This window comes from Lissotriton helveticus, chromosome 1_2, assembly GCF_964261635.1.
Source record: "Lissotriton helveticus chromosome 1_2, aLisHel1.1, whole genome shotgun sequence".
Lineage (NCBI taxonomy): Eukaryota > Metazoa > Chordata > Amphibia > Caudata > Salamandridae > Lissotriton > Lissotriton helveticus.
In genome coordinates, this window is record NC_136058.1 from 332,795,511 (window position 1) to 333,083,868 (window position 288,358).

At 46.1% G+C, this 288,358-nt stretch overlaps 1 protein-coding gene and 1 non-coding gene across 2 annotated transcripts; one reads left to right on the top strand and one right to left on the bottom strand.

Annotated features, from left to right (window-relative positions):
• Window positions 1-28,325: 28,325 nt before the first annotated feature.
• Window positions 28,326-177,091, bottom strand: LOC144803416 (uncharacterized). Its single transcript, XM_078671865.1, has 2 exons — window positions 175,328-177,091; window positions 28,326-29,706 (listed from the first exon to the last, which is right to left on the bottom strand). The coding sequence occupies exons 1-2, from the start codon at window positions 176,962-176,964 to the stop codon at window positions 28,326-28,328; spliced, it is 3,018 nt and encodes a 1,005-aa protein (XP_078527991.1). The 5' UTR covers window positions 176,965-177,091.
• Window positions 177,092-227,789: 50,698 nt separating this feature from the next.
• TRNAT-UGU (transfer RNA threonine (anticodon UGU)) lies at window positions 227,790-227,862 on the top strand. The gene has a single exon. It is a non-coding gene; the product is annotated as a tRNA-Thr (tRNA).
• The last annotated feature ends 60,496 nt before the right edge of the window (window positions 227,863-288,358 follow it).

A 288,358-nucleotide genomic window follows, 5' to 3' on the forward strand; every position in this document is an offset into this window, starting at 1 on the left:
TTGATTATCGTCCTACAATCCTCACACTCTTGATCACTCTCCTGTAATCCTCATGCTCGCAAACTAGGGACCGTACTAGTCTTCCTTTAATCGTCACCCTTGCAAACTAGGGGTCCGATTCACAGAATGAACTTAAGACTCAATCCTAAACTTACTACTATTTTGGTATTCACAGAATGAATTTACTACTTTTGGTATTCACAGAAGTTAGGATTTTGTCTTAAGTTTATCTTAAGACAAACTTAAGACAGACTTAAGACAGACTTAAGACAAAATTAAGACAGACTTAAGACAAAATAATAACTTAAGTCTATCTTAAGTCTGTCTTAAGTTTGTCTTAAGTCTGTCTTAAGTTTGTCTTAAGACAAAATCCTAACTTCTGTGCATCCCAAAAGTAGTAAATTCATTCTGTGAATACCAAAAGTAGTAAGTGCATTCTGTGAATACCAAAATAGTAGTAAGTTTAAGATTGAGTCTTAAGTTCATTCTGTGAATCGGCCCATAGGTCCCCACTCTTCCGTACCCTCTCCCCCATACCAGATACTCAACCGAAAGTGCAGCACACGCACCCGCTCTGTCCCGCATTTAAATAAACCAGACATCTACACTGGACACTCCTTCTGCAACTCACTATGCACACCGTAGGTGTCCCACATATAGTCAGATGATCCTTCCTCATCAGACACTCTCTGCAGTACTCAACACTCATCCTCAGTCCCACTTAAACATCCCCAACAACAGCGTAAACCCAGGCTATTGTCCCCACCTCAAACCTACTGCCTTTTTTACTCTACCTCCCATTTTAGCAATCTTCCCTCCATCCCTATATACCCCTCATACATCATCCCAAGCTTAGCTTCTCCCTACACTGATCATAGCCCGGCCCCTACCCGAACCTCTTGCTCCAGGGATAATAAAGTGTACTTTAGTCATTGCCCAGAGCCCCATCCAAGGGCTGCTCCTCTTTGGCAACGCACCACACCTCTGCACCCACACATAACCACAGTCAGCTCCACCATGAAAAGACATGGTCTCAATTCCCACCACATAAAATGTCTACCCAGTCTCTCCAAACATGCAGCGAAAACCTATACAAACTCCTTAAAGAACACCCAGAAACACTGATAACGGACATCGACCACAGTGCAGCACATGGAGGCCTTATAACAGACCTCATTTTCATTACTAAAAAACCTGCCAGATGGAAACACAACTTCCTACAGCACCTTCACATAACAAACACCATAAACGTCCCAAATGGATCCAAACTTACCACATCCTCAAAGTTTGGCAGTGGAATATCCATATCCATTTCCAGAAATGTAAGCATCCTAACCACTCCACAGAACACAATCTTCCACCGCCTCTTCATAATCCTCTGCGCCTCCTTGTCTTCTGCCCCTAAGCCCTCCTCACCTTCCAATGTTGCAGGCGATCTTCTTGTGAACAGAACTATGCTTGAAACCATAGAACATCAGCATGTAGGGACTGAGTCGCCATACCACATCAGTATCTATGAGCCCGAGTTCGACCAGTTATAGTGCCTCACTTGCCTTCCTAACATTACCAGAGAGACAAGTGATTGAATACCGCATAACACAAAACTCTCAACCCTTCAGGGATTACGGTACACCCTTTCTCTCTCTCACGTGTACTTGTCCACAAAAGACACAAAGGAATTTTATAATATTTATTTAACTTATTGTAGTCTAAGATGTAGTATTTGAAACGCAATTAGATACCAAATGCATATCAGAAATATCATTAGCGTTCTTAACCAAGCATATACCATAAAAGCCCTGTCAAATTATAAGACAGATCAGCCTACCCCCTCCCCCCATTTCTACTGAAGCTAAATGATTATTTATCAAAGATCTCTGGGATTAATGGTGGACCCTTATTTTAGCATACATAGATGGATGTTCTACATCTCAGTTGACACAGTAATCTTGCTTCCGGACCTTCGCTCAGTGTGTTTTTAGAACTCCTGTCCTCAATTACATGACAAGACATGTGCTCACAAACAGTAGCTACATTCTGGTGTTATGTCTAAGTGCTAGTGTGAAGATAACAAGGGCTTTTGTTGTTTGACCTTGTTTATGGTTTTCAGACTAAATTCCAGGAAAAGAACAGAACATTAAAACATATGCGGGTTATTTGGGAAATACTTGGCACAAAGGCAAGCGTGTTTATGCAGCAACGAATGCTATGCCCCATGCCATAATCTACTTTAACTCCTTTGACAATCCTCTTCTTCCCTAACTGGATATTTCACCCCTTTATATATTGCATTTTACTATATGTTTCCTGCCTGTATTGTATCTCATTTATACAGCCTATTATTTATACCCATTGCAATTACTGTTTATGCATCCCCTGTAAGGTGCTCTGAGGCCCTCGGGCCAAGATCGTGTTATATAAAACATAAAATAAAAAAATTAAAAAATGATAGGCGGTGCTTTAGAATTGTAAAAAATGAAGCTAGAAAAAGGAGAACCAGTAAGTGCGTGGGAAAAAAGCTTAGAAGCTATCGAATTTCGTTCCCAACAGGAGAAGATGGTTGTTATGGTGAACATCCAGTACAGATTACTGCATCAGTATATAGGTCAAGTAGATTATATTCTGAGAATCTCTGGTTTAGTCAAAGCATTCCATACATTTTCTATCTTTTGTTTGAAAGTGATGTCAGTGCTGCTGTAAGCCATGATATGATAACAGGAACACAGTTTAAGGATATCATGGTCAGTGATTGTTGGGAAAAAGTACACAGAACAGATGAGGTTCTAGAGAGTAATTTGATGAACACCATGGCTTACCAAAGTGGTACCAATGAATATTGGTCCAGTCGTCATGGTGAGGTAAAGTGTATGTTACGCAACCTAGGTGCACCTACATGGTTTGTCACTTTGAGCTGTGCAGAGTGGATGATCTTCAGGAGTTTCCCTGACAAGCTAATGCAAACATTGGGGGCATTCATTTTAACACTTCTAGAAAATATGTTCCATTGATCCTGCAAATGTTTTAAGATACTTTAAGCACCGATTTGAAGCTCCATTTTATCTGTAACAAGAATAATCCACCACTAGGTTAGGTTGTAGATTTGTTCTGGAGAAAATAACCTCAAGCTAGAGGTGCACCACATATACATATGTTATTGTGAGTGAAAGATGCACCAAACTGTGGACAAGATACTGATGCGTCAGTGTTATCATTCATTGAGCAGAATGTAACTTGTGAGATTCCAGAAGAGTCAAAAAGCAGAACTCTTAGCCAACAAGTCTTACGGTTCCAGTCCCATAAATGTGGGAAATATTGTCGTAAGAGATACAGAGCAAAACAGAATTTCTACACTAAATGTTGTTTGGATTCCTTAGGCCTGTAATCTCCAGCGGAAGAGTGAACAGTTAAACATCTGCAGTCAGACACTGTTGCTGGTACATCACCCAAAACACACAAAACCTGGAGAGAAATGAAGCACCAAAACTTATCAATAATTACAATCCAGTAATCCTATCTATATGGAATGCCAACATGGATATTCAGGGGCATATTTACAAGCCCCTTGCGCCACCAGTGCGTCACTTTTTATGATGCGCCGGCTGTACAGTATACTGGTCCATATATACAAGGCCACCAAAGCCACGCTTTTGATGGCCTTGTCAATATGGCCATTTTCATGCATCACTTTGCCTGACAGGGGTGTGGCATGGGTGTTGCTGTCAGTGTTTCCACGCAACACCAATGGATTCTGCCGCATCCCTAGATTTACAACATTTTGTAAACCTGGGAATGCGTCAGAATCCCACGCCTCCCGGGGTAGGCATAAGGAGGCGCAAGAGCGAGAAATACCTTTATTTCTTCTTGTTTTTTCTTCTTTCTTCGCATGGTCAGCACCCATAGAAAGCGAAAAACACCATCAATTATTGTTTTTGGGCAGGAAGGTCTCCATTCCTTCACAGCAGTAATCATCCTGCAACGCGGGCACCATTGCTCCACAGTGCAAGGGTGCGTTTGTTGGTTCGTGGCAGGCAATTGTGCACCAGCGCAGAGGAAAGCATATGGATGTGTCGTATTGCAAATATAACACATCGCTGGGCTTTTCAAATGACACAGCTCAGCGCAGCCAAATAGCTCGCAGCGCCACGCTGCGTCATTTTTGTTGCGAATAAGGCCCTCAGTTTGTAGCAGACAATTCTATTACTGTAGCTCAAAACATCACTTCATATCTAACAAAGTCAGAAAAGACAAAGATGAAGGATGTATGGGAAGAGACAGCAGCAGAGAAGTCTGTAACTGAAAAGATTTACAGTTTTAGTTTTAAAATGCTGCTCTCAGACAGGAAAATTAGATCCAATGAAAGTTGTGATAGACTTAGTTCTTCCAGCTTATATGGGAAGTCCAAAACAATAATAAGGGCTAGTTTAGGCCCGGCATCATCACAAAATAGTTTACTGAGACCTTTTCCTGAAATTGAGTATCTTTCTCAGTTTGATCCAGAAAGTAATGAGTATCTTATAACAATTTTGATGGACTCTTATTTTCCTAACCGAATTGTCAATCAATCAGGATTGGTGAAGTGCAACTACTCACCCGTAAAGGTCTCAAAGCGCCGGGAGGAGGTGTGGGGGGCAGCTCTGTTGAGTGCTGGGTCATCCGAAGAGGCAGTTCTTGAAGTCCTTGCTGACCTGGGGCTATGAGGGAGCTTGCCGGAGGTGTAGGGGGAGGTCGTTCCAGACATTCGATGTGAGGTAGGAGAAGGACTTTCCTCCCGTTCTGGTCTTGTAGATGCATGGGACTGTAGCCAAAGAGAGATCGGCTGATCGGGGGTGTCTTTTGGGTGCATGGAAGTAGAGGTGGTTGTTTGGGTATGTGGGTCTGGTGTTGCGAAGAGCCTTGAATGCGTGAGTAGGGAGTTTGAAGGTTATTCTTCTTTCGATTGGGATACAGTGGAGATCGCAGAGGTGTTGGGTGATGTGACAGTGACAGGGTATGTCGATGATCAGTCTGCCTGTGGTGTTCTGGACATTCTGGAGTTTTCGAAGAAGTTTCTTGTTGATTCCGGCATATAAAGCATTGCTGTAGTCCAGTCTGCTGCTGATGAGAACGTGCATGACAGTTTCTCTGGATTCGGATAGGATCCACCTGAAAGTCTTTCGAAGCGAGCGGAGAATGTTGAAGCAGGTCGAGGATACGGCGTTGATCTGGCGGTTCATTGTGAGTGATGAGTCAAGTATGATGCAGAGGTTTCGTGTGTGGTCCTTCAGGGTGGGGGGATTTCCGAGGACGGGGTATCACCAGGAGTCATTCTATGTGAAAAGGGTGGAGCCAAGGATGAGGAATTCTATTTTTTCAGGGTTGAGTTTCAGGTAGCTAGTCTTCATCCAGGTGGTGAAGGGTTTTCATCCCTTCTTGGACGTTGTTTGGAGGTGTTGGGCTCGTTGGTGAGTGAGAGGATAAATCGGGTGTCGGCGGCGAAGAAGACAATGTTGAGCCTGTGGTTCCTGACGAAGGTTGCAAGGGGGGCCACGTAGACGTTGAAGAGGGTGGGGCCAAGTGAAGAGCCCATGGGTACTCCACAGTTGGTCTCTGTTGGTTCTGAGTGGTAGGGAGGGAGTCTGACCCGCCGAGTTCTGCTGGTGAGGAAAGAGCATATCCAGTTGAGGGCCTTGCCGCTGGTGCTGGCATCATAGAGTCTGGTGGCTGGGGTGCGGTGGGAGATGTCGTCAAAGGTAGCCGAGAGCTCTAGGAGGATGAGGGCTGCTGTTTCATCCTAGTCGAGGAGGGAGCGGATGTCATCGGGGGCAGTGAATAGGGCTGTCTTGGTGCTGTGGTTGCTGCAGAATCCAGATTCGGTACAAAAGGGGGTGGTGATGGACGGAGAATCCAAACCAATCAAACAATCACACCCAATCAAAAGATCTGGGTTGAATCCATCACCGTTCTTTAGCCCACTCTGCCACCCCAGTTCAGACATGGCTATATGCAAATCAGTCTGACCCTGTGCCTCATGGGAACAGTCCAGCCTGAACTGCCAAGCCATGCCTTCCCTGGACCGGAAACAAGCTTCCGAGGACCGGTTTCTATTCGGCCCTCGGAAGCTTGTTCAGCCCGGCTTGCTTGAATCCAGTGGCAAAGTAAGCAAGAGTGGGCTAAAGAACGGTGATGGATTAAACCCAGATGTTTTGACTGGGTGTGAGTGTTTGATTGGTTCAGATGCTCCGTCCATTACCACCCCCTTTTGTACCGCTTTTGGCCACCATAAGTGTGGCAGGGTATGCTCAGACGTGAGTCCCTTGCTCACTTTGCCACTGGATTCAAGCAAGCCGGGCTGAAGACGGCTGTAATGCCAGAAACCGGTCCTCGGAAGCTTGTTTCCGGTCCAGGGAAGGCATGGCTTGGCAGTTCGGGCTGGACTGTTCCCATGAGGCACAGGGTCAGACTGATTTGCATATAGCCATGTCTGAACTGGGGTGGCAGAGTGGGCTAAAGAACGGTGCTGGAATAAACCCAGATCTTTTGACTGGGTGTGAGTGTTTGATTGGTTCAGATGCTCCGTCCATTACCACCCCCTTTTGTACCGCAGAATCCAGATTGGGAGATATCCAGGATGTTGTGTGTTTTGTTGAGGTTTGCTAGATGGGTGTTGATCGCCTTTTTAATGAAACTTGGCTGCGAATGGAAACAGGGAGATGGGCCTGAAGGTTTTGAGGTCCGTCTGGTCTACAGAGGGTTTCTTCAGGAGGAGGTTGGCTTTGGCCCGTTTCCAGTCATTGGGGAAGGTGGTTGATCATCCGACGTTCCTCGGATACGATGGCCGAGGCAGCTCTGTGGAAGACGTGGTGTGGGCAGGGGTCAGAGGGTGCTCCGGAGTCGATGCTTTCCACGATCTTCAGGGTGTCTTCTGTTGTGCACAGGGTCCATATATGGGTCTGTTGGGCGGCGCATGGAAGGGGAGCTGGAGCAGTGAGGTGGTCATGGTTGTCGAAGTTGTCAAAGATCATCTTAATCTTAATCTTAAAATGAGATGGTGGTGTGCATTGGGGGTTGCTTTGTAGGCGGCGCGTGCTTCCGGGGTTTTGTTGTTCCTCCATGTCCATCTAGAAAACATGTGTTTGTATGAAGTATTGCAGTATTAAACATACAGAAATAATGTAGATGAGAACATTGAGCAAGGAAAGTTTGGGGTGACTGGCTGTAACAGATGTTTAGTGAGACATTCAAAACCAAGTCTCATTAATCATTGTAAATTGAGCTGTCAAACAGGTGAGAAAAGAGAATTATTTTACCTGGCTCTTTTGCAACTTTTGAAACCTTGGCGTTTAGAGACTAAACTGCAAGTTGACAATGACTGTTACAAAGATGTTTTCAATGCAGTCAAAGATAGCATCCAAAGTGAAGTGTTTCCCACATATCAAAAAATTTTAAATGATGAAATCCAGCAGGAGGAAAGAGTGGCTGTAGAAATTCCAAAGTACAGTTCACAAGATAGACAGAGCTAGTAGTCAAGATCCCCTTGGCTAGTCTATCATTGAAAATGAGGCGCCCTTAGCTATGAATGAAGTAGAAAATGCAATGCATCAAGTGAGGAGTGAGGGCATTGATTTAGAATGTTTGATCTATCAACTAAATGAAGAAAAGTGAAAGATTTTTCAGCAAATAACAAAATCTTTAGAGTATGGACTGCTACATGATAAGTCTGAATGTATACTTGCATGTATACACTTCTTTATGTTAGTGGTCAGGCAGGTACAGGGAAAAGCTTTCGGATTAAAGTGCTCACTGCATTTGTTCAGGGAAAACCTAGCTTTCGTCTTTCATGTGTTATGACTGCTCTTACTGGACTAGCTGCTCACAACATTAAAGGAATCACACTGCACTGACTACTTATGTTGCATGTGGAACATGACACACACTAGAATCAAAAGAAAGGAAGTTGTGCTGTTCCCCAGGAGGAGAAAGGTATGATTCACACTACTGTTATAGATGTCAGGGAGTACTCCCAGCCTTATTTTAAACTCACTCTTTTGTCTACACATTTCTGGCCCCACACCTGCACTTCACCAAACGGCTGTTGGATAAAAGATCTCCGAGAAAGTGCCCCTCTTAGAGGTGGGGCTGTTGGGTATTGTAAGGGTGTGTGAGGGCATTAAAATCCAACAAAATGGATGCCCAACTGTTAGCCCATTGAGATCAGTGGCACCTTAACACCTTCAGCGCGGCGCAGATTCCTGCGCTGTGCTGAACGTTCTAATGAGCCTATGGGCTCTAGTTGAGTGGAAATTGCCCCCCGAACCCCCTCTCCCTCTTGTTGAGTACACAAACAAGAATACCTAATGTTATTTGGTGGTGCTTGTCATGAGGTCTCCAGAGTTCTCAAGATATTGAGAGTTCTGATTATTGATGTAGTTAGCATGGTATCATACCTTAGGCTAGCTTTTATTCATCTGGGGATACAAGAGGTCCTCAGAACTGACTATGATGTTTTGTTTGGAGTTAAACATGTCATAGGTTTTGGTGACCTTTTACAGTTCACTCTGGTCAAAGATCAACTCGTTTTTTAAAAACTTGTCTTCAAAAAACTAAAAAGGAATTAGGCAGTGTTGGAAATGTTAAGATCTGGTTAAATTTTCAGTATGCTGGGTTAACACAAAATATGAAACAGGCAGCAGATCTAGAGTATGGGAAAATACTAAAAGACATGAGAATAGGTATAATTAGCCAACAAGCAAAAAAAGTTGTACTTTCTCTCATGGTTAGATCTCTATTCCAACAGAAGATGTCACCGGCTTCTATTGTTGGATCAGCCTGATCCTCAAACAAACGCTCTGCAGAATCAGAATGATACACAAAGGGGTCCACCTCCTGTTATCCCCAACTCTGAGAATAATCAAACACAGAGCGATGAGAGAGCATGGGGAGAGAAAGGGAATTGGGAGGAGGAACAGCAGGGAATGTGACATCTGAAAAGAATAAAGAAATATACATTAACTCATTGCATCAATACTACTCTCATTACATTTTTGCTTGTACTGATAGATAGATACCTTAAGAACCCCAGGAAGACCACATCTCCATGAATTCCACAGTCTTGTAAAACCTAATTCCCTGCAGAATGTTGAGCCACACCCCCACGAGTAATAAAACAAATAAAGAACTAGCCTCTCCACTCTTTCTTCAAAGTGGAAGGTTATTTGGGGCGAGCCGCATTCATTTCCGTGCCCGAGCGGCTAGCAGAATTCCATGCAGCACAACAGGCTGCCTCTAGATATTTAGAAAGGACACCGATTTGGTGTTCGACACAAACGGAGCGCCGTTCTAGAACCCAGGCTTCTTTCCTTACCTCAGGTAAGACGGAAAGCTTGGCTGAAGACCACTGTCAGGCTTCCTTCCAGATCGCCAACGAAGTTCAGGGCAACTTCTCCCCGCAGGACATGGAGCCTCCGGAAAACAGAATTACGCATGTAATTTCCTGTGCTTCTTCCGCTTTTATCTCATGAGCCTCCAGTGTAGAGACTCATGGGGTGTGTAGTTTTTGCTTGGCTTTACGCTAGGCAGGCGCCAAAAGCCGCTGTTCCTGACATCTATAATGCAACAAACTATGAAAACTCATAAACTGTTTGTATGCCTAATGCCAGCACTGAATGAGTGCGAATAATTTAACGTACAAATGCTTCATTTGGAGAAACAGGAAATAGTGACCTTTAATAGTAAAGACAAAATGGAACATCAAAGTTTACATTTATCACTATGTCAATCAGTGGTAAAGAAACTGAGATCTCTAGAGAAAACAGTTTCACATACTGCTGGTTTAGAGAATACTCTAAACATCTGTAGAAATTGCAGAATAATTTTGCAATAAAATCTGAACGTCGAGGAGGAAGTAGTGCAATGCAAAAATGCGAGAGGCTTCATTACATATCCCAACCGAACAGAGTATGAAAATATTGTGATTACATTTGATCTCATTCGGGAAGGAAAAAGAATAGGAATGTGTACTGCCAGATTTCTCCTGGTAAATGATCTGTATGTGAAAAGCCAACAGTTTCCTCCGTGTTTGGTTACAAAGCTCAAGAATTAAGTTTGGTTGCAGCTGTGATAAATATAGGTCACTCAGTCTTTGAAGTACGTCATAATCATCATCAAATCCTTTATTCGGTATTTAAAAAATACCATAAAAGTACAAGTTATACATTTAAAATACAATCAAATACAATTCATAATAAATTACATTGGAGACAATTGACCAGAAATTCATTCATCACAGCCCTCTAGAGTTCCTAAGTCTCCGAGCAACCTTGATAAAATTCATAGTGCATAACAGAGTCAGGGGATCGTTAGCCCTTTGCAAGAATAAAAGGGCAACCTTGGCATGTCTAAACTTTGCCTGTTTTAAAATCCTAACTAAAAAGCTACGCCTGGGTAAAGCATAAAATGGACATAATAATACAAAATGAAGGGTGTCCTGCAGAGACCTATTGTCACAGCCGCAGGGACCCTTCTGCTCAACCGTAACAGTAAAACCTGGTGGATCAGCCAGTAAATGATGTAAAAGGTTGAGCCTAAAATGAGTAAATATAAATCTTTCCTGTGCATTATACATGAGAGCTAGGTAAAGTTCCATTCCTTCCCCTGTCTTTACCATTCTATGAGCGCAGACTGTGGGCTTCCTACCTTCCGTAGCAGCACTACGTGAGGCTGCCATATCCCCAAAAATTCTTTTAATTCTCAGTTTATCTTGGGGGAAAATTACCGTTGGGTTGGTAAAAAGATCCTTGCACCCAATTCCCTCAAGGGTGGTCTTCACGTATTTCAGCCACGGAATACTCATTCCTTTATCCCTATCTATACAATCTCTGATAATTTGTCTGCTCAAATCTGCCTCCGCATTGGACCAAATTTTTAACCAGGCCAAAAGAGGTCTGGCCTTGATCAAGTCCTCAATGTACACCCTACCTAACTCCTCATGAATAATGTAGGCGGGTGTACTTTGTGGGGTTTTGAGCACCCTTCTCAGGTATTTATTCTCCTCTATCTGTATCTGGTTAGTGCTTACAAAACCCCGGACTTCAGATCCGTATACCACTTTGGAACAACAGATTGAGCTGTACAAGTTCATGACCTGTTCCGGGGACCACCGACCCAACCTGCGTCCATAGTTCATTATGGCCCCAGTCGAGGCCACTAGTTTGGAACACCGCTCTTCAATTAAAAGTTTAAAATTTAAAAACCCATCGAATAGCATACCCATGTAGGAGAAGGTCTGTACCTGCTCCATTTTATGTGTGCCTATTTTGTAGGAAAACGTCTTGCAAGGTTTGCATCCAGCCAACATGAAGTAGGACTTAGTTAGGTTAGCCGATAAATCTAATGTGTCCATAAAACCGACAAACCCATCTATCAAACGCTGAAGACCCTTAGGGGTGCAGGCTAAAAGAACCGCATCATCAGCGTACAAAAGCACTGGGACCGGGCGGGAACCTACTCTAGGGGAGTCTACTTTCAATGCACCTAATGCCCGATCTAAGTAATTAATGTACAAAGAAAGGAGGAACGGGGCCAGGATACATCCCTGTCTTACCCCACTAGTGCAAGGGAAAGATGCCGTGGTGCCCCCTTCAAGGTTAAAACGCACTTTAGCGGAGGTATTCCAGTGAAGTGCTCTCAAGATGTTTACCAGACCCTGGTCAACCCCTAATCTAGTCATCAAGGACCACAGCTTCTCTCTGTTAACGTGGTCAAAAGCTGCAGTGAGGTCCATAAACCCTAAATATACTGCCTCATTACTGGCTACTGTATATTTGGCCACCAACAAATAAAGGTTCAGGCACTGGTCCGTCGTTGATCTCCCTGCCTTAAAGCCATACTGGGTATCAGTAATAATTTGATGTTCATCGGCCCAGTCCATAAGACTCGTTAGGACCACACGGCCCAGAACTTTGGCCGTCACATCAATCAACGATATGGGACGGTAGCACTGGGGGTTGTCTCTGTTCCCTTTTTTAAAGATAGGGACTATTGCTGCCGCTGACCATGAAGGCGGAAGACCGCTTGCAATGGCCGCGTTTATTACTCTTGTGAGAATGGGAGCCCACAGTTCTACCTTACTTAAGTAAAGGTCTGGTGGGATACCGTCTGGGCCTGGAGCTTTATTTTGTGTCAAACCTTGAATCCCCACCACAATTTCCTCCTGGGTGAATTCAATCGATGCAACCCACGGACAGCCCTTCCCGTCATCCTGGTTGTTCTCTGCAGTATGATTATATAAACTTTTAAAATGAGCAAGCCATTGTTCTGGGAGAATGGTTGTGCCAACTTCTGGGGCATTGGTGTCCTGGAAACATGGGTTATTTATAATTTCCAGAACGCACTAGTGTCCCTTCTGTCTGTTGCCTCCCTTAGGTCTTCCCAAGCTTGTGATTGAAGGGAACATTTCCTGCATTTGATCGCTTTTTAATATGCGGTCCTACACTGTACAATTCACATCTTATCCCTTGGGATGGTTTTCAAGCTCACTTTTAGCTCTTCCTGAGCCCGGGAGCAATCTTTATCAAACCATCTGGGGGTGATGTTAATTTTACCATGCGAAGTGGACTTTAATAGCCCATCTATCAAGTGCGCAACTGCCTCAAATGCTTTAACCACGGCAGGTCCCTCCACGGATAAATCAAGACATGCCCCAATCACCTCATTGCCTTTCTCCATTAAGGATTTATAAAAAACATCCCCATCCACTTTTGACCATCTAAGTCGTCCCCCCTGGTCCGTTACCCTCTCTGGGGGACAGGTCTTCTATCTTCAAGACTAGAGGGTTGTGATCGCTAAATATGCTCCAGTCAATCTCGGCCCCTCTTATCCAGTCCTTGAACAGTCTGGATACCACTATATAATCTATGAAGGAATGACACCCTCTGCCTTTAAATGTTGGGTTGACCTCAAGTCCTCCTTCTGAGGCCACCAGACCGATTGTGTGCACCAACGTATGACTTTTCAGAACCCTGTCTAGTTCCATCCCCTCCATAGAATGTTCAAAATGCGGACCTTTTTCTACCTTACAACAAGACCAATCGTCATTGATAGGTCTTAAGTTAGGGCACAAGTGGCACCCACTAGAACCATACACAGGGCCACTGCTCCCTTCCTCAAGGCAATCTCTGCAGTTACTACAACAACGCAATAGAACTGGGGGTCTACTCACCACCAAACTAAGGACTTAGTGGAAATAACGCTCTCTGCAAGGTAGATTGTTATCGGTGAAAACTACGGCTAAAAGAATGGACCCGTAGTCTCCTGTGTGGCGAGGAGACTACGGGTCCATTCAGGATTTCCATCAAATGGCTGAATGCTAGGAATCAGTACTTAAAATTTACTGTTGAAATCAGTAAGGAGAGGTTAGCATTCTTGGACTTGTCCATATATGTAACATCGGCGGGTTTACAGACTGAGCTGTACCGTAAACCCATGGCAAGGAATTCGCTGCTGCAATACGACAGTCAGCATCCTAAGGCCCTGAGGGATAACTTACCCTATGGGCAATTTCTCCATATACGGAGAAATTCCTCGATGGACCAATCATTTCGACAGCATGCTAGGGGTCTGACTGAACAGCTCAGAGAGAGACATTATCCATCTGTGCTGATTAAACGCTCAATGAAGCGCGCTAGAAACAACCATCGAGAAGCGCTATTAAGCCCCCGGCTGCAAAAAAGCCTTTGGACAGGTTGACTTTTGTAAGTACATTTAGCACTAAAGCCAACCAAATCCAGAAGATAGTCCGTAAGCACTGGCGGATCCTTAATCACAGTAGCGATAAGATTGCACAACCCTTATTTGCATTTAAGAGGGTGAGTAGTATTAGAGACCGGCTGGTCCACACTCGGCCCAAGACGGTGTCCAAAAGACCTATTGGCACCCTTTGGAACCTCCGGGCTGTGGTAGGGCATCACCCGTGTGGGAGTTGCTCCGTCTGTCCACAAACGAGACATACGACGAGTGTGGACATTGGGACGGACCGACCCTGGGAACAAGTGCATTTCTCAAATTGTAATAGTCAGAACCTAATGTACTTACTGACTTGCCCTTGTGCAATTAGGTATGTGGGAATGACGACCCGGAAGGTACGCGTACGTATGCTGGAACACAAGAGCTCATTCTGGTGTAAGAAAACCATCACCAGACTCACAAAACATTTTGTAGAGAAGCATCATGGACAAGAGGACTTCCAATGGACGGTGTTAGAGATACCCACTATACCATCTCACATAAGCGATGTCTCCAGATATCTGTTTACCAAAGAGCAAAGGTGGATATTTAAGCTCCGCACGGATATCTCGGGACTCAATGACGACATACCTTGGTCGAGTATGTAACCACATGGGAACATGTTTATTCACCTACTAGGCCTTGTCCGTTAGTCCTGAGGGCTGTCTTTGGGATTAGGCCTGTATGCATCTCTTTGGGTCTATTGGTATTACATACCATCTGTTTATAGTGACCTGTTACTGTTATCCATCATTTATCCCTACCCTAGAGTAACTAACGGCAGGTACAAGCATTGGTAGTATGGTGGATGAACCGCAGTATCTGCGAGGTCAGTCTGTAGCTCCTCAAGACAGGATACTTTGGAAACCAGCCTCTCTAACTCTGACATCTGAATATGAATAGATGTGTATTCGACAAGATAACACTCTCAAGCTGACGACAGGTGTGTGATTACGCTAACCACAGTTGTGACACTCTGGACGCCATTCCACATTTCTTTAGCGCTCAGCTATGGATGTGACACTCTGGACGCCATTCCACATTTCTTTAGCGCTCAGCTATGGATGCAATTGGCAGAGGAGCATTTTTGGATTAATTATATTAGCTAGATCTGTCACGTCTTTGAGTGGTCCTCTATCACTACAAGCGGTGCACAAACTCCACCACTATGATAATAACATTTGCCTTATTGATTCCTTTTAGGAATAAAAGAACCCCAGAGCGACAGTTCCCTTGATAGGGCTTATTTAACATTCCTAGAGTTTTAACTACTGATGTGACTACTTGATAGGTCATCTTGCATGCATTTAATGCACTCAGCTATATATCCATGTGGCACAACTAGCAAGCATAACAACTACTGACATCTGAATTGTGATGTCACTTTGTAGTTCTTGACCGGTCAGCTTGATGTTTCACTACCCTCGTTGGATTGTTTTGCACATTATTGCCCCTAGCTTAATAGCTGAACCATGTGGTTCTTTATTGTTAATGGACTCGTTTTTTGAAAATGTTTTTTTTAAACTCTAAGAAAACTACAGACGCCAAGTCATGTGACGTCAATCTGTAGTTTCGAAGACGCGCGTGACCAAGTTTGCTCGGCGATAACATACAAAGAATAAGTATAAGCCAAATAGTGTGTGGAAATTTTAACCTTAAGATCTTGCATGTTTTTAGAGTGACATAGGATTAATGGTTTTTGACCCTACAGAAAAAACTACAGACGCCATGCTTGTGACGTCATTTCGTAGTTCGGAAGACGTGCCCTGCCGTTTTCGACCCTACAGTAAAAACTACCGACGCCATGTTTGTGACGTCATTTCGTAGTTCGGGAGACACGCCCCTCCGTCAGTGTGGGAGCTAAGATCCTCTAAGAACAACCACATTACATTTATGCGATTAAAACAGGGTAAGCACCGTTTGTGTTATTATTCATATTTATAACCAGTGAGCAGTTTGGTTTGAGCATATTGAACCGTAATTAGCGCCGCTTGCTTATGTATTTAAGGCCGCCTACTGCCCAGGTCGGTGCCTCCCCAAGACTCAGAGAAGTCCTGAGGCACCGACGGACAGGTAGGCTGAATCTTGCTAATACTATGAGCTGCTTCTACAGTGTGTTGAGAGTCTAGCATTTGGTTGGTTAGAGACAATGATTAGAGGATGGGCTAGCTGCTCATTGTGAACCTCACTATAGTTAGAGACTTTGAAGAAAGTATTTATTTACAAACGTGACATGAATGGGACCAAGTTATGTGCGATAGAGTTATACATATATTCACATATATTGGTCTCACAATGGTTGGATTATCATTAATAAAGAGGGGGAATAAACACTCTATCCCTGCTCTATATACAGACTTATGATCACTGTTGCGTACATGTGGAGAGTTCGCCCAGTGGATTTTTTAAGAGACTGAGAGTTGTTGGGGGGTCAGTAAGGGGTGGAGAATGCACCGGTGGTGGTCGTGAATAGTAAGCCATCTGGGTAGCAGGAATTGGAGTCAAGGGGGTCTGGGGTTTTGTAACTTGTAGGGACTGCGAATGTTTGCAGCTATATACCCTGCAGCCTCCTTGTTTTAATCTTGCTTTCTGCAGAGCGGGCCTCCAGATCCTGAGCACGGTCCAGGTGAGGTGAGGTCTAGTCCCGGTCAAGCTGGGTGAGCATAAGTAGATTTATTGATTACATTTTTACATTCATTTAGTTAGACATAGTACCCATGAAGTGACCAGAGAAATTGATTATATGTCATTCTGATTTATTTTAGATGACATCTGCATACCTTGACGTGGAAGATCTGTTGTATATTGGTTGTATTTACATAGTTTTTCAACAGTATGTTTGTTATTACATTGCTGAATAACAAAATATATTAATATAATTTTTATGCACACACCAATTTTCACGAGTTAGATCACTTACATAAGCAGTAGCATCTTATTAGAGCAGAAGCCCTGAAGAAAGCCTAGGGATGGTTAGCCCGCCTGGCTGAAACATGTCGGCTCTTTTTGTCAGTTATTATTTCAAACTGCATTTTGCACTGTTCTGTTTTTAGTTAGGGGGTGTGTCGGTGTTTATTAAAGTTTATTGTGAATAGGCATACCACCCTATTTTATTCACCACTTGTACACTTTTGTGTTTTGCACTGCTTCTATCTATTCGCAGGTCAGTTCCCCATTAGACTGCTTGAAGTGAATGTGGGCGGTATTCGGCTGAGTACCTGTTGGGACTGTGTACTCTATTGTTCAAGAGATACACCATCCCGTTGAACCGTTTAACCAAATGAGAATAACTGATCATGTGGAATAGTTGATGGTTACTCGGATATCAAGTAAAGCTGTTTTCCACCACATATCACGTTTAATGGTCTTTCTCTGGTCACCGTATAAGTATCTCTACTTTTAGCCGTAGTTTTCACCGATAACACTCTACCTTGCAGAGAGCGTTATTTCCACTTAGGCCCACATGCATCATTGTCAATTGCATTCGCAAACAGTGCGAATCGCAATTTTCGGCCGTTTGCGAATGCAATTGACAAAATTGGGATGCATCATGTTTTTCGCAATTTTAGGAATCGCAATCATGTTGCGATTTTTAAAATTGCGATTGCATTTAAGAAATCGCTATTTTAGATTTCTTAAATGCAATGCATGAACATTTTCAATTTGCGAATTCGCAAATAGGGAGAGGTAAATTACCATGAAGTTGACCTTCATGGTAATTTGTGAAAACTTTCAAAAATGCACAAAAGTGCATTTTTGAAAGTTTCATTTTAGACACACACATGCCCTTGGGGCATGTGTGTGTGAAAAATGCACTTAAAGGTATATTTCAGGGGTGCAGGGGGGTCCTTTGGACCCCCCCCTGCACTCTTGAAATTGCATTCTCAATTTGCGATTCGCAAATTGCGAATCGCAAATTGAGAATGACTTCCCATTGATTCCTATGGGCTTCCTATGGGCCTCTAGGCCCATAGGAATCAATGGGAAGGGATTCCTTAATTGCGAATCGCAAATTGTGAATCGCAATTAAGGAAATTTAAGAAATCGCAAAAAAATTGCGATTTCTTAATGCATAGCCTTTTGCGATTTCTTAATTGCGATTCCTTAATTTTCGCGATTAAGAAATCGCAAACGGCAACAATGATGCATGTGGCCGTTAGTCCTTAGTTTGGTGGAGAGTAGACCCCCGGTTCCATTGCGTTGTTGTAGTATAGTGTTTGGGGAAGAGGAACCGAGCAGGTCGTAAAATTTTCCCTTCAACCCTACTCCTCCTTGTTAGTCTTTGTTAATCTCTGCGGTTAGTCTGTTGTCTAGTTCACATATTACGGAACCCTTCCCCTTCACTGCTATTGCATTATACAGGCTAATCAAAATCAACATTTAACCCGTTTGTGTGAAACCCAAGGGCCTGCATATTATTAGTATTCCAATTTAAGTTAGTCCACACGCCTTCTAACTGCAAATCCACATATATAGATAGCCCTCCTATAGCTCTTCCCGAGGCTGATTTCTGTGCCGGCACAGAGAAACACTTATACCCTGCAAAGTGAAAGGGACTGCAGTCCACTGCGAAGGTTTCCTGTAAACAGATCACCTGGAACCTGGGAATGTACTGCCTCCATTCCTGATTGTCATATTTGGATGACAGACCGGCTATGTTCCATGATACCAGTCTGAGCCCCTCCTGCGTTTGTCTCTAATTGGGGTAAGAAGTAACTGGGTTATGATTAATTTCCCTTCGCTATTTAAATGCTCATTAAACCCAGACCGGTTTTAAAGAACGTCTGGGCACTGGGGCTGCTGAGAGATATAATCACTCCCTGCTAGCCTAACCTGCATGCCCGATGGATTTCCTAAGACAAAGGGAGTTGTGATGGGTTCAGCAAGGATCCTATCCGAGGGCTCCATGCCTTGAATAAAAGGCGTGTTCGTTGCAGGGTAATAAGGTGGAATTGCATTCGTGAAAATAGCATTTTCGGGAGAATGATGCTTAAGAGGGGCACCAACACTCTTCAGTCAATCCAGCTCCTCAAGAGACACAAGGGGATCAAATCTATTTCTCCAGCTTAGTGCGCCCTGATTTCCAGGGAAAACATGTGGCATTGGGTGGTAATGGCCCTTCCCCCCAGGGAGGCTATCACTTCTGCTTCGGTGGACAGGGTCTTGACCAAGACTAGAGGATCCCTTTGGATAAAAGAAACCCTGGGGCAGGGATCTAATATTGCTTAGCTGGCTAACCGGCCCCCAGCTTACATTCTTATTATCATCGAATTTAACACTGCTAAATTCGATGATAATAAGAATGTATGTGAATATGAAGTAAACATTAGTGTACAGTGGTTTAACGCACATATGTTGTACTTGCAGTCACCCTTGAAGAAAGGCCCCAGAGGCTTGAAATGCATTGGGTTATAATAAAACTGCTTTTGAATGGATTCGGCTTCAGTCGTGTTTATGTTAAGAGGCTCGGATGGCCCACATTAACATGAGAATTTTGGAAAAACAGCATTTCCTGGTTTGTGGATGTAAACAGAGATGAAATTGTCAAAAGGATAAAATTAGGAGTACAATGGTCAAACTGGCAAGAAGATAAAAACGGCTGCATATGCAATGGAACAATGCTGTGCCACAAGTTGGAGCCTTCATGTGTTCCATTATGATGTTGTCTATAAAATTACGTGCTGCACGGGCTGAGCATGTCACTAGTGAGCACGCGACATAAACAGGATTTAAACAAGGATTAGAAATGAAGTTGCACAAGCAACGGTGTGCTACCCTTCAATACATATGTTGAACACAATGATTTAGCCCCCAAATGGGGTAAGCACCCGGACTGAACTACAAAAGATATGAGAACAGTAAAGATATGGCGCAATCCACACGCCAGGTGGAACATCTCGAATCGACAGAACATGTTTTATTTTTAGCGTGTTTGTTAACATATGAATGACAAGTATTTAGGAACAACGGAATGGTGCATGTGTACGCACAAGGTGTTAGCACTGTACAAAGTTTTTAGAAGTAGTTCGATCGTAGAAAGTAGACTCCATGATAATTAACACGTAGTAATAATTGGTGCATTATGGTAGTTGGTGTGACTACAGGCAAAACGAGGGAGGCTCAACACGCCGCAGGTGGCGTTGATGTCGTACTGATTAGGAAGTTCATGGAGGGAGGGGTGTATGACTTGTTTATAAGCAGCTGGCTGGTAAAGGAGAGGTTACTTTGCTTTTTTCTAGAGGGAAAGTGATGTTTTGTTGAGAGCAGGTAAGCTTTTAAATGTTTTAGAACGCAGCCGAATGGGTGAAAGTGGACCGTTTAAGATCAGGGTGGGAGCGTAGCGGATACAGGTTCTGACACGCAGCTTTATGAATAGAGGGGGGATTATGCATCCAGGCACTATAGATTGATGTTTTGTCAGATAAAATATAACTCCTATAGAGACATTGCTTACCGTTTTGCAGAAAGTTATTGCCATTTTAGCAGTGTTAAATTCGATGATAATAAGAATGTATGTGAATATGAAGTAAACATTAGTGTACAGTGGTTTAACACACATATTTTGTACTTGCAGTCACCCCTGAAGAAAGGCCCGAGAGGCTTGAAATGCATTGGGTTATAATAAAACTGCTTTTGAATGGATTCGGCTTCAGTCGTGTGTATGTTAAGAAGCTTGGATGGCCCACATTAACATGAGAAATTTGGAAAACAGCGTTTCCTGGTTTGTGGATGTAAACAGAGATGAAATTGTCAAAAGGATAAAATTAGGAGTACAATGGTCAAACTGGCAAGAAGATAAAAACGGCTGCATATGCAATGGAACAATGCTGTGCCACAAGTTGGAGCCTTCATGTGTTCCATTATGATGTTGATTGTGAATTAAAGGCAGTAATGGGCATGTATTAACGGAAGTTTGCCCAGCTTGGGATTTACTCGGATGTACAACTGGCGGGTTTGTAATGGTTATCTCAGCCACAATCGGGTTAACAGGTGGTGGATGAGGCGGAATACTACCCGTGCCCACCCCCCTCGACTTCACTAGGGTTACCACTTTATCTAGCATACTCATTAGTTTCATGTGGGAGTTAACAAGCTGCTCAAAGTGGTTCTGGAGGTCGCTAATTATTTGCGATACCCAACTCGGGGGTACCTGTGGGTGCGGTACATGCCCCAAGTTTTCCCCTGTAACCACAGTAGTTAAAGCATTCAGGTCCGGGATAGTTTTACCCTTCTTCTGTCTAGGTTTCCTTTTACTAATCCTCTTTTTCTTCGCAGCATGTGCCTTTCCCCCCGCTCCACTTATCTCTGGGTCATTATTATTCCCTATCTGAGCGCAAGTAATATCTGTGGCAGAAGTCACTAGTGAAATGTTTGGGGGGGTCTTTGCCAAATCAGTCTCCAGCTCTTGTGTCAAGGAGAGGAGATCAAGTTGCGGGGTTAATGATAAGCGCCTCTCTGTCCGCTCAATTTCATTAGAAACCTTGCTGATAGCTTTACGCAGCATTCTGTCAATTGCGGTAGGCTGTGCAAGCATAGGGGGGGGGGGTTCCCTTTGGTTTAATCACAGAACGGGATTTGGGTGGATTGTTAGAACTCGATTTAGAGGACCTTGTTTGTACAGTGGTAGCCATTGTATTTAAATGCTATAGATAGAATGATTGGCAAGTAATGTGCAACTCAACAACAACTTCTGGGTACCAAACCAACTGGGTCAACAAACAATACTACTCCAAGCCACCCCAGCTAATCAGAGACAAGCACACAGACTAACACGATCCGCCACCCCGTTAGATATAAAAGAGTCTCGGGTAGCTATCCAGTCCTATAGATCTCACACAGTGAAACTACCTCTGTGCTAGCCGACAGAAAGTTCCTCTCTCACTGTCAATATTCCAGGGGCTCCTCTCAGAGGGGGGCCCAGCCCGGCCTCCTTCAGCCCCTGACGGCCACAGACGGCCCGCCCTTTGCCCGGGCTTAGCCCGGCGCCCGCCCACGTGTGTCCAGCGAGGCGGGGAAGGCTTGTTGGTTAAATACCTCACGGTGTCAAGGGGGAGGGGCTAGAGGTCCGCTGGTCGCCCTGTAGCCTCCTGGGGCGGTGAGTCCTTGATGCGCTGGCCCCCGCTTGCCCCAAACAGCAGCTCCACAACCAAGCGTCTCCCGCATAGCGGGAGGCGCAAGACTTTTTTAAAAGCCCACGGTGTCAAGGGGGAGGGGCTAGAGGTCCGCTGGTCACCCTGTAACCTCCTGGGGCGGTGAGTCCTTGATGCGCTGGTCCCCGCTTGCTCCAAACAGCAGCTCCACAACGAAGCTACTCCCGCCTAGCGGGAGGCGCAAGACATTTTTAAAAGCCCCCGGTGTCAAGGGGGAGGGGCTAGAGGTCCTCTGGTCGCCCTGTAGCCTCCTGGGGCGGTAAGTTCTTGATGCGCTGACCCCCGCTTGCCCCAAACAGCAGCTCCACAACCAAGCGTCTCCCGCATAGCGGGAGGCGCGAGACGTTTTTAAAAGCCCTCGGTGTCAAGGGGGAGGGGCTAGAGGTCCGGGGGCGCCCTGTAGCCCCCTGGGGCGGTGAGTCCTTGATGCGCTGGCCCCCGCTTGCTCCAAACAGCAGCTTCACAACGAAGCGCCTCCCGAGTAGCAGGAGGCGTGAGATGTTTTTAAAAGCCCCTGGTGTCAAGAGGTCCTCTGGTCGCCCTGTAGCCTCCTGGGGCGGTGAGTCCTTGATGCGCTGGTCCCCGCTTGCCCCAAACAGCAGCTCCACAACCAAGCCTCTCCCGCATAGCGGGAGGAGCGAGACATTTTTATAAGCCCCCGGTGTCAAGGGGGAGGGGCTAGAGGTCCGCTGGTCGCCCTGTAGCCTCCTGGGGCGGTGAGTCCTTGATGCACTGGTCCCCGCTTGCTCCAAACAGCAGCTCCACAACGAAGCGTCTCCCGCCTAGCGGGAGGCATGAGACATTTTTAAAAGCCCCCGGTGTCAAGGGGGAGGGGCTAGAGGTCCGCTGGTCGCCATGTAGCCTCCTGGGGCGGTGAGTCCTTGATGCACTGGCCCCCGCTTGCTCCAAACAGCAGCTCCACAACCAAGCGTCTCCCGCGTAGCGGGAGGCGCAAGACGTTTTTAAAGGCCCCCGGTGTCAAGGGGGAGGGGCTAGAGGTCCGCTGGTCGCCCTGTAGCCTCCTGGGGCGGTGAGTCCTTGATGCGCTGGCCCCGCTTGCTCCAAACAGCAGCTTCACAACGAAGTACGTATATCTCATGTTGCTTTATCATGTGTGAGGACATTGTCAGGCTTGTAACTTCTTGATTTTTATGAGAGCATTGTAAATGCTGACTCATCATGTGAAATAGGGTACAATCTCTTGCAAGGAGGCTATGCTCCTAATCTGAGCGTATACCCCATTGTTGAGAAGCATCCAAATTACAGAAAGTGAAAAAGTTCTGACATTGTCGATATTTCAAAAGTTTCAAAACAAAGTGAAGAATCTACAAACACTTTAAATAAGGAAAACACTAACACTTCTGGAGTCTCATGTTACTGTAATGTAATAGTTATTTTTTTATTCCGCCTACAGCTGATGGTTAGAAACATTGTTCAACACAAAGAGAAACCTTTTTGTCAAGCTTTGGCAACTCTATTAATATTACAACACACTGAAAAACACATGTGTAAATTCTAGTGCATTTATACGTGATATGGTTAACCACTGTAAGGGGGCCACACAGTTCACTGTGAACATACAACAAGATGCACAGGAGTTTTTGAATAGTAGTGCTAAATGTGTTAGAAAATGACGGAATTGCAATAAATGATATCTTTACAACAAACTATTCATAGATCCGGGAATGTGTACATTGTTGCCATTAAGGCAGAACAGACATTCTATCAGAGCGATTTGTGTACCACACAGTACCAGATTGCAAGTCAGTGTCTTTTGAAAAACGATTTGTGAAAGCTGTTCAGAGCAACTCCTGTCCAGACTGCACATCAGAACTGTTGTCTGCATTGGTTATAGGGCACAGCTCAAAATATCTAATTCTCATGCTACAAAGATGCAGAGCTGATTGCAGCAAAATCAATACTGATATCACCAACTTTAAAGCTGGTCAGATATCGATTCATAAAAAAACATTCACTACTGCTGGTATTGCTGTCCATCATTGACACTCAATCAACTCTACTTTCTACACAGTCTACTTTAAAAATCTATCTGGCTGGATTGAATGTGATGCTGCTTCTCTTACTGTAAAGCAGAGATTTCCCTTGAAACCTTCAAATTCCTTATCTTTCTACAACCAAAGTTCTGGAACATGTATGTAGATATAAATAGGCACAAAAACATTAAAGTTAATTTTCATTGTTGTTATGTGGCCTACCAAGGATAACGACAATAAAATGATTGAACTGTTTCTAATAATAATAAATGGACTTAAAACAAATAAATGAGTATCAATGTGCGCTATGTACCAATGTTGGTGTGAGGCACATAAAACGTGTTTTTTCATAAATGTAAGTGATTTATTTTTCCTCACAATTATATAATGTATTGCATTTCACCAAACTAAACACACTGTTAGCATTCTGGCGTTTATTCATTTTACATACTACTCAGGATATTTATAGTGTTAATGTAAAGTCAATTATAAAAAGTACATTCTTGCGAGAGGCTTGCAAACCAGGAAGCACTGCTCCCTCGGACATCATGCGAGGGATTGCCTCCCTGGCTCTCGCGCGTGCTCACGAACTCTCTCTCTCTCGGGAGAGAGAAGCTGGTTATTTTAAGAACCAAAAAAGTTACACGGTACAAAGCAACACATATGATAAAAGGAGAGGCTAGTTCTCAAAAGACCTGTTTTAGTTAACAGTTTAGAGGCTCTCATGAGAGTAATACCACCTTAAAAATAAACTACTGATATGATGCATCCAAATGAGAGTTACAAGAACTCAGCAAATGCACATTCACTTCTGAAATATTGAGTAGTATCTCTTTAATATACTCACATATTTTACAAACATTTTACAAACTATAAACCATACTCTGCTATATTACAACAAATAATTATTTTTACAAAATTATGTCTAAGCTTTATATGTATTACAATAATCGTTCTACCATATATTGAGACACATACATAATTAATCTACTTTAAAATAAAACCTAGAAATTCACTGAAAAAACAAAGGTTAAAGTAACATTATAGTTACGTGTAATAAAAATATGAGCTTTCGATTTCAAAAAACCTTATTCACTTAAAAAACAAAGTTTAGAGTAATGTTATAGTCAGGTGAATTTCCTAGTGACAACATTACAGTTAGGAATAAAAAAACTACATTTAACATCACTCATGAAATGCTCTTGACATCTTTTATGAAATCACTGATGGCATCTCAAATGACATCATTGATGACATCATCCGAGCTTTGTTTTCCTGCATATTGCTGTATAAATTGCTATGGCTTTATATGTCAGATACTTCACATTAACACTCAACTACTGACCTATGGGAAACTCTCACGGAGTACTGTGTTCAATCTGTTTACAACTGTTCAGAGAAAGCCAAAATAGTGAATACCAATTCCCAAACAAATGCCCTACTACTGACAGCTTTTTTCTGTATCAAAACCCCTGACAAATTACAAACCTACATTAAGAAATTAAGTTGATATCAGTAGAGAAAGGAATACTGTAAACCGTGTTTACTCTATGGAGAGGGTTCATTCTATACCACACTGTTTGCAAACAGTGAAACTCGTGTATGAAATACATCACAGACTATTCAAAAGAATCTACTAAGAATTGCTTACATTCTATGCAACAGTTGTCAAAAAAGACAATGATCTGAAGGTGCTAAAGATCATACTACAGGCACCCTTCCTACTGAAGTAAAAACGTTACAGATAGCTCTTCTTCTGAAGCAAAACAAGCATGCGTACATAAGTTAGTACCTGGTGCATACAATCTTCCATTTTAAGTATAAATGATGCTGACATGATTCTCTCTTATAACTCAAGGCTGCTTACAAAAGTTAGTTTATATGACGAAGAATCTTTCTCCTGTTAGAAACTTTATATGCAGAACCAAAATGTTTTGTGCAGCATAATTAAAAGAACTCAACTATCCCTTTCACACAAGAGTTCCTTGTGAATGCAAACGTTTATAACACGTTCAATACCTCTACAAAGTTATGGTGCATTAGGAGCACATGCGTTTTGTAACTACTTACACACATTAGCTGGACCCAACCTGTACACAATTTTGTGGAAACATAATATGGTTGTTACCTGCAACTATGTAAACTGTAAAACAAACAAGCACACTCATTGGATGATATCCCCACTGATGTCATCAATGATGTCATTTGAGACGTCATCAGTGAAGTCATAAGTAATGTTATAGAACATTTCTTGAATGATGACAATTGTGAGGTCATAAGCAGTGCATGGTGGAGGTGCCAGTTATAGTTAGTGCTGCTAACTAAATATAACGTTACTTTAACCTTCGTTTTGTTCAGTGAATATATATGAACGTATAGAACATTCTATTGAATTTATATGTATTTTCAAAAATTATTTTAATTTAACATTACTTTCTGTGAGGTTTTATTTTAAGTCTCTACCACCATTTTCTTCTATGGGAAGGTGTTGCAGTAACAGTGGTAAGCCATATGTGGTGTTGGACTTACTCCAGCTCTTAACTGGAGTACATTTACAACAGTTTTGAGTTATTTTAGCTGTACTAACTTTAGAAGTGCAGTTTATGAATAGCAAATGACTTACTCTTTTGTGAGTGTGTGCAGGTTCCTCCCTAAGACCCTTCCTAAACTCCTTTATCCACTTCCCTTTACACCTTATTCATAAATATTCCACATTTCCAGCCACTCTCCCGTCCCTCCCACATTTATTAGTATAACGTATACTACCATGTGTGATAATACTGCAGTAGGGCCAGGGATATCTGTGCTGAAAACAATAGGAGAGGCAGAACATCCGCACGTAGCTTTGGAGTAGCATTTTATTAAACTGTAGTAGTATTATTGTAGTACCAGTAAACGTAGAATAAAAAGGAATTTGTGAATCGGCCTGATTATTTATGAAAGTTGAAGGAACTTTCATGAGCAGATGGGAAGCATTTGCAGCAATAAGAAAATAGAAAGAGGTCTCTCAAGTGAATCTTTATAATACTATACTGTGCACCCTTGGAATAGAAGTGTTTAGGACTATTTAGGATGGAGCCAAGAATGGTTTGCATATGGTTGGCCATGTCTTCAGTGGCACAAAACCTAAATAATGATGTGGTGGAATGTTGCTGAGATGAACTATCAGTCCTTCCATCACCTTTAGTTTTTCTCAATGATCCGCCAGAAGTGAAACAGGCATGAACAGAAGTTGGCCCCATAGAGACCTACGACATACAGACTCCTGTCCCGCTCCCTGGTGAGGTACATTAAGGCTGGAAACAGTTTGAGATAACTTGCATCATAGGGGCGTGGCCTGAAACTTTAGGCTCAACTCGAACTCGTGGGTCAAAGCCTTGGCTTATTAACACACAGTGAGCAAAACACACTGAATGGAATGAGGCCACAAATAATTACAAAGGAATGAGATTAATTCAGGCATTTCCATCCTTTGCTCTGTGCTTTTCTCAGTACACAGTTTGTAGGACAGTTAATGGATTGATGTCTTTGTGGCTGCTTCATGTTAAGGTTTGCAATGCCGATACTTCCTCCCCAGGGTTGATTGTGAGCACCTTTTATTCTCCCACATTGTCTCTCTCATGTAGAGACGTTGCATTTACAACTGAAGTGTTTGTCACTTTGAGAACACTGATAATATTTTTTTAGGTTGTGGCTTTTCTCCTGTTGAATAAAACTGAATCATTTACTGAAGTGTTTGTCACTTTGAGAACACTGATAATATTTTTTTAGGTTGTGGCTTTTCTCCTGTTGAATAAAACTGAATCATTTACTGAAGCGTAAATAAAACAAGCCAGTTCCTGGCATGACAACGTATTTGCCCTCTTTGCGTTCTCTCATGTTCAACAAGTTCAAATTTCTGACTGAAGCTTGTCCAGAATTCAGATCACTGATGAGGTTTTTGCCCAGTATGAGTTCTCTCATGGTGAGTGAGACTAGCGTTAAGACTGAAACCTTTCTGGCATTCAGAGCACCGATAACGTTTTTCACCAGTGTGGACCATCTTGTGTCGAATGACACTGGCCTTACTACTGAAGCTTTTTGGGCACTCCGAGCATTGATATGGTTTGTACCCAGTGTGTGTTCTCATATGTTGACTGAGATTGTCTTTCTGACTAAGCTTTTCTGGCATTCAGTGCACTGATAAGGTTTTAGACCAGTGTGTGTTATCTTATGTCGAGTGAGGTTATTTCTCTGACTGAAGCTTTTCTGGCATTCAGTGCATTGATAGGGTTTTAGCCCAGTGTGTGTGTGCTCATGTTGAGTGTGACAGATTTTCCGTCTGAAGCTTTTCTGGCACTCAGAGCACTGAAAAGGTTTTTGACCTGTGTGTATAAGCTCATGTTGAGTAAGACGGGTTTTCAGCCTGAACCTTTTATGGGCGTCAGAGCACTGATATGGTTTTAAGCCCAGTGTGGATTTTTTCATGCAGTGTTAAAAGCCATTTGTTCATGAAGGATTTTCGGCATTCAGAGCAGTGATAAGGTTTCTGGCCAGTGTGGGATCTTTCATGTACAGTGAGGCTGCCTTTATCGCTGAAACGTTTTTGGCATTCAGTGCACTGATATGGTTTTATCCCAGTATGCGTTCTCTCATGATGAGTGAGACCAGATTTCTGACTGAAGCTTTTCCAGCATTCAGAGCACTGATAAGGTTTCAGCCCAGTGTGAGTTCTCTCATGTTTAGTGAGACTTTGTTTCAGTCTGAAATGTTTCTGGCATTCAGAGCACTGAAACGGTTTGTGCCCAGTATGGACTGTTTCATGTTGAGTTAAACTGGCTTTCTCACGGAAGCTTTTTTTGCATTCAAAGCACTGATATGGTTTTAGCCCAGTGTGAGTTCTCTCATGATGAGCAAGACCAGATCTCTGCCTGAAGCTTTTCCAGCATTCAGAGCACTGATAAGGTTTCAGCCCAGTGTGAGTGCTCTCATGTTTAGTGAGACTTAATTTTGAACTGAATCTTTTATGGCATTCAGAACACTTATAGGGTTTCTCCCCAGTATGAATTCTCTCATGTTGAATTAATTTGGCTCTCTCACTAAAGCTTTTCTTGCATTCATTGCATTGATAAGGTTTTTCCCCAGTGTGACTTTTCAAATGTAAAATGAGAGAGGTTTGGTGACGGAAGTCTTTCTGGCATTCAGAGCACTGATAAGGTTTTTGTCCAGTGTGGATTCTCTTGTGTCGAGTAAGACTGGCTTTATGACTGAAGTTTTTTTGACACTCAGGGCACTGATATGGTTTTTGTCCAGAGTGGGTTCTCAAATGTCTAGTGAGAATAGATTTCTGATTGAACTTTTTTTGGCACTCAAAGCACTGATATGGTTTTAGCCCAGTGTGAGTTCTCTCATGATAAGCAAGACCAGATCTCTGCCTGAAGCTTTTCCAGCATTCGGAGCACTGATAAGGTTTCAGCCCAGTGTGAGTGCTCTCATGTTTAGTGAGACTTAATTTTGAACTGAAGCTTTTATGGCATTCAGAACACTGATAGGGTTTCTTCCCAGTATGAGTTCTCTCATGTTGAATAAATGGGGCTCTCTCACTAAAGCTTTTCTTGCATTCATTGCATTGATAAGGTTTTTCTCCAGTGTGACTTTTCAAATGTAAAATGAGAGAAGTTTGGTGACGGAAGTCTTTCTGGCATTCAGAGCACTGATAAGGTTTTTGTCCAGTGTGGATTCTCTTGTGTCGAGTAAGACTGGCTTTATGACTGAAGTTTTTTTGACACTCAGAGCACTGATATGGTTTTTGTCCAGAGTGGGTTCTCACATGTCTAGTGAGACTAGATTTCTGATTGAACTTTTTTGGGCACTCAGGGCATTGATAAGGTTTGTGCCCAGTGTGGATTCTCACATGTTGAATGAGATAGCTATTGTGACTGAAGTATTTATGGCATTCAGGACACTGAAAAGGTTTTTGCCTCATATGGTTTCTCTCATGTTCAGTGAGGTGGGACTGATAACTACAGCTGTTCTCCTCACATTTATTACAGTTATTCAAGGTGTTTGTATCCACAAGGTGGGTTCGTTCTTGGATACAGGTCATGTTAAGACTGAATCCAATACAGGAGTCTTTACTCGTTTATGTTACGCTCAGCATTAACTTTTAGAATACACTGCAGATGGTCTTCTTAACATTTATATTCAACTAATTATAGCTTTTATTTGGAGCTCAATGTTCCTACCTTTAAAGCCAGCCTGTTGAACTTGTCTTATAACTTTCACTGAGTCCTTTATTTTTTATTAAAATGCCTCTCATAGAGTTACTTCCTGCACGTTATGCCCACATTAGTTACCTCAAGTAAAATTAAGCTCTTTAATACTGCAGTTTCATTTAGGAGTTTTAAAAGCACTGATATGGTCTTTGGGTTTAGTACTTACGTGTTATGTATATTTGTGCATACAAGTAATGACAGAGGATTAAAACATGCCAGTGTGAGTTTATGAATTATCAATAACAGAATACTGCCCTTTTTTAAGCTTCCTATTCCAGTGAGGCCCCAACGAGAACACAAAAAACTTTGGAGGTCTGACACACTTGGAAATAACTTAGATCAACCCAAAAGACAGAGGTGGTAAGGAAAATATATTTACATTGTTAATGATAATGCAGCATCTTTGCTGCAAAGACACCTGAGAAAGAGCATTTACAATTACTTTCTTTAGACAATGCTTGTGCTTTTAAATTCATGTATGAATTAGGTTTCGTTAGAGAGGACTTTGGGTCTCCAAAGCATTCCTCATAAACCATCAGCCAGAATTTGCAACACTTATTTTTCTCGAGTACACAGCGTGTGTATCAATTGTCGCCAATGTTTTTCGTACCATCAATCTTGAAATGTTCCCTTCAAGTGATAATATTCTTACAATTAGTAGTTGCAGTAGATTTTCAATTTACTTGCATGTACAAAGAATATTTCAGAGGTTATTCAAAACTGAAAATTGACACTTGGTAAATGTTTCTGGTCATTGTACTTTAAGGATTTGACAAAAAATAATGAATGTAAGAAAGTTGAGAAATCACTTTCACATTCAGAGGGTTCTTCCGCCCCAAATTCCTCACCATTCCTGGCACATAGAATTGGTTTCTTCTTTAGAGATCTAGAATGTTTCTACTTTCTTCAAAATAATCCTTTTTGGCATTTTTCAATAAATTACAACATTTCTTTATCTGTTCATGCTTCAGTAACCTGTAGAAATAGAGTTAGAAATTGTAAATGGACCTAACGAAATAACATTTATGACCTAATTATCTGCAGAAAGAAAGCATTTACAGAAACAAGATAGGAAATCGGTTTGAGTTGCATTTCTGATGGAGGTGAAACAGCTCTTGGACATTGAGTAGATCGGGAGCTTGAGACAACTGGAACTCCAGGTTGTGAGAGCAAAAGTAGTGAATACTGACGAAAGAAACGAAAGTATAACATACATTGAGGCACAGATTCTCAGAAGAAGCCAACACCATCAATCTACTTTTTCTGTGACAACGGCTAGCATCACAGTAAGGTATTAGTAACGCCTTTAATGAATTATCAGATGTTGGCTATCCCCTTCCCACTTAGAGGTCTTGTAAACACTGCTGTAAATGCCACAGTGATTGAAGCTGTGTCCACTTAGCTTAGTTGAATTCACCATTTCAAATTGTGGGTGAAGATAAGGACTTACCTGGTGGCACAGAACTCGGCACACTCCTCTGACAGGATCCGGAGACTGCAACACAAGAAAGAGAAAAAAAAACATCAGAATGGTAAAGGAAACCAAAAAGGGATAAGAAAAGACAAATACTAACTATCCTCCAGTCTTCTTTAAAGAGACCCAGTGTGGCCCTGGAAGTGGCAAACAGGAGAGGATATGGCAGCATGGGAGGACACAGAGAGGTGGAAATCAGACCCAGAGATGAAGGGTGTGAAGGAAGAAACCGGGGGAGGACAGTATCATGTGGTGTAGAGGAGGAGACAAATGCACCAATAGTCAAGGGTCTGCTGGGGAAATGGGAGGCACACGCGCTCATGGCCCAGTGCCTCCCGACCAGAGAAGGAACCAGACCCACGCTGGGACCCCAGTATATTCACATTCCTTGAGGAATGTGACTGCATCAGGTGGGCGCCAGGGTTAGCAGGAACTAAAAGAAATCGAAGGGCGAGGTTTGCAGGAAAATGGGGAGGCAGGACGCTGCTACAAAACCTTTGTGACGCGCTTTGCCAGATAAACCTTAGTATTCGTCAGAGGCCTAAAGTAAGAAGTCAGAAAGAAGAAAACATCACACAATTTATGAAACTTGAGATAATTAGCCTGACCCTGGAGTATACTTGCATTTGTAATGAAACACGCTCAAAGCAAATAAGGAAGAGGACTACATAAATGTCACCTATTTGTTATATTCTATTTTGTTTTGTTTTTATTATCACAAGCTACATAGTTAGAGAATCGTCTGGAGATGGGGTCAAATTCCGTAAGCTGTAGAGATTTTTAAAAAAAACTGAGCGAGAGAGTGAGCGAGAGAGAAGAAATAGTACAAAAGGACTGAGGGTTTTTAGTAAACTTTACCTGACTTTTTGTGTTGCTACAAGGGTGGCAGCCCGCATTGCCTTGAGTACCTTGAAAGGAAGTAAAGAGATGCTTGAACCAAGAGCCTATTTGCATCAAACATGAATCACAGTTCATCACATCTTCCAAACAACAGTCCTTAACATAAAAAACAAGTTCTCTGCACAACCATTGTAAAGTACCTTTGGTTTATGAATAAATATATTTTCTTAAAAGCATTTTATTCTCCTGGGATCTACGATCAAACGCACAACACACAACTTCCTGCAAATACAAACCTTGCGCTACATGTCCACAAAAAGAACCATGATCCCTTGCTGAAAAGGTCTGAGTGAACAGACTGCGCACGCACAGGCTGAAAAAGGTCTGAGTGAACAGACAGCGCAGACACAGGCTGAAATAGTTTGAGTGAACATACAGTACACCCACAGGCTTAACAAGTTGAGAGAACATATCGCACACCCACAGGCTGAAAAAGGTCTGAAATAACATACAGCACACCCACAAGCTGAACAAGATCCGAGAGAACATACAGCACACCCACCCTGAACAAGGTCTAAGAGAACATACAGAGCACCCACATGCTGAACAAGGTCTGAGTGAACATAGAGTGCAACCACAGCCTGAACAAGGTCCGAGTGAGCATACAGTGCACCCACAGGATCAGGGAGCAGACCATAACAGCCAGCCCACTTTTTTATAAACCCCATATTTCCAATAACAGCCGATGAAACATGCAAATTAAATCAATCTGGTTGATAAAGCGCATGTTAAAGTCCTTCTACATAATTATGCCCACCCTTCATAAATCTGTCAACAACTCTTGGATTTACAGAAACCATGCTCTGTGAGCAACAGCAATTCAAGTTCAAGTTGATGCAGCTTGCGAATGAAGGCTGAGAAATGGGAGCAACAAGATATCAATGTAAAACTATTTGCACTTCTTAAAGGGAATCAGGAGTAGAAAGGAGGCAACCCACCACAAAGGGCACTGAAGACAGGTGAAGGCAGCATAGGACATGTCACCTATAACATGTCAGTCAAATGGCTGGTTGGTGATGATGTGGTCAGCAAGTCAGATGAAGGACATTCGAGATGGCAGGACCTGAAGGCACCACTCCATTGGGGTGAGAACGAGGTGGCCCGTGAGCAGGTAAAAGGAAGCAGATTGAATGAAGATGTGCAATTAATGACCATTTATTTTATTTATTTATTTATTTATTATTTATTTATTTCGAGGGTTTTATATAGCGCTGCTGGACCCTGGAGTATCAGAGCGCTTTACAACAGAGGTAGAACAACAAAAAATAGGATAACAATAGGTGCAAAATTAGCAACGTGATACAGTATTGCAATACGTCATTTAAAAGGGGGGAATAAAAGGAAGGTAAACTTACGAAAAGGCGAAAACAGTTAAAAGGGATATAAAGTTGCATTCAGAATGGAAGGGGGGATAAGAGAGGAGAGAAGAGTGGACAAGCTCAGTGACAGTATTGGTATATACCCCAATATTTGTTGTGGAGAAGTGCTTTGAGTTCACTTTTGAAAAGGGAGTAAGAGGGGATGCAGCGAAGGTCCTTGGGGAGAGAGTTCCAAATGGTAGGAGCATTACCAGAGAATGCGCGTGATTGGGTTTTTTGACATTTAAGTCTAGGTGGGATCAAGAGGAGGGAGTTGGTGCTTCTCAGGGACCTGGAGCAACCTGCTTTTTTTAGTTTGGTTGCAAGGTAGGAGGGGGTGTTTTGGTGAAGAGCTTTGTGGGTGATACAAGCGGTTTTGTAAGCGGATCTTCCTTCAATTGGGAGCCAGTTAAGATTTTTGAGGACGGGGGATATGTGGTCAAATCTTTTGCAGTCAGAGATAAGTCGTGCAGCTAGATTGAGGACAGATTTAATCGGAGCAAGATGGGTTTTAGGAGTGCCGGTAAGCGTGGCGTTACCATAGTCAATCCTGGAGAGGACAAGCGATTGGACAACGATTTTGAAATCATCGGCTGGAATGAAAGGTTTGATTTTCTTGAGGTGGTGAAGGGTGAAAAGAGCACTTTTGGCTGTGTTTTTAATGTGGGGGATGAGATTGAGATTCTGGTCGATGCTGATGCCTAGGGATTTAACAGAATTAGAGGTGGAGAGGGAGCAATTGAGAGCTTTGATATCGTCGATCCAGATCTGGATGGGAAGGGTATTCTTTTTGGGGGTGAAAAGAATGATTTCAGTTTTTTTAGGGTTCTGGTTGAGATGGAACCAGGCTTGTACTCTAGTCAGGGTGTCATTGAGGTGAAGGATGTCATTGTGGGATTTGATCTTGTAGTATAGTTGGGTATCGTCAGCGTAGAGGTGGTAACTTATTTTAGCTTGTTTGAGAATGAGGGTGAGTGGTTCCATGAAAAGGTTGAAAAGGGTTGGGGATAGGATAGAGCCTTGAGGGACACCGAGGGAGACAGGTTGGGGTTTAGAAAGGAAGTGGCTAAGCTTGATTTGCTGAGATCTGTTTTGAAGGAATGAGCAGAACCATTTATGTACAGTGCCTTCCAAGCCAAATCGAGCTTTGAGAGTGTTGAGAAGGGTGGGATGATGTACAGTATCAAATGCCGCCGATAGGTCAAGGAGTATTAGCAGTGAGGATTCACCTTTGTCAAGGGAGCGATGAATGTCGTCTGTGATGTTTAACATTGCAGTTTCTGTACTACAGCCTTTTCTAAATCCAGATTGAAAAACATCAAGGAGATTGAAGGCGAGGATATGGTTCTCTAGTTGAGATAGGACACATTTTTCCAGGGCTTTAGAGAGGAAAGGAAGGTTAGAGATAGGGCGTAAGTTGTTAAGGTCATTTGGGTCGGCAGAGGTGTTTTTCAGGATGGGAGAGATTTGGCCAAGCTGAAGGGAGGCCGGGACGCAACCAGTGGCAAGGGAGGAATTGATGATATTGGTCCATATTGGGGCAATGGTAGATTTGAGGTCTTGGACCAAATGGGCGGGAAGAGGATCCTTGGAGTGGGAGGAAGGTTTGAGTTTGGTGATGATGTTAATGATTGATGACTCTGAAACTGGACAAAATTCACTCCATGAAGCATTGTTTTTGGCTGTGGGTTCATTAGGAGGGGGGTGTGGATGAGCGGGGGTAGGAAGGGTTATAGAAGGGTCGAGAAGAGTGGGAAGACTGGACGAGAGTGACTTAGGAGTGTTAGGGAGGGTGTGTTGTATGTAGGAGGGTTGGAGTGATGGGGGGAGAGAGGAGAAGGAAAGTTCAATCTTATTGACTTTGTTAATAAAGAAGCTGGCGATTTCTTCGCATTTGTCAATAGAGGCTGATATTTTAGGGGGGCCAGTAGAGGTTTGTTTTTTAACAATGCTAAAGAGTTCTCTAGGTCTGTTTCTAGCCTGGTCAAGTTGTGACCGGAGAAAGGAGGCTTTTTCGTTATAGATGTGTTTTTTGTATTGGGCTCTAGCAGTTCTGAGGAGGACCAGATTGTCAGCGGTGGGACGATTTCTCCAAATACGTTCAGATTATCTAAGGGACCGTCTTTCATTATTGAGTTCAGAATTGAACCAGGATTTGGGAGGGTTGTTTTTTTGTTGTTTGAGTTTAATTGGAGCAATTACATCAAGGGCTTCGAGAATAGAGTTATTATAATGGTTAGTTAGGTCATTGGTGCTGTCAGAGGGAGGGGGGAGAAGTAAGCGGGTTTTAATTGTGGATTCCAGTTCACCAGGAGGAATAAGGTGAAGGTTGCGTGTAGGTTTCTTAGGTAGGGTGTTTATGGGGGCGGGACGATTAGAGGGTCTGTTCACGTTGAAGAGAATGATCAGACCAATCGACAGGAAGTATACAAGAGAGGGAGGCCAGGTCGTTGCTGGTTATGATAGCATCTAGGGTGGAACCTTTGTTGTGAGTGGGGGAATGGCAGAGTTGGGACATGTTGGTGATGTCCATGGTATTTGTTAGAAGCGGCTGTCTCTAGTTGGCAGAGGTATACACTTCTGACAAATAGGGACACACCTTTTCTAGTCAGGGCAAGGAGATCACACACTTAGATAACCCCTGCTCACCCCCTTGGTAGCTTGGCAAAGCAGACAGGCTTATCTCAGAGGCAGTGCGTTAAGCATTTATGACCACATACCGTAATAAAGTGAATACACTACAAATGGACACGACACAGTAGTATTATAAAAATAAGTATTTTTATATAAGGCTTAGCACAAGACCAAATAACGACAAAAATATACCACAGTCTCAATAAATACTCTTGGAAGGAAAAATAATAGTTCAAGCACGGTTTCTTCTTAGCACAAAGTCTTTAGTATCAAAAGCAACTCTTCTTCTCTAAAACACAGTTCTTGGCAACAATGTAACCCACACGGGAGTCACACGACGTCGAGGCAAAGTTAATCCAAAGGTTCGGCGTCGACCGCGAGGAGCGCTACGTCGAGCCCGGAGTCGCACTGACCCCAACAACACAGTACCTTGGAAAAGTGAAGCACTCGATGATCAGCGGCGTCGGGATGTCCGGCGTCGCGTCTTCGGCGTCGATCGGGCCTCGGAGTCGGGGCGATCTGCAGCGGCGTCGACCGAAGTCAGGCGGGAGCAGCGCTCACGGGATGAAGCAGGATACGGCGTCGTCGATGTCGATGTTGCAAGAGTGAGCAGCGCTCACGGCGTCGAGAGGGCTCGAAGTCGATGCGATCAGCGGCGGTGCAGACACGGGGTCACTTGGAGCTGGAGCCGAACTCACTACTCACTGGCGTTGCTGCTGGCGTCGATCGGGCCCGGCGGCCGGCGTCGAGGAAGCGGGACACTGGAGCCGTTACTCACGATGTCGAGCTGGATCCGGCGGCGTCCGTCGGCGTCGAGATTGCTGGATTCTTTCAGAGGTGCTGGATTCACAAATCCCAGCAAATAGCACTTTAAGCAGATGAAGTCCTTTAGCCCTGTGACTTCAACAGGAGACTGGCACTCTTCCAGCCCTTGGAGATTTTCTCAGCAAAGAGTGAGAGTACACACAAAGTTCCTCTCTCCTGGTTCCTTGGCAAAAATAAAGAAGCAATGCAGGATTCCCCCAACAAACAGCACTCTGGCAGAAGGGGTAGGCAGTCCTTAGATCAGCAGGCTTCTTGTCCTTGGTTCAGGTTTCCTTGTCAGAAGTGATCTGATTTCTTGGTTCAGGGGTCCTTCTCTTATACCCCTTTTTGGCTTTGATCCCTTTGTCCATGCAGGGGAATTTCCCCCCATCCTGGGTTTGTTGTGGGTGTTGCCAGGCCAGAGCACCTGGCCTATTCACTGGGCAGGGCAGAGTCCTCAGCCGCTCAGCAGGAGCGGAGCCAGCATTGTCACTGGCAGGGGCAGGGCCATCAGCTGCCCGGCAGGAGGCGGGCCAGGAAAGTCCCAGGCAAGCACAGAGTCATCAGTCGCCTGGCAGGGGGGCGGAGCCAACATTGTATCAGGCAGGGCAGGCTATCAAGAGCTACTCTCCCCTACTCTCAATGCAAATGCCCCACTCATCCCACACTGACTCATTCAGACTCTCTGGAGCCACCCAGCTCCTGTCACACACACACCAGAACCAGCAGAGACCGGTAGACAGTTAGACAAGAAAATAGCTACTTTCTAAAAGTGCTATTTTCAAACACAGAGTCCAAAAACCATCCACACAAACGGATGCGTTATTAAACCCTGAGTTCAGGGATACCAAACTCGACATTGCACCATGCTCCCCGAGCCCGCTAGGATTATAACCTTAATAATCCTGGCAGCCCATTCTAACTGATGGAGAGCAGGCTACCTTACAATAGTGAAAAACGACTATGGATGTAATTCACTATTAGGACATGCCAACCTTGTCAGGCTTGTCCTACCTTATGCTTACAATGCACCCTGCCCGTGGGCCTATCATAGGGGTGACTAACATGAAGTTAAGGGAAGGTTTAGGGACTGGCAAGTAGGTGTACTTGCGCAGTCCTCGTGCCAGTCAGACTGCACGTGGTCTGGCAATGGCAGACCTTCAGACATACTTTTACTAGGCCGCTCTTGTGGGTGGCACAACATGTGCTGCAGGCCCACTAGCAGCATTTGTATTTACAAGCCCTGGCACCCCTGGTGCACTCTACTAGGGACTGATAGTAAACCAAATAAGCCAAACATGGAAGTCAATCAATACAGCAATTTCACATAGGGAGCACTTGCACTGTGGCACTGATCAGCAGTGGCACAGTGCCCAAAGCATATACCAGCAAAAACATCGTAAACAGAGGAGGCAAACAGAAAAAATGGAGGAGAGACTCATGCCAATGATGCCAGGTCTAACACGTGTCCCCTCCAGCTGAAATGTGGGGAGAACTACCCTTACCCTAGGGAGTCCTCATCACTAAGGCGGAAAAATCTGGACAGACCATCAGCATTGGCGTGATCTGTGCCAGGGCGGTGTTCCACCGTGAAGTCCATCCCCTGTAGGGAAATGGACCACCTCAACAGCTTTGGATTCTCACCCCTCATCTGCATCAACCATCTGAGGGGCCTGTGGTCTGTCTGCACCCGGAAGTGAGTCCCAAACAGGTAGGGTCTCAGCTTGTTCAGTGCCCAGACCACAGCAAATGCTTCTCTTTCTATCGCACTCCACCTCTGTTCCCTGGGAAGTAACCTCCTGCTGATGAAGGCTACAGGTAAGTCTCGGCCCTCTTCATTCACCTGAGCTAGAACAGCCCCCACGCCATGCTCTGAAGCGTCCGTCTGAACAACAAATTCTTTAGAAAAGTCGGGTGCCTGGAGTATGGGTGCTGTGCACATTGCAGTTTTCAGGGTGTCAAAGGCCGTCTGACAGGCGTCAGTCCAGTTCACAAGTCGTGGCTGCTTCCTGGAAGTCAGCGAAGTCAAGGGGTGCACAATGTTACCATAATCCTTGACAAACCTCCTGTAGTAACCCGTGAGACCCAGGAAGGCTCTCACCTGAGTCTGGGTTTTGGGCGGTGCCCATGCCAGGATGGTATCAATCTTGGGTTGCAGGGGGGCCACCTTGCCGCTCCCTACTTGGTGCCCCAAGTACACCACTGAACCCTGCCCAATCTGGCACTTACTGGCTTTGATTGTGAGGCCTGCTCTGCGCAGGGCCAACAACACTTCCTGGAGGTGGCACAAGTGTTCTTCCCAGCTGGCGCTGAACACTGCGATGTCGTCCAGGTAGGCGGCACTGAAATCCTCCAGCCCAGCCAAGACCTGGTTGACCAACCTCTGGAAGGTGGCAGGGGCATTCTTCATCCCAAAGGGCATAACCCGGAACTGGTAGTGCCCATCTGGTGTGGAGAATGCTGACCTCTCTTTTGCCCCATCGGTCAAGGCGATCTGCCAGTACCCAGACGTTAGATCAAACGTACTAAGGTACTGGGCAGCCCCTAACCGATCGATGAGCTCATCAGCTCTGGGGATGGGGTGCGCGTCAGTCTTGGTGACTGAATTGAGTCCTCGGTAATCCACACAGAACCGAAGTTCCGGTGAAGCACCAGGCGCTGCAGCCTTTGGAACCAAGACCACGGGGCTGGCCCAAGGACTGCTAGAGGACTCAACCACCCCTAGGGCAAACATCTTGGAGACCTCCTCCTTGATGTATGCTCTCACCTTGTCAGTCACTCTGTAAGCCTTGTGCTTGACAGGAGTGCTGTCCCCGGTGTCTACATCATGGACACACCACTGAGTAACACCAGGAATCAAGGAAAACAGATCAGGGAATTGCCCCAACAAATGGCGACAATCCTGCTGCTGTTCAGGGGTCAGTGTGTCAGAGAGGACAACACCATCCACTGACCCATCTTGCTCTTTTGCATACAGGAGGTCAGGAAGAGGCTCACTCTCCTCCTCCATTCCAGCATCTGTAGCTAGGAGCATGCCCACTTCGGACCTTTCTAAGTGGGGCTTCAAACGGTTGACATGCAGGACCCGCAAGGGGTTCCTGGGAGACTTTAAATCCACCAGGTAGGTGACATCGCTCTTCTTCTCCACAACCTCGAATGGTCCAGTCCACCTGTCCTTGAGCGCACAAGGTTCCACAGGGGACATGACCCAAACTTTCTGTCCAGGCTGAAGCTCTACCAGAGTGGCCCTCTGGTCGTACCACCGCTTCATCTCCTCCTGGCTGGCCTCCAGATTTGCCTGAGCAAGATCCCTGAAGCGCCTAGTCTGGTTCCTAAAGGCCAGCATGTAACTGTATACATCCTGGGGAGGTTTCCTGGGAGATTGCTCCCAGCCTTCTTTGACCAGACTCAAAGGTCCTCTTACCGGGTGACCATACAAAAGCTCAAAGGGGCTGAACCCTAGAGACTTCTGTGGCACCTCACGGTAAGCAAACAACAGGCATGGCAAGAGGACGTCCCATTTACGCCTCATTGGTTCTTCAAGACCCATAATCATGCCTTTAAGGGTACGGTTGAATCTTTCAACCAACCCATTACCTTGAGGGTGGTAAGGAGTGGTGAACTTATAAGTTACCCCACACTCCTTCCACAGAGACTTCATATAGTTGGAAATGAAGTTGGTGCCCCGGTCTGACACCACCTCTCTGGGGAACCCCATTCGGGAGAAAACACCCATCAGCGCCCGTCCCACCACGGGGGCAGTCACTGTTCTGAGAGGGATGGCTTCCGGGTACCGTGTGGCATGGTCCACCAAGACCAGGATGAACCTGTTGCCCAGGGCTGTCTTGGGGTCCAGTGGCCCAACAATGTCAATCCCCACCCGGTCAAAGGGGGTACTGACCACGGGAAAAGGTTGGAGGGGAGCCTTCTGCTTCCGCCCGCTTTTCCCACTTGCCTGGCAAGTCTGACAGGTCTTGCACTGGATGTCTACATCCCTTCGCATCTGAGGCCAATAGAAATGGGTGACAAGCCTGTCATAGGTCTTGTCCTGCCCCAGATGTCCAGCTAAAGGAACGTCATGAGCCAAACCCAGTAGGAAGGCTCTGAAGCGCTGGGGTACCACCAGCACACGGGCTGACCCAGGCTCAGCAGCCTTAGGCTCGCTATACAGGAGGTCGTTCTCCCAGTACACAAAATGTGACCCTGACTGATCACCTGAGGTTTGGGCTGAGGCCTGCTGCCTCATACCCACAAGAGAAGGGCACACTTTCTGTTCTGCACAGAATTCCTCCCTGGAGGGACCACCATCCTGCTGCCAATGGGTCAGCTCGGGCAGGTCTCCCAGTTCGGCAACTTGTTCACCTGTGGGTTCCAGGGCATCCCCCTCGAGGTCTGCCTCCTCCTGGACCACGGGAACTACGGGGGACGGTTTCCCGCGCCCCCTGCCTCTTCTCTTCACAGCTGGGTCCTGGGCCATACTTTCAGGCTCCAGAACCCCATCAACACCCTTACTTGCTGTCATGGATCGAGTGGTTGCACACACCCACTCTGGCACACCCAACATTTTCAAATGTGTCTCCCTCTCCACCTTAGCCCAAGGGGAGTCTTCTAAATCGTTGCCCAGGAGACAATCAACAGGCATGGCGGGCCTCACAGCAACCTGAAGAGTACCCGAAACTCCCCCCCATTCAAAGGAAACTTGAGCTACCTCACACTCTTTCTGGGAGTTGTCAGCAGCTATCACAGGGTAGAATGCGTGGGGAACAACCTGCTCTCTGGACACCAAGTGACACTTGACAGCTGTCACACTCGCTCCGGTGTCTCTGAGAGCTTCCACTCTATGGCCATTAATGGTCACCCACTGCCTATATTTTTTAGTGTTACTAGGCAGAGGGGGTGGCGGGACCAATTCCATGTCTCCTAGAGAGACCAGGGACATCTCTGCGGGACCCTCCCCACCATGGGCAACCATCTCCTCCCCTCCCAGAGCTACACTAGCCAACTGACGGGGTGGTGCACTGGGTAGTGCACCAGACTTCTTCAAGGGACACTGAGGGTCATAAAAACGGTGTCCTACCTGCTTACAAACGAAGCAGGTCAGTGGGCCCCTATGACCAGGTTTACCTGGCGGGGCCTCTGATTTCTTCACAGGGGGAGGCTGGGAACCTTTCCCTTGGTTCCCTTGGGGATTACTTTGGGGCCCTTTCTGGGACTCCTTCTGTTTACCCTTGTCCCCCCCACTCTTCTGCTGGGGACCCTGCCCACCTTTGGCCGAGTCTCCCACTGGACCCTTGTGGACCCTGGTACTGACCCAGCGGTCCGCCTCTTCAGCAAGTTTTCTAGGGTTAGATATCTTGCTATCAATAAGGTGCTGGCGCAGCTCTGGAAAACAGTTATTAGACAAGTGCTCCCAAGCAAACAAATCATAAAGAGCATCATAACTTTCCACTTTGCTGCCCTTTACCCAACCATCCATGGCTCTGCAAAAATATGACACATACTCCACCCACGTGGTACCAGGCAACTTCTTACATTCTCTAAAGGCCTGTCTGTACTTTTCTGGGGTTAGGCCATACCTTAACATTAAAGCATCTTTCATATGAGCATAAGACATCCTATTCTCAACAGGCATGTCTAACAGGGTATCTCTTCCCTCATTCACAAAGCGACCCCACAACCCCGCTCCCCAATCCTTCTCAGGGACCCGGTGGGCCAACAATGCTAACTCATATGCTTTAAACCACTGACCAATATCCTCATTCTTCTGAAAATCTTTGATCACATCTTTGGGAAAATAAAACCTACTTTCTGCAGGCACAGATGGGACGCTGCCACCAGAGGGATTCAATTCTAACTCCTTAGCTTTGAGCTCCATGTCCCTCACCATTCTCTCACGCTCAAAAGCTAACTTCTCTCTTTCAAACTCTAATCTTTTGATCTCCAAATCAGCTTCTCTCCTGCCTCTTGCATTCTCTATCTCCAACTGCCCATTTATCTTAAGTTTTGCCATTTCCACGTTGTAGGCTCGCTCCTTCGCCCTTTCTTCTCTTTCTTCAGGGGAAAGACCTTTGGAGGAAACACTGCTGCCAGGAGGGGATACAGGCCCAGTCACGGGCACTTCCTCCTCCCCTTCCTCTGTCGGTACCACCACCGGGGCAGAGGGGTCTCTGGCCTCTAACCAGGCCTCCAATGCTTTGAAATATTCTGCTTTCTTGGAGAGGCCTGGAGTAGGGACTTTCAATTGTTTGCAAAAGTGTTTCAGCTCCTTTAAGGAATAATCATTTATCTTACTCCTATCAAATTCCTCCACAACAGCAACAACGGGAGTGACTCCGGCGTCACTCATGGTCAAAACTGGCAGTTCCAAAAATCAAGCTTCAGGAAAAGCGGAGAACAAAAATAGAATATCCAACCAAAACAGAATGTGGCTGCGCTATGGTCTGCTTTCACTATGTAGCGCACACTAATCACTGCACATGGGTCATAAATGCAAAGTTCAAAATCCCACCGCTGACCCACCAATGTTAGAAGCGGCTGTCTCTAGTTGGCAGAGGTATACACTTCTGACAAATAGGGACACACCTTTTCTAGTCAGGGCAAGGAGATCACACACTTAGATAACCCCTGCTCACCCCCTTGGTAGCTTGGCAAAGCAGACAGGCTTATCTCAGAGGCAGTGCGTTAAGCATTTATGACCACATACCGTAATAAAGTGAATACACTACAAATGGACACGACACAGTAGTATTATAAAAATAAGTATTTTTATATAAGGCTTAGCACAAGACCAAATAACGACAAAAATATACCACAGTCTCAATAAATACTCTTGGAAGGAAAAATAATAGTTCAAGCACGGTTTCTTCTTAGCACAAAGTCTTTAGTATCAAAAGCAACTCTTCTTCTCTAAAACACAGTTCTTGGCAACAATGTAACCCACACGGGAGTCACACGACGTCGAGGCAAAGTTAATCCAAAGGTTCGGCGTCGACCGCGAGGAGCGCTACGTCGAGCCCGGAGTCGCACTGACCCCAACAACACAGTACCTTGGAAAAGTGAAGCACTCGATGATCAGCGGCGTCGGGATGTCCGGCGTCGCGTCTTCGGCGTCGATCGGGCCTCGGAGTCGGGGCGATCTGCAGCGGCGTCGACCGAAGTCAGGCGGGAGCAGCGCTCACGGGATGAAGCAGGATACGGCGTCGTCGATGTCGATGTTGCAAGAGTGAGCAGCGCTCACGGCGTCGAGAGGGCTCGAAGTCGATGCGATCAGCGGCGGTGCAGACACGGGGTCACTTGGAGCTGGAGCCGAACTCACTACTCACTGGCGTTGCTGCTGGCGTCGATCGGGCCCGGCGGCCGGCGTCGAGGAAGCGGGACACTGGAGCCGTTACTCACGATGTCGAGCTGGATCCGGCGGCGTCCGTCGGCGTCGAGATTGCTGGATTCTTTCAGAGGTGCTGGATTCACAAATCCCAGCAAATAGCACTTTAAGCAGATGAAGTCCTTTAGCCCTGTGACTTCAACAGGAGACTGGCACTCTTCCAGCCCTTGGAGATTTTCTCAGCAAAGAGTGAGAGTACACACAAAGTTCCTCTCTCCTGGTTCCTTGGCAAAAATAAAGAAGCAATGCAGGATTCCCCCAACAAACAGCACTCTGGCAGAAGGGGTAGGCAGTCCTTAGATCAGCAGGCTTCTTGTCCTTGGTTCAGGTTTCCTTGTCAGAAGTGATCTGATTTCTTGGTTCAGGGGTCCTTCTCTTATACCCCTTTTTGGCTTTGATCCCTTTGTCCATGCAGGGGAATTTCCCCCCATCCTGGGTTTGTTGTGGGTGTTGCCAGGCCAGAGCACCTGGCCTATTCACTGGGCAGGGCAGAGTCCTCAGCCGCTCAGCAGGAGCGGAGCCAGCATTGTCACTGGCAGGGGCAGGGCCATCAGCTGCCCGGCAGGAGGCGGGCCAGGAAAGTCCCAGGCAAGCACAGAGTCATCAGTCGCCTGGCAGGGGGGCGGAGCCAACATTGTATCAGGCAGGGCAGGCTATCAAGAGCTACTCTCCCCTACTCTCAATGCAAATGCCCCACTCATCCCACACTGACTCATTCAGACTCTCTGGAGCCACCCAGCTCCTGTCACACACACACCAGAACCAGCAGAGACCGGTAGACAGTTAGACAAGAAAATAGCTACTTTCTAAAAGTGCTATTTTCAAACACAGAGTCCAAAAACCATCCACACAAACGGATGCGTTATTAAACCCTGAGTTCAGGGATACCAAACTCGACATTGCACCATGCTCCCCGAGCCCGCTAGGATTATAACCTTAATAATCCTGGCAGCCCATTCTAACTGATGGAGAGCAGGCTACCTTACAATAGTGAAAAACGACTATGGATGTAATTCACTATTAGGACATGCCAACCTTGTCAGGCTTGTCCTACCTTATGCTTACAATGCACCCTGCCCGTGGGCCTATCATAGGGGTGACTAACATGAAGTTAAGGGAAGGTTTAGGGACTGGCAAGTAGGTGTACTTGCGCAGTCCTCGTGCCAGTCAGACTGCACGTGGTCTGGCAATGGCAGACCTTCAGACATACTTTTACTAGGCCGCTCTTGTGGGTGGCACAACATGTGCTGCAGGCCCACTAGCAGCATTTGTATTTACAAGCCCTGGCACCCCTGGTGCACTCTACTAGGGACTGATAGTAAACCAAATAAGCCAAACATGGAAGTCAATCAATACAGCAATTTCACATAGGGAGCACTTGCACTGTGGCACTGATCAGCAGTGGCACAGTGCCCAAAGCATATACCAGCAAAAACATCGTAAACAGAGGAGGCAAACAGAAAAAATGGAGGAGAGACTCATGCCAATGATGCCAGGTCTAACAGTATTCTTCAATGTGATGACAGCAGGGTCATCACTTTTGTTCCAGTGGATGTTGTAGTCACCAAGGAAGAGATTCTTAGAGTGTGAGAGAGATGCTTGGATAATAAGGTCAGACATCTCTTCTGAAAAAGAGATACAATTTCCAGGGGGGTGGTAGATGGTATGCAGCCGAGTGGTGGGAGAGTCGTGCATAAGGAGATCTGCGCAAAGGTATTCAAAGGATGAAGGGTTTTGTGATTCGACAAGCGAGATGTTATGTTCAGCTTTAGAAATTAGTGCAAGGCCGCCTCCCGTTTGCTCTATTCTATCTTTCTTGATGATAGAGTAACCTGGGGGAATAAGCAAGTCGAGAATCGGAGTGAAGTGGGCGGTTAGCCAGGTTTCGGTTAGGAATGCTATGTCGATGTTTTCGCTGAGAATGGTTTCAGCAATCTCGGTGGCGTGGCAGGAGGCGGATCAGCAGTTGATCAACATGCAATGTAGGGGAGAGGGGTCAGGTTGTTGAGTTGAGGGACAGGGGGGACAAGGGGGGATAGGTCTTAATTGTTGTGGAGGTCTAGGGGAGGTAGGAAGAAGGGGGAGTCTGCTTATACCTAGGAGAACTGGGATAGTAGATTGATGAGTAGAGTGCTTAGTGTCAGAAGATTGGTGAGTGAGTGGTGTAGCGGATGAGGGTAAACAGGGGGCGGAAGGTAAGTTCGTGTAAGGTTTAGTTTCAGAGGTTCTTAGGCAAGTATCAGGTTGTGGGTGGGGGGGCGTGATGGAATTGTGGAGTGGGACGATTGAGGAAGGTTGAGCGGGTGTGGGACAGGTTGAGGAGCTATATGCGGCCGGAGAAGTGTTGATGTTGGTAGTCTCGTTTGTGGGGCAGTGTGATGGTGGGTTGGAATTGGTGTTAATGAGCGGAGATAGTGTGTATTGGGAGGGGGTGGGAGAATAGGTATGGGTAGAGGCGATGGTATTAGTAAGGAGAGAGATAGCGTTTCTGAGTGAGGAGAGTTCAGAAACGAGGAATGAAAGGAGAGGTTCAGTGTAAAGGGGTGTCAAAGTGTGGATTGAGTTTGAGTTTGGAAGAACAGTATTAGTTGGGTAGTTGTATGGGTTAGGATTGTTCCGAGGGGGGATCAAGTGAGGAGTAAGGGGAGGAAAACCAGGAGGGGGGAGGGGGTGGAATTATAATGTGGGGGAGGATCATTATTGGAGAGTGGGAGTGTATAGAAGGTGGATGTGGGAGGGGTAATCCTATTAGGCAAGCAATTAAGTGAAGATGGCGAGGGGGCAGTAGGAATTGGCGTCATTGGAAGAATGTGGGTTCTTGAGGATAGCAAGGGTGTGTGTGAGTGGGGTAAGGTTTGAGGAGGTGTGGGGGCAGTAAAAGCAGTTTGGGGGATGCATGAGTGTGGGGTGAGGGGAAGAGGAGTGAACGGAGGAGAGGTGGTAATTGAGTCAGAGGAAGGGAGGGGCGTAGTAGAGAGAGTAATATTGGGAAGTTGGGTTACCAAGGGGTGAGTGTTAGAGGGCGAAGGGACATGGGGGTCCGGTGGAAGGGGGAGCATAGAGGAGAGGGTTTGTTTAGAAGGGGGGGAGAACCGGGGGTAAGTGGTAGAGGGAGAGGTGAGGTGGGCGTCAAGGGGTGGGATGGACATAGAAGTGAGTGCATTGTTTGAGTCAGGGGAGATAGGGGGGAGAGTGAAGCGGGCTGAAGATAACATTGAGGGGTTGAGTAGTGTGGAGGAAGATGTAATGTAATGTAATGTAAGTGTGCACTTTTATAGCGCGACTGTCACTCCAAGGAGCATCCTGGCGCTTATAGCCCGTAGCCAGATGGAAGGCCGGAAAATCAGCTCACACATCTATCTCATTTGAACAGGGCACTGTGTCTACACCAGGGTCATACAGACCGAGTCTGGAAGGTTGAAAATCCAGGTTTTCAGAGCCTTACGGAAAATCTTCTCCTCGGAGATTAGGCGCAGGTTGGAAGGGAGTTTATTCCAAGCTCTTGCGCCCAGCGTTGCGAGAGATTTCCCTCCTCTAGTTGAAAGTCTGAATTTAGGGGTCTGTAATAGGTTCTTGTTGGCTGATCTTAAGGAGCGTGTTGGAGCATAATGTTTGAACCAGGGAAGGAAGTATTTAGGTCCTTTGTGGTGATATGCCCTAAAGGTAATCACTAGGATTTTGAAAAGTATGCGTTTGTGAATAGGTAGCCAGTGTAGGGCCTTGAGGGCGGCAGAGGCAGAAGACCTCCTCGGCCATTTTAGGACCAGACGGGCAGCAGCATTTTGGACAACTTGCAACCTATGCAGGACAGATCGATTTAATCCTGCATATAAGCTGTTGCAGTAGTCCAAGCGAGATGTTACAAGTGCTACTGTCACCGTCTTCCTAGCTGTCAGAGGAAGAAAGTCAAAAAACTTTCTAAGCCCTCTGATGATGTTAAAACAAGACCCTGCCACTGCCCCTGCTTGCTGTTTGAAAGATAGGGCACTGTCGAATCTGATCCCTAAGTTCCGGGCCGCAGTGATGGTATCCGGAGGGGACTCCACCCCTAAAGGCCACCATAGGCTGGGGGAGAAGGGATTTTGGGGGCCGAAAGGTATAATTTCGGTCTTCCCAGCATTACATTTTAGGTGGTTGTCACGCATCCAAATGAAGGTTGCTGTGAGGCAGGCTTTTAGATTTTCCTCTGCCTTTCCATTTTCCCTGTCTAGCACTAGGATGAGCTGAGTATCGTCAGCGTATGATATAGTGCTGATGTTAAAAGACGAAATCAGCTCAATCAAAGGGATCATGTATATGTTAAACAGTACCGGGCTTAGGCTAGAGCCCTGCGGTACCCCTGTTTGTAAGATTTTTTCCTCAGAGCGGTGTTCTCCTAACACTGTGACCTGCCTACGGTGGTCGAGGAAATTCCTCAGCCAGTCCAACACGGTGCCCCCAATCCTTGCTGCCCTCAGTCGCCTGATTAGTATTGAGTGGGACACCGTATCGAAGGCCGCCGATAGGTCAAGTAGGATAAGGACGGCCTTCTTCCCCTGATCCATGGCGGTCTTCAGTGTCTCCACGGTGTACAGAAGGGCGGATTCCGTAGAGTGTGAGGCCCGAAATCCAGATTGATTAGGGTGCAGGATATCCTCGTCCTCTAGGAATTTGGTGAGCTGTTTATTCGCCACCCTTTCGGTCATTTTAAAAAGCATCGGGAGCAGGGAAATTGGACGGAGGTTGGAGAGTGTTGATGGATCTGGCAGAGATTTTTTTTGCAGGGGCTTCACTGCCGCTAATTTCCAGTCCGAGGGGATATCCGCAGAGGATAAAGATGAGTTTATGATATTGTTTATGAAAGGATTAACTGTATCTACTAGGACATGTAGCATCATAGGGGGGCAGGGGTCAAAGGGAGATCCAGATTTAGTAGACAGGATCAGTTGACGTGAGTCTTCTAGATTAATAGGCAGAAAGTCACAAAATTGTGCTACTACAGGGGCGATTTCAAGGTCCTCTACTGCTATGACAGCAGGCTGTTCAGAGAAACCTTTAGTAAGGTTTAGTATTTTCTGCTCAAAGAAATCCGCAATCGAGTTGCATAAGGTGAGAGAGGGCGGAATCTCTGACAGGAGGAACTTTGGATGGGGGAATGTTAAAGAGGAGATCGAAAGGAGAGGAGTGGGAGGCGGAGTATAGAGAGTTCAGGGATGGGGGGGAAGCAGGAGTGGGCATGAGGGAGATAGGGCAATCATACAGTGTGGAGGATTCATGGTTGGGGAGGGGGGAGTTGTTGTTGTGGACGGGAGGAGGGGTGGCATGGGGCTGGGAGATAAGGGAGTCGTAACATGTTATAATGTTGAGCGCGAGAGAGGTGAGTAGAGATTGGGTATAATCGGTGGGATTAGTTGTGGAGGGGGAGGGGGACCATTACCCAAGGAGAGCAAGGTGCGAATTAATGCCTTGTTCGATGGATGGTCACCCATTCCATGGCCGGCACCAGTGAATGAAGGGCATCACGGCTTCTAAGCACAGGGCCAGGCAGCTATATAAGGGGACGGGGAAGCTGAACAAGGGCACACTAATCATGCCAATATGGATGAATGAATATATATATATATATATATATATATATATATATATATATATATGGTATTACTCTACCACAAACCCAGCCAAACGGCAATGGAGCACTGTACATGGTCAAAGACTAGCATGAAGTGAACAAGTGATAGGAGAGGTAGCTGGTTTGTGGACGGTTAATGCACTTGTGATATAGAGTTCTTTAAAGAGGTGCATCTTTACCTCTGTCACAAATTGGAGCAGTTTTGGGGTGGCGGTCCTGATGGATAATGGGATGTTGTTCAAATGTGGATTGCTCACCTCTCATCCTTTGGAGCCTCTGATGAGGGGGGCATAGATGAACCCATTGAAACCAATGGAGATGAAACATATTTCAGGAGAGAAGTTTGTTTGCTGGGTGATCTCATTGATGTTGGAGCTGTGTGTAGGGGCCCTGAGAGGCTAATGGGGTAGATTAGAGCACTCTAGGGCAGTCATGTGGGATCAGGGGTCTCGTGGCATTTCGACAGCTGAAATAAAGGAATGTACCTGAGTGCATTGCTTCTGTGCAGCCGCAGCACCGATGGGATTGCATCCCATGGAGTTACTAGCAGGAAGTGTTTAGTATTCCACCAGCAGGTGTTATATTTGCGTGTTAAACCCATGTATTGAAGCAGCTTATTTCTTACATTTTCCTAATTTCCAGCTGTGACCTTTTGCGCACACTTGCACGCACAACAATGTTGGATTCGTTTCTCTGAAACTAAACTTGTTTTTACATTGAGCTTCGCACAACATTATCACAACGCCCTGAACAACATGTACAATGTCTCGTTTCGCACTATGAACAAATGACATCACTATCTTCATCCATGGGGCGACAGAGCTATCTATACATCCATAAGGTCACTAATCTATGCGCACCACGCAAGGCTGCTTTCTTTTATAAAAGATGAGCATCCCGATAGATTAGCAGAGGAGGTACTTCCGCTAACATGAGGGTCCTTGCATGCTGAGAAATAACCACGCAGCGGCCTGACATCTCATGAGGGGTGTCCAGTTCGTGACCAAGACTGGGACCGTCACTCTATACCATCAGGTAATAGGGTTGGATTGTCACTTGGGGGGATTCTTGGCTCTACACCTACAGACACACTAGGTACACTTAGAGTAGGGTTTGCATAGCAGAAGTACGCTAGATTACTGCCTTGTTTATATGGCTGAATACATATATTGTTTAGCACCATGGTAGAACTATATCTACTGTTTACACTTTTGGTGCTTATATCACTTTTATCTGCTTCTGTCTACTAATCATTGCACCACACATATTTTATGCAAGACTAACATTGGTTCAATAAATATTATTGAAAAACGTCCCACTATATATTCTCTGTGTATTTCTCTGAGACTAAGTAAGCACGAGTGACTGAGCAAATGTTTCTGTCCTGTTTCCATGATCTCTGAAGGGTCAGGGTTGTCATGTTCAGTAGTTGCCAAAAAACAATCGCTCCCTGGTAGGTTAGGAGGGGGCTTACGGTGGTACTGTGCACTAGCTGGTCTATAGGTCAACATAACCTGCAGGGGTGTCTGGAATCAGTCTAAACACCAAGCCCTTAGTTTATGTTGTCCAAACAATGCGCGGGTCCTACGAACTGGTAGGAACTACACGACACAGGAAAGGTCCTATTCTGTCTGTAAGTTCTCTTCACAGGTGGGCATATAATAGCTGGCTGGATTCGGTGAACTGTGAGGTCAAGAGGGTAGGGGGCAAACACTGGTTTCATATGGACTGAAGGATGTGCAAAATGAGAAACATTTCAAGGAAGTATTACAATACAGTAATTCATGCACAGTCAGTTTTTTTTTTTTAAGGCCAGGTATGGGATATTATGTACTAAGTGGTGTCAAAGAGATTATAATCTTTCCTACAAGGGTCATCTGCTTTACAAAGAATCTCAATGCGCGGAGTGACTCTAATAAACAGCGTGAGGGATCATGCAGTTAGAGGAGAGAACGCAGAGTATCACTAACGTTATGCAGAACCACACAATTTAAGGGGCTTCATACAAGCAAAGGAGACACATGAAATTGTCTCTCCACCTCACATGAACCCAGTACACAAATGCACTTTCAAACACAGACCAAACCTCTTCGGGGCTGGCGGCGAAGGGGGAGGAGCTCACAAGACAAACACAGAGGGAAGGGCTGGTAGGTATTCTCGCCACTGGTGTTCAGGTACACATTACTGAACACTGACTACTCTAGTTAGTAGTGTCATGGACTGGTTGTGGGGAAGGTAGTCCCCTACCACAAGCACCTACCACTTCATAGGTAAAAGCAAAAGGTCTCAATCTACTTCTGACTTTTTCCATTACACATATTGGTGGGGAGGTGCTTAGAAATTGGCTCAATACAGCTGGCAAATGCTGTAAAACTTTGCCACAACACATTACGAGGTTGGAAATTCACTGGTTTGAGCGCACACCACCACTAGACGTTACATCTAATCCCGGCTTTACCACTTTACCTAAATATGCTGGAAATAAACACCAAATGTTACGTCTCGAAAGGGCCACTACACAGGTCATTATCTGGGATTATGGTCCCACGGCCTCTGCATCACATTCTCTGCCACCCCATGTGTGGTTTACTGCACTGGGAAACTACAACCAGGAGACTGTGTTTAACCCGGACCTACCAATTTGTCGCTTGGGTAATTGCTGATTAAATGTATACCTCTCCCCCCATTTATGTCCAAGTTCGGGGGTATTTAAAATCATCCATGGGTTGTAAGTATAACTTACAACCCATGGATGATTGTAAATACTTGTAAAAATGGGCCTAGACTGTGGTGATGCGTCTTTAACTCAAGATTCTTTTATCGTGGCTCCTGGAGTGTTGATGATGGATCGCCAGGAGTGGTCCGGGCAGCTGTGTTACAGGTGTAGTTGGGTGAGTGGTGAATACATCTTACTTTTAACCTACTGATGACACAAAAGTTTGATTACCACATAGACACTGCCTCTGGTTAGGGTGGGTACACAGTGTCCACTCTCATGGGCTGTCCACCAGAATATAACATGGTCAGGGAATAACCTTTGGCATAAGTAGTTCTAAGTTCATTGGTTTGGTAACTTACAACATCTTTAGTACTATGCAAACCCTACTCTTTCTGTGCCTCTGTCTCCTGATTGGACAATGTGTGCACCTCGATGGAGGCTGGATGGAAGAAATAAACAGCAAAGGCACATTCCCAGCACATGCCCCCAGCATGGATTTAATTCACTCGTTCAGAGCTGCTTCACTGCAGGTCTCCTTATAAGCATTTCTAAAAAAAGATGTGTCGCTAAGGCTGCACTCTGCGGGATCCCTCTTGCCCGGCAGCTCCTGCCTTCCAGCGCCAAACAAGCAGGACTTTAATAGCCGAGATGTGTGCACCCTGCCAGGCTGTTGCAGTTGTACTGGCTTCGGCGAGCTGCACTAGATGAGTACAGGCAATGGGGCAGACCACCCAAAGGCAGGATAAATATGAAGGTTCCCATTGACAAATTGTTATTCCTTTGGAGATTGCTGTAAGGGTGTTACCAGTACTTCTGGAATGCAATGTTTTCATGGAAACAAACAAAAAAAGATACGCTAGCTACAATATGATTGCGGTTACTAAAATATATCGTCTGATAGCGCAGTAAGCATTTACACATTCTATCTTTTTGCACATTTTACGGCAGCCGATCTTATACTCCGTACACCCCATCCTATAATTTGTGTGACATATTTTATACCTTGTGTAATTCTTTCTTTAAACTATTGGCTTACCCATTGAAAGTGCTGTCTCACACAGGCAGGGATGTCATAGCACTGTAAATATACAAGTCACTATTCAAAAGCGCACCAACCTGGATTCAAATTAGCAACCCTCCAGTTTGACACTAAGCCATTAGAAATTACAACACCTACCATTAGTTTAACTTGCATTTACTTTTCATTTCAGGTGTTTGTTTATATAAAAATTGCTCCCACTCGGACCTCACTGACACAACCCTCATTCAGCTCAAAGATCTGCAGCAGTATATTACAAATTTACAAATAAAGGCTAAAATAAATACATGTAAATATCAGAGGCCAATTATTTAAGGGGAAGACACAAATATGGACTGGTTAGGCCCTGTTTTTTTAACCTATCCCCCACCTTGGCTAAAGCCCCATGTACCCTTGCCTTGAGAGACGAAACTGCAAGTGAATCTGGCAGCCTGACTTTATTTTGTTCTCAACACACACAAATCATGCGCGAACACGTCATTTCCGAGGCCCAAAATTGACAAGTAGGCCCAGAGCCTAGCTCTGAAGACATTGGCGGACACTAAAAGCACACTGCTGGCTAAGCACAAGACTATGTTCTGTTTCCCTGGCCATGTACAGTAAGTGATGGCATAGTTGCCAACATTTGAAAATAAAATCCATGGACACTTTGCAGCACAGCTATAAATTACTTACTTGAAATTGTACCACACCCACTGCACCCAACCTACATAATTAGCAAAATGTAACTCTGCCTACTTAAAATACTGGCACAGATTGTCACTTGCATTACAAAATAAGCAATGTGCTACTAAAGTTCAAACATACATACAGTCAAGAACGGTAACACCTTCCCAACTAAACAAAACTATCATTCTCAAACACTACTGTGAAAGACATTTCTTACTCACTCTCTGTTTTATAGTGCCGCTCTGATATACCAAGTTATAAACAACCCCTGCACCAAGGTGCAAATTGCAAAAGCGATGTCCTGATTGAGCAAAAAAATGCTTTCAAGAGGTGAGATGAAAAGGGTCAGCTTTGCTACCTTACAACGCTCTCTCACCTAGCAGAAAGTTGCAGCCGGAGCTTCTAATGCATAGAATCGTGGGGTAAATAGGACCCAAGGCTAGATATGTCCTCAGGCCAGTTCTCGTGTGTGTATCGCCAACTCCGCCACCCTGATCGACAACCTCGCAAACCTTGGCCTCAGACAACTCATAACCGCACCCACCCATGCTGCCGGCCACACCCTGGACCTCGTCTACTCCACAGGCACCCACGTCGTCTTCGACTACACCACCGAACTCCACTGGACCGACCACCGCTGCATCCATTTCACCTTCAAGAAACCAACCACGCACCACCTCACCCAACAACTGGCTCGCCGCTGCTGGAGCAAAGTCACCGAAGACCGGCTGATCACCACCCTCGCCCAGAACTCATCCGCCGACCCCACCAACCCAGATGCCGCAGCCTGCAACCTCAGACAGTGGCTCGACGACTGCGCCCATTCCCTCCCCCTGATCAAGAAACCCTCCAACAGCCACGCCAGCAAGAGAGCCACCTGGTTCACCGACGAGCTCCAGACCTCCAAACGCACATTCCGGAAACTGGAGAAGATATGGCTCCACGAACGCACACCGGACAACCACGCAGCCCACAAGGATGCCACCCGCAGACATCACCACCTCATTAGATTAGCCAAGAGATCCTGCCGGCGTGTCGAACAAGCCGGCATCCGGGGCACAGCCCTCAAGTGGGTGGAGTCATTCCTGACGGGAAGATCACAAGCCGTGCGCCTTGGCCCCTTCACCGCACCTAAATCCCCTATCACTTGTGGTGTTCCCCAGGGTTCCTCGCTTTCCCCGTTATTATTTAATCTTTATCTTCGCCCTTTAATTCTCTCCCTTCACAACTGGGACGTTATCGTCTTCAATTATGCTGACGATTTGCAGCTCGTCTTTCCACTCAATTCTCCTCAGGCGACTAACAACTTTCATGCCGTAATGACCCATATCCATCAATGGATGAATCTGAACCAATTAAAACTCAATCCTGGAAAGACTGAGCTACTTCTTCCTGGCTCCAGTGCTGCTTTTTGGGGTCCGCAGTTTTGGCCTCCCGACTTGGGTTCCCCCCCGACACCACTCAAGGCCGTTAGGAGTCTGGGGGTGACGATCGACGCCGAATTGTCACTCAAGGCCCAAGTGGGTGCCACGATTTCTTCGTGTATGTTCCAACTCCGAAAAATCCGGAAGATCAGGCACCTACTTCCACACGCGGCCCTGTGTCAGGTCGTCATGTCCCTCGTCATATCGCGCCTTGATTTTTCTAATTCCCTCTATCATGCACTCCCGCGATTCCTTTTACACCGCCTTCAGGTTGTACAAAACCAGGCAGCCTGCCTCATATTCAAGATCCCTAAGTGGCAATCGGCGAGGCTTTTGCTCCGTAGGCTTCATTGGTTGCCAGTGAAGGAGAGAGCAGCCTTTAAGATGGGCTGCATGGTATTCAAATCCCTTCATTGCTCTTGTCCTGCTTTTTTGAAATCCCTGATCACCCTGTATCAACCTGCTCGCTCTCTCCGTTCAGCATCTCATCACTTGGTTGTCACCCCCAAATTTAAACTTAATAAATTTGGAGGCCGTCGTTTTGCTTTTCTTGCCCCTAAATTTTGGAATTCCCTTCCTCTGATCATCAAATCCAGCAATTCCCTTTTTGAGTTCAGGAAACTTCTCAGGACTTTTTTGTTTACCCTTTCTGAATAAACTCTTCTCCGCTCACTTACATGTCCCTTCAGCCAGCGCCAAGAAACCTCCGGGTGTTAGTGCGCTTAACAAGAATCATTTAACATAACATAACATCCTCCTTCAAAGACCGCTTGGATAACAACGCACACGACAGCAAGGAGCTCTTCAGCATCGTAAAGGAACTCTCCAACCCCAGCACCAACGCCAATGACATCCTGCCCTCACAAGAACTGTGCGACTCACTAGCCATCTTCTTCCACCACAAGATCGCTGACATCCACGATAGCTTCAACACCACGACCACCCCGACTACATCAAACTCCACCTCCCCTGTGAACACTACCAGCGCCAACCGCCTGACCTCCTGGTCCAACGTCAACGACGACGAGACACCCAAGGTCATGAACTCCATCCACTCAGGATCTCCGTCAGACCCGTGCCCACACCACGTATTCAACAAAGCAGATGCAGCTATCGCACCCCAACTACGGAAGGTCATCAACATCTCCTTCGAAACAGCGACATTCCCGGAAAGCTGGAAGCACGCCAAAATCAACGCCCTCCTCAAGAAGCCCAAGGCGGACCCCAAGGATCTCAGGAACTTCCGGCCCATCTCCCTGCTCCCGTCCTCGGCAAACGTCATCGAGAAAATCGTCAACATGCAATTGGCCTGCCACCTGGAAGACAACAACATCTTGGACCCGTCCCAGTCCGGATTCAGATTAAATCACAGCACCGAGACAGCCCTCATCGCCGCCACAGACGACATCAGGCGCCAACTAGACATCGGCGAAACATCAGCCCTCATCCTCCTGGACCTGTCAGCCGCCTTCGACACGGTCTGCCATCGCACTCTAAAGACATGTCTCCGAGAAGCCGGAATCAAAGAGAAGGTCCATGACTGGACCACGTTCTTCCTCTCCGACAGAACCCAGAACGTCCGCCTCCCACCCTTCCGATCCGAAGCCACCGACATCATCTGCGGCGTCCCCCAGGGCTTATCTCTCAGCCCGACGCTGTTCAACATCTACATGGCCCCCCTTGCACAAGTGGTCCGCCATCACAACCTCAACATCATCTCCTACGCCGACTACACCCAGCTCATCCTCTCTCTCACCAAGGACCCACACACCGCTAAAACCAACCTCCACGAGGGAATGAAGGCCGCCGCCAACTGGATGAGGAGCAGCCGTCTGAAGCTGAACTCGGACAAGACAGAGGTCCTCATCCTCGGACTCACCCCCTTAGCCTGGGATGACTCCTGGTGGCCGACCACACTGGGAACAGCACCAACACCCACTGACCATGCACGCAACCTAGGATTCATCCTCGACTCCTCCCTCTCCATGTCTAAGCAGGTCAACGCCGTGTCCTTCTCCTGCTACAACACCCTCCGCATGCTCTGCAGGATCTACAAGTGGATCCCGACCGAAACAAGAAGAACGGTGACACAGGCCCTCGTCAGCACAAGACTGGACTACGGCAACGCACTCTATGCAGGAATCCCAGCCAAACACCTACGACGACTACAACGCATCCAAAACGCCTCCGCCCTATTGATCGTCAACGTCCCCGCCGCAGCCACATCACCCCCCACCTGAGAGACCTACACTGGCTCCCCGTGAACAAGAGGATCACCTTCAAGCTCCTCACCCACGCACACAAAGCACTCCACAACGCCGGTCCAGCCTACCTGAACAGCAAACTCAGCTTCTACACCCCCACCCGCCAGCTCCGCTCTGCCAGCCTCGCCCTCGCCGCTGTCCCCCGCATCCAACGAACAACCTCCGGCGGCAGATCCTTCTCCTACCTCGCCGCCAAGACCTGGAACACCCTCCCTACCCACATACGGCAGACCCAAGACCTACTCGCCTTCAGAAGACTCCTCAAGACCTGGCTCTTCGAGCAGTAGCAGCACCCCCCCCTCACCATAGCGCCTTGAGACCCTCACGGGTAAGTAGCTCGCTTTACAAGTACTCTGATTGATTGATTGATTGATTATCCTTTATGTGGGTCCTCCCTTGGCACTTGTATTGAGCCGCTCACTAGAACCCTTGGGGCAGAAGAGCCCAACGACGCACTCTGAGCGGGAGAACAGAAGAGTGGCTTCTGGCTACCCGCTCGCGCACTCACCATGTTCAAAAGCGCAACCAGTAGTAAGGCTGCCTTGAGATGAACCATCTTTCTCATCATCTAATTACAAGATTTGCTGTGTTTGGACTCAAAGCAGTGTGCAATGAGCCTGTGACCAGAGAGTTGTGTAGCTCTCACTTGAAAATACGCCTGTTCGAAGTGGCTGTCCTTTTTTGAGAGCAGACAAATTATTCTCATATCATCACAGATCAGATTTTGTGTGGATGAGATAGGTTTGAAAGGATGGGGACTTTTTTTTGCACTTTTATATGTAATTAGTAAAGGACAGCAGCTACTGGGGTGCAGACGGATGCCTTATTTTTCTGGGCGCTGGGTCTTGGCGGGACTGGAAGTGCAATTGCCGTTTTACCTGTTTGAGGATGGCTGCGATGCCTACAGGCCGTTGAGTAAAGTCCATTCACTTGTCAAGACCAGACCCTCATTGATATCCCTATTTGAATTTTGAGTTGTGTATTTTTAGTATAAGGGCACAGGACTCTATGGGCCACATGAATAATTGAAAATAGCAGTTGCAAAGGGGCATATTTGCAGAATCTGCCCCTTTGCAGCTGCTATTTTTGCATTTGGGATGCAAAATGAAGTGAAGTGAAATGAAGTGTGGAGGGATGGAGTCACGACTGCCTTTCAGAAAGTCTATGTGACCTTTTCAACAGAAGATTGCTGAATGGTCTTTAATGAGCTCTCCTGTTTGGTTAATGTTGGGGAGTCTGGAGAGTCTGAAGAGACAAACGCTAGTGAAAGAGAGGTTTCAGCTGGATTCTTTGTTTTCCTTTGGGTGACCTGTCTAGGATTATTGTTTATTTCCTATCGCGACCACCACAAGGCTCTAACTTCTTAACATCGGACACATCCAGCCTCAACTCTGGCGATGAACACACTGTATTATTGTAAGAGGCTTCTAACCAGCTTCCTAAAGGTGTCTTTTCTTTCTAGAAAATGGCCTCAATTCTGCCTCTAGAATACAGTGAATCCTGTCCCTCAGCCCATCACCTGATGGCACCGCACGCTCCTCTCCGAAAAGATCATCTCTTTTTACGAGTTGCGCCCAGACCTCCAGGCGTTGTTCGCTGTGTTTCTTCACATGCTTAGATCTCTAGTTTGTAACACTCTCCCCTCTCAGATAAGAGCTACCCAGTGATTTACCGAATTAAAGTTAGCACTGAAAGGTCTCTTAACTGAACTCTGAAGTTCTGTCACCCGGCCATCCCAACTCTCGAGCGACCTCTAGGCGTGGACACAGTGGCTATAAACTGCAGACCTGTCCATTTATAAAGATGTTTTTTCTTCTTGGTTTTAGTGTCTAAAAGGTGTCAGCCCATTATGGTGCGCCTCTCCTGGAGAGCCAAGCCAAAGGGTCAGTTGCTAGCATAAATAATGTTCAACAGGTGGCGTCCCAGCCCAATGGACCATGCAATCTGAATGGCGCCTGAGTTAAGCCTATTTGCGTAAACTCTGGCCATAGGCTGTGCATGCAGTAGCTGCAAAGTGATCTCAAAATCCCTGGCATACCAAGGCTCCAAGGTGTCACCATCATGAAAGGCTATACCAGGGACTTAAATGCATTGTCAGCATCAGCCACCTTCATGTCTGGCTTTACCCGATGCTGCACTGTGAATACTGTGCGTAAATTAATCACTGTGGATCTACATGGGGCAAATGCTGACAATGTACTGGGGAGACTATTTTCTCTAGTAAGGTGGATAGCCAAGTCACATCCTCAGGCAGAAATGCATTATCACAGGTAAGCAGTGGCAGAGGGCGAGAATAGGTACGCTTAGCCAAGTATTTCCCTGGCTTGGGGAGCACATATATGATTGCTTCTTTCATAGATGGAATTATACACTGCCCCTCAATGCCTCGGCATACACCTCCAGCAGATGTGTGGCTGGTATCGGTTTGTACGCTTGTTAAACTTTCAATCAGACCTTCAGATTCTGCCTTTCCTCCTTCTGCAGCATCTATTATAGCCTTATAGCTCACCGTAGTGGGTTATACCAGCTATTAAAGGCCCACTCCAGCATTAAAGGTCAGAACTGAAGGCCTTTAACAAGGGAGCGGAGCTAAAATGCCAGTATAGCCCAGCTACTGAGGACTATAAGGCTATTTGAACATTTTGTCACTACAGGACAGAATGTTCTAATATATAAAACAAAGTCCTCAAGGAGCCCGACGGGAATGAAATACCCTCGGTTCTACGAGGCCTTTGTTCACAGGAACAACTGTGAACGACAACATTGGAATGCTGGAGCTCCAGGCTTTTACCGGCTATTAGAAGCCCAGAGCACTCAATTCTTTTCAATGGAGCTCCCAACATTCCAATGTTCTAATGCTGCAACAATCTCTTTTCTGAAATCCGATGGATTATGATGGGATATGATATGAGATCCAATTTATATAGCGCTGCACAACTACTTCGGGAAAGAAGTGTCCTGGACCTAGTACGACAACATAAGTAGCAAAAATCAAACCCCTCTGAACACTAATGCGGAAACCAAAATGATTTTTAAAAACAGAAAGGTTTTGAGTTGTTTCCTGAAAGAACACAAGTTTTCTTGGGTGCAAAGGGCAGGTGGAAGGGCATTTCAGGTCTCTGCTGTCACCACAGGCAGGGAGCAGCCACCTATTCTGGTGTTCCTGAACTTAGGGATCTCCCAGCTCGGGCTGGCTGATACTGAGCAAAAAGCGAGGAGATTTAAAAATTCTGGCCCTGATTTTAGAGCGTTTATAACATAAACAAAGTGTTATAAATTTAAATCTTTTAAGGACAGGAAGCCAGTGCAATTTGACCAGTTTGTTGGAGCTTGACTTTGATTTCATTAAGCCCGGAACCAGCCTAGCTGCTGTATTTTGCAGCGGCTGCAACCTACGTAGGAGATATTTAGATATGCTGACATATAAAGAGATGCAGGAATCCATTCTCGATAGGATCAGGGCCAGAGCCAGGTCCCTGCTAGATGAAGCAGGGATGAATGGAAGTATTTTTCTGCTAACTTTCAGCAGTCTGAATCCTGTACAGCAGGTGCTTTCAATGTGCTCTTTTAAGAACAACTGATAGTCCACCCAAACTCCCAGGTTGCCGACCTGATGGAATGGGTTGACAGAGCTCCCAACGACACTGGCCACCACTCTTGTGGCCCATGAGGCTCTGGTCCCAAAATACCACTTTTTCTGTTTTTCACTGTTGAGCACTAGAGAGTTTGAGCGCATCCAATCAGGGACTTCCTGGAGGCAGCTCATGAAGTTACTGTTCATCTAACCTGTACAATCTTCTAATCTAATGATCTGTGTGTCATTGAGTATCAAATGACTCAATCAGGATGGACAAGAGAGCCTGGTAAAGACTGAAAAGATTGTGGCTCCAAATCAGTCCCTCGAGGGCCCCTGTAGTGCTCGTCTTATGGGCTGACCTGAAGTTAGCTAATGTCACAGCTTGGGTCAGACTTTTCAAGAAGGATTAGAACCAAGCAAGCACTTCCCCTAAGAACCTCCCCCCCATATCCAATCTCTTTAGTAAAGTGAAGTGGTAGATGATGTCAAAGGCTGCTGACAGATCTAATAAAATAAAAGTCCCCACCACCCCGCCCCCCACACACAATGTCTCTAATATCCAGATTGGCTTTAGCCGGCATCGTATCTGTAGGGAGACCCTTTCGGAGCCAAGATTGGTCTTTGATCAGAAGTTAGTCGGTCTCAAGGTAGTTGGTTATCCGCTTGTTCACTGTGGCCTCAGTTAGTTTGGTGGACATCAGGAGCAGAGAGACAGGCCCATCCTTGGAGTTAGAACTGCAGTAACTACTGGAGGTGTCTTCATGGAGACACTGCCGCACCAGCGAGCTGCCCATGGAGAGGAAGAGGAGTTGCCTGAATAGGTTCCTATGTGCACAAAACATAAAAAGCATCGACAACAGAAGTGCAAGCCTCAAACCTACAAAATAGGCAGACAGCAGCAGAGTAAGCCTAGACATTCATTGAAGGTGTAGGTGTGCACCACTACCAAGAGGCCCTTGGGAATGTTGAAAACTTTAACCAATCTTTAATCTTTACCCAACATGCTTTGCTAGGCAGGATTTTTAATCCCATGCTCATACTGGTAAAAAAAACAACACTACGAGTTCCAGAAAACAAAGTAATGGCGTAAATATTAGATTGGTCGCATGCTGAGGTGCAACGGGGAGCAAGAACAAGAAGGTTCTGTGGTCATGTGCTCGACTTAGTCTGGACCACCATGCCAGTCCAGGGCATTACGGAAATTCTCCCCTGTGCCTGGTCTGACCATTCTCTAATAAAGGGTAGACTCATACTGAGGGGCCCCCTGTCCAAACCTGGGGAGGGCTGGATAACGGCCCGCAAATGGAGAAATCTTAATGGGGAAAAATTGGTTCACCTCTTAGAACACCACCCTTCAGCAAAAGAGCAGGATGTCAACGTTGATGCTCTATGTGGACACCTCCAGCATAAACTGGGGAGTGCCATTGATGTGGTGGCACCTCTTCGCAGGATGAAGAAGGTGGCGAGAGGAGCGGGGGCGCCTTGGTATAATGACTCCCTAAGGGAGATGAAACGTGGGGTGAGGAAGAAAGAACGGGCATGGCGTAAAAAATATGACGCCATCTCCAAACAAGAATACGTCTCATCCTTAGCCCATTATAAACTAGCCATACAATCTAGAAAGGCTGTTTTCTTCGAGGAAAGAATAGCTGCTGCAAGAAATCCGCAAAAAGAAATTTTTCGGGTCCTGGCGGAGCTCAGGGTGAACAAAGAGCAAAGGCCCGAGTTCACTCAGGAGGACTGTCAGAGGTTTCAAGACTTCTTCGTAAAGAAGATATCCGATATCTTGGACGAAATTGCGGAAACTGCACCCCTCGAATGTCCTCGCCTACCGGACCTTATCGCCCCGTTAAACATCCCACCATTAGCTGAGTTCTCCCCTATCTCCAAACAGGAATTACTTAAAATCATAGGCCGAGTTAAATCGGGTTCCTTGGTGGACCCTTGCCCTCCTGACATATTCAAGGTGGCAATGCCAGGAATAGAGGAAGAGGTTCTGCATCTATTGAACACTTCTCTTCGCACAGGACAGATCCCTCTAGCTTTTAAGGAGGCTCGCCTGATCCCCTTACTGAAGAAACCTGGTGCAGACACAAAATGTCTGCAAAATTTCCGGCCCATCTCTCAGTTGCCTTTTTTGGCTAAAGTGGTTGAGCAGCATGTGTTAGCTCTACTATCGGGCCATCTAGAGAATAACAATCTGCTGGAGACCAATCAGGCAGGGTTCCGTGCTAATCATAGCACGGAACTAGTTATGTTATCCATTCTAGATGAGTTAAGAACGCGGGCTGATGTAAAAACACCGAGCGCCCTGATACTACTGGATCTCTCCGCGGCGTTTGATACCGTGTGTCACAAACAGCTTCTGTCGCGGTTGAGATCCTTTGGCGTCATGGGTACAGCACATGCATGGCTTACATCATTTTTGCAGGGTAGGACACAACGAGTGCAGCTGGGTGATCTACTTTCCACCCCTGCCCCGATCACCTGTGGGGTTCCACAGGGCTCTGCCTTGTCACCCCTACTCTTCAACATCTACCTGCAGCCACTAATTGCTCTCCTGAACAGGATGGATTGCCTAGTGTATAACTATGCCGATGACACCCAGATAATCATCCGGTTGGATGATGGTCCGGGAGCATCCACTAGGCTACAGGACATACTGAAAACCACAGTCAATTGGATGTCCGAGAACTCTCTGAAAGTCAATCCGGATAAGACGGAAGTGTTGCCCATCTCCACCTCGGGTAACCCTTGGAGCGAGAAATTTTGGCCTAAGGAGCTGGGCGCACCACCAAAACCGGCAGCCGCAGTCAAAAGCTTAGGCCTATACGTGGATAATAAATTATCCATGGAAAAACAAGTTACCACCGTAGTGGGCACCTGTATAGGCCTCCTAAGACAACTAAGGAAGATCTCTGCCCTACTCTCATTCCCTACTTTGAGACACGTGGCTTCAGCCACAATTTTGGCTAGGCTGGACTACGGGAACTCCCTATATTTAGGTTTGCCACAGCGGCTGCTGGACAAATTACAGGGAGTTATGAATGATGCAGCTAGGCTGATATTTAAAAAACCCAGGACTGCTCATGCCTCTCCCCTGATGCAGGAGCTGCACTGGCTCCCAATTCGTCAGAGAATTGTCTTCAAAGGACTGTGTATCGCTCACAAGGCTCTGTATGGCAAAGCACCAAAATACCTGAAATCCCGACTATCCCCCTACACACCGGGCAGGACTTTGCGTTCGTCGGACGCCACTCTTCTGTCCCAATCCCGCTTCAAATTGACCACGGTGGGGGGCCGTGCGTTTTCCAACACGCTCCCAGCTTTATGGAACAAACTGGATCCAGAGCTTAGGAAGGAAAGTAATTTACTTTCCTTCAGAAAAAAACTAAAAACTGTATTGTTTAAACAAGCATGGAGCAGACCTTAGGTGCACAGCTGGTTTCAAGTGAATGTAGCATCTTATCACGTAAATCTGGACAGACAGCGCTTAGAGACCCCTGTGGTTATAACGCGCCATATAAATTAAATAAATAAATAAATAAAATAAGGTTGGGCTGGGATGCGTCCCAGAGTAATTATCAGTGCCTGGGATTAACCCAAACAATCCATCCATCATTTTTCATATTCCTAAATATGACAGGTATGTCCAGACGTAGGTCCCGTGCTCGCTGCACCTCTAGAATCGAAGCTGCACCCTACAGTCAAGGCCCAGAGAGAGAAGGGCGGAAACCAGTCTTGCCCTGCTTGTGTTCCGGTTCAGAAAGGATCAGGCCCGGCACTTCAGGCTGGTCTGCTCCTATTGGAAGGATTCTAAGGCTGATTTGCATATTCCTGCTTCCTGTCTGATGTGGCATGGTGGGCGCACAATGATGAACTCGGGTGCAGCCCCAAGTCATTACCAGTGCTTAAGATTAGGTCCTCAACATCCCTGGAAATGTCATCACATCCCTTTATGCCTAATGATGTCTATGACATCACAGGAAATGACATCACATTACAACGGACCCAGTGTGGCTACAGACGGATATGACATCAGGAAAACGACATAACAAGACATAGATAAAATACTTTTAAGGGTACGAAGGTAGTGAAGTGTTGGGAGCTCCAGTAGCTGCGGGAGGCAGGCAAGGGAGGATATGTCTCTTCCCTCTCCATTGCAGAGCCAGGCAAGGACCAGGCTGCACAGCCCCCTCTTCTTTCAGCGACATGAAAGAGATGACATCAGGGGCAGCTCTAGGCTCATGGTGGCCCTGGGCAGGGAGCGTAGGTAGGGGGCCCCAGTAGAGTGGGTCCGGGCGTCAAGAAGGGGGGCAGGGTGTTTGGAAGTGGAACTGAGCCAGAGGCTGCCAAATCCCTGCCACTGGGGCCGCCACGCAAATATGTATCCATCCTCAGAGGATTATTATATTAAGGATATATATTGGCGTGGCGGCCCCTGGGGCTTGGCGGCCCTGTGCAGGTGCACAACTTGCACATGCCTAAGGCCGCCGGCCCTGATGACATTACAGCCCGCTCCAGCTGCACAGACATCTCTTCCACTCCCTTGAAAGGCCGGGCAGTGGCGTCACAAGGGGGGTGCGGGGGGGTGCGGACCGCACCGGGTGACACCCTCACATGGGGGTGACACCATCTGGTTGCGCCCCCCCCCCCCCAGCAGGCCTCTGTACATGGCACCCCCTGCACCGCACCCGAAGGCCTCGAAGAGACTCGATCCGCTTTAAAAACAAAAGCGAACAGAGATATTTTCTCACCTATTCGAATTAAAATGTTCTATTAGTTAAAGTTTGAAAAGTGTAGTAATGAGGGGCCCCCGCCATTTATATGGAAAAAGACACGGTGCTAAAGAGGGGGGGCCGGGAAGGGGGGGTATTAACCGCTTGGAAATTAGCTTTTACTTTAGCTGTTTCATATCGTAAAATTGTCATGTCTACAAACTCGCTGGTGCCTTGTACACAGATTTCGTTTTGCATCTTGAAAAGCTTTAAAAGAGAAACCACATGAAAGCGGCAGAGTGTATAAGGGGGGGTCCTGCCACCCCTCCCCCTCCCCCCCAGGGTTTAATGTGCGAGAGAGAGGGAGCTAGAGGGAGTAAGAAGACAGAGGGAGAGAGAGTTAGAGTGAGAAAGACAGAGAGAGAGGGAGCTAGTGTGAGAAAGACAGAGAGAGAGGGAGCTAGAGGGAGTAAGACAGAGAGAGGGAGACAGAGGTAGCTAGAGGAAGTAAGACAGAGAGAGAAAGAGGGAGCTAGACAGAGAGAGGGAGCTAGAGGGAGTACGATAGAGAGAGAGGGAGCTAGAGGGAGCAAGACAGAGAGAGAGAGGGAGCAAGACAGAGAGAGAGGGAGCTAGAGGGAATAAGAGAGAGGGAGCTAGAGGGAGCAAGACAGAGAGAGAGGGCGCTAGAGGGAGTAAGACAGAGAGAGGGAGCTAGAGGGAGTAAGACAGAGAGAGAGGGAGACAGAGGGAGCTAGAGGGAGTAAGACAGAGAGAGAGAGGGAGCTAGACAGAGACAGAGGGAGCTAGAGGGAGTAAGACAGAGAGAGAGGGAGCTCGAGGGAGCGAGACAGAGAGAGGGAGCTAGAGGGAGTAAGACAGAGAGAGAGGGAGCTAGAGGGAGCTAGACAGAGAGAGGGAGCTAGAGGGAGTAAGACAGAGAGAGAGGGAGTCAGAGGGAGCTAGAGGGAGCAAGACAGAGAGAGAGGGAGCTAGACAGAGAGAGAGAGCTAGAGGGAGTAAGATAGAGAGAGAGGGAGCTAAAGGGAGTAAGACAGAGAGAGAGGGAGCTAGAGGGAGTGAGAGAGAGGGGGAGCTAGAGGGAGGAAGACAGAGAGAGGAGCTAGAGGGAGTATGACAGAGAGAGAGAGGGAGCTAGAGGGAGTAAGACAGAGAGAGAGGGAGCTAGAGGGAGTAAGAGAGAGGGAGCTAGAGGGAGCTAGACAGAGAGAGGGAGCTAGAGGGAGTAAGACAGAGAGAGAGGGAGCTAGAGAGAGTAAGACAGCGAGAGAGGGAGCTAGACAGAGAGAGGGAGCTAGAGGGAGTAAGACAGAGAGAGAGGGAGTCAGAGGGAGCTAGAGGGAGCAAGACAGAGAGAGAGGGAGCTAGACAGAGAGAGAGAGCTAGAGGGACTAAGATAGAGAGAGAGGGAGCTAAAGGGAGTAAGACAGAGAGAGGGAGCTAGAGGGAGTAAGAGAGAGAGGGGACGCTAGAGGGAGGAAGACAGAGAGAGAGGGAGCTAGACAGAGAGAGAGAGCTAGAGGGAGTAAGATAGAGAGAGAGGGAGCTAAAGGGAGTAAGACAGAGAGAGAGGGAGCTAGAGGGAGTGAGAGAGAGGGGGAGCTAGAGGGAGGAAGACAGAGAGAGGAGCTAGAGGGAGTATGACAGAGAGAGAGAGGGAGCTAGAGGGAGTAAGACAGAGAGAGAGGGAGCTAGAGGGAGTAAGACCAAGAGAGAGGGAGACAGAGGGAGCTAGAGGGAGCAAGAGAGAGGGAGCTAGAGGGAGCTAGACAGAGAGAGGGAGCTAGAGGGAGTAAGACAGAGAGAGAGGGAGCTAGAGAGAGTAAGACAGCGAGAGAGGGAGCTAGACAGAGAGAGGGAGCTAGAGGGAGTAAGACAGAGAGAGAGGGAGTCAGAGGGAGCTAGAGGGAGCAAGACAGAGAGAGAGGGAGCTAGACAGAGAGAGCGAGCTAGAGGGACTAAGATAGAGAGCGAGGGAGCTAGAGGGAGTACGACAGAGAGAGAGGGAGCTAGAGGGAGTAAGACAGAGAGAGAGGGAGCTAGAGGGAGTAAGACCGAGAGAGAGGGAGACAGAGGGAGCTAGAGGGAGCAGTGTGGTAAATAAATAAATAATACCTCTCTTTTTGAATGCATAAATGAATAACAGATAGCTCAATAAATAAGAGTCAAGATTCGAGGTAGTAGGAGTTTGCAGGTTTAATACAGCATAAGGACAGGAACAGGACAACCTGCACAGGAATAGGATGGCAAGCCCTGGCAGCACTGCCGTGGTCAGGATCTGGACAAGAAGGCTAGCGTGGTATTTAATAACAGATACATGAGCATATATACATAACGCAAACACATAGCATTACATTGCAATAGGCGTAGCAGTGGGTGGAGCAATAGGCATGACGCGTAGCAGTCGCGAAAGATAAGGGTGAAAAGAGGTGTAACAGGGCGTATACATAGACATGTGATGCAAACGTAACAGAATATGTCATGAATGGGGTGGAAACCATGGAGGGGGCTACCTAAGGAGCCGGGACCTCTAACCTGATGGTGCGCGCAAACTGGCAATGACGTGTTACTAGGAGAAGCTGGGGGCTACGAACTCTGTGCTAGGAGCAGAGACTGAAGTCTGGAGAGTCAGGGCGACATGTACCTAAGCAGTATCTAGTATCTGATGTTTAGAGAACATGTTGATAGAATCCAAAAGTTATCGGGGTAAAGGCGAACAGACTCTAAGACTGGAGCATGCATTATTCTACATGTAGTGCGTGATGAAGAATATTAAATGACCATTAAATGCAGTATTTCTCTTACATAGAGACGTAGAGGCTAGACAATGACGGAAACTATTGATGCGATTCAGTAGCTTTAGGAATGCAGAGAAGGAGGGCTGAACTGATAACTGGAATCATAACATACTCTTGGCAGACTCAGAGGCAGAGCCAGGCTGAACCGGGCACTGCGAGGCAGGAAGTAAGTGAAGGGTCGAGGATACAGGTGGGGGCTGTATCGCTCCTCAGCGAGGCTTCAGGGGACAGGAGCTGAATCTGGTGTCCAGGCCCTTTTGAGGCCTAGAAACGGGGATTTTACAATGGAATAACGTGCACACTGAGAAACGTGGCAACGTAGCTTTACATAGGCCTGATATTCGTAGTATTCACGAGAACTGGAAACTGACATACTAAAGGTGGACACAACTATAATTGCGTCTTTAATCGAACATGGGGAATAACATATGCATATTAATCATGCACAGATAACATATGATGGAGGACGCGTAGGGACACAGAACATGGCAAAATTTACTTTTCCACATTCCCTCCTTGTCACTACGTTTCCATCAGGAAACATCAATATTCATGATACCATCTATCATTTCATACAGTATCATTTGCTCGTCTCGAATTTTCTTGGAACGGGTTTTAGAATGGGGCTTGGGACTAGGAATACAAGAGGTAGCACAGATGCCGCAAATCGCAGGGCCACATTGTATACAGAGGCAGCAGCTGAATATGATCGCTACTGCAATACCTAGAAAGGACAAGACTTTCCATCCCCAGGCGGAAATTATATTCCAGAACCAACCGGACCATGTCCAGGTGCCTGGATCTTGGTGTAACAGATGGGCAATTTTATGGAGTCTGGTTATAGCTGAATAAACAGACGGCGCGTTATTTGGAATGAAAATGCAGCAACTAGATCCGATGACTCTACAGGCCCCGCCCCTATCGGCCAATATGACGTCAAGGACGAGACGATTCTGGAGCACGACAATTCTCATAAAGGATTGTTCCTCGGTTAAATTACTTAGAGCAGAAGTAGTCTCAATTACTACTGCTTCAAGGGTTCTGGTTAACCTACGTATCAGTTTACTATTCACAACTGTACCTAAATAAGGGAAGACACCTTTATTGATATCTATATATTGTTCTAGAGCAGTTTCAGTATAATCGACAATCGGGAGGTCCCTCTTGTGTCTAGTATGTACTAGGTGGGAATTCCTATGGTAGTCGGGTGGGGCTAGAAAAACCGGTGGCAGTAGGAAGGCAATGTAACAGGTTCCCTCCCAATCGAGGGGCAGACGAACATATGCGGTTTGACCACAAACAAAATAAGAATGACGTGAAGCTTTGAAAATAGATTTCCTACTGTCACTATACTTGACAATAGTAGTACAATCACGATGTCCTACATGTACGGAACCATTATTTCGGACACATAATTCGCCTTTGACTGGTAGTACTGAAATTGCAGGTAAGTCTGGAGTAGTATCAGACTGAACATTCAGGACCATGAAATTCGAAGAATAATTACCTAAATTATACACTTCATTTTCTAGATCTAACCCGGTTCTGTGGGGGAGACCTTGCTTGTCTGGAAAACATGTACTGTTAAGAAAAGACATATCTGTTGAGGATGACGTTAACGAGGACCATGCTCCACACGAACCATTATGTGAAAAAGGATAAGGAAAGAGTGGCAGAACTCCCTTCGGTGTCTGAAAAGGGGGGAGTCGACCACACACCCAACAATTAGTGGCATTGCTGGTCTGGTGTGAATAATGTAACATGCGGATGAAAGAATTATTTCGCATAGCGAGGCGGTAAGAGAGTTCATGAGGAGGCAGATCACTAAACGTGTGCTCCACTGTAACATTAGAAGACTTATTTACATGAGAAACTGGAAAATACAGGTAAAATGCATAACTGGTGCAGGAAATCATAATGCTGAGAAATAATATGAAACATAGAAAAACGATACATCGGATTGAGTTTTGACTAACTCTCTCACTATGGGGGTCTATTTTATACATGTCAGAAACAGTCTAACCGTTTCACCTAGGGGAGGACTTAGACAATCAAACTGGCTGACTTATTTTACTAGACCGGAGTTTCAACTTATACTCCTGCTGCGGAGTTTTCTCTAACAGGGAGGGTGCAGTATCATTGTTCTTTGCGGGACAGTCCTTGAGAATAGTACTTTGGTAATCCTTCAAATCCTGGGAAATGTTCTTTGAGACCGGTTTCAGTCCATAAAATTTCTTTACGTGCGAAAGGTGCACCCAGCCTTTGCGTCCCTCCAACTTCACGGCTGTACGGGTGGCGAGGAGGACCTGTCGGGGCTCCTTCCAGCGAGGCTCTAGCGGACTTGAGCGGTCAAAATTTCGCACCAGGACCATGGATCCTGGAACGATTTCATGCGGTGCCACCTCGGTATTGTCTGGAAATGCGGCGGCAACCTGTGAACGACAAGAGTTGAGGGCAGACATCAAGGAAGCTAGGTAATCTGTCAGCATATTACTTGAAACATCGGTAATACTTCGGGGTCTGGGTGTACCCCACATGTTAGGGGGGCGGCCGAAAACGACCTCATACGGGGACAGACCTGATCTGGAATGTGCGACCATGCGCATATAGAACAAAGCGACTGGCAGAGCTACTAGCCAGTCCACACCTTTCTCTTTACATACTTTGGCGATGCGGATTTTCAGGGTCTGGTTATGTCTCTCTACGAGACCTGCTGCTTCAGGATGGCGTACACAATGGAACTTCCACTGGTACCCTAACAAAAGGGAAACATGCTTCATTAACTCTGAGGAGAATGGCTGGCCGTTATCAGAATATACGACCCTAGGGAGTCCATAACGGGGGAAGAACTCACGAACCAACTGCTTGGCAGTGGTCGCGGCTGTGTAATCTGGGACTGGATATGCTTCTGTCCACCTGGACAAAGCGCATACAACTACGAGGACATACTTGAAACCTCGACATCGCTCCATCTGAATATAATCCATCTGGAGGACTTCAAAAGGGTGGTCAGGAGGCTGGAATCCACCTTGTTCCACCGGGACACTTTTACCTGGATTAAACTGACAACATATCATACAGGTACGGACTTTCTGCTTGGCTGCAGCTCGTAAATGCTTGTTGAACCAAATGTTCTGGATACTGTCTAACATAGCTTTTTCTCCTAAATGTGCTGGACTATGTGCGGTATTGATAATGACTTGAACCATAGAGTCGGGGAGAAACCAAGTGGCTTTTCCTTTCGTTAACCATCCTTGATCTGTCTGGACCCCTCCTTGTTCGGACCATTTCTTGATTTCTTCGGGAGTAGCATGTAACTGGATATCTATGACATCTTGAGTAGGGTCCTTAACTGTCATACATGTAGTCGGATCTGGAGTGTGTGTCATGTTAACTGGAATGTCTGGAGTCTGTGCTGTAAGTTTGGCTGTGCGATCTGCTAGATCGTTACCCTGGGAAATAATGTCAGTAACTTTCGTGTGTGCCTTGCATTTCATGATAGCAATGGATGTCGGTAAATGTATTGCATCTAACAGAGCTTGAATAAGGAGACCATGCTGAATCTTGGTTCCATGAGAAGTCATGAAACCTCTCTCCTGCCAGAGCACTCCAAAGTCTCCAAAGTTTCAACTTATACTCCTGCTGCGGAGTTTTCTCTAACAGGGAGGGTGCAGTATCATTGTTCTTTGCGGGACAGTCCTTGAGAATAGTACTTTGGTAATCCTTCAAATCCTGGGAAATGTTCTTTGAGACCGGTTTCAGTCCATAAAATTTCTTTACGTGCGAAAGGTGCACCCAGCCTTTGCGTCCCTCCAACTTCACGGCTGTACGGGTGGCGAGGAGGACCTGTCGGGGCTCCTTCCAGCGAGGCTCTAGCGGACTTGAGCGGTCAAAATTTCGCACCAGGACCATGGATCCTGGAACGATTTCATGCGGTGCCACCTCGGTATTGTCTGGAAATGCGGCGGCAACCTGTGAACGACAAGAGTTGAGGGCAGACATCAAGGAAGCTAGGTAATCTGTCAGCATATTACTTGAAACATCGGTAATACTTCGGGGTCTGGGTGTACCCCACATGTTAGGGGGGCGGCCGAAAACGACCTCATACGGGGACAGACCTGATCTGGAATGTGCGACCATGCGCATATAGAACAAAGCGACTGGCAGAGCTACTAGCCAGTCCACACCTTTCTCTTTACATACTTTGGCGATGCGGATTTTCAGGGTCTGGTTATGTCTCTCTACGAGACCTGCTGCTTCAGGATGGCGTACACAATGGAACTTCCACTGGTACCCTAACAAAAGGGAAACATGCTTCATTAACTCTGAGGAGAATGGCTGGCCGTTATCAGAATATACGACCCTAGGGAGTCCATAACGGGGGAAGAACTCACGAACCAACTGCTTGGCAGTGGTCGCGGCTGTGTAATCTGGGACTGGATATGCTTCTGTCCACCTGGACAAAGCGCATACAACTACGAGGACATACTTGAAACCTCGACATCGCTCCATCTGAATATAATCCATCTGGAGGACTTCAAAAGGGTGGTCAGGAGGCTGGAATCCACCTTGTTCCACCGGGACACTTTTACCTGGATTAAACTGACAACATATCATACAGGAACGGACTTTCTGCTTGGCTGCAGCTCGTAAATGCTTGTTGAACCAAATGTTCTGGATACTGTCTAACATAGCTTTTTCTCCTAAATGTGCTGGACTATGTGCGGTATTGATAATGACTTGAACCATAGAGTCGGGGAGAAACCAAGTGGCTTTTCCTTTCGTTAACCATCCTTGATCTGTCTGGACCCCTCCTTGTTCGGACCATTTCTTGATTTCTTCGGGAGTAGCATGTAACTGGATATCTATGACATCTTGAGTAGGGTCCTTAACTGTCATACATGTAGTCGGATCTGGAGTGTGTGTCATGTTAACTGGAATGTCTGGAGTCTGTGCTGTAAGTTTGGCTGTGCGATCTGCTAGATCGTTACCCTGGGAAATAATGTCAGTAACTTTCGTGTGTGCCTTGCATTTCATGATAGCAATGGATGTCGGTAAATGTATTGCATCTAACAGAGCTTGAATAAGGAGACCATGCTGAATCTTGGTTCCATGAGAAGTCATGAAACCTCTCTCCTGCCAGAGCACTCCAAAGTCGTGTACGACTCCAAATGCGTAGCGTGAATCTGTGTAAATATTAACCTTCAGGTTCCTAGCGTGTATGCAGGCTTGTGTCAGAGCAACTAGCTCTGCTGCTTGAGCGGACAGGGTGTCAATACGGTGTGTCTTAATAACTTCGGTGTCGGTAGTCACTGCATACGCGGCGACTAGTTCTCCTGTACTTGTTCTCATACATGAACCATCCACATAAAGTGTCAGGTCGGGATCTGGTAATGGAATATCTGTCAGATCTTGTCTTGGCTTGGTCGTGATGTTAACTACTTCCACACAGTCATGTGTGTCAGAATTCGAAGTAACTGACGGTAACAGTGTAGCAGGATTTAAAATGTTGCAGCGTCTGATTTCTATATGTGGCTGAAACAGTGTAAATTCATAACCTGTTAAACGTGCAATTGTCAAGTGCTGAGTCTGTGTTCGGTTTAAAAGAACTTCCACGGAGTGTGGGACTTGTACTGTCAGGGAGTGTCCTAATACTATGGAATCACTTTGTCTGATAGCTAGTGCTGTGGCTGCAACTGACTTGAGGCACGCAGGCAGAGCCTGGGCTACAGGATCTAATGTGCTCGAAAAATAAGCACAAGGCTTGTATTGTCCTGCTTGATCTTGTGTGAGGACAGATAATGCTGTACCTTCGCGTTCTGTGACGAAAAGTGTAAAAGGCTTACTGTAGTTTGGTGTAGCTAGAACTGGAGCTTGGCATAAAGCTTTCTTTAACTCATTGAAGCTAAGTGTATGTTCAGATGTCCAAGGGAGGACAGTCGATACGGCTGCCTCCTGTGTCGTTAACTGTATCAGTGGCTTGGCTAGAAATGCATACTGAGGAATCCATTGTCGGCAGTAAGAAGTGAGGCCGATAAAAGCACGTACCTCCTTCTGGGTATTGGGCTGAGGAAGACTCGCTATTAACTGGATACGGTCAGGTGTCAACTGCCTACCCCTCTTGGACAGTAAGTGTCCTAAGTAGACCACTTGCTGGACACAGAATTGAAGCTTAGAAGGGGACACCTTGTGCCCCATCTCGGCTAGGAAATACAGAACTGTGAGGGATGCTCGCTCGCAAGCACGTTCAGAACGGGCTGTGACCAGTAGATCATCGACATACTGGAGCAGGGCAGTGTCAGTTGGCATGTGAATGTTGTCTAGTTGTCTCTTAAGTGCTTGACTGTAAATACTAGGGCTTTCTGTGAAACCTTGAGGAGCTCGTGTGAACATATAGCTCCTTCCATTTAAACAAAATCCGAAAAGAAACTGGCTGTCTGGATGAATGGGAACACTAAAAAACGCGTTCTTGAGGTCGATTACAGTAAAGAACATGGCTTCGGAATCAATGGCTGTTAATAGGGAAGAGATATCTGGGACAACTGGGTACTGGGGAATAATACATTTATTAAGCTCTCGGAGATCAATCACTAATCGATATACTGGGGGTGCATTTGGATCAGTACGTTTCATGACTGGAATGATCGGAGAATTGCATACATTGGAGTCAGTTTCTACAACTACTCCTTGAGCGATGAGCTCGTCAATAATTTTGGATAAAGCTGCTACAGCCTCAGGTGGCAATCTATACTGTCTGATTCGTGGTAACACTACACCTGGCTTGAGAGTCACACGATGGGGTGTGATTTGCATATAACCAACATCAGTTGGACCTTGCGCCCATAGATGCTGCGGAACATTAGACAATCTGGGATCAAAATCTCGTAATACATAGTGACCCTTAAAGTCACGCAGGAACAATCGTATTCCCTCTGGGGAACAGCATATAACTGCACCTAACTCTTTCAGTGTTTTAATACCTAATAGATTTTCTGGACATGACTTAGTAAGTAACAGATCAGTAGTACGAGACAATGGACCTACTTCTAGAGTAACTGGCTTTGATATTTCATTTACAATGGGTTTTCCTGAAAATCCAAGGGAAACATTTCTTGAGCCTGAGAGCGGAGCCCCTGGAACTTCGGCGTGGCTAATAGTGGTCCTACTTGCCCCTGTATCAATCAGAAACTTTCTGTCTTTCCCTAATACTTGACTGTGAACATAGGGACCTTCTTGATCTACAGGTATCTCGATGAGAGGCAAGCCTACCTCCCTCTCTAGGCTGTTTCATGAATATGGCTGATACTCTGGATACTCAGACTGTGCATACTGGTACATCTGCTGTGTAACGTGCTGTGTTGCAGCGATGGGCTGCGGTGCTGTAACTGTCTGTGGTGCATTCTGTGGCTGAGGAATCTGTGTAACTTGTTCTTGTCTAGGCGGACGTGGTCTTTCTTTAGTCTTACCAGTAGCTATGTTGTGTTTCAGAACTGCCCACTCGTTTATAAAATGACCTGGCTGTTTACAATAATTGCAGTTCCCTTTAACGGGAGCTGCAGGATGACTGGCTTGATTCGGACCCCTCTTCTGGCTGTCTTGTGGAATAGATTGTGCAACTAGTACTTTCATTTTCGTGTCTTTCATACGCTTTCTCTCGTGTTCTTGTTCTTCCCTGATTCTATTCTGGTGGTATTGGAGCATCTGTAACATCTGGGACGGGGTATTAGCTTGCCAGGTACTTTCGACTTTCAAAACTCGATTTTTAATTGGTGGACTTGAATTCTCGACTAATTTAGTAACAAAAAGGTGAGGGTATGACTCACTACTTGTCTTGAGGCCACTGTTGATGCTAAAACATTTCTCAAATCTAGAATAAAAATCACTAATGTCTTCGTCTTGTTTCTGTTTACAGGCTGAGATTGCATCCCAGTCTTCCTTTTTCGTTGTTAACAATCTGGGTAAAACTTGAATCAATAATTCAGGTAATTCTTTACATTTCGCTCCAAGACCGGTACCTGGTACTCGTGCCTTATCTTCAGCTTCTAGAACTGCCCAATCGATCTTTTTCTCTCCCACCTCCCATTCTTTTTCCTTGAGCTTTTCATACACCCCTGCGGGCAGCAGAACCTTTAACATTTTAATTATATCTGGATACGTGTATTCTCCCATACGGAGCATGTCTTTTAATTCTCGATGGAACCCTGCTGGATCTTTATCATGACAGGGGATTAATTTTTTCATCTCTAAGAGTTCCATCTTTGTGATCGGGGTGTAAACAAACACTCGTTCTAGTTCGCCACCCGTTCCTCTAACTGGGTGGACTTCTCGTAACGGATTCTGTCTCTCTATGTAAAATGGTTTACTTTCTGGGGGTGAGACATGAACAAAATGCGGGTTCAAAAACGTTCTATATTTGTGACGCTGTTCTAGAATGACACTAATTAAATCGGTACCTAAACCTTTCCATCTATACTGGAGTAACTCGTTCAGGATATCATGTAACGGGCCTGGATCAGAGTGCTGACCCTCATACAATGTAATGAGGTGCTGAATCATATACATACCCGCCAGTCGTTGCTCGGCTGGGGGCATTTTCAGAAACATTTGTGCCACTATTTCGTCTGGAAAAGTGGTAGAATCAGTAGTCCATCGGACTGCTGATCGGGCTAGTTCTTGTTCATGCATAGTACTTAACTCGCTATAACCGATTCGTGATTTCAGAATGTGATCGGTAGCTTGAAACACTTGTTCTAGAGAACCTTGTTCTGGTGCTGGATGATGGAAAGTTGACTTGTGTTCTAGGCGTAAATGGCGATCTGGAAATCTAGATTTTCCTACATACGCTATTCTGGCGGGATTCTCGTCGTCTACCTCTTCAGTATCAGAGTTACTTTCTTTCTCGCTTACTTGTGCTGCTTTACGCTGTTCGTGTAACTTTATTATTTCTTTACGGATTTTCTTGTACATACTTTCCATAGCACTGATGGTCCTGTGCTTACCCTCGGCTATATTATCACTCCACTTTGTCAGGGTTCTCATTTCGGCTTGATCTTTGGACGGGTAATCTTGTTCTCTTATTAAACAATTAATCAAAAACTTTAGTATCATGAGCTGGATCTCGGCTTTCCTTTGAGACATGACTTCGCCAATGCTTTCTGGATCATCCCCTGTACGGATGAAACGATATATTCTGTCTAGATCTTCTTTCATATTCGGTAGGGTGACTAGATACTCGGCCACCTTTCTTACGCGTAATGAATATAAAACCATATTATCCTCGCCTGGGACTGGATCATAGCCGCATTCATTAAGGGCTTTTCTTATTTCTGCTACAGACTGATGTCTGGGCGTACGCTGTGACGCTTGTGCATGTAATTCGGCTGACGTTAAACGCTTATGTGGCGGCGGGGTCTGAGGAGGACCTCCTCCTGCGGCCCCTAAACTAGAATCGTCGACTGATCCTCTTCGTACTAGTGTGGCAGGAAATTGAAATGCGGGCTGAACTGGTATGGCGGGCTGGACCGGGGGGACCGTAACAGGTACTGCAAGGGGTACCCCGGTGTCTGGAGAAACGGGGAGTGCCTGATTTACAGGGACTGGCGGAGCGCGAACAGGATTTGCATATTCTGGGACTGTGTCGTCCAAATAGGACGAAATGAAAATATCAGCTGCGGTCGGTTTGTGACGTAACTTGGTCGGAACTAATGGTGGCGGAAAGTTACTGGATGCCTCCGGGGTCGCTTTTGGCAGGCCCTCGGCAAGAAGAGGATACATACCCTTAATAAGAGCATGCCTCTGTCTGTCTGACTGTTCGGTTTTAACTCGTTCACCAATCTCGATTAATTCCCTTTCTTGGGCTTGTTCCAAGGATTCTCTACTTAATTCTGACTTTCTGATTTCTTTTTCGGTTCTTTTATGAGATTCTTTGCGCCATAACTCGATGGCATCTTTCTGTGACTGTCTGGCTTTCTTTTTCCATAATGCTTCTTCTACTCTCATGATGCACTCGGCATCCCATGTGCCTGACACAGGCCATCTATACTTTTCCTCTAACTCTTTGGTATAATCTACCCATAAATCTAGATATAATATGGTACTTATGCCATGCTTCTGATACATAAAATGACCTGGACTGTCCCTAGGCGGGACAGGAACTGCTGCTTCCAGCAGACCCTTTCTAGTTTTTAACTGACGTAACTTAGAAAACAAGGGCATGACTGAACTGTAACTGAGACACAATACGTAATTACACAATAAACACGATAACTACTTCACACTCATACCACAACATCAAAATACATGAAGAACATTTAGAATAACAGTTCGAACAGAATACAACCTGGAATACGGAACACAGAATACATGAATTTTCTCGAGAACAGAACTGACTAGAACAGAAACTAGATGCACTGCTGAAACAGTACGAAACTTACCGGTCTCATACAGAGACACGTCAGGACCCGCATCCACCGAAGTGGACACTTCGTTTGTGGGTCTGTGTACCACCAACCCACGGACCAGAGTCAATTAAATTGACCCTGTCTAGATACTACCCCAGTAATGGTACTCACCGGGCAGTAAGAACGGAAGGCCTCAGACTGGACGGGACTGCTACGACGACGGACGACGAACTTCGGACTTCAGTTACGGGTGGACCTCCGGATACCTCGGACCTTGGACTCTCAGCTTGGGCTCTGGTCGGGACTCGCCGCGTTCCTCCACCGCCTCGTCTGGATGCTGGACCGCCTCCTCCGTCTCCTCCGTGGGCCTGAGGGATACTTGAAGCAGAAATATCTGCACGTGCACGGTATGGTTCCGTCACGGCTGCAGAGGGTCAGGGGGCCGGCGTGGCTTCACCGGCGCGTGGGGAAAGGGCAAGTCCCTATTCGGGCGCCATTATGTGGTAAATAAATAAATAATACCTCTCTTTTTGAATGCATAAATGAATAACAGATAGCTCAATAAATAAGAGTCAAGATTCGAGGTAGTAGGAGTTTGCAGGTTTAATACAGCATAAGGACAGGAACAGGACAACCTGCACAGGAATAGGATGGCAAGCCCTGGCAGCGCTGCCGTGGTCAGGATCTGGACAAGAAGGCTAGCGTGGTATTTAATAACAGATACATGAGCATATATACATAACGCAAACACATAGCAATACATTGCAATAGGCGTAGCAGTGGGTGGAGCAATAGGCATGACGCGTAGCAGTCGCGAAAGATAAGGGTGAAAAGAGGTGTAACAGGGCGTATACATAGACATGTGATGCAAACGTAACAGAATATGTCATGAATGGGGTGGAAACCATGGAGGGGGCTACCTAAGGAGCCGGGACCTCTAACCTGATGGTGCGCGCAAACTGGCAATGACGTGTTACTAGGAGAAGCTGGGGGCTACGAACTCTGTGCTAGGAGCAGAGACTGAAGTCTGGAGAGTCAGGGCGACATGTACCTAAGCAGTATCTAGTATCTGATGTTTAGAGAACATGTTGATAGAATCCAAAAGTTATCGGGGTAAAGGCGAACAGACTCTAAGACTGGAGCATGCATTATTCTACATGTAGTGCGTGATGAAGAATATTAAATGACCATTAAATGCAGTATTTCTCTTACATAGAGACGTAGAGGCTAGACAATGACGGAAACTATTGATGCGATTCAGTAGCTTTAGGAATGCAGAGAAGGAGGGCTGAACTGATAACTGGAATCATAACATACTCTTGGCAGACTCAGAGGCAGAGCCAGGCTGAACCGGGCACTGCGAGGCAGGAAGTAAGTGAAGGGTCGAGGATACAGGTGGGGGCTGTATCGCTCCTCAGCGAGGCTTCAGGGGACAGGAGCTGAATCTGGTGTCCAGGCCCTTTTGAGGCCTAGAAACGGGGATTTTACAATGGAATAACGTGCACACTGAGAAACGTGGCAACGTAGCTTTACATAGGCCTGATATTCGTAGTATTCACGAGAACTGGAAACTGACATACTAAAGGTGGACACAACTATAATTGCGTCTTTAATCGAACATGGGGAATAACATATGCATATTAATCATGCACAGATAACATATGATGGAGGACGCGTAGGGACACAGAACATGGCAAAATTTACTTTTCCACAGCAGGAGAAAGGGAGCTAGAGGGAGCTAGACAGAGAGAGGGAGCTAGAGGGAGTAAGACAGAGAGAGAGGGAGCTAGAGAGAGTAAGACAGCGAGAGAGGGAGCTAGACAGAGAGAGGGAGCTAGAGGGAGTAAGATAGAGAGAGAGGGAGCTACAAGGAGCTAGAGCGAGCAAGACAGAGAGAGAGGGAGCTAGACAGAGAGAGCGAGCTAGAGGGACTAAGATAGAGAGAGAGGGAGCTAAAGGGAGTAAGACAGAGAGAGGGAGCTAGAGGGAGTAAGAGAGAGAGGGGACGCTAGAGGGAGTAAGACAGAGAGAGAGGGAGCTAGAGGGAGTAAGACCGAGAGAGAGGGAGACAGAGGGAGCTAGAGGGAGCAAGAGAGAGGGAGCTAGAGGGAGCTAGACAGAGAGAGGGAGCTAGAGGGAGTAAGACAGAGAGAGAGGGAGCTAGAGAGAGTAAGACAGCGAGAGAGGGAGCTAGACAGAGAGAGGGAGCTAGAGGGAGTAAGACAGAGAGAGAGGGAGTCAGAGGGAGCTAGAGGGAGCAAGACAGAGAGAGAGGGAGCTAGACAGAGAGAGCGAGCTAGAGGGACTAAGATAGAGAGAGAGGGAGCTAAAGGGAGTAAGACAGAGAGAGGGAGCTAGAGGGAGTAAGAGAGAGAGGGGACGCTAGAGGGAGGAAGACAGAGAGAGAGGGAGCTAGACAGAGAGAGAGAGCTAGAGGGAGTAAGATAGAGAGAGAGGGAGCTAAAGGGAGTAAGACAGAGAGAGAGGGAGCTAGAGGGAGTGAGAGAGAGGGGGAGCTAGAGGGAGGAAGACAGAGAGAGGAGCTAGAGGGAGTATGACAGAGAGAGAGAGGGAGCAAGAGGGAGTAAGACAGAGAGAGAGGGAGCTAGAGGGAGTAAGACCAAGAGAGAGGGAGACAGAGGGAGCTAGAGGGAGCAAGAGAGAGGGAGCTAGAGGGAGCTAGACAGAGAGAGGGAGCTAGAGGGAGTAAGACAGAGAGAGAGGGAGCTAGAGAGAGTAAGACAGCGAGAGAGGGAGCTAGACAGAGAGAGGGAGCTAGAGGGAGTAAGACAGAGAGAGAGGGAGTCAGAGGGAGCTAGAGGGAGCAAGACAGAGAGAGAGGGAGCTAGACAGAGAGAGCGAGCTAGAGGGACTAAGATAGAGAGCGAGGGAGCTAGAGGGAGTACGACAGAGAGAGAGGGAGCTAGAGGGAGTAAGACAGAGAGAGAGGGAGCTAGAGGGAGTAAGACCGAGAGAGAGGGAGACAGAGGGAGCTAGAGGGAGCAGTGTGGTAAATAAATAAATAATACCTCTCTTTTTGAATGCATAAATGAATAACAGATAGCTCAATAAATAAGAGTCAAGATTCGAGGTAGTAGGAGTTTGCAGGTTTAATACAGCATAAGGACAGGAACAGGACAACCTGCACAGGAATAGGATGGCAAGCCCTGGCAGCGCTGCCGTGGTCAGGATCTGGACAAGAAGGCTAGCGTGGTATTTAATAACAGATACATGAGCATATATACATAACGCAAACACATAGCATTACATTGCAATAGGCGTAGCAGTGGGTGGAGCAATAGGCATGACGCGTAGCAGTCGCGAAAGATAAGGGTGAAAAGAGGTGTAACAGGGCGTATACATAGACATGTGATGCAAACGTAACAGAATATGTCATGAATGGGGTGGAAACCATGGAGGGGGCTACCTAAGGAGCCGGGACCTCTAACCTGATGGTGCGCGCAAACTGGCAATGACGTGTTACTAGGAGAAGCTGGGGGCTACGAACTCTGTGCTAGGAGCAGAGACTGAAGTCTGGAGAGTCAGGGCGACATGTACCTAAGCAATATCTAGTATCTGATGTTTTGAGAACATGTTGATAGAATCCAAAAGTTATCGGGGTAAAGGCGAACAGACTTTAAGACTGGAGCATGCATTATTCTACATGTAGTGCGTGATGAAGAATATTAAATGACCATTAAATGCAGTATTTCTCTTACATAGAGACGTAGAGGCTAGACAATGACGGAAACTATTGATGCGATTCAGTAGCTTTAGGAATGCAGAGAAGGAGGGCTGAACTGATAACTGGAATCATAACATACTCTTGGCAGACTCAGAGGCAGAGCCAGGCTGAACCGGGCACTGCGAGGCAGGAAGTAAGTGAAGGGTCGAGGATACAGGTGGGGGCTGTATCGCTCCTCAGCGAGGCTTCAGGGGACAGGAGCTGAATCTGGTGTCCAGGCCCTTTTGAGGCCTAGAAACGGGGATTTTACAATGGAATAACGTGCACACTGAGAAACGTGGCAACGTAGCTTTACATAGGCCTGATATTCGTAGTATTCACGAGAACTGGAAACTGACATACTAAAGGTGGACACAACTATAATTGCGTCTTTAATCGAACATGGGGAATAACATATGCATATTAATCATGCACAGATAACATATGATGGAGGACGCGTAGGGACACAGAACATGGCAAAATTTACTTTTCCACAGCAGGAGAAAGGGATCTAGAGGGAGCTAGACAGAGAGAGGGAGCTAGAGGGAGTAAGACAGAGAGAGAGGGAGCTAGAGAGAGTAAGACAGCGAGAGAGGGAGCTAGACAGAGAGAGGGAGCTAGAGGGAGTAAGATAGAGAGAGAGGGAGCTACAAGGAGCTAGAGCGAGCAAGACAGAGAGAGAGGGAGCTAGACAGAGAGAGCGAGCTAGAGGGACTAAGATAGAGAGAGAGGGAGCTAAAGGGAGTAAGACAGAGAGAGGGAGCTAGAGGGAGTAAGAGAGAGAGGGGACGCTAGAGGGAGTAAGACAGAGAGAGAGGGAGCTAGACAGAGAGAGGGAGCTAGAGGGAGCAAGACAGGGTGAGAGGGAGCTAGAGGGAGTAAGACAGAGAGAGAGAGCTAGAGGGAGCAAGACAGAGAGAGAGGGGGCTAGAGGGAGTAAGAGAGAGAGAGGGAGCTAGAGGGAGTAAGAGAGAGGGGGCTAAAGGGAGTAAGACAGAGAGAGAGGAAGCTAGAGGGAGTAAGACAGAGAGAGGGAGCTAGCGGGAGCAAGACAGAGAGAGAGGGAGCTAGAGGGAGTAAGAGAGAGAGAGGGAGCTAGAGGGAGTAGGAGAGAGAGCGGGAGCTAGAGGGAGTAAGAGAGAGAGTGGGAGCTAGAGAGAGAGTGGGAGCTAGAGAAAGTAAGACAGAGAGAGGGAGCTAGAGGGAGTAAGACAGAGAGAGAGGGAGCAAGAGGGAGTAAGACAGAGAGAGAGGGAGCTAAAAGGAGTAAGAGAGGGCGAGAGGGAGCTAGAGGGAGCAAGACAGAGAGAGGGAGCTAGAGGGAGTAAGACAGAGAGAGAGGGAGCTAGAGGGAGTAAGGCAGAGAGAGAGGGAGCTAGAGGGAGTAAGACAGAGAGAGAGGGAGCAAGACAGAGGGAGAGGGAGCTAGAGGGAGTAAGAGAGAGAGTGGGAGCTAGAGGGAGCTAGACAGAGAGATGGAGCTAGAGGGAGTAAGACAGAGAGAGAGGGAGCTAGAGGGAGTAAGACGGAGAGAGGGAGCCAGAGGGAGCTAGAGGGAGCAAGACAGAGAGAGAGGGAGCTAGACAGAGAGAGGGAGTAAGACAGAGAGAGAGTGAGCTAGAGGGCTCTTGACAGAGAGAGGGAGCTAGAGGGGGTAAGAGAGAGAGGGAGCTAGAGGGAGCAAGACAGGGTGAGAGGGAGCTAGAGCAAGTAAGACAGAGAGAGAGAGAGCTAGAGGGAGCAAGACAGAGAGAGAGGGGGCTAGAGGGAGTAAGAGAGAGAGAGGGAGCTAGAGGGAGTAAGAGAGAGGGGGCTAAAGGGAGTAAGACAGAGAGAGAGGACGCTAGAGGGAGTAAGACAGAGAGAGGGAGCTAGAGGGAGCAAGACAGAGAGAGAGGGAGTAAGAGAGAGAGAGGGAGCTAGAGGGAGTAAGAGAGAGAGCGGGAGCTAGAGGGAGTAAGAGAGAGAGTGGGAGCTAGAGAGAGAGTGGGAGCTAGAGAGACTAAGACAGAGAGAGGGAGCTAGAGGGAGTAAGACAGAGAGAGAGGGAGCAAGAGGGAGTAAGACAGAGAGAGAGGGAGCTAGAAGGAGTAAGAGAGGGAGAGAGGGAGCTAGAAGGAGCAAGACAGAGAGAGGGAGCTAGAGGGAGTAAGACAGAGAGAGAGGGAGCTAGAGGGAGTAAGGCAGAGAGAGAGGGAGCTAGAGGGAATAAGGCAGAGAGAGAGGGAGCTAGAGGGAGTAAGACAGAGAGAGGGAGCTAGACAGAGAGAGGGAGCTAGAGGGAGTAAGACAGTACCTAGCACCGTACATTTCCGACAGAGGTGGTCCATGCGGTAAGTCGTGAGGGGGTGACACCATGAGTTACCCGCACCGGGCGACACCAACCCCAGTGACGCCACTGAGGCCGGGTATGGACCAGGGTTCTCAGCCTGTTCTTTCTCTCTTGCTTGGCCTGGGGAGGACCTCTGGGTGGGGAGAACAGCGGCTGAGGCACTCCAGACACCTCACACCCAGAGGACAGGACACACCTGGACAGGCCTCTCCTCCAACCCCCACAGGACAGGCTTCCCCTCCTATCCCTACAGGACAGGTTTTATCCTCAGCACAGGACAGGTCTAGCTCTTCTTCATCCCCTGGACAGGCCTCATCTCCTCTGGAACCCCCTGGACATATTTCATATCCTCTGCACCCCCACTGAACAGGCCTCGCCACCTCTGCCTCCTCCTGGCCAGGCATCACCTCCACTCTGTACTCCCCCTCCTCTCCCCCGGAAAGGCGTCACCTCCCCCACCCCTGCAAATGCCACATCTCCTCTGTACCCCCCCCCCCTAAACAGACCCCACCTCCTCTGCACCCCGCTTGACAAGCTTCGCCTCCTCTGCACCCCCCAGCACAGGACAGGCCTGCCCCCCGTATTCACCCCACTGGACAGGCCTCACCTTCTCTGCACTCTCCCTGAACCGGTTCCTGCAGCGACTTCTCAGTGAAGGATTCTGAATTAAGGACACAGGAGCCGAGAGTTCATCACAGCCAAACAGCGCCTCTCTGGCTCCGCACACGCACTGTGCCTCGGGGCGCTATGCACAGGCCCCGAAGAGAGACACTGCTCCCCGGGACCGGCCCAGAGGCGTCAGAGGCAGGACTGTGGCTCGGACGGAGCCGGAGGGCGCTTCATGCCACACACCAGATACTAGGCGCTACACACGAAATCACTCCGAATATGGAAAATGACAGCAATGTCCTGATCCATTTTGCATCTCTCAGCCCCGGTACCTGGTTCTGTTGATTGCCCTCAATTATCTGTCTCCAAAAAGTGACCATTAAACCACGAAGTGTTCTCTCTTGATTAGAGCTCCCCCTGACCCCCCCACCCCCCTCGGGTATTTCCGACTTCTGTGGTGATCGTGTCTTGTGCAGGTGACACTGTACCCCACTACAAATGGCTGTATCTCTGGGGGTATTGTGTGTATATCGTCTTGTACATAACTTGTGATAAAATGTTTAATACGAGACACCCTGACTCCCTCAGGCCTCGTCCACGCTTTGTACTCATCCTAAAATATATAAATACAAAATTCAATCCTTCTCTGACCGCACATGCCTTAAGTTTTCTTTTATTTCATATTTTCTTCTTTGTGTTTCTCGTGAGTTGCTTCCTGTCTCTTCTCGTGCAGCAGAGAAGCGCCAATGACGTAAGAAGGCTTCAATCAGTAGAAGGACATGTTTATTCAAGAATTCACAACCGGAAGTGACTCAACTGTCAGGAGTCCGCGAGTACGAGGGATATTCAATTGTGCACATGTGACATGTATTAGAACACTATATTTACAACAAGGGGTGGTGAGGGACAGAGTCTCTGAATTAAGCAGAATACTCTCACCCAGTCAAAAGATCAGGGCTAGATCCAACACCGTTTTTTAGCTCATTGCACCATCCCAGTTTCAGAACCTGGCTGTATGCAAATTAGTCTGTTCCTGTCCCAATGCATGATGGGAACAGGGCAAACCAAACTACAAAAGCCAATTCTTACACTGGGAAGGAAACAAGCTTCCGGGGACCGGTTTCTGGCATTACAGCCGTCTTCGGCCCAGCTTGCTTGAATCCTGATGGTGCAATGAGCAAGGGACTCATGTCTGAGTATACCCTTCCACGCTTAGGGTGGACAAAAATATTTACAACAAGGGGTGGTGAGGGACAGAGTCTCTGAATTAAGCAGAATACTCTCACCCAGTCAAAAGATCAGGGCTAGATCCAACACCGTTTTTTAGCTCATTGCACCATCCCAGTTTCAGAACCTGGCTGTATGCAAATTAGTCTGTTCCTGTCCCAATGCATGATGGGAACAGGGCAAACCAAACTACAAAAGCCAATTCTTACACTGGGAAGGAAACAAGCTTCCGGGGACCGGTTTCTGGCATTACAGCCGTCTTCGGCCCGGCTTGCTTGAATCCTGATGGTGCAATGAGCAAGGGACTCATGTCTGAGTATACCCTTCCACGCTTAGGGTGGACAAAAATATTTACAACAAGGGGTGGTGAGGGACAGAGTCTCTGAATTAAGCAGAATACTCTCACCCAGTCAAAAGATCAGGGCTAGATCCAACACCGTTTTTTAGCTCATTGCACCATCCCAGTTTCAGAACCTGGCTGTATGCAAATTAGTCTGTTCCTGTCCCAATGCATGATGGGAACAGGGCAAACCAAACTACAAAAGCCAATTCTTACACTGGGAAGGAAACAAGCTTCCGGGGACCGGTTTCTGGCATTACAGCCGTCTTCGGCCCGGCTTGCTTGAATCCTGATGGTGCAATGAGCAAGGGACTCATGTCTGAGTATACCCTTCCACGCTTAGGGTGGACAAAAATATTTACAACAAGGGGTGGTGAGGGACAGAGTCTCTGAATTAAGCAGAATACTCTCACCCAGTCAAAAGATCAGGGCTAGATCCAACACCGTTTTTTAGCTCATTGCACCATCCCAGTTTCAGAACCTGGCTGTATGCAAATTAGTCTGTTCCTGTCCCAATGCATGATGGGAACAGGGCAAACCAAACTACAAAAGCCAATTCTTACACTGGGAAGGAAACAAGCTTCCGGGGACCGGTTTCTGGCATTACAGCCGTCTTCGGCCCGGCTTGCTTGAATCCTGATGGTGCAATGAGCAAGGGACTCATGTCTGAGTATACCCTTCCACGCTTAGGGTGGACAAAAATATTTACAACAAGGGGTGGTGAGGGACAGAGTCTCTGAATTAAGCAGAATACTCTCACCCAGTCAAAAGATCAGGGCTAGATCCAACACCGTTTTTTAGCTCATTGCACCATCCCAGTTTCAGAACCTGGCTGTATGCAAATTAGTCTGTTCCTGTCCCAATGCATGATGGGAACAGGGCAAACCAAACTACTAAAGCCAATTCTTACACTGGGAAGGAAACAAGCTTCCGGGGACCGGTTTCTGGCATTACAGCCGTCTTCGGCCCGGCTTGCTTGAATCCTGATGGTGCAATGAGCAAGGGACTCATGTCTGAGTATACCCTTCCACGCTTAGGGTGGACAAAAATATTTACAACAAGGGGTGGTGAGGGACAGAGTCTCTGAATTAAGCAGAATACTCTCACCCAGTCAAAAGATCAGGGCTAGATCCAACACCGTTTTTTAGCTCATTGCACCATCCCAGTTTCAGAACCTGGCTGTATGCAAATTAGTCTGTTCCTGTCCCAATGCATGATGGGAACAGGGCAAACCAAACTACAAAAGCCAACTCTTACACTGGGAAGGAAACAAGCTTCCGGGGACCGGTTTCTGGCATTACAGCCGTCTTCGGCCCGGCTTGCTTGAATCCTGATGGTGCAATGAGCAAGGGACTCATGTCTGAGTATACCCTTCCACGCTTAGGGTGGACAAAAATATTTACAACAAGGGGTGGTGAGGGACAGAGTCTCTGAATTAAGCAGAATACTCTCACCCAGTCAAAAGATCAGGGCTAGATCCAACACCGTTTTTTAGCTCATTGCACCATCCCAGTTTCAGAACCTGGCTGTATGCAAATTAGTCTGTTCCTGTCCCAATGCATGATGGGAACAGGGCAAACCAAACTACAAAAGCCAACTCTTACACTGGGAAGGAAACAAGCTTCCGGGGACCGGTTTCTGGCATTACAGCCGTCTTCGGCCCGGCTTGCTTGAATCCTGATGGTGCAATGAGCAAGGGACTCATGTCTGAGTATACCCTTCCACGCTTAGGGTGGACAAAAATATTTACAACAAGGGGTGGTGAGGGACAGAGTCTCTGAATTAAGCAGAATACTCTCACCCAGTCAAAAGATCAGGGCTAGATCCAACACCGTTTTTTAGCTCATTGCACCATCCCAGTTTCAGAACCTGGCTGTATGCAAATTAGTCTGTTCCTGTCCCAATGCATGATGGGAACAGGGCAAACCAAACTACAAAAGCCAATTCTTACACTGGGAAGGAAACAAGCTTCCGGGGACCGGTTTCTGGCATTACAGCCGTCTTCGGCCCGGCTTGCTTGAATCCTGATGGTGCAATGAGCAAGGGACTCATGTCTGAGTATACCCTTCCACGCTTAGGGTGGACAAAAATATTTACAACAAGGGGTGGTGAGGGACAGAGTCTCTGAATTAAGCAGAATACTCTCACCCAGTCAAAAGATCAGGGCTAGATCCAACACCGTTTTTTAGCTCATTGCACCATCCCAGTTTCAGAACCTGGCTGTATGCAAATTAGTCTGTTCCTGTCCCAATGCATGATGGGAACAGGGCAAACCAAACTACAAAAGCCAATTCTTACACTGGGAAGGAAACAAGCTTCCGGGGACCGGTTTCTGGCATTACAGCCGTCTTCGGCCCGGCTTGCTTGAATCCTGATGGTGCAATGAGCAAGGGACTCATGTCTGAGTATACCCTTCCACGCTTAGGGTGGACAAAAATATTTACAACAAGGGGTGGTGAGGGACAGAGTCTCTGAATTAAGCAGAATACTCTCACCCAGTCAAAAGATCAGGGCTAGATCCAACACCGTTTTTTAGCTCATTGCACCATCCCAGTTTCAGAACCTGGCTGTATGCAAATTAGTCTGTTCCTGTCCCAATGCATGATGGGAACAGGGCAAACCAAACTACAAAAGCCAATTCTTACACTGGGAAGGAAACAAGCTTCCGGGGACCGGTTTCTGGCATTACAGCCGTCTTCGGCCCGGCTTGCTTGAATCCTGATGGTGCAATGAGCAAGGGACTCATGTCTGAGTATACCCTTCCACGCTTAGGGTGGACAAAAATATTTACAACAAGGGGTGGTGAGGGACAGAGTCTCTGAATTAAGCAGAATACTCTCACCCAGTCAAAAGATCAGGGCTAGATCCAACACCGTTTTTTAGCTCATTGCACCATCCCAGTTTCAGAACCTGGCTGTATGCAAATTAGTCTGTTCCTGTCCCAATGCATGATGGGAACAGGGCAAACCAAACTACAAAAGCCAATTCTTACACTGGGAAGGAAACAAGCTTCCGGGGACCGGTTTCTGGCATTACAGCCGTCTTCGGCCCGGCTTGCTTGAATCCTGATGGTGCAATGAGCAAGGGACTCATGTCTGAGTATACCCTTCCACGCTTAGGGTGGACAAAAATATTTACAACAAGGGGTGGTGAGGGACAGAGTCTCTGAATTAAGCAGAATACTCTCACCCAGTCAAAAGATCAGGGCTAGATCCAACACCGTTTTTTAGCTCATTGCACCATCCCAGTTTCAGAACCTGGCTGTATGCAAATTAGTCTGTTCCTGTCCCAATGCATGATGGGAACAGGGCAAACCAAACTACAAAAGCCAACTCTTACACTGGGAAGGAAACAAGCTTCCGGGGACCGGTTTCTGGCATTACAGCCGTCTTCGGCCCGGCTTGCTTGAATCCTGATGGTGCAATGAGCAAGGGACTCATGTCTGAGTATACCCTTCCACGCTTAGGGTGGACAAAAATATTTACAACAAGGGGTGGTGAGGGACAGAGTCTCTGAATTAAGCAGAATACTCTCACCCAGTCAAAAGATCAGGGCTAGATCCAACACCGTTTTTTAGCTCATTGCACCATCCCAGTTTCAGAACCTGGCTGTATGCAAATTAGTCTGTTCCTGTCCCAATGCATGATGGGAACAGGGCAAACCAAACTACAAAAGCCAATTCTTACACTGGGAAGGAAACAAGCTTCCGGGGACCGGTTTCTGGCATTACAGCCGTCTTCGGCCCGGCTTGCTTGAATCCTGATGGTGCAATGAGCAAGGGACTCATGTCTGAGTATACCCTTCCACGCTTAGGGTGGACAAAAATATTTACAACAAGGGGTGGTGAGGGACAGAGTCTCTGAATTAAGCAGAATACTCTCACCCAGTCAAAAGATCAGGGCTAGATCCAACACCGTTTTTTAGCTCATTGCACCATCCCAGTTTCAGAACCTGGCTGTATGCAAATTAGTCTGTTCCTGTCCCAATGCATGATGGGAACAGGGCAAACCAAACTACAAAAGCCAACTCTTACACTGGGAAGGAAACAAGCTTCCGGGGACCGGTTTCTGGCATTACAGCCGTCTTCGGCCCGGCTTGCTTGAATCCTGATGGTGCAATGAGCAAGGGACTCATGTCTGAGTATACCCTTCCACGCTTAGGGTGGACAAAAATATTTACAACAAGGGGTGGTGAGGGACAGAGTCTCTGAATTAAGCAGAATACTCTCACCCAGTCAAAAGATCAGGGCTAGATCCAACACCGTTTTTTAGCTCATTGCACCATCCCAGTTTCAGAACCTGGCTGTATGCAAATTAGTCTGTTCCTGTCCCAATGCATGATGGGAACAGGGCAAACCAAACTACAAAAGCCAATTCTTACACTGGGAAGGAAACAAGCTTCCGGGGACCGGTTTCTGGCATTACAGCCGTCTTCGGCCCGGCTTGCTTGAATCCTGATGGTGCAATGAGCAAGGGACTCATGTCTGAGTATACCCTTCCACGCTTAGGGTGGACAAAAATATTTACAACAAGGGGTGGTGAGGGACAGAGTCTCTGAATTAAGCAGAATACTCTCACCCAGTCAAAAGATCAGGGCTAGATCCAACACCGTTTTTTAGCTCATTGCACCATCCCAGTTTCAGAACCTGGCTGTATGCAAATTAGTCTGTTCCTGTCCCAATGCATGATGGGAACAGGGCAAACCAAACTACAAAAGCCAATTCTTACACTGGGAAGGAAACAAGCTTCCGGGGACCGGTTTCTGGCATTACAGCCGTCTTCGGCCCGGCTTGCTTGAATCCTGATGGTGCAATGAGCAAGGGACTCATGTCTGAGTATACCCTTCCACGCTTAGGGTGGACAAAAATATTTACAACAAGGGGTGGTGAGGGACAGAGTCTCTGAATTAAGCAGAATACTCTCACCCAGTCAAAAGATCAGGGCTAGATCCAAAACCGTTTTTTAGCTCATTCCACCATCCCAGTTTCAGAACCTGGCTGTATGCAAATTAGTCTGTTCCTGTCCCAATGCATGATGGGAACAGGGCAAACCAAACTACAAAAGCCAATTCTTACACTGGGAAGGAAACAAGCTTCCGGGGACCGGTTTCTGGCATTACAGCCGTCTTCGGCCCGGCTTGCTTGAATCCTGATGGTGCAATGAGCAAGGGACTCATGTCTGAGTATACCCTTCCACGCTTAGGGTGGACAAAAATATTTACAACAAGGGGTGGTGAGGGACAGAGTCTCTGAATTAAGCAGAATACTCTCACCCAGTCAAAAGATCAGGGCTAGATTCAACACCGTTTTTTAGCTCATTGCACCATCCCAGTTTCAGAACCTGGCTGTATGCAAATTAGTCTGTTCCTGTCCCAATGCATGATGGGAACAGGGCAAACCAAACTACAAAAGCCAATTCTTACACTGGGAAGGAAACAAGCTTCCGGGGACCGGTTTCTGGCATTACAGCCGTCTTCGGCCCGGCTTGCTTGAATCCTGATGGTGCAATGAGCAAGGGACTCATGTCTGAGTATACCCTTCCACGCTTAGGGTGGACAAAAATATTTACAACAAGGGGTGGTGAGGGACAGAGTCTCTGAATTAAGCAGAATACTCTCACCCAGTCAAAAGATCAGGGCTAGATCCAACACCGTTTTTTAGCTCATTGCACCATCCCAGTTTCAGAACCTGGCTGTATGCAAATTAGTCTGTTCCTGTCCCAATGCATGATGGGAACAGGGCAAACCAAACTACAAAAGCCAATTCTTACACTGGGAAGGAAACAAGCTTCCGGGGACCGGTTTCTGGCATTACAGCCGTCTTCGGCCCGGCTTGCTTGAATCCTGATGGTGCAATGAGCAAGGGACTCATGTCTGAGTATACCCTTCCACGCTTAGGGTGGACAAAAATATTTACAACAAGGGTGGTGAGGGACAGAGTCTCTGAATTAAGCAGAATACTCTCACCCAGTCAAAAGATCAGGGCTAGATCCAACACCGTTTTTTAGCTCATTGCACCATCCCAGTTTCAGAACCTGGCTGTATGCAAATTAGTCTGTTCCTGTCCCAATGCATGATGGGAACAGGGCAAACCAAACTACAAAAGCCAATTCTTACACTGGGAAGGAAACAAGCTTCCGGGGACCGGTTTCTGGCATTACAGCCGTCTTCGGCCCGGCTTGCTTGAATCCTGATGGTGCAATGAGCAAGGGACTCATGTCTGAGTATACCCTTCCACGCTTAGGGTGGACAAAAATATTTACAACAAGGGGTGGTGAGGGACAGAGTCTCTGAATTAAGCAGAATACTCTCACCCAGTCAAAAGATCAGGGCTAGATCCAACACCGTTTTTTAGCTCATTGCACCATCCCAGTTTCAGAACCTGGCTGTATGCAAATTAGTCTGTTCCTGTCCCAATGCATGATGGGAACAGGGCAAACCAAACTACAAAAGCCAATTCTTACACTGGGAAGGAAACAAGCTTCCGGGGACCGGTTTCTGGCATTACAGCCGTCTTCGGCCCGGCTTGCTTGAATCCTGATGGTGCAATGAGCAAGGGACTCATGTCTGAGTATACCCTTCCACGCTTAGGGTGGACAAAAATATTTACAACAAGGGGTGGTGAGGGACAGAGTCTCTGAATTAAGCAGAATACTCTCACCCAGTCAAAAGATCAGGGCTAGATCCAACACCGTTTTTTAGCTCATTGCACCATCCCAGTTTCAGAACCTGGCTGTATGCAAATTAGTCTGTTCCTGTCCCAATGCATGATGGGAACAGGGCAAACCAAACTACAAAAGCCAATTCTTACACTGGGAAGGAAACAAGCTTCCGGGGACCGGTTTCTGGCATTACAGCCGTCTTCGGCCCGGCTTGCTTGAATCCTGATGGTGCAATGAGCAAGGGACTCATGTCTGAGTATACCCTTCCACGCTTAGGGTGGACAAAAATATTTACAACAAGGGGTGGTGAGGGACAGAGTCTCTGAATTAAGCAGAATACTCCACCCAGTCAAAAGATCAGGGCTAGATCCAACACCGTTTTTTAGCTCATTGCACCATCCCAGTTTCAGAACCTGGCTGTATGCAAATTAGTCTGTTCCTGTCCCAATGCATGATGGGAACAGGGCAAACCAAACTACAAAAGCCAATTCTTACACTGGGAAGGAAACAAGCTTCCGGGGACCGGTTTCTGGCATTACAGCCGTCTTCGGCCCGGCTTGCTTGAATCCTGATGGTGCAATGAGCAAGGGACTCATGTCTGAGTATACCCTTCCATGCTTAGGGTGGACAAAAATATTTACAACAAGGGGTGGTGAGGGACAGAGTCTCTGAATTAAGCAGAATACTCTCACCCAGTCAAAAGATCAGGGCTAGATCCAACACCGTTTTTTAGCTCATTGCACCATCCCAGTTTCAGAACCTGGCTGTATGCAAATTAGTCTGTTCCTGTCCCAATGCATGATGGGAACAGGGCAAACCAAACTACAAAAGCCAATTCTTACACTGGGAAGGAAACAAGCTTCCGGGGACCGGTTTCTGGCATTACAGCCGTCTTCGGCCCGGCTTGCTTGAATCCTGATGGTGCAATGAGCAAGGGACTCATGTCTGAGTATACCCTTCCACGCTTAGGGTGGACAAAAATATTTACAACAAGGGGTGGTGAGGGACAGAGTCTCTGAATTAAGCAGAATACTCTCACCCAGTCAAAAGATCAGGGCTAGATCCAACACCGTTTTTTAGCTCATTGCACCATCCCAGTTTCAGAACCTGGCTGTATGCAAATTAGTCTGTTCCTGTCCCAATGCATGATGGGAACAGGGCAAACCAAACTACAAAAGCCAATTCTTACACTGGGAAGGAAACAAGCTTCCGGGGACCGGTTTCTGGCATTACAGCCGTCTTCGGCCCGGCTTGCTTGAATCCTGATGGTGCAATGAGCAAGGGACTCATGTCTGAGTATACCCTTCCACGCTTAGGGTGGACAAAAATATTTACAACAAGGGGTGGTGAGGGACAGAGTCTCTGAATTAAGCAGAATACTCTCACCCAGTCAAAAGATCAGGGCTAGATCCAACACCGTTTTTTAGCTCATTGCACCATCCCAGTTTCAGAACCTGGCTGTATGCAAATTAGTCTGTTCCTGTCCCAATGCATGATGGGAACAGGGCAAACCAAACTACAAAAGCCAATTCTTACACTGGGAAGGAAACAAGCTTCCGGGGACCGGTTTCTGGCATTACAGCCGTCTTCGGCCCGGCTTGCTTGAATCCTGATGGTGCAATGAGCAAGGGACTCATGTCTGAGTATACCCTTCCACGCTTAGGGTGGACAAAAATATTTACAACAAGGGGTGGTGAGGGACAGAGTCTCTGAATTAAGCAGAATACTCTCACCCAGTCAAAAGATCAGGGCTAGATCCAACACCGTTTTTTAGCTCATTGCACCATCCCAGTTTCAGAACCTGGCTGTATGCAAATTAGTCTGTTCCTGTCCCAATGCATGATGGGAACAGGGCAAACCAAACTACAAAAGCCAATTCTTACACTGGGAAGGAAACAAGCTTCCGGGGACCGGTTTCTGGCATTACAGCCGTCTTCGGCCCGGCTTGCTTGAATCCTGATGGTGCAATGAGCAAGGGACTCATGTCTGAGTATACCCTTCCACGCTTAGGGTGGACAAAAATATTTACAACAAGGGGTGGTGAGGGACAGAGTCTCTGAATTAAGCAGAATACTCTCACCCAGTCAAAAGATCAGGGCTAGATCCAACACCGTTTTTTAGCTCATTGCACCATCCCAGTTTCAGAACCTGGCTGTATGCAAATTAGTCTGTTCCTGTCCCAATGCATGATGGGAACAGGGCAAACCAAACTACAAAAGCCAATTCTTACACTGGGAAGGAAACAAGCTTCCGGGGACCGGTTTCTGGCATTACAGCCGTCTTCGGCCCGGCTTGCTTGAATCCTGATGGTGCAATGAGCAAGGGACTCATGTCTGAGTATACCCTTCCACGCTTAGGGTGGACAAAAATATTTACAACAAGGGGTGGTGAGGGACAGAGTCTCTGAATTAAGCAGAATACTCTCACCCAGTCAAAAGATCAGGGCTAGATCCAACACGGTGTTGGATCTAGCCCTGATCTCTTGACTGGGTGAGAGTACTCTGCTTAATTCAGAGACTCTGTCCATCACCACCCCTTGTTGTAAATAATTTTGTCCACCCTAAGCGTTGAAGGGTATACTCAGATGTGAGTCCCTTGCTCATTGCACCATCAGGATTCAAGCAAGCCGGGCCGAAGACGGCTGTAATGCCAGAAACCGGTCCCCGGAAGCTTGTTTCCTTCCCAGTGTAAGAATTGGCTTTTGTAGTCTGGTCTGCCCTGTTCCCATGATGCACTGGGCCAGGGACAGACTAATTTGCATACAGCCAGGTTCTGAAACTGGGATGGTGCAATGAGCTAAAAAACGGTGTTGGATCTAGCCCTGATCTCTTGACTGGGTGAGAGTACTCTGCTTAATTCAGAGACTCTGTCCATCACCACCCCTTGTTGTAAATAATTTTGTCCACCCTAAGCGTGGAAGGGTATACTCAGATGTGAGTCCCTTGCTCATTGCACCATCAGGATTCAAGCAAGCCGGGCCGAAGACGGCTGTAATGCCAGAAACCGGTCCCCGGAAGCTTGTTTCCTTCCCAGTGTAAGAATTGGCTTTTGTAGTCTGGTCTGCCCTGTTCCCATGATGCACTGGGCCAGGGACAGACTAATTTGCATACAGCCAGGTTCTGAAACTGGGATGGTGCAATGAGCTAAAAAACGGTGTTGGATCTAGCCCATATCTCTTGACTGGGTGAGAGTACTCTGCTTAATTCAGAGACTCTGTCCATCACCACCCCTTGTTGTAAATAATTTTGTCCACCCTAAGCGTGGAAGGGTATACTCAGATGTGAGTCCCTTGCTCATTGCACCATCAGGATTCAAGCAAGCCGGGCCGAAGACGGCTGTAATGCCAGAAACCGGTCCCCGGAAGCTTGTTTCCTTCCCAGTGTAAGAATTGGCTTTTGTAGTCTGGTCTGCCCTGTTCCCATGATGCACTGGGCCAGGGACAGACTAATTTGCATACAGCCAGGTTCTGAAACTGGGATGGTGCAATGAGCTAAAAAACGGTGTTGGATCTAGCCCTGATCTCTTGACTGGGTGAGAGTACTCTGCTTAATTCAGAGACTCTGTCCATCACCACCCCTTGTTGTAAATAATTTTGTCCACCCTAAGCGTGGAAGGGTATACTCAGATGTGAGTCCCTTGCTCATTGCACCATCAGGATTCAAGCGAGCCGGGCCGAAGACGGCTGTAATGCCAGAAACCGGTCCCCGGAAGCTTGTTTCCTTCCCAGTGTAAGAATTGGCTTTTGTAGTCTGGTCTGCCCTGTTCCCATGATGCACTGGGCCAGGGACAGACTAATTTGCATACAGCCAGGTTCTGAAACTGGGATGGTGCAATGAGCTAAAAAACGGTGTTGGATCTAGCCCTGATCTCTTGACTGGGTGAGAGTACTCTGCTTAATTCAGAGACTCTGTCCATCACCACCCCTTGTTGTAAATAATTTTGTCCACCCTAAGCGTGGAAGGGTATACTCAGATGTGAGTCCCTTGCTCATTGCACCATCAGGATTCAAGCAAGCCGGGCCGAAGACGGCTGTAATGCCAGAAACCGGTCCCCGGAAGCTTGTTTCCTTCCCAGTGTAAGAATTGGCTTTTGTAGTCTGGTCTGCCCTGTTCCCATGATGCACTGGGCCAGGGACAGACTAATTTGCATACAGCCAGGTTCTGAAACTGGGATGGTGCAATGAGCTAAAAAACGGTGTTGGATCTAGCCCTGATCTCTTGACTGGGTGAGAGTACTCTGCTTAATTCAGAGACTCTGTCCATCACCACCCCTTGTTGTAAATAATTTTGTCCACCCTAAGCGTGGAAGGGTATACTCAGATGTGAGTCCCTTGCTCATTGCACCATCAGGATTCAAGCAAGCCGGGCCGAAGACGGCTGTAATGCCAGAAACCGGTCCCCGGAAGCTTGTTTCCTTCCCAGTGTAAGAATTGGCTTTTGTAGTCTGGTCTGCCCTGTTCCCATGATGCACTGGGCCAGGGACAGACTAATTTGCATACAGCCAGGTTCTGAAACTGGGATGGTGCAATGAGCTAAAAAACGGTGTTGGATCTAGCCCTGATCTCTTGACTGGGTGAGAGTACTCTGCTTAATTCAGAGACTCTGTCCATCACCACCCCTTGTTGTAAATAATTTTGTCCACCCTAAGCGTGGAAGGGTATACTCAGATGTGAGTCCCTTGCTCATTGCACCATCAGGATTCAAGCAAGCCGGGCCGAAGACGGCTGTAATGCCAGAAACCGGTCCCCGGAAGCTTGTTTCCTTCCCAGTGTAAGAATTGGCTTTTGTTGTCTGGTCTGCCCTGTTCCCATGATGCACTGGGCCAGGGACAGACTAATTTGCATACAGCCAGGTTCTGAAACTGGGATGGTGCAATGAGCTAAAAAACGGTGTTGGATCTAGCCCTGATCTCTTGACTGGGTGAGAGTACTCTGCTTAATTCAGAGACTCTGTCCATCACCACCCCTTGTTGTAAATAATTTTGTCCACCCTAAGCGTGGAAGGGTATACTCAGATGTGAGTCCCTTGCTCATTGCACCATCAGGATTCAAGCAAGCCGGGCCGAAGACGGCTGTAATGCCAGAAACCGGTCCCCGGAAGCTTGTTTCCTTCCCAGTGTAAGAATTGGCTATTGTAGTCTGGTCTGCCCTGTTCCCATGATGCACTGGGCCAGGGACAGACTAATTTGCATACAGCCAGGTTCTGAAACTGGGATGGTGCAATGAGCTAAAAAACGGTGTTGGATCTAGCCCTGATCTCTTGACTGGGTGAGAGTACTCTGCTTAATTCAGAGACTCTGTCCATCACCACCCCTTGTTGTAAATAATTTTGTCCACCCTAAGCGTGGAAGGGTATACTCAGATGTGAGTCCCTTGCTCATTGCACCATCAGGATTCAAGCAAGCCGGGCCGAAGACGGCTGTAATGCCAGAAACCGGTCCCCGGAAGCTTGTTTCCTTCCCAGTGTAAGAATTGGCTTTTGTAGTCTGGTCTGCCCTGTTCCCATGATGCACTGGGCCAGGGACAGACTAATTTGCATACAGCCAGGTTCTGAAACTGGGATGGTGCAATGAGCTAAAAAACGGTGTTGGATCTAGCCCTGATCTCTTGACTGGGTGAGAGTACTCTGCTTAATTCAGAGACTCTGTCCATCACCACCCCTTGTTGTAAATAATTTTGTCCACCCTAAGCGTGGAAGGGTATACTCAGATGTGAGTCCCTTGCTCATTGCACCATCAGGATTCAAGCAAGCCGGGCCGAAGACGGCTGTAATGCCAGAAACCGGTCCCCGGAAGCTTGTTTCCTTCCCAGTGTAAGAATTGGCTTTTGTAGTCTGGTCTGCCCTGTTCCCATGATGCACTGGGCCAGGGACAGACTAATTTGCATACAGCCAGGTTCTGAAACTGGGATGGTGCAATGAGCTAAAAAACGGTGTTGGATCTAGCCCTGATCTCTTGACTGGGTGAGAGTACTCTGCTTAATTCAGAGACTCTGTCCATCACCACCCCTTGTTGTAAATAATTTTGTCCACCCTAAGCGTGGAAGGGTATACTCAGATGTGAGTCCCTTGCTCATTGCACCATCAGGATTCAAGCAAGCCGGGCCGAAGACGGCTGTAATGCCAGAAACCGGTCCCCGGAAGCTTGTTTCCTTCCCAGTGTAAGAATTGGCTTTTGTAGTCTGGTCTGCCCTGTTCCCATGATGCACTGGGCCAGGGACAGACTAATTTGCATACAGCCAGGTTCTGAAACTGGGATGGTGCAATGAGCTAAAAAACGGTGTTGGATCTAGCCCTGATCTCTTGACTGGGTGAGAGTACTCTGCTTAATTCAGAGACTCTGTCCATCACCACCCCTTGTTGTAAATAATGTATTAGAACACATCACGTCATGTCATTACATCACAGTACTACATCAGCGTAGCCCCGAAAAAACACAATTAAAGAGATGTCAAAACTACAGCATGAATGAACAGTAGATACAAGCAAATAAATAACTACATATCTGTGGAACAATGGCGAATTGCAACCTGTCAGGGATAACAGGAGGGAGAGAGCATGGAATGCATTGTTACATCATAAAACCATTGAATCCCTGAGGCCTTCTCGCCTCACGTCACCTTGTACCTGCAGCTACGACCTGACTGGCAGGAGCTCTCTCACATATTGGTTAAATGTTAGAATTGGGGAGTCTCTGGTTGGCACAGGTATGCACTTGTGACAAGCAGGGACCCTCTTCTCTGGTTTCTGGTTTAAAGCTTTATTTCGACATGTTTGTCTTGAAGCCGTAAAATATTAATACAGTACATTAAATTACAAAAAAAAGAATTCATGATTACTAAAAATACAATAACTGAATCTGTGATACACCAATGACAATCTCACCAGGGATATATACATTGTAGTTGGAAATACATTACTAATCCACTATGAAGATGTACATACAATGTGCAATTTAAAAGTCAATTACAGAACCAGATTTTAAAAACGTATCCTTTTTATATAAATAATAAAAAATGCCAGTAAGTTAAAACCATATTTTGACTAAATTACAAAATTTTATAAAATTTCCCTTTGTAAGGATCAGAACAATGGGGTATAACTCCCTAAAGTTTAACCCCAAGTTTTTTCCTAATCAAGCAAACACTGAGAAGATACCTCTTCTCTATTCAGGGCAAAGGACTACTCCTAGAAATAACCCCTGCTCAACCTCTAGGCGGCGTAGCGCGAGCAGACAAGGCTAAACTCCAGAGCACATACAGTTAAGCATTTATATAACACACACAATAAATCACCAACCCACCACACAGGGACACAAGACTGTAGCTCTGTAAAAATATATTCTTTTATATAGAAAACTCTCAAGCAGGCTTAATTTACAGAATTAGCAGTTAAAACGTTCCAGTTACTTTTTAAAATGAGGCCACAGTTCCTATTCTAAATATCATGGACAGTACTGAGAATATATTCAATCACTTTTCAAACAGCTTCCCAGTACTTAAATGATTCCAGGGTTTGTTAAAAGGGGTCCACAATATTCAGGGCAAGATGCAGTTCGTTTTGGCAATGTTTGTCAAGGTTGTACGCCTCGTAGCGCTCCTGGGCGCCTCGTACGATCACCGGCAAAAGGCCCTACAAAATCTCACGCATCCCACGTGAGACGCTTACACCGCGGCTGATCCGGACAAGGGGGTACGAGTCGTACTAAGCTTGTGCGACTCGTATCTTCAGGCGTAGGGGCACAGACGTTCACCAGGCAAAGTGCACGCACAGCTCGAGGCATTCAAGAGGCCTCAGAGCATGCAGGCGGTGCTAGTCGTCGCTCGGTGATGCCAGTTACAGTACCTTGATTTTCGTAGGGGGTTCGTGGCGGACAGATGCGGGGCCAATCTCCTTACATCGTGATGTCTTCCTGGGCTGCAGCTATGGCTCGAGGCTTTGTAGACGCGGCGTAGGTCGATGGTACGTTGTCAAGGGGGCAGGCGTACCCGCAGCGTAGGCTTCTACCCTGGAGGGGGAGCGGCTGCAGGTGGTGCAGGCGGCGGTACGGACTCCAAACACAGAACGTACCCAGCCGCAGTGCGCGCCGCAGCTGTTCACGTAACAGCCGGGGGGCGCTTTCACAACACGCTGGTCAAAGGGAGTTGGACAGAGGGCAAAGTCCGTCTCTACGGTGCGAGCGACGGCTTGGAGACCAGAAGATCGCAGTGTTTGGACCGGACGGGTCCTCCTTTACTTTGTGAGCTACGGCTCGGTTTTACTCACAGTCACGGTGCTCGGGCCAGGCGGGGCTGGACTTTACTTTGTGGACTGCGGCGCGGCCAGGCCAGAGTTGCGTTGCTCGGGGGAACACGGGTACCTTGTGTCACAGAGTGCGCGGTGAGGTTCTCAGTGCGTTCAGCTTCCCTGGATCAGTGCTGCAGGTACAAGCAGCACAACAACAGCTCTTCCTTAGGGGGGGGGGGTAGCGCCCAATGTTCCTGGGGCGCAGTTCAGGGGGCAAGTTCACAAGCAATCCCTTGGAGATTGTTTAAGATGCACAAGTGAATTAAAAAGTCTCTCAGTCTTTTCTTCCTCTCTCCTTCTTGCAGCAAGGCACCCACCACAGGCCAGTCTCTCCTTGGCATAAACAGGATCCCGTTTCTTAGGAGCAGGGCTCCTTCTTTTATACACCAATTCTTTTGTCTTTACAGGCCAGGGGCCCTGAGCCTGGTTCAACCCAGTTTTGGAGCACTCTGTTGACAGGAAGCTGCCTTCTTCTTTCAGGGTGCAGGGCAGGGACATCAGACGCTCCGCAGGAGGTGGAGCCAGCATTGTGGTGGCAGAGCACAGCCCTATTCAGAGTCAAGGGGCACTTCTCCCACCTATCCTGGGGGTAATCCATCTATTCACCACCTGGCAGCCCAGACTGTCCCCTGGAATTCCCCAGCCCTGTCACTCACACAACCCAGACAGCAGATACACATCCTGGCAGAGGCGGGCTGAAATAGTCAGGCAAGCAAATGCTAACTTTCTAAAAGTAGCATTTGCAAACACAGGATATTAAAATAAACTTTATTAAAAGAAGTATTTTATTATTCTGAGTTCAGGCATACTAAACTTGACTTTCTAACATGTTCCCTGAGCCTGCTGGGATTATAGAGTGTAATAATTCCAGCAGCCCATTCTGGCCTATGAGAACAGGTAGCCTTACAATAGTGAAACATGGAAATGGCTGTAATTCACTATTAGGACATGCCACACTCATCAGGGCTTGTCCTACCTTATGCTTACAATGTACCCTGCCCTAGGACCTACCATAGGGGTGACTCACATGAAGTAAAGGGAAGGTTTAGGGGCTGGCAAGTGTGTGCACTTGCCCAGCCAGCATGACAATACCAGACTGCATGCAGGTTCTGCAGTGGCAGACCCTAGACATATTTTAAAAGGCTGCTTCTGTGGGTGGCGCAACCAGCGCTGCAGGCCCACTAGCAGTATTGGTATTTACAAGCCCTGGCACTCCTGGTGCACTGTACTGGGGACTGACAGTAAATCCAATGAGCCAATCACGGAAATCAATTACAGGTACCCTTTTCATTGGGAGAACTTGCACTGTGACACGGATTGGCCATGGCGCAGCGCCCTGAGCAGCAAACACCAGCAAAACATCAGAGGCACATCAGCAAAAAGTGGAAGGTGCCAGGTCTAACACATGTCCCCTCCAGCTGAATTGTGGGGAGAACTACCCTACCCCAGTGAGTTCCTCATCACTAAGGCGGAAAAATCTGGATAGACCGTCAGCATTGGCGTGATCTATGCCATGGCGATGTTCCACCGTGAAGTCCATGCCCTGTAGGGAAATGGACCACCTCAACAGTTTTGGGTTCTCACCCCTCATTTGCATCAACCATGTGAGGGGCCTGTGGTCTGTCCGAACCCGGAAGTGAGACCCAAACAAGTAGGGTCTTAGCTTCTTCAATGGCCAGGCAACAGCAAAAGCTTCTCGCTCAATTGCACTCCACCTCTGTTCCTGTGGAAGTAACCTCCTACTGATGAAGGCTACAGGTTGGTCCCAGCCCTCCTCAGTCATTTGTGATAGAACAGCCCCTACACCATGCTCTGAAGCGTCTGTTTGCACTAGAAATTCCTTGGAGAAATCAGGAGCCAGGAGCACAGACGCCGTGCACATGGCAGTTTTCAGGGTGTCAAAAGCCTTCTGACAATGTGTCAGTCTATATCACTTTCCTGGGCTGCTTCTTAGAAGTCAGCTCTGTGAAGGGGGCAACAATGGTGCCATACCCCTTGACAAACCTCCTGTAGTACCCTGTGAGTCCTAAAAAGGCCCTCACCTCTGTCTGGGTCTTTGGGGGCTCCCAAGCCAGGATGGTTTGAATCTTGGGTTGGAGGGGCGCCACCTGGCCTCGCCCCACTTGGTGTCCCAAGTACACCACGGAACCCTGCCCGATCTGACACTTGCTTGCTTTGATCATGAGGCCCGCCTTGCGCAGTGCCGCCAACACTTCCCAGAGGTGGCGCAGGTGTTCTGTCCAGGTGCCACTGAACACTGCAATGTCATCCAGGTAGGCGGCACTGAACTCATCCAGCCCAACCAACACCTGGTTGACCAACCTCTGAAAGGTGGCAGGGGCCTTCTTCATCCCAAATGGCATAAGCCGGAACTGGAAATGCCCATCTGGTGTGGAGAATGCTGACCTCTCTTTGGCCCCTTCAGTCAAGGTGATCTGCCAGTACCCCGACGTTAAATCAAACGTGCTAAGGTACCGGGAAGCCCCTAACCGATCTATGAGATCATCAGCTCTGGGGATGGGGTGCGCGTCAGTCTTGGTGACTGAATTGAGTCCTCGGTAGTCCACACAGAACCTGAGTTCGGGTTTGGCACCCGACGCTGCAGCCTTTGGGACCAAGACCACTGAGCTGGCCCAAGGACTGCTGGAGGACTCACCCACCCCAAGAGCAAGCATCTAGGAGACCTCCTCTTTGATGTAGGCTCTGACCCTGTCAGTTACTCTGTAAGCCTTGTGCTTTACAGGCAAGCTGTCTATCGTGTCCACATCATGGACGCACCAATCTGTGACACCATGAACCAGGGAGAACAGATCAGGAAATTGCCCCGGCAAGTGGCGGCAGCCCTCCTGTTGCTCAGGAGTCAGTGTGGGTGAGAGGTTAACTCTATCCACTGACCCATCTTTCTCTGAGGCCACCAGTAGGTCAGGAAGAGGCTCAGCCTCCTCCTCCATCCCATCATCTGTGGCCAATAGCATGCCCACTTCGGACATCTCCAAGTGGGGCTTAAGGCGGTTAACATATAGGACCCTCAAAGGGTTCCTGGGAGACTACATGTCCACCAAGTAGGTGACAGGACTTTTGCGCTCCACAACCTTAAATGGACCTATCCATTTATCCTGAAGTGTACAACGCTCCACTGGGCCCAAGACCCACACTTTTTGTCCAGGTTGAAGCTCTACCAGAGTGGAATTCTGGTGGTACCACCGCTTCATCTCTTCCTGGCTGGCTTCTGGATTTGCCTCAGCAAGTTGCCTGAATCGCATGGTCTGGCTTCTGAGGCCAGCATGTAACTGTATACATTCTGGGGAGGTTTCCTGGGAGATTGCTCCCAGCCTTCCTTTACCAAACTCAGAGGTCCTCTCACTGGGTGACCATACAGGAGCTCAAAGGGGCTGAACCCTAGAGACTTTTGTGGCACCTCACGGTATGCGAAAAGAAGGCATGGCAAGAGGACGACCCACTTACGCCTCATGGGTTCTTCCAGACCCATAATCATGCCCTTCAGGGTTCGGTTGAATCTCTTAACCAACCCATTTCCTTGGGGGTGGTATGGTGTGGTGAACTTTGCGAACATGTTAAGGACAAATCACAGGGAGCAGTTCTACCACTACTAATCCCACACCCAACACCAATAGCGAATGGCTAAAACTACTCAATTTAAAAAAGAAAGCCAAACGTATGGAATCACACGCTTTTTTTATGTGTGAATATTTGAAATCAGGGGTCATCCCAACAGGGCTTAGAGTGAGAAATATGCCCGCTCTATTTGTCGAGGTGCGTAAATTTCTTGAGCGGTGGTCGCTTATTGCCAATCGCTGCTCAAGAGATTGGATGCTCTTGATAATAGAGACCGTACGAGAGAGGATAGTAATTCTTAATAAAGAAATTTTGGATTTGGAAGAAAAACTCAAAGCCAGTCCTGCAGTTGAGGAAGCTAAGAAAACGCTCCAAGAAATAAATGAAGAAATAGTAGAATTTGATAACTATCCTATAAAAAAGAAAACGGATAAGCTCAAGAAAGACATCAGATGGTTTACGCATGAAAAAATCTATCCCTACCTTAGAACAAACTTCTATCAAGAGGGACCCAATGACCAGGCACCCTCTGGAGCAAGGCAATTTGATCAAGCACAATATAACCCTAGGACCAACAAAAGAGTCAGGGTCTTAAATTTCTCGGAAACCAACTCCTCAGATTCCGAATACGAAGGGCAAGCCGCAGGAGAAGATCCAGATTATGGATATCAAGACAGAAACCAAAGAGGTCAATACTCAGGTAGATTCTCTAGAGCACATCAACATCCTTTTTTAATGAGAGGCAAGGGCAGGGGCAGGCCCCGATTCCCAGGGATGAACACCAATTACTACCCCCAACCGGACCCTCCACATCCACAGCCCTACATGCGAACCAGGTAGCAACAATACAGGAGACAATAAAGCTAGGCAATAACTCAACCATACCCATTTTCAACCTATCCAACAATATTCTATCATCTGAAGAGATACAGGTGTTGAGTAAAGGTCTGTCCTATGTTCCGAGTACCTTAGCTAATCATTTTAAAATAACACAAGACATCTTTTCCTTCTTTCGTAAGGTCAGGCTGAAAAAGTTCTTTGAGGGTGCAGATACAAGAGAGGAAGAAGCCAACATGTCTGGTTGTAAACCACCATCAAATTTCACCCCGTCTCTTGACATGGTAGGTCCAGAGGTGGGGATTTTTGAGAAAAGTGTAATGAAAGAAATAGAAAAGATCTTAAAATATATCCCCGCGCCTCAAACCAACTTAGAGGTGTCAGAGAGAAAAGCTCTAAAAACATTACAAGAAAATGCCACCATAACCATTAAACCCTGCGACAAAGCAGGGGGGATAGTGGTTATGGATACTGATCAATATACCAAAAAAATAAATCAGATGTTATCGTGAAAGAACATTATAAAAAGAGCAATAAGAGAGCTTTAGACAATCTGAAAACTTCAATTGAAGAAACAGTTAACAAAGCATTCATGGAAGGCTATATCTGCCATCAAGAACTGGATTTCCTGATAAAACAAAACCCTGTCACCCCAGCGTTTATGGCGTTCCAAAAACGCACAAAGATATAGTTGACCCTCCTTTAAGACCCATAGTGGCGTCAATAAATTCCAGCACAGAACCTCTATCACCTACTTATGCCCCTTAACCACCACGTACAAGTCATATATCAAAGACACCGACCACATGATCTCTACCTTAGAACAGACAGCTTTCAATAAAAATACAAAGTTATTAGTGACTAGTGACATAGAATCCCTGTACACTAATATCTCCCAGGACCGAGCTATGGATGCGGTGGCAGCGCTCCTGGCGAGGACACCGGGGGATAGACCAGATATATTCTTGCTAGAATGTCTAGAGATAGTCTTATATAATAATTTTTTTGAATTTCAGCAAGACATATACCAGCAAACTAAAGGAGTCAGCATGGGGGCATCTTGTGCCCCCAGTATTGCTAATATCTATATGGGAGAATTCGAGTCGAAATAAAACATATCTTTAACGAATTAGCCCCATTCTTTGAAAACATTTCCAGATGGCAAAGATTTATGGATGACATCTTTTTTGTCTGGTCAGGGACAGAAGAACTTCTCAAGGAATTCATGGAATGGCTAAATCTAGCAGATCAGAACCTTAAATTTACGAGTAATTACTCTTGCAGCCAGGTAGAATTTTTAGATATCTGGATACAAAGTACAGAAGGAGAGCTCACTATGAGTCTGTATAGAAAACCGACGGCAAAGAACACCATTCTAGAGCATAACAGCTATGATCCTGCATGCCAGAAAGACTCGATCCCCTTTGGGGAATTGCTCAGAATCAGGAGGAATTGCACCAGCATGAAGGACTACATGCTGCATGCAGGTAAATTGCAAGATCACCTACTGGCACGTGGATACCCTAAAAGACTAGTCCGACAAGCACTCAAAAGAGCTAAATACTACAATCGAGATGCTCTTATTAATCCTACACCCAAACATGAGAACCAAAAACTAGTCTGTGTCTTGAACCACTCTAGTCTAAACAATAAGATCAGACGTGTGATTCACAGAAATTGGAAAATTTTAAACACTAACGATGATACCTCTAAACTTAGTCAACCGTTAGTTGCCTTTAGGAGAAATCCAAACTTGAAAGACAAATTAGTCTATAGCAGGATGAAAAACAAAGACAAATTACGACAAACAACCATAGATGGTAAACCATTACCTAAAGGAAACCACAAATGTGGCACATGCCACGCCTGTGACCAAGCTATCACGAGTCAGTCATGGACATATGGCAACAAATCTGGGCAACTACGAGAAATGACCAATTGCAGAATGCAAATATAATCTACCTTATACTGTGTCCTTGCAATATAGGATATGTGGGCGAAACAGCGTGAGAACTACGGGTTAGACTATCTGAACACAAGTCTGCCATAAGAACAGGAAGAGTTAATGCCCCTATGGTAGCACACTATAAGCAATACCAGCACACAGAACAAGATATGTGATGGCTCATTCTGGAGCGTATTCATGTGACACCTGGTATGGATATAACTAAATTCAGGAAAAAGTGAGAAACCTTTTGGATATATAATCTGAATACAGTCCGTCATGGACATAATGAAGAGATAATCTGGATAGTAACTGAGTAATAATATACTGCCCTTAGGCTCCCTTAAACCAGGACAGTGTATTGGCCTATATAGTCCCTTTCTTCTACTCTTTAGGAATTATTCATGACATTTGATTCTTCAGCACTTGTAGTTTCTAATAGAATCTGGATTTTCCTAAATGCAAATACTGCTTGGTTTATTTTTATGAACCAAGCTTCATATACTCGGGCATGTCCATAGACGCCATACTACATCAGAATACCACTCTGTAAGAGAGTCCCTCTTTGATGCCTATTATAGCAGTAATACTCTGCAGCACGGTTAGTCCTTCAACTATGTTTCCTTTTTCTTAGGCGCTTCCCAGCTGACATTAATTCTAGCCGATTCCCCGGGCTTTTTAAGCCGCTTGTATCTTGAACTGCATTCAGTCGCGGCGTTACTGGTGATCGTTGGTGTGGTTACGAGGCTCGTCAGCCCGTGAACAGGTATGTGAAACTGATAGCCGATAACGATTCCCTGCTCACTAGCTTAAGTACCAGGCTATCGACGAATGCATTTATTTCCACGCCTTCCCTTTCCGTGCTTTTCGTGTCTCACTTTCTCAGTGAATGGATGCTCGCTTTAATTATGGAGCACTCATAGGATAATACTGAAGCTCTTCGTTAGCCTGTTCCCCGGCTTGAGGGCGTATACTTTAGCCCTCTGCTATGCCTTTTTCAGAATCTCTGCGCAAACTCCGGTTTCTATCACACCTAGTCACTAATTAAAGACACTCATTCTATTACCGGTGCATGATGTATTACCTTCATGCTCGAACTCTATAATGCACTAGTAATAGGGATCTAACGCCCTCTCGATATTGGCCGCTATTGTATACAAAATGGTTCACCGTCGCCATTTGTGACTCAAACTCTGGACCTAATTGTTTGTTTTTCTTCGTGCCTCATTGGAACAGTATAGTATTAACTACACACATGTAATCTTTATTTCTACCTATGCAGGCCATTACGACTTTGAGAAATAAATGGTTGTTTAGCAATATTACAGAGAAGCACCATTAATAAGACATATTGAATTCGGCAGCAGAAATCTATGGGTAAGGGGGTTTTTCAGTTACCTTTGCTAGCAATAGGGAATTAAAACAACTCCATTTATCCCCATGAGATCGATATTTAATATATGCTATACTCTATTTTAGGTATTTAATAACCCATGAGCACACCATATGTCAAGTACCGACCACCTCCCCATGATGATTATGTAAGCAGACATTTGGAGAGCTTTTACAGCTATCAACAGGTAGTACTCCATCCTTTACCTTTAATTAATAGTTCTCCTTCTCTATAGAACGTAGTCCTAATCATGTTTATTCCATTCTTAGAGTATTACGTAGCAGAATAAGTCATCCATTTTTGGACATCTCATTCCTATCACTTGGACTCAGTAAAGCGACTCCTTTTTTCGGTCTCGCGACCTGTCAATGCGCATGCGCATTGAGCGGAAGCGAGACTATAGGGCTTTAACCAGACTTCAACTAACTGGCGATTTGATGCTGTGCCCGTGTGCTTTTAGGTCAATGCGCAAGCGCATTGACCTAAAATGCGCGTGCACAGCATCAAATCGTCAGCCATCTGTTCCCCAGCTTGGTGCCGCCAGCAGCTCTTGAAAGGATCTCTCCTCCCCTAATTATTCACGGCCGGCCGGCAGCTCTTGAAAGGATTTCTCCTCCCCTAATTATTCACGGCCGGCCGGCCGTACTTTCACTTTCACGGCCGGCAGGCCATGTCGTCGCATTTCTCCTCCCCCATTCCCCCCTCCCCACAGCAATGCAAAGAGCTTGTTGTCCCTACCCCCATCCTTCAATAATAATTCCTCTTGCGCATCTTATAAATACTTCCACAGACTGTTGCACTTTATTTCGGCCTCGCATGCTCAGGTGCTTCATGTTCGCTGCTTCTCTTTCTCTCCCATTCGTTACTCACCCACGCCTCTTCCTCCCATCCGTTACTCACACTGCCCCCTCTGCATCTCCCTCTGCCCCACCCGATTCTCAAACTACCCCCTCTGCCTCCTTCTGCCTCATCAGTTGCCCACTCTCCCCATGCCTCTTGTTCTGCCCCATCCGTTCCTTTTACCTCTTCTGCCTCTCTTTCTGCCCACTCGAAGTTCATACTCAGTCTCTTTCTGCCCCATCCGTAGTTCATACTCCCCCTCTGTTTTTCTGCCCATCCTTTGCTAATATTCCCCCTCCTCTCTTTCTACCCTTTCCTTTCCTCATACTCCACTCTGCCTCGCTCTCTGCCCCATTCGTTGCTCATACATCCCCGCCTCTCTTTTTGCCCCATTCATTGTTAATATTTCCCCCTCCGCCTCTCGTTTTGCCCCATCCACTGCTCATACTGCCCCCTCTGCCTCTCTTCCTGCCCCATCCACTGCTCATACTGCCCCCTCGGCCTCTCGTTCTGCCCCAAAAACTTCTCATACTGCCACCTCTGCCTCTCTTTCCGCCCCATCCACTGCTCATACTGCACCCTCTGCCTCTCTTTCTGCCCCATCCACTGCTCATACTGCCCCCTCTACCTCGCTTTCCGCCCCATCCGTTGCTCTTACCCCGCCCTCTTTCTGCCCCATCCGTTGGTCTCACCCAGCTCTCTTCCTGTCCCATCCGTTGCTCATACCCCCGCTCTATTTCTGCCCAATCCGTTGCTCACAGCCCCGCCTGCCTTTCTATCCCATCCCTTGCTCATCCCCCCTCTCGAATCTCTTGCAGTTCCGACCCTGCTTTAGACGCAGGGGTCTGCTTTCCTCTTTTGCACCCCTTGTCCTACGCTTCACCTCGCCTTCCTCTCACTGCCCCAGCTCACGTCTCCCGTTTCGTTCTTTTTCTCTCCCGTCCATTGATCATCCCCTCCCTCCCCGCTCTGCCCCATGCACATACACTTCACCTCCCCTTTCTATTCCTTCTTGTGCCCCATCATCACCTTTCTTTATGCCCATCCAATGCATATACTCTACCATGTCCTTAATTTCTGTTGCGCCCTCTGCTCAGAGTCTCCTCTTCCTCTTCCATCTCTTGTTCATACTTCCCCCACCTCCCTTTGCCTGCCTGTTTCTTGCACGGACTCTCGTCCTCCATTCCACGTTCATTTTACCCTCGTTTCTTTTCTGCCCCATCCTAAGCCAGGCGCACTGCGACTTTCCTCTGTTTATAGGCATAGTGTTATCTCTTTCTGTCCCGTCCTTCGCTCATTCTCTCCCCTCCACTCTCGTTCTGCCCCTTCCCCTGCTTACATTGTCGCTCTTTTATCTGTTTTGTCCCAAGTGAGCTTCGTTGAGGTTTTTATGCCGTGTTTTCACGGAATACGTTCTACTGGCACCGGTTACGTTAATGCTTACCAGAGTACTGACCAGGCATGAACATTGTCAATTAAACAAATGTGGTGTTCACAGTTTCACTTTTGCCCGACGCACCCATTCTAGTGCTTCCTGCCCTCAGCAAATTTAAAAGCTTGACACTGAGGCATGTTATAGACTCCCCAATCGATGGGTTACATTACTTCCTTTTTAAATAAAGATTGCTAACTAAAAAATAGGTGAAATGATGACTGTTTCTGTTGGCATCCATGCCTAGAAAAACAAGCATTGGCATAGCCAATAGGTCTCGCTTTTGGGACCTTATAAGTATTTAGTTATGCAGCAGCACAATATCCCTGGTGCACCAACATTAACTGTTGCATGGTTAAACACTTATAAGGTCCCAAAGGCGAGACCTATTGGCTATGCCAATGCTTGTTTTAAATACTAAGTAGGTACTTTTTGATAAGAACACTGCTAGGTGGAGGGCCTATGACTCACTTCTCCCTTTTTTCCTTTTCTGATTCCACACATGCATGAGGAGAAACTTTCTGTCCTTTTTCTGTACTCTATAAACTGAATTAAAGGGTATCTTTTTCTACTTGGGTGCAACACAGATTACCTATGGCACCTATGGCACATCTACATAGTCACTTTAACTACTCCGACCTTATAGAGTCTCACTACAGGCATCGTTAAACGAGCCTGAAATTCAGCATAGCAGCACTAAATTAAAGAAAAACGCAAATTCATGATGTTTTGTTACTAGGATGCAACTGACATTGTCAAATCTGTAGGAGAGTGGGGTCTGCAATCCGATGGCCACCCCAGATTTTTGCTTTTTGCTTCACTGGTTTACGACTTTCCCTGGCTGTGGGCCTGCTAATCAGACCCACAGCCTAGCTGTTCTCTCTCTAAAATTACAACCATGTACCCTAGGTGCATTTACCAATTGGTACTGGGCCACCTTATCAGTCCCTGTACAGTATACCTTAGGTATCCAGGGCATAGGTGCACCCAGGGCCTACCAGGGGCTGCAGCATGTATTATGCCACCCCTGGCTGGCCATCTAAACAGACACAACTGGCTGCATGACAGCTGGGGCAAGGTGGTGTAATCACCCTTTGCTTTAGATATAGTTCCCTATATCTAAACCTAAAATGGACACATATATTCCTATCAGTCACTCCTAGAGAAGGCCTTATCAATCCTGAAGGCAGAGTGCTTGGAATTATGTGAGATGGTGCTCTGGCATGAGCTGAGCCCGTTTGCAGCTTGCGGAACCAAGTCCTAATAGCTGTTCCATGATAACGCTATACCATATACTCTTAAGTGCATTATAATCCTGGCGGTTAAATGCTAACTCTGGTATAACATTATCAAAACATGTCGAGTAAGGTGTCATACGAATTGGAATACTACCCCCTCGCCAATTCTGGCGACGGGGGTAGCATTCCACCCTTCTAGAGGGACACGACATGTATGTAACTGTAAACCCCGGTTAAAGTTAACTCGAGCCTCAGCATCACAAGATGGATGCTGCCACCACAGACACAAGTCTGACCTCCTGCTGCTGGGAGTCCTTCCAGCAAGGGAGGCTCAGACAAAGGGTTTCCTGCTTTGGGAGGTGCTAGCACCACCCCAGACAGGATTTTGTGTATTAGGTAGGCCAAGGCTGAAAGGAATGAGACATGCCTGGGGCACACGAGGTGCCCTGTGCATACACCGGTTCCAACCAGTTGCTGGGGCACTCCAGCCCCAGCTCTGGCGGGAAACTGGACAAAGGATAGGGGGTGTAACCACCCCCCTTCCTGGTCCCACCCAGAGGAGGGACCTAGTCGTAGTGCAGCCCCCTTTTGCTGAATAAAGGCAGGAGCTGGTCCCATTCCAGATTAGATTAATCTTGACAACTGTGGTAAATAAATAAATAATACCCTATTTTTGACTAGGCATATATCATAACAGATAGCTCAATAAATAAGAGTCAAGATTCGAGGTAGTAGGAGTTTCTGCAGGTTTATTACAGCATAAGGACAGGATCAGGACAACCTGCATAGGAACAGAATGGCAGGGCTAGAGTGGCCCGGCAGCTGGGATGAGCGCGCTAACTTTTAATAACAATACACGGGCATATATACATAGCGCGAACACATAGCATTACATTGCAGTAGGCGTAGCAGTGGGTGGAGCAGAAGGTGTGACGCGTAGCAGTCGCGAAAGATAAGAGATAAAGTAGGTGTTACTGGGCGTTTACATAGACATGTGATGCAAACGTAACAGAATATGTCATGAATAGGATGGAAACATAGGAGGGGGCTACCTAAGGAGCCGGGACCTCTAACCTGGTGGTGCGCGCAAACTGGCAATGACGTGTTACTAGGAGAAGCTGGGGGCTATGAACTCTGGGCTAGGAGCAGAGACTAAAGTCTGGAGGGTCGGAGCGACATGTACCTAAACTCTATCTAGTATCTGATGTTTAGAGAACATGTTGATATAAACTAGAAGTCAAGAGGGGAAAGGCTAACTCGATTCTGAGACTGGACCATGCATTATTCTACATGTAGTGCGTGATGAAGAATATTAAATGACCAGTAAATGCAGTATTTCTCTAACATGGAGCCGCATAGGCTAGACAATGACGGAAACTATTGATGTAGTTCAGTAGCTTAGGAATGCAGAGAAGGAGGACTGAACTGATAACTGGAACTATAACATACTTTTGGCAGACTCAGAGGCAGAGCCAAGCTGCACCGGGCACTGCGAGGCAGGAAGTAAGTGAAAGGTCGAGGATACAGGTGGGGGCTGTATCGCTCCTCAGCGAGGCTTCAGGAGACAGGAGCTGAATCTGATGTCCGGACCCTTTTGAGGCCTAGAAACGGGGACTTTATAATGGAATAACGTGCACACTGAGAAACGTGGCAACGTAGCTTTACATAGGCCTGATATTCGTAGTATTCACGAGGACTGGAAACTAACATACCAGAGGTGGACACAACTGTAATTGCGTCATCAATCAGACATGGGGAATAACATATGCATATTGGTCATGCACACATAACATATGATGGATGACACGTAGGGACACAGAACATGACAAAATTTACTTTTCCACATTCCCTCCTTGTCACTACGTTTCCATCAGGAAACATCAATATTCATGATACCATCTATCATTTCATACAGTACCATTTGTTCATCTCGAATTGTCTTGGAACGGGATTTAGAACGGGGCTTGGGACTAGGAATACAAGAGGTAGCACAAATGCCGCAAATCGCAGGGCCACATTGTATACAGAGGCAGCAGCTTAATATGATCGCTACTGCAATACCTAGAAAGGACAGGACTTTCCATCCCCATGCGGAAATTATATTCCAGAACCAACCGGACCATGTCCAGGTGCCTGGATTTTGGTGTAACAGATGGGCAATTTTATGAAGTCTGGTTATAGCTGAATAAACAGACGGCGCGTTATTAGGAATGAAAATGCAGCAACTAGATCCGAGAACTCTACAGGCCCCGCCCCTATCGGCCAGTATGACGTCAAGGACGAGACGATTCTGTAAAACGACAATTCTCATAAAGGATTGCTCTTCGGTTAAGTTACCTAGAGCAGAGGCAGTCTCATCTACTACAGCTTCAAGGGTTCTTGTTAACCTACGGATTAGCTTACTATTTACAATTGTACCTAAATAAGGGAACACACCTTTATCTATATCAATGAATTGTTCTGCGGCAGTTTCAGTATAATCGACAATCGGGAGATTTCTCTTATGTCTAGGATGTACTAGGAAGGAATTCCTATGGTAGTCAGGTGGGGCTAGAAAAACAGGTGGCAGTAGGAAGGCAATATAACAGGTTCCCTCCCAATCGAGGGGCAGACGAACATATGCGGTTTGACCACAAACAAAATAAGAATGACGTGAAGCTTTAAAAATAGATTTCCCACTGTCACTATACTTGACAACAGTAGTACATTCACTATGTCCTATATGTACGGAACCCTTATTTCGGACACATAATTCGCCTTTGACTGGTAGTACTGAAATAGCAGGTGAGTCTGGAGTAGTATCAGACTGAACATTCAGGACCATAAAATTCGACGAATAGTTACCTAAATTGTACACTTCATTTTCTAGATCTAACCCTGTTCGGTGGGGGAGACCTTGCTTGTCTGAGAAACATGTACTGTTAAGAAAAGACATATCTGTTGAGGATGACGTTAACGTGGACCATGCTCCACACGAACCATTATGTGAGAATGGATAAGGAAAGAGTGGCAGAACTCCCTTCGACGTCTGGAAAGGGGGGAGTCGACCACACACCCAACAATTAGTGGCATTGCTGGTCTGGTGTGAGTAATGTAACATACGGATAAATGAGTTATTACGCATAGCGAGGCGGTAAGCATATTCGTGAGGAGGCAGATCACTAAACGTGTGCTCTACTGTAGCATTAGCAGACTTATTTACATGAGGAACTGGAAAATACAGGAAAAAGGCATAGCTGGTGCAGGAAATCATTATGCTGATGAATAATATGAAACTTAGAAAAACGATACATCTGATTGAGTTTTTACTAACTCTCTCACTATGGGGGTCTATTTTATACATGTCAGAAACAGTCTAACCGTTTCACCTAGGGTAGGACTTATACAATCAAACTGACTGACTTAATTTACTAGACCTTAACTTTTGCTTATACTCCTGCTGCGGAGTTTTCTCTAACAGGGGAGGGTTTGTAGCAATGTCTTTTGCGGGACAGTCCTTGAAAACAATATTCTGGCAGTCCTTCGAATCCTGGGAAATGTTCTTTAAGGCGGGTTTCAGTCCTTTAAAAAGTTTAACGTGAGAAAGGTGTATCCATCCTTTTCGGCCTTCCAATTTCACGGCTGTACGGGTGGTGAGGAGGACCTGACGGGGCTCCTTCCAACGAGGTTCCAGCGGACTTGATCTGTCAAAGTTTCGGATCATCACCAGCGAACCTGGAACGATTTCATGCGGTGCCACCTCGGTATTGTCTGGAAATGCGGCGGCAACCTGTGAACGACATGAGTTGAGGGCAGACATCAAGGAAGCTAGGTAATCTGTCAGCATATTACATGAAACATCAGTAATACTTCGGGGTCTAGGAGTACCCCACATATTAGGGGGGCGGCCGAATACGACCTCATACGGGGACAGACCTGATCTGGAATGTGCGACCATGCGCATATAAAACAAAGCGACTGGCAGAGCTACTAGCCAGTCCACACCCTTATCTTTACATACTTTGGCGATGCGGATTTTCAGAGTCTGATTATGTCTCTCGACTAGACCGGCTGCTTCAGGATGGCGTACACAATGAAACTTCCACTGGTACCCTAACAACAGGGAAACGTGCTTCATTAACTCTGAGGAGAATGGTTGACCGTTATCAGAATATACGACTCTAGGGAGTCCATATCGAGGGAAAAACTCACGAACCAACTGCTTGGCAGTGGTCGCGGCTGTGTAATCTGGGACTGGATATGCTTCTGTCCATCTGGACAAAGCGCATACAACTACAAGGACATACTTGAAACCTCGACATCGCTCCATCTGAATATAATCCATCTGGAGGACTTCAAAAGGGTGGTCAGGAGGCTGGAAACCACCTTGTTCCACCGGGACACTTTTACCTGGATTAAACTGACAACATATCATACAGGTACGGACTTTCTGCTTGGCTGCAGCTCGTAAATGCTTGTTGAACCACATGTTCTGGATACTGTCTAACATAGCTTTTTCTCCTAAATGTGCTGGACTATGTGCGGTATTAATGATGACTTGAACCATAGAGTCAGGGAGAAACCATGTGGCTCTACCCTTCGTTAACCATCCTTGATCTGTCTGGACCCCTCCTTGTTCAGACCATTTCTTGATTTCATCGGGAGTAGCATGTGACTGGATATCTATGACATCTTGTGTAGGGTCCTTAACTGTCATACATGTAGCCGGGTCTGGAGTATGTGTCTGTGTCGGATTAGCTTGAATGTCTGGAGTCTGGGCTGTAAGCTTGGCTGTACGGTCTGCTAGATCATTACCTTGAGAAATAATGTCAGTAACTTTCGTATGTGCTTTGCACTTCATGATAGCAATGGATGTCGGTAAATGTATGGCATCTAACAGAGCTTGAATAAGGAGACCATGCTGAATCTTGGTTCCATGAGAAGTCATAAAACCTCTCTCCTGCCAGAGCACTCCGAAGTCGTGTACAACTCCAAATGCGTAACGTGAATCTGTGTAAACATTAACTTTCAGGTTCTTGGCGTGTATGCAGGCTTGTGTCAGAGCAACTAGCTCTGCTGCTTGAGCGGACAGGGTATCAATACGGTGTGTTTCAATAACTTCGGTGTCAGTAGTCACTGCATACGCGGCGACTAGTTCTCCTGTACTAGTTCTCATACATGAACCATCCACATAAAGTGTCAGGTCAGGATCTGGTAATGGAATGTCTGTCAGGTCTTGTCTTGGCTTTGTCGTAATGTTGACTACTTCCACACAGTCGTGTGTGGCAGAATTTGAACTAACTGATGGTAACAATGTAGCAGGATTCAGGACGTTGCAGCGTCTAATTTCTATGTGTGGCTGGAACAATGTCAATTCATAACCTGTTAAACGTGCAATTGTCAAGTGCTGAGTTTGTGTTCGGTTTAAAAGAACTTCCACGGAATGTGGGACTTGTACTGTCAGGGAGTGTCCTAAAACTATGGAATCACTTTGTCTGATAGCTAGTGCTGTGGCTGCAACTGACTTGAGGCACGCAGGCAACGCCTGGGCGACTGGATCTAATGTGCTCGAAAAATAAGCACAGGGCTTGTATTGTCCTGCTTGATCTTGTGTGAGAACAGATAATGCTGTACCTTCGCGTTCAGTAACGAAAAGTGTAAAAGGCTTACTGTAGTTCGGTGTTGCTAGAACTGGAGCTTGACATAAAGCTTTCTTTAACTCGTTGAAACTAAGTGTATGTTCAGATGTCCAAGGGAGAACAGTCGATACGGCTGTCTCCTGTGTCGTTAACTGTATCAGTGGCTTGGCTAGAAATGCATACTGAGGAATCCATTGTCTGCAATAAGAAGTAAGGCCGATAAAGGCACGTACCTCCTTCTGGGTTCTGGGCTGGGGAAGACTCGCTATTAACTGGATGCGGTCTGGTGTCAACTGCCTACCCCTCTTGGACAGCAAGTGTCCTAAGTATACCACTTGCTGGACACAGAATTGAAGCTTCGAAGGGGACACCTTGTGCCCCATCTCGGCTAGGAAATACAGAACTGTCAGTGATGCCCGCTCGCAGTCACGTTCAGAACGGGCTGTGATCAGTAGATCGTCGACATACTGGAGCAGGGCAGTGTCAGTTGGCATATGAATGTTGTCTAGTTGTCTCTTAAGTGCCTGACTGTAAATACTAGGGCTTTCTGTGAAACCTTGAGGAGCGCGTGTGAACATATAGCTCCTTCCATTTAAACAGAATCCGAAAAGGAACTGGCTGTCTGGATGAATTGGAACACTAAAAAATGCATTCTTGAGGTCTATGACAGTGAAGAACATGGCTTCGGAATCAATGGCTGTTAATAGGGAAGAGATGTCTGGGACAACTGGGTACTGCGGAATAATACATTTATTAAGTTCTCGTAAATCAATCACTAATCGATATACTGGGGGTGCATTTGGATCAGTACGTTTCATGACTGGAATGATCGGAGAGTTACATACATTGGAGTCAGTTTCTACAACTACTCCTTGAGCCATGAGCTCGTCAATAATTTTGGATAAGGCTGCTACAGCCTCGGGTGGCAATCTGTACTGTCTGATTCGTGGTAACACTACACCTGGTTTGAGAGTCACACGATAGGGTGTGATTTGCATGTAACCTACATCAGTTGGACCTTGTGCCCATAGATGCTGCGGAACTTTAGACAGTCTTGAATCAAAATCTCGTAATACATAGTGACCCTTAAAGTCACGTAGGAACAGACGTATTCCCTCTGGGGAACAGCATATAACTGCACCTAATTCTTTCAGTGTCTTAATGCCTAATAGGTTTTCTGGACATGACTTAGTAAGTAACAGATCAGTAGTACGGGACAATGGACCTACTTCTAGAGTAACTGGCTTTGAAATCTCGTTAACGATAGGCTTTCCTGAAAATCCAAGGGAAACATTTCTTGAGCCTGAGAGCGGAGCCCCTGGAACCTCGGCATGACTAATTGTGGTCCTACTTGCCCCTGTATCAATCAAAAACTTTCTGTCTTTCCCTAATACTTGACTGTGAACATAGGGACCTTCTTGACCTACAGGTATCTCGATGAGAGGCAAGCCTACCTCCCTCTCTAGGCTGTTTCATGAATATGGCTGGTACTCTGGATACTCAGACTGCGCATACTGGTACATCTGTGATGTGACATGCTGCGTTGCAGCAATAGGCTGCGGTGTTGTAACTGTCTGTTGTGCATTCTGTGGCTGAGGAATCTGTGAAACTTGTTCTTGTCTAGACGGACGTGGTCTTTCTTTAGTCTTACCAGTAGCTATGTTGTGTTTCAGAACTGCACACTCATTTATAAAATGACCTGGCTGTTTACAATAATTGCAGTTCCCTTTAACGGGAGCTGCAGGATGGCTGGCTTGATTCGGACCCCTCTTCTGACTGTCTTGAGGAACAGATTGTGCAACTAGCACTTTCATTTTCGTATCTTTCATACGTTTTCTCTCGTGTTCTTGCTCTTCCCTGATTCTATTCTGGTGATACTGAAGCATCTGGAGCATCTGGGACGGAGTATTAGCTTGCCAGGTGCTTTCGACTTTCAAAACTCGATTTTTAATTTGTGGGCTTGAATTCTCGACTAATTTAGTAACAAAAAGGTGAGGGTATGACTCACTACTTGTCTTGAGACCACTGTTGATACTGAAACATTTTTCAAATCTAGAATAAAAATCACTAATATCTTCATCTTGCTTCTGTTTACAGGCTGAGATTGCATCCCAGTCTTCTTTTCTGGTTGTCAATAATCTGGGTAAAACTTGAATCAATAATTCTGGTAATTCTTTACATTTATCTCCAAGACCGGTACCTGGTACTCGTGCCTTGTCTTCAGCTTCTAGAACTGTCCAATCGATCTTTTTCTCTCCCACCTCCCATTCTTTTTCCTTTAGCTTTTCATACACCCCTGCGGGCAACAGAACCTTTAACATTTTAATGATATCTGGGTAAGTGTATTCTCCCATACGGAGCATGTCTTTTAATTCTCTATGGAACCCTGCTGGATCTTTGTCATGACAGGGAATTAATTTCTTCATTTCAAGGAGTTCCATCTTTGTGATTGGAGTGTATACAAACACTCGTTGCATTTCGCCACCCGTTCCTTTAACTGGGTGGACTTCTCGTAACGGATTCTGTCTGTCTATGTAGAATGATTTACTTTCTGGGGGTGAGACATGAACAAAATGCGGGTTCAAGAACGTTCTATATTTGTGACGTTGTTCTAGAATGACACTAATTAAATCGGTACCTAGACCTCTCCATCTGTACTGGAGTAACTCGTTCAGGATATCATGTAACGGACCTGAATCAGAGTGTTGACCCTCATACAGAGTAATGAGGTACTGAATCATATACATACCCACCAGTCGTTGCTCGGCTGGGGGCATTTTCAGAAACATTTGTGCCACTATTTCGTCTGGAAAAGTGGTAGAATCAGTAATCCATCGGACTGCTGATCGGGCTAGTTCTTGTTCATGCATAGTACCTAATTCACTGTAACCGATTCGTGATTTCAGAATGTGATCGGTAGCTTGGAACACTTGTTCTAGAGAACCTTGTTCTGGTACTGAATGATGGAAAATAGACTTGGGTTCTAGACGTAAATGGCGATCTGGAAATCTAGATTTTCCTACATACGCTATTCTGGCGGAATTCTCGTCGTCTTCCTCTTCAGGATCAGAGGTACTTTCTTTCTCGCTTACTTGTGCTGCTTTACGCTGTTCGTGTATCTTTATTATTTCTTTACGGATTTTCTTGTACATACTTTCCATGGCACCGACGGTCTTGTGCTTACCCTCGGCTATATTATCACTCCACCTTGTCAGGATTCTCATTTCGGCAGAATCTTTAGACGGGTAATCTTGTTCTCTTATTAGACAATTAATCAGAAACTTTAATATCATGAGCTGGATCTCGGCTTTCCTTTGAGACATGGCTTCGTGAATACTTTCTGGATCATCCCCTGTACGGATGAAACGATATATTCTGTCTAGATCTTCTTTCATATTCGGTAAGGTGACTAGATACTCGGCCACCTTTCTTACGCGGAACGAATATAAAACCATATTATCCTCGCCTGGGACTGGATCATAGACACATTCGGCAAGGGATTTTCTTATTTCTGCTACAGTCTGATGTCTAGGCGTACGCTGTGACGCTTGTGCATGTAATTCGGCTAACGTTAAACGCTTGTGTGGCGGCGGGGTTTGAGGAGGACCTCCTCCTGCGGCCCCTAAACTAGAATCATCGACGGACATTCTTCGTGGCGGAGCGGGAAGTTGAAATGCTGACTGGACCGGGGGTACCGTAGCAGGTACTCCGGTGTCTGGAAGAGCGGGAAGTGCCTGATTTACAGGGACTGGCGGAGCGCGAACAGGATTTGCATATTCTGGGACTGTGTCGTCCAAATAGGACGAAATAAAAATATCAGCTGCGGTCTGTTTGTGACGTAGCTTGGTCGGAACTAATGGTGGCGGGAAATTACTGGATGCCTCTGGGGTCGCTTTTGGCAAGCCCTCGGCAAGAAGAGGATACATACCCTTAATGAGGGCATGCCTCTGTCTGTCTGACTGTTCGGCTTTGACTTGTTCACCTATCTCGATTAATTCTCTTTCTTGGGCTCGTTCTTGGGATTCTCTACTTAACTCTGACTTTCTGACTTCCTTTTCGGTTCTTCTATGCGCTTCTTTACGCCATAACTCGATGGCATCTTTCTGTGACTGTCTGGCTTTCTTTTTCCATAATGCTTCTTCTACTCGCATGATGCACTCGGCATCCCATGTACCCGATACGGGCCATCTATACTTTTCTTCTAACTGTTTGGTATAATCTACCCATAAATCTAGATATAATATGGCACTTATGCCATGTTTCTGATACATAAAATGACCTGGACTGTCCCTCGGCGGAACAGGAACTGCTTCTTCTAATAAACCCTTTCTAGTTTTTAACTGACGTAACTTGGAAAAGAGCGGCATTTGTAAACTTGAATCGGAACACAATACAATACACAAAGAACAATAACAATTGGGAAAACAATTCAGGCATACCACGACATTGAAAATACATTAAACAATATCATAACATAACAGTTCGAACAGAATATTACCTGGAATACTGAGAACAGAAATACAAGAATTTTCTCGAGAACGGAACAGACTAGAGTTACTGGATGCACTGCTGTAACAGTACGGAACATACCGGTCCCATAAAGGGACGCATCAAGACCCGTATCCACCTAGGTGAACACTTCGTTTGTGAGTCTGGGTACCACCAACCCACGGACCAGGAGTCAATTTAGATTGGTCCTGTCTAGATACTACCCCAGCAATGGTACTCACCGGGCAGCACGGAACGGAAAGCCTCGGACTGGACTGGACTGATGACGACGAACTTCGGACTTCGGACTTCAGTTACGGGTGGGCCTCCGGATACCTCGGACCTTGGACTCTCGGCTTGGGCTCTGGTCGGGACTCGCCGCGTTCCTCCACCGTCTCGTTTGGATGCTGGACCGCCTCCTCCGTCTCCTCCGTGGGCCTGAGGGATACTTGAAGCAGAAATATCTGCACTTGGCCAGTATGGTTCCGTCACGACTGCAGAGGGTCAGGGGGTCGGCGTGGCTTCACCGACGCGTGAGGAAAGGGCAAGTCCCTATTCGGGCGCCATTATGTGGTAAATAAATAAATAATACCCTATTTTTGACTAGGCATATATCATAACAGATAGCTCAATAAATAAGAGTCAAGATTCGAGGTAGTAGGAGTTTCTGCAGGTTTATTACAGCATAAGGACAGGATCAGGACAACCTGCATAGGAACAGAATGGCAGGGCTAGAGTGGCCCGGCAGCTGGGATGAGCGCGCTAACTTTTAATAACAATACACGGGCATATATACATAGCGCGAACACATAGCATTACATTGCAGTAGGCGTAGCAGTGGGTGGAGCAGAAGGTGTGACGCGTAGCAGTCGCGAAAGATAAGAGATAAAGTAGGTGTTACTGGGCGTTTACATAGACATGTGATGCAAACGTAACAGAATATGTCATGAATAGGATGGAAACATAGGAGGGGGCTACCTAAGGAGCCGGGACCTCTAACCTGGTGGTGCGCGCAAACTGGCAATGACGTGTTACTAGGAGAAGCTGGGGGCTATGAACTCTGGGCTAGGAGCAGAGACTAAAGTCTGGAGGGTCGGAGCGACATGTACCTAAACTCTATCTAGTATCTGATGTTTAGAGAACATGTTGATATAAACTAGAAGTCAAGAGGGGAAAGGCTAACTCAATTCTGAGACTGGACCATGCATTATTCTACATGTAGTGCGTGATGAAGAATATTAAATGACCAGTAAATGCAGTATTTCTCTAACATGGAGCCGCATAGGCTAGACAATGACGGAAACTATTGATGTAGTTCAGTAGCTTAGGAATGCAGAGAAGGAGGACTGAACTGATAACTGGAACTATAACATACTTTTGGCAGACTCAGAGGCAGAGCCAAGCTGCACCGGGCACTGCGAGGCAGGAAGTAAGTGAAAGGTCGAGGATACAGATGGGGGCTGTATCGCTCCTCAGCGAGGCTTCAGGAGACAGGAGCTGAATCTGATGTCCGGACCCTTTTGAGGCCTAGAAACGGGGACTTTATAATGGAATAACGTGCACACTGAGAAACGTGGCAACGTAGCTTTACATAGGCCTGATATTCGTAGTATTCACGAGGACTGGAAACTAACATACCAGAGGTGGACACAACTGTAATTGCGTCATCAATCAGACATGGGGAATAACATATGCATATTGGTCATGCACACATAACATATGATGGATGACACGTAGGGACACAGAACATGACAAAATTTACTTTTCCACACAACTTCCACGAAGAAACTCTTGACCTTCGACCTCCTGAACATCAGAAGACTGAAGAATCTCCCCTATGGTCAGGGAGTGACCATCCTGCTTCGCAGGCACCATCAAGCTCCTGTGCGGTTTGCTGCAAAGTCCTTCCATTCCGGAATCCGATGATCCAGCTCGACAAGACCCGGACCTCCAGACCTCTCTGACCTCTACCCACATCCACAGCACAGCTGGGACCCGTGGGTGCGACGAGCAACGTGGAGACGGCCATCTTGAGAAAACCTGCACAGTGCTTCTAGCACGATCGCCGAGGGATCCTCGAGTGAGTGCATCAGGGTCTGAGAAGCCCTACACCGACGCAGCTCCTACACCAAAGACCAGCCCCCCAGCATCCACGAGATCTGCGTGGGGCCCTTTTGCCTGGTTGCTGCATCTCCTGTTGTCTGGTCACTTGCCGGCTGGCTCGTGACCTCTGAGACGACGATCCGAAGAATCCAAAACTGCTAGTCTGGTCCCCCAGACTGGCCCTTGCTTCCCTGTGAACGAGAAGCACCCCGGACCCTCCTGGTCCGCACCAGACGCCATCTTTGTTTCACCGCGTGGCTTGCATTAGCCAAGGCCTGTTGTCCAGATCGACGATCCGACACCGCCGACAGCAGCAGACTACGTGGGACAGCTCGTGCCTCCAGCCTGATCGTGAAGAGCAGCTCCTGGTCCACGCAGCTACAGAGAGAAGCGACCCTTCCTTCACCTGACTGCGGCGACAGCATCTGGTTCCCTCCTGGTTCCAGCACCGTCACTGGCTAGTGACCAAGACTCTGTCCCCTTCCCTTTCAGGACTTCTTCCTTCCAGTTCCATCCTTGGAACCACCGGACTCCTCCATCTGGCTGCCTGCCAGCCTCTCCTTGTTTCAGGCATCACCGGGACCAACGCAGCAAACCCGACGCAACTTCAGCCCTATGCACCCGCAGCCTGTGGGTTAGGTAACTAAAGCTCCTAGGTGCTGAAGTCTGTGTGCACTATCATAGTGTTCAGGTCCACTGTTGTTTTCCCTCCATCCAGCCGGGTTCGTCCGGAATCCGTAACTTTCTAAACTGTAGCATCCATAGACGTTGGTATGCATCCCGCGTGAGTTTCCACTCTGCACGTGAGTCCCGTGGGCCTCCTGCTCCTTACTTACCTAGTTCGTAGCGTAGTCCCAGCGATCCTCCAGCCTCTGGATCTCCTTACAGTATTTTCCTTCCTCGCATTCCATTGTTTTGAGTATATGGTTTGTCGTGCCCCTCAGGCACACTTGTAGATATTGTGCAAACTCGTATTTCCTTCTTAGTATTGTCATGTGCTTAGCCCTCTGACCTCATAAAGAGTTCAGAGGTGTTGTTATTAATAAATATATTGTTTATTTTCTTAACAACCTGTGTGGTGTCCTTTCATCTGGTATTCAAGGGGTTATATTGTGGTAAAACAGCTGGCTTCACATGCCAAAAGAGTTTAGCCTAAGACTGCTTTGTCCATGCTACCATTAGGATAGCTGGTCTATAAGGTTGACTTACAACCAATCACCATAAGGGTCGTTTGGACTGATACAAGGTGGTCACTAAAACTAGTGAACATCATATATCAGGCCAACTTCTCACATTGGTGTGCAGCGGTTGGGATTTGAGCTTGCTGTTGTTTTTACCACGTATAATCTTGAAATATCATTTGAAAGATCACATAAGGTACTCTAGGTACATATAACAAGCTTAGAAATACTCTGAGTTCTACTGAACCAGCTGTTGTAGTAGAAAGGGCCTAGCACACCCTGACTACAACTCTTAGCAAGGGATCAGTAGGAAAACCCATAGTGTAGGTAGGTGCATCACTTACACCTCACTAGAAAGCATGTCTACCCATGGAGAGTCTTCAGAGACTCCCCTAGTGGTTAGTGACCCTCCACAGGTCCTTTCCAGATATGCAGCTCTCAGTTTCCAGGAGATGAGACAATTGTGTACCTCCAGGAAATTGAAACAGGGTTCTAACCCTACCACTCCCTTTCTGCTAGGTCTCTTAGAGACATATGATGCTAGAAAAGCTTCTCATACAGATGGGAACATGCCAGCCTTAGAAGGTACCCTTGGTGATCCTGACCTCCCTGAAACTGAGGAAGTAGAGGAGTAGGAGGATGAAGAGGATCCTTCTGGGGATGAGGCAAACAAAGGTCCTGAGCTAGTCAGCAGACTTACTAGGGCCAACTTAGACCTACGTAGGGAAGGATCTGGGGGACCCACAGTACTGACCCTAAGCAGGCCTAACTTTGGAGTTAGAAGAGACAGGTCTCATTCTAGGGACTCCAATAGATCTGTGCACTCTCATGCCTCTTCTCAGAGGAGAATGACTTCCCCCTCAGAGGAGAGAACATGAAGCAAGGATGAAACAGGCTAATCTGAGAATCCAGGGGGAAGAACTTGCCCTTGCCAAAGAGAAGCTTGCCTTTGCTAGAGAGCAACAGTTGAGTGGGGTAGTCCCCACTGGTGGCAGCAATATCCCTAAGGATAAAGACAAGAGTTTTGATACTAGACACCTGAGTAAAATAGTGCCCCCCTTTAAACAAGGGGATGACATCCACAAATGGATGACTGCTTTGGAGAGGGCCTGCACTGTCCAGTGCATCCCCCAGAGTCAGTGGGCAGCTATATTGTGGCTCTCCTTTGAAGGTAAAGGTAGAGATAAGCTCCTCACTACTAGAGCTGAGGATGCTAACAATTACCAAGTCCTGAAGAATACACTGATTGATGGGTTTGGCTTAACAACTGAACAGTACAGGTTGCTGTTCAGAGACACCCAGAAAATTCAGTCTCAGGATTGGGCTGACTTTGTTGATTGTGCCACTAAGGCTTTTGAAGGCTGGTTACTGGGAAGTAAAGTTACTGATTACACAGGATTGTATAATCTAATTATGAGAGAACAAATCTTAAATAATTGTCAGAATCAGTTGTTGCATCAGCACCTTATTGACTCAGATCTGACCTCTCCCCAAGAATTGGGAAAGAAGGCAGACAGATGGGTCAGGACAAGGGCCAAGCAGCAGAACCAGAACCAGGGTGGTGGCCAGAAGAAAGCAGATCCCAAGGGTAATGAGAATAAGCAAAATGACCAGAAGTCTTCAACAGGGCCCCAACAATCTAAAGAGGGTGGGTCCCAGAATTCCCAAAAGAAGAAGAATAATGGTCAGAGGAAACCATGGTGCCAGTACTGTAAAAGTAATACTCACTGGTTTAGTGAGTGCACCAAGAAAGGCCCAACTCCTACCACTACTGCCCCTAAGGCACCTGCATCCCCCTAGTACAGTTAGTAGTGGTAGTAATCCTCCCAAGGCTATAGTGGGGTTAACCCTGGGAACCTAGGCGGGTTCTGACTTAGTCAGGATACCTACTCAGGCTGTTCTTGTTTGTACTGGGGACATGGATATGACCCCTATAATAAGTCCCAGTACTCTGGGCAAGTACAGGCAAACGCCTTTGATCAATGGAAAAATGGCTCAGGCCTACAGGGACACTTGTGCCAGTGTCACTATGGTGACACCAAACTTTGTGGACCCTGAACAGGTAATACTAGGTTCAGACTACCTGGTGACCAATGCTAGCAATGCCACTACCTCCCATAGTATGGCACTTGTTAATTTCTCCTGGGGAGGGGTAAATGGCCTCAAAAGGGTTGTTGTTAGTTCAGACCTCCCAGTGGACTGTCTTTTGGGCAATGATTTGGAATCCTCCTTATGGTCAGATGTGGAGTATAGGACTCATGTGGAAATGTTAGGTTTGTCAGCACATGTCCTTGCTGTGACTAGGTCACAGGCCAAGAAATGCCCAGCTGAACTAGTGCTGGATCCTGGAAGAATGGACCAGACACTACCCAAGAGAAAGAGCAGTAGGGGTAAGGTTGACCCTTCCCCCCTGTCTCAGGTGGAGGATCAGCTCTCTCAGGAGACTGACCCCAAGACCCCAAAAGGAACTGTCCTAGAAGAGCTTGAGCCTGAACAGGTTGAGTTTCTTGGGACAGGGGGACCTTCCAGGGCAGACTTGAGGCAGGCACAGTTAGACTGTTCCTCTTGAACCCCTCAGACAGCAGGCTGCTGCTGAGGCTGCAGGGAATGCTACAGGTGCCCATAAGGTATATTGGGACGATGGACTCCTATACTCTGAGGCAAGAGACCCCAAGCCTGGTGCTACCAGGAGGCTGGTCATCCCCTTGTCTCTTAGAGGTTTCCTTCTCACCTTAGCCCATGAGATTCCCCTTGCAGGTCACTTAGGCCAGAACAAGACTTGGGACAGGCTTGCCCCACACTTTTCACTGGCCTCATATGTCTGAGGACACTAAAGAGTTTTGTCGCTCATGTGTCACCTGCCAAGCCAGTGGCAAATCAGGTGGCACCACAAAGGCCCCCCTTATACCACTACCTGTGGTGGGGGTTCCCTTTGAAAGAGTGGGGATTGACATTGTTGGACCAATGGACCCCCCCAACAGCATCTGGACACAAATTTATACTGGTGGTAGTGGATCATGCCACCAGGTATCCAGAAGCTATTCCCCTTAGGACCACTACAGCTCCTGTTGTGGCTAGAGCCCTGGTTGGAGTTTTCTCCAGAGTGGGGTTTCCTAAGGAGGTCATTTCTGACAGAGGTGCAAACTTCATGTCAGGATACTTGACTGCTATGTGGAAGGAGTGTGGTGTAAATTACAAATTTACCACACCCTATCACCCACAGTGCAATGGGCTTGTTGAGAGATTCAACAAGACCCTCAAAGGGATGATAAAAGGGTTACCAGAAAAGCTTAGGCGAAGATGGGATATCCTTTTACCCTGCCTTCTGTTTGCTTACAGAGAGGTCCCAGAGAAGGGGGTTGGTTACAGCCCTTTTGAGCTTTTGTTTGGACATCCTGTAAGAGGACCCCTATGTCTTGTAAAGGAAGGATGGGAGTTACCTCTCAAAAAGCCTAAACTTGACATAGTGGACTATGTACTTGGTCTCCGCTCCAGGATGGCAGAGTACATGGAGAAGGCATCTAAAAACCTGGAGGCCAGCCAAGAACTTCAAAAAGCTTGGCATAACCAAAAGGCTGTCCTAACTGTTTACCATGCAGGACAGAAGGTGTGGGTGTTGGAGCCAGTGTCCCCAACAGCTCTCCAAGACAAATGGTCTGGACCCCACATCATCATTGAGCAAAAGGGAGAAGACACCTGGTGGACATGGGAACTCCCAGGAGCCCCCACAGAGTACTTCATGTGAATAGGCTCAAAGCATTTGTTGACAGGGAGGACATGGGCTTGCTCATGGCCACAGATGAGGGACAGGAGGAAGAGAGTGACCCTCTCCCAGACCTGCTCACTCAGAACCCTGATGATGGGTCAGTAGATGGTGTAGTCTTTTCTGACAGCCTCTCTGAGCATCAACAAAAGGATTGTAAGCAAGTCCTTCAATCCTTCAGACAAATGTTTTCTCTGACCCCCAGTCAGACAAACTGGTGCACACATGAGCTGGACACTGGAGACAGTCTGCCTATAAAGAGTAAAATCTACAGGCAACCTGACCACATCAGGGACTGCATAAAACAAGAAGTACAAAAGATGTTGGAATTGGGAGTCATTGAACCCTCAGAGAGCCCTTGGGCTAGTCCTGTAGTTCTAGTGCCTAAACCTCACACCCAGGATGGTAAGAGAGAGATGAGGTTTTGTGTAGACTACAGGGGTCTCAATGCTGTCACTAAGACAGATGCCCATCCAATACCTAGGGCAGATGAACTGATAGACAAGTTGGCTTCTGCAACTTTCTTAAGTACATTTGACCTAACAGCTGGTTATTGGCAAATCAGGTTAGCTGAGGATGCCAAGGCCAAGACAGCATTTTCTACCCCAGGAGGTCATTACCAATTTGTGGTGATGCCCTTTGGTTTGAAAAATGCACCTGCCACTTTTCAAAGGTTGGTGAACCAAGTTCTCACTGGGTTGGATGACTTTTGTGCAGCATATCTAGATGATATTGCTGTCTTTAGCTCCACCTGGGAGGATCACCTGATCCACCTAAGGAAAGTTTTAGAGGCCCTGCAAAGGGCAGGCCTCACTATCAAGGCTACTAAGTGCCAGATAGGGCAGAGTCAAGTTGTATACTTGGGCCACCTCGTAGGTGGAGGCCAAGTTCAACCTTTGGAGAGCAAGATACAGGCCATAAAGGACTGGGCTCCTCCAACCACCCAGACACAGGTCAGAGCTTTCTTGGACCTGTCTGGTTACTATAGGAAATTTGTCAGAAATTATGGAACCATTGTGACTCCACTAAATGACCTGACAAGTAAGAAAATGCCAAAGAAAGTTCAGTGGACAGTTAGCTGTCAGAAGGCATTCGATGACCTAAAGCAGGCCATGTGCACTGCACCTATTCTCAAGAGTCCAGATTACTCCAAACCTTTCATTGTCCAAACAGATGCTTCTGAGTTGGGTGTGGGAGCTGTTCTATCTCAGCTGAATATTGATGGTCATGACCAGCCCATTGCTTTTATAAGTAGAAGGCTGACCCCTAGAGAGAAACGTTGGTAAGCTATTGAGAGGGAGGCCTTTGCTGTGGTTTGGGCCCTGAAGAAGTTGAGGCCATACTTGTTTGGTACTCACTTCAAGATTCAGACCGACCATAAGCCCCTCTTATGGCTAAATCAAATGAAGGGTGAAAACCCCAAACTTCTTAGGTGGTCCATTTCCCTACAGGGGATGGACTTTACAGTGGAGCACCGCCCAGGGACTGACCATGGTAATGCAGATGGTCTCTCCAGGTACTTCCACTTAGAACAAGAAGACTCACCTGGTCAAGGTTAGTTTAATGTCCCTAAGTTTGGGGGGGGGTTTATGTAGGAAAGTGGGGTCTGCAATCCCATGGCCACCCCAGATTTTTGCTTTTTGCTTCACTGGTTTATGACTTTACCTGGCTGTGGGCCTGCTAATCAGACCCACAGCCTAGCTGTTCTCTCTCTATAATTACAACCATGTACCCTAGGTGCATTTATCAATTGGTACTGGGCCACCTTATCAGTCCCTGTACGGTATACCGTAGGTATCCAGGGCATAGGTGTACCCAGGGCCTACCAGGGGCTGCAGCATGTATTATGCCACCCCTGGCTGGCCATCTAAACAGACACAACTGGCTGCACGACAGCTGGGGCAAGGTGGTGTAATCACCCTTTGCTTTAGATATAGTTCCCTATATCTAAACCTAAAATGGACACATATATTCCCATCAGTCACTCCTAGAGAAGGCCTTATCAATCCTGAAGGCAGAGTGCTTGGAATTATGTGAGATGGTGCTCTGGCATGAGCTGAGCCCGTTTGCAGCTTGCGGAAGCAAGTCCTAATAGCTGTTCCATGATAACGCTATACCATATACTCTTAAGTGCATTATAATCCTGGCGGTTAAATGCTAACTCTGGTATAACATTATCAAAACATGTCGAGTAAGGTTTCATACAAATTGGAATACTACCCCCTCGCCAATTCTGGCCACTGGGGTAGCATTCCACCCTTCTAGAGGGACACGACATGTATGTAACTGTAAACCCCGGTTAAAGTTAACTCGAGCCTCAGCATCACAAGATGGATGCTGCCACCACAGACACAAGTCTGACCTCCTGCTGCTGGGAGTCCTTCCAGCAAGGGAGGCTCAGACAAAGGGTTTCCTGCCTTGGGAGGTTTTAGCACCACCCAGACAGGATTTTGTGTATGAGGTAGGCCAAGGCTGAAAGGAATGAGACATGCCTGGGGCACACAAGGTGCCCTGTGCATACACCGGTTCCAACCAGTTGCTGGGGCACTCCAGCCCCAGCTCTGGCGGGAAACTGGACAAAGGATAGGGGGTGTAACCACCCCCCTTCCTGGTCCCACCCAGAGGAGGGACCTAGTCGTAGTGCAGCCCCCTTTAGCTGAATAAAGGCAGGAGCTGGTCCCATTCCAGATTAGATTAATCTTGACAACTTCCACGAAGAAACTCTTGACCTTCGACCTCCTGAACATCAGAAGACTGAAGAATCTCCCCTATGGTCAGGGAGTGACCATCCTGCTTCGCAGGCACCATCAAGCTCCTGTGTGGTTTGCTGCAAAGTCCTTTCATTCCGGAATCCGACGATCCAGCTCGACAAGACCCGGACCTCCAGACCTCTCTGACCTCTACCCACATCCACAGCACAGCTGGGACCAGTGGGTGCGACGAGCAACGTGGGGACGGCCATCTTGAGAGAACCTGCACAGAGCTTCCAGCACGACCGCCGAGGGATCCTCGAGTGAGTGCATCAGGGTCTGAGAAGCCCTACACCGACGCAGCTCCTGCACCAAAGACCAGCCCCCCAGCATCCATGAGATCTGCGTGGGGCCCTTTTGCCTGGTTGCTGCATCTCCTGTTGTCTGGTCACTTGCCGGCTGGCTCGTGACCTCTGAGACGACGATCCGAAGAATCCAACACTGCTAGTCTGGTCCCCCAGACTGGCCCTTGCTTCCCTGTGAACGAGAAGCACCCCGGACCCTCCTGGTCCGCACCAGACGCCATCTATGTTTCACCACGTGGCTTGCATTAGCCAAGGGCTGTTGTCCAGATCGACGATACGACACCGCCGACAGCAGCAGACTACGTGGGACAGCTCCTGCCTCCAGCCTGGTCGTGAAGAGCAGCTCCTGGTCCACGCAGCTACAGAGAGAAGCGACCCTTCCTTCACCTGACTGCGGCGACAGCATCTGGTTCCCTCCTGGTTCCAGCACAGTCACTGGCTAGTGACCAAGACTCTGTCCCCTTCCCTTTCAGGACTTCTTCCTTCCAGTTCCGTCCTTGGAACCACCGGACTCCTCCATCTGGCTGCCTGCCAGCAACTCCTTGTTTCAGGCATCAGCGGGACCAACGCAGCAAACCCGACGCAACTTCAGCCCTATGCACCCGCAGCCTGTGGGTTAGGTAACTAAAGCTCCTAGGTGCTGAAGTCTGTGTGCACTATCATAGTGTTCAGGTCCACTGTTGTTTTCCCTCCATCCAGCCGGGTTCGTCCGGAATCCGTAACTTTCTAAACTGTAGCATCCATAGACGTTGGTACGCATCCCGCGTGAGAGTTTCCACTCTGCACGTGAGTCCCGTGGGCCTCCTGCTCCTTACTTACCTAGTTCGTAGCGTAGTCCCAGCGATCCTCCAGCCTCTGGATCTCCTTACAGTATTTTCCTTCCTCGCATTCCATTGTTTTGAGTATATGGTTTGTCGTGCCCCTCAGGCACACTTGTAGATATTGTGCGAACTCTTATTTCCTTCTTAGTATTGTCATGTGCTTAGCCCTCTGACCTCATAAAGAGTTCAGAGGTGTTGTTATTAATAAATATATTGTTTATTTTCATAACAACCTGTGTGGTGTCCTTTCATCTGGTATTCAAGGGGTTATATTGTGGTAAAACAGCTGGCTTCACATGCCAAAAGAGTTTAGCCTAAGACTGCTTTGTCCATGCTACCATTAGGATAGCTGGTCTATAAGGTTGACTTACAACCAATCACCATAAGGGTCGCTGGTCTATAAGGTGGAGAAGTGTGGCTCACTGGTTAGAGCAGGCAGACCCTGAAGCAGAGGTCAGACCCGGGTTCAATTCCCGACGCGGCAGGGTCTCGAGCTCAAATGTCCACGGACTCGATAATTCTCGCTTCGGTGCCTGACCTAATCATGGGTTCACACTCTGCAACTCTGGGCATTAAGCTTGCTTAATCTCCACAACGGCCCCCCACGGCGGGATGCCTGGCTTTCACCTTGGGGATGCCCTGTAGGGGCTATCTCACAGGGAAAAGCCAGGACGGGTTCCCAAGGCAAAGCGCTTAGAGACCCCTGGGTTATAAGCGCTATATAAATCCAAACATACATACATACTTACAACCAATCACCATAAGGGTCATTTGGACTGTTACAAGGTGGTCACTAGAACTAGTGAACATCATATATCAGGCCAACTTCTCGAGGACACCGGGGGATAGACCAGATATATTCTTGCTAGAATGTCTAGAGATAGTCTTATATAATAATTTTTTTGAATTTCAGCAAGACATATACCAGCAAACTAAAGGAGTCAGCATGGGGGCATCTTGTGCCCCCAGTATTGCTAATATCTATATGGGAGAATTTGAGTCGAAATAAAACATATCTTTAACGAATTAGCCCCATTCTTTAAAAAACATTTCCAGATGGCAAAGATTTATAGATGACATCTTTTTTTATCTGGTCAGGGACAGAAGAACTTCTCAAGGAATTCATGGAATGGCTAAATCTAGCAGATCAGAACCTTAAATTTACGAGTAATTACTCTTGCAGCCAGGTAGAATTTTTAGATATCTGGATACAAAGTACAGAAGGAGAGCTCACTATGAGTCTGTATAGAAAACCGACGGCAAAGAACACCATTCGAGAGCATAGCAGCTATGATCCTGCATGCCAGAAAGACTCGATCCCCTTTGGGGAATTCCTCAGAATCAGGAGGAATTGCACCAGCATGAAGGACTACATGCTGCATGCAGGTAAATTGCAAGATCACCTACTGGCACGTGGATACCCTAAAAGACTAGTCCGACAAGCACTCAAAAGAGCTAAATACTACAATCGAGATTCTCTTATTTATCCTACACCCAAACATGAGAACCAAAAACTAGTCTGTGTCTTGAACCACTCTAGTCTAAACAATAAGATCAGACATGTGATTCACAGAAATTGGAAAATTTTAAACACTAACGATGATACCTCTAAACTTAGTCAACCGTTAGTTGCCTGTAGGAGAAATCCAAACTTGAAAGACAAATTAGTCTATAGCAGGATGAAAAACAAAGACAAATTACGACCAACAACCATAGATGGTAAACCATTACCTAAAGGAAACCACAAATGTGGCCTGTGACCAAGCTATCACGAGTCAGTCATGGATATATGGCAACAAATCTGGGCAACTACGAGAAATGACCAATTGCAGAACTGCAAATATAATCTACCTTATACTGTGTCCTTGCAATATAGGATATGTGGGCGAAACAGCGTGAGAACTACGGGTTAGACTATCTGAACACAAGTCTGCCATAAGAACAGGAAGAGTTAATGCCCCTATGGTAGCACACTATAAGCAATACCAGCACACAGAACAAGATATGTGATGGCTCATTCTGGAGCGTATTCATGTGACACCTGGTATGGATATAACTAAATTCAGGAAAAAGTGAGAAACCTTTTGGATATATAATCTGAATACAGTCCGTCATGGACATAATGAAGAGATAATCTGGATAGTAACTGAGCAATAATATACTGCCCTTAGGCTCCCTTAAACCAGGACAGTGTATTGGCCTATATAGTCCCTTTCTTCTACTCTTTAGGAATTATTCATGACATTTGATTCTTCAGCACTTGTAGTTTCTAATAGAATCTGGATTTTCCTAAATGTAATGTTATCCGGATACGTCCTCAGGATCAGCGTGATGCAAAGATAGGCCACCTCCTGCTCTATCCAAACCTTGAATGCTACAATAGCCAAAGGTTAAGGAAGGAGCAGACGGGGGCAATAAAGCCCGCGGGGAAGGGGAGGGAACAGCAGGGAGGGAGATCTGAAACGACAAAGAAACGAATAATAAGAACCCCTTCTTCTGTTGTGTTTCATGCACAATAACCAAAACAAGAAAGACTATATACTCTGACCATTTATCCATATACCTGTAAATAATAATGAACACAAGGTCTCATGGGAAGATAAGTCTCTTCACCCTTATCCACTTCAGTATAAATATCTATAGGTACCACACCAACCACACCTGTGAACACAAACACACTGTCTTAATTACATTCACATACCGTGATTGAATGAACCAATATATATATATATATATATGGTGTACGTACCCCCTTCTCATTAGACAACACGTATATAGGGCTTCTTGATGTGGGGTGTAGCCAAGATTAAGGTCTGCGTATACAACACAAAACGCTGGGTTAGAGTCACCCTGAAGAAACGCTATAACACAGTACCTTGTGGATTCTCTGGCATGAGGCACTATGAACTGAACAATAAACGTTCTGTCACCCACTTGACTTATTTCAATCTGTTCTCCAGAGTGATCCCAAAGAAAATACCCCAGCCGGGGAATCAAGGCGTTAAGATTCCTAACACCTGACAGGATGGTTACCAAGCCTGATAACGTCGGTGGGCATTTGTAGAGATTTCGTCCTCCGCATGAGCCAGGAAAAGCGGCTCCCCAACGGAGGGCAAAAGGAGCAACAGCCCACTTGTAAGTGGAGACCACAGCAAGCGCTCCAACAACGAGCAGAGATGATACACACACTGTGGTGTCTGCAGAGATTCCTTGCGCTCTCCAAGGCAACAGAGGCGCATAACACGCAGCGAAAACAAAAAGGGTTTGCAGACTTCACCCTTCACGAAACAAATCAATCGTCCTCCGCATGAGCCAAGACGGCTCCCCAACGGAGGGCAATTCGAGGAAGTAGCAAAAGAATCAGACAGCCGTCTGATCGCAGCAACAGATATGTGCGAGGCACTTTGGCAGGACAACAAAACAGGAACCTCCAACGGGCAAGTCACAACAATCCAGGTAGGTCCAAGAATATCCGACGCCCTCTGCTGGTTGCAGGTCTCCTTTATAACTTCCTGCTTCCTTTTGGAATTCTGGGAGATGTAGTCCCATGCACTTCAGCGGCGCTCAGCGGGAGTATGACATGTAAATACTGCTTGGTTTATTTTTATGAACCAACTTCATATACTCGGGCATGTCCATAGACGCCATACTACATGAGAGTCCCTCTTTGATGCCTATTATAGCAGTAATACTCTGCAGCAAGGTTAGTCCTTCAACTATGTTTCCTTTTTCTTAGCTACCCCAGTAGGCGCTTCCCAGCTGACATTAATTCTAGCCGATTCCCCGGGCTTTTTAAGCCGCTTGTATCTTGAACTGCATTCAGTCGCGGCGTTACTGGTGATCGTTGGTGTGGTTACGAGGCTCGTCAGCCCGTGAACAGGTATGTGAAACTGATAGCCGATAACGATTCCCTGCTCACTAGCTTAAGTACCAGGCTATCGACGAATGCATTTATTTCCACGCCTTCCCTTTCCGTGCTTTTCGTGTCTCACTTTCTCAGTGAATGGATGCTCGCTTTAATTATGGAGCACTCATAGGATAATACTGAAGCTCTTCGTTAGCCTGTTCCCCGGCTTGAGGGCGTATACTTTAGCCCTCTGCTATGCCTTTTTCAGAATCTCTGCGCAAACTCCGGTTTCGATCACACCTAGTCACTAATTAAAGACACTCATTCTATTACCGGTGCATGATGTATTACCTTCATGCTCGAACTCTATAATGCACTAGTAATAGGGATCTAACGCCCTCTCGATATTGGCCGCTATTGTATACAAAATGGTTCACCGTCGCCATTTGTGACTCAAACTCTGGACCTAATTGTTTGTTTTTCTTCGTGCCTCATTGGAACAGTATAGTATTAACTACACACATGTAATCTTTATTTCTACCTATGCAGGCCATTACGACTTTGAGAAGTAGATGGTTGTTTAGCAATATTACAGAGAAGCACCATTAATAAGACATATTGAATTCGGCAGCAGAAATCTATGGGTAAGGGGGTTTTTCAGTTACCTTTGCTACCAATAGGGAATTAAAACAACTCCATTTATCCACATGAGATCGATATTTAATATATGCTATACTCTATTTTAGGTATTTAATAACCCATGAGCACACCATATGTCAAGTACCGACCACCTCCCCATGATGATTATGTAAGCAGACATTTGGAGAGCTTTTACAGCTATTAATAGGTAGTACTCCATCCTTTACCTTTAATTAATAGTTCTTCTTCTCTATAGAACGTAGTCCTAATCATGTTTATTCCATTCTTAGAGTATTACGTAGCAGAATAAGTCATCCATTTTTGGACATCGCATTCCTATCACTTGGACTCAGTAAAGCGACTCCTTTTTTTTTAATACTAAGTAGGTACTTTTTGATAAGAACACTGCTAGGTGGAGGGCCTATGACTCACTTCTCCCTTTTTTCCTTTTCTGATTCCACACATGCATGAGGAGAAACTTTCTGTCCTTTTTCTGTACTCTATAAACTGAATTAAAGGGTATCTTTTTCTACTTGGGTGCAACACAGATTACCTATGGCACATCTACATAGTCACTTTAACTTTTCCAACCTTATAGAGTCTCACTACAGGCATCGTTAAATGAGCCTGAAATTCAGCATAGCAGCACTAAATTAAAGAAAAATGCAAATTCATGATGTTTTGTTACTAGGATGCAACTGACATTGTCAAATCAATATGTATATTTATTGCATATCTTTTTAATTTCAGATATAAAGGACCCCCTGATTTTAATTATGTTTGTATTAGTCTATGTTCAATGTCGGCCCTGATGAAGGTGAGATTACCAGGTTCACCGAAACGTACGTAGGCCATATACACCTGAGACCCTTGTATAACAAGATCACAAGGAGAGAGAAACCTAAGAATAAGTGACCTATGAATTTGGATACGATCAAAGATGAAAGTATTGGACACTTAAATTGTAAAGAATCAATTGGGATCTCAGATGTACTGTTGTCTCTTGTTTGACTTTTTTGCACTATGTCACAATTGAGAGTATGTTAGAATAGGTATGAATGATGAAGAATGGGTGAGGTTTCTTTGGTAGTACTTTTCTCATTGTGGGGTCCAAATCCATTTTCCTTCACTCGTTAATAATGTTTTTTTTGCACTGAAATATTTATAAAATAGGAAAAAAATGATGAAATGTTTCGTTGATCTCAAGTGTTAAATGATAATAAATAACAAACCAAAGTACTCTATGTCTATGTGAATATTTTCATTCATGTTGCATCCCTAGAGAAATGTATTAGATTTATTCTAAGTTGTGAATAAGAAACAGGTCAGTACAGAGGTTTTACTTTCTAGAATTTGTAGGTTACACCACACTCTTGCCAAAGGGATTTCATGTACTTGGAAATAAAATTGGTGCCCCTGTCAGACACCACCTCTAGAGAGAATCCCACTCGGGAGAAAATTCCCATCAGCGCTCGTCCCACCACGGGGTGTCACTGTCCTCAGACGGATGGCTTCAGGGTACCGAGTGGCATGGTCCCCCAAGACCAGGATAAACCTGTTGCCCATGGCTGTCTTGGGGTCCAGTGGCCCCACAATGTCAATGCCCACTCCCTGGAATGGGGTACTGACCACGGGGAAGGGTTGGAGAGGAGCCTTTTTCTTCCTCCAACTCTTACCACTTGCCTGGCAAGTCTGACATGACCTACAGTGAGAATCTGAGTTCCTGAGCATTTGGGGCCAATAGAAGTGGGTGACAAGCCTGTCATAGGTCTTGTCCATCCCTAAATGTCCTGCTAAGGGTACGTCATGAGCCAGCCCCAGTAGGAAGGCTCTGAACTTCTGGGGTACCACCAGCACACGGGCTGACCCAGGTTCAGCAACCTTAGGCTCCGAATACAGGAGGTCATTCTCTCAGTAAACAAAATGTGTCCCAGACTGAACCCCATTGGCCTGGTCTGCAGCCTGCTGCCGCATACCCACGAGAGAAGGGCATTCTTTCTGCTCCCTGTAGAAGTCCTCCCTGGAGGGGCCTCCTTCTTGCTGCCAATGGGTCAGCTCAGGCAGGTCCCCCAGCTCAGCAATCTGTTCCTCGGTAGGCTTCAGGGCATCCCCCTCAAGGTCTACTCCTTCCTGGGCCGGTTTCCCGCACCCCCTGTGCCTTCTCCCTAAGGCCGGTTCCTTGGCCTCTCCCTCAGGCTCCAGGACCTCTTGAACACCCCTACTGGCTGCCATTGACCGGGTGGTCACGCACGCCCAGTCAGGTAAACCCACAATCCTCAGGTGAGTTGCCTTCTCCACCTTTTCCCAAGGGTCGCTCTCCAAGTCATTCACTAGCAAACAGTCTACAGGCATGGACGTTCTCACAGCAACCTGCAGAGTACCAGAGACCCCCCCACTCAAAGGGAACTTGAGCCATTGGACAACGACTCTCTGAGTTGTCAGCATTGACCACCCGGCAATAGGCATGGGGTACAACCTGCTCTTGAGACACCAGGTGCTGCCGGACTGCAGTCACACTGGCTCCTGTGTCTCTAAGAGCCTCTACCTTCTTCCCATTGACAGTCACTACTTGCCCATATTTCTTAGTGTTAGAGGGTAAGTAGTTCTCAGGGACCATCTCACTGTCTCCTAGTGAGACTAGGGTCATCTGAACGGGGTCCACCCACCTTGGACTTCTACCTCCTCCCCAAAGGCTACACTAGCCATCTGCCGGGGCGGAGCACCGGTGGGTGCTGGTTTCACATACTGGCGACACTTGGGGTCAGTGGCAAAGTGACCCACTTTACCACACTTGTAACATTTTGGGGGCCCCTTTGGAACAGGTTGGGGCCCCGGTCTGCTTCTGGGATGGGGAGGCTGAGAACCTTTCCCTTGGTTCCCTTGGGGATTTCTTTGGGGGCCTTTTTAGAACCCTTTCTGTTTACCCCTGTCCCCCCCCACTCTTCTCCTGGGGACCCTGCCCACCCTTGGCTGAGTCTCCCACTGGACCCTTGTGGACCCTGGTGCTGAGCCAGCAGTCCGCCTCCTCAGCAAGCTTCCTAGGGTTAGTCAGCTTGCTATCAATCAGGTGCTGGCGTAGCTCAGGAAAACAATTACTGGACAAGTGCTCCCATGCAATTAAATCAAAGAGACCTTGAAAATCCTCAACTTTGCTACCCTTCACCCAACCATCCAGTGCTCTGGAGAAAAAGTATACATACTAAACATACGTACTCCCAGGAGTCTTTGTACACCCCCTGAACCTCTGCCTATACAATTCAGGAGTTAACCCATACCTGGTCATCAAAGCTTCCTTCATGTGGGGATAAGAGTTATAGACTTCAGAGGGCAAATCTAAGAGTGTGTCCCGCACCTCGCTAAGGAACCGCCCCCACAACCCCGCTCCCCAATCTCTCTCAGGGACCCGGTGGGAGGACATGGCTACCTCATTGGCCTTGAACCACTGCCCTATGTCATCATTCTTGAAATACTCTTTTACTACATCTTTTGGCATGTACACCCTTGACTCTACCTGCACCAGTGTTGTGCTGCCACTAGAGGGAGGATGCTCCAAACTTTTCTCCTTGAAATTCATCTCCCTCAATTTCATCTCATGTTCCATTTGGATTTTTCGCTCTTCCAGAGCCATTCTCTCGCTCTCTAGCTCCAACTGGCCTTTTAACTCCAACTCTGCCAGCTTCATTTCATGATCCCTTGTTGCCTGTCTGTCTGCCAGCTCCTCTGGCGACAGGCCTCTGCCAAAGCTATGCAAGCTCTCTGCTCTCTCAAGTATAACAAGATCCTCAGGTGTCTTCCTTGATTCAATCCAGGCTTTCAGTGCCCGGTGTATATCTGGCTTGATCTTGCATCCCACATGTGGAACCTTGAACTTTTTGCAAAAGAACTTCAGTTCTGATTTCTTTTAGTCGTCCAACTTTGACTCATCCCATTCCACTTCCAACACTTCAGAGCTTTCAGATGCTGCCCTCTCTATGCTGTTTGAGCCAGGCATGACTTAAACACAAAGGATCTCTTCTTAGCAAAGCAAAAATAAACAAAAAAATCTGTGGCTAAGTTACTAAACTGTAATCACTATGCAATGGTCAACAATCACTGTATATATTACACAAATGCAAATTCGTGATCCTCACCGCTGCCAACAATGTTAGAATTGGGGGTCTCTGGTTGGCACAGGTATGCACTTGTGACAAGCAGGGACCCTCTCCTCTAGTCAGGGCAAAGGACTACTCCTAGAACTAACCCCTGCTCACCCTCTAGGCGGCGTGGCGCGAGCAGACAAGGCTAAACTCCAGAGCACATACGGTTAAGCATTTCTATAACACACACAATAAATCACCAACCCACCACACAGGGACACAAGACTGTAGTTCTGTAAAAATATATATTCTTTTATATAGAAAACTCTCAAGCAGGCTTAATTTACAGACTTAGCAGTTAAAACGGTTCCAGTTACTTTTTAAAATGAGGCCACAGTCCTTAAATATCATGGACAGTACTGAGAATAGATTCAATCTCTTTTCAAACAGCTTCCCAGTACTTAAATGATTCCAGGGTTTGTTAAAAGGGATTCCAGAATATTCAGGACAAGATTCAGTTCGTTTTGGCAATGTTTGTCAAGGTTGTATGCCTTGCAGCGCTCCTGGGTGCCTCGTACGATCACCGGCAAAAGGCCCTACCAAATCTCACGCATCGAGCGTGAGACGCTTACACCGTGGCTGATCCGGACAAGGGGGTACGAGTCGTACTAAGCTTGTGCGACTCGTACCTTCAGGCATAGGGGCACAGACGTTCACCAGGCAAAGTGCACGCACAGCTCGAGGCATTCAAGAGGCCTCAGAGCATGCAGGCGGTGCTAGTCGTCGCTCGGTGATGCCAGTTACAGTACCTTGATTTTCGTAGGGGGTTCGTGGCGGACAGATGCGAGCCAATCTCCTTACGTCGTGATGTCTTCCTGGGCTGCAGCTATGGCTGGAGGCTCTGTAGACGCGGCGTAGGTCGATGGTACGTTGTCAAGGGGGCAGGCGTACCCGCAGCGTAGGCTTCTACCCTGGAGGGGAAGCGGCTGCAGGTGGTGCAGGCGGCGGTACGGACTTCAAACACGGAACGTACCCAGCTTCAGTGCGCACAGCAGCTGTTCACGTAACAGCAGCGGGGCGCTTTCACCACACGCTGGTCAAAGGGAGTTGGACACAGGGCAAAGTCCGTCTCTACAGTGCGAGCAACGGCTCGGAGACCAGAAGATCGCAGTGTTTGGACCGGACGGGTCCTCCTTTACTTTGCAAGCTACGGCTCGGTTTTACTCACAGTCACGGTGCTCGCGCCAGGTGCGGCTGGACTTTACTTTGTGTACTGCGGCCCGGCCAGGCCAGAGTTGCGTTGCTCGGGGGAACACGGGTACCTTGTGTCACAGAGTGCACGGTAAGGTTCTCAGTGTGCTCAGCTTCCCTGGATCAGCGCTGCAGGTGCAAGCACCACAACAACAGCTCTTCCTTCAGGGGGGAAGTAGCGCCCAATGTTCCTGGGGCGCAGTTCAGGGGGCAACTTCACAAGCAAGCCCTTGGAGATTGTTTAAGATGCACAAGTGAATTAAAAAGTCTCTCAGTCTTTTCTTCCTCTCTCCTTCTTGCAGCAAGGCACCCACCACAGGCCAGTATCTCCTTGGCGTAAACAGGATCCAGTTTCTTAGGAGCAGGGCTCCTTCTTTTATACACCAATTCTTTTGTCTTTACAGGCCAGGGGGCCTGAGCCTGGTTCAACCCAGTTTTGGAGCACTCTGTTGACAGGAAGCTGCCTTCTTCTTTCAGGGTGCAGGGCAGGGACATCAGATGCTCCGCAGGAGGTGGAGCCAGCATTGTGGTGGCAGAGCACAGCCCTATTCAGAGTCAAGGGGCACTCCTCCCACCTATCCTAGGGGTAATCCCTCTATTCACCACCTGGCAGCCCAGACTGTCCCCTGGAATTCCCCAGCCCTGTCACTCACACAACCCAGACAGCAGATACACATCCTGGCAGAGGCGGGCTGAAATAGTCAGGCAAGTAAATGCTAAGTTTCTAAAAGTAGCATTTGCAAACACAGAATATTAAAATAAACTTTACTAAAAGAAATATTTTATTATTCTGAGTTCAGGCATACTAAACCTGACTTTCTACCATGTTCCCTGAGCCTGATGGGATTATAGAGTGTAATAATTCCAGCAGCTCATTCTGGCCTATGAGAACAGGTAGCCTTACAATAGTGAAAAACGAAAATGGCTGTAATTCACTATTAGGACATGCCACACTCATCAGGGCTTGTCCTACCTTATGCTTACAATGCACCCTGCCCTAGGGCCTACCATAGGGGTGACTCACATGAAGTAAAGGGAAGGTTTAGGGGCTGGCAAGTGTGTGCACTTGCCCAGGCAGCATGACAGTACCAGACTGCATGCAGGTTCTGCAGTGGCAGACCCTAGACATATTTTAAAAGGCTGCTTCTGTTGGTGGCGCAACCAGCGCTGCAGGCCCACTAGCAGTATTGGTATTTACAAGCCCTGGCACTCCTGGTGCACTTTACTGGGGACTGACAGTAAATCCAATGAGCCAATCATGGAAATCAATTACAGGTACCCTTTACATTGGGAGCACTTGCACTGTGGCACGGATTGGCCATGGCGCAGTGCCCTGAGCAGCAAACACCAGCAAAACATCAGAGGCACATCAGCAAAAAGTGGAAGGGAGACTTACGCCAAGGTGCCGGGTCTAACACCTTCTCACCTCACATGACCTTGTACCTGCAGCTAAGACCTGACTGGCAGGAGCTCTCTCACAGATTGGTTACCTCTGACCCCTGTCAAGGTGTCACCTGTGGGTCGAATCCATTGTGCCCAATCCAAGTCAATACTAGAGCAGCTCTTTCTACTTATGATGCTGGCTTGCTGCTGGGACAGTTTCACTAAAGGCCAGATCTACAAAGCCATTTAGTATTTCTTAACGGAACAAATTGATATTTTGGGCCGTTAAAAATGCTAAATGGGTTCGGAGGTCCCACTCCTCTGGCAAGACCTGAAGGCAGAGCACACCGTAATAACATTCGCTTCGTGGGATTTCCAGAAGGCTGCGAGGGTCCCTCGATGGAGCAATTCCTTGACAATTGGATTCGCGAGTGGGTGCCACCAGGAACCCTCTCCTCCTATTTTGTTGTCGAAAGGGCCCATAGAGTGTTGATCTGTCGCCCCCTCCGGGCACCAGGCCACGTCTATACTCCTAAATTATATGGATAGAGATACCATCCTTAAGCATGCTGACCTTCAAGGAAAATGGCTTACCAATCACACATCTACATGGTTTCTCCGGATTATAGAAGGCTCGTACAACAGCAGCTCCAGTTCTTTCAGGCCGCCAATTGACACCTGCAGGAGATAAACATCGTTGTATGTTCCAGTTCCCCGCAAGACTCAAAGTCCTGTACCAATCGCAGTCACTCTTCTTTGATACCCCAGGAGAAGTACTCAAATGGGTGGATGAACGGGTCGATGTGATGCCCCACACTCCTCCATGTATCGACTCCAATTCTTCCCAAAGTGACAGACGGGCCAAGATCACCACGACCCAACCTACCTGACGCAACAGGTTTTATTCTACCTGGCGGTGGTCCCAGCATCCAACAGAGGCATCGGCTGCAGGAAGAGGGTCCCGGAGCAGACAAATGTCTGGTGCTAATTCTCCTACGTGATACTTGGTCGTATATTATCACTCAACAACACACGTTTTAATCCCACGTGTGTATCATATGTTCGGTGGCGTGTAATACCATGGGCAGATACACTTACCCCCTCGTTTTGAGTACTTACTGTTACTAGAAGGGATCCATTGGAAATTCCAAGGTGGATCCCCCTTTGGGATCTACTGTGTACTATTTTCATGACAGATGCTTCATGTTGTCCAAGTATGGGGTGATGGATGTAGTTATGTTTATTTGGTAATTTACTATGTTATTATTGTCCTTTATTTTCGTATTTTTCTTTCTTTTCTCCTTTCTTTGCCCACCTGTTGCTTGCCACCTACCACACTCTCCACATGGACATTATTACACACCACCGATATGGGTCCCCCCCACATATATTCCCCGTAGGCAACATACATCTAGTGTCTGGAATGTGAATGGCCTGTTGGATAAGGTCAAATAATGGCCTTTCCTGAAACAGGCCAAGCAATTGAGTTCCTTCTTTTCATCAGCTCAAGGTTTCTCCTCCCGACTTGACTATATTTTAGTCCCCCTATCACTATTAACAGAGAGTGACAGCCATTATGGTACTCCCCAGAGGTTTGTCGGATCATTCCCCTGCGGCCCTGGATGTTCGTGTGGGTCCCCGACACCAGACCTAGACATAAGGGGCCACTAATCCGACTGCCAATGTCCCCATCGACAGCTTGGACTGGCTTAACAACAATACTAATTGATGAAGCAAAACTTGCCTTGAGAGCGTCTCAGAGTAGAATCTACCCATGGGGAGACAAGTCTAGGCAGTTGCTTCATAGACTGTGCCAAGGTGTTCACAAGGTGCCCCCCTTCCTTCCTTTGCTCATGGACAAATCAGGTGACTTACTCAAGGACCCTGAATAGATAGTATGTAAATTTGCCTCTCATTTCAGGGACTTCTACACTGAGAAAGAGGTGGTGCCTGTTGCTCAGATTGAAGTTTCTTGAGACGCTCCATCTCCAGGCCCTTCCTCACACGACTCGCGAATCACTAGACGCAAAAGTCACGAAGGAAGTACTCGCTACGGCGATTGACATGAGCTCGGGCAAAGCACACGGACCAAATCTGTTCCCCTGTGAATTCTTTAAAGCTTACATACCCAAACTCCAAGATCACCTTTTAGGAGCAATTTTGTCTGCCTCCGATGCAACACTTATGCCACCGGAATGGTGTCATGCCAAAATCGTAGTCTTCCCTAAACCCGGATGCCCCCCAGACAATCTCACGTAATATCGTCCTATTTCTGTAATAAATCTAGAAGCCAAAATCTTAGGTAAAGCGCTTCCAAATAGATTCAGTGCACATATTCCAGATCCGGTACATCCATTTCAGTCGGGTTTAATGCCCTGCCGGGCAACTCGCCATAATATTAGCTGAGTATGTAATGTGATTGCAATGGCCGACAGGTTGGGTGAGTTAACAATGTTCCTTTTGGCTGACATCGATAAGGCCATCGACTCCATCAGCTGGATATATCTATTTATCCTACTCTAATGCCTTAATTTTGGCCCACAATTTCTTTCTTATCTTCGCTTACTATATACTGACTTAACGTCATCCATACGGATTGTGGGGGCTCGGTCATACCTTTTACCCAGTGCTTTAAATGGGCCGGTACTCACCGGGACTGAGTACCGGCACTTCCAAATTTTCTAGCTGTCAGTACCAGCACTTTTCTTTAGTCAGGGAGAGTACTGGTACCCTGATTGACGGCACAGCAGGCTAAGGTTTGGTATTGCCTCTAATGCGGGACAAATGCTGCTCTGCTTCTAGATCTCACAGTCGCATTAAGCCCCTGAAGTAACCTTTTGCAGAGACACAGCTAACGTCCAGTAGCGCCCATTAGAATTTCCCCACACTGCAGGGTTTGGGGAGGGCTGGCTTAATGCTGTGATTAACAGGACAGGGTCTAGGCAGACCCTGCACTGTTGATTAGGCGTTCAACAACCATTCTGCTGAAAGTGCTTTAGCCCCCGCCCCTTTGTCCTCCCTCTCTGTCAGGTGTGTTAAATGGTCTGGCCTGGAGCTACCGGTCAGTAATCCAGTGCATTTAGGGTATTGCACTGGCCACACTAAGAAGAGTGGCAGTTCAACACAATCCTACATCTTTTCCAAAGCCGGTTTTCTTGTGTTTGTTTTTTTCAGCAAAGGAGCAGCGTTCCTTTGTGTGCTCCATCAAAACTAATGGCTGTATTTACATGATAACAACGACGGATCAATGGGTGTGAAAGTAGCCCTCCCCAAAGAGCAATGAATAGCAGGGAACGCTGCAGCTCTCCAGGAACTGGACCTGGTTGGGCGAAAACGACATTAACATAGAAGGAAGGGGGAGGGAGGAATGTAAAAAAGTGAGGTGACAGCTTAAGTTAGAATTGCCACTTTTTTCAGATAAAAATACCAGATATTTGTTCAGTTTTGAAATGGGTGCTAGGAACTGTATTCTAATACAAATTCAAATCTGATGTATAGGGTGCTCTGGAGTCGATGCTTTCCATGGTCTTCAGGGTGTCTTCTGTCGTGAATCGGGTCCATATGAGCAGGGTCTGTTGGGCGGAGCATGGAAGGGGAGCTGGAGCAGTGAGGGGGTCTTAGTTGTTGAAGTTGTCGTAGATCATCTTAATCTTACAATGAGATGGTGGTGTGCGTTGGAGGTTGCTTTGTAGGCGGCGCGTGTTTCCAGGGTTTTGTTGTTCCTCCAGGTCCATCTAGAAAACATGTGTTTGTATGAAGTATTGCAGTGCTAAACATACAGAAATAATGTAGATGAGAACATTGAGCAAGGAAAGTTTGGGGTGACTGGCTGCAACAGATGTTTAGTGAGGCATTCAAAACCAAGTCTCATTAATCATTGTAAATTGAGCTACCAAACAGGTGAGAAAAGAGAATTCTTTTACCTGGCTCTTTTGCAACTTTTTAAACCTTGACGTTCAGAGACTAAACTGCAAGTTGACAATGACTGTTACAAAGATGTTTTCAATGCAGTCAAAGATAGCATCCAAAGTGAAGTGTTTCCCACATGTCAACAAGCATTTACAATGCAACGGTTTCGCCTTTGGAAAAGTTGGAGCTATTGGCATTGTAAATGACAAAATTTGTATTTATGTGTTGGTTTTGAAAACAGATAAATAAATGGCATTGTCATTTAAATTGCCAATAGCTTAATCTCTCGCAAATGTGAGACCTATTGTACCCTACGGACGAGCTCAGCAGACAGCAATTACTACCACATACACACACACCCAGAGCCAGCCACACACACCCAGAGCCAGCCACACACACCCAGAGCCAGCCACACACACCCAGAGCCACACACACACACACACCCAGAGCCCCCCCCACACATACACACACACACACCCAGAGCAGTCACATACACACACCCACTGGAGCAGTCACACACACACACACATACACACACACACACACACACACACTGGAGCAGTCACACACACACACACTCTGGAGCAGTCACACACACACACACACTGGAGCAGTCACACACACACACTCTGGAGCAGTCACACACACACACTCTGGAGCAGTCACACACACACACACACACCCGAGCAGTCACATACACACACACTCTGGAGCAGTCACATACACACACACTCTGGAGCAGTCACATACACACACACCCTGGAGCAGTCACACACACACACACACCTTGGAGCAGTCACACACACACACACCCTGGAGCAGTCACACACACGCACACACTGGAGCAGTCACATACACACACACACACACACTGGAGCAGTCACATACACACACACACACACTGGAGCAGTCACATACACACACACACTCTGGAGCAGTCACATACACACACACCCTGGAGCCCCGGTGTGTCTAAGACGACAACGTACGTTTATCAAACATCTCAACAAAGCATCAAGGGAACCCTGTTTTGCAAGACTATTTCACCTCAGTTATCATACCACAAATGAGCTGTTTCAAAAAAGAGACCACATTCCATATTTTTAATTGTACACCATGCACCCATAATGACATTTATCCCATATTTAGGTTTAACCATGCTCATTCTTGCGCCTCAAGTTCCTGCTGAATGACTTGTGCAGAGGTGGTCATGGTGCAGTCAATGAGGAGAAAGGTCACAGTTCAAACCCTCTAATCAATTCCACTCTGTCGAGAAGGCTGCACAGATTTACCAGCCCTGGATTTAAAGGTATCCTGGCAACAGCATCACCCCAAGCCTGGATGGTGACGCAGCAGTGACGGATTCACAGGGACAGGGAGAGGACCCCCGAGCGGTCACGAACTATCCCCGCGCGTGCATGCAGGACGCAGCTCGAGCCGAGCAAGAGGGCGGCGCACATGTTGACAAAGACAAAAGAAGCCTTGGCAAAGCCAGAATGTTTGGTTTGCATTTTGAGTGCCGGCTAAATCATTAAGAGAGCCTGATGCACAGGAAAAAACGAACTAACAGATTTTTATATACGATGCATCTACGGAATATATAATTTAATGTGCCATGATTTCAGAGTTCTTTTGAGATATAAAATATTCCTTCATGCGCTGCAATGCAATCATTCCATAGCAGGCTGAATACTATACAAATAAGAAAATAACATGGGGTGAGAGAAATACTGTTCAGGGCAGAGCAAACACCGGCACTATGTGTGTATGTATGTATTAAAGAATTGGTAAATATCGGTCTTCAGATAGCTGCTGTCATGACAAACCTAAAGATAATAGCAACTTGTGGGAGTGCTGCCTGCCTGGGTGAGGCCCAGGTGGCCTCATCTGTGGAAAAAAAGTCCTCTGCCTGGATGCTTGTAAAAAATAAGCCTGATGTTTCTCAAAGCGACAAACCAAAATACCTTCTTCCTACTGAGTAACCAGTCCCACATTGCAGGCGAGATCTCCCACCAAAGACGGAGGAGAGACAACCAGCGAAAGGCCAAGCACCGGACCAGCCTCGTGTTGGCTCGGGCGGGCTTTGTTCAACAGGTTTACTATGAGTCAAGAGGCGAACACTCCAAGTGCAGTCCTGCGGTGGGAGTGGATGTGACCAGCACCACCGTCACAGCGGGAAACAGCACACCGACACACAGCTACTCACACAACACATTGAACAACCGAACTTGAGTTAATAATACAAAGTAGTGCTGAAGGTTGGCTTGGAGCACTGCTCGCTGCAGGAGCGGTTCTGGAGAATTCTGATTGTCCAATTGGACCTCTTCATTAGTTGCTACTCCACAGCACGTGAGCTCTAAGGGAAGGAGTGGGCCAAGCTCACGTTACCTGAAAAACGTTGATAAAGTTAGGAATGCCACTGGTTGCAACCACAACCTCATTCTATACAAATGACCCATACATATCGATTCACCTCATGACCAACACCCCGCACACCATTTATGAGCCAGCTAACTCATTCACATTCAGTGCCCCCCCCCATGACTCCGTGGTTTGCAGACATACCGTCGGAAACATGTCTCCGGTGGCCGGGGGGCAGTGGCGTGGGAGGTTGTAGCATAGTGCGGGCGGCACACGGACAGCGGGGGGGGGGGGCGGGAACGGGCAAACGGACAGTGGGAGGGGGGGCAAACAGACAGCGGGAGGGGGGCAGGAACGGGCGCAAGAAAAATAAAACAGCACTCACCTGGACATCTTCCGGCGGCAAATGATAAAAACATGGCGTCCCCAAAAAAAAATAGGAACCGCCCACCGCCGCAATGACGACGTTAAAGGGGCGGGATGAGTAAAAATCGCGGGAACGCCCACGAATCTGCTTCGGCAATGACGGACAGATCTGTCTTCCAATGGCTAGCCTCCATTTATGGAGCTAGCCAATGGAAGACAGAGGCGGGAGAAAGCTCCATACTTGTTTACAAAAGTTTTCGCCTGCGCGATACTGCTTGCGCAGTAAACGCCAGGTCGAAACCTAAAAAATTTTAAATGAGAAATCCAGTAGGAGGAAAGAGTTGCTGTAGAAGTTCCAAAGTACAGTTCACAAGATAGCCAGAGCTCAGGGCCCAGTAGTCAAGATCCCCTTGGCTAGTCTATCATTAAAAATGAGGCGACCCTCTTCATAGTTTCAGTTGTAATGTAAGGTTCACTTATATAGCGCAGCTGTCACCCAAAGGGTATTCTGGTGCTTAGATTACAAAACAGCGGGAGCAGCAGAGAAGGCAGATCTACTCTCTAGGGAACAAGCTGGTTTTCAATTCCTTCCTGAAGCCGAACAAGGTGTTCAACTGTCTGAGCCTCAGGGAAGAGCGTTCCAAAGTCTGGAGGCAGTGAAGCTAAAGGATCTACCTCCTGTTCGCACTTTCTTGACATGGGGAACACAAATAAGGTGTGCAGAGGAAGAACGTAAGGATCTAGCCGGCGCATACCAGGCGAATTTCCTCTGAAGAACCCTAGGCCCAATTTTATGTACTGCCCTAAATAATGCCTTAAATTGTATCCTTTGTACAATGGCAGCCAATGAAGGTCCCTAAGGGCTAGAGAAGATGATGCATCCCATGGCCGATTTAATGCAAGTTTTGCTGACATTGTCTGCACTCTCTGCAGCTTCTTGGGCAGAGAGGCTAGAGCGCCCAAGAGCAACGCATTGCAGTAATCAATTCTGCTTAACACAATGCTCCAGAACACTTGAGGACTAGTGGCGACTGGCAAAAACAGAAGGATCTTACGCAAAGTTCGAAGTAGAGCCATACAAGTGCAGACTGTTTTATTCACCTGGGAGTCTAGCTGGAGATTACTATCCATCATGACCCCCAGGTTGCGCACCGTTTTGGTAGGCAGTAAAGAATTATTAGTCGAGCCAGGCTAGAAATTTGTAGGAAGAGGACGCTGAATACGGCCATTCATCCAACACAGAACTTCCGTTTTATCCTCATTAAATTGTAGAGAATTCAGTTTTAACCAGCCTGCCGTTTGGAGTAAACAGTCATGAAACTTTTCTATGAACACTGGATTGTTGCCCTCAAAAGAGAAGACAAGCGGAGTGTCATCTGCATAATTGATTACATTAATTCCAAACAATTTTATCAGAAAATGAGGGGGCGGAGGTATAGATTAAACAAGATCGGGCTGATAGTCGAGCCCTGAGGGACCCCTTGTTCAACCTTGCTATATTCCGAGAAAAAACATGGCAAAAAATACTGCCTGCTGCCTATCCGAGAGGTAAGAGTGGATTCAATCTTGGGCCTTGCCCACAATACCCAATTCCTCCAGCCTCCCGATCAAGATCTGGTGATTGACTGTGTAGAACGCCGACATGTCAAGCAGCACTAAAAAGGCTGCCTGACCACTGTCGGCCCGCATTCTCAAGTCATCCAGGACCGCCACCAGGGCACTCTCGGTCCCGTGTGCAGGACGAAATCCAAATTGGACCTCGCCCAGCAGCTTGTTATCCTCAACAAACTTAGAGAGGGATTTAGTTACTACCCTTTCTAGAATCTTGATTGGGTAGGGTAGCAAAGAGATGGGTCTGTAGGTAGCTGGGTTGTGAGGATCAAATGATGACTTCTTTAGTAGAGGGGAAACCACTGCCATTTTCCAGCAGTCTGGGACTACAGCTGTAACTAAAGATTGGCAACAAATCTGGTAAAAAAGCGGGAAGAGTTCGCTTCCAAACAGCTTCCAGAACTTATGAGGAAGCGGGTCCCTAGGGGAACCAGAGGAAACCCCAGCGGCGATTACACTGAAATCCTCACATGAGGGCATCAGGAAATGATCCAAGGATGACATGTTCTGTATTAATTATCTCGCTGCTTGATACAGTCACATTATCAGTCTGTATGTGCCAATCCTCTTCACCTGCGGCTTCCAATCTCATTAAGATGTTACTGATTTTATCCTTGAAAAAACTTGCCAGGCTATCACACAGTTCTTGTGAATTCGGGATAATGGATTTAGCACAGTCCGGGTTGGATAAGCCTCTAACTAGATTAAAAAGGGTTTGAGATTTATTCGGAGCAGGTAAAATAATCTCCTACAGGTATTTAGCCTTGGTTTTGCCTATTAATACTTTATAGGAATGGAGCATATTTTTAAAGGCTACCTTATCTGCCTCAAAATAGTTCTTCCTCCACTTCCTTTTAGCCTGTTTACAGCTTGTCTTCAGCAGTCTCAGCTCCTCATTATACCATGGGGTAGATGGCTTTTTACCGTTTTTAACTTTCCTCAACGGAGCAGACTGGTCAATCGAGTTGCGAATCTGATCACACAGATTTAAATAGTTCTCCTCCACCGAGTCATGCATAACAAACTTTTCACTGACAAGCTGTGGGAGGTGCGCTGACCTAAGTAACCTAGACCACTCTCTACTGACTCGGGCAGCTGAAGAACTGCCAACTAGTTGACCCCGATTGACTATCTTCAGTGAAAAGAGGGCCAAGGAGTGGTCAGTCCAACATTGAGGAAGTATGTCTTGAACAGATGTTTCCCTTACATCTGCCAAGACAAGGTGAAGCACATGTCCCTTCTGGTGAGTAGCATGTGGTACAAATTGATGGAGGTTGACACTCGCACAATCCTGACAAAGCTCTTTCAAGACTGTGTCGAGAACACCATTCACCCAGAGATTAAAACCTCAGAGGATCAATAATTTAGAATGTGAGTGTGCTAAGCTATATATCACCAAGTGAAACCAATCAATGATAGCCTATGGAAGGAAGTTCAAGTTACTGCTAAGTATGGTTAGAATTACTTTTCAGGATCAGTACTGGGCTCAAAGATGCAGCACTGAGGTCTCCCCTGATAACAGATGAGTAAATCGGAATTCGCTGTTCGGCTGATTGTAGGTGAATATTTTAAAGTTCCAAAACTCCACACTTAGAAGAATTTCCAAGTGAAACCACTCAATGTTACCCTATGGAAGGAAATTCACTTAGCAGGTAAGTAGTGTTATCGTTACAGAGATTGATAAGCAAAAGTAACGCCCCCTGGAGGTCTATAACAAAGCAAACCTGTACAGAAAACACCATTGGTGCCTTTAAGAGTAAACCCCAATGATTCAATCTCTGGTATATCCTCTACGCACAAAGAAGAGAAGTTCCAGACATCCTTATATATATATCCTACTCCTCCTCCCCTGCCATCCTTTCTTGGCTTATGGCATATTTTATAGCCTGGAGGACAGGCAAGGCCAAGCTCCACTTCCCTGTCCACACGTGTCCAGGTCTCCGTTAAAAAGAGGACATCAAAATCATAGTCCTCCAACAAAATGCAGATCTCCATATAGTGTTTTGTCAGAGATCTAGCATTAATCAGCCCACAGCTAATAGTCCCATCAGTAGAGATCTTAAGTGAATTCTTACCCATCACATCATCTACTTCGGTGCTACAAGTCCTGTTGCTCTGATTGTTCAGCATAACAAGCTCCTCTCTAGAGTATATAAAATGTGGGCCATTTAGGGCAGCGTAGCTGGTGCAGTGCGCTACCGGGGCACGGACGGGCGCATACGGGCTTGCCTTCGGCGCGCCCGCTGTGCACGCACGTGCACGCTTGCACCGCCTCCACTAAGTAGGCGGTCTTGACACACTGACAGTAACATTCACTCGCTCGCGCTGCAAAATAATCAATCAATTGCATGCTTGCACCGCCTCCATTAAGTAGGAGGATGACGGTCAACAACTAGAGCGCTACCCAAGATGGTCGTGCTCTGGTGACTCGCTCTTACAGATGAGTACACCGGCGCATCGAGGGAGCATGTGGCGAAATGTCAGCAGTGAGCAATAGGTGCACTAATTTAAAATTGTGGCAACAAAAAAAGTAACTAAGTAGCGATTTAAAAAAAATAACGTAATAGCCCCCAAAACAGTGGCAATAACAATATTAATATTTAAAAAGTAATTCCCCAGAGGTCTTCACACACTGGCAGTAACATTCACTCGCTCGTGCTGCAAAATAATCAAATAAAAAATCCTTTAAAGTCATTCATGTGGAGAATGTGATGGTAATGCCATATGATGTACGATGTCAAAATCTCAATAAAAATATTTTTGAAAAAAAATGAGGCGCCCACAGCTATGAATGAAGTAGAAAATGTGATCCGTCAAGTGAGGAGTGAGAGCATTGATTTAGAACGTTTGCTCTCTCAACTAAATGAAGAAAAGCAAAAGATTTTTCAGCAAATCACAAAATGGACTGCTACATGATAAGTCTGAATGTATACTTGCAAAGTATTCAAACCTACACTTCTCTATGTTAGTGGTCAGGCAGGTACAGGGAAACGTTTTCAGATTAAAGTTCTCACTGCATTTGTTCAGGGAAAACCTAGCTTTCGTCTTTCATATGTTATGACTGCTCCTACTGGACTAGCTGCTCACAACATTAAAGGAATCGCACTGCACAGACTACTTATGTTGCATGTGGAACATGACACAAACAAGAATACCTAATGTTATTTGGTGGTGCTTGTCATGAGGTCTCCAGAGTTCTCAAGAAATTAAAAGTTCTGATTATTGATGTAGTTAGCATGGTATCATACCTTAGGCTAGCTTTTTATTCATGTGGGGATGCAAGAGGTCCTCAGTACTGACTATGATGTTTTGTTTGGAGTTAAACACATCATAGGTTTTGGTGACCTTTTACAGTTCACTCTGGTCAAAGATCAACTAGTTTTTTAAAAATGTGTCTTCAAAAAACTAAAAAGTAATTAGGCAGTATTAGAAATATAAAGATCAGGTTACATTTCAGTATGCTGGGTTAACACAAAATATGAGACAGGCAGCAGGAGAGTATGGGAAAATATTAAAAGACATGAGAATAGGTAGAATTAGAAAACAAGCAAAAAAAATTGTACTTTTGCTCATGGTTAGATCTCTATTTCCACAGAAGAAGTCACTGGCTTCTATTGTCGGATCGGCCTGATCCTCAAACGAACGCTCTGCAGAATCGGAATGATACACAAAGGGGTTCGCCTCCTGTTATCCCCAACTCTGAGAATAATCAAACACAGAGCAATGGGAGAGCAGGCGAGAGAAAGGGTAATGGGAGCCGGAACAGCAGGGAATGTGACATCTGAAAAGAATAAAGAAATATACATTAACTCATTGCATCAATACTACTCTCATTAAATTCTTGCTTGTACTGACAGATACATTAAGAACCCCAGGCAGACCACATCTCCATGAATTCTACAGTCTTGTAAATCCTAATTCCCTGCAGAATGTTGAGACACACCCCCACGAGTACGTAAACAAATAAAGAACTAGCCTCTCCACTCTTTCTTCAAAGTGGAAGGTTACTTGGGGCATGAATTTTTCCTTGAAACACCGAGGGAGAGATCGAGCACACCGCTCTAATTGAGCCCCACGAATCAACAGCCGCTTTTGTTTCCCAGATCCTTCGCAGGACACAAGGCACGAGCGGCTAGCAGAATTCTATGCAGCATAACTGGCTGCCTCTAGATATTTAGAAAGGATACCGATTTGGTATTTGACGCAAATGGAGCACCGTTCTAGAACCCGGGCTTCTTTCCTTACCTCAGGAAAGACGGAAGGCTTGGCTGAAGACCACGGTCAGGCTTCCTTTCAGATCGCCGACGAATTTCAAGGCAACTTCTCCCCGCAGGACAGGGAGCCTCCGGAAAACAGAAGTACGCATGTAATTTCCTGTGCGTCTTCCGCCTTTATCCCATGCGCCTTCAGTGTAGAGACACATGGGATGTGTAGTTTTTGCTTGGCTTTACACTAGGCAGGCGCCAAAAGCCACTGTTCTTGACATCTATAATGTAACACATTAGGAAAACTCAGAAACAGATTGTATGCCTAATGCCAACACTGAATGAATGTGAATAATTTAACGTACAAATGCTTCATTTGGAGAAACAGAAAAATAGAGACCTTTAATAGTAAAGACAAAATGGAACATCAAAGTTTAAATTTATCACTATGTCAATCAGTGGTAAAGAAACTGGGATCTCTAGAGAAAACAGTTTCACATATTGCTGGTTTAGAGAATACTCTAAACATCTGTAGAAATTGCTGAATAATTTTGCAATAAAATCTGAACGTCGAGGAGGGATTAGTGCAATGCAAAAATGCGAGAGGCTTCATTACATATACCAACAGAACAGAGTATGAATATATTGTGATTACATTTGATCTAATTCGGGAAGGAAATGTGCACTGCCAGATTTCTCCTGGTACATGTGATAAAGCAACATGAGATATACGTACTTCAAAGAATGTGTGACCTATATTTATCACAGCTGCAACCAAACTTAATTCTTGAGATTTGTAACCAAACAAAGAGGAAACTGTTGGCTTTTAACATACATATGTGAAAAGCCAACAGTTTCCTCTGTGTTTGGTTACAAACCTCAAGAATTAAGTTTGGTTGCAGCTGTGATAAATATAGGTCACACGTTCTTTGAATTACGTATATCTTATGATGCTTTATCATGTGTGAGGACATTGTCAGGCTTGTAACTTCTTGATTTTTATGAGAGCATAGTAAATGCTGACTCATCATGTGAAATAGGGTATAATCTCTTGCAAGGATGCTATGCTCCTCATCTGAGCGTATACCCCATTGTTGAGAAGCATCCAAATTACAGAAAGTGAAAAAGTTCTGAGATTGTCAATATTTCAAAAGTTTCAAAACAAAGTGAAAAATCTACAAACACTTTAAAAAAGCAAAAAACGAACACTTCATGTTACTGTAATGTTACTGTAATGTAGTCGTTTATTTTCTATTCCGCCTATAGGTGGTGGTTGGAAATATTGTTCAACACAAAAGAAACCTTTTTGTCAAGCTTTGGCAACTCTTTACACTTAAAACACACAGAAAAACACATATGTAAATTCTAGTGCATTTATACGTGATATGGTTGACCACTGTAATGGGGACTCAAAGTTCACTGTGAACGTACAACAAGATGCACAGGAGTTTTTGAATAGTAGTGCTAAATGCATTAGAAAATGACGGAATTGCAATAAATGATATCTTTACAACAAACTATTCATAGAACCGGGAATGTGTAAATTGTTGCTATTAAGGCGGAACAGACATTCAATCAGTGCGATTTGTGTACCTCACAGTACCAGATTGCAAGTCAGTGTCTTTTAAAAAACTATTTGTGAAAGCTGTTCAGAGCAACTCCTGTCCAGAATGCACATCAGAACTGCTGTCTGCATTGGTTATAAGGCACAGCTCAAAATATATCATTCTCATGCTGCGAAGATGCAGAGCTGAATGCAGCAAAATCAATACTCATATCACCAACTTTAAAGCTGGTCAGATATCGATTCATAAGAAAACATACACTACTGCTGGTATTGCTGTCCATCATGGACACTCAATCAACTCTAGTCACTACACAGTCTTCCTTAAACATCTATCTGGCTGGACTGAATGTGATGATGCTTCTCTTACAGTAAAGCAGAAATTTCCCTGGAAACCTTCAAATTCCTATCTTATATTTCTACAACCAAAGTTCTATAACATGTATGTAGATATAAATGGGCACAAAAACATAAAAGTTCATTTTCATTGTTGTTATGTGGCCTACCAAGGATAACGACAATATAATGATTGAACTTTTTCTAATAATAATAAATGGACTTAAAACAAATAAATGAGTATCAATGTGCGCTATGTACTGATGTTGATGTTAGGCACATAAAACGTGCTTTTTCATAAATCTAAGTGATTTATTTTCCTCACAATTATATAATTGATTGCATTTCACTAAACTAAACACACTGTTAGCATTCTGGCGTTTATTCATTTTACATACTACATCAGGATATTTTCAGTGTAAATGTAAAGTTCATTATAAAAAGTACATTATTGCAAGAGGTTTGCAAACCAGGAAGCACTGCTCCCTCGGACATCATGCGAGGAATTGCCTCCCTGTCTCCAGCGCGTGCTCACAAACTCTTTCTCTCTCACTCTCTCTCTCGGGAGAGAGAAGCTGGTTATTTTAAGAACAAAAAAGGAACACAGTACAAAGCAACACATATGATAAAAGGAGAGGCTAGTTCTCAAAATACCTGTTTTAGTTAACAGTTTAGAGGTTTTCATCAGAGTAATACCACCTTACAAATAAACTACTGATATGATGCATCCAAATGAGAATTACAAGAACTCAGCAAATGCACATTCACTACTGAAATATTGAATATGTATCTTTTTAATAATTTCACATATTTTACAAACATTTTACAAACTGTAAACCATACTCTGTTATATTACAACAAAAAATTATTTTTACAAAATGATGTCTAAGCTTTATATGTATTACAATAATTGTTCTACCATACATTGAGACAAATACATAATTAATTTACTTTAAAATAAAACCTAGAAATTCTCTGAAAAAAGGAATGTTAAATTAACATTATAGCCAGGTGTAATAAAAATATGAGTTTTCGATTTTAAAAAACCTTATTCATTAAAACAAACAACGTTTCCCAGAAGAAGCCCAGCTATAAATGGTGGAATCTGTGAATATAGCTGGGAGACCTGGATTACCCCACAATGGTAATTTTGGGTGGAAAAAGGTTGCTTTGCAGAATTTTAATATATTTTCCCATATTTTAACAATATCTCTAGCAGTCTTGAATTTTACCCTTTTATAGTAATTCGGGTCGTTGATTCTGAACAAAAAAAATAATGAGTCTTGTTTTAACATGAAGTAGTGAAAAAAAAGAGTTTTATCTCCGTGCAGTAAAGAGCGTATGCGTGTAATAAACGAGGACCAAAAATATAATTTAAAGTCTGGAACGTTCAGCCCTCCCTTATTTGTATTGTTTTTCAACATTTTTAGCGACCTTCTGGCTTTTTTATAGCCCCAAATGAAGCTACTATGGATCCCGTCTAAATGTTGGAAGAATTTATTGTTTAATGCTAATGGGATTGATCGGAATAAGTATACAAATTTTGGAAGAACTTTCATTTTGATAAGGTTTATCCTGCTAACCATATTCAAAGGCAATTTGTTCCATTTTTTCAAAATAATAGTAGTCTTTTTAATCAAATCGTTGTAATTTATGTTGTTAATATCTTTTATTTTAGCTGTTAATTTAACCCCTAAATAAGTGGCCTCTTTACATATCTCGGGAATAGGTACGATAGGGGAGTAATTGGCTATAACTTGCGTCTTCTGTTGGTTAAGCTTATAGCCTGACACCTTCCCAAATTCCCCAGCCGCAATATATATACCTTTCAACGCTTTGGCGACATCTGTGGTGTATACTGCAATGTCGTCAGCATAAGCTGTCATTTTCAGTTCCTGTGTGCTGGAGCTAAAAGGAGCAATCAAAATTTGGGAGTGAAGGGCAAGTAAAAAAGGCTCCAGTGAGAGAGCGAATAGGAGGGGAGAAAGAGGGCATCCCTGCCGAGTCTACCGCTTAATTGGAAATTCTGATGAGGTCAAGCCCCCATAACTAATACAAGCGGTAGGTTTGTCATAGAGCGCTTTTATACCCTTCAAAAAGCTACCCCCAAAACCCATTTTAGACAGCACGCACCAGAGATAGGTCCACCCCATTCGGTCGAAAGCCTTTTCAGCATCTAATAGTATCATGCCGAGTGGGGTGGATTCAGTCTCCGCGATATCAAATGCCGTTATCGCCATATTTACATGTGTTGTTGTATCTCTCCCTGAGATAAAGCCGTGTTGTTGCGGATTTACAATTCTAGGCATGTATGGGGCAAGTCTAAGTGCAATGATCTTGGCGAATATTTTCGCATCAGTGTTTATTAGAGAGATGGGTCGATATGACCCTCTCCTCTTTAGGTTTACCTTTTTTTTAAAAAAAGATAATTTTTGTCCGATTCCAGGATTTAGGGGCTGTTCCACTTATTCCGATCGATTGGATTACTTCTAGAAAAAGCTGTTCTAGTTCTGGTCTACAGATTTTATACAATTCCAAAGGTATCGTATCATCCCCTGCCGCCTTTCCCAATGGTAAGGAGTTGATAGCCTATTATGTTCCCTGTATTTACTGGGTGGTCGTTCACGTATTCCTTAATTTGGTCTAAATTAGAGGACTATCCGGAGTATATAAGTTTTCGTAATATTCCGCGAATTGATCTAATATATCTTGTGGTTGGCTATATAGTTTGTTCCCCTGCCCTCGAATGTTAGAGATTAAGGTGTCGGCTCTTTTTTCCGCCACCTTATAGGCTAAAATTCTACCGATCTTGTCTCCACCCTCATATTGAGCAAATTTAAATTTGTGAATCCTTGCACTATTTTTCCGAACAAGATTAGATTTTGTGTCGTTTTTCAGTGCGTTAAGTTTTATATTAATTTCCATTGCCGATGGAGAATTGAGCTGTAAGGCTTTGACTAGTAAGTCTTCTTGTTTGGTGATGTTCTCTAATAGTGTAATCTTATGTTGCTTCTGTTCTGCATTTTGCCTAAAGACATACGCTTGAGTAAAGCCCCTGATGCTTGCCTTACAAGAGTCCCATACCATGCAACACCCGGTTGAAATCCTATTAATGTTTATAAATTCGTTTAAATGAGTTTTAAGTTGCGCCACGTAAATCGTATCTGAAATTAAATATCTAGGAAAGGAAAATGGTCTAGGTGGTATCCTAGTGTTTTGTGTATCAAATATCATTATTAGTGCGTTATGGTCGGATGTTATCCAGGGGCAGAGGATCATAGAGCCGGTCTGTAATAAATTATCACTTACTAGAGCCATGTCTAATCTGGTGCACATCTTATGGGGAGCAGAATAATACGTGTATCCTGGTGAGGTTGGATATAAATGCCTCCAAGCGTCTTTGATGTTATGTATCCGACATAGATCTAATATTGATGATCTGGTCCTATGCATCCTTTGATGTGCATGCGGTTTAGTTGTGTCGATTTTATAGTCTAGAATGCAGTTGAAGTCCCCCATTATAATTATTTCCCCCGCCCAGTCCAAGAGTTTCACGTTTAGTTGGTCAAAATACTTGAGCTCGTCTATGTTTGAGCCATAGACAACACATAGGACATATTTAACATTTACATAGCTAATTTGCGCTATAGCCTATCTGCCGTCCTTATCATGAGCGGTTTGGAGTACTTCTGTCCTTAAGCGCTTATCCTTAAGGATAGCAACTCCTCTTGTAGGGTTCACAAAAGTAGAACAGACCAAAACATCATACCCTAATTGATTTAGGATTCTCCTGTCTTTCCAAATAATGTGGGTTTCTGATAATAAACAAAAATGGGGGTTATGTAATTTCAACTCTTCTGTTACTAAGGATCTTTTGTTTTTGCTATTCAGCCCCGCCACGTTCCAAGCTAAACATTTTATAAAATGCATTTAGATGTCAGTAAAAATACTACGCCCCTCTTTAGATAGTCATATAAGAAAGCTAGTTCTCTAAAGCCTCTATAACACGAAATAATATCATCAAAAACCAATAAAGATTTATAAACGTTATCAAATTACTTCCCCCTGTCATCCTGCAAACAATTTTTGCTATGCCCCCCCCCATTTCCTCCCCTTGCCCCCAACCTGCGGAGAAGGGGTCCCACCCCCCTCCCACCCCCCTGGCTCTCTCCCCGGCCGGGGAAGAACCACCCTCCAGTGACTGCTGCCGTTGGTGAGGCAGCACGTGTGGTAACACCCCCTGAGTCCCTCCCGCCCCCTCCACCTTCCATAGATAAGCTTCATAATACATCCTGTAAAAATGTATGTATGTATGTATGTATTTATTTACTTGATTAAGCGCAACTGCCACCCAAAGGGTATCCTGGCGCTGAGACTGCGTCCGTGCTGCAACAGATCTGTCATTACATTTTCCTTGGGAACAAGAACGTTTTCAGGTCCTTTTTGAAAGAGGGGAGATCCTGTGTGCTCCTCAGTGTCAACGGGAGTGAGTTCCAAAGTGTAGCGGCCGTAAAGCCAAACGCCCGGCCGCCCATCCTCACTCTCTTTATCCTTGGGACCGTCACTAAGAACGCCGAGGAAGATCTTAATGATCTAGTGGCGCAGTACCAGGAAAACAGGTTTTGGATCGGCATTGGCCCCTGTCCATGCAGGGCCTTGAAAACAAGACAAGCTGCCTTGAACAATATTCTCTGCTGGACAGGTAGCCAATGAAGATCAGCCAGTGCTCCCGTGGAAGAGGCAGATCGAGGACGCGCAAGGGCCAGCTTAGCCGCCATATTTTGTATCCTCTGCAGTTTTAAGATTAGAAGTTTTGGGGCCCCTAGAAGTAGTGCATTGCAGTAATCTAACCGGCTAAGGATAGAACTGCGCACTACTTCTGTTCTAGCATTTTCAGGGAGAAGAGGTAAAATCTTGCGTAAGGCCTGAAGTAGGCCCATGCAAGTCGCTACAGTTCTGTTCACCGACGCATCAAGCTGTAGGTTGGATTCAAACTGAACTCCCAGATTCCGGACCGACTTTGCTGCCTCCACCATGCCAGGAATAGATGCAGGCCAGAAGTCATCCGGGAGCGGGCGCGGTGTACGATCTAAGGAGCAGTGGACCACTTCAGTTTTTAGGCTATTAAATTGTAGCGAGTTCGCACCCAACCACTCGGCCGTAGCCGACATACAACGATGAAATGCGTCCATTGATACTGCCTTAGTGCCCTCGAATGAAAAAATCAACTGGGTGTCATCGGCATAATTGATGACCGATATGCCGAATGACTTTATCAGGGCGACCAGAGGTTGAAGGTACAAGTTAAATAGGATAGGACTGATCGCCGATCCCTGCGGAACACCTTGTTCCACACGATGCGTGGCAGATTGGTACGGTGGAAACGCCACTGCTTGCTGTCTGTCACTAAGATAGGATGTAATCCAACTCAAGGCCAGGGCCAGTGACTCCTGCCCTCTGTAGACGGCTCGATTCAGAAAAGGGGGGCTCAGCAATACTGCATGGTCCACCATGTCGAACGCGGCCGACATGTCAAGTAGCACTAGAAATGCTGATTTGCCCATGTCGACCCGCGCCCTTAGATCGTCCAACACGGCGACCAATGCAGTTTCCGTGCCGTGAGCCGGCCTAAAGCCGAACTGAGATACATCCAGGCAAGAGTTTTTTTCCAGAAAACTGGATAAGGTTCTTGTGACCCACTTCTCTACATCCTTTACAATAAAAGGCAAGAGCGAGATAGGTCTATAGTTGGCCGGGTTTGAGGGGTCCAGGGAGGCCTTTTTCAGCAATGGTGTAATTATTGCCATTTTCCAGCCCTCCGGGACCACTGCTGTACTTAGTGACTGACAGCAAATGGTGTGGAGCGGCGGAAACAGTTCGTTTTGGAACGCCTTCCAGATCTTCTGGGGCATAGGATCAAGTGGTGATCCTGATGACACACCATTTGCAAGAAGGCAGAAATCTTCCAAGGAGGGGCACGGGAAACAGGACAGCTGAACCCCCGTGACAGATGGTTCTATCGGGGGGAGCAAGGAGGCTGTTACCTGCTCCGAGCTCTGAAGTCCACTCAGGATTTTCCTAATTTTTTCCTCAAATGCGTCAGCCACAGAGTCACACAGGTCCTGGGAGGTGGGGACGCTCGAGGCAGCACAAGGCGGATGGGCTAAGTTGTTCACCAATTTGAACAACGTCTGCGCTTTGTTAGCGGCCCTGGTCAGAGTATCCGCCAAAAACTGAGCCTTGGCTTTCCTCAGCTGGATCTTGTATTCCTGCAAGGTCGCTTTATATGCCACCTTGTCTGCTTCCCTATAATCTCCTCTCCAACGTCATTCTGCCTGCTTGCAGCAAAGCTTTTGCTGGCCCAGATCCTCCGAGAACCAAGCATTGGTTCTTCTAGGCCTGTCCCCTACATTCCTTAGAGGGATCAATATATCCAGAGATGTTCCGATCTGCTGACATAAAGTCTGATAACTTTTACCCACATCGTCCTCTGCCACGAAGGGTTTGGACAGCAAGGTAGGTCTAGTTGAAGATTTCAAAAGACGTGACCACCGCCTGCCAGTCCTAGCAGCACCAGGGCCACCCATCCTCCGAGTACCAGGCAATGGCATGTATCTTTCCTTTCCTTTTTATCTTCCCCTCTCACCCTCACCCCTTTTTCTTGTTTTTTTTTTTCCCCTTTTTTGTGAGTTTATACCCCTCAGCCTCCCCCTGGAATACCTAGTTCATCAGTATTATCTATGCTAATGCATATTACGTTTAGCTCTTGCTAGAGCTAATACTGGAGAGATAGTTCTCTGCCTCTTTAACGTCATTAAAGAAATACGTGTGTCCGTTTCTTATAACCTTGAGGCGAGCGGGCTCTTGAAGAAATACCTGCCCTCCACAAGTCTTAATTGGGTCCATCAATTTCCGGAGCTGCCACCTCCTGTCCATAGTATCCCTACTAAGATCTGAGCGTGCAAAAAACGAAAACTCTCCTACAGCAATTGGGGAGTTGGGGCGAGCTCTTTGCCAAACCGCTTGGCGTAGAAGAAAGTTACCAAAATATATGAGAAAAGGGCGAGGAAATTGATTTCCTTTATTCCTCAGAATCAGGGGCAAACGATGGGCTCTCTGGATTTGCGAATCCCAATCCCAGTCTGCTAGGTCCGGGAAAGCCTTCTGAAGTACCCCTACTATATAAGCTCTAGGGTCCGAGCCCTCTGATCTCTCCGGAATACCAAAAAGTCATAGGTTGGATCGCCTTTGTCTGTTCTCCAAATCTTCGACCTTTAGCTGCAATGCCTTCAGCTGGTCATCATGTTTTTCCACTGCTCCTTCAAGTTTGGTATTTGTCTCCTCCACCTGTAACACCCGTTCCTGTAGTTCTATAGTTTCTTGGGAAACCCCCCCAATTTTGATAGTAAGGTCCTGTAAGGAAGATTGCATCTTGTTGTTGTCTTCCCTAAGTTGGAGATAATACTCCTGTGCCTCTGCCCGTTGATTACTCAGTTGTTTACTCAGAGTGATAAGTATTTCATCCAGAGAGGAAGTACCAGCTCCGGCTCTTTCTCTAGTTGTGTCAGTTGTTTGGAAAATTGAGGAAGGGCCCACAAATATCTCAGTTATAGAGGCTGCTGCATGGTCGTGCAATTGAGTAGCTGAGTGAGTAGCTGAATGCAGAGCAATGGCGTCGATGTTAGGGTAATTAGGATTAACCTCCTCCGATAAGCTTAGCTCCGAGCAATTGTGAGACCCCTTCGCTTGCTCTTGCTCTTGCTCTTGATCTCGCGTTTGCTCTTGCTCTTGAGGTTGCTGCCCTTCTATCTGATCCGCCAACGGTAGGTTATCAAGATCAATTGAAAAACTCTTCTCCGGGGAGATTGTTGCTGGTAGAGAATCTGTAGGGCTTCCACCTGATAGCCTCAATGTCATGGTTTTAACCAGACCCTTTGTTACAATCCAACTTCTGAGCGGGCTTTTCTCCAATGTGTGTTTTTTCAAGGGTAGATTACTACTAGACTTCAGTTTCTGCCGTTTAGAGATAGCGCCAGCCCTGCTGCCTTTCTTAGATTTTTGTCTGCCCTTGCCCTTATTCTTTGGGGTCTTGCCCTCTTCAGTTTCAGATTCAGCCTCATAATCCTCGTAGGAGTCATGCTCAATATCTATAGAAGGCAGAGTGTGTACTGTATTTTCATCAGATACCTCAAGTTCGCCCCCCTGGGCTTCTGGTATCTCCTCCAAATTATTTGGAATAGTACCGCTGGGGGGTATCTTTGGTACTAACTTAATTGGCGGCTTGGAACAGGTCTTATTTATTTTGCTAGTATTAAGCTCCATAGCCGTGTCTTGTACACTTTGGGAATCGGTAGGATCCACATCCCTACTTATTTCAGAGTTTGGGTTAGACTCAGTGTCTTGGCAGCATGGAGGTGTTGTTACTTCTCCCCCCTGTTGGGTTGTATCAGAGATTGCAGAGGTTCTCTTTAAGGGTTGTGGGGTTGTCTCTCCCACCGCCCCCCCCAAATTTGTTAATAATTTGGCCCCCGTTCTGTCCGCCTTGGTCTGTATCCCAGCTGGAAAAATAGATGGTCTCAGTACCTGTTTGGCTGCTCCAGTAGCTTTCCTCTCCCCCGTTGGAGCAGAAGCAGAGGCGGACACAGCAGCCTCATTATTCTCCGGCGGGGTATCAGCGATGAGCGCCTCCAAGGTCTGTGAGGAGGTAGCCACTGCCATCGCTGCCTTCGATGCTGTTGCTTGGGATACAGTAGTTGTGGTAGCAGGGGCGGTAACGGAGGAGAAAGTTACTGGGGGGGCCGACACTGCTACAGCAGGGGCGGTAGCGGAGGAGAAAGTTACCGGGGGGGCCGACACTGCCACCGCTGTCATCGCGGCTGCCGCTGTTACCACCGCCTGTTTGCTATTCCGGGTTTGTCGAGGCGGCAGTGGGGTCGGTTTTTTCGGAGACATCCTCCGCATCCGAAGTATGCCGGCACTCACTCGCCGGCTGACAGCAAGACCCAGCCAGCCGATCCCCGAACTGCTGACCCGCCCTCGTAGCAGCCGCTGCAACAGCCAGGCGGTGACCGGGAGCGAGAACGTCAGCATCAGCTTGCCAGAATGCAGAAACCGCCGTCGTCGTCAGAGGGGTCTCCTCTCGAGAAGTTTAAGGCTCAAATCGGCCGTGATGATCCCATAGGACTTCTCCTTTAACGTAGGTTTTGGTGGAAGGGAGCGGAGCTCACGGGTGAGTCAGCCAGCACAGACCCTCACTCCGCCATCTTGGGTCCGCCCAAGTGATAGGGATTAATACCTTAGCGGACCTATATGGCGTGCAGGGGTTCTTAGATTTTAACACACTCAAACAAATATATGATCTACCAGAAACCGCAAGATTTAAATATATGCAAATTCATGATTACTTGATTAATAAAAAAAGATACAAAATGTCTTGGAATGTGATATATGGACATGTTTTTATACAAACAAGAATAAATCAATTATTAGCGAATCCTATTGAATACTTAGCACATTTAAAATAAATGACAATGATAAATTGGCCTTGAAATGGAGCACTCAACTAAATCTAAATGTTACGCCTAAGCAGATAGAGAACTCCTTTACTAATATCAACAAACTGGTACGCTCATCTAGCCTTAGGCTACAACAATATAGAACGACCTGTATGCTCTATTATACACCCGAAAGGATAGCTAGATGGTCTCCGAACCCTACCTTTAGCAGTCGTACAAAATGTCCTAAATGCTCGACAGTGGCAGCTAATTTAGTTCATATGCTGTACTCTTGCCCCAATATCAAGAGCTTTTGGGACGACATACTGAGGGTTCTTAGAATAAAAAACATTCCGTGTCCCACCATCACGGCCGCTTCGGTCTTGATAGATCTTAATCTATCCACATCGCCTCTATCTTCCCTAATGACTATACTTTTCTCATGTGCCAAGTTAACTTTAGCTAGAGCCTGGATTGATTCAGATCCCCCGACGGTTTGGAAGTGGTGGATACTGGTAACAGAGGTACATGCAATGGAACTGGCTTTAGCTAACCTTAGGGGAACACGATCATTGGTCAAATTTGATAGAATTTGGGGTAGTTTCATAGACCAAAATTAGAACTTTATTTTTATATTGTTTAAATGTTTAACTTTCATGCATTATAACTACAACAGTAACTCTAACTATGGCGATCACATATCATAACTAATTTGCGTATAACATATTTAATCAAGCTGGTTTTCTTTTTGGAATTACTCATGAATGTCTTATGAATGTCTATCGATTTCTGTTTTTTTTTGTTGTTTTTTCCGTCATCCTGTTAACATCAATAAAAATCTTTAAAAAAAAAAAAAAAAAAAAAAGTTTCGAGTAATGTTATAGTTAGGTGTATTTCCTAGTGAGAACATTACAGTTTTGAAGTAATAAAACTACATTTAACATCACTCATGTAATGTTCTGGACATCATTTATGACATCACTGATGCCATCTCAAATGACATCATTGATTACATCATCCAAGCTTTGTTTTCCTGCATATTGCTGTATACATTGCTATGGCTTTATATGTCAGATACTTCACATTAACAATCAACAACAGACATATGGGAAATTCTCACGGAGTACGGTGTTCAATCTGTATACAACGGTTCAGAGAAAGCCAAAATAGTGAATGCCAATTCCCAAACAAATGCCCTACTACTGATAGCTTTTATCTATATCAAAACCCCTGAAAAACTACAAACCTACATTAGGAAATTAAGTTGATATCAGTAGAGAAAGGACTACTGTAAACAGTGTTTACTCTATGGAGAAAGTTCATTCTATACCACACTGTTTGCAAACAGTGAAACTTTTGTATGAAATACATCACAGAGAATCTACTAAGAACTGCGTACATTCTTTGCATCAGTTGTCAAAAAAGACACTATTTGCTAAAAATAACAAAGATCTGAAGGTGCTAAAGATCATACTACCGGCACCCTTCCTACTGTGGTAAACAATTCACAGATAGCCCTTCTTCTGAAGCAAAACAAACATGCGTACATAAGTTAGTACCTAGTGCATACTCTCTTCCATTTTAAGTATAAATAATGTTGACATGATTCTCTATTATAACTCAAGGCTGCTTGTAAAAGTTAGTTTATAGGACGAAGAATCTTTATCCTGTTAGAAACCTTTTCTTCAGAACCAAAATGTTGTGTGCAGCATAATTAAAAGAACTCATCTGTCACTTTCACACAAGAGTTCCTTGTGAAAGCAAACATTTATAACATGTTCAATACCTCTAAAAAGTTATGGTGCATTAAGAGCACATGCGTTTTGTAACTACTTACACACATTAGCTGGACCCAACCTGTACACAATTTTGTGGAAACGTAATATGGTAGCTACCTGCAACTATGTAAACTGTAAATGGATGCCCAACAAGCAGGCTTCAGACCCCTCCATTCCACCGAGGCGGTCATAGTGGCCGTCTTGGATGCCCTTAGGAAAGGAGCCGATAAAAACATCTCACAGGCCCTTGTCCTCTTGGACCTGTCGGCGGCCTTTGACACGGTCGATCATACTATATTGATCGACCGTGTCAATAATGCCGGCATCCAGGGGGTAGCCCTCGATTGGCTTAGATCCTTCCTGGACCACCGGACTCAGGCGGTGCACCTATCCACCTTCTCTGCACCCTACTCGTCCCTAACCTGCGGGGTCTCCCAGGGCTCGGCGCTTTCACCCTTATTGTTTAATTTGTATTTACAGCCCCTTTTAGCTTCCCTCCGTAGTACCCCGGTCACTATTTTCAATTATGCAGACGATCTCCAGTTAATTTTTCCCATTGATTCCCTTCCCGCCTCCCGCTTTATTTTTCAGTCTACCATGCTTAACATTGCAGAGTGGATGTTTCATAGCCAATTGAAACTCAACCCCACTAAAACAGAGCTTGTACTAGTGGGAGGTCCCACTAATCCATGGAATTCCACCTTTTGGCCTACCTCACTAGGGGTGTCACCCACTCCTGTTAGCACTGTGAAGAGTCTGGGGGTGGTCATCTCTGATGACCTCTCTATGAGGCTACAAATTAACGCAGTCACTTCATCCTGCTTTTTCTATTTAAGGAGGATCCGCAAAATTAGCAGGTTCCTCACCAGAGATGCCCTGATTCTAGTCATCCTAGCTCTCATTACCTCCAGACTCGACTACGCTAACACCCTATACGTCGGGATCCCAGCTTTCCACCTCCAAAGGCTACAACTGGTACAGAACCAGGCAGTCCGCCTGATCTTCCACCAGCCAAAACATCAGCATGTTACCCCCCTTCTGCATAGCCTCCATAGGCTCCCCGTTACCAAACGCTGTACTTTCAAGCTGGCTTGTACTATCTTTAAAGCCTTATCAGATCTAGCCCCTGCTTTTATCTCCTCTTGCTTGACCCGTTATGTTCCCCCCAGAGATCTCCGTTCAGCATCTCATAATTTACTTGTTGCTCCCAAAACTAGACGGAAAAATAATGGAGGTCTGAGTTTCTCTGCCATGGCCCCTTCCATTCGCCTCTGTCCCAGTTACAACTGCTTTCGCAGACTGCTAAAAACCTTTCTGTTTCACTCTGCTTTTGAGTAAACCTTCCGCCCAAGTTGTCGTTTTGTCAGGAGCGCCATGAAACCGCTTGGTGAACGTGCGCGGTAAAAATGCTTTTAACGTAACGTAACGTAACGTAAAACAAACTAGCACACTCTTTGGATGATATCACCAGTGATGTCATCAATGATGTCATTTGAGACGTCATCAGTGAAGTCATAAGTGATGTTATAGAACATTTCTTGAGTGATGTCAATTGTGAGGTCATAAGCAGTGCATGGTGGGGGCGCAAGTTATAGTTAGTGCTGCAAACTGAATATAACTTTACTTTAACCTTTGTTGTTTTCAGTGAATATATATGAACATACAGAACATTCTATTGAATTTATATGTATTTTCAAAAATTATTTTAATTCAACATTACTTCCTGTGAGGTTTTAAGTCTCTACCACCATTTTCTTCAATGGGAAGGTGTTGCAGTAACAGTGGTTGGCCATATGTGGTGTTGGACTTACTCATCATCATCATTTACAACAGTGCTAATTTCTTTTGGCTGTACTAACTTTAGAAGTGCAGTTTATGAATAGCAAAGGACTTATTATTTTGTGAGTGTGTGCAGGTTCCTCCCTAAGACCCTTCCTACAAACCTTTACCCACTTCCCTATTCCCCGTATTCGTAAATATTCCACATTTCCAGCCACTCTCCCATCCTTCCCACATTTGTTAGTACAACGTATACTTCCATGTGTGATAATACTGCAGTAGGGCAAAAGATATCTGCGCTGAAAACAATAGGAGAGGCAGAACATCCGCACATAGCTTTGGAGTAGCATTTTATTAAACTTTAGTAGTATTATTGTAGTACCAGTAAACGTAGAATAAAATGGAATTTGTGAATTGGCCTGAATATTTATGAAAGCTGAAGGAACTTTCATGAGCAGACGGAAAGCATTTGCAGCAATAAGAAAATAGAAAGAGGTCGCTCAAGTGAATCTTTATAATACTATGCTGTGCACCCTCGGAATAGAAGTGTTTAGGACTATTTAGGATGGGGCCAAGAATGGTTAGCATATGGTTGGCCATGTCTTCAGTGGCACAAAAACTAGATATTGATGTGGTGGAATGTTGCCGAGATGAACTATCAGTCCTTCCTTCACCTTTAGTTTTTCTCAATCATCAGCCCGAAGTGGCACAGGCATGAACAGACTTTGGTCCCATAGAGACCTACGACATACAGACTCCTGCCCCGCTCCCTGGTGAGGTACATTAAGGCTGGAAACAGTTTGAGATTACTTGCATCATAGGGGCGTGGCCTGAAAGTTTAGGATCAACTGGAACTCGTGGGTCAGAGACATGGCTTATTAACATACAGGGAGCAAAACACACTGAATGGAAGGAGGCCACAAATAGTTACCAAGAAATTAGATTAATTCAGGCATTTCCATCCTTTGCTCTGTGCTTTTCTCAGTACACAGTTTGTAGTACAATCAGTGGATTGATGTCTTCGTGGCTGTTTCATGTTAAGGTTTGGGATGCCGATACTTCCTCCCCAGGGTTGATTGTGAGCACCTTTTATTCTCCCACATTGTCTCTCTCATGTAGAGACGTTGCATTTACAACTGAAGTGTTTGTCACTTTGAGAACACTGATAATATTTTTTCAGGTTGTGGCTTCTCTCCTGTTGTATCAAACGGAATCATTTACTGAAGCGTTCCTGGCATGATAACGTATTTGCCCTGTGTGCGTTCTCTCATGTTCAACAAGTTCAAATTTCTGACTGAAGCTTGTCCAGAATTCAGATCACTGCCCAGTATGAGTTCTCTCATGGTTAGTGAGACTAGCTTTAAGACTGAAACCTTTCTGGCATTCAGAGCACTGATAACGTTTTTCACCAGTGTGGGTCATCTTGTGTCGAATGACACTGGCCTTACTATTGAAGCTTTTTGGGCACTCTGAGCATTGATAAGGTTTGTACCCAGTGTGTGTTCTCATATGTTGACTGAGATTGTCTTTCTGACTGAAGCTTTTCTGGCATTCAGTGCACTGATAAGGTTTTAGCCCAGTGTGTGTTCTCTTATGTCGAGTGAGATTATCTCTCTGACTGAAGCTTTTCTGGCATTCAGTGCATTGATAGGGTTTTAGCCCAGTGTGTGTATGCTCATGTTGAGTGAGACAGATTTTCCGTCTGAAGCTTTTTTGGCACTCAGAACACTGAAAAGGTTTTTGACCTGTGTGTATAAGCTCATGTTGAGTAAGACGGGTTTTCAGCCTGAACCTTTTATGGCATTCAGAGCACTGATATGGTTTTAGCCCAGTGTGGATTCTCTCATGCCATGTTAAAAGCCATTTGTGCTTGAAGGATTTTAGGCATTCAGAGCAGTGATAAGGTTTCTGGCCAGTGTGGGATCTCTCATGTACAGTGAGGCTCCCTTTATCGCTGAAACGTTTTTGGCATTCAGCGCACTGATATGGTTTTATCCCAGTGTGAGTTCTCTCATGATGAGTGAGACCAGATTTCTGACTGAAGCTTTTCCAGCATTCAGAACACTGATAAGGTTTCAGCCCAGTGTGAGTTCTCTCATGTTTAGTGAGACTTTGTTTCAGTCTGAAATGTTTCTGGCATTCAGAGCACTGAAACGGTTTGTGCCCAGTATGGACTGTTTCATGCTGAGTTAAACTGGCTTTCTCACGGAAGCTTTTTTTGCACTCAAAGCACTGATATGGTTTTAGCCCAGTGTGAGTTCTCTCATGATGAGCAAGACCAGATCTCTGCCTGAAGCTTCTCCAGCATTCAGAGCACTGATAAGGTTTCAGCCCAGTGTGAGTGCTCTCATGTTTAGTGAGACTTAATTTTGAACTGAAGCTTTTATGACATTCAGAACACTGATAGGGTTTCTCCCCGGTATGAGTTCTCTCATGTTGAATTAATTTGGCTCTCTCACTAAAGCTTTTCTTGCATTCATTGCATTGATAAGGTTTTTCTCCGGTGTGACTTTTCAAATGTAAAATGAGAGAAGTTTGGTGACGGAAGTCTTTCTGGCATTCAGAGCACTGATAAGGTTTTTGTCCAGTGTGGATTCTCTTGTGTCGAGTAAGACTGGCTTTATGACTGAAGTTTTTTTGACACTCAGGGCACTGATATGGTTTTTGTCCAGAGTGGGTTCTCACATGTCTAGTGAGACTAGATTTCTGATTGAACTTTTTTTGGCACTCAGAACATTGATAAGGTTTGTGCCCAGTGTGGATTCTCACATGTTGAATGAGATAGCTGTTGTGACTAAAGTATTTATGGCATTCAGGACACTGAAAAGGTTTTTGCCTCATGTGGGTTCTCTCGTGTTTAGTGAGGTGGGACTGATAACTACAGCTGTTCTCACAATCATTACAGTTATTCAAGGTGTTTGTATCCACAAGTTGGGTTCGTTCCTGGATACAGGCCATGTTAGGACTGAATCTAATAGAGGAGTCTTTACTCGTTTATGTTACACACAACATTAACTTCTAGAATACACTGCAGATGGTCTTCTTAACATTTGTATTTAACTAATTATAGATTTTATTTGGAGATCAATGTTCCTATCTTTAGAGGCAGCCTGTTTAACTTGTCTTATAACTTTCACTGAGGAGCCCCTTATTTTTTATTAAGATGCCCCTCATAGAGTCATTTCCTGCAAGTTATGGCCACATTAGTTACCTCAAGTAAAATTAAGCTCACTATGACTGCAGTTTCATTTAGGAGTTTTAAAAGCACTGATACGGTCTTTGGGTTTACTACTTACGTGTTATGACAGAGGATTAAAACATGCCAGTGTGAGTTTATGAATTATCAATAGCACAATACTGGCCTTTTTTAAGCTTCCTATTTCAGTGAGGCCCCAAAAGGTACACAATAAACTTTGGAGGTCTGACACACTTGGAAATAACTTAGATCAACCCAAAAGACAGAGGTGGTAAGGAAAACATATTTACGTTGGAAATGTTAATGCAGCATCTTTGCTGTAATGACACCTGAGTAAGAGCATTTACAATTACTTTCTTTAAACAATGCTTGTTCTTTTAAATTCATGTATGAATTAGGTTTCGTTGGAGAGGACTTTGGGTCTCCAAAGCATTCCTCATAAACCATCAGACAGAATTTGCAACACTTATTTTTCTCGAGTACACAGCATGGGTATCAATTGTCGCCAATGTTCTTTGTACCATCAATCTTGAAATGTTCCCTTCAAGTGAAAATATTCTTACAATTAGTAGTTGCAGTAGATTTTCAATTTACTTGCACGTACAAAAAATATTTTAAAGGTTATTCAAAACCAAAAATTTACACTTGGTAAATGTTTCTGGTCATTGTACTTTAAGGATTTGACAAAAAATTATGAAGGTAAGAAAGTTGAGAAATCACTTTCACATTCAGAGGGTTCTTCCACCCCACATTCCTCACCATTACTGGCACATAGAATTGGTTTCTTCTTTAGAGATCTAGAATGTTTCTACTTTCTTCAAAATAATCCTTTTTGGCGTTTTTCAATAAATTGCAACGTTTCTCTTTCTGTTCGTGCTTCAGTAACCTGTGGAAATAGAGTTAGAAATTGTAAATGACTCCTCAGCCCATCCAAGATGGCGCAGAACAAAAAAGCAACCAACACATGGGAGACGCGCCTGGGCAGGCAATTAAATGAAACGGAGCGAGCGATAATGTGGAGCTCAGCGACAACAAACAAAATCACCCCACAACTAGCGCAAACAAAATACTGGCTGCTCCACAACGCATACTGGACGCCATCCAAACTCCACAAGGTCGGCATAGCAGACTCAGACAAATGCTGGAACTGTCTGAAAGAGGAAGGGACCCTCGAACACCTTATCTTCACCTGCGTGAAAGTCAGGAAGTTCTGGGCACAAATCAACACTTTCCTGAACGATATGCTCAAAACACACCTGGAGATCAGCTTCGTCAGCCTGGCGACTGAGCACCTGACAGCGAACCTAAAAAGTAAAGAAGAGAGAGAACTCCTAGACCTACTTCTCACAGCAGCCCTCAAAATGATCCTAACGAACTGGAAAAACACAGCCAAAGCTAGCTTTAAAACATGGATCAACTGGATTACCTTTCTGAGGGGAGCCGACAACATTACAGGCACCTTCTCGAAAGAACACAAAGCCAAGCTGCACATGTGGGACCCGCTCGACGAGCTCCTGAGGACGACCCAATAAAGGACAATCAAGGACAACTATATGCGTACCCCCCCCCCTTCTTTCTTCTTTTCTCTTTTCTTCTCCAGTGGAGGGAGAACAATAGATATGACCGCCATCTGTGTACCTATATCTGTATATATATATTTTTGTACGACCTTCTTTTGTATACCAATAAAAATTTCTAAATAAAAAAAAAAGAAATTGTAAATGACCAAAAGAAATAACATTTTTGACCTAATTATCTGCAGAAAGAAAGCTTTTACAGAAACAACATAGAAAATCGGTTTGAGTTGCATTTCTGATAGAGGTGTAACAGCTCTTGGATACTGTGTAGATCGGAGCTTGATACCACTGGAACTCCAGGTTGTGAGAGCAAATTAGTGAATACTGAAGAAAGAAACAAAACTTTGACATACATTGAGGCACAGATTCTCAAGAGCAGCCGACACCATCAATTTACTTTTTCTGTGACAACGGCTAGCATCACAGTAAGGTAATAGTAACACCTTTAATGAATTATCAGATGTTGTCTACTCCCCTTCCCACTTAGAGGTCTTGTAAACACTGCTTTAAATGCGCAGTGACTGAGGCTGTGTCAACTTAGCGTAGTTGAATTCACCATTTCAAATTATGGGTGAAGATAAGGACTTACCTGGTGGCACAGAACGCGGCACACTCCTCCGACAGGATCCGGACACTGCAACACCAGAAAGAGAAAAAAAAAAACATCACAATGGTAAAGGAAACCAAATAGGGATAAGAAAAGACAAATACTAAAGAAAAAGAGGAATCCGAAAAGAGAGCCTATCCTCCAGTCTTCTTCAAAGTGACCCAGTGTTGCCCTGGAAGGGGCAAACAGGAGAGGATAGGGCAGGATGGGAGGACACAGAGAGGTGGAAATCAGACCCAGAGAGGAAGGACGTGAAGGAACAAACCGAGGGGAGGATAGTATATTGTGGTGTAGAGGAGGAGACAAATGCGCCAACAGTCAAGGGGCTGCTGGAGAACATGGGAGGCACGTCTGCTCATGGCCCAGTGCCTTCCGACCCGAGAAGGGACCATACCTGCTCTGGGACCCCACTATATCACATTCCTTGAGGAATGTGGCTGCATTATGTGGGTGCCAGGGTTAGCAGGAACTAAAAGAAATCGAAGGGCGAGGTTTGCAGGAACATGGGGAGGCAGGACGCTGCTACAAAACCCTGCTTGGTGACGCGCTTTGCCAGATAAACCTTAGAATTCATCAGAGCCCTAAAGTAAGAGTCAGCAAGAAGAAAACATCACACAATTTATGAAACTTTAGATAATTAACCTAACCCTGGAGTATACTTGCATTTGTAACTAAACACACTAAAAGCAAATAAGGAAGAGGACTACATAAATGTCACCTATTTGTTACATTCTATTTCATTTTTTTATGATCACAAGCAACATAGTTAGGGAATTGTCTGGAGATGGGGTCAAATTCCGTAAGCTGAAGAGATTTTTTTTTTAAAACAGAGAGAGACAAAGAGAGAGAGCGAGAGAGAGAGAAGAAATAGTACAAAAGGACTGAGGGTTTTTAGTAAAGTTTACCTGACTTTTTTTTGTTGCTACAAGGGTGGCAGCGGCATTGCGTGGTCTGTCCCAGAGTTCCTTGAAAGGAAGTAAAGAGATGCTTGAACCAAGAGCTTATTTGCATCAAACATGAATCACAGTTCATCATATCTTCCAAACAATAGTCCTTAACATACAAAACAAGTTCTCTGCACAACCATTGTAAAGTACCTTTGGTTTATGAATAAATAGATTTTCTTAAAAGCATTTTATTCTCCTGGGATCTACGACCAAATACATAACACACAACTTCCTGCAAATCCACACCTTGCGCTACTAGTCCACAAAAAGAACCATGATCCCTTGCTGAAAAAGGTGCGAGTGAACAGACAGCACACCCACAGGCTGAACAAGTTCTGAGTTAACAGACAGCGCACGCACAGGCTGAAACAGGTCTGAGTGAACATACAGTACACCCACAGGCTGAACAAGTTGAGAGAACATATTGCACACCCACAGGCTGAACAAGGTCTGAAAGAACATACCGCACACCCACAGGCTGAACAAGATCCGAGAGAACATACAGCACACCCACCCTGAACAAGGTCTGAGAGAACATACAGTGCACCCACATGCTGAACAAGGTCTGAGCGAACATACAGTGCACCCACAGGCTGAACAAGATCCGAGAGAACATACAGCATGCCCACCCTGAACAAGGACTGAGAGAACATACAGTGCACCCACATGCTGAACAAGGTCTGAGCGAACATACAGTGCAACCACAGTCCGAACAAGGGCCGAGTGAGCATACAGCGCACCCACAGGATCAGGGAGCAGACCATAACAGCCCAGCCCACTTCTTTATAAACGCCAAATTTCCAATTACAGCCGATGAAACATGCAAACTAAATCAATCTGGGAGATAAACCGCATGTTAAAGTCCTTGTACATAATTCTGCCCACACTCCATAAATCTGTGAACAACTCTTGGATTTACAGAAACCATGCTCTGCGAGCAACAGCAGTTCAAGTTCAAGCTGATGCAGCTTGCAAATGAAGGCTGAGAAGTGGAGCAACAAGACATCAATGTAAATCTATTTTCAATTCTTAAAGGGAACCAGGAGTAGAAAGGAGGCAAACCACCACAAAGGGCACTGAAGACAGGTGGAGGCAGCATAGGACATGTCACCTATAACATTTCAGTCAAATGGCTGGTTGGAGATGATGGGGTCAGCAAGCCAGATGAAGGACATTCGAGATGGCAGGACCTGAAGGCACTCCATTGGGATGGGAACTAGGTGGCCCGTGAGCAAGTAAAAAAGATGCTGATTGAATGAAGATGTGCAATTAATGACCATTACCCAGGAAGGGAAAGGAATGAATTAATGCCTTGTATGATGGTGATCACCCATTCCATGGCCGGCAGCAGTGAATGGAGGGCATCACTGCTTCCCAGCACAGGGCCAGGCAGCTATATAAGGGGACGGAGATGCTGTATAAGGGCACACTATTCATGCCAATATGGATGAATGTTTATATATATGGTATTACTATATCACAAAGCCAGCCAAAAGGCAATGGAGCACTGTACATGGTCAAAGACTTGCATAAAGTGAACAAGTGATAGGAGAGGTAGCTGGTTTGTGGACGGTTAATGCGCTTGTGATATAGGGTTCTTTAAAGAGGTGCATCTTTACCTCTGTCACAAATTGGAGCAGCTTTGGGGTGGCGGTCCTGATGGATACGGGGATGTTGTTCAAATGTGGATTGCTCACCTCTCATCCTTTGGAGCCTCTAATGAGGGGGCATAGATGAACTCATTGAAACCAATGGAGATGAAACATATTTTTTAAAGGAGAGAAGTAAGTTTGGTGGGTGATCTTATTGATGTGGGAGTTGTGTGTTGAGGTCCGGAGAGGCTAATGGGGTAGATTAGAGCACTCTAGGGCAGTCATGTGGGATCAGAGATCAGGAGTCTTCTGGCTTATCGATGCCTGAAATAAAGGAATGTACCTGAGTGCATTGCTTCTCTGCAGCCGCAGCACCGATGGGATTGCATCCCATGGAGTTACTAGCAGGAAGTGTTTAGTATTCCACCAGCAGGTGTTATATTCCAGAGTTAAACCCATGTAATGAATCAGCTTATTTCTTACATTTCCATCACAAATACCATTTCCAGCTGTGACCTTTTGCACACATTTGCACGCACTACAATGTTGGATTAGTTTCTCTGAAACTAAAATTGTTTTTACATCTAGCTTCGCACAACATTATCACAACGCCCTGAACATCATGTACATGATCTTGTTTCGCACTATGAACAAATGACATCACTATCTTCATCCACGGGGCGACAGGGTTATCAACATATCCAGGACATCACTAATCTATGTGCACATCACAAGGCTGCTTTCTATTATAAAAGACATCTCATGAGGGGGGTCCAGTTCTTGACCAAGACTGGGACCGTCACTCTATCCCATCAGGTAATGGGGTTGGATCGTCCCTTGGGGGGATTCTTGGCTCTACACATACACACACTCTAGGTACACTTAGAGTAGGGTTCGCATAGCAGAGGTACACTAAATTACTGCCTTGTTTATATGCCTGCATACATACATTGTTTAGCACCATGGTAGAACTATATCTACTCTTTATGCTTTTGGTGCTTGTAATCACTTTTATCTGCTTCTGTCTACTAATCATTGCACCACACGTATTTTATGTAAGAATAACATTGGTTCAATAAATATTATTGAAAAACATCCCACTGTATATTCTCTGTATATTTCTCTGACTGAATGAAAGGTTCTGTACTGTTTCCACGATCCCTGAGGGGTCAGGTTTGTCATGTTCAGTGGTTTGCAAAAAAACATTTGGTCCCTGGTAGGTTAGGGGGGCTTACTATGGAACTGTGAGCTAGCTGGTCTATAGGTCAACATATCTTGTGGGGGTGTCCAGAATCAGTCTTGACACCAAGCCCTTAGTTTATGTTGTCCAAACAATGCGCAGGTCCTACGGACTGGTAGGAACTACACGACATAGGAAAGGTCCTATTCTGTCTGGATGTTCTCTTCACAGGTGGGCATATAATAGCTGGCTGGATTCGGTGAACTGGGAGGTCAAGAGGGTAGGGGGCAAACACTGGTTTCATATGGACCTAAGGATGGGCAAAATGAGAAACATTTCAAGAAAGTATTACAATACAGTAAATCTTGCAGAGTCATTTTTGTTTTTTTGGGGGCCAGGTCTGGGATAATATGTATCAAGTGGTGTCAAAGAGATTATAATATTTCCTGCAAGGGTCATCTACTTTACAAAGATTCTCAAAGCGAGGAGTGACTCTAAAAAACACAGTGGGGGATCATGCAGAGGAGAGAACACACAGTATCACTAACGTTAGGCAGAACCACACAATTTAAGGGGCTTCATTCAAAGCGAAGGAGACACCTGGAATTGTCTCTCTACCTCACAAGAACCCAGTACACAAATGCATCTTCACACACATACCAAACATCCTCGGGCAGGGGGCGAGGGGGGAGGAGCTCACAAAACAAACACAGAAGGAAGAGCTGGTAAGTATTCTAGTGACTGGCGTTTAGGAATACATTACTGAACACTGACTACTGTAGTTCGTAGTGTCATGGACTGGTTCTGGGGACGGGAGTCCCCTACCACAAGCACCTACCGCTCCACGGCTAAAAGAAAAAGGTCTCAATCTACTTCTGACTTTTTCCATTACACGTAAATATTGGTGGGGAGGTGCTTAGAACTAGGCTCAATACAGCTAGTAAATGCTGTAAAACCATGCCACAACACATAACGAGGTGGGCAATTCACTGGTTTGAGCGCACACCACCACTAGACGTTACATCTAATCCCGGCTTTACCGCTTTACCTAAATATGCTGGAAAGAAACATCAATTGTTACTTCTCGAAAGGGCCACTATACAGATCATTATCCTGGGATTGTGGTCCCTCGGCCTCTGCTTCACATTCTCAGCCACCCCGTATGTGGTTTACTGCACTAGGAAACTACAACCAGGAGACTGTGTTTAAACCAGACCTACCAATTTGTCGCTTGGTGAATCGCTGAATAAATGTATACCTCTCTCCTCATTTAGTTCCAAGTTCGGGGGTATTTACAATCATCCATGGGTTGTAAGTAAAACTTACAACCCATGGATGATTGTAAATACTTTTTAAAATGGCCCTAAACTGTGGTGACACGTCTTTAACTCAAGATTCTTTTATCGTGGCTCCTGGAGTGTTGATGATGGATTGCCAGGAGTGTTCCGGGCATCTGTGTTCCAGGTGCAGTTGGGTGAGTGGTGAATACATCTTACTCTTAATCTACTGATGACACGAGAGTTTGATTACCACATAGACACTGCCTCTGAGGATGGTGGGTGCACAGGGTCAAGTAATAACCTTTGGAACAAGTTGTTCTGCGTTCCTTGGATTGGTAACTTACCAAACTGTTTAGTACTAGACAAATCCTACTCTTTCTGTGCCTCTGTCCCCTGATCGGGCAATGTGTGCACCTCAATGGAGGCTGGATGGAAGAAATAAACAGCAAAGGCACATTCCAATCATATGCTCCAAGCATGGATTTACTTCACTCGTTCACGGCTGTTTCACTGCGGGTCTCCGCACTCCATATCAGCATCTCTAAAGACAACTGTGTCCCTGAGGCTGCACTGTGCAGGAGCCATCCTGCCCGGCAATTCCTGCCTCCAAGCGCCAAGCAAGCAAGACTTTTATAGCAGAGTTGTGTGCACCCTGCCAGGCTGTTCCAGATGTGCTGACTTCGGCGAGCTGCACTAGATGAGTGTAGGCAATGGGGCAGACCACCCAAAGGCGGGGCAAACCTGAAGGTTCCCAGTGACAAATAGTTATTCTTTTTGAGATTGCTGTAAGGGTGTTACCAGTACTTCTGGAATGCAATGTTATGTTATGTTATGTTATGTTAATTGTTATGTTAATTTTGACTTCTATAGCGCACGGCTATTCCATTGGAGTGTCCCGGCGCTTTTATCGGCAGCTCATAAAAAGAGAAACATAACACAGTAAAAAAAGAACATCAACAGACAGAGGAGGGAACATACTAAAGGTTGAAAAGCCAGGTTTTAAGACCCTTCCTAAAGGTCAGCAGATTAGAGGTACTGCGTAAAGCCAATGGCAGGGCATTCCAGAGCTGTGGTGCCTTCAGTCTAAAGGAGCGACCCCCAATGCGGGCCCTCTTTACTCGAGGGACCACCGCAAGAAACAGGGATTCAGATCGCAGAGATCGAGCCGGGCGGTAAAAAAGAAGCCTGCGTTGAAGGTATTTTGCTCCCGAGGCAAAGAGAGCCTTATGAGCCAGAGTCAAAGCCTTGAAAACTATCCGCTTCCGGATAGGCAGCCAATGAAGCGACTGCAAAAGGCCGGACACTCTGGCTCGCCTGTGAAGGCCAAAAATGGCACGTGCGGCTGAATTCTGCACCACCTGCAGCCGTTGTAAAAGATACTCCGGTAGGCCCAGATAAAGGACGTTGGAATAGTCCAATCTGGAGCCAATTAAGGCTTGCACCGTAATCCTCCTGTGCTCTTCTGAGAGCAGAGGAAGGAGCATCTTAAGGAGGCCGAAGCATGTACCCGTAAGACCGAGGATCTGAGATCTCAACGTCAGACCGTTATCGATCTTAATTCCCAGATTTTTTGCCAGCTGGGACGCATGTGCTGGGGGGAACATATTAGTCAGCCACCATTTCTGCCAGTCAGGGTCAGAGGTACAGACGAAAAAGAGTACCTCAGACTTGTCTGAGTTACATTTGAGGCTGTTCAGCTGGAACCATTTAAAAACAGCCCCAAGGCACTCACGAATACTCTCTCCATCGAAATCCTCTCCTTTCCCACACGTAAAGAGGAGCTGGGTATCGTCGGCATAGGATACGATCTGGGCCCCGAAAGACTCCACCAGTGCCGCCAAGGGAGTCATAAAGATGTTGAAAAGAGTCGGGCTCAACACAGAGCCCTGCGGGACTCCGACTCCCAGAGGCGGCATCTCGGCAGAGCTAGGAGAGGCCCAGACCGTTTGTCGACGGCCCGCTAAAAATGATGTAAACCAGCTGAACACCGTCCCCCTCAGACCGATCTCGTGAAGTCTGGCGAGGAGCCCCTCGTGGGGGACGGTGTCGAAGGCCGCCGACAAATCAAGCATGACAAGCATAGCTTTGCCTCCTGAATCCAGAGCCTCCTTAATGGCTTCGGACACCTCCAAAAGCGCCGTCTCGGTGCTTAAGTTGGGGCGGAAGCCAGATTGAGTGGAATGCAGCAAATCGTTGGTTTCCAAAAAAGCGGAGAGCACGCTATGCACCTGCTTCTCCACGATTTTGGCCAGCGCCGGAAGGAGAGAGATAGGCCTGTAATTGGCCAACGCCTCGGGGTCTAGGCCAGGCTTTTTAAGGAGAGGAATCACCATCGCCTGCTTCCAAGCCTGCGGGACCACCCCCTCACTCAGAGAGAGATTCAAAAGTGGGTTAGCCAACGGGTTTACAACAGCCGCCATTTTCGCCAGGAATTTGGCCGGGCATGGGTCTAGAGGCGACCCAGATTTAAGGTTGGCCAGAAGTGCCAGTGACGAAGAGGTAGAAATAGGCAGAAAGTCAGCCAAGACAGAATCCAGGGTGGCCGATGGTGCTGACCCGTCCCCCGAGCTGGGACAAACTTCAACCATCCTCGCGGGAAAGGAGTCCTGAATCAACTTTATCTTAACAGTAAAAAAGTTGGCAAGAACACAAACCCACGACTCAGAAGGAGCGGCCTGAAATAAATTCATGGAAACAAAAAAAAAAGTTAACACTAGCTACAGTATGATTGTGGTTACTAAAAATGTATCGTCTGATTGTGCAGTAAGCATTTATACATTCTATCTTTTTGCACATTTTGCGGCAGCCGATCTTATACTCCGTACAGCCCATCCTATAATTAGTGTGGCATATTTTATACCTTGTGTAATTCTTTCTTTAAAGTGGTAGTTTACCTATTCAAAGTGCAGTCTCTCACAGGAAGAGATGCCATAGCACTGTAAATATACAAGTCACTATTCAAATGTGCACCAACCAGGTTTCAAATTAGGGACCCTCCAGTTTGACACAAAGACATCAGAAATTATAACACTTACCAACTGACCATTTCATAGAGAATAGTTTAACTTGCATTTACTCTTCATTTCAGTTGTTTACATTATATTACATTTCCTCCCACCCGGACCTCATTGACAGAACCCTCATCCAGCTCAAAGATCTGCAGCAGTATATTACAAATTTACATATGAAGGCTGAAATGAATAAATGTAAATATCAGAGGCCAATTTTTTTAGGGAAGAAAAAAATATGGACTGGTTGGGCCCTGTCTTCTTAACCTATCCCCCACCTTGGCTAAGGCCCCATGTACCCTTGCCTTGAGAGACGAAACTGCAAGTGATTCTAGCATCCAGAATTTATTTTGTTCTCAACACGCACAAGATCATGCATGCGCACAGCATGCTGAAGCCCAAAATTGTCAAGTAGGCCCAGAGCCTAGCTTTGGGGACATTGGCAGACACTAAATGCACACTGCTGGCGGGGCACACAACTTTGATCTGTTTCCCTGGTCATGTACAGTGAGTGATGGCATAGTTGCCAACATTTGAAAATAAATTACAGGGACACTTTGCAGCACAGCTATAAATTACTTACTTGAAAATGTACCACACCCACTGCCCCAAAGCTCTGCCGACTCCACCCAACCCACATAATTAGCAAAATGTAACTCTGCCTACTTAAAATACAGTCACGGATTGTCACTTGCATTATAAAATAAGCAATTTCCTTTTAAAGTTCAAACATACATACAGTCAAGACCGGTAACAACACTTTCCCAACTAGACAAAACTATCAGTCTCAAACACCACAGTGAAAGAAATGTCTTACTCACTCTCTCAGGAACAGCAGATGGTGCCCAGCGCAACAATCTTTTTTGGTGCCCCATAACCTTGTTCTCCATGGCTTCCCTCACAACCACTGGCTAGCTGTGCCTCTCATCTCTCCATAGTCTCTCTGTCACAAATATTTAATTTGTTTTATAGCGGTGCTCTGACATACCAAGTTACAAACAACCCCTCTACCAAGGTGCAAATCAGAAAAGTGATGTCCTGGTTGAGCAAAAAAGTGCTTTCACAGGGTGAGATGAAAAGGGTCAGCTGTGCTACCTTACAACGCTCTCTCACCTGGCAGAAAGTTGCAGGAGGAGCTTCCAATGCTTAGAATCGTGGCGTAAATAGGACCCAAGGCTAGATATGTTCCCAGGCCAATTTTTGCGTGTGTATCCTTTATTTGGGTCCTCCCATGGCACTTGTATTGAGCCGCTCACTAGAACCCTTAAGGCAGGAGAGCCCAACGACGCACTCTGAGCGATAGACCAGAAGAGTGGCTTCTGGTTTCCCGCTCACGCACTCACCATGTTCAAAAGTGCAACCAGTAGTAAGGCTGCCTTGAGATGAACCATCTTTCTCATCATCTAATCACAAGGGGCCATATTATCAAGAAAGGGCGATACATTATTGCCTCTTTTATCGGCAGGAAACTGCTGCTAAAGCGGCGATAATGGGCTTGATAATATGCCCATGTGAATTCCCATAGAAGCCCAGGTTCTGGTGTTAACCTGGGCTTGTACGGGAATTCACAAGGGCATATCATCAAGCCCATTATCGCCGCTTTAGCTGCAGTTTCCTGCCGATAAAAGCGGCTATAATGTATCGCCCTTTCTTGATAATATGGCCCAAGATTTGCTGTGTTTGGAGTCGAAGCAGTGTGCAATGAGCCTGTGACAGAGAGTTTAAGGCTCTGACTTGAAAATACGCAGTGCAGACAAATTATTCTCATATCGTCACAGATCAGATTTTGTGTGGATGAGATAGGTTTGAAAGGATGAGGACTTTTTTTGCATTTGTATATGTAGGTAGTAAAGGACAGCAGCTACTGGGGTGCAGGCGGATGCCTTATTTTTCTGGGCGCTGGGTCTTGGCGGGACTGGAAGTGCAATTGCCGTTTTACCTGTTTGAGGATGGCTGCGATGCCTACAGGCCGTTGAGTAAAGTCCATTCACTTGTCATGACCAGACCCTCCTTGACATCCCTGTTTGAATTTTGAGTTGTGTATTTTTAGTATAAGGACACAGGACTCTACGGGCCACATGAATAATTGAAAATAGCGGTTGCAAAGAGGCATATTTGCAGAATCTGCCCCTTTGCAACTGCTATTTTTGCATTTGGGATGCATCATCCCAAATGCAAAAATCGCTATTTAAGTATTCGCTAAATTTGCGATTACTTAAATTGGGATGTATGACGTTACAACGCATGTTTTTACCACGCATGCTGTTACAACCCAGATTTTACAATGCAAACCTTTCCAACGCATAGCGCTTTGGGGTGATAGATAGTGAATAGTTTAATTTACTATTCCAACTCCAGTCCTCGTGGACACTAGGGAAGGTGTTGGATAGTAAATTAAATCTATTCCCTATCCTAGAGCGCCCCCCAGCGCAATGCGTTGTAATGGTTTTCGTTGTAAAACCTGCGTTGTAAAAGCACTGCGTGGTAAACATTCCGTTGAAAGGATGTTTCCCCTTAAATTGCAATTGTATTTAGGGAATCGCACATTGCGATTCCCTAAATGCAATGCAACAACAACAACAAAAATGCTATTTCACAAAAAAACGCAAATTACCATCAACTAAAAGTTGATGATAATTTGCGAGAACTTTGACAAATGCACTAAAGTGCATTTTTCAAAGTTTTATGTTGCACACACACATGCCCCAAGGGCATGTATGTAAACAACGTGTGTTGACATTGCAATTTCAGGGGTGCATCAGGGTGTCCTTTCGGCAAGCTTGCACCCTTAAAATTGCATGCGCAATTTGCGAATACCTATTTGGAACTTGAAATTGTGCATGCAATTCCCATTGATTCGTATGGGCCTTTAGGCCTATAGGAATGAATGGGAAGCAATTGCTTATTTGCGATTTGCAATTTACGAGTCACAAATAAGTAATATTTAGGAATCGCACATTTTTTTGTGAATCCTACATGCATAAGGAAATGCGATTCCTAAACTGCGATTTCTTAAAATTCCCAATTTAGGAATCGTAATTCACAACTTTGATGCATGCGGCCCTACATTGTTTACACGTGTGTATGTATGCTGTTACCAGTTGCATCCATGTCAGATTGCCCCTGGGCTGACATGGCACAAGATAGAGTGTACTGCCATCATTCCTGAAGAGGAGAGTGTAACTTTGGACACTGAAGTATGGAGGGATGGAGTCACGACTGCCTTTCAGAAAGACTATGTGACCTTTTCAGCAGAAGATTGCTGAATGGTCTTTAATGAGCTCTGCCATGGTTAATGGTGGGGAATCTGGAGGGTCTGCGGAGACAAACGCTAGTGAAAGAGAGTCAGCTGGATTCTTTGTTTTCCTTTGGGTGACCTGTCTAGGATTATTGTTTATTTCCTATCGCCACCACCACAAGGCTCTAACTTCTTAACATTGGACACATCCAGCCTCCACTCTGGCGATGAACACACTGTATTATTGTAAGAGGCTTCTAACCAGCTTCCTAAAGGTGTCTTTTCTTTCTAGAAAAAGGCATTAATTCTGCCTCTAGAATGCAGTGAATCCTGACCCTCAGCCCATCACTCATGCATCACATCCCGCAGACATCAAGAAGGAGGTCGCTCTGCAGACTGGAGGCCCATTACACATTACTCATCCAGTTCATGTCCATTACACATTACTCATCCAGTTCATGTCCATTACACATTACTCATCCTTACAAGGTTCAAAGCTACTCGCAACATTACCCTATGTTTTGTGCCTGCCCTGATGGCAGGTACAAAAAAGAAAAGAAAAGATCATCTCCTTTTACGAGTTGCGCCCAGACCTCCAGGCGTTGTTCGCTGTGTTTTTTCACATGCTTAGATCTCTAGTTTGTAACACTCTCCCCTCTCAGATAGGAGCTACCCAGTGATTACCGAATTAAAGTTTGCACTGAAAGGTCTCTTAACTGAACTCTGAAGTTCTGTCACCCGGCCATCCCAACTCTCGAGCGACCTCTAGGCGTGGACACAGTGGCTATAAACTGTAAACCCGTCCATTTATAAAGATGTTTTTTCTTCTTGGTTTTAGTATTTAAAAGGTGTCAGCCCAGTATGGTGCGCCTCTCCTGGAGAGCCAAGCCTAAGGGTCCGTTGCTAGCATAAATAATGTTCAACAGGTGGTGTCCCAGCCCAATGGCCCATGCCATCTGAATGACGTCTGAGTCGAGCCTATTTGCGTAAACTCAGGCCATAGGCTGTGTATGCAGCAGCTTCAAAGTGATCTCAAAATCCCTGACATACCAAGGCGCCACAGTGTCCCCATCATGAAAGGCTATACCAGGGACTTAAATACATTGTCAGCATCAGCCACCTTCATGGAGAAGTGTGGCTCAATGGTTAGAGCGGCAGACCCTGATGCAGAGGTCTGGCCCGGGACCAGGGTTCAATTCCCACCTCGGCGGCTCTTGAGCTCAATTTCCCCGGACCTGATCATTCTCGCCTCGGTGCCTATTCTAATCATGGGTCCCACTCTGTGACTCTGGGCAATAGCTTGCTTAATCTCCACAACGGCCCCAACAATGCTAGGATGCCTGGCTTCACCTTGGGGGTGCCCAGGAGTGGGCACTTCACAGGGAAAGGCCAGGAAGGGTTCCTCAGCGGTATTCGTACAAGCGCCGAGATGCCTCATGGTGATTTGTGCGCTATACAAATACCACTACATTACATTTTTTACATTTATGTCTGGCTTGCCCCGATGCTGCACTGCGAATACTGTGCATAAATTAATCACTGTGGATCTACAGGGGGCAAATGCTGACAATGTACTGGGGAGACTATTTTCTCTAGTAAGGTGGATAGCCGAGTCACATCACCTCAGGCAGAAATGCATTATCACAGGCATGCAGTGGTAGAGGGCAATAATAGGTACGCTTAGCCCGGTCTTTCCCTGGCTTGGGGAGCACGAATATGATTGCTTCTTTTATAGATGGCATTCTCCACTGCCCCTCAATGCCTCAGCATACACCTCCAGCAGATGTGTGGCTGGTATCGGTTTGTACGCTTTGTAAAACTTTCAATCAGACCTTCAGATTCTGCCTTTCCTCATGCTGTGGCATCTATTATAGCCTTATCTTATAGCTCACCGTAGCGGGCTATACTGGCTATTAAAGGCCTGCTCCAGCATTGAAGGTCAGAACCGAAGGCCTTTAACAAGGGAGCGGGACTAAAATGCCAGTATAGCCCAGCTATTGAGGACTATAAGGTTATTTGAACATTTTGTCACTACAGGACAGAATGTTCTAATATATAAAACAAAGTCCTCAAGGAGCCCGAGGGGAGTGAAATACCCTCAGTTCTACGAGGCCTTTGTTCACAGCAACAACTGTGAACAACAACATTGGAATGCTGGAGCTCCGGGCTTTTACCGGCCATTAGAAGCCCAGAGCACTCCATTGTTTTCAATGGCGCTCCCAACATTCCAATGTTCTAATGCTGCAACAATCTCTTTTCTAGAAATCCGATGGATTATGATGGGATATGATATGAGTTCCAATGTATCTAGGGCTGCTCAGCTACTTCGAGAATGAAGTGTCCTGCACCTAGAATGACAACATAAGTAGCAAAAATCACACCCCTCTGAACATTAATGCGGAGACCAAGAGGATATTTAAAAACAGAAAAGTTTTGAGTTATTTCCTGAAAGAACTCAAGTTTTCTTGGATGCAAAGGGCGGGTAAGATTTTATTCCACGTATCTGCCATCACCACATGCAGAGAGAAGACACCTATTCTGGTTTTCCTGAAGTTAGGGACAAGCATGGTGGGATCTCCCTGCTCGGGCTGGCTGATACTCAGCAAGAAGCGAGGAGATATAAAAATTCTAGCCCTGATTTTAGAGCGTTTATAACATAAACAAAGTGTTATAAATTGACATCTTTTAAGGACAGGAAGCCAGTGCAATTTGACCAGTTTGTTGGAGATCGACTTTGATTTCGTTAAGCCAAGAACCAGCCTGGCTGCTGTATTTTGCAGCGGCTGCAACCTACGTAGGAGATATTTAGATATGCCTACGTATAAAGAGATGCAGGAATCCATTCTCGATAGGATCAGGGCCCGAGCCAGGTCCTTCTAGATGAAGCAGGGATGAATGGAAGTATTTTTCTGCTAACTTTCAGCAGTCGGAATCCTGTACAGCAGGTGATTTCAATGTGCCCCTTTAAGGACAGATGATAGTCCACCCAAACTCCCAGGTTGCCGACCTGATGGAATGGGTTGACAGAGCTCCCAACGACACTGGCCACCACTCTTGTGTCCATGAGGCTCTGGTCCCAAAATACCACTTTTTCTGTTTTTCACTGTTGAGCACCAGAGAGTTTGAGCGCATCCAATCAGGGACTTCCTGGAGGCAGCTCATGAAGTTACTGTTCATCTAAACTGTACAATCTTCTAATTTAATGATCTGTGTGTCATTGAGTATCGAATGACTCAATCAGGATGGACAAGAGAGCCTGGTAAAGACTGAAGAGATTGTGGCACCAAATCAGTCCCTGGATGGCCCCTGTAGTGATCAGAAGTTAGCTAATGCCACGCTTCGGTCAGACCTTTCAAGAAGGATTAGAACCAAGCAAGCACTTCCCCTAAGATCACCCCCATCTCCAATTTCTTTAGTAGAGTGAAGTGTGAGATGATGTCAAAGGGTGCTGACAGATCCAATAAACCCCGCCTCCCACACATAATGTCTCTGCCAACTTGGCTTTAGCCGGCAACGTCTCTGTAGGGAGACCCTTTTGGATCCAAGATTGTTCTTTGATCAGAAGGTAGTTCGACTCAAGCCCCCTCTTCCTTCAATGACATGGACGAGATGACATTACAGCCCGCTCCAGCTGTGCAGACAGCTCATCCAATCCCTTGAAAGGCCTGATATGGACCCGGGTGCATAGCCTGTTCTTTCTCTCTTGCTTGGCCTGGGGAGGACCTCTGGGTGGTGAGAACAGCGGCTGAGGCAGTCCAGACACCTCACCCCCAGAGGACAGGGCAGGCCTGTACAGGCCTCTCCTCCAAACCCCACAGGACAGGTGTTATCTTCAGCACAGGACAGGCCTCACCTCTTCTCCCCCCCTGGACAGGCCTCAACTCAAAGGGACCCCCCTCCCTTCACAGGACATGCCTCACCTCTTCTCCCCCCCTGGACAGGCCTCAACTCAAAGGGAACCCCCCCCCCTTCAAAGGACAGGCCTCACCTCTTCTTCACCCCTGGACAGGCCTCAACTCAAAGGGAACCCCCCCCCCCTTCACAGGACAGGCCTCACCTCTTCTTCACCCCTGGACAGGCCTCAACTCAAAGGGAACCCCCCCCCCTTCACAGGACAGGCCTCACCTGAGGAGAGGTGTGGCGCCGCGGCCAGGGCGACTGACGCTGGAATCTGGGGATCAGGGTTCGATCCCCGGCTCCGGCGGCAGGTCAGCCCAGCACCATGTGACTCTGGGCAATAGCTCGCTTAATCTTCCCGACGGCCCCCAGCGCCTAGAGACCCTTACGGGTGATTGTGCGCTTTACAAATGTGGACTTTACTTTACTTTACCTCGTCTTCACCCCTGGACAGGCCTCAACTCAAAGGGAACCCCCCCCCCCTTCACAGGACAGGCCTCACCTCTTCTTCACCCCTGGACAGGCCTCAACTCAAAGGGACCCCCCCCCCCTTCAAAGGACAGGCCTCACCTCTTCTTCACCCCTGGACAGGCCTCAACTCAAAGGGAACCCCCCCCCCCTTCACAGGACAGGCCTCACCTCTTCTTCACCCCTGGACAGGCCTCAACTCAAAGGGACCCCCCCTTCACAGGACAGGCCTCACCTCGTCTTCACCCCTGGACAGGCCTCAACTCAAAGGGAACCCCCCCCCTTCACAGGACAGGCCTCACCTCTTCTTCACCCCTGGACAGGCCTCAACTCAAAGGGAACCTCCCCCCCCCTCACAAGACAGGCCTCACCTACTCTGCACCTCGCTGGAAAGGCCAGACCCCACCTCCTCTGCACTCCCTGGACAAGCCTTGCCTCCTCTGCACCCCCCCTGTAAAGGCCATCTCCTCTGTACCCCACTAGACAGACCCCATTTCCTCTGCACCCCACCTCCCCCCACAGGACAGGCCTCACCTCTTGTGCTCCCCCAGACAGGTTCCTTCGCCTCTGCACCCCATGCACAGGCCTCACCCCCTCTATCCCTCTCAGCAAAGGACAGGCTTCACCTCCTCTGCACCACCTGGACAGGCTTCACCTTATCTGCTCCCCAACCCTCCCCCCACTCCTCCCTCTTGATAGGCCACACCCCCTATGCCCACCGGGCCCTGCCCCTGGACAGGCCTCACCTCCTGTGCCCCGCCTGGACAGGCCTCACCTCCTCTGCACTTCCTGGACAGGCCTCTCCGGGGTGCTGCAGCGGCCTCTCACTGGAGCTCTAGGTGAAGTATAAGGACACAGGAGCCGAGAGTTCATTACACCTCATCCAGCGCCTCTCTGGCTCCGCACACGCACTGTGCCTCGGGGCGCTATGCGCAGGCCCCGAAGAGAGACACTGCTCCCCGGGACCGGCCCAGCGGCGTCAGAGGCAGGACTGTGGCTCGGACAGGGCGTTCATGCCACACACCAGATACGAGGCGCTACACACAAGGCACGAAATCACTCCGAATATGGAAAATGACAGAAATGTCCTGATCCATTTTGTATCTTCCAGCCCTGGTACTGGCTCCGTTGATGCAGCCGCTCAATTATTCGTGTCAATAAAGTGACCTTTAAGCCAGGAAGTGTCCTCTCTTGGTGGAGGGAGACCCCCTGGGGGTATTTCTGACTTCTGTGGTGATGATCGTCTCTTGTGCATCTAACACTCTATCCTACTGCTAATGTCTGTACCTTTACAGGGTATTATACTGTCTCTCTCTCTTCTTGTACATAACTTGTGATAATAAATGTTTAATACGAGGTGCCCTGACTCGCTCAGGCCTCGTTCACGCTTTGTACTCATCCTAAAAGAAATACAAAATAAAATCCTTCTCTGGCATTACATTTTCTTTTATTTCATATGTTCTTTGTGTTTCTCGTGAGTTGCTTCCTGTCTCTTCTTGTGCAGCAGCGGCTGCAGCAGAGAAGCGCCAGTGACGTAAGAAGGCTTCATTCCGGAAATGTAGAAGGACCTGTCACTTGCAGTATTCACACACCGCCCACGACCGGAAGTGACTCAGCTGTCAGGAATCCGCAAGCACGAGGGATATTCAATTGTGTACATTAGAACACATCACGTCATGGCATTACATTACCTTAGCCCCCAAAAAACACAATAAAAGAGATGCAAAAACTACAGCATGAGTGAACAATAGAGAATACAAATAAATAACTACAGATCTGTGGAATAATAGCGAACACAACACATAAATGAAATGACAATGAAATTGCAACCTGTCAGGGATAACAAGAGGGAGAGAGCATGGCATGCATTGATACATCATAAAAGCATTGAATCTCCGAGGCCTTCTCTCCTCACCTGACCTTGTACCTGCAGCCTAGCAAGTTCAAGGCATTCCAGACAGCAATCCCAGTATCTGCCCACATTGACCACATCGGTGGTGAGCCCGTCCGCCTCCTGCCGCACGCTGCCCAGCTCGTTGACGATGTCCTTGAAGCGCTGCCGTGCGCGGGCCCGCGGTTACCTGGGGAAAAGGAGAGGCACAACCCCGGGTTCTGAGAGTGGACGTGTGCGGAGGTCAAAGTCCCGGACCTGCAGGATCACCATGCAGCCCCCGCTGAGAAAGGTGAGCCCTGGCCGTGCTCCCCGGCCGCCCCACGTCTGCAGCAGCCCCCGCAATTCTGGGCCAGCAGAGAGGGCCCGTGCGGAGTGGACCTTGGGGCACACACACCCCTCCCCAAAACAAAGCAGCGGGGCCGTGAAAACACCAGATGCAGGCAGCAGCCCTGCATCCACATTTGAATGAAAGAAACTACGCCACAGACTCTCCTGGACTTCTTTACTTTTTCTTTTGTCCTGGCCACCATTTTACTGCTGCTCTCGGCCGCTTTTCTCTGGACCCTGAACCGCCATCTTGTCCATTCCCTCGTCCTTTAACCCTTTCCCCTCGTTTCCCCCTTGACGATCCTCAAATGTTTCTTCCCTTTTCTGATTTGCCTTTTCTCCATACCCTTGTATCCCTCCCACCCTCCCTTGGTGCTGTGACGGCATCCCCCCTCCGACCCCACTTAATGGAACTCTGCTTTTCTGGGTTTTTTTGGGGGTCTTGACCTGGGAAAATCTACTATGTGTTTATATGTATATAGAGATAACTCTAATCACTAGTATATGCAGTAGACCTTTGTACTCTCTACCGTTCCTATGTGACTCTTAGAGTATATCCATTCGTATCACTTTCCTATGTATATAGAGATAACTCTAATCACTAGTATATGCAGTAGACCTTTGTACTCTCTAACATTGCTATGTGACTCTTAGAGTATATCCATTTGTACCCCTTCCCTATGTATATAGAGATACCTCTAATCACTAGTATATGCAGTAGACCTCTGTACTCTCTACCATTCCTATGTGGCTCTTAGAGTATATCTATTCGTATCCCTTCCTTATGTATATAGAGATAACTCTAATCACTAGTATGTGCAGTAGACCTTTGTACTCTCTACCATTCCTATGTGACTCTTAGAGTATATCCATTTGTATCTCTTCCTTGAGTGACTTTACTATTTGTACATTTGCAATTTTTCTTTCTGTTTGTATCTCTTCCTTGTGTGACTTTACATCTTGTACATTTGCAATTTATTCTGTTTGTATCTTTTATGTAACACATGTAATCCTAAATCCTTATGTTTTGCAACTGGTTTTTATGTAAAGCGCTCTGACACCTTCGGGTTAAGTTTGCGCTATATAAAATCACATTAAATAAAATAAATAAAATAAAACTAAGACATGACTGGCAGGAGCTCTCTCACAGATTGGTTACCTCCGAGTCTCTGACCCCTGTCAAGGTGTCACCTGTGGGTTGAATCCATTGTGCCCAATCCAAGTCAATACTAGAGCAATTCTTACTACTTATGATGCTGGCTTGCTGCTGGGACAGTTTCACTAAAGGCCGGATCTACAAACCCATTTAGCATTTCTTAACAGACCAAAAGCTATTTCGGGCCGTTAAAAATGCTAAATGGGTTCGGAGGTCACACTCCTCTGGCAAGACATTTGCATTGCAGTGGAGCAGATAAAGGAGGACTCTGTTGCCTCCTTGCAGTTAACAGTAACTAAGCTCACATCCATTCCGAGGAACTTGCAGCTCGATTCGAGTAGAAGATGCTGAAGGCAGAGCACACTGTAATAACATTAGCTTCGTGGGATTTCCAGACGGCTATGAGGGTCCCTCGATGGAGCAATTCCTTGACCGATGGATTCGCGATTGGGTGCCACCAGGAACCCTCTCCTCCTACTTTGTTGTCAAAATGGCCAATAGAGCGCTGATCTGTCGCCCCCCTCTGGGCACCAATCCCCATCCATAACTCCTAAATTATATGGATAGAGATACCATCCTTTAGCATGCTCACCTTCAAGGGAAGCTGGCTTACCAATTACATACCATCATGGTTTTTCCAGATTATAGCAGGCTCGTACAACAGCAGCTCCGGTCCTTTCAGGCCACCAATTGACACCTGTAGGAGATAAACATCCGTTATATGCTCCAGTTCCCTGCAAGACTTAAAGTCCTGTACCAATCGCAGTCACTCTTCTTTGATACCCCAGAAGAAGTACTCAAATGAGTGGATGAACGCTCATTTGAGTACTTCTTCTGCCCCACACCTCTCCATGTATTGACACCAATTCTTTCCAAAGTGACAGACGGGCTAAGATCACCACAACTCAACCCACCCGATGCAACAGGTTTCGTTCTACCTGGTGGTGCTCCCAGCATCCAACGGAGGCATCGGCAGCAGGAAGAGGGTCCCGGAGCACCCAAACATCTGGTGCTAATTCTCCTACATGATACTGGGGCGTACGTTATCATTCAACAACACATGTTTTAATCCCACATGTGTATCATATGTTCAGTGGTGTGTAATACCACGGGTAAGTACACTTACCCCCTCGTTTTGAGTATTTACTGTTACTAGAGGCGATCCATTGGAAAATGCCCAGGGATTCCCCATTGGGATGTACTGTGGATGATTTTTTTTAAAGAGATGCTTCATGTTTTTGAAGTATGGGGTGGGGGGTGTTTGGGGCTTCTGGGTTTGATCAATATATAGTTATGTTTATTTGGCAATTTACAATGTTATTGTTATCTGTTAGATTTGGAGGTCTCTAGTTGGCAGAGGTAGGTACCTTTGACCGAATAGGGACCCTTGTGTCTAGTCCGGGTAAGGGGGTACACTCTGAAAATAACCCCTGCTCACCCCCTTGGTAGCTTGGCACGAGCAGGCAGGCTTATCTCAGAGGCAGAGTGTAAAGCATTTGTGAACACATACAGTAACCCAGTGACAACACTACAGATGGACACCACACAAGTTATAGTATAAAAATAAGTATTTTATATAGACTTAACACAAGACCACAAACGACAAAAATCCACAATACTGTACTTAAAAAATGGTAGAAATAGCTGAGTTCTCTTTAGATGGTAAATGCGACACTTTAAGTTCAATGTTCCTTTGGATGCGTAACGCTATACAACCAAAGTATTGCAGGGAAGGTGATGCGTCGGTTCCTTACAAGCAAAAACGGTGATTCGTCAGTTTCCTACTGCTGCGCAGGGGACGGTGATGTGTCTGTTCTCTGCATGGGGAGGTGATGCATTGGTTTCTTTCTGTGCTCCCGTGGCGATGCGTCCTGCAGTGCCCTGATGCGATAAAAATCCATTGCAACGAAACTATATGGCAACTTCTTCTTGATGCGACAACGATACGTGCACACCCGACAGCCGTGTGGTGACTCAACAAATCTTCTGGGCTGCACCAGGCCCTGCAACACGCTTCTCCGGTGATGCGACGGCGTCTGCTGTGACGGCGACACTCTTCTCTGATGATGCGAGGTGCTTCAGTGATGCGATGCAGCATCGGCGGCACCCTTCTTCAGTGATGCGACTACAGCAGCGGCGTCATGCTTCTTCGTGAGTCGCGCTTCCAGCTCTTTGCGACCCGCAGTCCCTCAAAAGGACCAGCCCAACAGCAGGCACTTCAAAAAGAACTCAGTGGAGCTGGTTGGTGAAGTCTGTTATCCCTGAGACTTCAGCAGGAGGCAAGCTCAATTTCCAAGCCCTTGGAGATCCTTTACAAGTTGATGAAAGTAGTACAAAATTCCTTTCTCCTTTCTTTGGTAGTCAGGCAACCACTGCAGGCCAATCCCCCAAACAGCACTCAGCCTAGGGATAGTCTCCTCCTTCAGTTTCTCTCTGGTTCTTCTCCTCAGCCAAGGTTCTTGTTTCCCAAAAGTGATCTAAAGTTCTGGGGTCTGGGTCCCCTCTTTTATACTAGCAAACTCTTTGTCCTCTGAAGGCAGAGGGTCATGTACCCAGTCCAAACCAGTTCTGTGCAGTCCTGGAGCACTTTGTTGACAAGACAAGACTCCTTCTTTCCTTTGACAGTGTGGGCCAGGGACATCAGACGCACCATAGGAGGTGGAGCCAGCATTGTGGAAGGCAGGCACAGCCTTATTCAGGTCTCAGGTGCTCCCCTCCCCTCACTCTACATACAGATGGGTCTATTCAGCCCTGTGCTGACTCACCCTGTCTCCTGGACTCCTCCAGCCCCTGTCACTCAAACTTCAGACAAGGAATACACAACCTAGCAGAGGCTGGCTTGGATAGTTAGGCAAGAAAATACCTACTTTCTAAAAGTGGTATTTTCAAATACAGAACGTTAAAACCAACTTCACTAAAAATGTATGGGGAACAGGTAGCATTGCAATAGTGAAAAAGGAAAATGGCTGTAGTTCACTATCAGGACATGCTACATACATCAGGACATTTCCTACCTTTTACATACCATGTACCCTGCCCTTAGGCCTACAATAGGGGTGACTAATATGCAGAAAAGGGACATTTTAGGGACTCGCAAGTGGGTGCACTTGCCCAGTCAACATGGCAGTACCAGACTGCATATACGCTCTGCAATGTCAAGCCTGAGACACACTTTACAGGCTTCTTCTGTGGGTCGCACAACCAGTGCTACAAGCCCACCAGCAGCATTTGATTTACAAGCCCATGGCACACGCAGTGCTCTGTACTAGGGTCTGACAAGTAAACCAAACCAGCCAATCATGGAGTCACTAATCCATACATCAATTTACCATAGGGCGCACTTGCACTGTGGCACTGAATAGCAATGGCACAGTGTCCAAAGTATCTATAACCAGCAAAAACACATGAGGCACCAGAAAATAATGTAAGAGAGACCCACGCCAATGGTGCCATGTCTAACATTATCCTTTCTTTTTGTATTTTTCTTTCTTTTCTCCTTTCTGTGCCCGCCTGCTGCTTGCCACCTACCACACTCTCCACATGGACATTATTACACACCACCGATATGGGTTCCCCGCCACATATATTCCCCGTAGACCACATACATCTAGGGGTCGATTCCGATCCGTTAAAAATCTCCGTCCGTACGACTCGCATCCGGAGCCGTTTCCGTACGACTCGTACGGACGCCGTACGACCGGATGATTCCGATCCCGATCGGGCGACCCGGACGCGATTCGTACGGTCCACGTCGATTCGTACAGAAAAGCGCACGATCACCTACACACCGTACGGCACGTACCCCCCATGATCGCAGGGGTACGCGCCATACCCCTGCGATCATGGGGGTACGTGTCGTACACCCAGCGTACATGGGGGGTACGTGCCGAACACCCAGCGTACATGGGGTACGGCACGTACCCCATGTACGCTGGGTGTACGGCACGTACCCCCATGATCGCAGGGGTACGAGCCGTACCCCTGCGATCATGGGGTGTACGCGGCATACCCGGGGGGGGGGGCGTTCCGTACCTGTTTCGGGCCGAACTCTGACTGTACGACAGTTTCCAGCTCCCGTAGAAAAAGGGTCGTACGGAGCGTACACAACACGGATCGTACTTGCCGGGTCGTAAAAAGCAGCCGCGAAACGTATGGACATCGTGTACAGCGGCTTCCGAGGGCAATTCGTACAGGGATTTCATTCGTACGGTCCCTGGTACGATTCGGACGGATAGCTGCATCGGGTGTGGATCGTACTACGTCGTTCGTACGGAGACGGTTACGGGTACGATTAGTAAGGAAAAAATGCTCCGTATGACGATTCGGAGCGCTTTTTACCGGATCGGAATCGACCCCTTAGTGTCTGGAATGTGAATGGCCTTTGGGATAAGGTCAAATGATGGGTTTTCCTGAAACAGGCCAAGCAATTGAGTTCCGATATCCTGTTATTACAAGAGACTCATATTGTTTGGAATTAATTTCCATTGCTCACACATTGGGGGTACACTTAGGCCTTCCACTGAGGGTTTACCCGGGGCTCTCGGGCACGAGTATCTTGATTCGATGGACAGTTCCATTCATGTACACTAAAACTTGGTCAGATAACTATAGTAGATACACAGCAGTCACTAGGATCCATCATTGCAAACCTCTTACGGTACTGAGCATACACATGTCCCTTCCTCGCTGGCATTTCTTTATTAAGCTACTGATGGGGCTTTGGAGCGGGTTGCCAGATGGGTTCATAATTCTGGGAGGGGGGACTAGACCAGGGTTGCAGCTCTAGACCTAGATAGTTGGTGCCCCCAGGGTGTGCCCTCAGCGATGGGGTTGACACCCCTGTCGTCCTTCACCTCTACATTAAATCTCATGTATGTATGGAGACCGCCCCACCCCACTCCCGGGGGCTATGAGCTATACCATCTTTTCTTCAGCTCATGGTTTCTCCTCCAATCTTGACTATTTTTTAGTCCCCCCATCACTATCAACAGAGAGTGACAGCCATTATGGTACTGCCCAGAGGCTTGTCGGATCATTCCCCTGCGGCCCTGGATGTCTTGTGGGTCCCCGACACCAGATGTTTCTCTGGTGTATATCCCCTTGTTACCTCCAATGCCCTGAATATCACATAGAAAGTTCCATTGAAGGATACTTTGCCCTTAACGTCAACTTGGTTACATCCCCCACAGACGTTCTGGAAGGCCCTGAAGTCCATGATTAGAGGGATAGACATTAGCTACAGCTCGGCAGAGCGGCATCATAGACTATGCCAACTAAACGATCTGGAGACAGATATCTTGGACCTAGACATGAGGGGCCACCAATCTAACGACCAATGTCCCAGTCGACAGCTTGACACTGGCTTAGGAACAATACTAAAAGATGAAGCAAAACTTGCCTAGAGAGCATCTCAGAGTAAAATCTACTCTTGGTGAGACAAGTCTAGGCAGTTGCTTCATAGACTGTGCCAAGGTGTTCACAAGATACCTCCCTTCCTTGGTATACAACGGTAACCACGCATTTTTTACAACGCGGTACCGTTACCACGCTACTTTTACCACGCAAGTCGTTACCACGACTTGCGCTGGGGGGCGCTCCAGGATAGTAAATAGATTAATTTACTATCCAACTCCTTTCCCTAGAGTCCACGGGGACTGGAGTTGGAATAGTAAATAAAAAAATTTACTATGCAGCGCCCCTCCACGCAAGTCGTTGTAACGACTTGCGTGGTAAAAGTAGCGTTGTAACGGTACGCGTTGTAAAAGTACGCGTGGTACCGTCATATATCCCCCTTCCTTCCTTTGCTCATGGACAAAATGGGGTGTCTTACTCATGGACCCTGAATAAATAATAGGTAAATGTGCCTCTCATTCCAGGGACTTCTACACTGAGAAAGATTGAAGTTGCTTTAGACGCTCCATCCCCAGGCCCTTCCCAACACGACTTGTGAATCACTAGACGCAAAGGTCACGAAAGAAGAACTCTCTACTGCAGTGGCTGACATGAGCCCTGGAAAAGCACCCGGAACAAATGTGTTCCCCTGCGAATTCTTTAAAACTTACATGCCCAAACTCCAAGACCACCTTTTAGGAGCGATTTTGTTTGCCTCCGATGCAACTCTTATGCCACCGGAATGGTGTCACGCCAAAATCGTAGGTAAAATGCTTGCAAATAGATGCAGTACACATATCCCAGATCTAGTACATCCGTATTAGTCGGGTTTTATGCCCCGCCGAGCAACTCACCATAATATTCGCTGAATATGTAATGCGATTGCAATGGCCGACAGGTTGGGTGAGTTAATAATCTTCCTTTTGGCTGACATCGATAAGGCCTTCGACTCCGTCAGCTGGATATATCTATTTATCCTACTCTAATTCCTTAATTTTGGCCCACAATTTCTTTCTTATCTTCCCTTATTATATACTGACTTAACGTCACCCATACGGATTGTGGCGGCTCGGTCATACCTATTCCCCCTGTCCCCCTGTTATTTGCTCTTATCATAGAACCATTGGCACTTTGGGTGAAGACAGATACACGGGTCCGGGGCAGCGGTTTGATAGATCGCATTGCATTGTATGCTGATCTGTTCATTGGAATAATATATCCTATAGATTAGACGTAGGACTGAGGTCAACTAGGTCTCTATTGAATATACTAAACTTAATTGTGTGTGTGCCAGCTAACTCAGAGATCACTAGAAACGTTCTTGAATACACAAGAAGGGATTAGTTTCTGACAACCGCATAAATTTGACAACTTTGTTTCCCAAGAATAAGAATATATCTCTCAGAGTCGCGGAAACAATAGATAAGTATTTCACTCAGTCAATCGTGCATGCTTCGTTTCTACAGAGTTGCAGAGAAATAGAGAGACTGTCGTTTTCAATAAAAAGGTTTATTGAACAGTCTCCTTTCTCATGCAAGAGAAGTGAACTGCTACAATCGTTATGCAGACTGCAAAGTATAATGCGTACAGCGAGAATAGTATTATAAAATAATACTGTAAGAGCATTATATGGTTTCTAAGCCATATAAAAATAAATACATACATATACTGGCTAAAATACTCAACTGGTGCTTCTAAAATACGCCTACACCAAGTCTAGTACGAGGGAAGAAGTAAGTATTGTGTAGCATAGGTTTTAGTTTTCTTTGCCAAGAATCTACCAAAGGTTTCTCTAGGTTCTAATCAGCTCCATACCTTAGTTAGAATGAAGGAGGTCTGGTATCTCTGTCTCGGGACTCGATATCCCAACACCCCGCAAGGGGACCTTGGAAACACTGGAGCTGGATTCTCTGCAGGAGAAGGGCAGCTTCTGGATCAGTGCGTCAGCTGGAGAGTTGGCTTCCTTCGGCACTTGCTGTAGCGAGCTCCATCGGGCAAGTAGATAGTCGAACTGCTCCGAACCACCGTAGTTTGCTATAGCAAGTGAAGGTATATTTATACCTTGAAGGTGTTTAGGAATGCCACAGTTTGACATAAAGTCGGGCATATGAACGTCATGAATGAACCCCATGGGAATAGTTGTTCATTGTAAAGTAACTGAGTTTTTGGAGAAATCAATATTCAAGCAATTGGAAGTCCCTGACTGCTTAAGCCGATTTCCCAAGAAATCGTTGTGACGTTTGGTACGGGTGGAAGTAGCCATGCCTGTATTTGGGTAGCATGGGCTATGCCTAAATAAGGGCTTGATTTCTATGCCTATATAAGGGCAATGTGAATTATACCTATATAAGGGCATGAATCGGGAAAATTCACGCGGAGCCTAAAACGCCACACAACACTTCACTCCTTCTGTGAAGCCTCTGGTTTATAAATCAACATCTCAAAATGCACGGTTTATACGTGGGGCCATAGACCTCATGATCTCTGTTAAGCCTTCAGATTGAAAACTGCTATTCAAAGGTTTAAATATTTAGGCGTCTATTTATCTCCAGATGGTACAGCAGCACGGAATACCAATATCGAACCAGTCTTTACCCACCTCAAGGAGGATATCAGGATTTGGATGCTTCTTCCACTGTCCCTATTAGGCTGATCTGCAATCTTCAAAATGGTCTCCCTCCGTACATTTTTATACCAACTACAGAATTTCCCATTTATGATCCCTCAGCAGTGGACTTGCACATTGAATTCCCTTCTTAATACTTTCCTTTAGGATGGTGGCACCCCGCATTGCCCTAGCCAGATGTTTCCAGTCCACATATTGCTGATGTAAAGCGACAGTGGATGTAGAGTCATATTATTTTGCATCCCACCTTTTGATCATTAACTACTGGTGGTATGATATACAAGATGAACTGGTGTATGCATAGGACAGCCTGGCAATGGTTGGGACCCCACTAGCGGCCTACCTACATGGCGCTGGGCATATGACCGATCTTCCCTCAGCGACTAGACTTGCCCTTAATTCCTGGCGGGCGTCACTGTGGCGAATGAAGTGGTGGGGCAGACAGACAGAACAAACACCACTCTGGCACGGAAACCTCCTCGCCCTAGTAGCCCAACTTTCGGGATTAAACAATGGGATCTCACCAGGATCTCCACATTAGGGGATGTTCTGCAGAGCACCATACGTAAATCGTTTCAGGATCATCAGTCGGAATTTCAGATGCATCTTAACCAATTTTACAAATACCTCCAACTCAGGCACGCTATGACACCTTACATCACCGCACTATAGGATCTCCATGAATTCAATCAACTGGAAAATAGACTCATCAAGGGGGACCTCTGGGACATACGATCATGAAAATCTATTAAAGGATCCTATCAAACCAACCTGATAGGTTCACCGCCCTATGAGCGGCCTGGAAGGTAGACGTGGGAGAGCTGGAAAATGAAGGCTGGGTAGAAATAATGGGATCCCCGCAGGAGGCTGCCTTTGCAGTCAGACTCCATTTAATTCAATTCAAATACATACACAAGACCTATTCAACAAGATACCGTCTGTGGCGGATGGGTGTAATAAAACCTTTTAAATAAATAAAATAAATAAATAAATATTCACACTATATGAAGCTGCTCAGCATTAGACAGGGTTTGTCAGGGAGTGATCTCCTGTCTTAGTGGAGTTTTATCATGGCCATTCCCACATAACCTTAGGTTAATCATTCTCCATTTAATGGAAGATATAGATGGGAACAGATATAAATGATCCCTTATTTTGGTGGGTCTGACACTGGCTGAACGTGCCATTGCCAGGGATTGGAAGGCAACGACTCCCCCAACAGTAGCAGCTTGGAAGAAGGGTATGGACTTATGCAAGGGCCTATAGGTGGTTCAATATTTGGCCCAAGACTGGCCTCAGAAACACTTTAAGATATGGCAGGATTGGGTGGATTACAGGGAGATGGGTCTGGTGCCCATCCACCCAATATGACACCCCTTAGATGAGATAATTGGGACATTCCAGGGTGGCAGAGGAAACACATAATGATTCTCAAACTCACTCATCCTTTTTGTTTTAGTGCTATCGCATTTCAGTCATCAGGAGTCTGTGGGATGGGGTGGGGGGGGGTGGCTTTGAGTAGGACAAACCAGTATTATTTCCTCTTGATTTATCATTTGTTGCATGCTGTGCCTATTTTTCTGTTATTATTTGCTCATATGTTGGCTCTGTTGGACTTGCACCTACAAAATTAACAACATGTGTTCCACAAAAAAAAAATGGTAAATGGGCTTTTCGTATATACAAAGCTTTTTAAGCAGTTCCAAATTGCAAATTCTACCCAGTAGAAATTGCAATTTGCAATCTCCTAAATAGGAAATTGCAAAGAGGGATTATCTATTTGTGATTCCTATGCACACGTAGAAAGCATTCCTACATGCGAATTGGGCATTTAGGAAATGCAATTACCATCGACTTCAAGTTGATGATAACCATGTGCAATTTGACAAAAAGCACCCAAAGATGTTTTTTTAAGTGCCATAGAGCGTACATATGCCCATGGGCAAAGGTGCTCTCTACATGTGCACTACTATTTTTAGGGTGCATCATGGGGGCCTTATGCCCATTGCTATCATTGGTTTATCATTTTCAAGATGGCAATTTCCTGATTTTGGAAATGCTAAACCGGTCCATTGGAACAAATGGCATGGGTTTCCTATTGTTGATCTCCTAATAGCGATTCCTACTCTGTAGGAATCGCTATTAGGAAATCACAAATTTCACGCATATCATTTTGCATTTCCTAAATAGCGATTTCTAAGCAGTCCTATTTAGGAAATGAAAAATTGCATTTTCGTACATCTGGCCCTAAATGTATTTTACTCCAACAGCCCTTGTCTTGTAGCAAAGCAGACCCTTTGCCAACTCTGAAAACTTTTGTTGGGGATGAAAACACAGACTCACCCTTTGTGACTTTGACAGGTCTATTAATCAGGACATAATCCTCAACATTTCAATCATCGTGTGCTTTGTGTCCCTTGCAAACATCACCTCATTTGTGCTTGTTTGTTAGCCACACTTGAGGCAACCTGTTCCTTAAAAAATGTTTCTCTACTCACTTCATCTGCCATGCCTAAACGTTCCTTCAACCAGGTGGGAAACAAACAGGAGCGAACTCTTCGGCCCCTTAAAAACAGAAATGGAGTGAACCCTGTTGTAAATGCATTTTTGAAGTCCCCGGATGCACGCTAGTGCCTCATGTTCACACTGTCTCAGTGACCAGGAGGCAAATGCTCTTTGCCCCCCACCATCTGACTAAGGACTGCCCCAAGATCCTGCAGACTAGCGTCAACAGTGATAATGGCGGTGCAATCTTCTTGAAACGCACTGAGAGCTGGTGCTTCTACTATCAATTATATCACTTTGTCAAAAGCAGACTGCATTGCATCAGACCATAGAAACTTCTGTCCCTTCCTAAGCAGAGACCTTAAGGGCTCAACTGTAATTGATGGAGCAGGGGAGTGACAAAAAATGTTTGTGTACCCCTTGTGAAGTCAAGTTCTCAAAACCATCACATGTATTAACTCCATGCGCACGGCACGTTTTCCCGCTGTGCGCTGAAGTTTTTAAAAACCTGCGGTTCATGAGCGTACGAGAGGTGTACCTCATGACGAGCTGAGCTCATCATGAGCGTCGAAGGGGTTAACTGTGTGAAGCATGATAATTAATCAACAAAATAAACGTACACCGAAAAAAGGTACACGTGGGAAAACTAACTGGCTGATTTGCAAACATTAATGTATTAATAACATGAAGAAGTTATACTAATATAGTGCGATAACGCTTAAATAAATTAAATAGAGCTATGCATTTATGTTTTATTTGAGTATTTTTGTGGCAAAACGAACAAATTTGGTAAGTATACAATGCTTTTATGTTGCTTCCCCTAGGTAACATCTAACATGGGAAAATTAGAATGGCGGGAGGTAAACAGAAGGGCTTTATTTCTAAAATCTAACGTCTGTTGTGTTTGTTTTCATATTAGTTCCCATTGAGGCCCGTGAGGCCTAGTTCGAAAATGGTTGCTAATGCGAGATTTCGAGAAGTATGGCTCTACGCATGCGCAACTGTACACAAGAGATGCTTGAACGGCCTGTGCTCGGGCTGTAGATGTCAAGGTAAGCTTGGCCTAAGACACCGGAGCTGTGCCAAAGGATGCTTGAGTTTATGAGCCTGGGAAAGTTGCATGCTGTAACTACATGATGTATAAAAATACAAGGACAGGATGACGAGTTGCAAAATGGACAACTTTTGACCGTGTGAGAAATGTGAACATGACATTGCAAAGTTTGGACAATGAGGATATTTGGTGATCTTCACCACCCCTCTAATGGACCAATGAGAAATGAGTGTGGACTCTAAAGTTTCAAGTTTTAGTTAGCTAGTTAGGGAAAAAGGGTATAAAAGAGCCGGTACGAAAGAGAGAAAAAAGTTAGTTCCTGAATTTATTTTTGCACCACAACATGCTGTCGGACTGAATGATTTTTGGTGCAAAAGACTTTGAATTATTTTTGGACTTTAACTTTTGATGGGGCATAGAATTGAGTGCAGAGTTCTGTTGGGAGGTAGACATAGGACGGGTTCCCCAGCGGTCTCCAGCGTCGGGACGCTTACGGGCAGCTGTGCGCTTTACAAGTCCAACACATTTACATTTACATTTACATTTACATTTACATCATGGAGGATAGAAAGACTGTCAGCATTTGGAACCTGTGTCATTTTAATCCTGTTTTTCGTCTAATGAAACCTAGTAATATAAGTTCTAAATTTCTATTTCTTGAATGTGCTAATAAATGTCAGATTTTAATGCAAAGTTATTTTTCTTCTTGACTAAAATGTAGATAAATGTTTTTAATAAGATTTATATGACTTAAAGGTTTGTTTAAAATAAAAGTCATGACAGAATAGAAAATAAAGATTAAATGGGAAATTGTAATTAAGCTGGTCTTGATTTCCATCAACTAACTTCTACTAGCTGGTCCATCGACAGAAACAGGGGGGTACCTTGATGTTATTTCCTATGAATCTAGAGAAAGAGAAATCGTTCATATATACATATGTACATAATATATAAAGTTTTAGATTTAGATTAATAGGGTGCTCCGCCGTCCAGCAGCTCGCCTTCTAGTCTCGCTGATCTTGGGAGCGGTGTGATTGTGTGAATGAGTGACTCGTGGTGCTATGGGCCTCTTCGACGAGTAAAGTAAGTTAGCTCCTGAGTAAACTGAGATGAATTGGGAGGGTTGTTTGAGAGCTGTGCTGGATCATTATCACTTAACCAGAAATAAACTGTGCATAGTACTCGGCAAGACCTAAAAAGGAGAGCAACGTTTTTCTATCAGCAGGTGCACTTGCCTCCTTGATGGCTTTAATCAGGGAAAACCTAAGAATTAGAAATGGTGTGTTCCAAATACTCCAACTCGTTGGTGGGAAATGTGCACTTACCATTCCTGATTGTCATCCCTCTTTGCATTAATATGGATATGACCTTCTCCAATGTATGATTCTGTTCCACTAGAGAGCTGACAAATACCAGAATGTCATCCTGGTATTGTTGTACCCCTTTGAGGTTGGCAAAAAGAATGCCCATGAGCGTCTGGAGCATGCTGGCGGCTGATGCCAACCCTAACAGTAGCCTCAAATATCTGTAGGTATCGAAGGGTGTGACAAAAGTCGTCAGCTCTTGTGAGTATTTGTCTAGAGCTACCTGGTGGTATGCTGACCTCAAATCAATTATAGAAAACTACTTTGCTCCTTCATAATTGGATAACATTTCTTTGATTTTCAGTAGGGAGTGGCTGTCTACAAGGATGTTTGCATTCAGGGTACAGAAGTCGGTGCAGAGCCTGATTTCTTCCGAGTAATCCACTGAGAGGATTCGACAGGTTCTATGATACCCTTAGTACATAAGTCCTTTGGCACTTGTTTTAACTCTTCTCTGACGCTCAACGGGACTTGACGTGCTTTGTGGATAAAAGGTTGAGCATGAGGTTTGACCCTTCTGTGGTGTTCAAAACTCTTAACTGTCCCTCCCTTTTCATGGAACAGATCCTTAAACTTGAGCAATATGGCTGCGACTGGTTCTTCTAAACTGCAGACTAGACTCGCTGGCATGTCACCAGCAGCCACGTGATTGCTTGAACCATTTTTGCAAGGTCTTGCCAACCAATGATATATTTGCCTTTAACAGCAACATACTCTTTCATAACCGTCTCCCTTCCCAAACAATTCTCCTTAGCTGTGAAATAACCTGATAGAGCGCGCGAGGTCACCCAACCAATAATTTCGCCGTTTCCGGCTTCGGGCCCATATATTTCAATTCACAATATACATTGACCGGGTGACTTCACGGGCTGCTACCAATTTGTGTGAATTCCCTACTGTTATTCCTCAGCGTACCCGACTTACCATCCACCGACACGGGTACCTATGACCACAACGGATCAGGGAGCTAGCTGTAAAGGAAAGGCAGCAAAATACAAACTCAAAATGACATTCAATACTGTTGTAAATGACCACGGACAACTGGAAGTTTTAAAATCTTTATCTAAAGTTCGTTCTCGGTAAGCATAAGATTCACAAGAATAAGACAATCAATAATCAAGATAATGAAAAGTACATAACTATAGAGAAATAAAGTCAGGGTAATCATGGAAATGCTAATATGCGATGCAACAGAAAACGCTATGGATTCAGGGTAAAAGTTCTTTAGACAGTTTAAGTAAGGCCGTTCTAGACCATATCAGAAAATGACAAACTGCAATGCAAAATATGATTTCTAAAAGGTAGGGTAACATGGGAACACGTTATGAAATTATGCAAATGACTTTACGTTTCAATAGTTGCGGCAAAAGCATGGAAAAATCAACATGTGCAAAGGTGTCTCTTTATTGAAGCAAAAGACAGAAAAATAGAAAGGTGCAAGTTTAAAGAGTTTAGAGCAATATTTACCTAGACTGGTGTGGAAACCAAACCCTGGCCACGGGTCAGTTAAGGACAGGAAACCCTCAGGGAAGGATACCCCTCAAAGGACAGCAGGTGCAGACTGGACACCTAGGACAGGACAGGAAACCCTCAGATTAGGAATCAGGACAGGACCTCAGAACAGGACAGGAAACCCTCAGGACAGGACCGCTCAGGACAGGACCGCACCCGCAGTTTGGAAGCAACGCCTGCGCTCCACCCTCTCTGCAGCTATCGATCAAGACCCCGATTGGGTCAGCGAACTCCCAGCAAAGTGCTCCGCCAGCACTTTAAGGTTCAGTAGAACCTTAGTCTATGGTCAATTTCGGACAGAGTGCTCCGCAGCTCTCTGTATCTTCAGTCACCTATTGAGTGTGATGGGTCAGTGACAGGTCAGCTAAACCAGACAAGTCGGACAATTTCCCTAGGTGAACCCAGGGTAGATATACAGTTTGGGGACGGTGTACCACCCCCCAATGTTGCAAAGTGTCAGAATCCCTCAATTTGGATTGGTCCTAAGATAGGATTTGGGTAACACACCAATCAGAACACACTATTTGGAGGCCTTATTTACATCTCAGGGCACCGCCTAGCAAGATTGGGGTTCCCATGAGAAAATTGCGCAGAATACAGGGAAAGAATACATTTTAGCAACATAATAGAACAATATCGTGATGCTGCGGGGCGAAGGTGCTGCTTCCCAGGGTGGCTTCTGGTATCAACCTTCTTTGGCAGCAATTCAATGCCAAGATGGCTTCTGCCGAGTCTGCGCACAAGTACCCTCCAAGATGGCTTTCGGCTCAGTCAGACCCCCATTCCCCGCGGTACATGCAAAGTAAGCGAGAACAAATTAATACATAGAAATAACATTATGAAAACACATCACAGGGTTTGTACTTTCAACTTATCACTAAGAAATATACTTATGCAGTGTAAATGTTAGCTACATATATACGAGCACAAGAGCAGTGGCACGAGCAGTACCACGTTACTGGCAAAGCTATGCATTACGCATGCGCAACTATTTCCCTCCAAACCTGCAAACACATCAGGACACGTGAGTGTGACTGACGCATGCGCAGACACTTATTTCAAAGCAGCGGCCATTTTTATTGACTCAAATAAATCGTTTTAGTAAAACACATAGGCAAGCTTCGTGGACCTCGTTTTAAACATAAAATAAACGTTAGTAAGACGTACAAATTATTACTTAGTTACACATGAACGAGGTTCATGAATTCGGCAAGTCGCAAATGCGAAGCTTAGCTTCATCAATCCCCTCTTTGATGATATTTACTATCATCACAAAATAAATGGAACCAGATGCCAACTTCTCACACCTTATACAGCTCTATCTCTTCCAACAATCTGTTCAACTTTTCTTTCTCATTTTTAGTAGGGTGAGAATTCTTCACCCTTTTGTATATCTGATTATTTATCTCCTCCAATTCAAGCTCATCCACACTTCGTTTCACCCCTCTCGCATTCACTTGGTGCTTTCTGGTGTGCTTACGGCATTTGCAACAGACAAATATGAAGAATAGGATGAGACCTATAATTCCAATTGGCATCAGTACCTTGAACAATAAGCTTTTACCTACGCTAGCAAGCCAATGACCTACATTTGAGAGACCATCTACCAGTCTCTTCCAGGCACTGTCAACCTCGAGTGGTTTGAGTTCCCTTTCCAAATTAGTAATGTTTTTCAGGTATCTTTTGAGCTGCACATTTTTGTCCGGAATATAAGTGCAACAATGTTGCGCCTTCAACATCCGGCAGACTCCACCCTCTTTCGCTAATAAGGTGTCAAGAGCAAGTCTGTTCTGCAAAACCATTGATCTGATCGCAACCATTTCGGTATTGACCAGCAGAAATCCATGAGCTGTGTCAGTAGACAACACATCCACTATAGTGGACAATTTGCAAATTCTGTGAGTGTTCAGAACCACTCCCACCCCAGGTATCAGTGCACTGAAAATACTACCCATTATTTCACCTACACTTTCTCTTTTACTACGCACTAAGCCATTAGTATTTTCACTGCTTCCAGCAACTCCATTCACATGGTATATTTTCGGGAAGACAATGCCAAAATAGCAGCTTCCATACCAGTGATCCGGCAATTTGAAATAAGCCTTGTCCCCGCAAATATAATAAATTCCAGGAAACACCGGCTCTGACCCATTTTTGAAACCCCAACCTCCAATTCCCTTGTAATTGTGTTCGCATTCACTGGAACCAATGAAAATGTTATTATAATAGCTAGTCTTCTCGCGGTGAAGACATAGCTTGCCTTTCTTTTCAAAATCCAGCAACAGAGCAGGACCCGCCCCACCAGTTGAGGTGCCTTCCATGTTTTCCGCCCATTTTGGCCTTTTCTGTTTTTCGTCATCTGCCTTTCTTTGTATCTTAATTCTCCTTTTCTCTGCCATGTTCAGGAACATCTTTTCCTGCTCACGCAAAGAACAAGTCAAGTTATCTCGGTGTGCGTCACCTATGTCGATATTACCTATAGTCAGAAAGTATTCGCCCATATAGCGAGTAACGTCACTTTTGGTATGTACAGGATTCAAGTTCCCACGTATAGGAAGTTCAGAAAAGATCACGTCATTGTTAGAGTAATAGTACTGTAACGGTCCTCTTTTGTAAAATAGACTAGCTAAAATGCTACAGGAGATTCCATATGTCAGCGGCAAGTGATGGTATGTCACGCCTTCAGCTACAGAGGTAGGTAGCTTCATGCAGACATAGCAATCTTCAATTTCCATAGTCTCTACATAGTGTATTAACAAGTTTGCGAAAACATTTAAATGTGTCTTGATCTTAACTCCGTGATAATGTAGTCCTCCCTCATCTGATGCTTCTAAGTCTTGCTTTGTTTGTCTCAGTGCTCTCTCACGTCTTGCTACAGTCTGTGTTGTCAGCTCCTCACTGTCAGTATTTACAATTTCAGTAGGGACAATATTAGTATTTTTGCTCACAGCAAAGGGAATGAACACTGTTAGTCCTATCCAAACTAATATCAGTATAACTATACTACATACACATACTTTGCAGCATGTTTTGCAACAGCTGCGACTAGGTCTACCATTCACGCTTGAATCAGACATTTTGGCTCAGAAGAAGTTTCTCGACCCCTCTTTGTGACTTTACACGAGTGGCTTACTTTGTGCAAATTCACGGTGGCTCGTCTTCTTCTTCGGCAGAGTACTCAGGGACGGGTTCTCCGTCGCTCTCGTCAGTTAGATCAAGATCTTCAAATTCTTCCAACACAAGTGTCCATTCAGGTGACTTGTACTTTTTGTTTTGTCTCTTTATTCGATCACTCCTTCTTTTGGAGGTACCTTCTTGTTGCTTAGCTATACGAGCACTTCTCCTTTCTTCTGCACGTTTTTCTTCTACCGTTTTTATCCTTAGCCTCAATTTCTTAACAAATCCAGGCTCAATGTGCTTTCTTTTCTTAAGTCTTTTAGTTGGCACTTGGACTTCGTTTTCTTCTCTTGCCCTCTTGTTTTCATTAGTTGGTGGCAATTCTGCTTCAGTTTCTCCCTCTTCTATCTGACTGTTTCCAGGGCTAGCATCTATTTCTTCTGCCTGGTTACTAATCTGGCCTTGTTCAGGACAGTTTTGTGTTTGGGTTTCAAATGTCTCTGTTTCTGTTTCCTGAACACGTTCTTCTAACCCTATCTGATCCTGTTCAAGCACTTCGATCTCTGGACTTTCTTCTGCTCGAACTATTACGCTATGTCTAGTCTGTCCCTTCCCGACATCAGGAGTCAGTGGAGGTGTATCAATCACTTGCTCTGTATCCTTCACTTGCTCTGTATCAATCACTTGCTCTGTCCCTGTCTGACCTTCTCCTTCCTCAGTTTTGATGTGAATCTCAAGATTCTGAGGTTCTTCGCCTGTGCCTTGCTTTTCCTCTCTAGTCCACTCTCTACCTTCACAAAGTCGTTCTCTTGTTCGAATGGGGTCTTCAGTGAGATAAATCAATGGTATCCACTCCTCTGGCCATATGCTCGGCAGCTCGTCTTCAGCTACTTCTGGCTCAGCTTCTTGGACCCCTTCAGCAGGCTGGGCTCTTGGTAGTTCGTTATCAACTATTCCTGGGCCAACGTCTGCTGATTCTGCAGCTCGACTGGTACTGGGCTGTACGTCGTCAGCTACTTCTGGTCTGGCTCCTGCAGAGTCCTCTGCTGGACGCCCTTCTTCTTCAGGCTCTTCGTCTGGTAATACCTTCTGGGTGTGGCTGGCGTGTATCCAATGTGGAACCCCTGCACACTTTACTGCTGTGGTAGTTAACAGGATCACCTGCCGCTTCTCTCCCCACCTTGGCTCCAGGCAGCTCTTCCGAGTATGCTTCTTTATTTTGACCCAGTCCCCCGGGACCAGTTTGTGGAGAGGAGTCGTTGGATTGAGGATGGCGTCTTCTCCAATCTGGCGAGAGATAGAACGCACTTGATCACCCAATCTCTTGCAGTATTCAAGCACCAAATCATCAGTAATACTCAACAGTTTGCTTCCTGGCACCCATGCTTGTCTCATCACTCTTCCCATAATTATTTCATGGGGATTTAGGCCTGTCTTGCGGTCAGGAACACTTCGGAGTCCCATCAGGACCAAGGGCAGGGCCTTCACCCAGGTCATGCCAGATGCATCACACAGTTTTGCTAGTCTGTTTTTGATAGTTCCATTTACTTGTTCCACTATTCCAGAAGCCTCTGGACGGTACGCACAGTGAAGCTTTTGTGAAATTCCAAAGGCCTTACAGAGTTCGTCGATCACCTCATTCTGAAAATGTTGGCCTCTATCTGATTCAATAGTGACTGGAACCCCGAACCTAGGTATCAGTTCTTTTAGTAAGCACTTAGCTACTGTCATTGCGTCATTTTGGGGAGTAGGGAAGGCTTCCACCCACTTCGAAAATAAACAGACCATGACAAGGACATATCGCTTCCCTTCACAACGGGGCATGGTGATGAAATCAACCTGTATTCTCACAAAGGGATCCCCTGACCTCCCAATCTATCCCAGTTCCACCGCAGTTTTCTTTCCTGCGTTCATCCTTTGACATGGCAGGCACCTCTGGCAGAGGGACTCTGCTACTTTCCTGAACTTTTTACTGTACCAAGTCTGTTGGAACACTAGAATCATGGCGTCCCTACCAATGTGTGATCCTTCATGTATCAATCTCGCCATTGTGCTAAGTAAGTGTCTAGGTAACACAGGCATACCAGTTGGGCCCAAGATGACACCATCCACACGTCTTGGTCTACACCCATCTTCCTTCCACTTCTCTCTCTCTTGCCAAGGTGCCGCCTGCTGCCACTCTTTCACTTCATCCCATGTAGGCACTTCTTCAAACACTTGAAGTTGGCAGCTGGTTCCTGGCCCCCCCCCGTTTTGGATTTATGATATACCGATCTCTGGCGCACCATTGGGCCACTCGATCAGCAAAATCATTTCCCAGTGATACAGTGTCTGTGCCCTTCTTATGAGCAACACACTTTACCACTGCCAGTTCCTTTGGTAACTGGATTGCCTCTAAAAGGTCTTGAACAACTTTTCCATTTCGAATAGGGGTACCTGATGAAGTCAGGAACTCCCTCTGTAGCCATAACTGGCCAAAGTCATGCACAACCCTATAACAGTACTGACTGTCAGTATACACTGTTATGCGTAGGTTTTCCCAATTTTGCAAGCTTTTATCATAGCGATCAATTCGGCTACTTGTGCAGACTTTACGTCAAATAGATAACCTGCTTCTTCAATTTTGGTTAAGGAGACTACCGCATAGGCAGCACTCAGGCCTCCTTGTTCATGTCTTAGACATGAACCATCCACAAATAATTCCTTGTCATGCACAGGCAATGGTGTTTCTCTAATGTCTGGGCGTGGCTTGGTGTTGAATTCTGTTAAATCAATGCAATCATGCTCATCATCCACCCCACCTTCCATATCCATTGGGTCTGGGAGCAAAGTAGCGGGGTTCAGAATACTGCACCTAACAATGTTTACATTTGCAGCACCCACAAGAATCCTCTCGTATTTAGTCAGCCGACTAGGGGTGAGATACTGAGTCTTCGTTCTGGTCAGTAAAATTACCACTCCATGTGGAACATACACAGTTACGGGATGTCCCATGACAATGGACTCACTCTGCTCTAAACTTGCGCAGGTAGCAGCTACTGCTTTCAGACAACCTGGTAATCCAGCAGCCACTGGATCCAGGGTGGCAGAAAAATATGCCACAGGCCTTCTCGTTGTGCCATGATCTTGTGTCAGGACTGACAACGCGCAATTATCGCGAGTGTCACAGAATAGGGCAAATTCTTTGGAATAGTCTGGCATTCCCAATGCCGGTGCTGTACACAGACAATCTCGTAGTTTGGTGAAGGCTGTTAAGCTTTCATCATCCCATTCTACAATATCTGGTGTTCCTCTCTTGGTCATTTTTATCAAAGGCCTAGCCAGGACTGCAAATCCCAGAATCCACTGCCTGCAGTATCCTATCACTCCCAGGAACATTCTGATCTCTTTCTGAGTACGGGGTAACTGCATCTTTTGAATTATTCTCACTCTTTCTGATGTCACTTTCCTGACACCTTTCTCTATCTGGTGCCCCAGATATTTCACTGATTTTGCACAGAACTGTAATTTGTCAGGGGCCACTTTATGTCCCTTCTCACTCAGGTGATTCAGTAGTGCAATGGTGTCAATCACACAATCCCTATGACTTTTAGACGCCACCAAGAGGTCGTCTATGTATTGCACTAGGACAGAGTTCCCAGGTAAGACCAAAGTTTCCAAACATTTTTTCAAGATCTGATTAAAGATAGAGGGGCTCTCTGTGTACCCTTGAGGGACCCGGTTCCAGACATACACGTGACCATTGAAGGCAAATGAGAAAAGAAATTTGCTATCTGGATGCAAGGGAATGGAAAAGAATGCATGACATAGGTCTATCACAGTGAACCACTCAGCATCCCAGGGAATCTGATACAGAATCACTGCTGGGTTCGGGACAATAGGGCAGCAGGGGACCACTATCTTGTTGACTTTTCGTAGGTCCTGCACTACTCTGTACTTGCCACTAGGCTTCTTGATGCCCATAATCGGGGAGTTACATGGGCTACTCATTACTTCCTGTATGATGTTTCCTTCTAGCAATTTCTGTATTTCCAGAGTGACACCTGCTCTCACTTCTGCATTCATCCTGTAGGGTTTAGTATTGGGGTATACTGCATTGTCCTTGATTGCTATCTGTATGGGGTCCACGTTTTTCATTAACCCTACATCTTTCCCAGTAAAGTCCCATACTTCTGGCTTCACTGCTTCTTGGAGTTCTTTGGGCAAATCCTGCATGGTCATTCGTTTAATTTCTGAGTCAGGTCTAATTAACATTAATTTATAAATGCCGTCTTCATCTGGGGTCTGAATTTCAACCCCCTTTGGTGTGCAAAAGATGGTACAGTTCATTTTGCACAACAAATCACGTCCCAGTAAGTTCACTGGACTGGTGTCGCAAACGACAAATCTATGCATTTCCTTAAAGTTTCCAATAGAGATCTCCATGGGCTTGGTAACAGGAGTACTAATCAATTGATTAGATACACCCACTACTTGGATGGCTTCTCCCGAGAGGGGTAGGTTTGGAACGTCCACTGTTCTTACAGTAGAACGGGTAGCGCCAGTGTCCAACAGAAAAGTGACATCATTTCCGTCAACCTTTCCTTCAATGTATGGTCCGGACTGGTCTACCGGCAAGGAGGCGCCAAGTACGCACTCCTCGTCCTCCCCTCTCAGGCCCCGTCAGTACTGGTCATCACAAAGGAAGGTATCATTTAACAAATACTGCGAAGTTGCTGCATTTCTGTTCTCATTGCTTTCCCAGACTTCTATCTCATCACCCTCTGTGCCTTTTCCCTTATGTACTTGCTTTGGAGCTCGGGGCACCTGAACCGTTTTTACCTGTGGTTGAGTCTTTCTTGGTCTTTCTTTCTGCGTCTGTGGAGTTAAATCAGGTGTTTTGGGGTTATCGTCAGGCAAATAAGGACACTCGTTACGCCAGTGTCCAATTTCTCCGCACTGGTGACAGGGAAATTTCTTCATAGCCTCTTCCCTGCTCATTTTGGGCCGGGGCTTACCTCCTCCCCCACCCCCAGGACCTTGGTTCTGAGTGTTTTTGACCATATTACTCAACTGTTTTTCCTGCTGTTCTGCGAGCTTCACTTGAGCCCACATGACCTTTTCCTTGAGAGCCTTTTTCTTTTCTGCCATCTCGTCCTCGCAGTACTTTGCGTACCGCAGGACCTCGTCTATCTTTTTGGAGTGCCAACAAATTTTGTTATCTTTTATCCACTGACAAATTTCAGGCCTTAAACCGTTTACAAACCTGAAAATGAAATGCGTCATATCCTTCATCTCGATGTTATCTATACCACTGTATGTTTTAAACACCTGCAACAGCCTTTCATAATAGGAGTGCACTGTCTCGTCTCTCTCCTGCGTGGTTCTATCTATCCTGGTCCAATCAGTTTCCTTTGCGGGCACCTTATTTTTCAAATGCAGCATTACTTGTTCGTATTTTTTCATCACTTCAATCGACGGCTCCCCTGTGTTAGAGTCCCTCGGGTACTCCTCACTAGGCCAGCCTATGGCTATTTTACACTCGGTCCATAGATCTACCGGGACCACAATATCGAAAAATCCATCCAGGTCTTTCCACAGGCATTTTTGCACCTTTACGAACCTTTCCACCTGCCGGTACCAGTCAACTGGCTTTTCGCGCAATTTCGGGAAATCGTTAGTAAAGGACACAATATCCTGTCTGGACCATGGAACGTGCACATACCTCCCACCTGGCACTTCACGCATGGGGCATAATGTTTCGGGCTTGTCTACTTCTCTCCAAGGGAACTCAGGGGTCGCTTGTCTGGATCGAGCCTCATCTTTCTTTCGTGCCCACCTGCTTTTCCATTTTTCCACGTCTCCCCATTTTTGCAAAATTGCTAGCAACTCCTTAATCTGCAACTTTTTCCCTGACACATTCAAGTTCTCTATATCTTTGTCTGAGAATTCAGCTCTGTAAGGTTTTTGCAAGGGCTTGGATCTTGAAATATCTACCCCCATACTAGCTGCAGTGTCTGTCAACTTTTCGTGGAGCACCCTGGTACTTCTGGTAAGGCTTTTACACATAAACAGCAACTCTTCTTCAGAGTAGGTATTTAATCTGTCTAATCCCACATTTCCTGCCATTAATTCCTCTATTTCTACCCTCAGTTTGTAGAGGTCTAAAGGTTTCGTTTGCGGAGTCTGTTTTTCTAATTCACAACTCCAATTTTCAATTTCCTCCGGAGTTACCAAAGAAACACTCCTAGTACCTGACGTTGATTCTAATTTAATTTCTTTCGCATTAAAAGGATTATGCCTCTTCTGCACTCCCTTCCCGGTCTGTTTGTTTGGCAGGTCCAAAAACACAACTTCGGACTCGCACTCACTGGACTGATAGTCTATCAGTAGGGGCTCCTGCCTCGGCGGGGCCATGATTGGGTTCATAACTGGAGGGTTTGGACTTCCTTGATTATTCCCATACAACGGAACCACTGGTCCGATTGTTACCGGAATAGTCAAAGCCTCAGGACTGGCATTTAACTGGGAGATTTTCTGAATTATTTCTGTCCTCTGTCTAGCTATGGCCTCTTGCTCCCTTTCATCTAGTACTCTTCCTAAGGTTCGGTCAGGTATTATCTGTGGGGTCAGGTGAGGGGTAAAACTCGGGGCAGTAGGATGCGTTTCACTTGGTCCTCCACCATAATTTGGTTTAGGGAACAAAGTTCCTGTGCCAAATGACCTGCGCTCTTCTCCATATGGAGGCTGTACAAAGGGCATTCCTGAACTTAATGGCTTTTCTTCGTTTTCATAAAGAGGTCTGGGGGAAAAGGCTCTTTCACGGGAATATTTTTCCTCCGGGCTCACGGGCATTCTAGGATATATATCTCGTACCTCTGCGGGTCCGGGATTCTCAAAATAGGGCAGTACCTGGCCACCTCCCCCCCTACTTAGGGATCTGTCCTCCTCCTTAATAGATGGACGCTGGGGATTCTCGCCTGTACTAGAAGGTCGGGCTCCCTCATTATAAGGGGGCGGGCTTCGCGTAAAAATGTCATCTAATAATTCATCGTCTGACTCCCCAAGAGCTCCCCAATGCTTACTCTTTTCTGTCTTTTTCTCTCCCGCAGAAGGGGTACTCGCTGGCATCATGGGAAACAGACCCTCAACAATCATGCTCTGTCTCCACTGTTTCATCCTTTTATCCCTGGTCTCCTGTTTCAGCCTTGGGTACCACTTGGTCAGACCTTTGTCCAACCGGGGTTTCTCTCTTTCAAAAGCCTCAATCTCCCATTCCTCTAATGCCTCATACTGCGTTAGTCTCGGTCTGGGATGCAATTCATTCATTCGGGTTCTCAAATTAAATAAAATCCTGCCATTGAAAGTACCGTCTAACGGAAAAGCCAATATTCCGTCATCTTTTGTGTACTTCACCCAATTTTCCAACCACACACAGGTATTGTACCCTCGATCAAACATCATGAACGAGGCAGGAGTATTCGGTGGCGGGACAATAACGCCCTCTCTGGATTTAATCGGTTTGTCCGTTTTGAAATAATTCTTTACCCTATTTACAAGGGACATCTTTCTCTTAGTCCCGTACATAATATCGTATCTCTTGGCTTTCCACTGATCCCTTTCAAACCCTTGGCTTCTTGGATCGGGTCTAGTCTCTGGAGAATACGAGTGCCACATACGATTTCTACGCTTAATTCTGTTTACAAAGTTACCTCCAATCAGAACGCGTCTTGCAATTCCGTGCGACCAATGAGGTGCACGCGTTCAAATAATTTCGGCCAATGGGTGCGCGGCCCCTTCGTGAGACTGTCCTCACGCTCCGGCGCTTCACCCCTCCTTTACAATTCCAGCCCCGCTACCCACCCGCTGTTTCTACCAATCCCAGCGCGGCACAGAGTGACGTCAGAGACGCTTCGCGGCTGACTCCCTCCCTTCACAAGGTAACGGAAACTTTCTTTCTTTCTAAAGTGCTCAGTGCTTGGTTATTTTACAACGAATACACATTCGCCACAGTGCTCAAGTGTCTAGACAGGAAAGATTTCTTTTACTGCAAGTAAACTACTTCCATTTACTTTTCACACGCTGCGGGTAGATCTCTTCCGCCTACCCTTCACTCTAGCATCGGTGAACCTGTTATTCCCCTAAACTCATCCACTTCTCCGGGATATATCCGAGTCTAAGGTTTCCCAGCGGACCCCTCTGCTTTCACCAAAGCTCCGAGGAACCTGCTATTCTTCCGATGTGACCCTTACTAGGTTACGCCACTATGGGAATTTTGCCAATGAACCTCGTTACTGACATTTATTCACACATGTATTCAGAAAAAACCCTAGTTAGTGCTTCCCGGTTATCCTAACCTGCACCTAACTTTCCTTAAGCCTGCGACCTCAAGGCAATGGATTCTATTCACCACTTGCCTTTTCAATTCCCCGGGGAGTTCGGACAACAATGAACGAGACGGTTTACAAACGCATGGATTAATACATATAACAATATAAGAACAAGAATAACAATGATAAAACAATTCATGAATTTCAAAGCAGCGTATTCACAAGAGAATGATCAGGTCCCTCGGAACGGCCGCTCTTATAGCAGCATTAATATACTAGCAGCTACCGACTTAACTAGTCTAACTAATCCTGCCTAACCTTTAACTAGTCCCTAACCATCCTCTGCTAGCCAGAAAAACTGATAGAGCGCGCGAGGTCACCCAACCAATAATTTCGCCGTTTCCGGCTTCGGGCCCATATATTTCAATTCACAATATACATTGACCGGGTGACTTCACGGGCTGCTACCAATTTGTGTGAATTCCCTACTGTTATTCCTCAGCGTACCCGACTTACCATCCACCGACACGGGTACCTATGACCACAACGGATCAGGGAGCTAGCTGTAAAGGAAAGGCAGCAAAATACAAACTCAAAATGACATTCAATACTGTTGTAAATGACCACGGACAACTGGAAGTTTTAAAATCTTTATCTAAAGTTCGTTCTCGGTAAGCATAAGATTCACAAGAATAAGACAATCAATAATCAAGATAATGAAAAGTACATAACTATAGAGAAATAAAGTCAGGGTAATCATGGAAATGCTAATATGCGATGCAACAGAAAACGCTATGGATTCAGGGTAAAAGTTCTTTAGACAGTTTAAGTAAGGCCGTTCTAGACCATATCAGAAAATGACAAACTGCAATGCAAAATATGATTTCTAAAAGGTAGGGTAACATGGGAACACGTTATGAAATTATGCAAATGACTTTACGTTTCAATAGTTGCGGCAAAAGCATGGAAAAATCAACATGTGCAAAGGTGTCTCTTTATTGAAGCAAAAGACAGAAAAATAGAAAGGTGCAAGTTTAAAGAGTTTAGAGCAATATTTACCTAGACTGGTGTGGAAACCAAACCCTGGCCACGGGTCAGTTAAGGACAGGAAACCCTCAGGGAAGGATACCCCTCAAAGGACAGCAGGTGCAGACTGGACACCCAGGACAGGACAGGAAACCCTCAGATTAGGAATCAGGACAGGACCTCAGAACAGGACAGGAAACCCTCAGGACAGGACCGCTCAGGACAGGACCGCACCCGCAGTTTGGAAGCAACGCCTGCGCTCCACCCTCTCTGCAGCTATCGATCAAGACCCCGATTGGGTCAGCGAACTCCCAGCAAAGTGCTCCGCCAGCACTTTAAGGTTCAGTAGAACCTTAGTCTATGGTCAATTTCGGACAAAGTGCTCCGCAGCTCTCTGTATCTTCAGTCACCTATTGAGTGCGATGGGTCAGTGACAGGTCAGCTAAACCAGACAAGTCGGACAATTTCCCTAGGTGAACCCAGGGTAGATATACAGTTTGGGGACGGTGTACCACCCCCCAATGTTGCAAAGTGTCAGAATCCCTCAATTTGGATTGGTCCTAAGATAGGATTTGGGTAACACACCAATCAGAACACACTATTTGGAGGCCTTATTTACATCTCAGGGCACCGCCTAGCAAGATTGGGGTTTCCATGAGAAAATTGCGCAGAATACAGGGAAAGAATACATTTTAGCAACATAATAGAACAATATCGTGATGCTGCGGGGCGAAGGTGCTGCTTCCCAGGGTGGCTTCTGGTATCAACCTTCTTTGGCAGCAATTCAATCCCAAGATGGCTTCTGGCGAGTCTGCGCACAAGTACCCTCCAAGATGGCTTTCGGCTCAGTCAGACCCCCATTCCCCGCGGTACATGCAAAGTAAGCGAGAACAAATTAATACATAGAAATAACATTATGAAAACACATCACAGGGTTTGTACTTTCAACTTATCACTAAGAAATATACTTATGCAGTGTAAATGTTAGCTACATATATACGAGCACAAGAGCAGTGGCACGAGCAGTACCACGTTACTGGCAAAGCTATGCATTACGCATGCGCAACTATTTCCCTCCAAACCTGCAAACACATCAGGACACGTGAGTGTGACTGACGCATGCGCAGACACTTATTTCAAAGCAGCGGCCATTTTTATTGACTCAAATAAATCGTTTTAGTAAAACACATAGGCAAGCTTCGTGGACCTCGTTTTAAACATAAAATAAACGTTAGTAAGACGTACAAATTATTACTTAGTTACACATGAACGAGGTTCATGAATTCGGCAAGTCGCAAATGCGAAGCTTTGCTTCATCAAACCCAACATGTCAGTGTCTTTTTCACCAAATGCTTTAGGGAAAACGTCAGGTGACGCGAATACCTTGTCTTTGTCCCATTTGTCATAAAAGGTGGTTTCTGTGAGAATACTGATCGGTGAGCCAGAGTGCGCCATAACCTGCAACAAAACGTTATCAATAAAGGCATTGCAAGTGGGACCTTTCTGAGCAGTGCTGACAGTGTTACATTCACTGGTGAGTACTGCGTTGTTAATGGACTCTGATGCGGATAGGGGTTTTGCTGTTCCTACACACCAAATGAAAATGTCCAGTCTTCTTACATGACAAATAAATGTTGCCATTAGCTGGACATCCCACATTATTGCTAAGGTGGGTCCTGGAACCGCATGTATAACAAGCGGTTTATCCCAACTTTATGTTCCCTTTCTGTGCTTTTCCTTTGGCATTCAGAACGCAAGCAGACTCTGGTGTTGTCTCTGTGATGGCATTGACTGATGCTTCAGAATTTGAAACCTTCGAGGAGCTTCGGGATCTCTCGATACTTTTTGCGAGATTGCAAACTCCAGTGAGAGGGGGCCCCAGGGGGCCGGTCATGTTTTGTTACGTCACCAGCTGAAAAGCCCTCCTCGATCCGCTCTTTAACCCAATTCCAAGCCTCGCCTCCATGATGGGGAAACAAGCGCCTCATAAGAAGCCATCATTGAAAGAGTTAATGAAGCGTTCCGCGCGCTGCCAGCGGGGCTGGATTCATCACACCCGGGCCGTGCCTGAAAGAGCTCCGCGCGCCGCAAGCGCCGAGCAAAGGGTTCGAAGCGCTTTGAAAATAAAATGTAGAAGTAGCAATACTGCTTCACCGTTAGTAATGCTGTGTGCACTTTATTTCTGATTCTTGGCTCTGGCTTATATTCAGCATACGCTGTGTTCTGTAACCTTCTTAAGGGTGCATTTTATCGAGTAGCCGCGTGGGTGCAGCTCGCGCTGCGCACAGAGCAGGGCGCGTTTTATTGGTGAGACACACTGTGGGGTCAGGCGGGGCAGCCTCTGGACACAGCAGGGTTCACATCCTGCCTGCCCTGTTTCTTCCCAGCCTCCCACTGACCCACCTCTCTCGTCCTCATTGTTGACTCTCCGCCGGTGCAGAACCTCGTCTTCCTCTCGCAGGTGCGGCTGATCCTCCTTGTAATCATGACTGTGACGAATCAGCACTCAGCTGGCTCCATAGCTCAGGGGTTAGAGCACTGGTCTTGTAAACCAGGGGTCGCGAGTTCAAATCTCGCTGGGGCCTCTCATGTTTTACCCTGGGCGTTATTTTCTAGAGGAGAAGTTGTCCATGTGCTGAGTTTGCCACAAAGTAAAACAAGCGCTTACAATGCAATGCTCTCGGCATTATTAAAAGGTAGAGCTATTGGCATTGCTCATGACTTTTTTTCTTTTTTTTTTTAAACATAAATAAATGGTATTGTCATTTACAACGGCAATAGGTGAGCATTAGAGAGTAGTAGAGAGTATTCGCGGACACAGAGCCACACACGCACACAGAGCACCACACACACACACGCAGAGCCCCACACGCAGAGCCCCACACACACACACAGAGCCCCACACACAGAGCCCCACACACAGAGCCCCACACACAGAGCCCCACACACAGAGCCACACACACACACAGAGCCTCACACACACACACACAGAGCCTCACACTCACACACAGAGCCCCCCCCCGCACACACAGAGCCTCACACACACACACACACACACACAGAGCCTCACACACATACAGAGCCCCACACACACACAGCCCCACACACACACAGAGCTCCACACACACAGAGCTGTCGCGACTAGGACAACGCAGGCGCCTGTCACAAATCAGAACCAGATAACAGAAAGCAAATGGCATTGGTTGGTTAGAAGCACAAGTTCAAAGTCAAATTCAAAGGTCGGAGCCTAAAGGGTAAAAACATAGGTCAAAGGTCAGGACAAATGAACATAAACTTATACCTCAGATAAAATAGAACGTGGGAGGCCCAAACCGAAAGAATCAAAATCTAAAAAATTTCCCAAACAAAGGTGACTGCTGAAACATTGGTAAAGGCAGCAAGTGTGGTGGGAGAGACATGGGAGGGGCGAGTCTGGAAGCCCGGGAGGGGCTGGCAAAGCGCTGATGCTGGCGCTCTGGAAAGCCGAGGCTGGGCGGGAGCCCAGATGTGCGAGGGAGGGTCTGAGACCTGTGCGTGGGGTCGTGGTGAGGAGAAGGGAGGGGGCAGGGGCCGAGCCGTGGGCCAGGATGCGGGAGGGTCACTCAGTGAGGGTAAAAAGAGACCACGATAGAGAGGCCGTAGGGCCACGGGGAATGACCAGGCACCCGGCCAAGACACCTGCTGCGAAGAGAGCCACCCATTTGGAAAGTGCGGCAAAGCGGGTTAGGTGCAAGGTGAATAGGGGCGAGGGGGGCAGAGGACACTATATTACATTTATGAGAACATTACTTGTGCAGCTGTGGCACCGGGGCCCAGGGGGGTTGAGAGGGGCCCACTTTACTCCAGTTGGGGGAGGCGGGCCCATTTCACATCCTTGCACCCTTGCTGGATGGGTAGGGGGCGACTAATGGGTGAGCCCGGGTCAGAAATACATCTATACTGCAAGGGAGACGGGCCGACGGGGAGAGGCAAGGAAAGCAGCAACTTTTTGGGTGAAAGGGACGGGCCGTTCAAAGAGAGGGCAAGGCCGAAAGAGGGGAGATGGTGCTGGTGACGGGTAAAAGGGGGAGCCGGGCTAGCGAGACAGGAGTATAGAAAGGCGAGCAGAGACTAGTGAGAGGGGGCGCTGATATAGTAGAATGAGGGCAGGGATAGTAAGGGAGAGGGAGGAGGCGGCTGAAAAGATATGCAGATCATAGTGAGGGGGATGGAGGCGAATGAATATGAGAGAGAAGAGACGAGTGCGTGGAGGGAGGACAGGCTGCCGAAAGCAAAACGCGACCCAGTGAGAGGAGCAGGAGACAGATGGGCGGAAAAAGAGAGAGCGGGGACTAGGGAGAGGGGACCAGCGGAGGAGAAAGAGAGGAGGGACAAACGAGGGACGAAGATAATGGACTGGTGTGAAAGAGAGCAGTGTGCAGGCACTGGTGAGAGCGAGGGACAGGCGGACAGATATTAACGAGGGAGAGAGGACAGACGGACGAAACGGAGAGGAGGGTCGAATTTGGGGGTAGGGCGGCGAGAGCAGACTGGCGAATGGATAACTACAACTAGAATTGATAGAGAGGCCTAATGATGAAAAGCGGAGCCCGGACTAGTGGGGAGAGGCGGGTGAAAAGGTGAGAAGAGGACCAGTGAGTGGAGCAGGCACGGCCTGCTGAAAGAAGCGCAGGAGGCACTGTGGGAGCGGGGACAGAGGGATGAAATGGAGAGCGGATAGCAAAGAGGGAGAGGCAGGACAGACGGATGCGAGGGAAAGCAGGGGGCTGGGGGGGGTCGAATGGTGAATGGATACAAAATACTAGCGTGGGGAGAGTGGCAGACAGGGGAATGGTTCACGGGAGCGAGTGCGCAGGAGAGGGCACGGTGAAGAAGAGGAGCGCGGGGAGAGTAGATATGCGGATGAAAGAAGGAGCGAGCAGGGAGCACTCACTGGAAAGCAGACTGACTAGCACTAACCAGCGAGGGGTTGGGAATAGACTAGTTAAGAGAGCAGGGGCTAGTGAGGGAGAGGCGACAGGCGGGAGGCAGAGTGGGGATGTGTGAGCAGAGAGTGTCCGACTGGTGCAAGAAGACGACGAACTAGTAGGGCAGATGAGTGAAAGAGAGACCACGGACTAATAAGAGAGAGAGGGATAGGGAAAACGGAGAGCAGAGACGAATGAGCAAGAGATAGATTTTGGACTGATAAAAAGGACAGCATGAAGAGATATGGGAGTGAGAATACGGGTGAAATGGGGAGCAGCTACCAATGAGGGAGAGGGGACGGGCGAAGAGGAACGGACAGGTGTAAAGGACAGCAGGGGCTGGTGAGGAAAGACTGAGGACAGGGAGAGGGCGAACTCATGAGAAAAGAAAGGTGAAAGGTGTCTGGGAGTAGAAACGGTGGTCTTTCCTGCCGTGCCTGCTTCTGTGCTGAGGTGTTCCTGCATACCTGTGAAGGGCCGAGCCCCTTGCGGACACTCTGCGACCGGACCTCGGCCAGCTTTGCTCGGTGGCAGCGCTGTCCGCCCTCCCCATGTCCGGCGTGCGGGTGTTGCTGCTGATAGCCGTGCTGCTGGGGGCTGCTGCCGGGCGCCGGCTCATCTGCTGGTAATCGCTGCTGCAGTCCATCACACGCTGAAATGGCGGTGCTGCAGTGCTAGTGCTTCTTGCCGTGCATGCTCTCGGGAGGGAGGGCACACTCGAGCCGCAGACGTAAGGGCAGAAGAGTGATCGCGGGGGACCGACGTGAGCCAGGGGCACGGAAATATGACCCCGAGCTGCACCGGAGCCCGGACTGACTGAGGAGGGAAGGAAAGCAGAGATGCGGACTCCTCAACAGGGGAACCAAAATGGCGGCCCCAAAGCTCTGAAAATTTCGGATTCGGGGGCGTGTTTTTGGCGTTCTGAGTGACGGATGACGTCACAGGTGGAAAGAACCCCAAAAGCACGCCCCCGAATCCGAAAGAGACGGGGCTTGATTGGAGTGATGCCCCTCTCCTCCAATGGCTGGCCTCCGTTTAGGAAGTCAGCCAATGGAAGAGAGATGGAGGAGAGAGGCGGGTTCAAGCCCAGTCTAAAAAACATTAAATCTCTGACCAAAGACTGCGCAAGTGCAGCCTTTAGGTCCTCGACCTAAAAAACAAGCTTTTGTAATCCGTCTCGCCTTCGGGACCTTGTATGTATTTAGCTATGCAGCATATTAGCCTGGGTGCTGAAACATTTACTGTTCTAGCAGTACCACCTTTAACTGACCTTGAAAGAACTTTAAAGAGACTTGTTGGAGTTGTTTTACAGTATCATCGTGTTAGACCTAAAACATTTTTAATGTTATATACAAGAAAGCCATATATGGTGCTTATTTATTATATGTAACTAGCGACTCTTGGCACATTGAACTTACCGGGGCTCACCGGGGCTGACATCACCACTGGCTGCAGGTCCCCCCCGCCGCCGCGACCGGTACTCCACGCGGCCACCGAGCGGGGGGACCACAATACCTAGAGACCTTTTCCTGCTGCTCCGCCCCTACCGGCCCACAGACGCGCCCGGAAGGCGCAGATAAGGAGAGAAACCCATCTGGGGAGCGGGCGACTCTTGGCACATTGAACTTACCGGGGCTCACTGGGGCTGACATCACCACTGGCTGCAGGTCCCCCCCCGCCTCCGCGACCGGTACTCCACGCGGCCGCCGAGCGGGGGACCACAATACTCAGAGACCTTTTCCTGCTGCTCCGCCCCTACCCGCCCACAGACGCGCCCGGAAGGTGCAGATAAGGAGAGAAACCCATCTGGGGAGCGGGCGACTCTTGGCACATTGAACTTACCGGGGCTCACCGGGGCTGACATCACCACTGGCTGCAGGTCCCCCCTGCTGCCGCGACCGGTACTCCACGCGGCCGCCGAGCGGGGAGACCACAATACCCAGAGACCTTTTCTTGCTGCTCCGCACCTACCCGCCCACAGACGCGCCCGGAAGGCGCAGATAAGGAGAGAAACCCTTCTGCGTCGCGGAACGCGCGCGGGTGACGCCGGGCTGAGCCCGGGCAAAGGGCGGGCCCTCTACGGCCCTCAGAGGCCAGAAGAGGCCGGGACGGGCTACCCCACCTGACCTTCCATTGGATGAGGTATAGAGACGCACTTTACGTATTGACTTGCTCTGTACTGCTTATTGTCGCTTTTTGGGGGATTGCATACTAAACATGTCCATTTGGGAGGAGCTCAATGCCCTGTGTGGCACCAAGTATGTCCTGGATGCATCAACCCCCCCAATTATGGGCAATAATTCTGACAATTTAAACAGCACTCCGCGGGACATACCCCTACCTTTAAACAAAGACAAAACTGAGTCCATTGCTCTGTCTCGGGGTCTCAATATTAAAAGGAAGCATGATGGGGCAAATGTCAATGAGAACCCACCAAAAACTCAAAAATTATGCACCATCCCCACATCATCCCCCTCTAATCCAACCACATCAATGGCGGATATGGATGTGGACAAAATAGATGACCCTGTACCGTCCTCCCAACTGACTTTGCTGGCTCAGCTCGAGCAATTGTTACTATCTGTCATATCACCCTTGGTAACAAAACGTAATGACCTGGGGGACAGGCTGACTAGCATTGAGAAACTAATCAAAAGGAATTCTTCACCAACCAATAAGTTGGTAATACCCGCTTATCCTAATCCTCCCACTACCCCTGTAAAGTTTAAGTCAATTACACGTAAGAATGCCCAAACCAACATACTACCTCTTAATTCACCTACCGCAACAGGTCCCAAAGTGGCATTGAAACCTCTGTTGACTAATTACACAGTGGCCAGAGCCGATCCAGTAAGAATGCCACGTATTAACTTACCTCCTGAAGCCGCCCCATACGTGACTGTCTCTCTGGGGTTCCCCCACTTAGCCAGGGAAAACACGAAACACATCAGGACCTGCTAAATAAGGTTATTTTTTGGTTACTGAACAATAGACCCTTGCCACCCGATCTAGACAGTGGAATCCTGAGCGTCAGGAGGGTGGGGTGGATAGGTACGCTGCCCAAAGACACCTCTGGGGACTTGGTGCTAATTAAATTTAAGAATAAGAACACCGTCCCCTACTTACGATCCTGCCAGCCTAACGAAGGAGATGGCCCCATTCGCATTTGTGACTTGCATGACTTCTACCCGAGTATCCCACACATTCCGTTACTCAGATCAATGGCAAAGAAATACAACCCCTGGGGAAGGGGACCTTGTGCATCTAGCGCCACTAACCTTCTAGCCTCTAACAGATTTGAACCACTCCTTAAAAATTGTATTTTCTGATAACCAACTATTAAGAGGCCACTCATGAGCACCAGCTCAATTGACACGGTTGTATGCAATTAATAAGTAAAGTGCCGACATAGGTTTGCCCGATGTTCTTCCCCTGAACCTTAGCTATTTTGTGGCTGTTGGAAACCGGCTATTTCTGGTAGGCTAAGGCTGATGCCAAAGCCAGGCCGAAACCACCATTCCAGTCAGGGCAAGGAAGTCACACGCCAAGATAACCCCTGCTCGCCCTCTAGGTAGCATGGCGCGGGCAGTCTAGGCTAAACTCGGAGGCGATGTGTAAAGCATTTGCGTCAGCGCACGACAGCAACAACATTCTAGGCACACCACAAAAGAGACTCCACACAAGGTTATATTAAAATAACTTTTGTATTGTCAAAACATATCAGATAGAAATCACACATGTACATTGTGCCAACTGGCACGGCAATATTCACAAGGGATTATTTACAAGACAGGGCCACATGGGCCACTGTCTGAATCAACACTTTGCAGATATAGAAATACTTGTCAGAAATTAGAATAAAAGTATATAAACTTCACTGTAACACAAAGTAACAGTTATAGATCACATCCAGTAACTACTGGGGACAGGTAAGTACCACCTACGCAACCCTAAACCCCTTAGGAGACTGTCACGCAGGGGACCAGGACCTCACTAGGACCACCTGTACTAAAAAAACAACCACCTAAGTATCACACAGCATTTAGGGGTCTAAGCAAGAACACATTACCCATGATGTATGAAACACATTCAGAGGAGTAGCAAAGGAAAACCACCTAAGTATCACACAGCATTTAGGGGTCGAAGAAAGAACACATTACCCATGATGTATGAAACACATTCAGAGGAGTAGTAAAGAAAAACACATAATGTATAAACCTACACATTCAGCGGTGTTAAGAATAACGCACATGATGCAATAAAATTACATTCAGAGGTACCAGAATAATACAGTAGCGCAAAAGTCACATGATGTCTAAAACATTCAGAGGTGCAGGAATAAAACATGATGCAAGGAAATACATTCAGAGGTGCAATAACCATACAATTGCGCAAAACCTACATAAGCCACCACCTGTGGCAGTCCCTAGGCCAACTGGCCTTGTTGGGGCTAGAACGCCCTGAGTCTCAATGTCAGGGGCCTAAACGATGCAGGGGCCCACTACTTGCTGGGCCCCTGGGAACACTCACAAGGGCCTAAACGTTGCAGCTGGCACTAAGTGCTGCGCAGCTGTGACTGGCCTGGCACCACTGTGCCCTCGCTGTCCCACACAGGGACTCTCTCCTGAAATTGCGCCTAAACGGTGCAGCTGCCCACTAATTGCTGGGCTGCTGGAGATTCAAAACTGCGCCAGGGCCCTTACTGGCCCTCAGGCGCAAACTGCGCCAAACTGTAGGAGCCACACAGGCTCTGGGCAACACTACACAGACGTTGGAGCCACACAGGCTCTGGGCATCACATGCCCCCTCCCCTGCGGGGCTCTGCAGGCAATGCCCCCATGTTGGAGCCACACAGGCTCTGCATCGCGTTGGGGCGACCCGCTGCCAACCGGGGCCGCCCTTGAAGCCCTCGGGGCTTCCTCCTGACGATGCACGCGCTCGCACTACTGGGGGCGGGGAGTCCCTCTCGGGGGACTCAGCACACAATGCCCCACAATGCGACCGCTGGGCTGGCCACCCTATGCCCCGCAGCCTATCTGGGGCTTCATCCTACGTTGGGGCGACCCGCTGCTAACCGGGGCCGCCCTTCCCGCACCACCGTCTCTCCGTGGGAGCGGTCCACTGCCATTCGGGACCGCTCTGGACCTGGTGTCCCCCCCACCGGCACCGCCAGCAGCCTCACGGAGCCCCCAGCCCTCTCACTCACCGGGCTGTCTTCGGCGGGGCTCCTCTGCTGGGCTCTCCTTTGCCGGCGCTGCTCTCCCGGCTCCTCTCCTCGGCCGGACTTCCTGTCTCTGCAGGGCTCCCTCGGCACACGGGAGCCCTGCCAACCGGCCGCCTCATCTCCCTGGGGCTCCCTCAGCCGAGAGGAGCCCCGTCCACCGCCGCCATCTCCCGCGCCTTCTTCCTCTTCTGCTCCCGGACTGCGGGGCGGGACTTCCGGCCGGCCGCGACAGGATTGGCCGGCCGGCCGACCACTTCCGGGTCGCTTCGGGCAGCGCAGCGGCCCTCCTCTTTAGGCAGGCAGGCGGGGAACCACGATCCGAGGGGTGGCACCCTCGCTACGAACAGCACCCCATCAAAGTTGAAGCGCTATTAAGCGCTTGGGGCCAAGTAGCGCTGGGAAGACAAATAAAGCGCTCTCCCGCGCTTGGGCAATAAAGCGCTCCAAAGCGCTAGAAAAATAGGCAAAGCGCTCCTAAGCGCTAGAACCCAGGCAGAGCGCTCCCAGGCGCTCGGGGGGAAGCTCAGCGCCTCCAGGCACTAGGACTACAGTTCCAGCGCCCTCCCCATGAAAATGCAGCCCCTCCATGCTGCAACGGTCCCAGAGCTTCCCAGGGGTAAAGCCAAATCTCCCCCTCAGCCCAGGCAGGGCAGAGGGGTCCCCCAGGAGTCCAGGCATCCAGGGGCTGGGCAGCGCCCACCCCTGATAGATTCAAGTCCAGCAAACAAGAACAAGACAAGAACATTTTGGAAGGGGCAGAGCCCCTTCTTATACACAGAAAAGGCTTTGAAGTCATTTGAAGTCTTTGTGTGAGCGAGCCCTAAGCTCTGGGTGTATCTGGTTTCCCTCTCCTGTCAGCCTCAGGTCAGAGGTGACAGGGGGCCATCAGGAGGGAGAGCCATCAAGGGTGGGCCCACAGGCACAGCCTGGCTCCACCAGACGCTCTTTCCACTCCTCCCTAACAGCAGATGGGGGCCTTTCATCTACGGCTTGACTCAGACCCCCTCCTCCAGGCAGTCCATCTACCAGCAGGCCCGGGCATGCCTGGGCCAGGCCCATCAGCCAATCACGTGCTAGCAGACTCACTACACAATTATGCCAACTTCTAAAAGTGGCGCTTCTGGACTAGACACAGCCATGCCGCATACACCATTCTGCAGCATTCATTCTCACGAGTTCATACATATCAAACTCGACCCTGCACTCCCCATGCATCAGGAATCTACCATGGGCATACATATTCCCCATTCATTCCTATGGGAGGGCAGGGCGCTCACCATCCATACACAGAGAGCACACGCACTTTACACTGTACCACAGTGAAAAAGTGCGCAGAGGCCTAAAAATCACCAACCCAGGTTCCAAAAACAGGCTAGGAAAAAGCAAAAAGTCACGGGGTGAACCTGCCCAAAGGACCGGGTCCAACAGTGGCACTGTATGCATGACCCTTCTTGTTTCTTTTAGAGCTGTTCTACCTGATAATGAAATGTTTTATATCGATTAGCTGATCCGTCATATCCATTTAATCCTGTTCTAAAAGTTGATATTAACTTTGTAATGAAATGTTAAGGTATTTATTTTTGTATTGTTGCTGCTTTTATGATTTTTAAACTAAAATCGAATAAAGCTAATCTGAACTACTATTGACAAAGCAAATAATTTAAACAACCTAACAAGCTCTCACACTTGTTCCCCACCTTCCTAGCCCTGCTCAGCTTTCTACTTACTGCACCAAGGTAGAGGGTTTAGGGGACTGGTAAGCAATGATGAGAGAGGAAAGAATGCAAAGCGAGTGGTGGGGGTAGGAACGGGTGGGAAGAGCGCTGAGGAGGAAATATGACAGCCTGCAACTGCACTACAATAGAGGGTAAAACACCTTTACTCCGCAACTTTCACTCCGCATACCTTCACTCCTCATACCATTACAACCCAAGTACCATTACTCCGCAATACTAATATAAAGCATATTTGATATGCTTTTACCACGCATGCTTTTACAACGAAATTTGTTGTAAATGTATGAAAGGTAAAAGCATATGTTTTTAAAATTTAAGTTTAAGGGAAGTATATGGTTTTAGTTTGGGGGTGTTGGGGTTTATGTTTTAGGGGTTCAGGGGTATTTTAAGGGTGGGTTTGGGTTATGGGGTACAGGGGTATTTAAGGGTTAAGGGAAAGGTTTGGGTTTTGGGGTACAGGGGTACTTTTAGGCTTCAGGGCTAGGTTTGGATTTTGGGGTACAGGGGTATTTTTAGGGTTCAGGGTTAGGTTTGAGTTTTGGGGTAAAGGGGTGTTTTTAGGGTTTTGGGGTAGAGGGATATTTTTAGGGTTCAGGGCTAGGTTTGGGTTTTGGGGTACAGTGGTATTATAGGGTTCAGGGCTAGGTTTGGGTTTTGGGGTACAGGGGTATTTTAGGGTTATGGGGTAGGTTTGGGTTTTGGGGTACAGGGGTATTTTAGGGTTCAGGGGTAGGTTTGGGTTTTGGGGTACAGGGGTATTTTTAGGGTTCAGGGATAAGTTAGGGTTTTGGGGTACAAGTGTATTTTTAGGGTTCAGGGGTAGGTTTGGGGTTAGGGGTACAGGGGTAATTTAGGGTTCAGGGCTAGGTTTTGGGGTACAGGGGTATTTCTAGGGTCAGGATGGGTTAGTGTTTAAGGGTGCTGGGGTATTTTAAGGAGTAAGGGTGGGTTAGGATTTTGGGGTGCTGGGGTATTTTAAGGGAGCAGGGTGGTATTAGTTTTTAGGGTGAAAATAGTAATTTAATAAATATATATGTATATATATTTAAAAAATATTTGTTAAAAATTAAAAATGTAAAATATATATATCTTATATACCTCTCGAGGTAATGAGTTTGGAAAATCGACGCTCTGAAGGTGGGAGGAGTGTCTCCAGGTATATCAGGGAGGCGCTATGAGACTTGGAGTGAACAGACATTTTAAACAAGCCAAGGCATCCGAAGAAGGCACGGAGTGCCGAAATGCATAATGCCGTTTGTTTTCTGAAAATAAAGGAGGCTTTCCTCACTCACCTGTGTGGGCTCGTGTCTTCCCTGTCCAGGGGGGGCTGTTGGTCTGGATATATATATATATATATACATATATATATATATATATATATATATATATATATATATATATATTACGTTTCACAAGTTGCCTTTCTTGGAATGCACTCTCCAGCCGGAGTTTTCAAAGCGCAGGGACACTCTTAGACGAAAGACAAATAAAATCTTCCTGCATGCCTTGCCTGACGCGTTTCAGAGATAGACTCCTTCATCAGAGGCCACATGCTCTGCAGTGTTTGTTTCAAACTCCTCCAACTGATTATCCCCTCTTTAAGTAACATGCCCATCCGGGCTCTTGTAATGTTGCATCACGGGAGTTGGAGTTCTCTTTAAACCCATGTGGGTCAGAAACACAAAACACTTTTAATTATAAGCAGCATACCTTCTTTTATTCAGCAAAATGTTCAGTCATCATGGAATGTCCCCAAATATAAAGCATATCCTGCTGTTCCAACGTAGCGCTAAACCTTCTCAGGCCACAGGAATTGCCGTGATACAAGCAAAGGTGCACTCCCCGACCTGGCCTGGCCGGTTTTTAAATTACGTTTCACAAGTTGCCTTTCTTGGGATGCACTCTCCAGCCGGAGTTTTCAAAGCGCAGGGACACTCTTAGACGAAAGACAAATAAAATCTTCCTGCATGCCTTGCCTGACGCGTTTCAGAGATGGGCAAGGCATGCAGGAAGATTTTATTTGTCTTTCGTCTAAGAGTGTCCCTGCGCTTTGAAAACTCCGGCTGGAGAGTGCATCCCAAGAAAGGCAACTTGTGAAACGTAATTTAAAAACCGGCCAGGCCAGGTCGGGGAGTGCACCTTTGCTTGTATCACGGCAATTCCTGTGGCCTGAGAAGGTTTAGCGCTACGTTGGAACAGCAGGATATGCTTTATATTTGGGGACATTCCATGATGACTGAACATTTTGCTGAATAAAAGTAGGTATGCTGCTTATAATTAAAAGTGTTTTGTGTTTCTGACCCACATGGGTTTAAAGAGAACTCCAACTCCCGTGATGCAACATTACAAGAGCCCGGATGGGCATGTTACTTAAAGAGGGGATAATCAGTTGGAGGAGTTTGAAACAAACACTGCAGAGCATGTGGCCTCTGATGAAAGAGTCTATCTCTGAAACGCGTCAGGCAAGGCATGCAGGAAGATTTTATTTGTCTTTCGTCTAAGAGTGTCCCTGCGCTTTGAAAACTCCGGCTGGAGAGTGCATTCCAAGAAAGGCAACTTGTGAAACGTAATATATATATATATATATATATATATATATACATTGCAGTCCTTCCGTGTTCGACCAATGGGGAGGAGGTAGTTGCCATTAAAGGAGGGACTGTGACAGGCACCTACATAACATTGACGGCATCTGACGAAGGAAGTTGTTCCGAAACGCGTTATGCCAGACTAATTAAACCTACCTGAAATCGGCCCGCTGTGTCCCTTTCGTTTCTTTATTGGAGGCGAGTGACTTTGATATATATATATATATATATATATATATATATATATATATATATATATATATATCAAAGCTCCTGTACACCAATGAAAACGGGTCACTCTTTGTTGGGTCATTATAACAGACAAAGGACTAAAGCAAATGAAGTAAAAAGAGTTGCATCACGCGTGCAAAAAATGAACACTGACGAAGGGACTTGGTCCCGAAACGCGTTTGTTTTGAAATAAACCCTTTGCTGATTGCCCAGTAAATCTGCGAGCGCTGTATTTTCTTCAGAAGGAGAGGAAAATTGGAGTGTGTATTTAATACGCGGGACACCACCGCGTTACAGCACCCACTACAAAGAGTGACCCGTTTTCATTGGTGTACAGGAGCTTTGATATTTTGGACGGGTGCACCACCGTCGCTGTGTGGCGTTTGGAGAAACAAGGCGAAAAGAAAGAGGATACAAAATTCCCCTCTATCCTCCAACCCACCTTGACATCGGACGCTTAGGAAGGGCGGGAGTCCGTGAAGTGAACTGCACGGTAAGCCCGCTTTCCCCCTTGAACTTTGGAAAGCGCTTGATGAGACTGACGGTGTAGTGAGGGATTCACGGCAAGAATACAGCAGAGGCTAAGTGTTGTTTCCCGGGATCGGGAACATAACACGAAACGGACATACCATGTTCAATATGTCGGAACGCATAGATGCAGCTGGCGGCATCTTCAAAAACAAAAATCCAGACATCTCAAAACCGCCGCAGAAAATCATCACGGAGGCAACAAGTACTTTAACATCACAATTCCAAAAACTTGAAAAACTTTATGAGCGGGAACTCCGTAAATGGTGGGAGGGGACGTCTTTACAAGGATACATCGAAGTACAAAGGGTACCTCGGGGATTACGGATCTTTACTGTCCCGGCTTATAAAAACCCTGACCCCCTCCTGCTGGAAACTTGGGCTACACATATAGCCAATTCATGCAAAGGCATGTTAGAAATTTTAATCCAATTCGCATGGAGTGACCGCGACAAGGTGATGAAAGAGATCGAAGAATTAGAAGAGTTAATCTCAAAAAATTCTGACAAAGAGGAACAGGAACTATTAAGGACCAACATGAAGAAAAGACTACAAAGATATGAGACCAAGATAAAACTTAGAAAACAAGAGAAGTTCGATCGGGACAAACGGGACTATGGAATGGGGAGGGTTTTAACCTTCTCCAAAAAATATGATCAGCCAAGAAAGGAAGTAGCCAGGAAGAGCCAACTGCCCAGAACCACACCCGAAGTAAGAATAGAGACTTCGGACTCTGATTTGACCGCCAGTGAAATATCCGGCGATGAAATGACAAATCTAGAAGCTATACCACCCGCGAAGACTCCTTTTCATAAGGAGTTCAAGGTGATCCGGGAGAGTTGGCTCAGGAACGGCAAGACCAAGCCACCAGAAGATGCAGACAAACAAGACACGGTGGCTGGAAGGGGAAGAGGACGCGGACAGGCGAAACAAAACACCTGGGTAACCAGGAGCCAGAGAAGAGGCAGATGGTGACCGGCCCAGATCAACTCACTATCATAAATTTATCCCAAAGGGAGTTGACAACAATAGAGGAGTCCGTTTTAAAACTTGGACTCACCTTTTGCCCCAATAAAAACTTGGAATACACCCAAACAAGGATTGACTTGTATAAATTTGTCCGAAAGATCAAACTACATAAGTTTTATAAAGCTAAACCAACCATCAAGGAGTCCAAATATCTGAGAGGCAATAAAAAGGATACTGATCTACTCACCGTTAATGATTTAATGGCCTGTGAAGTCTTAGAGAACCTCAGATCGGAGGGAGACATGGAAACAAGCATGGCGAGCAACACTCTTACACAAAGATTAGCCCATGTCGACATCGACCAGGAAGCACCAAAAAGTGGGCTCAAACTCGCATCCAAGTTTGTCCCCCAAATTGCGGTGGACTCGATTGACATCTTTGCCGATGCAGTCACCAAGGATCTGATGACTATGAGGGCGGAACAGGGCCACCGAAAACAAGATTTCAACTTGACCAAAGAACAAAAGATGGCCATGAAAAACCTGATGGAGGATCAAACTATTGTCTGCAAACCCCCGGACAAAGGAGGGAATATTGTCATCATGTCACGACAACAATATATTGCGGAAGCGTCAACTACAAGACCGAACCTGCTATGCAGTGATTAAGAAAAGAGACTATCTGGCAAGTATTGACATTTTACATGTTCTGCTTAAAAAATGGCATGATAAACTAATGTTGGACCTTGAAGAGTACCTTTTCTTAAAAACTATACATCCCATCTTACCTTGTTTTTACCATCTGCCCAAGGTTCATAAGAACACTACCAATCCTCCTGGGAGACCGATCATCTCCTCCATAGGGGGGCTAACTGAGAATTTATCGAAATTTCTGGATCATCATTTGTTTGACTTTGTATTTGCTTTAAAGTCATACATAAGAGACACCTGGGACTTCATTCAAAAAGTGGAGAATCTCGTTTGGCAACCATCTTATGTCCTTATAACTTTAGACATAACGAGCCTATACACATGTATAGAGCATGAACAAGGTCTCTCAGCTATAGAATATTTTCTAAACAAAAGAGAATTGAAATATGCAATGCACAACAAAATGTTACTAGAACTAATTAGATTTTGTTTGTACAATAATATCTTTCTCTTTCAGGATGAGATATACAAACAGCTCTCTGGTACGGCGATGGGCTCCTGCTTCGCCCCCAGCTATGCGAATTTATTCGTGGGCTGGTGGGAGGAGCAGGTAGCCTGGGCCCCCAGGAATACCACATGGAACAACAAAGTGGTGGCATGGAGCAGGTATATCGATGACCTGTTCCTAGTATGGAATGGGTCAATAGCTGAGGCCACTGAGTACATTGCAGTGCTTAATGACAATCAATGTAATCTGAGATTTACGGTTGAGGTTAATGAGGAGAAGGTGAACTATCTAGATCTCCAGGTTAGAATAAGGAATGGTAAAATCTGTACCCAACTTTACCGAAAACCCACTGCTGGCAATAGCGTGTTACACGCCTCCAGCAGCCATCCCCGAAAACTCATCAGCAATATCCCCTACGGGGAATTTCTGAGACTAAAGCGCAATTGTACTCTAGATGTAGACTTTGAACATGCGGCAATTGAGAGTGTGGAAAGATTCACCAATAGAGGTTATCACCCGAATCTCCTACAGGAAGCCCTCAATAGGGTTAGGAAACTACCACGCAGCACACTCTTTTCCAAAAAAATCCGGCCAAGTGTGAATAGCAAGTTCCGCATGATAACTCCCTACTCTTCCAATTCTTTCAAGCTAAGATCCATTATGACCAAGCATTGGCATCTATTAAGGGCAGATTTAATTGTGGGACCGGATATACCTGTCACCCCTCTGATCACTTTTAGGAAAGCTAGATCGCTTAGTGATCAGATGGTGCACAGTTATCTGATGCCAATAGCCAAACAGAAAGGAACGTTGAAAGAGGCATGGGGCTTTTTCCCCTGTGGGAAAAGCAAAGCATGCACGGCCAGCAAGAGAACTTTGACTTTCGATGTGCCAGGATGTAAGGGAGGCAGGAGAATCAATAAATTTATGTCCTGCCACACTGATCATGCGGTGTACTGCTTAATGTGTCCGTGCCAACTGAGATACATTGGCAGCACTATAAATCCAGTCAAACTGAGGGTGTTGGAGCACATGCGGGCAATCGCGAATAAAGATTTTTCTTATCCGGTTGCCCGACATTTTGCAATCAAACACAATAGCAACAGGGACCTGTTGAGATATTTTTGTTTGGACTGTGTAGTGGACAACCCTAGAGGTGGAAATAAATTACAGACACTTAGGAGGCTAGAGTCCAGGTATATTATAGATCTGGAGAGTAGAACTCCAAAGGGCCTCAATATGGGAGAAGAATTGGCATCCCACTTGGGCTGATGTAAATATTAACTGTACTTGGAATGCTGATATGTTGTATGTAGAGAATGTTAGAAAACTGGAAATATGAGTCTAGAATAACTGGATTATTTTCGTTGATGCATATATTTGAAATTGTGTTGGGCATTAGACATGTTTTGAGGCTTATTTCACTTGTTTTTGCTGAGACAGTTTTTGGCAGCCTGAGGCTGCCTATGCCGATACACGGCAAGATTATGTATAGATTGATGAACATATGATGCACGTATGCTCAGAGACGCTGTGGTTTCATAGCGTGTTTTGTCTCAGTAAATCGATTTACAAAGATATGAGGCGATAGACTTTTTACAAAATGAATTATGTTTGTAAATATCGTCTAACTTTGCTTTTCCTTGGATATGCCGATATACGGCTTTGATTGTTGAATAGCCTCTGTTATTCTGTAACACTGAATTGAAATCGGTTAACATTCAAAGATGGCGCGCAAAATAGATATTTGCTTTAGTCCTTTGTCTGTTATAATGACCCAACAAATGAAGTAAAAAGAGTTGCATCACGCGTGCAAAAAATGAACACTGACGAAGGGACTTGGTCCCGAAACGGGTTTGTTTTGAAGTAAACCCTTTGCTGATTGCCCAGTTAATCCGCGAGTGCTGTATTTTCTTCAGAAGGAGAGGAAAATTGGAGCGTGTATATATATATATATATGGTAAGTACATTTACTAAGTTTACTAAGTTGATAACTTCACCACACATGCCTTTGCGTTGTAAAGGCATGCGTGGCAAAGTTATATGCGGGGTAAAAGATTGAGGAGTGATGGTGCTGCGGAGTAATGGCTCCTGCGTTGTAATAAATGCGGAGTAATGGTATGCGGGATTAAAGTTTGCGGAATAACGTCATATATTCAATATAGAGTGTTACATAGCAAACCCTTCACTGACGGCACTGTAGCACTAAAAGAAATATTATCCAATATGGATGTGTGTTTACTGACCACTGTGTGTGCCTTAAAAATTACCCAACACCATCTAGATCAACAAAACAGAAGGGGTTGTAGGCATGGCAATGAGAGGGACATCACAAGGGTGACCTTCTCTGTATAGTTTTAACATTAGATAGGCATGAAATTGTATCCTGAACCTTTTAATCTTACATGAATTATATTTGAAGCACCAAATCCACTAGGTAACTTTGGTAGACGGAGGAGGGCAGCGCGGACATTCTCAGCTCAAACTTAATTTGCATAGACAAGATCCTATTATTACGTAATACAGAAACACTCACCATCAATGAAACATCAATGACCGTAAGAAGCCCACTGGAACACCATTCCTCCCACAGGTACCAAGAGTTCGCCATTATAGCACATTTCCCCCACTGCCACCAATGGCATCTCCATTGCCACATTATAGTTCTTTGCCTTTCACAGACAGCCACCACCTCGGACTAAAGACTGTCACACCATGTTTCGTACCCATGGTGCCACACATGCACCATCACACAACAGTGCCCCCTCTGTTCAAGGGCTCTGCCTTAAACAAGCATCACCGCTGCACCCTCTTAGAAAATTGTCCCATGCAGGCACTACAACTGCATCATCGCAGCTCAATGCCCCCATAGACACCAAAACTGCAGCTAAAACGCAGACCCTCCCATAACCACCACAACTGCATCAAGAGAGTAAACAATCACTTCCATGACATCACAACAGGACTTTCACTTGCACCCACCTCTCTCCTCCACAGGCCCATCAGCAGAGTATGCAGCTGCCAGCAGTCACAACGGCTGCACTATCACAGCACAATGACCCATGACGTTACTTCAGCTGCTCATCCCAGGAGCGATGGTGCGCTACCTGCCCCATCACTGCACAGCGCCTATCACAGGAAGCATAAATGTACCGTCAATGCAAGCTGCATCCAAGGGCACCACTGAGGCTGCTGCTGGTTAACAGCAGGCCGCTTCCTATCTGCAGCAGCTAGACCAGCCACAACAGGCCTCTTCTCATAGGTAGAAGGGCAGTACAGCAGGCTGCTTCCCATAGGCAGCACAATCACAGCACGCTGCTTCCCATAGGCAGCAGGCAGCACAGTCACAGCACGCTGCTTCTCATAGGCAGCAGGGCAGCACTGCAGGTGCCTAAGCAGGGCTGCACAGGCCAACGCGTTGCAGGCGCCACAGCAGGGCATTGTTCCTCAGGCAGGAGAGCGGAGTTCTCGCACACCTGTCCCGCGCTCATGCACTCACTGTGACTTCCGGTGTAGGCATCCCCTGTTCTTACAGCTGCTGGGAGCAGCGGACATTTTTATGATAGAATCTGAGCCCGAAGCATGGGACGGGGCAGGGTGGGGCTAATTACTGGGAACGAGACACAGCCTGCACTCATTCATGAATCCATCTCCGGGCGGACTGCCTTCTAGGCTGTTACAAACTTGACAGGCGGCGGTGGTGGTCGCCTGACGTCTGTATTGCGCATGTGTTCTGGGGACTGCCATGTTTTGGTCAGGCAAAATGTTGCACGAGACAAAAAAAGAGTGCTAATTCACCCAGCCAATCTTATGACAAACAAGCATTTGCAATGCAATAGGACTCGCATTTACGCGAGACCAATTGCAATGGAAACGGGAGTGCGGGCATCCAAGAAGGCACGATCGTGAGTGGGGTGGAGCAAAAGGGGGAGCGAGAAGTCACGGACTGCGGGAGCGGGCGGGGGGAATATAGGGAAGAAAATAGAGTTGGAGTAAAGGGGCCAATAGCCAGGGAACGATACAAATTACAATGTGACCGTCAGGAGGAGGGACTAACAAGCCTAAAACCAATCAGAAGGCAGCATTTAGGATCCATGCCATTGCAAAAGATGGGCGGAGAGTGGGCGGAGCTTCCACAAAGCTTCCACGCTATACTGTATACTGCATGCCTCGCAAAGCGAGCAACGCATGCACTGCAATGCTAGGCGAGACCTAACAAATGTTTCAATGATGTTTGTTATTACTTAAAATAAAGTATTCCCAGAAACATTTATTTCAAACTGAAGCACCTAAGAGCGTTTTTTACGAAAGGAAATAATAGTTTTGTGGTCCAAAGTGCTTCTTGGGCGTTTTTAGGACTAAGCCTACCAGACAGTCAATAAATCAATCAATCAATCAATCAAAATTCTTAGAGCACTGCGTTTCACCCGAGAGGGTATCCAGGCACTGACGGTTACTGCTTCTGGGTGGAATTTATTGCCCAACCATGTCTTCAGATCCTTTCTGAATTCCAGCAGAGAAGGGGAGGGCTGATGTGAATGGGAGGCTGTTCCAGGTCTTGGCGGCCAGGTAGGAGAAAGAGCATCCCCGATCTTGCTTTGGCGGATGTGAGGGAGAGGGAGACGGAGTGCAGGTGTCTGGAGGGAATTCAGAAGGTGACTGATTTAGGCTGGTCATCAATTGTGCAGGGCCTATCAACCGTGGGTGAGCATCTTGATCTGGTACCTCTTGTGGACAGGGAGCGAGTGGAGGTTCCTGAGGTGTGGGGTGATTTGGGCCTGTCGGGGGAGGCTGAGGATGTGTCTGGTGGCTGGGATCTGTATGGTCTGTAGTCTCTTTAGTAGGTTTGCGGTGATTCCTACGTAGAGTGTGTTGCTGTAGTCCAGGGGGCTGGTGATGAGGGCCTTGGTGGCGGAGCGTCTGGCCATGGCTGGGAGCCACCTGAAGATTATCCGTAACATGCAGAAAGTGAGGAAGCAGGCTGAAATACTGAGTTGCTTTGGTTTCTCATAATGAGTTTACAGTCCAGTATAATGTTGAGGATCCTGGTGTGGTCTGTGGGTGTAGGTTAGGGGCCCAGTCCTGCGGGCCACCAGGAGCTGTTCCACTGGGAAGTGTTGCAACCAAAGATAAGTACCTCAGTTTTGTTGGTGTTGAGTTTGAGGCAGTTCTTTTGCATCCAGTGGCAGTTCTTTCGCATCCAGTGGACATGCACTGGTGGAACTTGGCTGTGGCGGTGGAGTGGTCTGTGGATAGAGAGAGAACGAAGAGGGTGTCAGCTGCGTATGATATGAATCTCAGTCCACAGGTCCTGACAATGTTGACCAACGCGGTCATGTAGGTGTTAAACAGAGTGGGGCTGAGAGAGGAGCCTTGGGGAAGCCACAGATTATGTTCTTGTGGTCTGAGGTGTATGGTGGAATGCAGACGCTCTGGGTTCTTCCTGTGAGTAAGGATGTGATCCGCTTGAGGTCATACCCTTGAATCCCTATCTGATGGAACCTTGTTAGGAGGGTGAGGTGGAACATAATGTCGAAGGCTACCAATAGCTAGGGTATGCAGCATTTAGAACGCAAGCATTACCACGGAATACCTTTACAACGCGGGCGTAACAACGAAAGTTGTTACCACGCATTGCACTGGGGGGCGCTCAAGGATAGTAAATGATTTAATTTACTATCCCAACACCTTCCCTACTATCCACGGGGACTGGTGTTGGAATAGTAAATAAAATTAATCAATTTTGCGCCCCCCCAGCGCAATGCGTGGTAACAACTTTCGTTGTTACGAACGCGTTGTAAAGGTACGCGTTGTCAATGTATGCGTTCTAACGTCATACATCCATAGCTAGAGGAGGTTCAGGATGCAGTTTCTTCCCGGTCTAGTAGAGTCCTGATGTCGTCGGTGGCCGCAATTAGGCCAGTTTCTGTGCTGTGGTTCAAGCAGAACCCAGGTTGGGATGTTCTCTAGGTAGTTTGTTAGTTGGCGGTTGATGGTATTTTCCAGGACTTTGGCAGAAAAAGGGAGCAGGGAGATGGGCTGATAGTTCTTGAGATCTTTCAAATCTGCAGATGTGATATTTCGAGGAGTGGTTTGACTTCCATGTGTCTCCAGGTCATTGGGAAAGTGGCAATCTGATGGAGGCATTGAAGATAGTGGTGAGTTCTTTTATGAGTGTATTGTTCCCCGGATTGAACATGTGGTGGGGACAGGGGGTCCTGGTGATTCTGAGTGGATAAAGCTCATGATGGCGGAAGCTTTCTGCAGAGTGAGTTGGTCCCATGCTGTGATTCTGACGTTTAGGTGGGGTTCGGTGAGGTTGAGGAGGCTGAAGATGCTGGTGTTAGGGGTCAAAGTTTTCGGAAATGGTGGCGATCTTGTGATGAAGAGTCTGCTAGGGTGTCACAGAGGTCTTGGAAAGGAGTGATGCTGTTTTGGGTTGCTAAGAGATGGGAGAACTCCTTGATGATATTGAAGAGTTCTTTGCTGTGATTGGAGCTGGCTTTGAGGCAGGCGACCAGGGCATTCTTTTCTGTGTCTTTCATGTGCTGGTGGTAGCTTTCAAGTGCCAGGTTGACGGTGGCGTGGTTGTTTGGGTATTTGCCTAATTACCAAATCCTTTCCAGACGCTTACAGTTTCATTTGGTGGGTGTTAGTTCTGAGTTTGACCAGCTAGTGTGCTTGGTGGGTTTGCCTGGTGTGGTGGGTTTGATGGGGGAAATTATGTCTCCACACTTGGGGATCCAGGTGTTGAAGATTTTGACAGCCTCTTCGAGGTTGAGGGTCGTGTCTGGGTGGGAGTAGTGGAGGGTGTTGGTCCATTGGTTTTTGGGTATCTTGCTCTAGCTCCTGTGGGTGGTGCTGGACTTGTTTGTGGTGGTAACTGGGACAGTAGTGATGGTGAAGTGGACGACTGAGTGACCCAGCCAGGTGAGAACGATGACATAGTTATACCTGACTCTGTTGCTGGGTGTAAAGATGAGGTTGAGCATGTGCTCAGCGATGTGAGTGGGGTTGATGACTATTTGGGAGAGGTCAAAGTTGTTCATGGTCTCGAGGAGGTTGGCTGTGTTGGCGTCATTGGGGTCATTGAGGTAAAATTTGAGGTTTCCAAGGAAGATGAAGTTCTCTGAGTTGATGGGCAGTGGGGTGATGAGTGGCCTCACAGGAGGCGGGATGTGGTCCTGGTGGTCTGTAGGTGACGCTGTCTTTGATTGTTGTCTTGCCGTCTGTTTTGAGTTGGAAGTTGAGGTGTACCATGAACAGGGTGGTGCCGTCCAAGGTGGCAGCGCAGTGGAGGGATTCTTTATGGATGATGGCTGTTTCACCTTCATGTTTGCTAATGCAGTCTCAGTGAACTATCTTGTATCCGTTGGGTGTGGCGGTGGCAACGTTGGGTGCAGGTGTCAGGTTGAGCCACATCACAGTGAGGAAGATGACGCCAGGGGTGAGTAAGATGATGGTGTCCCAGATATCGGTGGCGTGTTTGTGGAGTGATATGGTGTTGATCAAGAGGTAGTGTGGTTTTTCCGTTTCGGTGGCAGCGGGCAGGGCACCTGCGAGGAGGAGTTCTGATCTCACAGAAGAAAAGACAGTGATGGTAGGAATAATGTCCTACTGTTGAGTGAGGAGATGCGCAGCTGCAAACGTTTTTGCTAGGTACAGGGTTCAGGGCTGTCAGCTCGGTGCTGGTGGAGCTGTGGGTTGGCAGAGATCCAGGGTTCTTAGCACTGGGCGAAGTCCTGATGCAGATGGGTGCAGACGGGCTTGCCTTTAGCACGCCGGTTGAATGGCTGCAGTGCAGCCTCCATTCGCTAGGGAGGGGGAAGAGCACTGGGTGGGGTTAGCAGGAGGCAGGAGCGAGGGGGAAGGGAAAATCTGGTGTTAAGGTGGGAAAAGAGAGTTAGGTGGATACAAATAGTGGAAAAAATGGAGGGATACAAAGTTACATGGCTGAAAAAAACAAGAGTTATGTGGAGAAAAGTGGGGGGAAATAAAGATAGATGGCTGAAAGAAGCAAGAGTTAAGTGGAGAAAAGAGGAGGGAAACTAAGTTAGATGGAAGTTAAGGGTTTGTAAGAAACAGTAGACACATGGAAAGAAACAAAGTTAGGTGGATAAACAGCGACAGAACGATAGGTGCAGCAGAGCACAAGAGGGGGCAATGCAGCTGTCTAGTTTGCTACGACTGCTTGGTAATTCAGAAAGCTGACCTAGAAGTGCATTCCATCTATTACTTACCAGCAGCGTTGTGGTTTGTAACTCACATTTGCTTGCTTTCTATTTACTGGCTTTATTGGTTTTAGGCTGTCCAGCTTCAGTTAGCCCATCTGTGGAGTATATCTTGCTTATTGTATTCTTTCAGAGTACACATTTTCTGTAGACAGAGGTCAAATGGCAGGCTCAATCTTTGTGAGGGAGGTTGATGTTTACTTTTCTTTCTCTGACTTCAAAGTGAGAGGCTTTATCTGACAATATATGTGTGTCAAAGGGGATAGTTTTTTCCTCTTTGATTCTTTGTAGGGTTTTCTCCTCTTTTTCATCTGCTCTTCCTGCCTCTGTCGCAGCTTCTGCTAGCCCCATGACATCTTCAGGTACAAATTTATTTCACTTCCTTACTAGCTGATTTTTACTAGCACCCAACAAAATGTAAATGTCTGTAAATGAACTGTGCAATACTTTCAGAATATATCAGAATTAGGAAAGCATAAATGAAGCACATTATTTTGTTATTCTTTTTAATACAATCAAAGCAAATCAGTGCACTAGGTGATGCCATTTTCACACATTATCATTTGTGTGCCATATAGTTTTATCACTAAAACTGTATGTCTGTGCAAATGTAATGGTCATTTCAATTGAAAATGTGTTGTCTGTAATGGCAGTGCATGATACTTCTCTCTACTCTATGCCACTCCACAACCCTCTACTACACTATACGCCACTTCACACCACTCTACGCCACTCCATTCTACAACACTCCACTCCACAACACTCTTCTCCAGTCTACACCAAGCCACACTATGACACTCCACTCTAAGACCACAGGAGTGCTGGCAGGGAGACAGAGCAAAAATCTGCTCCCAGCCGGTGGGAGCATTTTTAAATATCCTGCCAGAGGGCAAGGGCTGGTGCTCCCCTGATAATAATTTGGGCAATGTCAGTCTTTCTGCCCCCCCCTAGGTGGCAGATGGGGGCAGTAGGGGGCAATAGCGCCCGATCAGCCACCTCAGGGGCAGAAAGCTGACTAGGCACCAGGGATGATAGTTTTTTTTATTTATAAAAGAGGGGTAGAGGCTTCCCACAATGGCTCACCCCCCAAATCAAGAGGGACAGTCTTTCTGCCCCCTAAAAAATAGCTACAGTCCTTCTGCCCTGACTGGGGACAATAGCCTATATTTGCCTGGGGAAGGGGGGGCATAAAGCCCATTAGGCACCAGAGATGTATTTATGGACATGTCAGGGAGTGGCCCCTTAGGCAAGGGTTGCCCCCCTAATTTATTGTGAACACATTTTGGCTGCTTCTTCCCGGGGCAGATCAGTGATATTTTTAAGCACATCTGCTCCCAAAGGGGGCGAAAACCACTAGACACTAGCAAATGTTTGTGTGTATGTGTGTACTGGAGTTCGACTGACGGTTTGTGTTTACTGGCATTTGACTGACTATGTGAACCAGCATTTTGTTGTTGTTGTTATTGCTAGGTAATTTTTTATAGCGCACAGCTATCTCAATAAAGTGACGTCCCGGCGCTTGCAGCAGTGCCGATGGAACTGGTCTTGATAGCCTTGCGGAAGGACAACAGACAATCTAAACGCCGGATCTGAACAGGAAGAGAATTCCATAGTCTTGAAGCCAGATAACGAAATGACTAGCCCCCGGCTCTGAGGCGTTTCACACGGGGGACAGCTGCAAGAGATAGCTTTGATGAGCATAGTTGGTGAGTAGGGACATAGGGAACTAGCAGATTTGACAGGATCTCAGGGGGAGACAGCTTTAGAGTCTTGAACGAAAGGCATAGAGCTTTAAATTGAATCCTTTGGGGCATCGGTAGCCAGTAAAGGTGCCGTAAGGCACCTGACGCAGAGCTGGTCCTAGGGAGCCTCAGCAGGACTCGAGCAGCTGCGTTCTGTACTCGCAGCAAGCGAGTAACTTCAGCCTTATTGGCGCCTAACATCAATGAGTTGGCATAATCTAATCTGTTGGCGGTGTGTGGGGACTTGTGCTTAGTTGGCAGTGTATGTGGACTAGCGCTTGGCTGGCAGTGTGCGTAGATTGTCACTTGGCTAGCGGTCTGCATGGATGGCATATGTCTGGCGGTGTGCTTGGACTATCACTTTGGCTGGTGGTGTGCATGGATGGCGCTTGGCTGGCGGTGTGGCTTGCGTGGATCCTGCAGCATTTTTTTACCCAGAACCCCCTGTAAACCTCAAATTTAGCTAACAAATCACACTTATTTCTGTGTGGAAAATTTGTCATATCACTGTGCTGGCACAAATTTCCAACCGCCCAGTGTTTCCCTCAGTCTCCTGAAAAAAATGATACCTCACTTGTGTGGGTGCCCAAATCAGAGAACCTAAAAACGTATAAAATGAAAAACTGAGGGGGAACCAAAGTGTGTCTAATAGGGCAATTTTTCTTCATACGGTTTTAGGCTGACACTGCTTTGGGCATCCACACAAATGAGGTATAATTTTAATTGGGTGACTGAGGGGAATGCTGGGTGATGGGAAATTTGTGCTGGTGTGGTGATCTCACAACCTTGCCACACAGAAATGTGTAGAAAATTTGACTTTTTAGCTGAATTTGAGGTTTGTAACGTATTCTGGGTAAGAAAACGTTGAGAGAGCCACACAAGCTACACATACCTGGACTCCCCTGAGTGTCTAGTTTTCATAAATTTCAGGGTTTTGTAGGTTTCCCTTGATGGCCTCTGAGCCCCGGACCAAAAACCCAGGTACCCCCTATTTATAACAAAAGGGAGGCACCTGAGTTCCTGGTCTTGTGCTCAGGGGCCATCTTGGTAAGCCTACCAAACCCAGACATTTCTGAAAATTAGACATCCGGCGGAGTCCAGGGAGATGTGGCTTGCATGGATCCCCCAACATTTTTTCCCCCAGAATCAATCAATCAATCATAGCATTTGTATAGCACACTACTCACCCGGAAGGGTCACAAGGCGCTTGGGGGAAGGGGTCAGCTACTGCTCGAACAGTTAGGTCTTGAGTTGTCTCCTGAAGGCGAGATGGTCCTGGGTCAGCCGAAGGTGGATGGGGAGGGAGTTCCATGTCTTGGCCGCCAGGTAGGAGAAGGATCTTCCTCCGGCGGTGGCTCTTCGGGTGCGTGGTACGGCGGCGAGGGCGAGGCTAGTGGATCGTAGCTGGCGGGTGGACGTGTAGAAGGTCAGGCGGTCGTTGAGGTACTTGGGGCCTTGGTTGTGCAGGGCCTTCTGTGCGTGGGTGAGGAGCCAGAAGGTGATTCTCTTGTTGACCGGGAGCCAGTGCAGGTCCCTCAGGTGGCCGGAGATGTGGCTGCGTCGGGGGATGTCCAGGATGAGTCGGGCGGAGGCGTTCTGGATGCGTTGGAGTCTTTTCTGTAGCTTGGCTGTGGTGCCGGCGTAGAGGGTGTTTCCGTAGTCCAGTCGGCTGGTGACGAGTGCCTGGGTGACCGTCTTCCTGCTTTCGGTCGGGATCCATCGGAAGATCTTGCGGAGCATGCGTATGGTGTGAAAGCATGATGAGGAGACGGCGTTGACTTGTCTGGTCATCGAGAGGGAGGAGTCCAGGATGAAGCCCAGGTTGCGTGCGTGGTCTGTAGGCTTGGGAGTGGTGCCCAGGGCGGGGGGCCACCAGGAGTCGTCCCAGGCGGAGGGCGATGGTCCCAGGATGAGGACTTCCGTCTTGTCTGAGTTCAGTTTCAGGCGGCTCTTCTTCATCCATTCGGCGACGTCTTTCATCCCTTCGTGTAGGCTGGTTCTGGCGGTGTCGGGGTCTCTGGTGAGGGAGAAGATCAGCTGGGTGTCGTCGGCGTAGGAGATGATGTTGAGGTTGTGTTGGCGTGCGATGGCTGCAAGAGGTCTCATGTAGACGTTGAAGAGGGTGGGGCTGAGTGATCCCTGGAAACCTCAATTTTAGCTAAAACAATCATTTTTTACCCACAGTTTTGTGTGGGAAAGTTGTGGAATCCCCAGGCCCACAAACATTTCCTACCATCCAGCATTTTCATAGGTTTCCCAATAAAAATGCTACCTCACTTGTGTGGGTGGGATAAGTACCTGTGACAGGGAAGGGCCCAAAACGTTCCACTGACTCACTGTCAGTGGAACTGCTCTCCCACCCTCGCAGCTCCACCATTAAGAGAGTGAGCCTTTGCATTCCCGTAGTGCTGGTGTTCGAGGCCCTCCTTGTCTGCCTTCTGCCCCTTTCAGCCTCTCCTTCTGCTCCGTGTCACCTTCTAGGTTCTTCTCCCTTCCGGCTCTTCTGTCACTTTTTCTCCGCTTTCTGCTCAGTTTCACCATCCATTCTCTTTGCTTTTCTCTGCTTTCTGCTCCGTTTACACCCTTCAGCCTCTTGACCCTTCACTCTTTTTTCCTCTTTTTCTCTGCCTTCTGCTCCATTTCACCCTTTTTTCACTTTCTCTCAGTATTTCACTTTTCCTCTCTTTTTCTCGCTCTTTTGGCCTCTTTTTCACCCATTTTTCCCGCAGCTGCTGCCCCCGCGGCCCATCTCCCCCAGCACGACCAGTCCTATCCAGTTCCCCTCCCAGCTGTCCAGCCCTCCCTGACGTCTACTTAATGGGCTGTGCGGCCGCACTTCTGGCGTACCAAAGGCAAGCCCATCTACACCCGTCCGCGACCTGACCGCGACCAGCGCCAGGAACCCTGAACCTACGCCCGCTAACTCTATGACCCAGCAGCACTCCACACTCAATCCAGGCGACAAAAACAACTGCAAGCTGCCGACACCCACTGAGCCTTCAGCTGTCACCGCTGCAAGCACACCTGCATTACCACCAAGAACACGGATCCAGCACAACCCGCCCCCAAGAACACAACCGAACCAAAGATCCTGCAATGCATCCTCCTCAATGTCCGATCTCTCCACAAACACGCCACCGAAATCTGGGACCTCCTCGACAGCACCACCCCTAACGTAGCGTTCTTCACCGAAACTTGGACCGACACCACCTCGGAACTGGATATCGCCATCGCCATCCCCCAAGGATACAAGATCTCCAAGAACGACCTGCCTGGGAGGAGAAATCGCCATCGTCCACAAATCCACCCTCCGCCTGAGCACACTCCCCGACAAGCACACAGACCTGATGGAACACCTTCACTTCAAGATACTGGCCACCAGCACTCTCTGAGGAACCTCATCTACCGAACCCCTGGACCCCGTAGACCCTTTGCCAACTCCATCACGGGCATCATCTCCCCGCAGGCCATCGCATCCACCAACTACAACCTGCTGGGAGACCTCAACTTCCCCCTCGACAACCAACTCGACCCCAACACCACATCACTCCTGGACAACCTTCCACAACATTGGACTTTGCCAGATCGTGACCGAGCCCACGCACTCAGCAGGACACAGGAAACTTCATCACCTTCACCCACACCACTGAACTCCCATGGACCGACCATCGTTGCGTCCACTTCACCTTCAGAACAACCACCATCCACAGACACCTTCACCTGCTCCCACGAAGAAACTGGACCAAAATCACCAACGATCAGCTCACCTCCTTACTCAGCAACTCCACCCCAACCATCGCAGAAAACGACGACCCTAACACCGCAGCCCGAACCCTGCATAGATGGATCTCGGACAGCGCCAACACCATAGCCCCCCTCAGAAAAACAACAATATATGTTCCAAGAAAGCGTGATGGTTCATCACCGAACCTCAAGAGTCCACACGCACTCGCCACCGCCTTTAAAAGGCCTGGAGGAACACCAAATCCACAGAAACCCACAACAACTTCATAGCCACCACCTAGGCCCACCACCAACTCATCAGAGAAACGAGGAAAAAAGCCATTGAAGTCAGAATCTCCACCCACGCACACAACAGCAAGGAACTCTTCAACATCATCAAGGAGTTCACCCAACCCACCAGCAAGTCTACTTACATCCCTCTCTCACAAGACCTCTGCGACAAACTCAGCACCTTCTTCCACCACAAAATCAAGAGCATCTACGACAACTTCGACGAAGACAACCAACACACTGAACCCTCACCAACCACCCTGACACCCGGAAACCAGGGATTGACAACTGGACAGCCCTCACCACTGAAGACACACTGAAGACAATGAAGTCATTCCTCTCAGGGGCCCCCACTGACCCCGGCCCCCACCACATCTTCAACAGAGCCACCAACACCATCGCACCCATGGTCCGCCACAACATTAACCGCTCTCTGGAGACCGCCTCATTCCCCGATGACTGGAAACACGCCTAGGTCAACCCCCTCCTGAACAAACCCTCAGCAGACCCTACCAACCTCAAAAACTACAGACCCATCTCCCTGCTCCCGTTCCCAGCAAAAGTAATTGAGAAAGCCATCAACAGCCAAATCGCCACATTGATCGAAGAGCACAACATCCTTGACTTTTCCCAATCTGGCTTTAGAAAAAAACACAGTACTGAAACCGCCATCCTGGCCGCAACAGACGACATCCACACCCTACTGGACAAAGGAGAAACAGTAGCCTTCATACTTCTCGACCACTCTGCGGCGTTCGACACAGTCTCTCATGCACCCTAATATGCAGACTCCTCGACACAGGGATGTTATGTTATGTTATGTTAACTTTTGTCTTTTATAGCGCACGGCTACTCCATGGAGTGTCCCGGCGCTTTTAATACAACCATCACAGAGTAACACAACACATTGAAGCAAGGAGAGACAGGAACAGAAACAGACTACTGGGCAAAAAGCCAGGTTTTATGGCCCTTCCTAAAAATCAGCAGATTAGAGGTGCTGCGAAGTGATAGAGGGAGCGTGTTCCACATCTGTGATGCCAACAGCCCAAAGGAGCGGCCCCCAATACGAGCCTTTTTTACTCGAGGGACCACCGCCAGAGAGAGAAATTCAGACCTCAAAGATCGGGTCGGAAGGTAAAAGACCAGCCTCTTCTGGAGATATTTTGCCCCCGAAGCATGGAGAGCCTTGTGGGCCAGGGTCAGAGCCTTAAACACAATCCGTTTACGGACAGGCAACCAATGGAGCGACTGCAGGAGGCCCGAAACTCTGGCGCGCCTATAAAGGCCAAAAATGGCCCGCGCAGCCGAGTTCTGGACCACCTGGAGCCGCTGCAAAAGATAGTCCGGTAGGCCAAGATACAGGACGTTGGAATAGTCCAATCTTGAGCCAATTAAGGCCTGCACCGTCAACTTCCTGTGATCCACTGATAGTAAAGGGAAAAACTTACGCAGCATCCTGAGCAGGCCAAAACAAGTTCCCGAGAGACCCAGAATCTGAGACCTTAACGCCAGGCCGTTATCCATCTTAATTCCCAGATTCTTAGCCAGCTGGGACGCATGTGCTGGGGGAAACATGTTAGCCGGCCACCATTCCTGCCAATCTGGATCGTAAGGACAGCCGAAGAAGAGTACCTCAGATTTATCTGAGTTGCATTTGAGGCTGTTCAGCTGGAACCATTCGAAGACAGCCCCAAGGCACTCACGGATACTCTCTCCATCAAACTCTTCTCCTTTTCTACACGTAAAAAGGAGCTGAGTATCGTCAGCGTAGGATACGATCTGGGCCCCAAAAGACTCCGCCAGTGCCGCAAGAGGGGTCATAAAGATGTTAAAAAGCATCGGGCTCAACACAGAGCCCTGTGGAACTCCGACTCCCAAAGGCGGCATCACGGCAGAGCTAGGTGGGGCCCAGACCGTTTGTCGGCGACCGGCCAAAAATGATCTAAACCAGCTGAACACCGTCCCCCTGGGATCCAGGACAAAGCCCTCGAATGGATCCGTTCCTTCTTCTCCAGCAGAACACAGCAGGTCAGACTCCCCCCTTTCCTCTTGGACCCTACACCTACCACTTGCAGAGTCCCCCAGGGCACCTCCCTCAGCCCAATGCTCTTCAACGTCCACATGACTCAACTCGCACCCATCGTCAGAACCTACGGATTCAACATTGTGTCATACGCAGACGACATCCAACTCATCCTCTCCCTATCCAACTAACCCAACACCGCCAGACACAACTTTCGAGAAGGCATGAAAGCCGTCGCCAAATGGATGAAAACAGCTGCCTACAACTAAACACCAACAAAACAGAAGTACTCATCATGGGCCCAAACAGCCTAGCCTGGAGCGACACCTGAAGGCCCCTCGCCATCAGAAAGCTGCCAACCCCCACGGACCACGCACGCAACCTGGGAATCATCCTGGACTCCGAGCTCAAAATGGACCATCAGATCAACTCTGGCTTGTCCTCCTGCTTCCACACCCTCTGCCTCCTACGTACGACCTTCAAATGGATCCCCCTCGAACACAGAAATACCGTCACTAATGCCCTGGTCACCAGCAGACTCAACTACGGCAACACATTCTATGCCGGAATAAACAAAAACCTCACCTGCAAGTTACAGAACATCCAGAACACCACCACAAGACTGGTCCTCAACCTGCCAAAACACTGCTACGTCTCCCAGCACCTGCGCACACTCCACTGGCTCCCTGTCGAGGCGAGAATCACCTTCAAGATACTCACCCACGCACACAAGGCCCTCCATGGCACTGGACCAGCATACCTGAACAGCCGACTCAAATTCCACGCACCCCAAAGGACCCTACGATCAGCCCAGCTCTCCTACACTGTGTTCCCCCGCACCAGAAAGACCAGATCAGGAGGCCGCTCCTTCTCCTTCCTCGCGCCCAAAACCTGGAGCGCCCTGTCGCTCCACCTCAGACAGACAACATCGCTCCCCATCTTCGCAAGAAACCTCAAAACCTGACTCTTCGACAGACCCCCTCCTTGATGGAATGGATCCTGCCCCCCCTACCCCCAGTGCCTAGAGACCCTTATGGGTGAGTTGTTGCGCTTAACAAACCCCTGATTGATTGATTGATTTGAATGGAGGCATCACAAGTATCGATCACAAAACGACCTGGTTTTGCAAGGGGTTCACTAACTTTTTAGGTCACGGGTGTTTAGGGAAACCTACCAAACCCAGACATTTCTGAAAACTAGACACCCGGGGAGTTCAGGGAGGTGTGGTTTGCATGAATCCCTTAACGTTTTCTTACCCAGAATCACTTGCAAACCTCAAATTTATCTAAAGAAATCACTTTTTTTTAAAGCTAAATTTGAGGTTTGCAGGGGAATCTGGGTAAGAAAACATTGGGGGATCCATGCAATCTACACCTTCCTGGACTCCCCGGGTGTCTAGTTTTCAGAAATGTCTGGATTTTGTATGTTTATCTAGATGGCCGTCGAGTCCAGGACTAAAAGCGTAGATGACTCCCTTGCACAACCATTTTGTTTAGTGAAAAATAATTTTCATTTCTCCACAAACAGTTTTGGGTCATTTCCTGTTGCAGGCACTAGACCTACCCACACATGTAAGGTACAATTTTTATCAACAGACTTCAAGGAATGCTGGGTGGGTGGAAGTGTGTGGCTCCCCGCAGATTCCAGAACTTTCCATCACAGAAATGTGAGGAAAATGTGCTATTTGTTTTACAAAGTTTGAGCTTTGAAAGGGATTTTGGGTAACAGAACCTGGTGAGATTCACACAAGTCACCACATCCTGGATTCCCCTGGGTGTTTAGTTTTCTGAAATGTTCAGGTTTACTAGGTTTCCCTAGGTGCCAGCTCAGCTAGGGGCCCAAAATCCCAAACTAGGCACTTTGCAAAAAAAGGGTCAGTTTTCTGTGAAAAAACAAGATGGGCCCACATTGCGTATTGGGCAATTTCCTGTCGCAGGCACTAGGCCTACCCACACAAGTGAGGTACCATTTTTATCGGAAGACCTGGGGAAATGCTGGGTGGGTGGAAGTTTGTGGCTTCTCACAGATTCCAGAACTTTCCATCACAGAAATATTAGGAAAATGTGTTTTTTATGTTTACAAAGTCTGAGCTTTCCAAAGGTTTCTGGGTAGCAGTACCTTTGCAAGGGATTCTGGGTATTAGTACCTGGGTAGAGCCACACAAGTTACCCCATCCTGGAATTCCCTGGGTGTCTAGTTTAATTTTTTTAATAAGTTTGCTAGTTTTCCCTAAGTGCCGGCTGAGCTAGGGGCCACAATTCACAGCTAGGCACTTTCCATAAAAAAAGGTTGCTTTTCTGTGGAAAAACGTGATGGGGCCACATTGCGTATTGGGCCATTGCCTGTCGTTGGTACTAGGCCTACCTACACAAGTAGGATACCATTTTTATTGGAAGCCCTTGGGGAACACAGAATAGTAAAACACGTTTTATTACAAGTTATCTTTCTATGCATTTCTACCTTCCAAATGTAAGACAGTGGATAAAAAAGAAGACCTTTTGAAAAATGACCTCTATTTCACATGCTGGTATGGCTACCCACAAATTCAGAGATGTGCAAATAGCCATTACTTATAAACTCCATATTGTGTTCCCATTTCTTAAATACATAGGTTCCCTTGGTGCCTGTTTTTCCCTTTTGTATTTTACCCAATGAATTGCGGTATACCCTGTGCGCAATGAAAAACTCTTGCAAGGTTCAGCTCAATTATGGTCTCTAGGTACCACGGGTCCTTGGTGAACCTACAAGCCCTACATATCCCTACAACCAGAAGGGCCTCACGGAGGTAATGATGTATTGATTTAAAAAATCTGCCATAGTTAGACGAAGTTATAGATGAAAATGTAGACACAAATGGCTGTTTTTTAAAAATAAAGTTTAATATGTTTTTATTTCAACTGTTAGTTTCTATAGGAAAACCTTGAAGGCTGTACACAAATGATCCCTTCCTAAATACGGAATATTATAAAGTGGAAGAGGTTGAAAGCACAAAAAATAGAAAAATTTGACTATGTCCCAGTAAAATGCTGAAATTGTGTAGAAAATGTTTGTTATCTGAAAAGAGTCTGCCTGTTCCTGAAAGCTGGGAAGATGGTGATTTTAGCACCACAAACCTTTCATTTATACCCTTTTCAGGGAAAAAAAGAGATGCTTTCTTCTGCAGCACTTTGTTCCCATTTTTCCCTAAAAATCCATAATTTAGCAATGTTTTTGCCTTATTTCTCTGTCCCCTCCAAGGGAATTCACAAAGCCCTGGTACCTTCAGAATCTTCAGGATTTTGGAAGAAAAGGACGCAAATTTGGCGTGGATACCTCATGTGGACAAAAAGTAATGGGGCCTAAGCGCAAACTATCCCAAATAGTCAAAAAAGGGCCTAGCACGATGGCGGGTGGTGAGGGAGGGAGGCCTGACAGCGAATGGGCTAAATGAACATACCAACAAACAACCTCTGTGGTTTTATGATTATTGTATTGTTTATGTTTTTAATGTCATGTTGAAGATTGGTACCATTTACTGTAAGGCATAGTATTCTAGCATGTGTCAATCAAATATAGATAATGTATGAGCTGTTATAAAACAATGAGCAAAGAAATAATACTTTTTTGATAAACTGAACATATGATGTTTTTAATCGTTTTAATAAACCAAAATAGAATGTACATTTGGAGTTGTGAGGTTGAATATCTCTACTGAACAAAGTGCTTCTTTGTGGTTCTACTTATATCTGTGTGGCGAGTGAATGTTGTGACAAGGTAAAGAAGAAATCAAACTAGAAGAAACTAGTCCATGAAGTATAGATGATTAGACTAATTGATTGACTGTGTAAACTTATAAACGAAACAACACCAAGGGAACATTTTTGTTTTAATCTAAATGAACATACACCAAAATACAAAAGACACCCTTTCTGTACCAAGATTCAGCTTTCTGCCAAATTTGATATAAATCTGTTCAGCGGATTGAGCTGTAGCTGTGTTTAAAGTTACTATGGAAAAGTGAATGTGTAAAAAGTGTTTTAGAACCCCCCTTTTCTCTGATCCGACTTGATGGATCACCCCGAAACTTTTGTGATGATACGTCAAACGGCGCAGAAGTTATTAGGATAACAAAATATGCTTTTCCTAAGGAAACTAGGTACTAATTATAACTGCCTACTGGTGGCTGCCAGTAGGATATACATACATTTTCTATAGGAAAAGCGTTTTTGTTTTGCCAATAACTTTGGCACCGCTTGACGAATCTCCATGAAATTTTTTAAAACTTCCCCTTTTTGGTTTAGCTGATGTGTTGAAAGTTCCCGGGTGATCCATGAAGCGGGGGCCGAGAAAAAAGACGGTCCCAAAATGCGTTTTTTCCCATGTTATGTCTATGGTGATTTTACATTTATTTTAACACTATTTAACACCACTACAACCCAAACACTAAATCTGGCAGAAAGTTAGATGTTGGTCTAGAAAGCATGATTTTTGTGATTTGGTGTAAATCCGTTCAGTAGTTTCAGGGATATTGCAGTTGACTCCAGAGCCTACTGAAATTTGATTGGCTGCCAGCAATTCAACCAGGAAGTATTGGTAGCCATCTTCGGACTTGGCTTGAAGCCGAGGAATACCCTGACCACCCACATATGGTGAGGGGGTCCCACAGGTACCCCCCGGGGGTTAAGACCAGTGGTAGAAGTGGGTGGGATCGGAAGAGCACGACGTGCCCCTACTTTTAAAAATGATTCCATTCCGTTCCCCTACTTCTTTTTTTTTTTAAAGCGTCCCAGGACGGCAGGAATAGCCCTACTTAAAAATGAAAACGTTATCTTTCAGCCTCTGCAGTGCACACAAACTTCCCCCCTCTTCCCCTCTGTATCTAGGGGCCTGCAAACAACACTGAAAGGGCCATCAGTGTTAGGTCAGCGCTACCTCTTATGGCCTTGCTGCTGCTGTGATTCACAACTCATTCAGTGAGGACGCTGCCTGCCTGCCCCCACTGTGACCAATACAATGGTCACATCAGGATGCTTTGGTGGCCCCGCCATTGACCTCCTCTGCCCTTCATCTTCGGGCTGATGACACCACCTGGAAAAGAAGAAAGAGTTTCAGTGTGGAATTCGTGGCTTGCCGTAAATCTGCTCTCCACCCAGCCAGAAATGGAAAATAGGAGGACGGCGGCTGCTGTAGAAGAGGCCCTCCATTGTACCTACAGCTGACCCAGCCCCACCAGTCTCTCCTGTATATTGTTCTGCGTACCTGCCCAGAGGTCCCCTGCCCCTCCATTACAGCTCTGCTCTTTTGTCTGCACTGGGTCCTGCATGAGGAGCCTGGACTGCCTCTGAACTCCTCATGTAAGTTAGGAAAGGTGCATTTTTTTTAAATAACTGTAAAATGTCGAATGTCTTGTCAGTTGTTTTTCTTATGTTGTTTTTTTAAATGTGTACCACTGCTTTGTCTGTGTTCAGGGATGTGGTCTTTTAAAACAAGCATTTGCAATGCAATAGTTCTCGCATTACTGAAAGTTTGACCTATTGGCGTTGCAAATAATAATGCAGCTCCAAAAGCTCAAACTTTCAGTAGTGTGATGCCCACTGAATTGCAAATACTTGGGGGCAGATTTACAAGCCTTTGCGCCACTTTTGCGTCACTTTTCCCATGTTAAAAGTGACGCAAGAGTGGCGCTAGGGGCTTGTAAATCTGCTACTTTTAGGCAGGGGGAGACAAAGGGCCATATGTATCAAGGTACCCATTTGCGATTCTGAAATAGCGATTTTTAAGTAATCGCTATTTCAAAATCGCAAATTGGTATGTATGTACAAATTCGCATTTCTTTTGCGAATTCTTAGTATTCCTCGATTGCGATTCGCAAATTGCGAATCGCAATTAAGGAATACTTTCCCATTCATTTCTATGGGCCAGGAGGCCCATAGGAATGAAGGTATTCTCAATTTTGCGATTCGCAATTTGAAAATCGCAAATTAAGAATAATTTCAAAGGGGCCTGTTGCACCCCTGAAATAAGCATGGGTGCACATGTGGTGCACATACATGCAAGATTTGCAATTCCTTAAATGCAATTGCAAAATAAGGAATCGCAAATTTTGCGATTCCTTATTTTGCACCAGATTTTCCTTTATACATACCGTTTTGCAAATTCCCATTCGCAAACGGCAAAATTGTGAGAATTTCGGCATTTGTGAATGCGAATTTGCTTCATACATATGGTCCAAAGTGATTTCCCCAGAATCAAAGGATGATTGAGCCTCCTGCCAGATGCAAACCTGGTTCCCCAGCTTCAGTCTTGTAGGGCACCGAAATATTTTGATTATAGCTACTTCTACAGTTGTCCCTCCGTTGCAGCCTCATTCACTCTGAAGCAAGGTATAGGACAGACAGTCAAGGACTGACAAAATACTGTAAATACAAAAAAGAATCAGTTTCCAAGCGCGCAAACTGTGCTATTGCAAAACCAGTGTTGCTGAACCAACCTGTGGTTCATTGGGAAATTGCAACATCAGTTCAACATGACACGTGTACACGTCAATATTAGTTGCAAAGCGCTTTATCCCACTTCTCCCGTTTGTAAGCATTATGGGGCTGATTTACAAGTCCATTGTGCCACTTTTGCGCCACTTTCAACATGGGAAAAGTGACGCAAAAGTGACGCAAGGAGCTTGTAAATCTGCCCCTTCGTATCCAATCTAGCGATACTCAAATTAACTGACTTAGAAAGGACTAATTGGTTTTGCCAGCGTGATCAATACACATGAGACGTCAATGATGAGTATTAATTCACAGAGGTATGTTGGCACCTTAGAAATACTGTCTATAGTGCCTGCTGGCTATTTCAGTGCGCATTGTGTTGGTTACAAGGTGGAAGCCATGCGTGGCACACACTGCCACAAGGGTTGCACAGATACGGAAGAGCGCATTTACTCAGGTAGAGAGGGGGACAGGGGTGCAGCTTTATTGAGAACCAGGACAAGTGCCAAACTATATGTAATTAACGTGCTGGACAATTATGAACAGGTTTTGACAATATTTTACAGTGCTAGTTGCACTGATGATCAGTTACAAAGCCAAATTTGAACTGATATATCAGCTAAACATAACATATAATGTTTCTACCAGTCGGAGGGTCCAAATATTGGTAAAAAACTTCCCAGCATCCCTGCAAAACTACATGCCACTTGTGCAGATCACGAGGCCTGGTCCATAGTGTTGTGCACCTAAGCCTCTGAACTCAAGTCAGCCAATAAAGTGACTGCGCTGTCCCTGCTCAGTTCATGATGAATCCTGCAGCCAGTACTTAATTTGAGCCAGTGGTTGCAGGTGCGGATATTCAGCAGGGTGGTTCCATAAGTTAAACACTCACCGCTGAGATCTGCGAGCCATTAGTCGGAACCACAGAAAGGCTAACTGAGACCTCGATCCTTCAGAGGGTGGTAAATTAAATATCATTTCACAGGGTAACAGTAACATATATTATTTACAATGCTTGAAGCACGGGTTGAAACTGAACATGAAATGGGTTATTACCCTTAAAATATGGACAATTATAGGAAGGGATGTGAGGAAGGCAGACAAGAGACGACGCCACCTGCCTAATGTTAACTTCATTTTAAGAGCCTCTTGTGGCTGAGCACTCTGAGGGGGTCCATTGAGAACCGCCCCACCCCAAGGAACAGTCTTGCCCATTCTATTGACCCATCCTCTGTTACTCACTCAATTCTCAGCGGCCTGGACCCTCAAAGTCTAAATTAAGAGTCCTTCCTATGTGTGAATGGAGCCCTGAATAGTGAAGAGTGGCACGCTTAGAAGCAGTGTTCCCTTCTGCTTCCCCGTTACCCCTCTTTGCTTATGTTCTCTCTCTCGCAAACCTACACTTAATTTTTCTCCTATCCATCCATGCGTCAAAGTGGCGTAGTCAGCCATGAAGCTCATTCCTGCGACCATCTCCATACAGCCCTCTCATATCCCCTTGCAGTGCTCTGAAGCGGCCAGCAGATGACATGTACTTCTATGAGCTAGTGCATATGATGCCTCTTGAACGCCGCAATGCCGTGCCTGGCCAAGGCAAAGATCAATTTATTGTTTTATAAAACGCAAACTCTGCACAAGCAGGTGTCAGAGTGCTGCGCACAAGAGGGTGTTCGAACACAAGAAAACTGTGAATTAACTGGTGACACAACAGAGCAGATATAGTCTACAGTTTAGTTCTGTTGGGTAGCAAATAATTACTTTAGACAAGCAATCATAGTATAGTCTTTCAGCAAAAAACATGAATTTGTTTAAACAGACACACTACACCAATTTGTAGTAATCTTTTATATATATATATATATATATATATATATATATATATATATATATATATATATATATTTTTGTTTGTACAAAGGACGCCGCACTCAGCAACTTCAATTCACAGATTTTATTTCAGTGCCCAGTCTAACACCAACGCGTTTCAGCCTAACGGCCTTGCTCACGGTAAGTGCAATTACTTTCCTGCAACTGTTTATACTGTTTTTTGTTTCTACTACTCCCATAGACTTCTGGGACATGTAGTTCTAGGTTACAAACAGGAATTCACTTTTGTTAGACAGTGTTCTTATTCACGTGTGGGATACATTTATTAGCAATGTATTTCATTTTATGCATTTTTAGAATACGCTATATGTATACAAGAACATGTCTAAGTATTATCACTATTTTTTGGGGCATAGCACAAAAAATATATATTAGGTTTGTTTAGAAGTTGCGCATTTTCAGAGTATAGTACTGGAAATATGTGTAGTTTTTATTTTGCATGTCTGTATATGTCCTTTTACATTGTATAGTACCTATGTTTTTATACTTTTTGTTCCTATGTATTTGTCTTGGTTCCATGTAGCGTTTTCTTATCCTTTTCAAAAGTGCTTGTCAATGGGGCCCCATGACTTGAGTTCTTTGTTAGTCTAGGTGCACATAAAGTTCTTCATCGAAGTTCATGCCTCTTGGAATTCTGGTCCGCAGTCTTATGATATATCTTGATTCCAGCTGTCTGAGTCTCTTTTTCCGATCTCCCATTCTTTCATGTTCTTCCACAGAATCAATTGCAAAATAGGTCATTTTTCGCCAGTCTCCATTTTGGCAGGATAAGAGATGTTTTGCTGTGGCATATGCCATATCTTTGTTCTTGACTGCCCTGATGTACTCCAAGATTCGTTTTTTCAAATTGCCGATTGTGCTGCCTATATACAGCATCCCACAATTACATTGGATGGCATATACCACAAATTGCGTTGAACATGTGATCTTTTTATGAATTTCAATTAACCTTCCCTCTGGGTCTCTGATGTTCCTCTTATTTACGCCAATCTTACATGCCTTGCATACATGACACTTTGTAAAACCACTTTGTTGTTTGTCTAGCCAGTTTGGATTTTTTGTTTTTTGGCTAAAATGGCTCTGGATTATTGTGTCCTTTATTGATGGAGCTTTTCTAAACGTAATTTGAGGATGTGGACCTAATAGGTTAGTCATGTCTGTGTCTTGTTTAAGAATGGGCCAGTATTTTTGTACTGGCTGACGTATTTTGTGAGACTCCTTGCTGTATGACAAGGAATTTGCTGAGTTTGTTCTTCTTCTTTGTTTGGCTTCCTTGTTTTGTTGATTACGATTTCTGTTCGTGACATCTTTTCAATTTTGTTTGTACATGTTTTCAAATCTCTCTCCCGGTATCCTCTTTTTCTCAGTCTTTTGGTGCTTGCTGCAATTTCTTTTTCAACATTCTTTTCTTCCGAACAATTACGTTTCATCCTCACAAATTCCCCATATGGAATGCTCCGAATTACTGATTGGGGATGAAAACTTTCGGCATGTAGGATGCTATTTGTCGCAGTTTTTTTCCTATGTAGGGTCGTTTGAATTTGATCTTGGTCTATATAGACGCAGATATCAAGGAAGTCAATTTTTTGGCGACTCATATTGTACGTGAAGGACAGTCCGATGTTATTCTTGTTTAGTTCATCAAAATATTTGACAAATTCCTCCTTGGTTCCATTCCAGATCACAAACAGGTCGTCTATGTATCTGGTCCTTAGTACGATTTTGTCCAGAGCGTCGCCATGTTCTGCGTTCCATGCTATCTCCTTCTCCCACCACCCCAATGGTTAAATTAGCATAGTTAGGGGAGAAGGCCATGCCCATAGCACATCCACATAATTGGTGGTAAATTTCATGATTGAATTAAAAGATGTTGTTGTGTAGGCACATTTCTATCATAGTTAGAAGCATGGCGGAATGTTCCAATTCATTGATGTATGATTTTGATGTTATTCACAAGATCTTGCAATGCCTTGTTTTCACATGACAATAGATTTTCTCTGATTTTATTGGAGTTTCTCACTTTTTCCATTCTGCGCAACTTGTAAACAGACCTAATATATGTTTTTTGTGCTATGCCCCAAAAAATAGTGATAATACTCAGACATATTCTTGTATACATATAGCGTATTCTAAAAATGCATAAAATGAAATACATTGCTATTAAATGTATCCCACACGTGAATAAGAACACTGTATAACACTGTTTGTAACCTACAACTACATGTCCCAGAAGTCTATGGGAGTAGTAGAAACAAAAAACAGTATAAACAGTTGCATGAAAGTAATTGCACTTACCGTGAGCAAGGCCGGTAGGCTGAAACGCGTTGGTGTTAGACTGGGCACTGAAATAAAATCTTTGAATTGAAGTTGCTGAGTGCGGCGTCCTTTGTACAAAAAATTGTTTCTGGCCATTGGTCTGGCCCAACACCGACTCCCGCTGAAGAGCGATCCTGTTACAAGACCACATTGTATCAAATTGAATTATACACAGGAAGCGCCCGAGTGAGAGAAAAACGCCATCAAAGGAGAACCGCCGAGCGAGTACTGATATCTGTGAAGGGTCGAGCGCTGGAGGTCGGGGCAGAGAGCGCCGCCCGTACAGGAGTCTCCCCTCCGGGTAAGTGTGAGACTACGGCGTATGTATTTACATGACCGCGATTGGTTGGCACTGAATTCTCCTCGAAGCGGCTGGTGTGGAGATAAAGGAACTGTGTTTTTTCGAACGCCGCATAAACAAACAAGAGCGGGTTCAATTGCCGTTTCTTACTCCACGAAAGTAGCAACTTCTAACTTACAAATAGTTACAGTGAGCCCTTTGTTTCTTGTGGGATAAGAAACACGAACAATTGCATTTAACATTCAAAAGTGTAAACAAGGGTAAAATAAACAATGGAAGCTCGTAAGGGAAAACGGGCACAAAAGGCTGCATCGATATTCCTGCCAGGGAGGGAAAGTCAGGCAGCAAAGAATACGGAAAATGTGGAACAACCAACTTTAGATCCAAACTTAAAACAGTTATATTTCCAGGTGGAAAAACAATATAAACGGGAAATAAACAGGAGCTGGGAAATCTTGACCTTACAAAAATACTTGGAAGTGGATAGGGTTCCACGAGGACTACGAATATTTATAATGCCAACACATCCAGACACAAGAATGGATTTACTAGAGGAGTGGGGAGCAAACAATATGGAGTGCAGCAAAAATATGATGTGCATCTTGATAAAACATGCGGAGAAAGATTTGAAAGAAATACACACTCTAATAAAAGAAATAGAAGAAAAAATAATTTCCAAAAAAGAAAAAAATGAATCAGACAAATTACGCAAGGAAATGGAGGACCGCTTAGAGAAATATGAAGAGGAAATTCAACAGCGGAAACATCGAAAATTCTTAAGGGACGAAGCTGATAAAAAAACGGCCAAATATTAACCGTTGCGAGGAGATTTGATGCCCTTAAGAGAAATTATGCAAAGGGACAGTCTCAAATTGAATCTGGAAGTGAACCGGATGTAAGTGTAATAGATGGCGACACTGCCAAAAGCCAAAAGGGAGGAACATCAATTCCAACTTCTACGTTTTCCTTTTTAGAGGAGATGCACCTGGTCAACTTAGACCAGAGTATATCATGAAACCGGGGACAAAACAGAGGCAGGGGCAGAGGCAGAGGATATGGAACAAACGCTACAAAATCTTCAGAAGCCACCGGAAAACCCGAAGATCAAAGCGTAAAAAGATTCTACCCTCTGAGAAATCGTACCAAGAGGACCTAATGAATGAGGATCTGGTAATAAACTTATAAGACTATGTGCTAACAGCGACAGAACATCGAGTACTGAACAAAGGCCTTTCCTTCTGCCCACAAAAACATTTCAATTATGTGGACACCAAGATTGACATCTACAAATATGTTCGCAAATTAAAACTTGCAAAAATTCATGCCAATAAAAACAAAAAAAAAACAAGTACAGGATTGGAAACAATCGCAAAGGAACCAACAAATGAAAATGCGACTCTTACAATAGAAATGATACCACATCTAAAAAACCTGTATGACTTAGCAAATGACCTATCGGATGAGGAAAGTACAGTAATCACTGTATTGGAAGATCAAGGCATAAACACCAAGAAACACACAAGCAGTGGATGTAAAAACAAATCAAAATACTGTCCACAACTGACCCCAGGAAACAAAATTGATTCCTTTTCCGACGCAGTTATGGATGAGATAGACAGAATGGAAAAAGTGAGAAACTCCAATAAAATCAGAGAAAATCTATCGTCATGTGAAAACAAGGCATTGCAAGATCATGTGAATAACATCAAAATCATAATAAAGCCAGCGGACAAGGGCGGTAATATTGTGATACAAAATATAGAGGACTACAAAAAAGAGGCCCACCGTCAACTCCAGGATGCAAGTAAATATAAAAAAATGGCATCCAACCCAATACACAAGATGCTTTTTGACATTCGAAAAAACTTGGATGAATGGCATAATCACAAGTTACTAAACAAAGAGGAGCACAAATTTCTACTTAAGGAGAATCCCACTATACCTACCATATATTTTTTGCCAAAAGTGCACAAGACTATGATAAACCCACCGGGAAGACCTATTTTATCTTCATGTGATTCAGTGTATGAAAACATCGCATCCTACATTGATCATTATCTGGCTCCTATGGTGGCAACCTTAAGCTCATACATCCAAGACACAGGAGACTTCCTACGAATCCTTTCAAATACGTCATGGAATCCATCATACTTAATGGTCACAATTGACGTAATATCGTTATATACGTCCATAAAAATAATATAATAATAATAATAATCCACATTTGTAAAGCGCACATTCACCCGTAAGGGTCTCTAGGCGCTGGGGGCCGTCGGGAAGATTAAGCAAGCTATTGCCCAGAGTCACATGGTGCTGGGCTAATCTGCTGCCGGAGCTGGGGATCGAACCGTGATCCCCAGATTCTAGAGTCAGTCGCCCTGGCCGCCGCGCCACACCTCTTCCACACCTCTTCTCTAAAACACTCAATTGGTCTGAATGCATGTGCATATTTCCTAAAACAAAGAAACATCAATGAATTGGAACATTCCGCCATGCTTCTAACTATGATAGAAATGTGCCTACACAACAACATCTTTTAATTCAATCATGAAATTTACCACCAATTATGTGGATGTGCTGTGGGCATGGCCTTCTCCCCTAACTATGCTAATTTAACCATGGGGTGGTGGGAGAAGGAGATAGCATGGAACGCAGAACATGGCGACGCTCTGGACAAAATCGTACTATGGACCAGATACATAGACGATGTGTTTGTGATCTGGAATGGAACCAAGGAGGAATTTGTCAAATATTTTGATGAACTAAACAAGAATAACATCGGACTGTCCTTCACGTACAATATGAGTGGCAAAAAAATTGACTTCCTTGATATCTGCGTCTATATAGACCAAGATCAAATTCAAACGACCCTACATAGGAAAAAAACTGCCACAAATAGCATCATACATGCCGAAAGTTTTCATCCCCAATCAGTAATTCGGAGCATTCCATATGGGGAATTTGTGAGGATGAAACGCAATTGTTCGGAAGAAAAGAATGTTGAAAAAGAAATTGCAGCAAGCACCAAAAGACTGAGAAAAAGAGGATACCGGGAGAGAGATTTGAAAAGATGTACAAACAAAATTGAAAAGATGTCACAAACAGAAATCTTAATCAACAAAACAAGGAAGCCAAACAAAGAAGAAGAACAAACTCAGCAAATTCCAAGACTAATTTTGTCATACTGCAAGGAGTCTCACAAAATACGTCAGGCAGTACAAAAATACTGGCCCATTCTTAAACAAGACACAGACATGACTAACCTATTAGGTCCACATCCTCAAATTACGTTTAGAAAAGCTCCATCAATAAAGGACACAATAATCCAGAGCCATTTTAGCCAAAAAACAAAAAATCCAAACTGGCTAGACAAACAACAAAGTGGTTTTACAAAGTGTCATGTATGCAAGGCATGTAAGATTGGCGTAAATAAGAGGAACATCAGAGACCCAGAGGGAAGGTTAATTGAAATTCATAAAAAGATCACATGTTCAACGCAATTTGTGCTATATGCCATCCAATGTAATTGTGGGATGCTGTATATAGGCAGCACAATCTGCAATTTGAAAAAACGAATCTTGGAGCACATCAGGGCAGTCAAGAACAAAGATATGGCATATGCCACAGCAAAACATCTCTTATCCTGCCAAAATGGAGACTGGCGAAAAATGACCTATTTTGCAATTGATTCTGTGGAAGAACATGAAAGAATGGGAGATCGGAAAAAGAGACTCAGACAGCTGGAATCAAGATATATCATAAGACTACGGACCAGAATTCCAAGAGGCATGAACTTCGATGAAGAACTTTATGTGCACCTAGACTAACAAAGAACTCAAGTCATGGGGCCCCATTGACAAGCACTTTGGAAAAGGATAAGAAAACGCTACATGGAACCAAGACATATACATAGGAACAAAAAGTATAAAAACATAGGTACTATACAATGTAAAAGGACATATACAGACATGCAAAATAAAAACTACACACATTTCCAGTACTATACTCTGAAAATGCGCAACTTGTAAACAGACCTAATATATATTTTTTGTGCTATGCCCCAAAAAATTGTGATAATACTCAGACATATTCTTGTATACATATAGCGTATTCTAAAAATGCATAAAATGAAATACATTGCTAATAAATGTATCCCACACGTGAATAAGAACACTGTCTAACAAAAGTGAATTACTGTTTGTAACCTAGAACTACATGTCCCAGAAGTCTATGGGAGTAGTAGAAACAAAAAACAGTATAAACAGTTGCAGGAAAGTAATTGCACTTACCGTGAGCAAGGCCGTTAGGCTGAAACGCGTTGGTGTTAGACTGGGCACTGAAAAAAAATCTGTGAATTGAAGTTGCTGAGTGCGGCGTCCTTTGTACAAAAAATTGTTTCTGGCCATTGGTCTGGCCCAACGCCGTCACCCGCTGAAGAGCGATCCTGTTACAAGACCATATTGCATCAAAAAAAAATATATATATATATGTATATATATATATATATATATATACATATATATATATTTTTTTTCATGTGAACAAGGGCTTTGTAAGCCCGAAACGCGTCTTGCCCTCTTGCCCCACACCTTTCCTGAAATAAAAAAGACCTGTGAATCTTCAGCTGTGGTCCGTCTCCTGCTTGCCTCGCTGTTCCGGTTTTTGCGCTTGAGCTGCAGTGGCGTTGTCTGGAGTCTGCGCACACATATATATATATATATATATATATATATATATATATATATATAGTGTGAAATCATATTCATAAAGAGTGGGCTGTCATAAAATACAAGAAAAAAAAGTGGTTGAATAGTCACTGTTGTGAGATGAAGTGAATATGGTGAGACAATGGAAACAAGAAATAAAAACACTAATACATGGATAACACAGATTGACGGCCAGTAAATCTAGATGTCTGTCCAATTGAACAAATACTGTGGTAACGTGAGCCTTCAATTATTTATGGTTACACTGTTATCGGACATGAGAGACAGCACGTCGATGTTTCAACCCAATTTGTCTATTTCATGGGGACATCACAGTGGGTCTTCTTCAGGATGAAAAAGGGGTGGGGGCCTGGGGGGTTTAGACAGCCAAGTCGTAAGGAAACAAACTCTTTCAAGCCTGGATGGAGTAAGAGTGGCGCGTCTTGTCAGGGCATCTCTAAAAAACGGGAAGGTTCTTTAGTAAATGTGAAGGAGAATGGAAATCCTTTGATTGTGGCATGACAATCAACTCACCATCAAAAGGACCATGAGGGAGTGTTCCTCTCCGAGAGTAAAAAAGTCATAGGTGCTTGCATCTACATCTGCCTCAGGAGCTGGTTCTTCAAAGAGAACACCGAACAGCAGAGGTAGGGATACCGGGACCGATCAACATTCCGATCATGTCCTCAGGTGCGTATCCCAGAACGGGCGCTAGTTACAAATCCTCTGTAAGGCCCTGAAAAGTAAATATATTGTTGTGTGGGCACCTTGCGGCAGGATTGAAAGCAAAGCTACCTCCCGGTGTCGTCTCAGCCGAGTGACAACAGAGCAGAGCAGATTGTTGACAATGCAATATCGGCCCTTGATTAGCAGTGGATTCCAAAACAAGGAGTGTAAAATCCTCTGTGTAGAGGATGCTGTGGTGCAGGGAGGGCACGCAAACTAGTTTATTTGAACCAACTGACTACACTGAAGGGGGTACCTGAGCACTCCAATCTGGAAACAAGGTGAATAACACAAGAGACATGGGATTAGACAGTCCGCCAAATATTGGACTAGTAGAATGGCAATGAAGAGGCTGGACTCATGGCTCCTACCCTGAAGAGCTGGGTGATTCTCTGCCTTGACAAAGCACCGGCTTTGTCACGCAGCTTCCAATCCACTTATAGCAAGCGTGTCTCTGAACCAGGGAGAGGAGAGCCAGGGGCCGGTTTCGTTTGTGGGGGCAGGTGTTGTAGCAGTGCAGGAGATTTAAAAACACTGCAAAGTTCTTTGTATATTCAGCTGGTTCGGGCAACAATAAAAGTGCTAAGATAACTCTGGAGATCAATGTACCTGCTGGAGAGAGATGGGAGGGGAGTTTTGTCTAATGGCTGTTTTGACTCATCTAAGGTAGCGCAGACGGTTAATATGCCTGCTGCTAATAACGTGTACCATACATATCAAAGAGCAATATTTTATGTGCATAGCTCAGTGGGTTACTGCTTTTTGTTCTCTTCCTGAATGAAAACATAAGTTTGCCTTTTACTGTCCTTTTATGTTCAGAAAACGTTATAAAAAGGGAGAAGTGCTGATGAAAGAAACTGCATGACTCGGAGACAAATTGCTTATGATTTCACTTATAAGCATATTTGGGACATTCTGTGATTGGAAATATGTCCCACATTGTAAATATATTTTAATGTAAACAACTTATATATTGAACCTCGAATAAACATGCTTAACCATTGTTTGAATTAAATAATGTTATAAGCTGTAACTGGTCAGTGAAATGCCAAACGTACTAACAAGTGGCATGTTTTGCTATTTCTAGCCACACCTCTGACTCCGCCCACTGATCCAATCCTCTGGTTAGTCCCGCCCCCTGATTCTCCGCCCACAGTTCCCCTACTTTTTTTCCCCCACTATGACCATTGGTTAAGGCACATTTAATCACTCACTTATACAGTCAGTCATGCACCTACTAAATCATCTATTCAGACACTCATACACCCACTCATACTTCAATACACCTTGACCTATATATCCATACTAATATAATAAAGAGAGAGCCTAAACCTTTGAGGCGGGTAATCTCAGGAACCACAGCACCAATCACAACACCCAATACAGTGTTGGAAAGGGCAGTTGCAGCAGAAGGACATAGGCTACGCAGACGCCCACCATATACATTTAAAAGGTAAAAGAACCGTGCCAGCAAAGTAGTCCCTTGTGGGCGTGTCTGCATTGTGCTGTGGGCGTGTGCTGGGGGGCGTGACAAATGCTGGGGGCGTGTGGTACGTTCCGCCCTTCGGGCTGGACTGTTCCCATGAGGCACAGGGTCAAGGCTGATTTGCATATGGCCATGTCTGAACTGGGGTGGTGTGGAGTGCAAAAAACGATGGATTTAGGCCCAGATCTCTGTACTGGGGTGAATGTATGACATTGTTCTGCATTCTGTCCATCAACTATTGTTTTTGCATTTGTCACCCCGAGTGGATGGGTATGCTCAGACGTGAGTCTCATGCTCTCCACACCACTGCAGTCAAGCTATCCTGGCTGAAGACGGCTGATGGCCAGAAACTGGTTCTAGAATGGTTGATTCCAGTCCAGGAAAGACATGGCTTGGCAGTTCAGGCTGGACTGTTCCCATAAGGCACAGGGTCAAGGCTGATTTGCATATGGCCATGTCTGAATTGGGGTGGTGTGTAGTGCAAAAAAACAATGGATTTAGGCCCAAATCTTTGTACTGGGGCAAATGTATGATATTGTTCTGCATTCTGTCCATCAACTGTTGTTTTTAGGTCTCGTGACCTACAATGCGCGCAAGCGCATTGAGGGAGCGAGAATTCAAGTGCTCGAAATCCTCGTCAAACCAAGGGCTTCATTCCTTGCGGTTTTCTTGAAGTTCACGTGGCCACAGGCACGCGCTTTTGGGCCATAAACTCTGTTCCCCACAGCCTTACATTCATTTCTTCTCCCCCTCCCCAGCCAGCTTCCCCCAGGCCGTAGCAGCACTCCTCCCACACCAGCACCTCCCCTCTCTCTCCCCGCAAACACAGCCTTTACTTTCATTTCTCCTCCCCCTCCCCAGCCATGCCGAATTCTCCTCCCACCTCCCACGGCCGTCCTTTCTGCCCGCACGAGCCTTCTCTTCTCTCTGCTCTCCCCTCAGGCGCCGTGACATACTTCAAAGGCTTATCACTTCACACGGCCGCAGGCCGTGCAACCAGAGCACTTCAGTTGGTGCGCAGCCCCCCTCCCAGCACTGCCTTGTTACTCTCGGCAGCCAACTTTTGTTTCATGGTGGAACAAACCTCACTGATAACACTTCACACGGCCGCAGGCCGTGCAACCAGAGCACTTTAGTTGGTGCGCAGCCCCCCTCCCAGCACTGCCTTGTTACTCTCGGCAGCCAACTTTCGTTTCATGGTGGAACAAACCTCACTGATAACTATCGTCTATTGTAGCGAACAACACCAGGTTCAACTTGTGACTTCAGGCGCTACACGCATCTTTGCAGGGTGTGTGCACAACCTAACGCCATTTTTTGTAGCTACCGTTACGAGTATCATTGGGTATTACGACCCTGTCTACGTGCCTTGAAGTAGCATCCTGATGGCTTAAGGCGCTTGCTCACAAGTCCGCACTCGATGCACTCTCTTATCTTCTCCTTCCTGCTACCCAGGCTCCGCATTTCACCCATTGAAATAACTTTAGAGCAGCATAAAAGGGTATGCAAACAAAGTAATGTAACTAAACAGAACATATATTCTTAACTAAATGTGGCATATACATGGATAATATATGGAACGTATGTAAGCATAACATACCATATGTAGAGTGCAGAGTGCAGATTCAGAGTGCAGTGTGCAGAGTGCAGATTGTGAGTGCAGATTGTGAGTGCAGATTGTGAGTGCAGATTCAGAGTGCAGATTCAGAGTGCAGATTCAGAGTGCAGAGTGCAGATTCAGAGTGCAGAGTGCAGATTCAGAGTGCAGATTGTGAGTGCAGAGTGCAGATTGTGAGTGCAGAGTGCAGATTGTGAGTGCAGATTGTGAGTGCAGAGTACAGATTGTGAGTGCAGAGTGCAGATTGTGAGTGCAGAGTGCAGATTGTGAGTGCAGAGTGCAGATTCAGAGTGCAGAGTGCACATTTAGAGTGCAGAGTGCAGAGTGCATAGTGCAGATTGTGAGTGTAGAGTGCAGATTGTGAGTGCAGAGTGCAGATTGTGAGTGCAGAGTGCAGATTGTGAGTGCAGAGTGCAGATTCAGAGTGCAGAGTGCAGATTGTGAGTGCAGAGTGCATATTGCGAGTGCAGAGTGCAGATTGTGAGTGCAGAGTGCAGATTGTGAGTGCAGAGTGCAGATTCAGAGTGCAGAGTGCAGATTCAGAGTGCAGAGTGCAGATTCAGAGTGCAGAGTGCACATTTAGAGTGCAGAGTGCAGATTCAGAGTGCAGAGTGCAGATTCAGAGTGCAGAGTGCAGATTCAGAGTGCAGATTGTGAGTGCAGAGTGCAGATTGTGAGTGCAGAGTGCAGATTCAGAGTGCAGAGTGCAGACTGTGAGTGCAGAGTGCAGATTGTGAGTGCAGAGTGCAGATTGTGAGTGCAGAGTGCAGATTCAGAGTGCAGAGTGCACATTTAGAGTGCAGAGTGCAGAGTGCAGAGTGCAGATTCAGAGTGCAGAGTGCAGATTCAGAGTGCAGATTCAGAGTGCAGATTCAGAGTGCAGAGTGCAGATTCAGAGTGCAGAGTGCAGAGTGCAGATTCAGAGTGCAGATTCAGAGTGCAGAGTGCAGATTCAGAGTGCAGATTCAGAGTGCAGAGTGCAGAGTGCAGAGTGCAGAGTGCAGATTCAGAGTGCAGATTCAGAGTGCAGATTCAGAGTGCACATTGTGAGTGCAGAGTGCAGAGTGCAGATTGTGAGTGCAGAGTGCAGACTGTGAGTGCAGAGTGCAGAGTGCAGACTGTGAGTGCAGAGTGCAGATTCAGAGTGCAGATTGTGAGTGCAGAGTGCAGATTCAGAGTGCAGATTCAGAGTGCAGATTCAGAGTGCAGATTCAGAGGGCAGATTCAGAGTGCAGATTCAGAGTGTAGAGTGCAGATTCAGAGTGCAGATTCAGAGTGCAGATTCAGAGTGCAGATTCAGAGTGTAGAGTGCAGATTCGGAGTGCAGAGTGCAGATTCAGAGTGCAGAGTGCAGATTCAGAGTGCAGATTCAGAGTGCAGAGTGCAGAGTGCAGATTCAGAGTGCAGAATGCAGATTCAGAGTGCAGAGTGCAGATTCAGAGTGCAGAGTGCAGATTCAGAGTGCAGATTCAGAGTGCAGAGTGCAGAGTGCAGATTCAGAGTGCAGAGTGAAGAGTGCAGAGTGCAGATTCAGAGTGCAGATTCAGAGTGCAGATTCAGAGTGCAGATTCAGAGTGCAGAGTGCAGATTCAGAGTGCACATTTCAGATTCCGAGTGCAGATTCAGAGTGCAGTTGCAGAGAGAACTCAGCAGCACCACCACAGCATCACTCAGCACCACCACAGCATAACTCAGCACCACCACAGCATCACTCAGCACCACCACAGCATCACTCAGCACCACCACAGCATCACTCAGCACCACCACAGGATCACTCAGCACCACCACAGCACCACTCAACGCAATCCCAGCATCACTCAGCACCACCACAGCATCACTCAGCGCCACCACAACATCACTCAGCGCCACCACAACATCACTCAGCGCAATCCCTGCATCACTCAGCACCACCACAGCATCACTCAGCGCCACCACAACATCACTCAGCGCCACCACAACATCACTCAGCGCAATCCCAGCATCACTCAGCACCACCACAGCATCACTCAGCGCCACCACAACATCACTCAGCGCCACCACAACATCACTCCGTGCCATCACAACATCACTCCGCGACATCACAGCATCAATCTGTGCAACCATTCAACAACAACTGGTTCAATTATGTTCTCTCAATGTTTCAAGCTTTATTACAAATGTCACAAAAAGATGTTATTTCACTTCTGTTCTTGGATTTTCATCACAATAAAATACACTGAACATAATCTTCACAAACATTATTTACAAAAATTTAAGCTATTGCCAATATAAATTACAATCACTTTTATTTAAGTATTAATGATTTAAAAAAATTAAAAGCCGTTGCTATTTGTAATATCAATACATCTAAGTCACGTAAATACAAAACATGTTGCATTACAAATGCTATAGTCGTCACATGTGCGAAAGTTATAACTATTGGCATTGAAAATGACAAAGCTATTAATTTAGCTATTTTCAAAATCAACACATAAATAAAAAAATTGTCATTTACAAGACCAATAGCTCAAACTTTCATAATGCGAGACCTATTGCATTGCAAATGCTTGTTGCATTTGTCACCCTGAGTTGAATGGGTATGCTCAGACGTGAGTCCCATGCTCTCCACACCACTGGAGTCAAGCTATCCTTCCTGGCTGAAGACTGTTGATAGCCAGAAACCTGTCCTAGGATGCTTGATTCCCGTCCGGGAAAGACATGGCTTGGCAGTGCTTGGCAGTTCAGGCTGGACTGTTCCCATGAGGCACAGGGTCAAGGCTGATTTGCATATGGCCATGTCTGAACTGGGGTGGTGTGCAATGCAAAAAAACGATGGATTTAGGCCCAGATCTCTGTACTGTGGTGAATGTATGACATTGTTCTGCATTCTGTCCATCAACTGTTGTTTTTGCATTTGTCACCCCGAGTGGGATGGGTATGCTCAGACGTGAATCCCATGCTCTCCACACCACTGTAGTCAAGCTATCCTGGCTAAAGAAACCGGTCCTAGGATGCTTGATTCCTAGGTCCTAGGATGCTTGATTCCAGTCCAGGAAAGACATGGCTTGGCAGTTCGGGCTGGACTGTTCCCATGAGGCACAGAGTCAAGACTGATTTGCATATGGCCACGTCTGTACTGGGGTGGTGTGGAGTGCAAAAAAACAATGGATTTAGGCCCAGATCTCTGTACTGGGGTGAATGTATGACATTGTTCTGCATTCTGTCCATCAACTGTTGTTTTTACATTCCGCCCTTCATGCCATGTCTCATATCGTGTGCTGGGGGCCTGGGCGTGTGCGGGGCGCGGGATTACGGGAAATAAAAAGCAAGCGTTGTGCCAAATATTTCATTGTTTTTTCTTCCCAGGTTCTGTACATTCCAGCTCCGGGTGTCCACCCTGCTCCCTTAAAATACCCCTGCACCCCATAATCATAACCCACCCTTACTCCTTAAAATACCCCAACACCCTTAAACACTAACCCATCTTAACCCTATAAATATACCCTGTACCCCAAAACCCAAACCTATCCCTAAACCCTTAAAATACCCCTGTACCCCAAAACCCAAACCTAGCCCTGAACCCTTTAAATACACCTGCACCTCAAAACCCAAACCTACCCCTGAACCCTAAAAATACCCCTGTACCCCAAAACCCAAACCTAGCCCTGAACCATAAAAATAACCCTTTACCCCAAAACCCAAACCTACCCCTGAACCCTAAAATACCCCTGTACCCCAAAACCCAAACCTAGCCCTGAACCCTAAAAATACCCCTGTACCCCAAAACCCAAACCTAGCCCTGAACCCCTAAACTACCCCTGTACCCCAAAACCAAAACTACCCCTGAACCCTAAAAATACCCCTATACTTCAAAATCCAAACCTAGCCCTGAACGCTAAAAATACCCCTGTACCCCATAACCAGAACTATATCTGAACCCTTAAAATACCCAAACACCCCAAAACATATACCTTAGAACCCCAAAACATATACCCCTATACCCATACCTACCTTATCCAAACATTAAAAAAAAAATGCTTTTACCATTCAAGGAAAAATAAAGTAGGGCAACTCGAGTTCACACACTATTGAACGCGCACTCTTAAGTGCATCAGCAGTGCACTGTGAATCGGAGCGTTTCACAGGCCTGTCACAGATAAGAAATGCTATCAAAACGAAATCCTACAAAACAATATACTACTGGCCGGCAGCAATTCATACCTGGACAACGTCGGGACGGGCTGCTAGTATATATACATATATATATATATATATATATATATATATATATATATATATATATATATATATATATTCACTGAAAAAACCATAGGTTATAAACTATATATAGTTAGGAATTAGCATTTAAAAAACCTTACTTTACTCACACAAAACCATTGAAATTCCATATATAGTTAGTTGTACTAACTATATATCGCGCACCCGCAATCCACTGCTGATCATGTCACATATTACATCATTCATGACATGGTCAGTGACATCACTGATGACATCACTGATGACATCTCAAATGACATCACTGATGACATCTCAAATGACATCACTGATGACATCACTGATGACATCTCATTTGACATTACTGATCACATCACTGATGACATCATTCATGTGATAATACGATGAACCTCTTCAGACTCTAATATAACCTTAGATACACTCAGTGTAAACACAGACTCACAGATTGTCACTCATCCATGAAGTTACACACACACCCAGTCAGTCATGCAAACAATCAATCACACCTCCATTTCCTTAACTATACAGTTAAACACACCTTACTTATTCAAACATATACTAAAACATATTTACTCACTTATACAATCCTGGATACAAGTTCACAATGATCCATACAGCCACTCACACATTCACTGGCTCTTATGCACAGTTATTTATATATGTCAACTCTCACATGTACTGTATTTTACATATGTACTTACTTTGACATGTAGCACTGAGATATCTATTCACTCACCAATACAGTCATGCACACAGTCAACCGCCCATACAGCTGTTTCCACATGCACTTTTGAACCCATACATCTATGCAGAGAGTCATACACCTCCCAGCCACCCATACACACTCTCAGTCTCCCATACAAATACTTGGGCAACCAATCAATAACCCATATAGTTACTCATATAGCTACTGATCAACACATGCAGCAGTTTACAGAACAACAGACATAATGATGCACAAATTAAGACAGTTTAGTCACTAACCCATGCACTCAGTGAGACACATTTAATCACTCACTCATACAGTCAGTCATGCACCTACTAAATCCTTCATCCAGACACTTATACATCCACTCATTCTTCAATATGTAAGACATATTTTAACTTTACAGAAACATACAGTCACTGGATGTTGTCATCAGTGATGTCATCAGTGATGTCATTTGAGATGTCATCAGTGATGTCATCAGTGATGTCATTTGAGATGTCATCAGTGATGTCATCAGTGATGTCACTGACCATGTCATGAATGATGTAATATGTGACATGATCAGCAGTGGATTGCGGGTGCGCGATATATAGTTAGTACAACTAACTATATATGGAATTTCAATGGTTTTGTGTGAGTAAAGTAAGGTTTTTTAAATGCTAATTCCTAACTATATATGGTTTATAACCTATGGTTTTTTCAGTGAATTTTCAAGGTTTTGTAAATGCTAATTCCTAACTATATATGGTCTATAACCTATGGTTTTTTCAGTGAATATATATATATGTATATATATATATATATATATATATATATATATATTATATATATATATATAACATTTCTATGGCAAAATGAAACCCCTTATTTTGTTCCTTTTCAAATTAAATGTATTAAGTGTTACCACTTTATTCCAATCAAGATGACTTCAGGTGTGCCATACTTTTGTCATAAGTAAGACTGTTAGCGTTCTAGTTGTTCTTTAAAACACTCTGGGACATTCTGTCACTGGGCTATAGTTGGGCTACATCTGGCTGATATTTGGGCTACATTTGTTTTTTTTTGTCTCTGGCGGCCATCTTTGGGCTACATTGGGCTTCATTGGGCTTCATTGGGCTACATTGGGCTACATTTGGGCTCCAACATATATATAGCCCAATGTAGCCCAATATATATTTTTCAAAGTAAATTTTCGTAAAAACCACTGGAGCATATATCTTGAGACATAACAAAGGCACATCGGGCTACCAGTCCCTACAATTTTGCCAAGTTTCGTGGAAATCCATTCAGCCGTTCGAGCTAAAAGTGAGTCCAACCGCCCTATGGAAAACTCAATGTTAAAAACACGTTTTGGGACCCCCCTTTTTTCTCGGCCCCGGCTTGACGAAACCCCCCCAAATTTTCAGGGGCTGCTCAGAAACTAAATGTTCCATTTTCCAGAAAATTTCAGCCAATTCCGTCCTCAAACGCCAAAGTTATTCAACATAGAATTTTCAAAAATCCCATAGGAAAAAAATCCTAACTATATATACCTACTGGCGACCGCCAGTAGGTAATATATATATATATATATAACACATTCATTAGATGATGTCATCAGTGATGTCATTTGAGATGTCATCAGTGAAGTCATCAGTGATGTCACTGACCATGTCATGAATGATGTATTATGTGATGTCATCAGCAGTGCATTGTGGGGGCGCGAGTTATAGTTAGCTGAACTAACTATAAAGGCAGAATTTCTCTGGTTTTGTATGAGTGAAATGTCTAACTAACTATAACGTTCCTGAAACCTATGTTTTTTTTCAGTGAATTTCTATGGTTTTTTTAAATGCTAATTTCTAACTATAACTTCCCTGAAACGTATGGGTTTTTTCAGTGAATTTCAAAGGTTTTATATTGCTAATTTCTAATTATAACATCCCTGAAACCTATGTTTTTTTCAGTGAATTTCAAAGGTTTTTTAAATGCTAATTTCTAACTATAACATAGCAGTCGTATTTGCAGAGTGGTGGAGAAAGGTGAGCGTGGCCTCCAAACACCTTTTAGCAATCCCACTGTGTGGGATTTACTGGAGGTAACAGGAGGGGTAGTTAGCCCCCAACGTCAACTTTGGGGGCCAACTACCCCTTTTATTACCTCCAGTCTGTCCCATACAGCAAGATAGCTAACTTGTTATATCAGGCCCCGCCCCATCCCTGCACTACTGTGCATACACACCCCCTGGCGCATTGTATGTTGGGTGATTAAGTCCTCTTGAATCCTGAGGGTCCCTGGGAGTCAAATACCCACCAGGTACCTCCAGTAAGCACCACAGAGCTGCTCCCCTGGGGCCGACCTTTCAGTTTTTTTAATTGCATTTTTTAAAATTATTGCAGAGGGGGCCCGCATGGCCCCCCCTACCAGGCCACTTCTGCCCCGGGGACCCCATCCCCCAGAGCCTGGCCTCACTATGGGGGAAGCCCCAATGCCCCTAGGGTCCCGCCGGCTCCCCACCTCCAGCGGGAGCCATCCATAAGGGGAGCTGCAGTCATGCAGCTCCCCTTGAGGAAAAGCAATTCTGCTTTGCTTCATTGAAGTGAGAGCAGGTTTTCCTGCTCTCGCTTGAATGAAGCAAAGCAGAGTTTGCTATGGCAGGGCCGGAGCCATGCTCCCACCCTGTCACAGCAAACAGCAATGTCCCGGGGGTTGGCACCCCGGGACATTGCAGGAGCCAGCCCTGGGGGGTGGTGGTGGCCCCCAGGGTCATCAAGGGCTCCAGGAGGGGGCCGCGTGGCCCCCTCCCAATGTTTACGAATCACCGGAGAGGTGGTGGACCCCCAAATTTGCATATTTAGTGCCATGGGGAAGTGGTGGTCTCCAGGGTATGTGGGGGGTCCAAGCCCCCTCACACACATATTTTTATTTTTAAAGCAGAGCTGCGGGGGCCGCATGCCCCTGTGTTTAATTGGCAAAGCCCCAGGGAAATGGTGGTGCCCGGGGCGTATGGGGGGGCTCAAGCCTCACACCCACATTTTATTTAATAAAAATAAGATCCCCGGGGAGGTAGTGGTCCCCGGGGCTGCGGGGGGCTGCGCGCCCACCGCAAATCATCAATAAAGTCTGGGTAGATGGCGGTCCCTGGGGCTGCGGGGGTCCCCGCTGGCCCCGCTATATAATTTGGGCAGTCCCCCGGAACCTGGCCCACCCGGGGGCTTAACAATAACCAAGCGCTGGATTTAAAAGACAATATATGCTTTTTTTGGCACTGGGGGTCACTGTGGAACCCCCTCAGCAGGCCTCGGGGGTTAGGGTGTTTCTACCCCTGTTTTTCAAAACAATTGTTACTGTTTTCTTGTGACTCGGTTACCGAGTCACAAGATGGCTGCCAACACTTCCTGGTATGGAGTGTTGGCAGCCAACCAGAAGTCAGCTCATGCCCGGGAGGAGTCGCGACCCCTCCTTGGTGCTCAGATATATAAAGTTTTCTTTTTTATATTTCTCAAGAACTACTGAACGGATTTACACCATTTAAAAATAGGACACTTTCAGTCCCAAAAGCTACCTTTTTGTCAAGTTTGGAGTAATTCCGTTCAGCAGTTCGGGCTGTAGCCTGTTCCAAAATTCCTATGGAAATTAACCGTGGGAAAACGTGCTTTGGGACCCGCCTTTTTTCTCGGCCCCCGCTTGACAAAGCACCCCAAAACTTTCATTACAGGAGCTGACCGGAGCGGGCCACCAGTTTTGAAAATTTCGCGTAGATTTGTCAAACAGTGCCAAAGATATTGGCAAATCAAAAAACGTTTTTCCTATGGAAACTAGGTTCTAACTATAACTACCTACTGGCAACCGCCAGTAGGTAATATATATATATGTATTACCTACTAGTGGCCAAACCTGGTTCCTGAGGTCCACAGTTGGCAACTGTGGGCTCAGGCCACATCCATATTTCTCAATTTATGTGTGAAAGTCATACACAAGTGGTATGATTGTGTATGATCATGTGTGAACACGTTCTCCATTGAATTGGCTTTGTTACAAAACTGCAGCAAAAATACTGGAAGGTTAAACTAGAGTCTTCATTGGAAATGCTTGCAAGGGTGTGTTTTAAAACTGGACTCTGGGACATAGTAAAGCACCTTTGTACCAGTGGTGCTGGAACAATTTTCAGAGTGGGAATGCTGATATCAGTGTTACATAACGGAAGTTATAGGCATTGTCCTATCTTCACAAAAAGTGTAGCAGATGTATTCAACAGGAGCATAGTAAGTGTGCATTATGTAGCAAGTGGAGCATGTTGAAGTACACTTTAACAAATATTATGCTAAACCATCATCCGGTAGTGCTCTGTCATTTACAGACAGCACAGTTTCTACAGAAATTGCCACTAAATTTACACAGCATACGGTTTTACTGACAAAACTATATAGCACACAAATGAAATTGCGTGGAAATCAGGTTTCATGCAATATTTATCACTTGCTTTGCTTTGATCCCATTAACACCTTTGTTAGTATCATACTTCAGAATTATAAAAAAATGTGATTCCTTTTTGCTTTCCTAACTGCTGATATATTCTGAAATACGTGTACAGTTCATTAAAGGTATCTAAATCTTGTTGTGTTACAACAAATGACATCCTACATTTTCTTCTCTCACACTCCCTGTACCCAGCAAGATTGTCACACATTTCACTTTAAAAGCTGCTCTCATTTTGCAGTCAGTGAAAGAAAAGTAAACACCAGTCCCCGTGTTGAAGGAATAAGCAGCATTTTGTCAGTTTACATAGCCTGACATTTGAGTTCTGTCTTTGAAACATAGCAAATGTGACAAGAAAAATACAAAATGTAAAAGCATCTTTATTTATTGCTCTTTCACGACTCACCAGAAACATCTGGTGACCCACCAGTGGGTTGCAATCCACAGTTTGGAAAATGCCGACATCTGCAAAAGCGCCTTTTATTCCATTTCATGGCATGGTTTTCCTTAGGATCACTGATACAAGTCTTTGGGTTGATGTGATTTATATTCCCAGTTAACACTTCGTCATTTCCAAGATGACTTATTATTTTACAAGAGTCAAGGTTTGTTAGGAAATGGAGCACTCTCTGATCTTACGAGTCAATCTGTATTGGTTATAGAAGATTGACAAATTGCTGGTGTGTGAAAAATGCCCATTTGTTCATAAAGATTTGGTGAGCAAGATGTGACTTGCTGGTATGTTGCATATCTTTTCTTAAAC

Excerpts from the sequence above, each read along its gene's own strand:
- LOC144803416 (XM_078671865.1), bottom strand. The coding sequence starts at position 176,964 with ATGGCCTGTATCCAGGAACGAACCCAACTTGTGGATACAAACACCTTG. Across the intron at positions 29,707-175,327 it reads GAGAGAACTCATACTGGGCA|AACCCACTCTGGACAAAAAC; the intron begins GTGATCTGAATT and ends TAGACATGTGAG.